Source organism: Symphalangus syndactylus, chromosome 9, assembly GCF_028878055.3.
Source record: "Symphalangus syndactylus isolate Jambi chromosome 9, NHGRI_mSymSyn1-v2.1_pri, whole genome shotgun sequence".
NCBI lineage: Eukaryota > Metazoa > Chordata > Mammalia > Primates > Hylobatidae > Symphalangus > Symphalangus syndactylus.
In genome coordinates, this window is record NC_072431.2 from 93,736,240 (window position 1) to 94,024,597 (window position 288,358).

General features: G+C 41.9%; 1 protein-coding gene across 5 annotated transcripts; it reads left to right on the forward strand.

Moving 5' to 3' along the window:
- The first annotated feature begins 12,975 nt into the window (after positions 1-12,975).
- On the forward strand, positions 12,976-229,475 carry AOAH (acyloxyacyl hydrolase). 5 transcript variants are annotated; one of them, XM_055293407.2, is made up of 23 exons: positions 13,032-13,524; positions 62,641-62,736; positions 75,351-75,417; positions 90,549-90,648; positions 112,022-112,081; positions 117,870-117,940; positions 126,690-126,750; positions 128,152-128,222; positions 129,091-129,139; positions 131,568-131,616; positions 133,415-133,509; positions 155,481-155,572; positions 173,132-173,214; positions 191,911-191,947; positions 192,703-192,777; positions 200,885-201,057; positions 208,844-208,902; positions 208,981-209,040; positions 210,640-210,736; positions 219,320-219,396; positions 221,670-221,671; positions 226,395-226,511; positions 227,625-229,475. In XM_055293407.2, exons 1-23 carry the CDS (start codon positions 13,383-13,385, stop codon positions 227,914-227,916), a joined length of 2,025 nt encoding a protein of 674 aa, XP_055149382.1. In that variant the 5' UTR covers positions 13,032-13,382; the 3' UTR covers positions 227,917-229,475. The 5 variants fall into 5 exon arrangements, with proteins under 5 accessions (XP_055149383.1, XP_055149382.1, XP_055149385.1 ...); XM_055293411.2 differs by lacking the exons at positions 221,670-221,671; positions 226,395-226,511 and adding an exon at positions 54,188-54,271 and having other exon boundaries at positions 13,036-13,524; XM_055293408.2 differs by lacking the exons at positions 221,670-221,671; positions 226,395-226,511 and having other exon boundaries at positions 12,976-13,524.
- The last annotated feature ends 58,883 nt before the right edge of the window (positions 229,476-288,358 follow it).

Sequence of the window (288,358 nt, forward strand, 5' to 3'; positions counted from 1 at the left end):
CCTTACATATAAAAAGCCATTCACTTGCCATGGCTCCTTTCCCCAAACCCCAAACTTTCTACCAGGTGCCCAGCAGACAAAAGAACTTCTATTTAAAGTAATTCATCTTCTTTAGAAGAAAATTGTGATTATAAATGGCATACATTTTCCAATGTATGTAACATTTCTGGAAATTGAATGAAAGTGTCACAGAACCCCCATTCTTAATGGGTGTGTATATATCTCTAAAAATCTCAAGAATCTCAAAGCATATGAATGAGTGGATGGGGAATGAATGGGGATGAATGAGGAGAGGGTAGGAAAGGAGTGTTGAAGAACAGATCCTGTTGTTGGCTGGGCCAGTTTGCAGTACTGGGACAACCATCACTACATCATTAATGCCTCAAAGATCATTGATGTATTTCCTGCAGCTCTTCCTGCTGGACGCTATCAATGTACCTCTTAGAAGATAGGTTCTTTCCCACTATGTGATTACATTACATGTTCCTCCCATCAGTGAGAGTATCCATGGTTGGTCAATCCTCTGGGCTTTTCTGAAGTCCTACTTTGTACCTTTGTGCATGTGTGGCTAAAACAAATTCATTTAAGTGTTCTGAGATAACACACAAAGGAAACCATATTAAAATTCCAGTACATCAGGAAGATGACATAACAGGATTCCCCAGCATCACTCCTCCTACAAAAATATTACCAGAAATGATTTGAAGACAAGAACATCATTCTGAATATACAAGGATTCAGTAGGAGAAGCAGAGAAATCTTTTGGGCCCACAGAATCATGAGTAGCTGAAACTGGTGAAATAAATTGTCATTTCAAACTGCAAACCCCTTCCCCAAGCTGGCACAATGCACTCACAGAGAAGTTCCCTAGACTCACAGTTTCCAAGACAAGAGGAGGGAATTGAAGATGAATGTATGAGCTCCCCAGCAGTGTGGGAATCTTCACAGGAAGCCCATTCTGGTCCTCTCTTATGGGAAACACTAGGAGTCCAGGATAGCTGAGCCACTTGGGGTGAATTGAGGACAAAGAGCGAGGGGCTGATCACAGCAACTGGCACGGGAATCATGGCAGCTAATCAGCACCCCGATCAGTGACACCATGTTGAAGAGACTGGCCAACACCATGGCACCACAGGGGGCATGATTCACAGGAAGGCCTGAATCCCTGGCAGGATTTTCCACAAAGCTCCAGTGCTTACTGGAGCCTCTCTGGCCTAGGAACAACTAAAAGGTCAGGATTAAGTTCTGGTGCTCACTTAAGTCTTCCCCAGACTAGGAAACAACAGCAAGACAGTAATATAGTTCCAGGGCAGCATTTAATATCCAGTACCCACTAGAAGTTTTCACCAGACTTGGAAACAACAACAGGACAACAATTTACTTCTGGAGCAGTGTTTAAGTTTTCGCATTTGTTGTAAGTCTTCCCCAAACCAAAAAACAATGACGAAGCAATTAGTTAGTTCTAGTGCAGTGTTTTAGTTTCAGAGCTCATTATAAGTCCTCCCCAGAACAGGAAGCAACAACAGGCCAGTGTTTAAGTACCAATGCTAGGAAGTGAAGGTCAACCCCACCAAAGAATACCTGCAAAAACGGAAAGATATGACTGTATCCTCAAATGTGCTGGTGTCAATGCAAAGATGCAAGGATTGTGAAAACTCAGGGAAATAGGACACCAACAAAAGTAACCAATAAAACTCCAGCAATGAACCGAGAAGCATTGAAGACCTATAAAAAGTCTGACAGATAGTTCAGAATAATGCTCTTAAAGAAGTTCAGACAATCATAAAAAGAAATAAGTAGAAACTAAATAAAATTCGGAAAACAATTCAGGAACAAAGTGAGACATTTGACAAAGAAATAGAAACAAGCTTTAAAAACTAAATAGAAATTCTAATAAAAAAATAACTGTACCAAAAAAACTCATTAGAAAGCTTCAACAGTAGACTTGATCAAACAGAGGAAAGAAATTAGAAAGCTTGAAGACAACCTACGAAATAACCCAATCAGAGAAGGAAAAAAGAAAGAAGAGTGAAGAAGCCTATGATAATTATGGGTCACCATCATGTGAAGTAATCATGTGAAGTAATTTCTTTAAGTAGATTTAAGTAATTCCTGAGGCAGATGAGAGATAGAAAGGCATAGAATGCATACTTAAAGAAATAAGGCTGAAATTTTCCCAAATCTGGAGAGAAATGACAGCATCCAATTACAGGAAGCTCAGAGGTCACCAATTAAATTCATTCCAAAGAGGAATTCATAAAGGCACATCATAATCAAATTAACAAAAATCAAAGACAGAGAAAGAATACTCAAAGTAGCAAGATAAAAGAAACATATCACATTCAACAGAACTCCAATATGGCTTTCAGCAGATTCCTCAACAGAAACCATGCAGGCCAGGAGAAAATGGGATGCTATATTCAAAGTGCTAAAAGAAGCCACCTGTCAACAAAGAACACTGTTATCTTTTCTGACCACAATGGAATTTTTAGTTTTCTAAAAAGCCGGGCGTGGTGGCGGGCGCCTGTAGTCCCAGCTACTCGGAGAGGCTGAGGCAGGAGAATGGCGTGAACCTGGGAGGCGGAGCTTGCAGTGAGCCGAGATTGTGCCACTGCACTCCAGCCTGGGCGACAGAGCGAGACTCCGTCTCAAAAAAAAAAAAAAAAAAAATCAATAACCAAAGAGTATTGGAAAGTGTACAAATCCATGGAAAGTAACCAACATGTTCCTAAACAACAATTGGGTCAATGAAGAAATTAAAATAAAAATTAAAAAATTCCGTATGATATTGGCTGTGGGTTTGTCGTAGATAGCTCTTATTATTTTGAGATATGTCCCATCAATACCTAATTTATTGAGAGTTTTTAGCATGAAGGGTTGTTGAATTTTGTCAAAGGCCTTTTCTGCATCTATTGAGATAATCATGTGGTTTTTGTCTTTGGTTCTGTTTATATGCTGGATTACATTTATTGATTTGCGTATGTTGAACCAGCCTTGCATCCCAGGGATGAAGCCCACTTGATCATGGTGGATAAGCTTTTTGATGTGCTGCTGGATTCAGTTTGCCAGTATTTTATTGAGGATTTTTGCATCAATGTTCATCAAAGATATTGGTCTGAAATTCTCTTTTTTGGTTATGTCTCTGCCAGGTTTTGGTATCAGGACGATGCTGGCTTCATAAAATGTGTTAGGGAGAATTCCCTCTTTTTCTATCGATTGGAATAGTTTCAGAAGGAATGGTACCAGTTCCTCCTTGTACCTCTGGTAGAATTCGGCTGTGAATCCATCAGGTCCTGGACTCTTTTTGGTTGGTAAGCTATTGATTATTGCCACAATTTCAGAACCTGTTATTGGTCTATTCAGAGATTCAACTTCTTCCTGATTTAGTCTTGGGAGGGTGTATTTGTCGAGGAATTTATCCATTTCTTCTAGATTTTCTAGTTTATTTGCATAGAGGTGTTTGTAGTATTCTCTGATGGTAGATTGTATTTCTGTGGGATCGGTGGTGATATCCCCTTTTTCGTTTTTTATTGCATCTATTTGATTCTTCTCTCTTTTCTTCTTTATTAGTCTTGCTAGTGGTCCATCAATTTTGTTGATCTTTTCAAAAAACCAGCTCCTGGATTCATTAATTTTTTGAAGGGTTTTTTGTGTCTCTATTTCCTTCAGTTCTGCTCTGATTTTAGTTATTTCTAGCCTTCTGCTAGCTTTTGAATGTGTTTGCTCTTGCTTTTCTAGTTCTTTTAATTGTGATGTTAGGGTGTCAATTTTGGATCTTGCCTGCTTTCTCTTGTGGGCATTTAGTGCTATAAATTTCCCTCTACACACTAGAGCTATCTACAACAAACCCACAGCCAATATCATACTGAATGGGCAAAAACTGGAAGGATTCCCTCTGAAAACTGGCACAAGACAGGGATGCCCTCTCTCACCGCTCCTATTCAACATAGTCCTGGAAGTTCTGGCCAGAGCAATCAGGCAGGAGAAGGAAATAAAGGGTATTCAATTAGGAAAAGAGGAAGTCAAATTGTCCCTGTTTGCAGATGACATGATTGTATATCTAGAAAACCCCATTGTCTCAGCCCAAAATCTCCTTAAGCTGATTAGCAACTTCAGCAAAGTCTCAGGATACAAAATTAACGTACAAAAATCACAAGCATTCTTGTACACCAATAACAGACAAACAGAGAGCCAAATCATGAGTGAACTCCCATTCACAATTGCTTCAAAGAGAATAAAATACCTAGGAATCCAACTTACAAGGGATGTGAAGGACCTCTTCAAGGAGAACTACAAACCACTGCTCAATGAAATAAAAGAGGATACAAACAAATGGAAGAACATTCCATGCTCATGGGGTGGAAGAATCAATATCGTGAAAATGGCCATACTGCCCAAGGTAATTTATAGATTCAATGCCATCCCCATCAAGCTACCAATGACTTTCTTCACAGAATTGGAAAAAACTACTTTAAAGTTCATATGGAACCAAAAAAGAGCCCGCATCGCCAAGTCAATCCTAAGCCAAAAGAACAAAGCTGGAGGCATCACGCTACCTGACTTTAAACTATTCTACAAGGCTACAGTAACCAAAACAGCATGGTACTGGTACCACAACAGAGACATAGATCAATGGAACAGAACAGAGCCCTCAGAAATGATGCCGCATATCTACAACTATCTGATCTTTGACAAACCTGACAAAAACAAGAAATGGGGAAAGGATTCCCTATTTAATAAATGGTGCTGGGAAAACTGGCTAGCCATATGTAGAAAGCTGAAACTGGATCCCTTCCTTACACCTTATACAAAAATTAATTCAAGATGGATTAAAGACTTATATGTTAGACCTAAAACCATTAAAATCCTACAAGAAAACCTAGGCAATACCATTCAGGACATAGGCGTGGGCAAGGACTTCATGTCTAAAACACCAAAGGCAATGGCAACAAAAGCCAAAATCGACAAATGGGATCTAATTAAACTAAAGAGCTTCTGCACAGCAAAAGAAACTATCATCAGAGTGAACAGGCAACCTACAGAATGGGAGAAAATTTTTGCAACCTACTCATCTGACAAAGGGCTAATATCCAGAATCTACAATGAACTCAAACAAATTTACAAGAAAAAAACAAACAACCCCATCAAAAAGTGGGCAGAGGACATGAACAGACACTTATCAAAAGAAGACATTTATGCAGCCAAAAAACACATGAAGAAATGCTCATCATCACTGGCCATTAGAGAAATGCAAATCAAAACCACAGTGAGATACCATCTCACACCAGTTAGAATGGCCATCATTAAAAAATCAGGAAACAACAGGTGCTGGAGAGGATGTGGAGAAATAGGAACACTTTTACACTGTTGGTGGGACTGTAAACTAGTTCAACCATTGTGGAAGTCAGTGTGGCGATTCCTCAGGGATCTCGAACTAGAAATACCATTTGACCCAGCCATCCCATTACTGGGTATATACCCAAAGGACTATAAATCATGCTGCTATAAAGACACATGCACACGTATGTTTATTGCGGCACTATTCACAATAGCAAAGAGTTGGAACCAACCCAAATGTCCAACAACGATAGACTGGATTAAGAAAATGTGGCACATATACACCATGGAATACTATGCAGCCATAAAAAATGATGAGTTCGTGTCCTTTGTAGGGACATGGATGAAACTGGAAAACATCATTCTCAGTAAACTATCGCAAGGACAAAAAACCAAACACCGCATGTTCTCACTCATAGGTGGGAATTGAACAATGAGAACTCATGGACACAGGAAGTGGAACATCACACTCCGGGGACTGTTGTGGGGTGGGGGGAGGGGGGAGGGACAGCATTAGGAGATACACCTAATGCTAAATGACGAGTTAATGGGTGCAGGAAATCAACATGGCACATGGATACATATGTAACAAACCTGCACATTGTGCACATGTACCCTAAAACCCTAAAGTATAATAAAAAAAATTAAAAAAAAATTAAAAAAAATAAAAAAAAAAAAATTAAAAAATTCCTTGAGACAAAACAAAAACACACCATACCAAAACCTACGGACACAGCAAAATCAGTTCTAAGACAAAAGTTACAGCAATGCCTACATCAAAAAAGCATAAAGATTTCAAATTAAAAACCTAACAATAAACCTCAAGGAACTAGAAAAGCAAGAACAAACCAAACCCCAAATTAGTAGAAAAAATAATAATAAAGATTAGAGCAGAAATAAACAAAATTGAAACAAAAAATACAAAAGATCAATAAAATAGAAAGTTTTTTTAAAAAATAAGCAGAATTGACAAACCTTTAGCTAGACTAAGAAAAAAAAGACCCAAATAAATAAAATTAAAGATGAAAAATGAGACACTACAACTGATATCACAGAAATACAAAGGATTATTACAGACTATTTTGAACAACTATATGCAAATCAATTGGAAAACCTAGAAGAAATGGATATATTCTTGGGCACATACAACCTCCCAAACTGAATCATGAAAAAAATAGAAAATCTGAACAGACCTATAATAGGTAACAAGATTAAAGCAGTAATGAAAAGTCTCCCGTCAAAGAGTAGCCCAGAACCTGGCTTTAATGCTGAATTCTACCAAACATTTAAAAAGGAAAAAATACCAACCCCACTCAAACTATTACAAAAAGTTGAAGAGGAAGGCACACTTCCAAACTCATTCTGTGAGACCAGCATTATACTAATTCTAAAACCAGCCAAGGACATAACCAAAAAAAGAAAACTACAGGCCAATATCTCATATGAGAATAAATGCAACAATCCTCAACAAAATACAAGCAAACCAAATTCAACAACACTTTAAAAAGATAATTCACCATAATCAAGTGAGATTCATCACATGGATGCAAGGATGGTTCAACATATGCAAAACAACAAACATGATCTCTATCACATTAACAAAGTCAAGAATGAAAATTATGTGACCATTTCAACTGATGCTAAAAAAAGCATGTTATAAAATTTAACATCCCTTCATGATTAAAAACTCTCAACAAACTGCTTTGAGGACATACCTCAAAATAGTAAAGGGCATATACGACAGACTCACAGCTAATATCACACTGAATGGGCAAAGACTGAAAAAGCCTTTCCTCTAAAATTTGGAACAAGACAAAGTTGCCACTTTTACCACTTTTATTCAGGATAGTACCGGAAGACCTGAACAACAAATGGGCCAATGAAGAAATTAAATAGAGCAATTAGGCAGGAGAAAGAAATAAAGGGCATCCAGACTGGAAAGGAAAAAGTCAAATTAGCTTTGTTCACAGATGACATAATCTCATATTTAGAAAAATCCAAAGACTCCATCAAAAAACTATTAGAACCAATAAATAAATTCAGTAAAAGTTGCAGGATACAAAATCAATATATAAAAATCATTAGAACTTCTATACACCAAAACTGAACAGTCTTGAAAAGAAATCAACAAAACAATCCCATGTATAATAACTACAAAGAAATAAAATACCTAGGAATAAATTTAACTAAAGATTTAAAAAGATCTTTGCAATAAAAACTATAAAACACTGGTGAAAGACATTGAAGAGGACACAACAAAAATGAAAAGATATCTCATGTTCATGGATTAAAAGAATTCATATTAAGATGTTCGTCACCCAATGTGAGCTACAGATTCAATGCAATCTCTGTCAAAGTACCAATGGCATTCTTCACAGAAATAGAAAAAACAACTCTAAAATTCGTGTGGAACTTAAAAAGAGCCTGAATAACCAAAGAAAAAGGAACAAAGCAGCTGGGCATGGTGGCTCATGCCTGTAATCCCAGCACTTTGGGAGGCCAGGGCAGGTGGAGCACTTGAGGTCAGGAGTTCTAGACCAGCATGGCCAACATGGTGAAACCCCATCTCTACTAAAAATACAAAATTAGCTGGTCATGGTGGTGCACACCTCTAATCCAAGCTACTTGGGAAGCTGAGGCAGGAGACATTCAACCAGGAGGTGGAGGTTGCAGTGAGCCGAGATCATGCCATTGCACTCCAGCCTGGGCAACAAGAGTTAAATTCCATCTTTAAAAAAAAAAAAAAAAAGGAACAAAGCTGGAGGCATCATACTACCTGACTTCAAAATATACTACAAAGCCATAGTAACCAAAGCAGCATGGTACTGGTATAAAAACAGACAAATAGACCAATGGAACAGAATAGAGGACCCAGAAATAAATCTACATATTTGCAACCAACTCATTTTTGACAAAGGCTCAGAGAACATTCATTGGCTAAAGGATAATGTCATCAATAAACAGTGCTGGGAAAACTGGATATCCATATGCTCAAAAGTAGAACTAGACCCCAATGTCTCACCATATACAAAAATCAACTCAAAACAGATTAAAGACTTAAGTGCAAGACTTAAGATTAAAGACCTGAAAAACTATAAAACTACTAGAAGGAAAAGGTGGGAAAATGCTTCAGGACATTGGTTTGGGCAAAGACTCTTTGGGTAAGAACTCAAAAGCATAAGCAATAAAAGCAAAAATAGACAAATGAGACTACATCAAGCCAAAAACTTTTTGCATAGCAAAGGAAACAATCAACAGAGTGAAGAGACAACCTGCAGAATGGGAGAAAATATTTGTAAACTACCTACCTGACAAGGAATTAATAGTCAGAATATATAAGGAGCTCAGACACCAGCAAAAGACCTGATTAGAAAATGGGCAAAGGATCTGAATGGGTATTTCTCAAAAGAAGACATTCAAATGGCCAACAGGTATATTTAAAAATGCTCAACATCACAAATCATGAGAGAAATGCAAATCAAAGTCACCCTGAAATATCTCACCCCAATTAAAATGGCTATCATCAAAAAGACAAAAATAACTGATGCTGGTAAGGATGCTTTGAAAGGGCACTACTAGCACACTGTTGGTGTGATTATAAATGGTACAGCCCACTATAGAAAATAGTATGGAGCTTCCTCAAACAACTAAAAATAGATCTAACATATAATCTATCAATCCCACTGCTGGGTATGTATTAAAAAGAAAGAAAATCAGTATACTGGAAAGGTATACTGACATACTTTGTAGTATAAACCCATGTTTATTGCAGCACTAGCCACAGTAGTCAAGATATGAAATCAACTTAAGTGTCCATCAACAGATGAATGGATAAAGAAAATGTGGTACATGTACACAATGGAATACCATCTGGCCATTAAAGAGAATGAAATCCTGTCATTTGCATTGACATGGATGAAACTGGAGGTTATTATGTTAAGTGAAATAAGCCAGGCACAGGAAGACAAATACTGCATGTTCTCACTCATTTGTGGGAACTAAAGAAGGTGATCTCATGGAGGTAGAGAATAGAACGATAGATACCAGAGACTTGGAAGGGTGGGGAAGGGTGAATAAAGAGAGGTAGGTTAATGGCTACAAAAATACAGTTAGATGGAATAAGTCCTGGTGTTGAATAGCACAGTAGGGTGACTTTGGTTAACAACAATTCATTGTATATTTCAAAATAGCTGGAAAAGAGAATTTTAAATGTTTCCAACACAAAGAAATGATACATATTTGAGATGACGGATATCCTAATTACTCTAATTTGATCATTACACGTTGTATGCACGTATTGAAATGTCACATGTACACCAGAAATATGTAGTTATTATATAGTAATTTTTAAAATCTTGATTTAAAAACCTTCCCCCAAAATTTCAATGCCACTTGAGAAGAATAATGTGAATTCATTGTCAGCTTCACATTCATCTAACAGTTAATATTATGTTTTTAAATTCATGTTGTCTCTCTAATTCTCACAATTTTCTTAAATATTGACATTATATGACCTATTTTATAGTAAAATAAACTGGTATTCTGAAAGGTGGTGCAGCTTACCCAGGGCACACAGCTACTAGGAGAGGAGCCCATGACACAGGCCCCCCATCCTAGCCCAGAGCTCTTTTAATGAGCCCCCATGCATCCTCAGCATGGGTTAATTTACCCTGTCCTTAGCAGAGAGCAGAACAGAATAGAATGAGGCTAGCATTAATAAGCTCTGACTGGGGAGGAGGGGAGCAGCAGACGGCCTGGTTTTGGTAGATAGGAACTGAGGACTGCCGTACACAGTCCTGGGCAGCCAGGAGTAACAGGGCAGCATGGACCTGGGCCTTAGAGAGAGGAGAAAGACTAAGACAAGACACATGTTGGTGACAGTGCCAGCTTTTACAGGATCTCCCATCGCCCACCTCTTTTTTTTTTTTTTTTTTCTGATTAAGGAACTTGGCTGTGGATGAGGTGGTTGAGGCCAATGCGGTCAAAAAATATTCAGGAAGCATATTCACACTGAACAAGCTAGACCACAGGTGCAACACTTGGGGATCACAAAGCCTTAGCCTTCCATGGCACAGGGGAAAGCAGTGGTTTGAATCAGAGCTGTCTGAGTGAAATCAGTAACAAAGTGCTTCAGGGAAGAAATCTCATTTTCAAGAGCAGATTTCGAGATGATTCAAAATTGGAACATCCGACAGTGGGGGCCTGCAGGAACATTCTCCAGGACCTGACTAGTTGTTCTAAACCACAGGTAGGTCCAGGGCCTTTTGGCAAGCTGTGCAAAGATCCCAAGTCATTTGCAGTCAGTACTCAATGAGCAAAGGCAGCTCTGTCAGGGGCAATGATACCAGCCAGTGTGAAGGACACCTGTGCAAATGGGAGGGTCCACTCCATCCCGGTGATGGGGAGGGATGTTTTGTTCAGTGGTCTGTGCACACATGCACTTTGTTCCAGCTTCTGTTGGCGAAATCACTTTCTGATTTCTGCATTCTTCCTTTGATCTTGCCCAGTAAGAACTCACTCTCCAAGCATGAAAAATCCTTCCATTTACTGAAAACCTATGTGTCAGGTTTTACCATGACATATTCCTACGAAGTAGTCTTACCTCCCTTTTCCAGCTGAGGACTCTCACCTCTGGAAACAGCAAGGGGCTTGCTCAGTACTGCACAGCTAAGTCAGTGACTCCCACTGTGACCAGCCCTGAAGCCTGAGCACACCAGAGAGTTTCAGAGCCGACCATCCCTGGGATGGTTGTGAATGGCACTGCCTGGCCCACATACATGCGATGAAGGGCACAAAACTTGCATTTCCTACATACCAAGAAATCCCTCTCACTCTAAGAGTTTCCAGACCTGCTCGCAGCTATACATTGAGACCAAGAGAGCCTCAAGAGGCCCAAAGCCTGTGTCAGATCCGCTTCCAGAAGCCCTCAGGAGCGTCCTCACCCATTTGTGGATTAGACAAACTAGACCACACACTCCTGGAGTGCTGCAGCACAGCTGGAAGGTATTCAATAAATCCTCCCTTTTCCTGTCCTCGCCATTTCCCATGTATGACATGTGGGCCTACAACTACCATGGGTGTCTTGGAATTCTCTTGAAGCTGGCCTGGGGCGCAGGTTTCATCACACTCCCGCTAGGGTCATAGCCAGATGCACTAAGCACTTGCTTCTTGCCAGCCATGCTGCTTTGTAGTTTGGATACATCATCTATTTGAGTGCTTCCAGCAGTGCAATGGAGCAGATATTACCATTATCCCAATAGAAACGAGCTACTTGGGAGGCTGAGGTGGGAAGATCACTTGAACCTGGGAGGTCAACACTGCAGTGAGCTGTGATCACGCCACCGCACTCCAGCCTCGATGAAAAAGCAAGGCCCTGTCTCAAAAACAAAAACAAACAAACAAGACAAGACACTGAAGTGAGGAAAGTTACATCACTGGTGTAATATGTTACTCAGAATAAACAGTAGATATTAGATGTAAACATGAGCCTTCCTGTCTTCACTGAGTTCCTAATCAGTCCTTTATTTAGCCTCCCTTGGAAGTCTCTGGAACTTCTCTAGGCCTCACCTCTGTGGTGGTCCTAGAGCTCCCCTTAGTCACAGAGTAAAGGACTGAAGCAGCAGCGCCTTAAACTCAGAGGAAGTCACAGGCCCATGGGTGACCCAGGATGCCCAACAATATCTTCAGTATCGGGCTGGAGGTGTAATTAGGGAAACACTCTGACTTGTGCTATCTCTGCTGCAGATTTGGGAATTGTAGCCCCATCGGTACTTGTGAGACTAACGACTGCACAAGAAATCTGCAAACCATAAAAACTGGTATTTCCTACATCCTGGAAAGGATGCTACTCTAAAACTTTGCCTGCTACTCCAAATGCTATTTTTTTAATTGTTATTAATTTAGATAGCTTCTATAATATTTCAAAATTGTTATAAGCTCCCTCAAAGCCTAAGCAGAGAGAAACAGAATCACACGACCTCCTACACTTAACTAGACTGTGGTGCTTTGGCCCTGTCCTCTTATCTTGTCTGAGAATGGCATATGATTTTGTTGTATCTTATTTTAGGGAGAAACATTTAGATTATATGTCTTTTATCTATGATTTGGTTCCGATTTTTTTTTCCTCAGAAAGACAGTGTTCATTTCTATTCTTCAGAGCAGAAAATCAGTCTCTTAACAAACCATCCACAGATAGGAAATATAAACGCACTTCGAAATTCTGGAGAAAAAAAAGATGAATTGTGCACAGCCTAGCAACTATGAATTGATGAATTCTAACCCATGTTTTTTCTCATTAGATCTAAAATCCCACCATGCTAACTGCCCATTATTTTCTGCACTGCTTATTTTCTGCACACCAAATAAAAGGCCTTGACCCTTCAAGGAATAACCCAATTTCTCCAGAGGAAAGATATTATTTGACCAGAATATCCTTTTACAACAAAATAAGGATCACAACCTTACCATATAAAGCTGTTGAAAACAAGACTAAATAAGTTCTGAATGTAACCAATTAGAATTTCTACAACATGTGGGTGCTGCTGATCAAATTGTTAAAGCGTTGTGTGCTTGTGGATTAGTTTTTTTTTTTTCTTCTCAGTTTCAGCTTTAGTTCTGTTTTGTTTTGCAAGAACGAAAGGGGAAGGACCTCCTAACCAACCCAACAGATCAGTTCCAGCAAGCCTCGAGGCTCGCGGGGTTTATGGTCACTGACTTCACTGAGCCAGGGAGCACGGAAGTTGCTGCCGCTGTGCAACTTGGGTTTTCTTTATCCTGCAGTCTTTACCTAAGCAGAACTGCACACCAGAGACTCTGGCTCTTCGTGTATGGCTCTCTCAGGGTCCAACAAGAGCAAGCTGTGGGTCTGTGAGTGTTTATGTGTGCTTTTGTTCACTTCACACTTATTGAAAAGTGTGTGTGTGAGAGGGTGGGGTGTGTGTGTCAAAGAGAGTGAGGAAGAGAAGGAGAGAGAGATCAGTTGATTCTGCAGCCTCAGCTCCAGCATCCCTCAGTTAGGAGCTTCCGAAGCCAGGTGATCAGTTGGGATGCATAGCTCGGAGATGCAGTACCCCTGGAAAATCCTTATGGTGGCGCCTCTATTCTTGCTCCTGTCTCTTCAGTCCTCGGCCTCTCCAGCCAATGATGACCAGTCCAGGCCCAGACACTCGAATGGGCACACCTGTGTAGGTATGTAAATAAATATTTTTGTATTTTCTATATAGACATAACAATGGGATCCAATACTTTGCTTGCATAATAAATCACATATTTTATTAAATTAAGAGTTGTAAGATTCCAAGTAAGGCACCAGTAACCTCTCTGACATAGAGAAATATAGATTCTAAGAGTAGACATTGACACTACATACATCTATGTGAATAAAAAGCATACTAATTTAAATTGGGCATAAAACTCTTCCACCTCGTTGGCAATTGGAATTTTTTCTTCTTCTTTAGGTAACTATTATTTCAGGCTATTTCAACCTGAAATTTTTACTGCTTTTCATGGGCTTTGACCTCACACAGACACATCTGAGTTTGAATCACTGCCCTCCTCCTACCCTACTCTCCCATTTCCTACTGGCTGTGGAAACCTGGAGCAATGTACTTAACCCTCTCCAAGCTTCTGTGTCCTTATTGGTGAACTGAAGCTAATGAGACTCATCTCATAGGGATACCGTGGAAATTGTGACCATGCATGTAAATCTGTGGCATGTGCGCATAATAAGGACTCAACCATCTTAGCTTCCTTCCGTCTCTCAGAGAATCCAGATTTGGCGATCGCCTGGAGACGCTGAGCACTGATATGGCTTCTTGGCTTATCTGTTAATGAAGTGTTTTATTTCCAAGAGGTTTTTTTTGTTTTGTTTTTTTGGATGAGAGTAGGAAGTAAGGTAACATCTTTGATATTCACATTGTAGCTCTCGTAACATGGGAATTCTCGTAACAGTGGTGGCATTTAGATGGTACAGTCCATGGAGCCACATAGACTGAGAACTCCTAGTAGTAAGTAATTGTTCAATGAGCAGACGTCAAAATAGAATCCTAGCTTGAGAAGCCAGAAAAATAACTCTAGGATAAGTCTGATGGCCACATGCTGCAAATGGAAAATCCAGACACAGATTCTGACACTTAGGAATTGTTTCTGGAGACAATATGGAAATATATCTGAATTAGTCCTACTTTCTCAAAATCATGGCCTCAGGTCATTGTACATGTTAGGAGATGCATCTCTACTTCCAAAGTCCTTTTTTTTTTTTTTTTTTCTGAGATGGATTATCACACTGTCACCTGGGCTGGAGTACAATGGTGCAGTCTCAGCTCACTGCAACCTCTACCTCCCTGGTTCACGCAATTCTCCTGCCTCAGCCTCCCAAGTAGCTGGGATTACAGGCGCACACCACCACACCCGGCTAATTTTTTGTATTTTTAGTAAAGATGGGATTTCACTATGTTGGCCACACCGGTCTCGAACTCCTGACCTCGTGATCCGCCCGCCTCGGCTCCCAAAGTGCTGGGATTACAGGCATGAGCCACCGCACCCAGCCTCCAAAGTCTTGTTTCAATTAAGACCCAGATTACCCAAGACTCTATTTTCCAGAGAGCTGGAGGCAGAGGTGTGTGGTCCTTTGAACCATGCCTGGGAGATCATCCTCCCCCAGTATTTGGTTTCCTTAAATAATTATTTGCCACCTTTTCATTTTTCTCAAAACAAAACCCTACTGCCCATCAAATGGAAATACACTTGAGAAAAGCTCAGATGAAATCAGTTTTACTTCTGGGCTCGTTGCAAACTAAATGTTTGAGTTTGGGCAAGTTGTCAGGGCTGAGATCCTTGGACCTTCACTTCAGTAAAATGGACAGGAGGTACTCATTCCTTTCTCTGCCCTGTTCCCAGTGAGGTCATAGAGGGTGAGAAGGAGGTGTTGGGGAGATTTCAGGATGGGGTTGCTCTGGTTTTTCTATTGCTGCATCAAAAATTACAATAACAGCCATTTTGTTGTATTATGATTTTTTGGGTGAAAAATTTGTTCAAACACTGGCTGGTGAGTCTTCTTCTCTATGTAGGAGTGACTGAGGTTAGGAGGTGGTATTCAGATGGTGGATTGATGGATCTGGGACTGACAGAAACAGCTTCACTCACATGTGTGGCACCTTGGGGGTGAGGGAATGGCTAGAGGGTTGGCTCATCTAGGAGTACCATCAGAGTGCCCACACATGGCTGTCTTGGGTAGTAGCCTTTCTTACCTGGCAGCTTAGGAATCCCAGAGAGAATTCCAAAAGAGAGGAATTAGAAGCTGCCAATCTTTCAAGTTTTGGGTCTGGAAATGGGCACAGCATTACTTGCCATCTTCCACTGCTCAAAGCATTCACAAGTACCTCCACCCAGACTCAAACGAGGGGGCAGAGACCCTTCATTTTGATGGAGAAGGTCAAGAAATGTGTGGTCATCTCTATCATTCACAGAGGTTCACTTCAGTTGCCCATACAAATTCTCACGGCCCCAAGAGCTTGGAGACTCTGTTGCTGATTAGGTTTGAGGATAATTTAGCACCCATTTTCCCAGCAACTCACAACTTCTTCTGGCTAACTCTGCCTGGGTGACTTACTCACCTGTTGTCATAATAGCAAGAAAGGTGAGTGCAAGAGGAGTCCAGTCTTGTGATGAACACTTACTGAGCACTGCCTATGTGCTGAGACAGGGGCTGAAGGCGGTCCAACTTGGTGCTTCACTGTTTGAAGTTGGCTTTTGGGGGAGACAGGATTAGAAATGTGTGTGCAGGGGAGTTTATTGAGAAGTGCTCTTGGCAAAAAGACCAGCAAGAGAGGAAGGAAGTGGGGTTGGCAGGGAAAAGGCGGGCTGTGCTGCAGCCATAAAAGAAGCCCTGGTGGATCCCACTGAGAGCTCTTGGACTAAAATAGCTCTTCAGAGTTGTCCTGAAGTCGGTGCAGGTCTTGGAATTCCCACATCAAACAGTCCCTGGATGTGACCTGACCACAGGGGAGGGCTGTAATTTTGAGACATCTCCCATTGGTGGAGACAGTTCTGGCAAGGGACTCTGATGCTGGCGTAATCCTTCAGACCGATGGCTCCAGAAGCTGGGGAGTGAGTGTCTCCTGACGGGATCCTGGGGTGTACCTACTGAAAGGGTTGCATGTGGGAAGCATCTCAGGAAGCAGTGAGGTCCGCTCTTTCGCAGCTGGTGGGAAGAGGAAGAAGTGTGCGGAAGAGGGGAGAGAAGAGAAGGAATTGTTGATTGGAGTTCTTCTAACTCTACACTTGTTGCCAACACCCTAACAACTTTCTGACAAGAAGCAGGATTACATGACTTCAAACCCTCCAGCAGAAAGGCGGTCCCCAAACATTTCCATGCTCACTCCTCACATGGCCACTGAATATGCAAGACCCTGCACTCAGAGCCGGGGAAAACAGATGAAGGAGAAGAAGGATTTTTAGAATGTCTGTCTTCAGGAAATTCACTGTCCAGTTTAGAGGAAAACGAAACCCTGGAGCCTTGTAAAGATTACAGTCCTTTAAAATGAATGTTGAACTGGGCCCTTAGTGCCCTTGGTAATACCCTTTCTCTAGAGCTCTTTAAACTGCCAATGCCAGAGCCAGCAGAGCACCATGAAGTGCAGGGCAGAGGCTCACAGCTTGGGAGCGGGCACTGCGGACTCCGCTCATAAAGCCACCTGGGGAAGGTGAAGTAATAGCCTCAAAAAAAGTGTTTAAAACTTTAAGATTTTAGGACATGTGTGGTGGCTCACGCCTGTAATCCCAGCATTTTGGGAGGCCGAGGTGGGCAGATCACGAGGTCAGGAGATTGAGACCTGCCTGGCCAATATGGTGAAACCCTGTCTCTACTAAAAAAAAAGAAAAATGTATATATATATATATATATATATATATATATATATATATATATATATATATACATACACAAAAATTAGCAGGACGTGGTGGTGCATGCCTGTAGTCCCAGCTACTCAGGGGGCTGAGGCAGAAGAATTGCTTGAACCCAGGAGGCAGAGGTTGCAATGAGCTGAGATCACATCACCACACTCCAGCCTGGGCGACAGAGCGAGATGCCATCTCAGAAAAACAACAACAACAAAAAAAAAAAACTTTAGAATTCTAGAAACATTTCTACCTGAATATTGCTAGTCAAAGAAGGAAGCTTCAGTTATCTCAAAGATTCTGTTGCGTTCACCTGCTTGCTGAAAGAACCCAGGCCACAAAAACTTTTCTGAGCAAAAGGTGTTTAGGCAGCTGGATTTCTGATCATCCCAAATGAGCAAGAATGATTCATCTTTTTTTTTTTTTAATAAAGACAAAGTCCTACTCTATCACCTAGGCTGCAGTGCAGTGGTACAATTATAGCACACTGAAGCCTCAACAGCCCAGGCTGTAGTGATCCTCCCACCTCAGCCTCCTGTGTAACTGGGACTACAGGTGCACACCACCATGCCTGCCTAATTGTTTTATTTTTATTTTTGTGGAGACAGGGTCTCATTATGTTGTCCAGGCTGGTCTCAAACTTCTGGGCCCAAGCAATCTGTCTGCCTCAGCCTCCCAAAGTGCTGGGATTATAAGCATGAGCCACCGTGTCCAGCCCTCTTCATTTTTGTTAGTTGTCAGCTGTCTTTTAATTGCCATTCCAACATAAATTCTTACCTTGATCATAAAAGGATACCCTTGCCTTGATTTGTAAGATCATAATAACACAAAATATTTATATCACCTTCCCAACACATGGAAGAAGTTCTTCCTTCCTATTTTTCATCAAGATCGACTGAACTAGTTGGGTTTCATCCATTTTTATGAAGATTATTGTTGAGTAATCATATTTGCTTCTTACTCATAAAGTTTGTTTTGCTACTGGTCTCCCCAACACTTCTCCATGGGGGTGGTACCTTCCATCTTTTCTCTGACTTGAATGTGGACTAATTGGAGTGATGCCTGGAGAAAGTCACTACAGCCAAGTGCTCTTCAGCCACACGAATGACATTTGCGAGTTAATAACCATAATAATTGCCAACATTTATTGGACACTGACTGTATGATAAGCCATCTTCCAAAAGATTTATGTGTATTAACCCATTTAATCATTACAATGAGCTTATGAAGTCTGTATTATCATTATCCTTATTTGGTAGGTGAAAAAACAAAGACAGAAATAAGTAACTTGTTCAAGGATACATAGTTAGTTAAAACTTGGCTTATTCCTCGCTTTAATTGTGATTATGTTATTGTTGACATGATTAAATCAGGGTAAAATATTTTTCCCATATTGTTTTAAATAACAGCTTTATTGAGAAATATAATTCATGTATCATAAAGTTCACCCTTTTAAAGTGTAAAAGTGGCATTTAGTATATTCATGAGTTGTGCATTGATCACCAATATTTAATTCCAGAACACTTCACTGCTCCCCCCAAAAATCCAATTCTCTTAGCAGTTACTCCCCATTTCCTTCTCTCTATAGCCCTTGGAAATCACAACTCTACTTCCTGTCTCTGTGGGCATTTCACGTAAATATGATAATATAAAACATGGCCTTTTGCTACAGGCCTCTTTGACTTAGCATAATGTTTTCAAGGTTCATTCATGTTGTGGCATGTATCAACCTTATTTCTTCTTACAGCTGAATAATATTCCATTGTATGGACATACTTGGTTTTGTTATTTATTCATTGTTGATGGACATTTGAGTTGTTTTCACTTCTTGGTGATTATGAATAATTCTGCTATGATTATTCATGTACAAGATTTTATGTGGACATGTGTTTTTATTTCTTTTGGGTATATACCTAGGAGTGGAATTTCTAGGGCATGCGGTAATTCCATCTTTAACATTTTGAGGAACTGCCAAACTATTTTCCAAGCAGCTGCACCATTTTACATTTCTACCAGCGATGTATGAAAGTTGTAACTTCTCCACCTTCTTGCCAACACTTAGTTATTCATCATTTTGCTATTGCCATCATAGTAGCTGTGGAGTGAGGTCTCATTTTTGGTTTTAATTTGTATTTCCCAAATGATAATGATGTTAGCATCTTTTCATGTGCTTATTGGCCATTTGTATATCTTCTTTGAAAAAAAATTTCTATTCAAATCTTTTGCCCCTCTTTAAATTGGGTTTATCTTTTTATTGTTGAATTGTAAAAATTCTCCATATAGTCTAGATACAAGTCTCTTTTCAAATATATGATTCACAAATATTTTCTCCCATTCTGTGTTTCCTTCTGCCACTTTCCTAATGGTGTCCTTTCACGAACAAAATTTAGTAATTTTGATGGAGTCCAGTGTATCTATTTTTTTCTTTTGTCTCTTGTATTTTTGGTGTCATATCTAAGACCTATATTTTAAAATTGTTGTTGCAGTTATTGGTTTTCTTTTGTCATATGCCTGTTCCTTTGTCTTATTTCCCAGACACCAAGTTCCTCACCACGAATATAGCAACCATGAGCGAAACTTCTGGGGTTGCAAGTAACAGCAATCAACTTAAACTAGGCTAAGCAAAAAAAAAAAAAAAAGAAAAAAAGAGGAAATTTGCTTTTGAGAATTCCAAGAGTGAATTTTAGAATCAAAAGGAGAAAACAGACCTACAAATCAAGCTAGGAAACAAAAAATGTTGGCTGCCAGGAACCCAGAGAGTTCTCTCTCCTGGCGCCTCGCCGCTGCCTCCGTCTCTATCCCTACAGACCAGCTGGTTTAATGCCCTCCACCCTTTGGCTGACTACCGGCTCCCACAAGCTCTGAGTTCGTATGTGGTAGTTCAGCCCACAGAAGTGTGTTCACCTTCTGGTTACCAATTCCAGCTTCCCAGCAGAGAGAATTTGGGCTAAGTCTTTAGTTCACCGACTAAGGGGCGGGTGGGAGTGGGGAGAGCTCAAAGTACAGAGATGGCTGCCAGGCTCATGGTGTGAGGGGATAGCTCTCACTGAAGCAGGGTATTGTTGTGACTGGAGGGATACTCCAAAAGGAGCCCTCACAGAAGTTACTGAGCTATTGAGCCTACAGCCCCATCACAAACAACCCCAGCTCCAATCCCAAAGAGTAACCCCACAGTGGGGAACTAACCAGAAGACCTGAGGACATGGCCATAAATGTATTCCCAAAGCAGATTGAAACTGTGGAAAGCCCCAAGGTCCCCTTCCCCAGTTTACCATATTTGTTAGCACTGAACAGTACGTCCCATTTGAACACTAAGCAAATGCGGGATCGACTATGCTTATTTATTTATTTATTTATTATACTTTAAGTTTAGGGTACATGTGCACAATGTGCAGGTTTGTTACATATGTATACATGTGCCATGTTGGTATGCTGCACCCATTAACTCATCATTTAACATTAGGTATATCTCCTGATGCTGTCCCTCCCCCCTCCCTCCACCCCACAACAGGCCCCGGTGTGTGATGTTCCCCTTCCTGTGTCCATGTGTTCTCATTGTTCAATTCCCACCTAAGAGTGAGAACATTCGGTGTTTGGTTTTTTGTCCTTGCGATAGTTTGCTGAGAATGATGGTTTCCAGCTTCATCCATGTCCCTACAAAACACATGAACTAATCATTTTTTATGGCTGCATAGTATTCCATGGTGTATATGTGCCACCTTTTCTTAATCCAATCTATCGTTGTTGGACATTTGGGTTGGTTCCAAGTCTTTGCTATTGCGAATAGTGCCGCAATAAACATACGTGTGCATGTGTCTTCATAGCAGCATGATTTATAATCCTTTGGATATATACCCAGTAATGGGATTGCTGGGTCAAATGGTATGTCTAGTTCTAGATCCCTGAGGAATTGCCACGCTGACTTCCACAATGGTTGAACTAGTTTACAGTCCCACCAACAGTGTAAAAGTGTTCCTATTTCTCCACATCCTCTCCAGCACCTGTTGTTTCCTCATTTTTTAATGATCGCCATTCTAACTGGTGTGAGATGGTATCTCATTGTGGCTTTGATTTGCATTTCTCTGATGATCAGTGATGAGCATTTTTTCATGTGTCTTTTGGCTGCATAAATGTCTTCTTTTGAGAAGTGTCTGTTCATATCCTTCACCCACTTTTTGATGGGGTTGTTTGTTTTTTTCTTGCAAATTTGTTTGAGTTCATTGTAGATTCTGGATATTAGCCCTTTGTCAGATGAGTAGATTGCAAAAATTTTCTCCCATTCTGTAGGTTGCCTGTTCACTCTGATGGTAGTTTCTTTTGCTGTGCAGAAGCTCTTTAGTTTAATTAGATCCCATTTGTCAATTATGGCTTTTGTTGCCATTGCTTTTGGTGTTTCAGACGTGAAGTCCTTGCCCATGCCTATGTCCTGAATGGTATTGCCTAGATTTTCTTCTAGAGTTTTTATGGTTTTAGGTCGAACATGTAAGTCTTTAATCCATCTTGAGTTAATTTTTGTATAAGGTGTAAAGAAGGGATCCAGTTTCAGCCTTCTACATATGGCTAGCCAGTTTTCCCAGCACCATTTATTAAATAGGGAATCCTTTCCCTATTTCTTGTTTTTGTCAGGTTTGTCAAAGATCAGATAGTTGTAGATATGCAGCGTTATTTCTGAGGGCTCTGTTCTGTTCCATTGGTCTATATCTCTGTTTTGGTACCAGTACCATGCTGTTTTGATTACTGTAGCCTTGTAGTATAGTTTAAAGTCAGGTAGCGTGATGCCTCCAGCTTTGTTCTTTTGGCTTAGGATTGACTTGGCAATGTGGTCTCTTTTTTGGTTCCATGTGAACTTTAAAGTAGTTTTTTCCAATTCTGTGAAGAAAGTCATTGGCAGCTTGATGGGGATGACATTGAATCTATAAATTACCTTGGGCAGTATGGCCATTTTCACGATATTGATTCTTCCAACCCATGAGCGTGGAACGTTCTTCCATTTGTTTGTATCCTCTTTTATTTCATTGAGCAGTGTTTTGTAGTTCTCCTTGAAGAGGTCCTTCACATCCCTTGTAAGTTGGATTCCTAGGTATTTTATTCTCTTTGAAGCAATTGTGAATGGGAGTTCACTCATGATTTGGCTCTCTGTCTGTTATTGGTGTATACGAATGCTTGTGATTTTTGCACATTGATTTTGTATCCTGAGACTTTGCTGAAGTTGCCTATCAGCTTAAGGAGATTTTGGGCTGAGATGATGGGGTTTTCTAGATATACAATCATGTCATCTGCAAACAGGGACAATTTGACTTCCTCTTTTCCTAATTGAATGCCCTTTGTTTCCTTCTCCTGCCTGATTGCCCTGGCCAGAACTTCCAACACTATGTTGAATAGGAGTGGTGAGAGGGCATCCCTGTCTTGTGCCAATTTTCAAAGGGAATGCTTCCAGTTTTTGCCCATTCAGTATGATATTGGCTGTGGGTTTGTCATAGATAGCTCTTATTATTTTGAGATATGTCCCATCAATACCTAATTTATTGAGAGTTTTTAGCATGAAGGTTGTTGAATTTTGTCAAAGGCCTTTTCTGCATCTATTGGGATAATCATGTGGTTTTTGTCTTTGGTTCTGTTTATATGCTGGATTACATTTATTGATTTGCAGATGTTGAAGCAGCCTTGCATCCCAGGGATGAAGCCCACTTGATCATGGTGGATAAGCTTTTTGATGTGCTGCTGGATTTGGTCTGCCAGTATTTTATTGAGGATTTTTGCATCAATGTTCATCAGGAATATTGGTATAACATTCTCTTTTTTTTTGTTGTGTCTCTGCCAGGCTTTGGTATCAGGATGATGCTGGCCTCATAAAATGAGTTAGGGAGGATTGCCTCTTTTTCTATTGATTGGAATAGTTTCAAGAAGGAATGGTACCAGCTCCTCCTTGTACCTCTGGTAGAATTCGGCTGTAAATCCATCTGGTCCTGGACTTTTTTTGGTTGGTAAGCTATTAATTATTGCCTCAATTTCAGAGCCTGTTATTGGTCTATTCAGAGATTCAACTTCTTCCTGGTTCAGTCTTGGGAAGGTGTATGTGTTGAGGAATTTATCCATTTCTTCTAGATTTTCTAGTTTATTTGAGTAGAGGTGTTTATAGTATTGTCTGATGGTAGTTTGTATTTCTGTGGGATCGGTGGTGATATCCCCTTTATCATTTTTTGTTGCATCTATTTGATTCTTCTCTCTTTTCTTCTTTATTAGTCTTGCTAGCAGTCTATCAATTTTGTTGATCTTTTCAAAAAACCAGATCCTGGATTCATTGATTTTTTGAAGAGTTTTTTTGTGTCTCTGTTTCCTTCAGTTCTGCTTCAATCTTAGTTATTTCTTGCCTTCTGCTAGCTTTTGAATGTGTTTGCTCTTGCTTCTCTAGTTCTTTTAATTGTGATGTTAGGGTATCAATTTTAGATCTTTCCTGCTTTCTCTTGTGGGTATTTAGTGCTATAAATTTCCCTCTACGCACTGCTTTGAATGTGTCCCAGAGATTCTGCTATGTTGTGTCTTTGTTCTCATTGGTTTCAAAGAACATCTTTAATTCTGCCTTCATTTCGTTATGTACCCAGTAGTCATTCAGGAGCAAGTTGTTCAGTTTCCATGTAGTTGAGTGGTTTTGAGTGAGTTTCTTAATCTTGAGTTCTAGTTTGATTGTCCTGTGGTCTGAGAGACAGTTTGTTATAATTTCTGTTCTTTTACATTTGCTGAGGAGTGCTTTACTTCCAACTATGTGGTCAATTTTGGAATAGGTGTGGTGTGGTGCTGAAAAGAATGTATATTCTGTTGATTTGGGGTGGAGAGTTCTGTAGATGTCTATTAGGTCTGCTTGGTGCAGAGCTGAGTTCAATTCCTGGATATCCTTGTTAACTTTCTGTCTCGTTGATCTGTCTAATGTTAACAGTGTGGTGTTAAAATCTCCCATTATTATTGTTTGGTAGGTCTCTAAGGACTTGCTGTATGAATCTGGGTGCTCCTGTATTGGGTGCATAGATATTTAGGATAGTTAGCTCTTCTTGTTGAATTGATCACTTTACCATTATGTAATGGCCTTCTTTGTCTCTTTTGATCTTTGTTGGTTTAAAGTCTGTTTTATCCGAGACTAGGATTGCAACCCCTGCCTTTTTTTGTTTTCCATTTGCTTAGTAGATCTTCCTCCATCCCTTTATTTTGAGTCTATGTGTGTTTCTGCACGTGAGATTGGTTTCCTGAATACAGCACACTGATGGGTCTTGACTCTTTATCCAATTTGCCAGTCTGTGTCTTTTAATTGGAGCATTTAGCACATTTACATTTAAGGTTAATATTGTTATGTGTGAATTTGATCCTGTCATTATGATGTTAGCTGGTTATTTTGCTCGTTAGTTGATGCAGTTTCTTCCTCGCCTCAGTGGTCTTTACAATTTGGCATGTTTTTGCAGTGGCTGGTACTGGTTGTTCCTTTCCATGTTTGGTGCTTCCTTCAGGAGTTCTTTTAGGGCAGGCCTGGTGGTGACAGAATCTCTCAGCATTTGCTTATCGGTAAAGTATTTTATTTCTCCTTCACTTATGAAGCTTAGTTTGTCTGGATATGAAATTCTGGGCTGAAAATTCTTTTCTTTAAGAGTGTTGAATATTGGCCCCCACTCTCTTCTGGCTTGTAGAGTTTCTGCTGAGAGATCCGCTGTTAGTCTGATGGGCTTCCCTTTGTGGGTAACCCAGGGGTCGACTATGCTTGGACAGGCTGTGCCTCTTTCTACCACTTTTCAAATGTTGCAGAATCAATAATAAGGCATGTTCATTTTTGCAAAACATTTCTTTACATGGGTGATTTAGGGGGAAAATAATCCTTGTGTTTCTAAGTCATTGACATTTAAATTAATTCACTGAATGTTGGTTTTCTTGAAAGCACTATTTGGTACTCAGGAAGCTTTTTAAAAGGTTAAGAAAAAGCCTGACTTTTTCCTTACTCACATTTGGTTAAATATAAAATGCCTTCAATGTCAGGTTATAATCCCCTTTCCACACCCACATACCACGCACAGAGTGGTCCAAGATGACTTCATAGTTTGATTGATGAACAGACAGGGGTGGCCGCATAATTTCAAGCCAATGTGAACAATAAAATAACAGTGTCACTGACAAGAATAGGAAAGATTTAGACAGAGCCAACAGAAGGTTGAAAATTTATTATCACAACTTAGACACACAGAAATTTCACTCTTTCTATTGCTCTATAACTAAACGCTTGTTCATAAGACACTGTTTCTGCCGATAGCAGAAAATATTTCATCTTGCCATTTATGTGCTTAAATTTAGTCTCCTTTGGTAACTAGCTTTTCCTCTTCCTTCCCTCCTCTTTGAGGGTTGATCTTAGTTCTCCAGGAGGACTTACCCGTCACTCTGATGTTCATGGTTCTCAGCCTTTGGAGGTGATCTCTGTCCTCAGCCCTAAGAGCACCAGCAATTGAAGTTTCAGGGTTGGTGGGGTTCATGGTCTTGGCTTAGCCACACAATCTGGACATTGGCCCTGCATCTGACCCACCACACGTTCCACCCTCACGGGCCAGGCAGATCCTCCAGGTCTAACTGGACCACCCTTGTTCTCTGGACACAGCTACTGCCCTCTGCACGTGCCCTTTACCATGGCAGTTCCCATACACTCTCTCTTCTCCATAATCTCCTACCTTTATTTTTAAATTATCATTGCATTTAACTCCAACTTTAGCACAAATGGTAGGTTTCTGATCATCTTAATTTTTCACCGTCTGTCTGCCTCTCTCTTTCCTGGATTGCTCTGAGGTCGAAACCTGAAGAGAAAGACCACAGGGACACTCTGAGGAGGGCCTATGACTTTGGGGAAAGGTCACACAGTGAGCAATACCAAAAGAATCCATGATGACAGCATGTTGTGCTTCAGGAACAAAGGAAGTAATTTTTTTTTTGTAAATGTATTAATACTGTAGATAAGAATACAGAACATTTTAAAATTTGTTATGGAAAAGGGAAAAAAGAAAAAGTTGTAAAGCATTAAGCAGAGTAAAATCCCCATTAAGTTATAATGTGCCCACCTCTCTATTGACAGAGCTATTTTCCTAGGTAGAATGAATGTGAAAATAGTCATAGTAATTATATGGCTATCTCTAAATGAAGACGTTACTGGTGATTTATATTTTCTTCTCAGTAATTTTCTGAATTTTCCACACTTTCTATAATGTGTTTGTGGAAGCAATAGTAAGGCATGGGGTTAAGAGCTGCAGAGTGTGGGGCTCTCAGATTTGAATCCTGGTTCTGCCACTCTGTACAAATGTGACCTTGGGGACATAGCTTCACCCTCGGCACCACCTCACTCCCCTCATCTGCAAAATGAGAATTACACAGGGTGATGCGAGCAGCCTGTCACTTAGAACTGTGCTTGGTACCTAGCAAGGACACAAAAGGGTTGTGATTATCTATTCTTTTGGAAATCAAGAAAGAAATGCATAGAAATTGTGCTCTAGAAGTCGTGAAATTAAACCTATTGTAAGGCAAAAAGTCCTGAGTAACTGAATAATTTCATGCCAACCTGTATCTTAAGTAAATAGAAATTCTCAAATCTTGGGTGTTTCAAAGGAAGATTCATTTATAAAGAAAGATTGCACAGTGTATTAGCTTTCTATTGCTCTGTGATAAATTGCCACACACTTATCAGCTTAAATCAACACAAATTTATTATCTCACAGTTTCTGCACATCAGAGGCCTGGACATAACATAATTGAGTTCCCTGCTCAGAGTTTTACAAGGCTGAAGTCAAAATGTTGGCCAGGGCTTCAGTGTGATTTGAGACTAAAGTCCTTTTGCAAGTTCACTGGTTGTTGGCAGAATATGGTTCCTTGCAGTTGCCAGACTGAAGTCCCATTTGCTTCCCAGCCATCAGTTAGGGATCACTCTCAATAACTAGAGTCTGCCCCTCTTCCTGGGAAGTGAGTAACATAGCTATTTCTTTCTTTCAAAACCAGCTAGAGAAAACTCTACATTTAAAGGGTTCCCTGAATATGCCTGGCCCATCTAGGAAAATCTTGATTACCCCAAAATAAACTGATTGGAGTCCTTAATTACATATGCAGAATCCTTTTTGTCATTGCCATGTAACAGAATATAACCGTGGAAGTGATATCCAGTCATTTTCACAGGTTCTGCCCTTATTCAGAGTAGGGAATTAAGTAAGGTGTGTTCACCAGGAGGCAGAAATATTATAATTCTACTTACCACACATAGAAATGCTTTTAAAAGACCAAAAAGAGCCTTCAAACTTAACACCCAGATAATATGAGAAGAGAATTTATGTGACTTAGTTCCAAAGTGATTCACCAAATAGACATGAATACATAATAGAAATCAATAGATGAAGATTAAGTTGCAGACTGAACAAGTTTTTTGGAGTTTGGGGGTTTTGGGGGGTTTGGGTTTTTTTATGTTTTTTTTTATATGCAAGCTTTTTCTCATGGATTTCACACTCTGGAAATTTCGAAAGAAAGCATAATCACTCCAATGTCATACCTTTTTGCTTATAAAACAGTTGTTTTTCAATGTTAGGAAAATCCTTGCCTGACTGTTGCTTTGGAAAAAAAAAATCTGTCTTTTAAAATGACCCTTGCAATTTAACAAAATGCAAATGTAATTAGGGAAGTCTAACTTGCCCTTTATTTTATTAAACCTAAAATCCCTAGGCTCCTTCAGATAAAAATAAGTACAAAAGAGAATTCTGATGATGATCGCATGAAGGTGTTAGAAATTCCTCTGTGCAAAAGACTAAGTATAAAACTGGAATAATTGTCACAAGCATTTCAGGGCGCAGGAAATCATCAGTGGCATACAATGAATTGAGAAATATTTATTTTTGAAAAACTGTATGAACTTCAGTAAAAGCAATGATACTGTGCCCTCCTTGCCTGAGGCTGCTCTATCTGTCCTGCCCTCAGCTTGGTTAGTGAGAACAGTAGTTTTATCACTGTGGAACTGGCTGCAAAAACCAGCTGGTTTACTGCTAATGGGACAGATGATTTCGCCGAGGTGTAAAGATCCATGGCTCTCCTGGCCAAAAGTGATGGAGGCCGTTGGGAATTAACAAGCAGAACCTACAGCTTTGCTAGCTCAAGGTTTGATCCCTGATGAAGCAACGGTGATTAGCCAGAAGTTTAGCAGGGAGATCCTGGAAATAATCTGGAGAAGAGCATCATGGAAGGGCTGAGATAAGCTCTCTACGTATCCCTAGTTGCTTGGGAAACCATGCATATGTAGCGGGAGACCTAAAGGAGCTCAGCAGAAAGTGAAAGCCCAGGGGAACTTGAGAATTGGCTGCCACTTAGAATATATTCCCTAGCTCACAAGTGGATAGATCAACAGATGGTGACTCTTTCACTTGAACAGTTAGAGGCCATTGTAGGGTTACTACACCTTACAAGCTTGAGGTGTTTCAGCACAAGTTGCTCGATGACTCTAAGCTATGTAGACACAGGAGTGATCCTTAGAAAGCCAGGCTAATAAATGAGCAGAGATGTAAAAAACTTTACACTCCGGGGGAAACAGATCCACAGTTGAAGCCTGGAAAGTTACTAGAAAAGAAGAGACAACAGCTCTTAGAAAAATAAGACAAAATCCAAAGTTGCTAAATGCATTATTTAAAACTTTCAGTTTTCAGCAAAAAAAATTAGTAGTCATGTAAAGAAACAGAAAATCGAGATCCATACTTACGAAAAAAGCAGTCAATAGAAAGGGACTCTGAATTAAAGTCTTCAAAGTGCTGTTATGGGGATATCCATAGAATTAAAGACCACCGTAGTGAGAGAATTAAAGGAAAATATTGTGACAGTGCTCAATGTTCAGCAAACAGAAAAAATTTCAACAGAGATATAAAATTATAATAAAGATCCAAATGGAAATTCTAGACTTAAAAATCAATAATTGAAATTTAAAATGTACAAGATGGGCTCAACAGAAAATTTGAGTTCAAAGAAGAAAGAATCAATGAACCTAAAAACACATCAATACAAATTATCCCAACCAAAGAATAGAGAAAATAAAGCTTGAAGAAAAATGAGCAGAGCCTCAGAAACATGTAGTGTAATATCCAGTATCTCAACATTTATAAAACGGGAGTTTCGGGAGAGGAAAGAGCAAAGGGAGGAGGAAAAAGTCTTTGAAAATGTAATGATTAACACCTTTTTAAAAATGAGGAAAAGGCCAGGTGCAGTGGCTCACACCTGTAATCCCAGCATTTTGAGAGGCCGAGGTGGAAGGATCACTTGAGTCCCAGAGTTCAAGACAAGCCTGAGCAACTTAACAAGACTCCACCTTTACAAAAAATAAAAAATTAGCCCAGCATGGTGATATGTAACCAGCTACTCCAGAGGCTGAGGTGGGAGGATCTCTTGAGCCTGGGAGACAGAAAAAGACCCTGTCTGTTAAAAAGAAAAGAAAAGAAAAAAGAAAAACATTAGCCTACAGATCCAAGAATCTCAAGAAACTCCAAATAAACAAAGAGAAGTAAATCTTGATACCTTATAGTCAAACTCAAACTTCTGAAAACCAAATACAACATAAAAATCTTGAAAGCACAGCCGGGCGCGGTGGCTCACGCTTGTAATCCCAGCACTTTGGGAGGCCGAGGCGGGCGGATCACGAGGTCAGGAGATCGAGACCGCGGTGAAACCTCGTTTCTACTAAAAAATACAAAAAAAAAAAATTAGCCGGGCGTGGTGGCGGGCGCCTGTAGTCCCAGCTACTCGGAGAGGCTGAGGCAGGAGAATGGCGTGAACCCGGGAGGCGGAGCTTGCAGTGAGCCGAGATTGTGCCACTGCACTCCAGCCTGGGCGACAGAGCGAGACCCCGTCTCAAGAAAAAAAAAAAAAAAAAAAAAAAAAATCTTGAAAGCACAAACAGAAAAATGACTTACCACTTACAGGAAAACAGTAATATGACTAATGGCTGAACTTTCATCAGAACTTTGCAGGCCAGAAGGTAGTAAAATGACACAGCACTTCTTTTCATTGTGCTTCATTTTATTGCACTTTGCAGATACTGCATTTTTTACAAATTGGAGGTTTATGGCAACCCTACGCCAAACAAGTCTATCGGCACCATTTTTCGGGCAGCATGTGCTCACTTCATGTCTCTGTGTCACATTTTGGTAATTCTCAGGATATTTCAAACTTTTTCATTATTATTATATCTGTAGTGTGGCTCTGTGTTCAGTGATCTTTGATGTTACTATTGTAATTGTTTCGGGGTGCCATGATCCACACCCATATAAGACAGCAACCTTAATTGATAAGTGTGTGTGTTCTGACTGTTCCACCAGCTAGCTATTTCCCCATCTCTGCCCCTCTCCACTGCCCTCTGTATTTGCTGATACACAACAATATTAACATTAGGCCAGTTAGCAACCCTACAATGGCCTCTAACTGCCCAAGTGAAAGAAAGAGTCACACATATCTCACTTTAAATCGAAAGCCAGAAATTATTATGCTTAGTGAGGAGGCATGTCAAAAGCCAAGATAGGCCTCATGCCAAACAGTTAGCCAAGTGGTGAATGCAAAAAAAATATAGAAAAGAGAAAGTTATTGAAAAAGAATTTAAAGCACTATTCCACTAAACACACCAATGATAAGAAAGTGAAACAGCCTTATCGTTGATGTGGAGAAAACTCTTCATGGTCTAGATAGAATATCAAACCACCCATGCTATTCCCCTAAGCCAAAGCCTAATCCAGAGCAAGACCCTAGCTCTCTTCAATTCTATGAAGGCTAGGAGAGGTGAGGAAGCTGGAAACAAAAGTATAAAACTATCAGAGGTTGGTTTATGAGGTTTAAGGAAAGAAGCTATCTCCATAACATAAAAGTGCAAGGTGAAAGAACACATGCTGATGTAGAAGCTACAGCAAGTTATCCAGAAAATCTAGCTAAGATCATTGATGAAGGTGGCTATACTAAGCAAGTGATTGTTAATGTAGACAAAATAGCCTTCTGTTAGAAGATGCCATCTATATGACTTTCATAGCTAGAGAGGAGAAGTCAATACCCAGCTGCAAAGCTCCAAAGGACAAGCTGACTCTTGTTAGGGACTAATGCAGCTGGTGACTGTAAGTCAAAGCAAATGCTTGTTTACCATAATGAAAATCCTAAGCCCTTAGGAATTTTGCTAAATCTACTCTGCTTGTACTCTAGAAATGGAACAATAAAATTTGGATAATGGCAAATTTGTTTGTGTATGGTTTACTGTATATTTTGAGCTCACTGTGGAGACCTACTGCTCAGAAAAAAGATTTATTTCAAAATATTACTGCTCATTGACAATGCACCTGGTCATCCAAGAGCACTGATGAAGAGGTACAAGGAGATTAATGTTATTTTCATGTCTCTAACACAACATCTATTCTGTAGCTCATGAATCAAGAAGTCATTCTGACTTTCAAGTCTTATTATGTAAGAAATACATTATTTAATTAGATCCCATGTGTCAGTTTTGGCTTTTGTTACCATTGCTTTTGGTATTTTAGTAATGAAGGCTTTGCACATGCCTATGTCTTGAATGGTCTTGCCTAGGTTTTCTTCTAGGGTTTTTATGGTTTTAGGTCTTACGTTTAATCCATCTTGAGTTAATTTTTGTATAAAGTGTAAGGAAGGGGTTCAGTTTCAGTTTTCTACATATGGCTACCCAGTTTTCCCAACACTATTTATTAAATAGGGAATCCTTTCTTTATTGCTTGTTCTTGTCAGGCTTGTCGAAGATCAGATGGTTGTAGATGTGTGGTGTTATTTCTGAGGCCTCTGTTCTGTTCATTGGTCCATATATCTGTTTTGGTACCAGTACCATGCTGTTTTGGTTACTGTAGCCTTTTGGTTACTGTAGCCCTATAGCCTTGTAGTATAGTTTGAAATCAGGTAGCGTGATGCCTCCAGCTTTGTTCTTTTTGCTTAGGATTGTCTTGGATATATGGGTTCTTTTTTGGTTCCATATGAAATTTAAAGTAGTTTTTTTCAATTCTGTGAAGAACGTGAATGGTAGCTTGAGGGGAATAGCATTGAATCTACAAATTACTTTGGGCAGTATGGCCATTTTCATGATATTGATTCTTCCTATCCATGAGCATGGAACGTTTTTCCATTTGTTTGTGTCCTCTCTTATTTCCTTGAGCAATAGTTTGTATTTCTCCTTGAAGAGGCCCTTCACATCCCTTGTAAGTTGTATTCCTAGGTATTTTATTCTCTTTGTAGCAATTGTGAATGGGAGTTTGCTCGTGATTTGGCTGTTTGTCTATTATTGGTGTATTGGAATGCTTGTGATTTTTGCACATTGATTTTGTATCCTGAGACTTTGCTGAATTTGCTTATCAGCTTAAGGAGCTTTTGGGCTGAGACGATGGGGTTTTCTAAATATACAATCATGTCATCTGCAAACAGAGATAATTTGACTTTCTCTCTTTCTGTTTGAGTACCTATTTCTCTTGCCTGGTTGCATTGGCCAGAACTTCCAATACTATGTTGGATAGGAGTGGTGAGAGAGTGCATCGTTGTCTTGTGCCAGTTTTCAAGGGGAATGCTTTTAGCTTTTGCCCACTCAGTATGATATTGGCTGTGGGTTTGTCATAAATAGCTCTTATTATTTTGATATATGCTCCATCAATACCTAGTTTATTGAGTGTTTTTAGCATGAAGGGGTGTTGAATTTTATTGAAGGCCTTTTCAGCATCTATTGAGATAATCACGTGGTTTTTGTCATTGGTTCTGTTTATGTGATGGATTACATTTAGTGATTTGCATATGTTGAACCAGCCTTGCATCCCAGGGATGAAGCTGTCTTGATCATAGTGGATAAGCTTTTTAATGTGCTGCTGGATTGAGTTTGCCAGTATTTTATTGAGGATTTTTGCATTGATGTTCATCAAGGATATTGGCCTGAAATTTTCTTTTTTTGTTGTGTCACTGCCAGGTTTTGGTATCAGGATGATGCTGGCCTCATAAAATGAGTTAGGGAGGAGCCCCTCTTTTTCTGTTGTTTGGAATAGTTTCAGAAGGAATGGTACCAGCTCCTCCTCTTTGTACCTCTGGTAGAATTTGCTGTGAATCCATCTGGTCCTGGGCTTTTTTTGGTTGCTAGGCTGTTAATTACTGCCTCAATTTCAGAACTTGTTATTGGTCTATTCAAGGATTTGACTTCTTCCTCGTTTAGTCTTGGGAGGGTGTATGTGTCAAGGAATTTATCCATTTCTTCTAGATTTTCTAGTTTATTTGCATAGAGGTGTTTATAAACTAAAGAGCTTCTGCACAGCAAGAGAAACTGTCATCAGAATGAACAGGCAACCTACAGAATGGGAGAAAATGTTTGCAATCTATCCATCTGACAAAAGGCTAACATCCAGAATCTACAAGGAACTTAAACAAATGTACAAGAAAAAAACAAACAATCCCACGAAAAAGTGAGCGAAGGATGTGAACAGACACTTTTCAAAAGAAGACATTTATGCGACCAAAAAACATGAAAAAAATACTTCATCATCAGTGGTCATTAGAGAAATGCAAAGTAAAACCACAATGAGATACCATCTCACACCTTCAGACAGAAAGAAAATAACACCACATGGTAACCTGCATCCAGTTAAAATGGTGATCATTAAAAAGCCAGGAAACAACTGATGCTGGAGAAGATGTGGAGAAATAGGAACGCTTTTACACTCTTGGTGGGAGTGTAAATTAGTACAACCATTGTGGAAGACAGTGTGGTGATTCATCAAGGATCTAAAACTATAAATACCATTCAACCCAGCAATCCCATTACTGGGTATATACCCAAAAGATTATAAATCACTCTACTATAAAGACACATGCACATGTACATTTATTGCAGCACTGTTCCCAATAGCGAAGACTTGGAACAAATGACTTCATGTCCTTTGCAGGGACATGGATGAAGCTGGAAACCCTCATTCTCAGCAAACTAACACAGGAGCAGAAAACCAGACACCACATGTTCTCACTCATAAGTGGGAATTGAACAATGAGAACACATGGGCACAGGGAGGGGAACATCACACACCAGGGCCTGTAGGCGGGTAGGGGGCAAGGGGAGATATAGCATTAGGAGAAGTACCGAATGTAGATGATGGGTTGATGGGTGCAGCAAATAACCATGGCGCGTGTATACCCATGTAACAAACCTGCACGTTTTGCATATGTATCCCAGAACTTAAAATATAATTAAAAAAAATACATTACATAAAGTTATAGCTGCCATAGGCACTTATTCCTCTGATGAATCTGGGAAAAGTAAATTGAAAACCTTCTGGAAAGGATTTACCATTTTAGATGCCATGAAGAACATTCACAGGAGGAGGTCAAAATATCAGCATTAAGAGGAGTTTGGCAAACGTTGATTCCAACCCTCAAGAATTATTTTGAGGGGTTTAAGACTTCAGTGGTGAAACTGCAGATGTGATATAAATGGCAAGAGAACTCGAATTAGAAGTGAAGTCCTGAAAATGTGACTGAATTGCTGCAATCTCATGATAAAATCTGAATGGATGAGGAATTGCTTCTTATGGCTGAGCAAATAAAGAGGTTTTTTGAAGTGAAATCTACTCTGAAGAAGCTGTGAACATTGCTGAAATGATGACAAAGGATTTAGAATGTTTCATAAACTTAGTTGATAAAGCAGCAGCAGGGTTTGAGAGGACTGACTCTAATTTCGAAAAATTCTACTGTGGGTAAATGCTATCAAACAGCATTGCCTCCTACAGAGAAATCTTCCATGAAAGGGAGAGTCAATGTGGCAAACTCCATTGTCTTCTTTTAAGAAATTGCCACAGCCACCCCTACCTTCAGCAACCACCACCCTGATCAGTCAACAACCAACAACGTCGAGGCAAGACCCTCCACCTGCAAAAAGATTCTGACTTGCTGAAGGCTCAGGTGATCTCTAGCAAGTTTTACTTGTAAAGTCTTTTTAAAATTAAGATACGTACATTGTTTTTAAGACATAATGCTAGTGCACATTTAAAAGACTACAGTATGGTATAAATAAAACTCTTATATGCACTAGAAAACCAAAATTTCATGTGACTATTGAGTTATTTGCTTTATCATGGTGGTCTGGAACTGAATATCTCCAGGATATACCCATACTTAAAATGCTCAGAGGAAGGAGAAGTTATCAACCAAGAGTTCTGAATCCAGTTAAAACATTATTCAAAAATGAAGGTGAAATAAACACATTCCCAGATAAACCAAACTGAGAAGACTCAGTGCTGGCAGACATGCCACACAAGAAATGGTAAAAAAGAAGTCCTTCAGACAGAAAGAAAATAACACCACATGGTAACTTGCATCCATAGGAAGGAATGAAAAGCAGTAGGAAGGTAAATATGTAGATAAATATAAAATAATAATATATATGTATATGCACATACACACAAACACTTCTCTTACTTTACTTCAAAATAAAAATTTGTTTAAAGCAATAATTATAAAACTGTATTGTTGTATTTATAACACTTATAGATATAAAATGTATGACAAAAATAGCCCAAATACAAGGTGAAGATGGAGCAATATTAAAGCAAAGTTGTGAAATCTTACCACAATTAAATCAGTACTAACTTAAAATGCATTATGATAAGGTAAAGATGCACGTTGTAATCTCAGTAACCACTGGAAATATGAACATCTAAATAAGAAATTACTAAAAAATTCTTACAAGAGGAAGTAAAATACTGCAAAAAATACTTGTTTCCCACAAAAAAGATAGTAAACAAGAAGAGCAAAAAAGCAACCCAAGATGTCCAAAAATAGCTGCCATATGAAAATGCATTATGTGTGAATGAACTGCTCACTTCAATCGACAACAACATGATTATACTAGATTTTAAAAGGCAACATCTAAGTATACTCTGTCTGCTAGAGACAACTTTTAGACTCAAACACACAATGGGTTGAAAATAAAAGGATGGAAAAACATATATGATAAAAATAGTAACTGTAAGAGAATAGGGATAAATATATTAGTACCAGAAAAATGCACTTTAAGATGTAGAATAATCCCCAAAACAAAAAGGTATATTTCATAATGAAAAAGGGGCTATTATATCAGGTAAGAAATAATAATTATTATATTTATATATAATGTAATTGTCAATATTAATTATGTATATGAAATTAATTTAAAAGCCCCCAAATACTGAAAGAGTTGAAAAGAAAAACAGACAATGCAACAATAGAGTTGAAAATTTCAACACTCTTCTCTTCTTAATCGATAGAATTAAACAAAAAGTATGTAAAGATACAGAAGACCTGAATAACCCAACTAACTTGACCACCTAACATCTACAGAACACTCCATTCAATGACAGAAAAGCATTCATGGACCATTCTCCAGGATTGACCATGTGTTATGCAATAAAGTAATTATCAATTCATTTTTAAAAATTGAAATCACATAAATATTTCTCAAGTTAAATTAGAAATCAATGATAGAAAAAAGTTTGGAAATACCACAATAGGTGGAAGTAATACAACATATCTCCTTAAAAAAATTTTTAAAAAGACTGACAATTCAACAAAATAGCCCCAAATAACTGCATTAAAAAATGGGCAAAGGACATGAATAGACATTTTTCAAAATAAGACATACAAATGGACAACAAGCATATTAAAAAACGTTCAGCATCACTAATCTTCAGAGAAATGCAAATTAAAACCACAATGAGATATCATCTTATGCCAGTTAGAATGGCTATTGTTAAAAAGTCAAAATATAACAGATGTTGAAAGGATGTAGAAGAAAGGGAAGGCTTATACACTGTTGGTGGGAATGCAAATTAGTACAACCTCTGTGGAAAACACACTGAAGATTTCTCAAAAAACTAAAAATAGAACTACTATTCAACCCATCAATCCCACTACTGGGCATCTACCCAAAAGAAAAGAAATCATTGTATCAGAAGACATCTGCTCATATGTTTATGTTTATTGCAGCACTATTCACAATAGCAAAGATATGGAATTAAGTGTCCATCAATGGATCATTGGATAAAGTATGGTGTGTATACATGTGTATAAATATACAATAAAATACTATTCAGCCATAAAAGAGAATGAAATCATGTCTTTTGCAACAACATGGATGGAACTGGAGGCCATTATCTTAAGTGAAACAACTCAGAAACAGAAAGTCAGATATTAGACATTCTCACATATAAGCAGAAGCTAAATACTGTATACACATGAACATAGAGTGTGGAATAATTATGACTGATGACGTGAAGGAAGGGAAGGGAGTGAGGAAAGAGAAATTACTTAATGTGTACAATGTACACTATTTGGGTGATGGTTATACAAAAAGTCCAGACTTTACCACTACACAATATATCCATGTAATAAAACTGCACTTATACCCCTTACATGTAAACAAATGTTTTTTAAAAGAAAGATAAAAATGAGAAAAAGAAGAAATCAAAGGAAAAGTATAAAGTAAATATAAATCCCATGCATTTACAGCCAATTCCATTTTTTGACAAAGACACCAGGAACATACAACCGGGAAAGAACGGTCTCTTCACTATGTGGTGCAGGAAAACTGGATATCCATGTGCATACGAATGGAACGAGACCCTTGTCTCTTACCATACACAAAAATCAAATCAAAATGGATTAAAAACTTAAATCTAAGACATGAAACTACAAAACTACTAGAAGAAAACATTTGGGGAGAACTCCAGGACATTGGTCTGAGCAAAGAATTTTTGTGTATAAGACTTCAAAAGCACAGAAAACACAAAGAAAATTAGACAAATGAGATTACATCAAGCTAAAAGCTTTCTGCACAGCAAAGAAACAATAAAGTGAGGCCATAACCCACAGAATGGGAGAAAATATTTGCAAATTATCCGTCCAACAAGAGATTAATAACAAGAATATATAAGGAGCTCAAATAGCTCAATAGCAAAAAGAGAAACCCAAATAATCCAATTTAAAAATGGGCAAATGGTTTGACTAGACATTTCTCAAAAAAGACATACACATGGACAACAAGTAGATGAAAAACATTCTCAACACCACTAATCATTAGAGAAATGCAAATTGAAACTACAATGAGATATGATCTCACCCCAGTTAAAAACACAGGGAATAATGCATGCTAGCAAAGATGTGGAGAAAGGGGAACCCTTGTTGGTGAGAATGTGAATTAGTGCAGCCACTATGGAAAAGAGTAGGGAAGTTCCTCAAAAAACTGAAAATAGACTACCATACGATCCAGCAATTTCACTGCTGTATTTATATCGGAAAGAAAGAAAATCAATATATTGAAGCAATATCTGCACTCCCATGTTTACTGCAGCACTATTTACAATAGCCAAAATATGAACTCAACCTCAGTGCCCAGCAATGGATGAATAGATAAAGAAAATATGGTACGATACACAATGGAATATTATTCCACCGCAATAAAGAACGAAAGCCTGTCATTTGCAGCAAAATGGATGTAACTTGAGGTTACTATATTAAGTAAAATAAGCCAAGCACAAAAAGACAAATATTGCATATTCTCACTCATATATGTGGGATTTAAAAAATGGATTTCATAAAGATAGAGTAGCAGTGGTTAGCAGAGGCCAGGAAGAATAGGGGGAGGGGAGAATGAGGAGAGGTTGATTAATGGGTACAAATGCATACCTAGATAGAAGAAATAATATCCACTATTCAATAGATTAGTAGAGTGACTAGAGTTTACAATAACCTATTGTGCATTTCAAAATAGAAGAGAATGATTCAAATGTTTCTAGCATAAATAAATGACAAATTTTTAAGATGATATCCCAATTACACTGATTTGATCTTTAAACATTATATGATTGTATTAATAATCACGGGTGCCCTGAAAATATATATATGTATTATGTATCAATAAAAAATAGTAAAATTATTTGAAAATTAGGAAATAGTTTGGTCTAAGTGAAAATGAAAACATAATATATTAAAATCTTTTGAATGCAGCTAAAGCAATGCTTATGGAAAAATTTATAAATTTAAACACTTATATTGAAAAGAAAAATCTAAAATTGATAATATAAGTTTCCACCTCAAGAAGCCAGAAAATGAAGAATCCAAAGCCAAACTGAGCAGAAGGAAGGAAATAATAAAGATCAGAGCAGAAAATGGTAAATAAAAAACAGGAATGCAATAGAATCGATGAAACCAAAATATAGTCCTTTTGAAATGATCAGTAAAATGATAAACGTTTAGCTAGATCATTTTAAAAGGAGACATAAAGCTATCATCAAAATCAAGAATAAAACAAGAGGGGACATCACTGTAGACTCAAAGGAAAGTAAAAGGATCATAAGGAAACATGGTAAACAATTTTGTGCCAAGAAGGTAGAGGAAGAGTTTAGATAAAATACACAAATTCTGAAAGGATACATGATTTAAGAAAAAATAAAAAATGTGAATATACCTATACCAAGTAAAGAAATGGAATTCATAATGAGAAATTGTATTCGTTTCCTAGGGATGCTATAAAAACATTACCATAAATTAGGTGGCTGAAAATAACAAGACCTTATCCTCTTAAAATTCTGAAAGCTAGAGGTCTGCACTTAGGTGTCCACCTCTTTCTCCTAGCCTCTGGTGGTTGCCAGCAATCCTTCACATTCCTTGTCTTACAGCTGTGTAACTCCAGTCCTACCCGCAACATTCTCTGGCCATTTTCCCTCTGTGTGTTTGTCTTCACGTAGCATTCTTCTCTCTGAGTGTGGTTCTCTCTTCCTAGAAGAACACTGGTCATTTTGGATTAAGGACCACTCTATCCTAGTATTACTTCATTTTAACTAATACATCTACAAGAACCCTATTTTATATAAAGCACATTCTGAAGTCCTAGGAAAGGCATGAATTTTAGGGCACTATTCAACCAGGTACAGGAAATCCCAAGCCTAGATGGCTTCACTAGTAAACTCTATAAGGTACTTAAAGTAGAAATAATGCCAATCCAACACAATTTCTTTCATAAAATAGAGGAAGAAGAAACACATTTCACTTTATTTTATGTTTTTCTGTCATGTAAATCTAGACAGAGACATCACAAGGAAAGAAAGTAACAGACTTTTATAAACAGATGCAAAAACCCTTAACAAAATATTGACAAACTGAATCCAGCAACATGTAACATAATATACCATGACCAAGTAGAGTCTATCCTAAGAATGCATGCTTATTTAACACCTGAAAAGCAATTAATGGAATGCACCAAATTAGTATAATAGAGGCCACAATTACATTGTCAGCCCAATAGAAGTAGGAAAATTATTTGAAAAAAATTGTTACCCATTTATGTTAAAATCTCTCAACAAATTATGAAAGAAAATGTGACTTCCTCAACCTGATAGAGGACGTCTGTGAAAACCCTACTTCTGACTTTTTGTATTTAATGATAGCAGACTGAATGCTTACCTCCTAAGATCAGGAGGAAAGTAGACATGTCCATTCTCACCACTTCTAGTCAATATTGTACTGAAGATTCTATTCAGTTTAATTAAAAAAGAAAAATAATAAAGGCATGCAGATTGGAAAGGCGTAAGTAAAACTGTATTTTCAGACAACATAATCCTAAATATAGAAAAATCCTAAGATATCTACAAAAAAAAAACTACTAGGGGCCGGGCCCGGTGGCTCAAGCCTGTAATCCCAGCACTTTGGGAGGCCGAGGTGGGAGGATCACGAGGTCAGGAGATCGAGACCATCCTGGCTAACATGGTGAAACCCCGTCTCTACTAAAAATACAAAAAAATTAGCCGGGCGTGGTGGCGGGCGCTTGTAGTCCCAGCTACTCAGGAGGCTGAGGCAGGAGAATGGCATGAACCCGGGAGGCAGAGCTTGCAGTGAGCCGAGATCGTGCCACTGCACTCTGGCCTGGGAGAAAGAGCAAGACTCCGTCTCAAAAAAAAGAACTGATAAGTGAGTTTAGCAGGATTCAAAATTAATATACAAAAATTGATTTTTTTTTTTTTTTTTTTTTTTGGAGACGTAACCTTGCTCTGTAGTCCAGGCTGGAGTACAGGAGCATGATCTCGGCTCACTGCAACCTTTGCTTCCCAGTCTCGGTTCAAGCAATTCTTCTGCCTCAGCCTCCCGAGTAGCTGGGATTACAGGCATGCACCACCATGCCCAGTTAATTTTTGTATTTTTAGTAGAGACGGGGTTTCACCATGTTGGCCAGGCTGGTCTTGAACACCTGACCTCATGATCCACCCGCCTCAGCCTCCCAAAGTCCTGGGATTACAGGTGTGAGCCAACGCGCCCAGCTTGATTTCTTATTTATATTAGCACCAAACTTTTAAGAATTAAAATGAAGGAAACAATCTTACTCATAATTAATAAAAATACTTAAGAATAAGTTTGACAGCAGAAATGCAATTACTCTACACTGAAAACTACAAAACATTGTGAAGAGAAATTAAAGGAGGATTTATGGAAATTAAGAGATGTGTCATGATTCAATAGTATTAAGATGGCAGCACTCTCCAAATTGATCTATTAAACACAATTCTAATCAAAATCCTAATAGGACTTTTTGCAGAAATTGGAAAACTGATTCTAAAATTTATATAGAAATTAAAAGAAGCCAGAACAGCCACAATTTTGAAGAATGCTATTGGAGAATTTACACTACCTGATTTCAAAACTTACTCTAAGTACTACAGTAACTGATACAGTGTGGTATTGGTGTGGGGACAGACAAAGACAAGTGATACAAAATAGGAAGCCCAGAAATAAACTGGTACATTTATAGGCAACTGATTTTCAACCAAGTTCCCCAGATAATTCAGTGGCAAGAGGGTAGTCTTTTAACAAATGGTTATGGAATAATGAGATATCTATATATAAAAAAAGGATGAGGGAGAACTTAGATACTTATTTCAAATCTCACACAATTGTGAACTCAAAATAGAATATAGACCTAAAGGTAAGAGCTAAAACTATAAAACTTCTAAAAGAAAATCTCCGTGACATTGAATGAGGCAAAGATTCTTAGCACTGTCCAAAAGGAAAAGTTGATAAATTGTACTTTATCCAATTTAACCACTTTGCTCTCTGGAAAACATCATTAGAAAACCAAAAGATTAGCCACAAGCTTGGAAGCAATACTTGCAAATCCCATAGATGTGAGTATAGCAATGATTGTTTTAATTAACATGATTGATAATTTTCAATTTGGAAGGATGCTGTTTTAATGTATGTAGTGTGGCACTTAGGAGAATATAAATTTTAAAGTAAAATAGTTCTGAATTTGAATCACTGGTTGGCCACTACTGATCTGAAAGGATTAAAGTATATTGCTTAACCTTTCTGGGCCTCAGCTTTCTAAGGAAATCTGGAAAGAAGCAATCTCATGAGAACGTTGTGAAGATTAAATGAGATACAATTTGTAAAAAACTCCTAGCAGACAGCCTGAAACACAAAATGGTATTCTAGAAATTTTCATATTTCATGTTTTCCCAAAATGTATTCAGGTAGAAGGCAGCTATTAAAAAGCATATTTAATAAGTTATGTTTGATAAAATAGAATTTGCCTTTTTCTAATTATAAAAGAATGCATGGTTTTCATAGAGATTTTGATATAGAAGAGTACTTTTAAAGGATAAAATCAATTGCAATTCCCAAATCCTGATGATCACTATTGATATTTTGGTATATATTCTTTCAAAATCATCTAGGTATACATTTGTGGGCTTTGGATCTTGTTCTATTCTTTTGTTATTTTTCTAAATTTGAACAGTTAAATAGACAGTCAACAAAACAATTGTGAAAATTTTGGCAGTAGTAAGCATTTGTTGTCAGTTGAAAACTTTCCACGTTAGCAAGTAGGTTTGTGTATAAAGACAGAATAATATTGGGCAGAGTGTAAAATTATTTCTCTCTCTCTCTCCCCCTCCCCCGATCTATTTACATATATATCCATTCCATCCATCATCTGTCTATCCTCTTTGCAACCATTCATCCGTCAATCTTTCCATCCACTCATTCATTCATTTTTCTATCATCTATCCATCCATTCTCTATATCTTTGTATGTCTAACTATTGGTTTTAGAATGCAAATATTGAAGTGAGTTGAAAAATGAAGTTACACTCTTCTGAAAGAAAAAAACGATTGATTAATTTCTTTAATAATAAAATATGGATTTGTCATTTCAATTTATACAGAGGACTTTTTTATAACTTGAATAAAGTAAATCTCAGCTCCAACATTTGACAAAAATGTATATAAAGCATACCTTAAGATAAAGGAATTTTATTTAAAATATAGTATATAGACAAAAGTGTATTGAAAAGGACAATATTTTCATTATCCAATTATTTCTGAGTGGTTTTTTGTTTGTTTTTTGTTTTTTGGGGTTTTTTTGTTAGTTTGTTTTTGTTTTTGTTTTGAGACAGAGTTTTTCTCTTGTCACCCAGGCTGGAGTGCCTTCTCGGCTCACTGCAACCACCACCCTCCGGGTTGAAGCTATTCTCCTGCCTCAGCCTCCCAAGTAGCTGGGATTACAGGTGCATGCCATGACACCTGGCTAATTTTTTGTATTTTTAACAGGGACAGGGTTTTCCCATGTTGGCCAGGCTGGTCTCGAACTCCTGACCTCAGGTGATCCGCCTGCTTCAGCCTCCCAAAGCACTGGGATTACAGGTGTGAGCCATCGCACCTGGCCCTGAGTGTATTAGGCTTTCACAGGGTCTTGCTAAGTAAAATAGTAACTGCTATAAATTTTTTTGCATATTCACCCTGCAAAAAAATGAGAAAGTAAAAGATGATTGATTTAACACGTTTTTATAAGTCAGGTAGTGTCTAGTTCTTTGCTTTCAATAAAGTGGAAGAGGAACTTCATGAAATTTCAGGTTATAGATCATTTAAAATAATTTTCAATGATAGTTCACTCCAACATGTTGGACATTTACCTCAGAAGTTCAAAGAATTCTGTGACTTTGCTATATCAAAAGTCCTTCAATTCTGATCTATTTATTCAAGTAAACATGTTTCTCAGTACTTACATGTTTAACAATGAAAAAGAGGAACAAAAGTGATGCTGAACCTTGTCTCTTTACATCAATAAGTAGTATTTCTCAACAGACATAGGTACCAATTAAAACGGTTCAATAATGTCATTAAGAGGTGCAATTCCAATAACATTTTACCTTTATCATCTGATAATAGTTTATCAAATTGGCAATCTATTGTTTAGATATGTTAATTTTACTAACAAAGAAAATTCAATCCAGACTCCAAACTTGAAGTATCACAGGAAATTAAAATTTTTATTTAAGTTTTATACATGTTTTTAGTATTGAGATCAATACTAATACTTTATTGATCAATAGTGTGATCAAAAAAATAATGTCTTTTTTTTTTATTATACTTTAGGGTTTTAGGGTACATGTGCACAATATGCAGGTTTGTTACATATGTATCCATGTGCCATGTTGATTTCCTGCACCCATTAACTCGTCATTTAGCATTAGGTGTATCTCCTAATGCTGTCCCTCCCCCCTCCCCCCACCCCACAACAGTCCCCGGAGTGTGATGTTCCCCTTCCTGTGTCCATGAGTTCTCGTTGTTCAATTCCCACCCATGAGTGAGAACATGCGGTGTTTGGTTTTTTGTCCTTGCGATAGTTTACTGAGAATGATGTTTTCCAGTTTCATCCATGTCCCTACAAAGGACACGAACTCATCATTTTTTATGGCTGCATAGTATTCCATGGTGTATATGTGCCACATTTTCTTAATCCAGTCTATCGTTGTTGGACATTTGGGTTGGTTCCAACTCTTTGCTATTGTGAATAGTGCCGCAATAAACATACGTGTGCGTGTGTCTTTATAGCAGCATGATTTATAGTCCTTTGGGTATATACCCAGTAATGGGATGGCTGGGTCAAATGGTATTTCTAGTTCTAGTTCCCTGAGGAATCACCACACTGACTTCCACAATGGTTGAACTAGTTTACAGTCCCACCAACAGTGTAAAAGTGTTCCTGTTTCTCCACATCCTCTCCAGCACCTGTTGTTTCCTGATTTTTTAATGATGGCCATTCTAACTGGTGTGAGATGGTATCTCACTGTGGTTTTGATTTGCATTTCTCTGATGGCCAGTGATGATGAGCATTTCTTCATGTGTTTTTTGGCTGCATAAATGTCTTCTTTTGAGAAGTGTCTGTTCATGTCCTCTGCCCACTTTTTGATGGGGTTGTTTGTTTTTTTCTTGTAAATTTGTTTGAGTTCATTGTAGATTCTGGATATTAGCCCTTTGTCAGATGAGTAGGTTGCAAAAATTTTCTCCCATTCTGTAGGTTGCCTGTTCACTCTGATGATAGTTTCTTTTGCTGTGCAGAAGCTCTTTAGTTTAATGAGATCCCATTTGTCAATTTTGGCTTTTGTTGCCATTGCTTTTGGTGTTTTAGACATGAAGTCCTTGCCCACGCCTATGTCCTGAATGGTATTGCCTAGGTTTTCTTGTAGGATTTTAATGGTTTTAGGTCTAACATATAAGTCTTTAATCCATCTTGAATTAATTTTTGCATAAGGTGTAAGGAAGGGATCCAGTTTCAGCTTACTACATATGGCTAGCCAGTTTTCCCAGCACCATTTATTAAATAGGGAATCCTTTCCCCATTTCTTGTTTTTGTCAGGTTTGTCAAAGATCAGATAGTTGGAGCTATGCGGCATCATTTCTGAGGGCTCTGTTCTGTTCCATTGATCTATGTCTCTGTTGTGGTACCAGTACCATGCTGTTTTGGTTACTGTAGCCTTGTAGTATAGTTTAAAGTCAGGTAGCGTGATGCCTCCAACTTTGTTCTTTTGTCTTAGGATTGACTTGGTGATGCGGGCTCTTTTTTGGTTCCATATGAACTTTAAAGTAGTTTTTTCCAATTCTGTGAAGAAAGTCATTGGTAGCTTGATGGGGATGGCATTGAATCTATAAATTACCTTGGGCAGTATGGCCATTTTCACGATATTGATTCTTCCAACCCATGAGCATGGAATGTTCTTCCATTTGTTTGTATCCTCTTTTATTTCATTGAGCAGTGGTTTGTAGTTCTCCTTGAAGAGGTCCTTCACATCCCTTGTAAGTTGGATTCCTAGGTATTTTATTCTCTTTGAAGCAATTGTGAATGGGAGTTCACTCATGATTTGGCTCTCTGTTTGTCTGTTATTGGTGTACAAGAATGCTTGTGATTTTTGTACATTAATTTTGTATCCTGAGACTTTGCTGAAGTTGCTAATCAGCTTAAGGAGATTTTGGGCTGAGACAATGGGGTTTTCTAGATATACAATCATGTCATCTGCAAACAGGGACAATTTGACTTCCTCTTTTCCTAATTGAATACCCTTTATTTCCTTCTCCTGCCTGATTGCTCTGGCCAGAACTTCCAGCACTATGTTGAATAGGAGCGGTGAGAGAGGGCATCCCTGTCTTGTGCCAGTTTTCAGAGGGAATGCTTCCAGTTTTAGCCCATTCAGTATGATATTGGCTGTGGGTTTGTCATAGATAGCTCTTATTATTTTGAGATACGTCCCATCAATACCTAATTTATTGAGAGTTTTTAGCATGAAGGGTTGTTGAATTTTGTCAAAGGCCTTTTCTGCATCTATTGAGATAATAATGTGGTTTTTGTCTTTGGTTCTGTTTATATGCTGGATTACATTTATTGATTTGCGTATGTTGAACCAGCCTTGCATCCCAGGGATGAAGCCCACTTGATCATGGTGGATAAGCTTTTTGATGTGCTGCTAGATTCGGTTTGCCAGTATTTTATTGAGGATTTTTGCATCAATGTTCATCAAGGATATTGGTCTGAAATTCTCTTTTTTGGTTATGTCTCTGCCAGGTTTTGGTATCAGGACGATGCTGGCTTCATAAAATGTGTTAGGGAGGATTCCCTCTTTTTGTATCGATTGGAATAGTTTCAGAAGGAATGGTACCAGTTCCTCCTTGTACCTCTGGTAGAATTCAGCTGTGAATCCGTCAGGTCCTGGACTCTTTTTGGTTGGTAAGCTATTGATTATTGCCACAATTTCAGAACCTGTTATTGGTCTATTCAGAGATTCAACTTCTTCCTGGTTTAGTCTTGGGAGGGTGTATTTATCGAAGAATTTATCCATTTCTTCTAGATTTTCTAGTTTATTTGCATAGAGGTGTTTGTAGTATTCTCTGATGGTAGATTGTATTTCTGTGGGATCAGTGGTGATATCCCCTTTTTCGTTTTTTATTACATCTATTTGATTCTTCTCTCTTTGTCTTGCTAGCGGTCCATCAATTTTGTTGATCTTTTCAAAAAACCAGCTCCTGGATTCATTAATTTTTTGAAGGGTTTTTTGTGTCTCTATTTCCTTCAGTTCTGCTCTGATTTTAGTTATTTCTAGCCTTCTGCTAGCTTTTGAATGTGTTTGCTCTTGCTTTTCTAGTTCTTTTAATTGTGATGTTAGGGTGTCAATTTTGGATCTTTCCTGCTTTCTCTTGTGGGCATTTAGTGCTATAAATTTCCCTCTACACACTGCTTTGCATGTGTCCCAGAGATTCTGGTATGTTGTGTCTTTGTTCTCGTTGGTTTCAAAGAACATCTTTATTTCTGCCTTCATTTCATTATGTACCCAATAGTCATTCAGGAGCAGGTTGTTCAGTTTCCATGTAGTTGAGCGGTTTTGAGTGAGTTTCTTAATCCTGAGTTCTAGTTTGATTGCACTGTGGTCTGAGAGACAGTTTGTTATAATTTCTGTTCTTTTACATTTGCTGAGGAGAGCTTTACTTCCAACTATGTGGTCAATTTTGGAATAGGTGTGGTGTGGTGCTGAAAAAAATGTATATTCTGTTGACTTGGGGTGGAGAGTTCTGTAGATGTCTATTAGGTCCACTTTATGTAGAGCTGAGTTCAATTCCTGGATATCCTTGTTAACTTTCTGTCTCGTTGATCTGTCTAATGCTGACAGTGGGGTGTTAAAATCTCCCATTATTATTGTGTGGGAGTTTAAGTCCCTTTGTAGGTCACTGAGGACTTGCTTTATGAATCTGGGTGCTCCTGTGTTGGGTGCATATATATTTAGGATAGTTAGCTCTTCTTGTTGAATTGATCCCTTTACCATTATGTAATGGCCTTCTTTGTCTCTTTTGATCTTTGTTGGTTTAAAGTCTATTTTATCAGAGACTAGGATTGCAACCCCTGCCTTTTTTTGTTTTCCAGTTGCTTGATAGATCTTCCTCCATCCCTTTATTTTGAGTCTATGTGTGTCTCTGCACGTGAGATGGGTTTCCTGAATACAGCACACTGATGGGTCCTGACTCCTTATCCAGTTTGCCAGTCTGTATCTTTTGATTGGAGCATTTAGCCCATTTACATTTAACGTTAATATTGTTATGTATGAATCTGATCCTGTCATTATGATGTTAGTTGGTTATTTTGCTCGTTAGTTGCTATAGTTTCTTCCTAGCCTCGATGGTCTTTACAATTTGGCATGTTTTTGCAGTGGCTGGTACCGGTTGTTCCTTTCCATGTTTAGTGCTTCCTTCAGGAGCTCTTTTAGGGCAGGCCTGGTGGTGACAAAATCACTCAGCGTTTGCTTGTCTGTAAAGTATTTTATTTCTCCTTCACTTATGAAGCTTAGTTTGGCAGGATAGGAAATTCTGGGTTGAAAATTCTTTTCTTTAAGAATGTTGAATATCGGCCCCCACTCTCTTCTGGCTGGTAGAGTTTCTGCTGAGAGATCAGCTGTTAGTCTGATGGGCTTCCCTTTGTGGGTAACCCGACCTTTCTCTCTGGCTGCCCTTAACATTTTTTCCTTCATTTCAACTTTGGTGAATCTGACAATTATGTGTCTTGGAGTTGCCCTTCTCGAGGAGTATCTTTGTGGCGTTCTCTGTATTTCCTGAATCTGAATGCTGGCCTGCCTTGCTAGATTGGGGAAGTTCTCCTGGATAATATCTTGCAGAGTGTTTTCCAACTTGGTTCCATTCTCCCCATCATTTTCAGGTACACCAATCAGACGTAGGTTTGGTCTTTTCACATAGTCCCAAATTTCTTGGAGGCTTTGTTCATTTCTTTTTATTCTTTTTTCTCTAAACTTCCCTTCTCTCTTCATTTCATTCATTTCATCTTCCATCAGCGATACCCTTTCTTCCAGTTGATCGCATCTGCTACTGAGGCTTCTGCAATCTTCGCGTAGTTCTCGAAACTTGGCTTTCAGCTCCATCAGCTCCTTTAAGCCCTGCTCTCCATTGGTTATTCTAGTTATCCATTCTTCTAATTTTTTTTCAAAGTTTTTAACTTCTTTGCTATTGTTTTGAATTTCCTCTCGTAGCTCAGAGTAGTTTGATCGTCTGAAGCCTTCTTCTCTCAACTCATCAAAGTCATCCTCCATCCAGCTTTGTTCCGTTGCTGGTGAGGAACTGCGTTCCTTTGGAGGAGGAGAGGTGCTCTGTTTTTTAGAGTTTCCAGTTTTTTTGCTCTGTTTTTTCCCCATCTTTGTGGTTTTATCTACTTTTTGTCTTTGATGATGGTGATGTACAGATGGGTTTTTGGTGTGGATGTCCTTTCTGTTTGTTAGTTTTCCTTCTACCAGACAGGACCCTCAGCTGCAGGTCTGTTGGAGTTTACTAGAGGTCCACTCTAGACCCTGTTTGGCTGGGTGTCAGCAGCGGTGGCTGCAGAACAGCAGATTTTCGTGAGACCACAAATTCAACTGTCTGATAGTTCCTCTGAAAGTTTTGTCTCAGAGGAGTACCCGGTTGAATGAGGTGTCAGTCTGTCCCTACTGGGGGGGTGCCTCCCAGTTAGGCTGCTCAGGGGTGAGGGACCCACTTTAGGAGGCAGTCTGTCCATTCTCAGATCTCCAGCTGCGTGCTGGGAGAACCACTACTCTCTTCAAAGCTGTCAGTCAGACAGGGACATTTAAGTCTGTGGAGGTTCTTGCTGAGTTTTTGTTTGTCTGTGCCCTGCCCCCAGAGGTGGAGCCCACAGAGGCAGGCAGGCCTCTTTGAGCTGTGGTGGGCTCCACCCAGTTCGAGCCTCCTGGCTGCTTTGTTTACCTAAGCAAGCCTGGGCAATGGCGGGCGCCCCTCCCCCAGCCTCGCTGCTGCCTTGCAGCTTGATCTCAGACTGCTGTGCTAGCAATCAGTGAGACTCCGTGGGCATAGGACCCTCCGAGCCAGGTGCGGGACACAATCTCCTAGTGTGCCGTTTTCCAGGCCCGTTGGAAAAGCGCAGTATTAGGATGGGACTGACCCAATATTCCAGGTGCCGTCTGTTTCCCCTTTCTTTGACTAGGAAAGGGAACTCCCTGACCCCTTGCGCTTCCCGAGTGAGACAATGCCTTACCCTGCTTCGGCTCGTGCACAGTGCGCTTCACCGACTGTCCTGCACCCACTGTTAGGCACTCCCTAGTGAGATGAAACCGGTACCTCAAGCAGAAATGCAGAAATCACCCGTCTTCTGTGTCGCTGGGGCTGGGAGCTGGAGACCGGAGCTGTTCCTATTCGGCCATCTTGGCTCCACCCCAAAAAATAATTTCAACTTAAAAATACATTACATTTGGATAAAGTTCCGTGGTTGAAGAAGAATTCAAGGAGGTGGGCTTCTCAGAAAAATTCAAGAAGAGGAATTATCAATGCAAAATTAATCAGTGTGAAATAAGAGTTTGGTCATATATTTTTAAGTGGATGAGACTAGGTAGAAATCACTATAGTATTTAGATACCTTCGGATACACATAGAAGGTTACTGTAACAGTTCCACTGTAATATTTACAATCGGTCCAAATTTATATATTTTGTAACCAGATTGATATCCATTAATAATTTCTTGATATCCATTAAAATGGGTAAGTTCGTAGTTTTTCAAATTTATTTTAGAAGATACAGAGCAAAACATTGAAAACCATTAGTTCGCAGTCTGCACTCTAGACTCTACTTCTTGAAGCCTGTGGTCTGTAGTATGGCCTTCAAGGTGCTTCACAATCTAGCCCCTTCCTACCTCTCTCACACTTCCTTTCCCACTGACTCTGAATTTTAGCCTTGGCCAACTCTTCTCTTTCTTACCTCCAATTCTTAAAAAATCCTACACTTTTTTAAGTGTAGGAAAGCTTTTTCTCCTTTTTCTGATGAATGAGTTCCTCCTATCCCTTAAGACTCAGCTCCTCTGAGAGGCTATCACTGAGAGGTTACACCAGTGTGTCCCCAAAGCACTACCAGGTCCCTCTATCACAATACTTATGGGTTCTAGGATTGTTTATTTAGATATCAGTTTGCCCCACCGGTCTGTGACTTCTTTTATTCACATGTGTCTCTTCAAGCTTCTGGGCACATAGTAGGCGCTGAAAAGTACATGTTGAATAAATGACAGGATGAATGTGTCCTGACATCTTCACTCTCATTTTTAGTTTATTTCTAAATCAGCTAAACCAGTCACCCTATGTCTCTTAACACAGCCTGCTCATTTCTTCTCACTGCCTTGCTTGGGCTCTGCTCACTCATCAATGCCCTCAGCCTTTGTTTTCACTACTAATTGCCCAAAACAGTGCCTCTCTGGTTGACAATGTTCTTGGCAACATTGGCAGTTTTGAACCCACTGAGCATTTTCTCATAAAAACAATGTTTCAAGTAGCAGTTAGGTTTGGCCACAGAGTCTAATCTACTCAAATGTAGTGAAAACACTAGCTGTCTGCAATAAAAGAAGTTTCAGCCCTATGAAAGTAAAAATGTTGTTGATAATGCGACATATTTTTCAAAGATAAGCTTCTGTGCCTTTATTTTTTAAAGAGTTCGTGGAGAAGATGTGTCTTCCCTGTGGTGGCCTTAGTAGACGGGAAAGGAACTAATGTTTGTTAAATGCCTGCTCCGTGCCAGGCACCATGTGCATTTTATGTATTGTATCACATAAGCCTCATGACACTTTTGCCAGATGTACAGATAGCCTTTGCTGTATTACAAACCACCCCACACTTACACAACCATCATTTATGAGCCCAAGATTCTGTGAGCTGGGCACAGTTGGATAATGCTTCAGTTGGTCTCCTGGGGCTCACTCCTGCAGCTGCGCTCAGCTGGTAGATGATGAAATGGCAGGGGCAGGGTGATCTGGAATAATCTGGGTGATCTCTTGGCTGAAGCACCTCGGTTTTCTGTCAGGTTGCGGCCTTTCCAGCAGGTTGGCTCAGGCTCACGGCTGCAATGTCAAAGAGGGCAAAAATGGAAGCTGAAAAGCTTTTGGAGGACTCACTTACAATCTGACACACTGTCCCTTCCTTCACATACTGGTCAAAGCAAGTCACAAGGCCAGATTCAAAGGGCTGAGATATAGACACCATCACTTCATGGGAGGAAGTGCAAAAACTGTGTGGCTGTTTCTAATATACCAAACAAAGGGCATTGTTATTCCATTCCTTGGGTGCCAAAATCCTACCAAATGCACCAGTTCATAAGTAATAGAAGCAGTGTTTGAGTCCAGGTCTCTCTGACCTCCCAATTCTTCTACTCTCTACTATACCAGAACACCTTAGGTAGCCTTCCTTTTCCTCCTTTCCATTCTCTTTCTTTCTCCTCCTTTGTCTTTCTCTATCCATGTCCAGACTCTAAGAGGAGGAAGCAGAAGAAAGAAAGGGTAAGGTGCAGTGAGAGATTCACACCAGGGTTATGTGCCACGCTCTCTGAGTAACTAGCATCTTAGGGAAACAAGGCCAGAAGTAAGATACATTTTAGGTGATTATTTTTACACCTTTCTTTCTTGTTTTCTTTTCACCAAATATTGTGTTCAAGTCTCAATTTCCCCTCTTACTAGCTGTATACTTGGCAAGGTACTTACCCACTCAGCCTCCATGTGCTCATCTGTAAAATGAGAGTAATAATTCCTACATCTATGAGTTGTTGTGAAGTTCAAATGAGATAATAATGTATGCAAAAAACATTTTGAAAACCGTAGGGCACACTCTAGCAATGTGATGAATTATTCATGCTTCTACTCGGGGTCAAAAAGGAAGTATAGTCATGCTGACTGTGGCTCTGACAACTGCCAGGTGCTTTCAAGGCTTTTCAGCGAAGTGTGGGTTTCAGACAAATGGGAAATCTAATAGACCGCTCTCTGCAGTTGGCTGTATTTCCAGCCAGCACGGATATGATTATAATTAGAGTTTCAAGAGTCTGTTTCACATCAAAAGGATTCCTTGGCCCAGTCTGCAGTCTACCTGAGGTATGTGGCCAGACGTGATCCCTCTGGCAGGTGTTTTTATTCGGGCCCATTTGCTTCTTTTCCTGTGCTACCAGGAGTGTCTGTTTCTATTATACTCATTATTTTCAGATACCAGGTGAGAAGAGATTTTCCATATGTGAGATTTCAGATGGTGACCACTGAGCATAATGCATAGCTCTCGCCCCCTCTCCTCACTTCCTAAATGAACAGCAACTCTGACAAATTCACTTTAACAGAGCCAGGCCTTTTATTAGCAGCCAGAGAATAGTCTGTAATGGGAGGAATTACTCTACCCATGCATCTCTCCCAGGAAAAACATTCGTTAGCCTGTCAAGGAAGTGAAACCTCTTATTAGAAACTGCAGAAAAGTCAATTTCTCCATTTTTGCTGCTAAAAGATTCAGAACACATCTCACTGCACACCTGAAATTAACAATTCAACTGGAAGGGGAGGTGAGCCCACTGGAGACAGGCGGAGATGGCTGAGTGAGCAGGACTCCAGATCAGAGCTGAGCCCAACCTGGGTGTTCATGATTTCAAACCCCATTATGGCCTTTCCTGCAGGGTCCTTTTGATCATCATAACTCTTCACTGGGCAAAGTGATGATAGTGCTAAGACTCACCCAGTGTTCAAAGACAGATATTTTTTTTTTTTTGCTTCTTTTTATCTAGCTAATGATTTTCCAATTTTAGCCAGCAGTGCTGAGAAGCCACAACTGTTGTAAGAGTCCTTGATGGAATTTCTTTGAGTAAAATTCAGAAGAAAAGCCCATATGTGTAAGTACAAAGAAGCAGGCTGGTTTCAAGCTGCCCCATTTGCTTTGCATTTATCCTTCTAAGCCATGGATTAAAACAAATGCTAATGATGGAGTTGAATTTTCAGGGAAAGGAAACAGCATCCAAGGTTTATGATCACTGGGGTCATAGGAATGGAAACTCCTCAAGGACAAATTCCAAGGAAAGGTCAGCTTATGCCCTATGATCCCCCATTATTCCTGCTGCACCAAACTATTGTTGGTTTTCAATTCTTGCATCTCATCAAGTCTATTATGCCATTGATTGAAAGGATATTATTTTAGGTATTAATGAGAAAGAAAAGTTGCTGCTAATTAAAGTGAGAAACATATGGAGTGATATACCAGGCTGTTTCAGGCCACCAAGTCTTGTTTCTCTCTTGGGAGTGCCTCTTCTCTCACCTGCTCTTCTCCTACCTGTTATGGTCTCTCCAAAATCACATCTCCTCTAGCTTTTGACTGGTATTTGCCATCCAGTCCATGTGATTTTGGGAAGTTCATTGTGAGCTTCCTATGAACAAAAATCATACTCTATTCACCTGGGGCCCATCAAAGCCATGGGAGGACACAATGCTCCAGCACTTCTGCCCCTTCAGCCACTTGAGGATGCAGCAGGAGGTGCCATCTGTGAAGGAGAGAGCAAGCCCTCACCAGACACCAAATCAGCTGGTGCCTTGATTTCAAATTTCCCAGCCTCCAAAACTGTGAGAAATGAATTTCTATTATTAGAAATTACACAGTCTCAAGTATTTTGTTATAGCTGCATGAACAGACTACCATACAACCTAGTCTCCACCATATTCTTCCTTGATTGTGAGCAGCAGCACATCATGACCACTTGCTACAGAAGCTGCTGTTTGGCTCTAGAGAGGGCACTGGTTGTTTCATGCCAGAATGAGGAGTGGAGCCATGTCCACAAGTGGAGACTGGAACAGAGAGGAAGCAAGCTGGGTGAGGTGACTGAGCTGGGAAGCAACTAAAGGTGCATCCATTAGCCCTTTGCTAGGGAGCCCCCAGCAACCAACCACTGCAGTGCAACTCCTGTGGCTCTTCACTTGAGGCCGGGATTTCGAGGCCAACCTGGCCAACATAGCAAGACCTCATCTCATATATATCTATATACACATACATATGTGTGTGTATGTATATATACATATACATGTACATATACATATGTGTGTATGTATATATACATATATATGTACATACACATACATATGTATATATACATACATATACACATATATATGTGTATATATATGCATATACATATACACATATATACACACATATATACATATATATGTGTATATATATATAATATGTATATAATTGAGTATATATATATATATATACTCAACTTAAAGTCTCTTGCCTTTATTCTCCGACCCAGGCACTGTGCCAGGAACTCCGAGTTAGAGATGGTAATGAGAGGTGACAGTGTGCTGGCAGTCCTCACAGCCCTCACTTGCTCTTGGCACCTCCTCGGCCTGGGCTCCCACTTTGGTGGCACTTGAGGAGCCCTTCAGCCCACCGCTGCACTGTGGGAGCCCCTTTCTGGGCTGGCCAAGGCGGGAGCTGGCTCCCTCAGCTTGCAGGGAGTGTGGAGGGAGAGGCGCTAGCGGGAACTGGGGCTGCACGCGGCGCTTGCGGGCCAGCTGGAGTTCCCGGTGGGCATGGGTTTGGCGGGCCCCTGCACTAGGAGCAGCTGACCGGCCCTGGGCAGTGAGGGGCTTAGCACCCAGGCCAGCGGCTGCAGAGGGTGTACCGGGTTCCCCAGCAGTGCCGACCCACCGGCATTGCGCTCCATTTCTCACCGGACCTTAGCTGCCTCCCGCGGGGCAGGGCTCGGACCTGCAGCCCGCCATGCCTGAGCCTCCCACCCCCTCCATGGGCTCCTGTGCAGCCCGAGCCTCCCCAACGAGCACCACCCCCTGCTCTACGGCGCCCAGTCCCATCGACCACCCAAGGGCTGAGGCCTGCGAGTGCTCGGTGCGGGACTGGCCGGCAGCTCCACCTGCAGCCCCGGTGCGGGAACCACTGGGTGAAGCCAGCTGGGCTCCTGAGTCAGGTGGAGACGTGGAGAACCTTTAAGTCTAGCTCAGGGATTGTAAATACACCAATCAGCACCCTGTGTCTAGCTCAGGGTCTGTGAATGCACCAATCAACACTCTGTATCTAGCTGCTCTGGTGGGGCCTTGGAGAACCTTTGTGTCTATACTCTGTATCTAACTGACCTGATGGGGACGTGGAGACCCTTTATGTCTAGCTCAGGGATTGTAAATGCACCAATCAGCGCCCTGTCAAAACAGACCACTCGGCTCTACTAATCAGCAGGATGTGGGTCGGGCCAGATAAGAGAATAAAAGCAGGCTGCCCGAGCCAACAGTGGCAATCCACTTGCATCCCCTTCCACACTGTGGAAGCTTTGTTCTTTCGCTCTTTGCAATAAATCTTGCTACTGCTCACTCTTTGGGTCCACGCTGCTTTTATGAGCTGTAACACTCAGTGCAAAGGTCTGCAGCTTCACTCCTGAAGCCAGCGAGACCACGAGCCCACAGAAGGAAGAAACTCCGAACACATCCGAACATCAGAAGGAACAAACTCCAGACTCGCCACCTTAAGAGCTGTAACACTCACCGCGAGGGTGCGCGGCTTCATTCTTGAAGTCAGTGAGACCAAGAACCCACCAATTCTGGACACAGTAAGACCCCATTCCTGCCCTCGAGGAACATATGGTCTAACTCTAAACTCTTAGAAATAAAGTTTCAGAAAGGTAGGTACCTTGTTCAAAGTCACACCATTTGTAAGTGGCGAGTCCAGTACTTGAACTCAAGTTTATGTCAAAAGTCTCTCTCTCTTCAGCTACACCATACTGCATCCTCTTATCACATAGCAATATAATTACTTATCATTATTTTTTAGTTGTAGTTATTAAAATTTATTTAGCTCTCTGATAATTTATTATCAGAGACATAAACCAGGGTGCAAAAGTACATTATTAATGCCAAAAATATATTTTTTATTTTATTATTATTATACTTTTTTAGGGTACATGTGCACAATGTGCAGGTTTGTTACATATGTATACATGTGCCATGTTGGTGTACCGCACCCATTAACTCGTCATTTAGCATTAGGTATATCTCCTAATGCTATCCCTCCCCCCCTCCCCCCACCCTACAACAGTCCGTGGAGTGTGATGTTCCCCTTCCTGTGTCCATGTGTTCTCATTGTTCAATTCCCACCTATGAGTGAGAACATGCGGTGTTTGGTTTTTTGTCCTTGTAATAGTTTACTAAGAATGATGATTTCCAGTTTCATCCATGTCCCTACAAAGGACATGAACTCATCCTTGTACCTCTGGTAGAATTGATTCCTTTGTAGTATTCTCTGATGGTAGTTTGCATTTCTGTGGGATCAGTGGTGATATCCCCTTTATCATTTTTTATTGCATCTGTTTGATTCTTCTCTCTTTTCTTATTAGTCTTGCTAGTGGTCTATCAATTTTGTTGATCTTTTCAAAAAACCAGCTCCTGGATTCATTAATTTTTTGAAGGGTTTTTTGTGTCTCTATTTCCTTCAGTTCTGCTCTTAGTTATTTCTAGCCTTCTGCTAGCTTTTGAATGTGTTTGCTCTTGCTTTTCTAGTTCTTTTAATTGTGATGTTAGGGCGTCAATTTTGGATCTTTCCTGCTTTCTCTTGTGGGCATTTAGTGCTATAAATTTCCCTCTACACACTGCTTTGAATGTGTCCCGGAGATTCTGGTATGTTGTGTCTTTGTTCTCTTTGGTTTCAAAGAACATCTTTATTTCTGCCTTCATTTCGTTATGTACCCAGTAGTCATTCAGGAGCAGGTTGTTCAGTTTCCATGTAGTTGAGCGGTTTTGAGTGAGTTTCTTAATCCTGAGTCCTAGTTTAATTGCCCTGTGGTCTGAGAGACAGTTTGTTATAATTTCTGTTTTTTACATTTGCTGAGGAAAGCTTTACTTCCAACTATGTGGTCAGTTTTGGAATAGGTGTGGTGTGGTGCCGAAAAAAATGTATATTCTGTTGATTTGGGGTGGAGAGTTCTGTAGATGTCTATTAGGTCCACTTGGTGCAGAGCTGAGTTCAATTCCTTGATATCCTTGTTAACTTTCTGTCTCGTTGATCTGTCTAATGTTGACAGTGGGGTGTTAAAGTCTCCCATTATTATTGTGTGGGAGTCTAAGTCTCTTTGTAGGTCATTCAGGACTTGCTTTATGAATCTGGGTGCTCCTGTGTTGGGTGCATAGATATTTAGGATAGTTAGCTCTTCTCATTGAATTGATCCCTTTACCATTATGTAATGGCCTTCTTTGTCTCTTTTGATCTTTGTTGGTTTAAAGTCTGTTTTATCAGAGACTAGGATTGCAACTCCTGCCTTTTTTGTTTTCCATTTGCTTAGCAGATCTTCCTCCATCCTTTTATTTTGAGCCTATGTGTGTCTCTGCATGTGAGATGGGTTTCCTGAATACAGCACACTGATGGGTCTTGACTCTTTATCCAATTTGCCAGTCTGTGCCTTTTAATTGGAGCATTTAGTCCATTTACATTTAAAGTTAATATTGTTATGTGTGAATTTGATCCTGTCATTATGATGTTAGCTGGTTATTTTGCTCGTTAGTTGACGCAGTTTCTTCCTAGCCTTGATGGTCTTTACAATTTGGCATGATTTTGCAGTGGCTGGTACCAGTTGTTCCTTTCCACGTTTAGTGCTTCCTTCAGGAGCTCTTTTAGGGCAGGCCTGGTGGTGACAAAATCTCTCAGCATTTGCTTGTCTGTAAAGGATTTTATTTCTCCTCCACTTATGAAGCTTAGTTTGTCTGGATATGAAATTCTGGGTTGAAAATTCTTTTCTTTAAGAATGTTGAATATTGGCTCCCACTCTCTTCTGGCTTGTAGAGTTTCTGCCGAGAAATCAGCGGTTAGTCTGATGGGCTTCCCTTTGTGGGTAACCCGACCTTTCTCTCTGGCTGCTCTTAACATTTTTTCCTTCATTTCAACTTTGGTGAATCTGACAATTATGTGTCTTGGAGTTGCTCTTCTCGAGGAGTATCTTTGTGGTGTTCTCTGTATTTCCTGAATCTGAATGCTGGCCTGCCTTGCTAGATTGGCAAAGTTCTCCTGGATAATATCCTGCAGAGTGTTTTCCTACTTGGTTCCATTCTCCCCGTCACTTTCAGGTACACCAATCAGACATAGATTTGGTCTTTTCACATAGTCCCATATTTCTTGGAGGCTTTGTTCTTTTCTTTTTATTCTTTTTTCTCTAAACTTCCCTTCTCACTTCATTTCATTCATTTCATCTTCCATCACTGATACCCTTTCTTCCAGTTGATCACATCGGCTCCTGAGGCTTCTGCGTTCTTCACATAGTTCTTGAGCCTTGGCTTTCAGCTCCATCAGCTCCTTTAAGCACTTCTCTGTATTGGTTATTCTAGTTATACATTCGTCTAATTTTTTTTCAAAGTTTTTAACTTCTTTGCCATTGGTGTGAATTTCCTCCTGTAGCTCAGAGTAGTTTGATCATCTGAAGCCTTCTTCTCTCTACTCGTCAAAGTCATTCTCCGTCCAGCTTTGTTCCATTGCTGGTGAGGAACTGTGTTCCTTTGGAGGAGGAGAGGTGCTCTGCTTTTTAAAGTTTCAGTTTTTCTGCTGTTTATTCCCCATCTTTGTGGTTTTATCTACTTTTGGTCTTTGATGATGGTGATGTACAGATGGGTTTTTGGTGTGGATGTCCTTTCTGTTTGTTAGTTTTCCTTCTAACAGACAGGACCCTCAGCTGCAGGTCTGTTGGAGTTTGCTAGAGGTCCACTCCAGACCCTGTTTGCCTGGTTATCAGCAGTGGTGGCTGCAGAACAGTGGATTTTTGTGAACCGCGAATGCTGCTGCCTGATCGTTCCTCTGGAAGTTTTGTCTCAGAGGAGTACCCGGCCGTGTGAGGTGTCAGTCTGCCCCTACAGGGGGGTGCCTCCCAGTTAGGCTGCTCAGGGGTCAGGGGTCAGGGACCCACTTGAGGAGGCAGTCTGCCTGTTCTCAGATCTCCAGCTGCATGCTGGGGGAACCACTACTCTCTTCAAAGCTGTCAGACAGGGACATTTAAGTCTGCAGAGGTTACTGCTGTCTTTTTGTTTGTCTGTGCCCTTCCCCCAGAGGTGGAGCCTACAGAGGCAGGCAGGCCTCCTTGAGCTATGGTGGGCTCCACCCAGTTCGAGCTTCCCAGCTGCTTTGTTTACCTAAGCAAGCCTGGGCAATGGCAGGAGCCCCTCCCCCAGCCTTGCTGCTACCTTGCAGTTTGATCTCAGACTGCTGTGCTAGCAATCAGCGAGACTCTGTGGGCATAGGACCCTCCGAGCCAGGTGTAGGATATAATCTCCTGGTGTGCCGTTTTTTAAGCCTGTCAGAAAAACGCAGTATTAGGGTGGGAGTGACCCAATTTTCCAGGTGCCGTCTGTCACCCTTTTCTTTGACTAGGAAAGGGAACTCCCTGACCCCTTGCACTTCCTGAGTGAGGCAATGCCTCGCCCTGCTTCTGCTTGCGCACGGTGCACTGCACCCACTGTCCTGCGCCCACTCTCTGGCACTCCCTAATGAGATGAACCCAGTACCTCAGATGGAAATGCAGAAATCACCTGTCTTCTGCATTGCTCATGCTGGGAGCTGTAGACCGGAGCTGTTCCTATTCGGCCATCTTGGCTCCACCCCCCGCCAAAAATATTTACTTGTATTAAATGTATTGGATATATTCATAATAAAATGAAATTAGTTCTCTCTCTCTGGGTGGTTTGAGTGATGTTTATTGTCTTTTCTTATACTGTTCTGTATTTTGTAAAATTTAAAAAATAAGATTGCATTGTGTTTATATTTTTTGAAAAGTTATTTTTTAAATAAAACAAATATATATGAAAATGCAGGACCATAAAGTGCTAAGCGTCAGCTACTAAATTAATTGCAATGTAAGGAAATCCACAAGTGCCATGCATTAGGTTAGAAACACAGCCAATCAACCTTGATAATTAATAGCGATCAATGTATCCTCAAGTAGGTACTCTCAGAGCCCAGGAAGACCGTGATAATCCAGATTTCACTGTCAGAGATGTGGTGAACCTTTCTGTTTTTCCAGAGAGAGGGGACAGAACATGGAGGCCAAAACACCATCAGACATTGCAGCATCTAGAAAGTAGAAGTCTCTCATTTCTTCACTGGCAATTTCTCATTTTATAGAAGATTTTACGTCTTTATGTGTAGAAATGTCCAATTTCATTGTTCATAGCCATTATCAGCCACCTTCCCTCAAGGAATCCTGCTGGGAATTTGGTTTAAATGACACCACGTATATAAATGTGGGTCTCTAGCTCCTTGCACCAGTGGACAATCAAGAGCCTACTGCTGGCCCAGGCTCCCTGGAGCATCTTTTGTAGGACATAAACCTTCCTTTGCCTCCTTAGAAATGAACCTCTGCCAGCAAGTGTACACTCTTCTTACTGAAATGAGATCTAACAATTTCTTCTCACATACTTACTGATCTTTGACCAACCACTTGTTTATACGAAAAAAAGAGTCCCTTTTCTTTGGAAAAAAAAAAGGTTTGGCTTTCCCCTGCTGCTCAGTAAGTTAAGGCAAGTGATAGAATCTTCTAGGAATGTCAGCCTAGGAGCTCTAGGTATTCACACTTACCACATATCAAAGTAACAGAAGGAATATATTCCTAACTTAATACAAGTGTCCACCTAGACAGTTATCATGTTCATGCATGCTTTCAAGTAGTATGCTTTATAGCTGTGAGGTAAAATAATATTTTACAGTGTGTTATGATTTCAAAGACACACTCAGTCTCACTTAGATCTCATTTAACCATCACAGCAGCCCTATGGGAAACATATTACCTGCTTCACAAGGAGGAAACCAGGTTCAGAAAGCCCGCATGGTGAGTTCAAGATTACTAAGTCAGGACTCAATCCTAGATCTTTCGACTTCAAATGCCAGGCAATTTCCATCGCTTTTCCAAAATTAAAAATTTTATCCTGGATTCTGCTTCTACCAAGTGAATGTGTAGGATGGGAACGATCCTATTCTGCAGCCATCTACTGCAGAAAGGAAAGAAAGTGGGGGAGGAGAGAAGCTAATATCTATTGAGCTTCTGCTCCATGTGGGCTGTTTTCCTTGCACTATCTCATTTAAACATCATCACTTTCTCTGTTTTTGAAAGGATGGCCTTCTTAAGGACACACACACACACACGCACACACACTCACCCTTTCTTTCTCCTGTCCCTCCAGTTCAGTTTTCTGTGTGACACTGATTACATGTTCTTCTCCTCCCTGGCAGGGTGTGTGCTGGTGGTGTCTGTAATAGAACAGCTCGCTCAAGTTCACAACTCGACAGTCCAGGCTTCGATGGAGAGACTGTGCAGCTACCTGCCTGGTAAATATGGGACGAGTCATACTGCTGAGGGTCTGCTTGTCCTCTCACTCATGAGTCATCATGACTGCCTTTACTTCCTGCCCACACTTACAGAGAAGAATCTGATTATGCTATTTCTGTGGGTTGATATTCTTGTGGGGCTCATAGAAATTAAAACCAAAAAAAAAAAAATGCTTTAGGCAACTTCTCCCTGACATTCACTTTCCATCATGGCACAATGAAATTGCCGTGGACCCTTAGGGAATAACATGTTGAATGGCCAATTGTTGTTTGATGTGTTACATTAATAATAATTTGCCTACCTACTGATCATTGCCTTAAGTACTAAGAAGTCAAAATAATGAATAATTTCCAATAATTTTATGTTAACTTGACCGACATTCACATACCAAGATGTACACCTAGGCCTACCAACACAGAACTTTGGGTTGGGAGGACAACTGATCTCAAAATTTCAAATGGGAAAATAATCTAGAGCATTTCATTAATTTAAACTGGATCTCAATAAAGTACCTTATACATTCACCAAAGGAAGAAACTGATTGGTGGTTCAAGCAAGTTGCATATTTGTTTTTTGATATTAGTAGAAATAAAATATTAATCATATTTCCATTATAGAATACTGTTACTTGAACAGTCATAATGAATAAACTTCTTTGAGAGTCAAATTTTTATTCACTTAATGGGAACTAATTCATCTAGGGTGCCTACATTATTTTTTCTGTTAAGTAAGGTAGTTGGAATAATGGCAATTGTATCTCTGATTGACACAGTATGCTGTGCCAATAGCATCAAAGTCTTTTCAGAGAACTTACTGCATTTAGTCATAATATGCATTCACAGGCTAAAATGTTTAGAATTCAAAAACAAAGACTGGGAGAGGATAATACACAAACACATGTGTTTAGAATGTCCCAAATGGACCATTAAGATTTTAACATATTCACATCATAATTACATCTTTCTTTTGTGAAGTTAAAACATGGCAGCTAAACTTCAGCTTTCCCTTCTTCCAGTTCCATTCTCCCCTGCCCCACCTCCCTAGAAGGAACCTTTCAGATGAACTTAATGGTTCTTGTCAGATTTTATACTTACACATTCACTTGTATGGATTCATGAATAATGTGTAATATTGTTCTGCCAGTAATTTTTTTGGTTTTTCTTTGTAAAAATAAGACAAATGTAGAAAACCATGCAAAGCAAATGTATAGCTTCATCAGTTACTGAAAGATGAATGCCCTTGTAAACATAGCCTGGGTCAAGAAAGAACAGATCAATGGCCTCCCCTGAAGTCCCACCCACATGCTCCATCCCATCCTCGCCCTGCAAAAAGCTCAATGAGCTGATTTTTATGGTAAAATTATTTTATTTATAGCTTTATCACTCAGTGAGCATCCCTAGATATTGTAACCTTGCCCAGTATTTAAATGTTTGATGTGTCTTTTGAGTCTATTTTAATCTATAAGTTTCCTTTCCACCCCTTCCTTTTTCTTATCACTTAGCTGTGGAATTTGACCTGTAGAGTTTCCCACAGTCTGGATGGTGTTGATTGCATTCCTGTAGTATAAATGAGTATGTTTCTCTGTGCTCTGTATTTCCTGAAAATTGGTAGCTTAATCAGAGGTTTGATCCCATTCCAATCTGATTCCTTGGACAAGCCTATAAATGATATTGTTTTCTTTCATCAGGAGGCCACTATAGGTGCTTTTACCTTTTATGTTTCCTTTTCTTCTTTTTCTTCTTTTTCTTTTTTTGAGACAAGGTCTCAGTCTGTCACCCAGGCTGGAGTGCTCACTGCAGCCTTGACCTCCCGGGCTCATGAGATCCTCCTGCTTCAGCCTCTCAAGGATCTAAGACTACAGGCACGCACCATCACACCAGCTAATTTTAAATTTTTTTTGCCAAGACAGGGTCTCTCTGTGTTGCCCAGGCTAGTCTCTAACTCCTGGCCTCAAGTAATCTGTCCACCTTGGCCTCCCAAAGCGCTGAGATGACAGATGCGTTGTGAGCCACTGTGCCAGGACTTTCTTTTGGCGATGGTCACAGCTGTCGATGTTCAATGATGAGATCTATTAATTTATTTGAGTTTTAAAACTGTGATATTCTAATCTATTATTTATTTCTTATTTATTAATTGACATATATTGGATGCTTCTCACATCATATTTTAGAAACATTTTTCCCACAGTACTTAGTGGAAAAACATCTAGGAAAGGCCAGATAAATGCTTGATTCTTTTCTTTTATCAGTTTTCAAGGTAATGCATTGGTTTTCTGTTATCATCTCACAGCAAGCAATTAGTGTTTCCTTAACATATCATGATAAAATTATGAACTTAAACATACCTGATGGGTTTTGGTGAAGTGCAATTATTATCCTTTTGAAGTTCAGATGATCCCATTGAGCTTTGACCAGTGGCACCTCCTTCAAGCTGACTCAAGTCCTTTGCACATAAGCCTCAGTAACCTTCGATAGTTTCCTCACTAACTGGTATGACAAAGTGTTCCAGCCCTATCTTGTACATGTCAAGCCCGAGGCTTGAAATCAGTCATTTCTCTTAAAAGCCCTGGTTTCTTTTAGTGAGAAATAATGTTTCAAGACCACAAACCAGATGCTTAGGAATGTTCATTGTTACTGAGTTGGCCACTCTTTTTTTTTTTTCTTTTTGAGATAGAGTCTTGCTCTGTTGCCCAGGCTGGAGTGCAGTGGCTCGACCTCGGCTCACTGCAACCTCTGCCACCCTTGTTCAAGCGATTCTCCTGCCTCAGCCTCCTGAGTAGCTGGGATTATAGGTGCCTGCCATTGCACCTGGCTAATGTGAGTTGACCATTCTTTCTAGGCCTCTTCAGTGGACAGAAATAGGAAACCTATGTATATACATTTACACATGTCAGCTTTACGACAAAATATCTGAGTTCATACTGACACTTCAAATTGAAGTTCAGAACCACAAAATTTTTTTCTTAGTGTCTTCTGTATTGTATCTATATCTCCTTTCCACACAAAGTCCCAATTGTCAAGCACAAAGGAATTGATAGAATTAAAATCTCCAATCATTACTCATTTACCTATCCTTCCTTGCACATAAAACAGTCTCAGAATATCAATTCTAAGGCTACCATCATTAATATATTTTCTAATTCTTATGAGCAGTTAAAATTGTTTTTTTGCATATGCCTTTCCCATTTCTCCACGCTTGTTAATCATTGTCCTACCTTATCTGAGCATATAGCCACTACATATAACACCTATTCCCTTTTCACCCTCATTTAGTCTTAGCCGCATCAGCAACTGTATGATTAATGTTCACCACCAGCCCTTATATGAATTGTCTAGTTGAATTGTTGTCTAAAGTTCATTCCTTTAGCCCCTCCAGAAGGGCTCATAGCAACAAATATTCCTTGAATTCTTGCATGTTGATAACAGGCTGTCTGCGCCCTTTATACTTGAAAGTCAATGCTTTTCTGTATATAAAACTCCTTGGCACACGGTGTCTTTCCCTGAGCATCTTAAATATAGTATTCAAAAGCCTATTGATAATCTAATTTACCTTGTCCTTACAAGTTATTTGCTGTTTATACTTTGAAGTTCAGAAGATTTTTTTTCTATAAAATTTAGTCATCTAACTGGAAGATAATTTGGTGCCAGCTGTTGTGTGTTGATGTTCTCAGGCATTCAGTGTGCTCTCTCTATGTGATTTCAAATATATATTTTCTAATTTTGGGAATGTTTTAGTGTTGGTTCGGTTTCCTTGATTTTGTTTTTTTCCTCTGGGATTTCTGTTATCCACATTTTGAATCTTCTTTGGCTGCCTTTGCTATTTTGCCTGTCTCTTGAATTTATTTTAATCTCTTTATTTATTTTTATCTTAAAATTGTTCCTCCTCTCCACCTTCTATTTCACTTAAGATCTCATCAACTGTTTTCACTTGTTCTTGTATTCATTCTAGTTTAGACTTCACTTCTTTTTTCTTTATTTTGTGTTTTATTTTTCCTGAGTTCTTTTATTCCATATCTGAGTTTTTCTAATTCTTATTCTTGCTATTTTTTCATGTCTTGTATCATTTTATTAATGCCTCTTAGCTCATTTTAAAATAATATGTTTGGAAATAATATGTTATGTTTTAATCCTTTTTTGGCATGACTTTCTGGCATGCTTTTACTATCTGTAGGGATGTTATTCTGTTCCTTAATCTTTTTCTTCTTATAATAACTTTGTATGGGAGTTGACCTAGATACATTTCTGTTGCTCATTTTTATGTGAAATTAGTTTTCAAAAACTCTTAGAAAGAGAGGTGGTTCAGGGTAGTTTTTCTAAATGCACAGAGCTCCTTCTTCTGTTGTTTTGGGGTAGTGTTAAAAAAAAATTGTGGCAGCTTGCTCTCTGAGATTTTCTGACTGTTTCCCTCTTTACTTTCATCTGGACTTTCTCTATCCCCAGCAGTTTCTCCTCATTGTGGGCCTTGCCCTGGAAAGGAGCTCCAGTGGGTCCCTTGTGGGTGCCAGATGACTCTAGCCCCTAATTCCTTCTAGTCTTGAACTCCTTGCATTCACCAGCTATTGACTGGGCAAAACCTCTCCCTGTACAGCAGCCGTTCTCTAACTGGCCCGCCATGCTTTCTACTCAACACCTGTCAGCTAGCTGGGGATTCTCCTGTTCTCAGTTTTATCTGTCATCCATTGCTTCCCTCTACTTTCTCCCTTACAGAAGTTGGTGGCTCATAGGTCTTGTGGTTGTGAAGTGGTTTATTCTCACCTAATTGCACATTGGGGTTCATGGATATACCTAGCTTTGTGGTAACTGCTTTCTGAGGGTTTTCGGTCTTGCTATTCAGGTACTCTTTTTTTTTTTTTTTTTTTTTTTGAGACAGAGCCTTGCTCTGTCACCTAGGCTGAGGTGCAGTGGCGCAATCTCGGCTCACTGCAACGTCTGCCTCCCGGGTTCAAGCGATTCTCCTGCCTCAGCCTCCCGAGTAGCTGGGATTATACCCATCACGATGCCTGGCTAATTTTTGCATTTTTAGTAGACATGGGGTTTCACCATGTTGGTCAGGCTGGTCTTTAACTCCTGACCTCAGGTGATCTTCCCACCTTGGCCTCCCAAAGTGCTGGGATTACACTCCTTTTTTTTTTTTGCAGAGATTCAAAGAGATTTCAAAATTCTGCTGCCTCCACCACCATCTTTCCATACTCCTCCCTTGCGAAGGCTTTAATTTGACATCAATGGTCTACTGTATGCATTGCTCAGCAAGTTTTTTTTTCACGCAACATGATTTTAAGATCTATACATGTTAAGGCATATAGGCCTAGGTCAAGCATCTTAATTACTCTATATTTCTTTACCATATAAATTCTGTATTTTATTTATTTATTCTTCTATCGAACATTCACAATTTGTTATAAGCTTTACTTTGTATTTTCACATCTCTGAGTTACAGAAGAAGAAGAAAAATATTATTACCATTTTACAGAAGGAAAACAGTGAAGAACAGGCACAGTTATCATTAAGCCTTGTTTTAACTGGTTGCCTTTCTGTGTGATAGACAACATTGGCAGGTATAACCTCAAGTTAGATGTTCTCTTTTTTTGCAAAGTTGCATCGTCCAAAGGTGAACGACTGACTAAAAATCCTATTTCCTAGATTATTCCCTCTTCTTAATATACTAGCAAAATATAAAACAACCCAAAACAAGATTGCTGGTTCAAGGTACCATCTTAGCTTCTTCTGACTTTGAACAGGAAATGTCAGAGTATGGTAAGATCAAGCGAGAGGCTGAAAGTCAGATTCTGGTGAAGTGGAAACTGGTATTTCACCAAGGGAAACAAGATAGATATTTTGATTTTTAATGATGGGTTCCCTTTTCAATTGGAGCAATTTTAAAGGATTAAGAAGGTTATTGGGGGTTATTTTATCAATTCTTGTTTTACCTCCAGCTGAAAATAGAACACTCAGTTCAGGTTAAAGGACACCATGGGCAGTATCGCTTCCATTTTATGGATGAGAAAAACAAGACACAGAAACAGAATGGTTATGTGAGTTGTATGGGGTGGCAAAGATAGATGTTCTCCTAGCTAAGGATTTCTCCTAGAAGACATAATAGGCCTGACCCACAGTGCCTACTGGGATCCAGTATTGCATTGCCTTCTGTCTGGTAGGCCAGGTGAATGGGGGATAGAAGGATATGAAATTAAGCACATAAACGCACAATTATTTTTAAATTATCTTTCAGTGAAGTATTACTTTCACCTCCAAAGCTAAAAAGTACAAAAAACAAAGCTTTAGCAGGGAAATCACGTAAGCACCATTCTTGAGAATAATCTCTTAGTAAGTCATGTTGCCTTTCCCTGTGCCCTGTAAGACAATTTTTTTCTAATCGTGCAAAGCATTTCCGACCCTCAGTTTCATCCACTGCTTTTGCCTCTGGCTCTCATTAGGAAGCACCTTGGAAGAATCTCAGAATTGTTAATGGAAAATGATTAATGGAATCATTCCCACTAGTCAGGGGTCAACAGAATCATATGCCCTGAGAGTCTTGCTATAACTTCACTTTCTTGGGTCACCTATGCAGAAATCTTATCTCTGTGGAATATAATTGTTAAAAACTCATGTAGTCTTAAAACGAAGAAGACACTTCGTGCCTACTCTGGAGGTTCTGAAGGTCTGAATGCATCCTAGAATATGTACTTATAAAATTGTGTGGTTGGCCAGGCGTGGTGGCTCATGCCTGTAATCCCAGCACTTTAGGAGGCCAAGGCGGGTGGATCACAATGTCAAGAGATCACAACCATTCTGGCCAACATGGTGAAACCCCGTCTCTACTAAAAATAAAAAAATTAGCTGGGCGTGGTGGCATGTGCCTATAGTCCCAGCTACTCGGGAGGCTGACGCAGAAGAATCGCTTGAACCCTGGAGGTGGAGGTTGCAGTGAGCTGAGATTGCACCACTGCACTCCAGCCTGGTGACAGAGCAAGACTCCGTCTCAAAAAAAAAATTATGTGGTCCCTTGGTCACGCTGTGCTTCAAGTTTGTATATAATAATGTATACATATGTAATAATGTATACATATTATACATATAATAATGTATAACAATATCTGCTGTACTTGAGGTAGATAAGGCATCAGATAAAATGTCCTAAGCACCTTGAAATGTATACTACAAATAACAAGGCCTTTTTTGGAGTAAAATATTTTAATCTCAGCTGAACCACTTGCTATGTTTGTAATCTTAAGCTCTCTAAGTCTTAATGTTCTTGTCTATAGAATGAGGATAAAAATAATTACTCCCTCAAAAGATTCTTTTTGTTTTTGAGGTCTCAATACATTTATTTTTGTTTTTATTTTTTATATATTTTTATTATACTTTAAGTTCTAGGGTACATTTAAACTTCCATTGTGGAAGACAGTGTGGCAATTCCTCAGGGATCTAGAACTAGAAAAGATTCTTACGAGAAAGGAAGTGATGGTAAACATGAAGATAACTTACAAATTGGAATGTCCTACATTTTATTTACACATACATCTGTATACACCCAATGTATGATAACTGCTTAATTGGTCTTATTTTAACTTTTTTTGTCCTTTGGAATAGCCACATTTTCTTTTTTCTATGCTGTTCCAAGTCTCTTTTAATCTGTAGAAATTAAATATTCTTGTATGATCCTTGTCACAGGCAGAGTTAACAGTATAATTTTTACTTTAGCTAGGTTGCTGTCAATATGTTAATGCCAAATTTTTCTTCAGGTGTATCAGTAACAATCAGGTTACCATCTGATCATGGCTGACTGGGGATAGCTGGCTCTTTCTGGAGATTTTGCATACTTCTGCTTTGTACCCTTACGTATTGATCTCAGAATTTCGCTCTCAGAGGGCATTTCATGTCCCATATCAGCCATTGCTCCAGGGGCCTCTCAAGCTAACAATCACAGAAGACTCTACTGGAAACTTTTCAAATGGTCCTCCTCAGGGAGGGAGGAACCTGCAGCCATTCGCTTTGACTTGAGCTAAACGGAATTCTAAGACACACACACACACACACACACACACACACACACACACACACACTGCTTATCTTACCAGAAAGAAGATGAATTTTCTCTGCCTTTCAGCCAGTATTAGAAGTTTATCAAAGAACACCCTAATGTCTGTTTTTAAATTGCTCTGCTCTAGGCTAAGTCAGTTCTGCATTAGCAGCACTTTTAACTTTTTTCCAAAGCTCCTTCATTTAATTTGGAAAGTCTCTTACAAAAGTCCCCAAACTTAGCAGACACTATAGTGAAAGGGACCAAATCCTACACCCACATTTTTCAGATGAGGAAATAGAAGTCCAGAAAGGGGATGTAATTTCTCCAAGGCCAGAAGCCAGTGGGCTGGTACTGAATGAAATGCAAGTCTCTGAGTATACTGTGACATCAGAGCTTCTTGACCCCCTCCACAGTAGCACCCCTAAAAAGGATCCCAAGGGAGAGGGAATCTGTATTTAAACACTTTTATTAAACTACAATTCACATACTATACAGTTCACTCATTTAAAGTGTACAATTTAGTGACTTTCAATATAGTCATAGAGTTGTGTGTTCATCAGTCACCACAATCAATTTTAGAACATTTTCATTACACCAGAAACCACATGCCTTTTAGAATCCCCCAAACACCCATTCTTTCCAGCCCTAAGCAACCATTAATCTACTTTCTGTGTCTATGACTTTGCCTGTTTTGGGCATTTGATATAAATGGAATCATACAATATCTGCTCTTGTGTGACTGATTTCTTTCTCTTAGCATAGTGTTTTAGAGATTCACTATGTTGTAGCGTGTATTATAACCTTATTACTTTTTATGGCTGAATAATATTGCATTGTATGGGCATACCATGTTTGTTGATCTGTTAGCTGATGGGTATTTGAGCAGTTTACATTTCTTGGCTGTTATGCAAAATGCTGCTATAAAAATTTGTGTACATGTTTCTGTGTGGACATCTGTATATATATATGGTAGAATTGCTGGATCACATAGTAACTCTATGTTAAACAGTCTGAGGAGCTGGTAGGCTGGTTACAAACTGGCTGCACCAGTTTACATTGCCATCAGCATTGTACAAGCTTCTGATTTCTCCACATCCTCACCAACACATATTATTCTCTCTTTTATTATAGCACATTATAGTGGATATGAAGTTGTATCTCATTTTGACTTCGAATTGCATTTCCTTGGTAGCTAATGATGTTGAGTATCTTTTCATGTGGCTTTTGGACACTGGTATATCTTCTCTGGAAAACCATCTATTCAGATCCTTTGTACACATTTTAATTGGACTATTTGTCTTTTTATTATTGAGTTGTAATAGTCCTTTATATATTCTAGCACTGTGATAGGTCATTTGATATATGACTGGCAAAAATTTTCTCCCATTCTGTGGGCTGTCTTTTTACTTTCTGTTGGTGTTCTATGAAGCACAAAACTTATTTTTATTTTAATGAAGTCAAGTTTGTCTGTTTTTTTTTTTTTGTTGCTGCTTGTGCTTTTGGTGTCATACCTAAGAAAACATTGCCTAACCCAAAGTCACTAAGATTTATTCCAATGTTTTCTTGTAGGAATTTTATGGTTTTCGCTCTTACATTTAGGTCTTTGACCCATTTTGAGTTAATTTTTGTATATGGTGTGAAGTGAGTGTCCAAATTCTTTCTTTTGCCTGTGGCTATCCAGTTGTCCCAGCACCGTTCGTTAAATTCCTCCAATGAAATGGTCTTTGCACTTTTGCTGAAAATCATTTGACTAAATGTTAGGGTTTGTTTCTGAACTATTGATTCTATTTCATCGATCCATATGTCTGTCTTTATGTTAATACCATGCTATCTTGATTACAGTAGCTGTCTAGCTTTGAAATTGGGAAATGTCAGTCCTCCAACTTTGTTCTTATCTTTCAATATTGTTTTGGTGTTCTGAGTCGCTTGACTTTTCGTATGAATGTTAGGATCTGCTGCTGAGTTTCTGCAAAGAAGTTAGCTAGGATTTTGGTAGAGACTGCATTGAATCTATGGATCAGTTTGGGAAGAATTGCCCTCTTAATATTAAGTCTGCCAATTCATGAATATGGAATGTCTTTCCATTTATTTAGGTCTCCTTTAATTTCTTTTAACAATGTAGTTTTCAGAGTATATATTTTGCACTTTTTTTGGTTAAGTTTATTCCTAAGAATTTAGTTCTTTTTGATGCCACTGTAAATGGAATTGTTTTCCTTAATTTCAGTTTTTATTTGCTCACTTCTGCTACATAGAAATACAATTGGTTTTGCATATTGATCTTGTATCCTGCAACCTTACTGAACTTATTTATTAATTCTTATAGTTTTTAATAGATTCCTTAGGATTTTCTACATAGAAGATCATTATCAGCTACAAGATAGTTTTACGTCTTTACTTTCCAATCTGAATGCTTTTTATTTCTTTTTCTTGCCTAATTCTCCTGGCTAGAACTTATAATGTTGAATAAAAGTAGTGAATGCAGATATTCTTATATTTTCCTGATACTGAGGGGACAGTATTTAATTTTTCACCACTAAATATCATGTAAGTTGTCAGGTTTTTTGTAGATAACATTTATTAGGTTGAGGACGTTCCCTTTTATTCCTAATGAAATCATGAAGAAGTGTTATATTTTGTCAAATATCTTCTGCCTATATTGGATAATCATATGGGTTTTTTTATGTTGTTGGTATGGGAATAATACATTAACTGATTTTCAGATGTTAAACCAATTTTGCATTCCTGGGATAAATCCCACCTGATCGTGGTGTATAATTTCTGTATTGCTGGATCTTATTTGCTAGTGTTTTGTTGAGGATCTTTGTGGTTATATTCATGAGAGATTCGGGTCTACATTCTTTCGGAGGAAGGATTCTGGTTTTAGTAACAGGGTAATATTAACCTCATAAGTAAGTTAAGAAATGGTCACTCTGCTTCCATTTTTTGGAAGAGTTCTTGATAAATTGTTATTAATTCTTTAATTTTTTGGTAGATTCGCCAGTGAATCCTATCTGGTGAAGCTAGCTGGTTTTAGGCTTTCCTTTGTGGGAAGTTTTTAATTACTAATTCAATCTCTTTACCTGTTATATGTTTCTTAAAATTGTCTATTTATTCTTGAGTCCATTTGGGCATTATGCGTCTTTCTAAGAATTTTGTTATTTTATCTAAGTTACCTAATTTATTGCCATGCACCTGTTCATAGCATTCTCTTATAATCCTTTTTATTTATTTAAGGTCACTCATAATGTGAGGACACAGTTTTAATTGCCTACTTGAAGAGCACAATTTATTTATTTATTTAATATTTATTTATTTATTTATTTATTTGAGACAGAGTTTCACTCTTGTTGCCCAGGCTGGAGTGCAATGGCGCGATCTTGGCTCACTGCAACCTCTGCCTCCTGGGTTCAAGCGATTCTCCTGCCTCAGCCTCCCTAGTAACTGGGATTACAAGCACCTGCCACTACACCCAGCTAATTTTTTTTTGTATTTTTAGGAGAGACGGGGTTTCACTATGTTGGCCAGGCTGCTCTCAAACTCCTGACCTCAGGTGATCCACCCGCCTTGCCCTCCCAAAGTGCTGGGATTACAGGCGTGAGCCACTGCGCCCAGCCGAGCACAGTGTATTTAAAGTCTGGTACTTTTTTGTCTAAAAAGTCATAGAATATATCTATTTGAATACAAAAATAATATTTCACATTATTTAACATTAAGCAAAATTGAACTACCAGGGAGCATTCCCATATTTATCTTGTTTCACCACTCCATCATCCAGCAAGGCCTGGGCCCCCCTATGTAAGATGCATAATAACAAGATAGATAGAAACTCCTCAGTCAGGGTTTTCTAGCTCTTTCCAGGACAACTGATCTGTCCCTAACTCTGCTAAGATCCTGAGTTGAATTACCAGGGCTCCACAGTAGACTCACAAGCTGGAGAAACAGGACCAAAGAGCTAACAAGTTTCACTGTGTGGATAGAGGAACTCACAAAACATTCATGTGCTCTCATAGGAGGTCGGGGGAGATTATGTTGTTAGTAGGTGTATGTGTGTGGAGTGTATCTGTGTCCTATGATGAAGGTGGCAGTGCAGGATCACCTGTAACTGTTATCTCCTTTTATCTCTGGGATAGCAACAGCAAAAACTAAGGACCCCAAGTGAAGTATTTTCCTTTGAATAAACACCAGAAAAGACCATTTCTAACAGAGCTATGTTTCAGATTATTGACTTTAATGCAAGTCTCATTTCTTTCAGCTTCAACAAATGGGGTCATAGCCAACGTTCAGATATTCCCTGTAGAAAAAAAAGAAAGAAAGAAAGAAAAGGAAAACCCAACATTTAACTGTGTTTTTAGAATAAATTGATTGATTGTCTTTAATCTGGACGGTTAGGTGACATTCACATAAACCTGAGATAGAAGTGATATTTAATGCATACATTAGCTGTAACATTTCCTTCAAATCCTTAAAATTAAATCAAATTAATCATAAATTAATCACTCAGCTTTAGTTCCTAGTAAAGATAATCATTATTAAGGTGTGTTAAATTCGTCGCAATAAAAATATATTCAATTTCCCTCTTTATTTTTTTTAGAAAAACTGTTCTTGAAAACCACCTGCTATTTAGTCATCGACAAGTTTGGATCAGACATCATAAAACTGTGAGTATACCATGACACATAACTCTGATTCCATTGCTGGGACATGGGAGGAACAAGAAAACTGGGAGGTGGGAGGCTCTGTGTTCAGCTTGATGCACTTACTGGACAGGGCTCAAGGTGTTATTCCAGCTCTCACTAATAATAGTGGAAAATTGGAACCTGATTTGGATCCTTCATCGCTCTACGCAAAGGCTCCCCTTGAATTACAGTGTGGCAACCTGTATTTGGGTGATTGAACCTTTCTCCTGAGCCCTCTCCGCCTCCCTGGATTCCCAGGCCACATCTCCTCTCCCCACTTAGCTGGTTTCCTGGCTTCTCTCCACCTCCGTACTCCCAGCCCTTGCTCCTCTCATTACCACGGTCTGCTTTTTCTTTTACTGTTTTTCTTTTTTTTCCTTTTTTTTTTTTTTTTTTCCTGAGACAGAGTCTTGCTCTGTAGCCCAGGCTGGAGTGCAGTGGTGTGATCTTGGCTCACTGCAACCTCCGCCTCCCGGGTTCAAGCAATTCTCCTGCCTTAGCCTAAGAGGCTGGGATTACGGGCATGCGCCACCACACCGGCTAATTTTTGTATTCTTAGTAGAGGTGGAGTTTCATCATGTTGGCCAGGATAGTCTCAAACTCTTGACCTCATGATCCGCCCACCTTGGCCTCTCAAAGTGCTGGGATTACAGGCATGAGCCACCAGGCCCGGCTACCGTTTTTCTTTTTTGAGCTCAGGGCACTGAATCAAATAAGCCCTATTTCTCAGTTCATGGCACTCTCTTATCAATGATCCACACGCGGCTGTCTTACACTTACTTATTATATTCTTATTTAGTTACTTCGAATACTGAAATAAGCTCCCGAACCCACCACCCAAAACAAAGTCTAGGACCTTGACAATAACTTTCTCTGCCCCTATGGTCCCTCCCCTTTATTCTCAGGCTTTTCCCACCCAAGTGAGCATCGTCCTAAATTCCATGTTCATTCTTCTCCTGCTTTCTATAAAAAAAATTATGGAGGTTTTTCTATAGTTTCATTATGTATAAAATATACAAATATAAATCATTCATTATCATATAATACATGTTATTATATTTTATAATTTATTATACATAAATTACATGTTTAATTGCTTTCTGGTTTTAACTCTTGTGAACAGTGCTTCTAGGAACATTCTCTTTTTTTTAAACTTTAAGTTCTGGGATACATGTGCTGTATGTGCAGGTTTGTTACACAGGTATACATGTGCCATGGTGGTTTGCTGCACCTACCAACCGTTATCTGGGTTTTAAGCCCCACATTCATTAGATATTTGTCCTAATGCTCTCCCTCCCTTTTCCCCAACCCTCTGACAGGCCCTGGTGTGTGATGTTCCCCTCCCTGTGTCCATGTGTTTGCATTGTTCAACTCTCACTTATGAGTGAGAACATGTGGTGTTTGGTTTTCTGATCTTGTGATAGTTTGCTGAGAATGATGGTTTCCAGCTTCATCCATGTCCCTGCAAAGGACATGCACTCATCCTTTTTACAGCTGCATAGTATTCCATGGTGTATATGTGCCACATTTTCTTTATGCAGTCTATCATTGATGGGCATTTGGGTTGGTTCCTAGGAACATCCTTACATGATTCCTCTTCAAGGGGCCATTAGCCTTACAGCAGAGATGTTCACAGGACAGCATCCCCCTCTACAACAGGGTAGCCTAGAGTCACAAAATTTTAAAGACAGAAGAAGGAACTTAAAATCATAAAGGCAGGGAGGTCATCAGTGATCTGTCGTACTGTGCACCTGCCTCTCTTAATAGCGATCTCGGTCTGTTATGGCAAACAATTTTTCATAACCCCTGGGCTGTGTTTGGAAGGCAGGGACACTTTATTCTTAGCTAGTGCCACTATTATTGCCACTGCCTCCTAACAGGACTCCAGGCCTACAAACTTGCCCATTGCCCTGCAATTTCATAATCTACATTATAGCTAGACTAGTATGTTTTAATGCAAACCTAACTATGGTACTCCCTTAACGTAAAATTATTCGAAGTCTTCACATCCTCTGTAGGACTCCTAGCCCCATACACAAGGTTCATCGGGAACTGGTTTCTTCTTTTTTTTTTTTTTTGAGACAGAGTCTGGCTCTGTCGCCCAGGCTGGAGTGCAGTGGCGCAATCTCGGCTCACTGCAAGCTCCACCTCCCGGGTTCATGCCATTCTCCTGCCTCAGCCTCTCCGAGTAGCTGGGACTACAGGCGCCCGCCACCACGCCCGGCTAATTTTTTTGTATTTTTAGTAGAGACGCGATTTCACCGTGGTCTCGATCTCCTGACCTCGTGATCCGCCCGCCTCGGCCTCCCAAAGTGCTGGGATTACAAGCGTGAGCCACCGCGCCCGGCCTAGGAACTGGTTTCTGAGGGCATTTCTAGACTCATCCCTTGCCACTCCATAGCATATTGCACTCCAAACCACTTGTGGTCTCCCCACACACCAGGTTTCTGCCTCAGGATCTTTGTATGAGATGTTCACTCAGCTTGGCACATCCAATGCCTCTACCCCCTACCTCTACCCCAAACAAATCTTATGAACCCACTCCCACACACACAGGCAAACAGGCACATACACAAACACACACACAAATGTGCACACACACAGACATGCACACATGCACACACACATTCACACACATGCACATGAGCACATCCACACTCATACAGACATGTACATTCATGAGCATACACACATTTTCCTAATGGCCTGTACAAGCCTGTAGCATGGCATTTACCACAGCTGTTTGTAACTGAATTATCCATTTACGTTTCCAAGTTGCTAACTAGATGGAAAACCTTTTGAGGGCCAGGACTACATTTTATTCATCTTTGCATCTATCTGCAGGTACTTAGCAAAATACTGACTATATGTTTATGAAAGTACAAAAGAAAGTAAGAAAAAGAGGTAGGAAGGGTTGGGGGGAAAAGGAGAGAGCTTTTTATCTCCAGGCACAGATGCGACACTTAAACATAGAAAGTCTTCAATAAGTGTTTGATGAATTAATAAATTTTTTAAAAAAGTATGATTACAGATGAGCCGTGACCAGACTGCTGTGAAGAAAGTTTTTTAAAAGTATGAAGACAGAAAAAAAAGAAACTCTTTTCGTCTATTCAATGAATCTATTTATACACCTAGTAGGAGCCGAGATCAGGGAACCAGATCAGCAAGCTGAAAAGTCTCAGAACTCAAAGGGGGCAGTACATGCAAGTGTCCAAAAGGGGGTGCCAGAGAGCAGCTCCCAAGAGCAGTGTGCTGGGAGTTACCGAGAAGTGGCCTGGGGTAATTCAGACACAACTTGCTCCTCTGTACCTGGCTATAGAGTGGTGAGTGTGAGAACTAGTGAAGCACAAGCAGCAGAGAAAGGACAGACAGACACAGTACTCATCACTGCAGATACAAACTGTACAGCATGTGAACTGTACAAGAGACAAGAAGGCATAGGTACAGACAAAGAATGGGACCAGCAGCCAGGCGTGGTGGCTCACGCCTGTAATCTCAGCAGTTTGGGAGGCCGAGGCGGGCGGATCACGAGGTCGGGAGATCGAGACCATCCTGGCCAACATTGTCTCTACTAAATACAAAATAATTAGCCGGGTGTGGTGGCGTGCGCCTGTAGTCCCAGCTACTCGGGAGCTTGAGGCAGGGGAATCGCTTGAACCCTGGAGACGGAGGTTGCAGCGAGCTGAGATGATGCCACTGCACTCCAGCCTGAGTCACATTTTTCTTTCTAATAAAGAGACTAATTCTCACTAGCATGAGGTGGGCCACTTTTGAAGAACCACAGATGTAATAAATGAATAAACAACAGATGTCTGATCACCCCTTCATGATTCTGTCCACCATGTGTTTTGTTTGTCCATAATTTCCCACTATGTGTATTAGGTTGTGAGCTGATAGAAATTTTTCCTTACTGGGCATGTTCTTCATACAGCTTGTTTTAAGCCACCAGACACAGCTCGAGATTGATGCAGACCCTGAAAATGACAACCTCATGATTTAGTTTTAGTTGAATATCAGTCTTCCAATATTAAATGTATTTTCTAACTCAAAGGGCATCCTTCCTCATTATTTCACACCGCTCAGTTCTCAATAATTCATGGACTAATTATGCAGCAATTACATTTCCTTCCCACAGGCAGAGCCACAAGATGTTAAAAAAAAAAAAGGATACCGGAGAACTCAGGGGTTCCCCCAAGAACCTGAGTCATGCAGGGAGGAGCTACTTCGGGGGGCAGCCCAATCCCAGCCAGTGACCACAGCTGGGTCCCCCTCTGTGGGGCCCAGACCGCCACTGCTCTCTCCATTACTGTAGCAAGCCTGACTCTGGTCTCTGTATGGCTGTGTTGTTTTCTGGTATCTATTTATGCTTCTCTCTATATCAATCACAGATTCTTATATCCTAAGCCCAGGAGCGCTCTGAGATCAGGACAGTCATAAACTACTAACAGCAGTTTTAAGAAGAAAATGCAAAACAGAATTGACAACAATTATGGTATACCTTAGATGTAATTAATGGCTTTGGGAGAGGCATTAAAAATACAAGGCAGAGCCACTGCACTCTGTGACTCATGCCTGTAATCCCAGCACTTTGGGAGGCCGAGGCGGGTGGATCACTTGAGGTCAGGAGTTTGAGACCAGCCTAACCAACATGGTGAAACCTTGTCTTTACTAAAACTATAAAAATTAGCCAGGCATGGTGGTGGGTGCCTGTAATCTCAGCTACTCGGGAGGCTGAGGCAGAAGAATCGCTTGAACCCAGGAGGTGGAGGTTGCAATGAGCCAAAATCATGCCACTGCACTCCAGCCTGGGCAATAGAGAGTGACTCCATTAAAAAAAAAAAAAAAAAAAAAGGTGGGGGGAATATACTTCTGTTATTCACAAGATAATTACAAGATTTATAGAAATGATTAAATTCATAGTAAACTATAAAGGATGTGACCTAGAAACAAGATAAAAAGTTATTGTTATATGAAGAAGATCTTTCAGTTCTGTTGGGGGATCTCTGTGACTACAATTTATATATAAAACCTCCTTTGAAAGTAATGTCACAGGTCTAAATATGAGCACTTTCTAGTGAAAAAGGCTCTATTCCCCTAACCCTGCCACAGGCTGTGTTACTCTGCCGTCTGGTCATCCTTGCCCCTCTTTAGATTTATGATGATAATGACGATCATCATCATCGACTGTAATTCTACCATGATTCTAATTCGAGCAGTCGATTAGCTGGCTATGCCAAAGTGTTGAAGCCCTCCCCTTCCTGCATGCTGCACGCTATACACTTCTGTAGCTGTAAAGGTAGTAAAAGGAAGTAAATGAAAATGTGATAGGTTCAACATTATGAAATTTGAAAGTCACCACTCTGTTCTAACAGCAGGTTAAAAAGCTGAACAAACTGAAAAACCAACAATACTTCATAGATCTTTAAGAGAAGTAAGATCAGGGCTGGGTGTGGTGGCTCACGCCCGTAATCCCAACACTTTGGGAGGTCAAGGCAAGTGGATCACTTGAGTCCAGGAGTTTAAGACCACTTTGGCCAACATAGTGAAACCCTGTCTCTACTAGAAATACAAAAATTAGCTGGGGTTGGTGGTGCACCTCTCTAATCCCAGCTACTCTAGAACCTGAGGCATTAGAATCGCTTGAACCCAGGAGGCGAAGGTTGCAGTGAGCTGAGCTAGCACCATTGCACTACAGCCCGGGTGACAGAGGGAGGCTCTGTCTCCAAAAAAACAAACAAACAACAAAAGAAGTAGGATTATTGGGCAAGCTCCTGCCTCCAAAACTGGGGAGAAACAGGTGGATACAGAGAATCACAACTTTCCAGAGCAAAAATTGCCACAGGAGCCAGTACTAAAGAAAGATAATCTGTACTGTAATAGACAAATTGCTGGAGCTAGATGTAGACAAGACTGTGTTAAAAATTCCAGGGGAACCAAGTGATAGAGGTGTACCCACTCACTGTTTTGTGAATTTTACCTCCAGGAGTTCAACTAATTTCTCACAGTGGTTATTAGAGACACACACACACACACACACACACACACACAAACAAAACCTCTCATGTTTCTGATGGTAGGAGTGAGGGAGCAGGGGAGAAATGAAAAAGAGTAGAAAACAAAAATAAAAAGAACAAGGATAACAAATAAAAAACAGTAACAAATACGGTAGGCATTAACTGTATCAATAATCATTTTGACTGTCAATGGTTTAAATGCACCAACTAAGAAACAGAAATTGTCAGAGTGGATCAAAAAATTAGACTCAATTATATGCTAACAAGAAACTCACTTTAGGCCGGGCGCAGTGGCTCACGCCTGTAATCCCAGCACTTTGGGAGGCCGAGACGGGCGGATCATGAGGTCAGGAGATCGAGACCATCCTGGCTAACACGGTGAAACCCCGTCTCCACTAAAAATACAAAAAATTAGCCGGGTGCAGTGGCAGGCACCTGTAGTCCCAGCTACTCGGGAGGCTGCGGCAGGAGAATGGCATGAACCTGGGAGGCGGAGCTTGCAGTGAGCCGAGATTGCACCACTGCACTCCAGCCTGGGCGACAGAGTGAGACTCTGTCTCAAAAAAAAAAAAAAAAAAGAAACTCACTTTAAATATAAAGATAAATATAGATTAAAAGGAGCTAGAGAAAGCTATACCATGCTAGCATTCATCAACATTTTGAAAGAGTAGCCATATTAATCTGAAACAGAACATACTGCAAAGCAAGGAAAGTTATCAGGGATAAAGGGATAAAAGTTACATAATGATAAAGTGGTCAGTTCTCCAATAAGACAAAAATTCTTAATATGTATGCACCTAAAAACAGAGCATCAAAATATGGGAGGCAAAAACTGATAGAACTGCAAGGATAAATAGATGAATCTATTATTGTAGTTGGAGACTTCAACATCCCTCTGTCAGAAGTAGACAGATCCAGCCAACAGAAAATCAGTAAAGACATATAGCAATCTTCCCTTATCTGTGAGAAATATGTTCCAAGACCACCAGTGGATGCCTGAAACCATGGATAAAAGTTACCAAATCCTATATATACTATGTTTTTTTCCTATACACCCATATCTATGACAAAGTTTAATTTATAAATTAGACACAGTACCCTTGTGCCTTGGGGCTGTTATCAAGTAAAATAAGGGTTACTTGAACATAAGCACTGTGAGATGGTGACAATCAATCAGATAACTGAGAAGGCTACTGAGTGACTAACAAGTAGGTAGTGTATACAGCATGGGCATGCTGAACAAAGGAACAATTCACATCCCAGGTGAGATGGAGTGGGATGGTGCAAGATTTCATCACACTACTGAAAACAGCATGCAATTTAAAATTTATGAGTTGTTTCTGGAGTTTTTCATTTAATACTTTTGGACTACAGTTGACCACAAACAACTGAAACCATGGAGATTAAAACTTCAGATAAGGCGGGACTACTGTAGTTGAACTCAACAACACTATCAATCAACCAGATATAACTGACATCTAAGGACTGTTTTATCCCACAACAGCAGAATACACATTCTTCTCAAGTTCACATGAAACATTCACCAAGATACATTACATTCTGAGACATAAAACACATTTTAATTTAACAGAATAGAAATTATATAATGTCTACTGTCAGACAACATTGGTATTAAACTAGAAATCAGTAAAAGAAAGAGAACTAGAAATCACAAAATACATGGAGATTAAACACTTCAAAATAACATATGAACCTAAGAAGAAATCTCAAAAGAAATTTTAAGATATTTTGAACTGAATAAAATTGAAAATAAAAGTTATCAAAATTCACGTGATGAAGTGAAAGCAGTGCTTAGAGAGAAATTTGTGGCATTGAATGACTATATTAGAAAAAAAAGAAAAACCTAAAATGAGTCATCTAAGCTTCTACCTTAAGAAACTAGAAAACGAAGAGCAAAGTAAATCCAGAGTAAACAGAAGATAAATAATAAAAATTTGAGCAGAAAACAAGGAAATTGAACACAGGAAATCAATAGAAATTTAATACAGAAATAGAAAATTAAACCAAAAGCTAGGTTTTTTGAAAATATCAGTAAAATTGATAAACCTCTAGCCAGGCTAACTAAGGAAAAGAGAGATAACACAAACTACTGATATCAGAACTGAAAGAGAGGACATCACTACAAATCCCACAGACATTAAAAACATAATCAACAAATATTATGAATAATTCTATGCCCACAAATTTGATAATATAGAGAAAATGGGCCAATTCCTTGAAAAACACAAACTGGCAAAACACACAAGAAGAAATAGACAATCTGAATAGGCCTATATCTATTAAAGATATTGGGTCAATATTTAATAATCTTCCAAAACAAAAAACACGAAGCCCTGATAGATTCACTGGTAGATTCTACCAAATATTCGGGGAAGAAAGTGTACCAAGTCTCTATAATCTATTTCAGAAGATAGAAGCTAAAAGAATACTTTCTAACTCATTCTATGAGGTCAGTATTATCCTAATACCAAAACCAGACAAAGACATTACAAGAAAACTACAGACCACTATCTCTCATGAATATAGATTAAAAAATCCTCAGCAAAATTTAGCAAATCAAATGAAAAATGTATAAAAAGAATTATACACTACAACTAGTGAGATTTATCCTAAATATACGAGACTGGTTCGTCATTCAAAAATCAGTTATTGTAATCCATCATATCAACAGGCTCAAAAGGAAAAATCTCATGATTATATGAATAGACACAGAAAAAGCATTTAACAAAATCCAGTACTCATTTGTGATTTAAAAACAATCTCGGTAAACTAGAAATAACTAGAGAGAAACTTTCTCAACTGGATGAAGAATATCTACAAAAAGACTACAATGAACATCACACTTCATGCTGAGAACTAGAAGCTTTCCCACTAAGATGAGGAACAAGGCAAGGATGCTTCTCTCACCACTCTTTTCAACATCGTACTGAAAGTCCAAGCTAATGCAATAAGAGGGAGAGGAAATAAAGAGTCTACTGATCGAGAAGAAAGAAATAAAACTAACTTTGTTCTCAGGTGACATGATTGTCTATGTGGAAAATCCAAAAGAGTCGGCAAAAAAAAAAAAAAAAATTCTAGAACTAATAAGCAATTATAGCAAGGTTGCAGGACACAAAGTTAATATACAAAGCGAACCACTTTCCTATATATCAACAATGAACAAGTGGAATTTGAAATCAAATACATGATACCATTTACATTATCACCTCTAGAAATAAAATGCTTACGTGTAAATCTAACAAAATATGTGCAAGATCTATATGAGGAAAACTACAACATTTTATTGAAATAAATTAAATAACTAGATAAATGAAAAGACATTCCATGTTCATGAATAGAGGGAATCAGTATTGTCAAGATGTCAGTTCTTCCCAATTTGATCTGTAGTGATGTTGTTTGGATGTTTGTCCCCTCCATATCTCATGTTGAAATGTGACTTCTCATGTTGGAGGTAGGGCCTAGTAGGAGGTATTAGATAATAGGGGCAGATTCCTCATGAAGGGTTTAGTGTCATCCCCTTGGTAATGAGTGAGTTCGCACTCTGAGTTCACGTGAGATTTGTTTGTTTAAAAGAGTGTGGTACTTTCCCCCTCACTCTCTCACTCCTGCTCTCTTCATTCTTCATGTGATACTTCCCACTCACCTTTTTCCTTCCACCATGATTGAAAGCTTCCTGAGGCCTCACTCAAAGGAGATGCTGGAGCCATCCTTGTACAGCCTGTAGAACAGTAAGCCAAGTAAACCTCTTTTCTTTATAAATTGCCCAGCCTCAAGTATTTGTTTATGGCAATGCAAAACAGCCTAACACATGTAGATTCAATGCAATCTCAATCTGAAGCCCAGCAAATTATGTTATAGATATTGACACATTGATTCTAAAGTTTATATGTAGAGGCAAAAGATCAAGAATGGTCAACACAATGTTGAAGAAGAAGAACAAAGTTGGAGGACTGATACTACTTGAACTCAGGCTTACTACAAAGCTATAGTAATCAAGACAGTGGGGTATTGGTGAAAGAATAGACAAATAATCAATGGAACAGAATAGAGAGCCCAGAAATAGACCCACATAAATACAGTAAACTGACCTTTGACAAAGGAGCAAAGGCGATATGATTTTTAAAAAGATAGTCATTTCAACAGATGGTGTTGGCACAAATGGACATCTACATGCAAAAAAATGAATCCAGACACAGACCTTACATCCTTCACAAAAATGAACTCAAAATGGATCAGAGACATAAATTTTAAAAACAAAACCACAAAACTCCTAAAAGTGTAAGAGAAAATCTAGTTGACCTTGGGTTTTGTGATAACTTTTTACATAATACAAATAAATAGACTCAGGGAAACTATTTGCAAAGTATATATTTAATAAAGATCTGTTATCCAAAATAGACACATAAAAAACTCTTAACAACAAACAACCCATTTTAAAAAAATGAACCTAAAATTAGAGACCTTAAATGACACCTCACTTAAAAAGATATACAGATAACAAATAAACTTATGAAAAGAAGCTCAACATTATATGTTGTTGGAGGACTGCAAATTAAAACAATGAGATACCACTGTTCATAGAATGGCTAAAATAAAAAAAAAACTGAAAAAAAATTATAGTTTCTTACGAAACAAAATATAATCTCACCATACAAGCCAGGATTCATACCACTGGGTATTTACCCAATTGAATTGAAAACTTATGTCCACACAAAAACTGGCACAAGAATAGTAGCATTATTCATAATCATCAAAGACTGGAAGCAGCCACAATGTCCAATCATATAAACAAATTGTGGTACAACCACACAATGAAATGTGAATATGTTGCATATTACTAAGTGAGAAAAACCAATCTGAAAAGGCTACATACAGTATGATTCCAACTATATGACATTCTGGAAAAGGCAAAACTATGGAGACTACAAAGATATCCGTGGTTACCAGGGGTTAGGATGGAGAGAGAGACAAACAGGCATAACACAGAGCATTTTTAGGGCAGTGGTAATCTAATCTGTATGATACTATAATGGTGAATACAAGTCATTATGCATTTGTCCAAACCCACAGAGTATACAACACCAAGGATGAACCTTAAGGTGAACTAAACACTTTGGACGATAATAATGTGTCAATGCGGGTTTATCAATTTTAAGAAATTACTAGTGGCAGATAATGATAATAGGGGAGCCTATGCCTGTGTGGGGGCAGGAGGTCAATGGGATATCTCTGTACTTTCCTCTCAATTTCACTGTAAACCTAAAACTGCTCAAAAGAAAAAGTCTTTTTAAAAATGAAAAATATGACTCTCTTCGCTTTATTTGCTGCTCTAGGAAAGAGAAAAGGTGGGAATGGTTCCTATGAGTTTGCAGACTGCTTAAAGATTCAGCAAATGAGGCGTAGTCTAGGCCTTCTGTCCCAAGGCTGAGCAAGAGTACGCATGCCATACTGCCACTTCTTATGCATCTTGCACATTCTAGTGGTTTTAAATTTGTGTGGATTTATGGGGTTCAGCATTTTCTCTTTTTATCCAAAGGAGTACTTGTCACTTTATGTCTTTTTGATGATAAATCTCTATCTTAGAGGACCTAGAGGGACACCACATGTCCTGTTCCCCTCTTCTACTCTCCAGCTCAGAGATGGCCAGCCTCACTCTCTGAGTGGTCCACATCTCCACTCTCACATTCAAGTTCACTTACTTGAAGTTGTGCCCTATTAGGGAGGGAAAAGAGAATAGGTCTTGTATATCACATGATGAGTTGGCTCTGCTAGTCCTGGATTGCCACAGATGGGATACTGGCCTTAGGTTAAAAACAAAGATTAACCAGAGACCTATTTATCACTCTTGAGTCCACTAACTACCAGACCCCCATAAAGACAGCAGTCATCAGTTAAATAAATGAACAATTCAGTTGAGAACAGATGTGTGAAAACAGCCACCCTCTCCTGATTTACTGACCCCTGGTAGACATTAGTTTGGTAATGGACTTTATCTGCAACAAGCAGCCTACTTCACTGCTTAAAAGGGATGATGTCTTTGATACTTTTAGTTGCAGTCTTACCCCCTGACTTACCTTGAAGGGGTCTGGGGCTAAGCAGGTGACTTTCATGATGAACTCTGCATTTCCCTCTTAAATCAGGTGCTCACAAAAGGGTGATAAGCCATCTTGCCAGCCACACCATTAGCCGCATTCAGCTGGAATGAAATTTGTGTGGTCATGGTTCCAGCCTGTTTTCACATATTGGTTATCCTCAAAATATTTGGAGATTTCCAAGGTGGCCCCCCCTTTCTGTGACAGGCTTCGTTAAGATACATCTTCATTAACACAGGGTAGTTCTTTCTACCGGAGGGTGCACAGTAGAAATAAATGCTCAAGGCCCCTCCCAGTGTTTGGAGGTGTAGTGGTCCCAAGATAGGATTTTTAGAGATTTTTAAGGATATTTTGATGTTTAGCAACCATTACAACTGCTGCTTACTCACAAAGTGAAAATCAAGAGTGTTTTTCTGTTTTGTTTTCTTTGCTTTTTATCATTCTAAATTCCATTTGTTATTCTGCCTGCCCAGGTGTAAAATTCCTTTGGTGGAGCAGACCAAACCCAGTTGAGTCTGTGAAATGGGCATCAGGGAAAGAAAGCAGAGAGGAGAGTGCAGGGAGCAAGCAGATTCAGTGACTCACATTCAGGCCAGGGATTAAAAGGCGCCATGCACTCCGATGCTAACCCAGGGGTGCTCAAGGGTTGGCCCATGTGTGAGCTGTTACTGTTTTCAATCACAAGATAAAAGGGAAAGAGGGGGAGGAGGAGGAGACTCAGGGAGAGAAGAGAGGTGTTAGTCATTGCAGTGATTGTAGAGGTAGTTGTTATAATAGTTGGGTGGGGAGAGGTTGGAGTGGATTTATTATAAGAACATAGGGCACACAGATCATGGGACTAAAGGGCAGGAAAATACCCAGGCCTCTGAAAGAGACTGAAAATAGAACCAGTAAACCAAAGGAACCCAGGGAGTGTGCTCTCCTGTGGCTTCCTCGCTGCACGCCCTCTGGGTTCTGCCCTCAGAACCTATCCTGCAGACGGGCTTTCCAGATACTCAGTCCACATGCCAGGAAATTACGACAGCACCATCCCAGCTCACTCTAGCTTCTCTTATTCTGAGAGTAGCCCAGGGTGAAGCCAAACATTTTTAACACCAATTCCAAATGTTTGAAAGAATCAGATTGGTCCTTCTTGAAACAGTAGTTTAATGAGATCTAATCAACTGGCTGCGAACTATGGCATATAAACAGTTACCAGGAGCCCGCGCCCATGGGCAAAGGGAGACAGTGAAGTGGTCATGTGAGCTGGGAAGAAACCCAAAGAAAGTATCTTCTAGACTCCATCACTGTCCCTACGCAGAATACAAAGATTGGTCTCTGGGTATTACCAGCCTGTGTTGCTGGATTTTTTTGTTTTTGTTGTCTTGGTTTGACTTGTGGTTTGAATCAATAATTTGCTTGTAAAATGTAATAAGAGTTTATACTTGTTCATGTCATTCGAAAAATTATACTCATTTTTCTCGGTAAGAAGAGTTTTGGGAGTGGGAAAGAAAAAATGAACATGGAATCCAGATACATCGAATCTAGATGTAAACTAAATGTTTTAAGAGAACTATCCTTATAGCATCCCTAGGGAAACAAACAAGTCAGTTACATTGTACTTTCTTCCATAAGAATAAGAAATATGCCCGACCTGGTGCAGTGGCTCACACCTATAATCCCAGCATTTTGGGAGGCCGAGGTGGGTATATCACCTGAGGTCAAGAGTTCAAGACCAGCCTGACCAACACAGTGTCTCTACTAAAAAATACAAAAAGTAGCCAAGCATAGTGGTGGGTGCCTATAATCCCAGCTGCTGGGGAGGCTGAGGCAGAAAAATCACTTGAACCCAGGGGGCAGAGGTTGCAGTGAGCCGAGATCATTCCACTGCACTCCAGCCTGGGCAACAGAACAAGACTCCGTCTCAAAAAAACAAAAACAAACAAACAAACAAAAAACTCTGTTCCCGAATAATTGGGGAGACTGATTTGAGTAATAATAATGTCAAGCACGTCCGTGTGAAGAGACCACCAAACAGGCTTTGTGTGAGCAATAAAGCTGTTTGTTCACTTGGGTGCAAGTGGGCTGAGTCCGAAAAAAGAGTCAGCGAAGGGAGATAGGGAAGGGGTTGCTTTATAGGAGTTGAGTAGGTAATGGAAAATTACAGTAAAAGGTAGTTATCTATTGTTAGCAGAGGAGAGGGTTGCAATGTACATGGTGGAGAGATCGTAAGACTTATTGTCCAGAAGAAGAATGTCACAAAGTCGACTGATCAACTAAGATAGGGCAGGGACAAGTCACAATAGTAAAATGTTGTAATTTTACTCAGTTAAGGCAGGAACTGGCTGTTTTACTTCTTTGTGGTTTTTCTTTGGCTGCTCCAGACTCCTTGGCTCCTGCAGGCCATCTGGACGGATATGTGCATGTCACAGGGGTTATAATGGCCGAGCTTCGGCTCAGAGGCCTGACCAAACTCTGACTTCCCACAGGAAAAAAAAAAAAGAAAAAGAAAAGAAAAAGAAAGAAAGAAATATGTTTATAAGGGAATAGAATAGATAATTTGGATTGTGCCTAAGAAAATAAAGTTAGGTGTTTAAGGCTATATCATAAATGATTTTTCACTATAAGGTCACCATATGTTTCAAAGGCCCAAACTTCAAAATATTGTTTCCATCAAATTACATCCCTGCCCACCTTTCCTTTCCCAGTTTTATGTGTGGCTTTGCCTGAAAAGAATCCCAGTGCTCGCGTGAGAGGCTGACTGGCAGCTCAGTGCTGTGCATGCCCCATCCTCGCCCTTAGGACCTCATTCTAAATGCAGGAGAGAGCAACGTGGCAGGAAATCATTACCATCCAGCAGCTCCCCGGGACTGGGCTCAAAGGCCACTCTGCAAGAAGTTGAGGGTATTAGAATCCATTCTGGGGATTTACCTTTCTTTGCAGTAGCTTCTATTTCCTAATGCCTGAGAGATCTGAATAGCCTTTGTTTTGCCCCATTTCCCTCCAGGCTTAGCGCAGATATGAATGCTGATGTGGTATGTCACACTCTGGAATTTTGTAAACAGAACACTGGCCAACCATTGTGTCATCTCTACCCTCTTCCCAAGGTGAGTGTGTAATCACTCTGAACATCTGTTTCCAGGAACATGCAAGGCCTTTGGAAATGTTAGAAAGGGAGGCTTAGCTTTTACTCGCTCAGTGTTTTGGGGACAGGGAGAGACAAGATGACATTTTCAATTACCGCACAAGAAATAATATTCCTGCATTTTGGCCTAGATCCCTACTCCCATGCTAGAAAGAATGTCTTTGCTGTTCAGCCATTGTGGACTGTAAATTTTGAGCTGGCCTGCCAGTAGATAGGAAATCTGATAAAAGAGACGCAGAGGTTTAAATCCCTGTCACTTAAAAATCAAGCAAGTCACTCTCATAGAGTGACCAACTCCTGCCAGTTTGCCCAGGACTTTCCTGCCATGAGCACTGAAAGCCCCACATCCTGGGAAATCCTGGGCAGTTGGTCACCCTACTCTGAGCTTTATTGCTCTTACTCATAAAACGGGTTATGATAAACTACCTCCCAAATTGGTTTATTGTGGGAAGTAGGTGAGCTAATATGTAAAAAATGCTTAGCACAATAACTGATGCAGTTTTTAAAGTGTTAATAAACATGATTGCTAAATAATCATTATTGATAACATTATTATTCAGTTATAGCTGTTCAGAGGACCCTGTGTGCATTATATCATTTTGTGTAGGTTTTCATTGGATTGCAGAGTGGAGGCTGCAAATGTTGACACAATTCCCTCCCCACACTCTAGATGAGAGGATAATATTGAATCCAGTTAGTCCACAGAATATTAATTTTCAGGAGCGCTCTGTGAAAAAAAATTCTTTGCCTACTTTCTTGAATTGTAGTTTTTCTGGATATAACACAACAGGTTTCTATTTTAATTGTAACTTCCCTTTTATTCATGTTAAAATGAAGTTCATTTTAGTGCTTTGTGGCCTAACCAATGACCATGATTTTGCTGATGGACAGTATTAAATACGTAAGCCTGTCTCCTTGAGCAGGAAGTAAGAGATGCAAATACCTGAGGAACGTGTATATTTCATGCTTCCTCTGTCTCTGACTAAGTGCCAATTAAATTTCCCCTAATTCCACCTGAGGAGCTGCAGGCTCCACTGGTACCCAGAAGAGTTAGTTAACTTTAATTAAAAAAAAAAAAAAAAAAAACTTTTCATGTCTTCAAATAGCATGTGACTATTATATCATAATATCATAATATTTACTGTTTCATATTGCAAGGAAGAAATGGGTCTCTGTGTAGAAATGCAAGTGATACAGGTTTGTGATTTCCTTAAATAATAATGTCGTGTATACATTCCACCCACAGCTACACATAGTCACAAAAAGTTCAACTTTAAACTGTCCCATTTAAAATGGCATTCTTTATTTTTATACTCTCTATTGTTTACATCTGAAATTTCATGTCCTTGCCTTCCCACCCTGACCCCCTTCTCAATTCTTAACTCTGTAACATTTCGACTGCCTCTTTGGCTGCAAGGGAATTGGAGGATTTCACGTGGGAACCGCCACCTTCTACCCCAGCAAGCATTCAGTGCTGCTGGGCAGTCTGTGACTGCTCCCTGGACAGCCCCCTTCACTTTCCTGTGACGGCTGCTCTAGGCCTTCACCCTCTGCCTCGGGTCCCCCTCTCCAGCCTCCATCTCTGCAGATGACCCAGAAAAGAGGGACAGTGGGTGTACACGTGGACAGCTTCACTGTCCTCTGCCTCTGAGCTTCCCCTGAATGGTAGTAACTGACACTGACTGGGCACTCGCTTTGGGCCCAGTGCTGGTGTAGAGGCTCACACTTGATCTTGTTTTGTTCCCAAGCAGGCCTAGGTTGGAGGTGTCATTACGACTCCTTTTTACAGTGGAGGAAACTGAGGGTTAGAGAAGTTACGTGACTTCCTGAAAGTCACTTCCCGAGGAAAGAACAGAACTGGGTTCACACCCTGGTTGTTCTACTCAGAGACTGGTTGAGCTCTAACGTGGTGTCAATGTTTCAGAAACTCCCCCGGGGTGTCTTCTTACAACAGTCAGCTGAAATCCTACCACCAGAAACAACCGATGTCGACATGTGTGTTTCCTTTTAATTTTTCAAACAGATTTTATTGTATTGAGAATTTGAGAGTTATGATAATGCATATACAATTTTATACCCTACTTTGTTCCCTTAACATTACATTTTGAGCATCTATTTTTCAGTGGTATATAGCAGACCTTTTTATCATTTTGCAAATCACTCCTACGTAGCACGTATGAATGCTCAGGTGAAATTACCTACCTGTTAGGGACAAACTGCCCCAAAAAAGCTTCTTGGTACTGCCAACAACCCCCCCACCAAACCTCTTTGTGCCACCCCTCCCCTTCCCCCAAGCCTTTTACATTTTTAAGCCCTTATCTAGGTGCCATGGTGAAGTCAGCAGACTTTACCTATTAGGCCTTGCTGCAATAAAGCAAACCCCAATCACAAACCATCCAGACTGCACAGGGGAAGGTCGCACAAAAAAAAGTCATAAAAAACGTAAACAAACTTTACTTACATCCTTCAGTACCATAAACGTCACAAGGTGATATGTGGCAGAGTTAACCAACATACAACCCCAGGGTCTCTCTCCCCCATATAAACCCCTCATTTTGTAAGCTCAAGACTGCCTCTTCTGTCTGTAGTAGAGCAGCCGGCAAGTTAAATAAAGGCTTGTCTAAACTTGGGTCTCTCTCTCTCAGCCTTTCTCTCAGCTGACCTTACATTACCTACTAAGGGCGGGTGAAGACACAAATGCAGACGTAGATAATGTTCAGCCCTCCAGAAGGAATTCTCATGACTCTCCTAGTCAATAGTCCCCAGAGTAGCCACTATTCTGAAGTCTATCGCTACCGGCTAGTTGATTTTTAGGAAACTCTACCCTTGAATGTCGTATCAAAGGCCTCGCACGGCATATGCTCCTTTGTGTCTGGCTTCTTCCACCCGTGAGCTTCATCCCGTGTTAGGTGAACAGCATCATTTCATGTAGAATTCCCCCAATCATCTTTTGATGTAGCTCCTGCTCTACCGTCCCAGTGAGTCCAACCAAATCTGCTCTTTCCCTCTTTCTAATACATTTTTTTCCACATTGACGCCACAAATGCCTTGCTGTAGGAAAAATATGACCTTCCCATCCCAGCCCAACCCTTTGCCTGGAAAGCAATTTCTCACTCTGTCCTTCCATTTGGTGGATTATTCCTCCCCATTGTTCATGGCTCAGCTTACATGTCACTTCTTCAGGGAGGCGGGTCCTATTAGATAGCCCTCTTATCATAGCTCCTGTATGTTCCTTTCTTGAACTTGCCGCTTTACAAGATACAGTCCTGTGTGACTGCCTGCCTGTCTCTACCACTATCCTCTGAACTCCAGGAAGACAAATTCTGTCTTGTTCACCACTGTATACCCAGTGTCTAGGACGGTGCCTCACACAAACCAAGGAAATGTGTATTGACGCAATGAACGGGTGAAGTGCCACTAGCTTCTCATTTGCATCCCTGATGGAAATTCTGACTTTCCTCATGTCAAAGCCTCACTGATTTTCCCAGGGCATACTTATGATCCTGAACATAGTTTGGGATCTCCACGTTGCCTACACAACTAAGTACAAATTTTCACTTAGCTTTTCAGGACCTTCCAAAAGCCTTTCCAGACTTGCCTTTCCCTCTTAGGTTTGTGAATCCTGTGCTGCAGAGAGCAGCAAGTGACTGGCTCTCCCTGGAGCCATCCCCAACCCTCCCACCCTGCACCTTGGATCTTCATCATTCTCTCTACCCAGACCACCTTTATCAACTCCATGCCATCCCTCAAGCTCATGTCAATGGTCACCTTCTCTGTAAAGTAATTCCTAACTGTCCCAACAAAATGTTAACTCTCCTTTGAATAATCATTGTAAAATAACTGTTTGAGCACTTATAATGTGCTAATATTGTTCTAAATGCTTTATGTGTATTCATGCATTTAATCTTATGGAATAGGTATTGTTGTCCACCCTTTATAGATGAGGAAGGTGTGGCAGAGAGACATCAAGATACTAGTTTCATAGACACTGGGTATACAGTGGTAAACAAGACAGAATTTGTCTTCCTGGAGTTCAGAGGATAGTGGTAGAGACAGGCAGGCAGTCACACAGGACTGTATCTTGTAAAGATGCAAGCACATGGGGGCGGGCAGGCCTGTATCTTGCCTGTCTGTCTTTGTTCTCTCCACCATGCCAGGCACATACTTCCTTGGTATATGGATAAAAATGAAAATAGCAGAAGTCGGTATTTATTGACGGCCTGCCAGCTGCTGCACTTAACATGGGTGATCTCATTTAACAGTGCTCTTAGGTCCATATTTATTTTACAGTTAAGGAATTTTGAGACTTGGCGAAGTTAAGGGATTTTCCCAGGCTATACAGCTAGTGAGGAACACAAGAGGATTTATCTAGGGTCTGTTTTTCTTAAAGTCCAAATTCTCATTCACTGTGCTCTCTGCCTCACTGAGACTCCATAGGTGTTGTCACATTGAATGGAACCACTGCTCCTGGGCCAGCTAATTCCTCATAAGCAGGACTCTGCACCCTCTATGTCTGGCTTTTCACACATTTCAGACTCTAGTACAATATAAATGATGTGATTCAAGTAGTCTCCCCTGTGATATGCATGCTGCAGGGATGGAGAGGATGGATGGCCCCTCTGTAGCAGGGAGCTCACAGCGCAGAAGCAAGCAGTGCAGAGCAACAGAGATCTGGCTTCAGTGGGGCCAAAAGTTAAAGGTGGAACTGCATTTGGGGCTCAAGGTGAACCCCTATTCATCATCTACAGCCCACCTGAAATTCCAGGCCCACTTCTTGCCAGTCCTGTGGACATGTCTCCCTACCACTATCTACTGTGTGCTCAAAACGGACAAACTTCATCCCTAATTAATTAAAGCAAGAAAAATCTATGATGTCCCACTGGTACAAGAAGAAGAAGAAGAAGAAAAAGGAGAGAGGAGAAAAAGAGGAAGAGAAGAGGGATGGGGAGGAAAGGGAAGGAAAAATAGTTGCAGGCCTCATTGCAAAGACCACCCAGGTGGTTTTGTGTTACATATCTTGGGAGTTTATTTTTACCGCTCCTCTCATTTGCACATGAAACAGCGCATTGATTGCTGCTGGTGTGTGTGTGTGTGTCTGTGTGTGTGTGTGTGTGCACGCGCACGCGCCCACGCACATGCACAGGGATGCATGCACGTGACTGGCTCTCCCTTGAGCCCTCCCCAACCCTCCCACCATGTCCAAAACCATGATTCTAACACCACAGCTCACAAATTGAAAACCGAATGCAACTTATTCGTACCCAGTGGCTCTTTAAAGCTTTCTTTTTTGGATCAGAATGTTACGTTGCATGAGCCTCTGCTTGAGCCAGAAGCATCATGGAGCCTCCTTAGCTTTAAGCCACTCCCGTTTGGGTCCCCGAACCTTGAGATCTCCAGGCAGACCTCGTAGCTTTGAACTGACCCCTTTCCTAACCACATCAGTGCTGGAGGAACATGCTGCATTTACCAACATCTCCAAGGCACACTCAAGACTTACTTCAGCCACTTTGATCTACATTAAAAGAGAATCATATTCAGAATGTAAGCCCTGTGTGGAGAGAGGTTCTCCTTATTTCCCTGGGGCCTCCTGAACTGCTGGGTGGCAAGGAGACCTGCTGCCTTAGGAAAGCAACCCAGACTTTGAAACAGCTTTTCCCACAGTGAGTTGCATTTCTACAAGAACCCAAAAGCTCTCTGATGCTGAGTGTGGGGGAGGGTGTGTATGCACAGGGAATCGTATTTCCCTGGAATCCAAACTACCAGGAAAGTGACATAAATGGGTTTGGCAAGAAGTAAATTTGCACTCTTTGTATGAGAAAGTGACACATGACAAATTCTGGTTCGCCTAAGCAGTAAACAAGCTGACCTCAGGAATTCACTTTTATTTTTTAAACACTAGGTGTCAAATAAAATACCTGGCATCTCTTTTAGTAGACTGTCTCAGGTGGTAATGTTTAGAAAAAGAATCACAGATAGACAGGAAATTGGACACTTCCTGAGATTCTGTAATCACTAAATTTCATTCTGCACAATCCACAGAACCTGATGCTCATAATGCTGTTTTTAGCCCTATGAGCTCACAGCACACTGTCAGATGTGTTATTGTCTAGTCTCCCCCAAACTCTGTTATTTCTAATAAACGTTTTTTGGTAATAATTTCAGATTTATAAAAAGTTGTGAGGATACTGCAAGAGAGTATACTGTTCACCCAAGTTTAATTCCCCACAATGTGAACATATTACTATTACTTAGTCAAAACTAAGGAAGTCAACATTACTACTGTATATACCTTAGTAGCAAATCAAGTCCAGACTTTATTTGGATTACACCCATTTCTCCTCTAATGTCCTCTTCTGTTCCAGGATCTAGTCCAGGACATGCATTGCATTTCTTTTTCATGTCTCCTTAGTGTCCTCTGGTCTGTGACAGAGTCTTCATCTTTCCTTGTTTTTCATGACCTTGGCAGTTTTCAGGGATACAGGTTAAGTACATTGGTAAAATGTTCCTCGAATTGGGATTTGTTTGATGCCTTCATCTCGGTTCAACAGTGTTAGGGGTTTTTGGAAAGAACACCACAGAAGCGAAGCACCCTTTTCATCACATCCTATTAGGCTTAAATGATGCCACATGGCATTGCTGGTGAGCTCAACCTTCATCACTCGGTGAAAGGGTCATTTGACAGGTTTCCCAACTGCAAAGTCACTATTTTCCCCCTTTTCCTTTACTCTGTTCTTTAGAAGTGAGTCTGTAAGCCCAGCCTGCACTCAGTGAGGCCAGGGAGGACCAAGCCCCTGCTCCCAGAACATGGAATATCTACACATATCTTTTGAAATTCTTCTATGTAAAAAACATCTCTCTCCTCCCTAGTTTATTGAATTAGCCAATCATTTATTTATATTAGCACAGATTCATGTATACATATTTTATACTTTGAGTTATAACTCAAATATACACTATTTTATTGCACAAATTTTTCCAGTTTTCCAGTTTTGCTACCATTGGAAGCTTAGGGTGGCTCCTGTGTCCTTTTGACATGCCTCTGTCCTATTTTTTTTTTCTTCCATACTACTTTATGTTCTGGTACTACCAGATGATCCAGGCTCATCTTGTTATCTTATATTCTTCTGCCCCTGTCCTTGAATCAGCATGTCCCTAAGGAGACCTGGTTCCTTTTATTGGAGAATGGTATCTGGAAACCAAGATCTGGGTGCTAGGTGTGCCCACTGCTACTGGGATGTCATTGCTTATTGGCCTTCTTAGGTCCTGGTCTTCTTTGTGGAGTGCTAAGTAAAGTATATGTGTATACAACCCATGTGTACACAAATACCTGCAATTGTTTCTGTGTCTGTATGTGTGTCTCTGTGTGTGTGTATGTAGATGTGAGCTCATACTGATATCTCTAATTTTAACACAGTATCACAGAGTCAAACTCTATTTTATAGGTAAAATTATCAAACATATTTTGCAGTTGAGGCTTAAAGCCTTTACTCAAAGCTCCTAAGTAGTGAGTGGAATCTGAACTCAACCCAGGGCCCTGGACTTTAGACCTCCAGCTCTTCACATCAGCACTGCCTGTGTTTAGCATAGATTCTGGAGCACATTCAGAGTAGTCACTTCTCAGAGCCAGAGGGAATTAAAGGCAGCTTTAGTTTTAGTTTTCATAAAATATCCTAAACAGCTTAATTTTCAAGAATCTTGCACAATATCCCAACTTTCTCAGTAACAATTAAACCACTGAGACGTTCGCTCACTTAGTCATGCCTCAACAAACATGTCTTGAACACTTACCGTGTACCACCCCCACAGCCGGGTACCCTAATAAGTTATCTTTTTTAACTATCCCAAGTCTGCAGGACAAATATGATTCTGTCATTTTATAAATAAGTCTACTGATACCTAGAGAACTGAGAGACTTTCCTGAAGTCCCATACTTTCTACAGAATAATTGTTTTTCTTTTTATCAGCCAAGAAATATTTATGTAGAATAAATTATGTAGAACAGTATTCCAGCACATATGGCATGCAATAGCAATGTAAATGGATATTCTAGCAGGAGGCTATAGACAAACAGTGAGGAAGAGAAAAGTGCTGTCACGCAGGGTGCAAGAAGGAACAGAAACCCCGGCAGACGAGGGCTAAGCTGGTCCTACAGGGAACAGGAGTGGAGGTGATTCCTTCAGGGTAGAGCAGAGTTCACCCAGCACACTCTGCCTCGCCTGCGTCAGCTCCTTGTGCTGGGCCCTTTACCTAGAACTCCCAGTTCCCTGCATGGCCAGCACCTTTTCCCCCTGCTGGTTTAGGTACCCCCTCTCCAGAAAGGCCCTCCCTGACCAACCTCTCTGAAGAAGGTCCCCTTTCCTGCTCTCTCACAGCACTTTATTTCTTTGATACCATCTGAACACAAAGACCATGTCTTTCTTGCTCACCATCTTATTTCTGGACTGGCATAGTACCTGGCACATAGTAGGTGCTCTGTAAGATTTGTTTAGTAAAAAATAGGATGAGCAGGGCAGTCCCGAACATACCTTACCTTCTCCCTTGTGAGGATGTATCTGGTCTCAGTGGACTATATGAGAGTTCAAAGCGTTCGGCTTCTTTGAGAATGTGAAGCAGTTTTCAGAAATAAACATGGGGTTCATCCCAGGGCACCTGCTCTGGTATTCCTGGGTGGGATTTGAGCATCTGCCTTTGCATAACGCTTTTGACGAGCACTGAAGGGTGAGAACTGTTGTGCTGGAGGCTGGCCCAAGCCTGAAAGCTGTCATTGACAAGTCTGAAAGCACTGTCCCTTCTCTTACTTCTCACCTCCTACACATCCAAAACCATGGATCCCCACTTGCCCTCTAACTGCATCCTTTTCCCCAAGCATTCCTTGATTTCTACCCCTTTTCTGATTGATTCATCAACTTAACCTCAGCTATTGGGTTTCCAGTCCCCAGCCCCCTAGGAATAAGGCCTCTTAGAAAGACAGAGAGAACTAGAGGTTTTAGACCCAAACTATTTGGAATTCATTCCTTTTCTACGGATTTTCTCAAAACAGTGTTCTTGTTACCAGGGGGTCCTTGCTCCCAGAGCTTCCAAGATGGTCGTGGGCCACTTCCAAGATGGTGGCAAGCCTCATGTTCTCTGACCTGGGGTTCTTGGCCTCACAGATTCCAAGGAATGGAATCTTGGGCCATGCGGTGAGTGTTATAGCTCTATTAGAAGCCATGGGTCACGGAAGAGAACCGTGGAACCCAGTGACTAGTGTTCAGCTCGATTAGGACGAACCCAGGCACTTACCATGCAGGAACAATGGTGAGCCTTTAGCCCAATCGAGAGCCGCAATGGGCGCCTCACTGGATTAGGAGCACAGCGGACACCCTGCCAGATCTGAAGGGATGGAAGTCAAAGGCAGGTCTGCCACGGCGGCAAACAGCAGTGGTGGACAGCAAGCGAAAGCTCAGCTCAAGTCATAACAAACACAGACCAGAAGAGAGTGCAGTTGCAAGATTTAATAGAGTGAAAACAGAGCTCCCATACAGTGGGAGGGGACCCAAGAGGGTATCCATTGCTGGCTAGAATGCCTGGGTTTATATCCTGATCATTATCCCTCCCGCTGTGCTCTCAGGCGATAGATGATTGGCTATTTCTTTACCTCCTGTTTTTGCCTAATTAGCATTTTAGTGAGCTCTCTTTCCTACCTGATTGGTCAGGTGTGAGCTAAGTTGCAAGCCCCGTGTTTAAAGGTGGATGCGGTCACCTTCCCAGCTAGGCTTAGGGATTCTTAGTTGGCCTAGGAAATCCAGCTAGTCCTGTCTCTCATGCTGACTAATTACAAAGGTGCACTGAAGTTATCTACACCCAAAGAAGAAAATGAGAAGGCCTAGTAACCCGCTCAAGTCTCTTCCATTCTAAAAAAATAAATATAAAAACAAACCTCACAGAACACTCATTCCCCTCCAGCTTTCCAGAGAAATCAAATTTCTCTCCTACCTCTGAGAGGCAATTCAACACGATGTCGAAGAGCGCAGATCCTGGTGCCAGCCCACCTGAACTTGAAGCTCAAAGCTTTACTAAGCTTCTATTGTACACGTACACATTAGGGGCTGTAGAATAAAAGGCAATGACAACTGACTTGAAATTGGACTAAATGCTTAGCATATACACATCATCTAAAATCCTCCCATACAATTATAAAGTTATTCCATTATCTTAACTTTACAGAGAAAAAATCAAAATTCAAATTGTTGGTTGTAAAGTTGTATAATTGACAATGTTTTTAAAAGTTCCTCTTAAACATCTGAGGAAATTACGAACAATGAGATAAATGACAAGGGAATATAGCCTTCTAGACACAGAAAGTCGGCTTAAAATCGAGCAAAATATATCCCAATGCATTTGAGATTCTTGTTTTTGATTAAAATAGCATTTCAAATTAGTGCTAAAACACTGGATTACTCAATAAATACAATGGACTAAAGACTAAACATTTGAAAAAAATTTAAGCTAGATGTTTATCTATACCTTATAGCAAAATAAATCCCAAATGATTCAAATGATTAAAGACTGAATCACTTAAAAAAAAAGGAACCATAAAAAACCTGAGCAATTGTGTTTGTAATTTGTGATTGAAAAGTCACCAAGGGAAATATTAATACATCTGACTAGTAAAAACTTGCACCCTTCATAAAGTCAAAAGACAAATGGCATACTGGGTAAATGCTTTGTAATATGCCACACGATGAATTATTTTCTGTTTGATTCAAAGAGCTCCTAAAAAAATCAAAAAGAAAAAAAAGTCAGCAAAGGCCACAAACAAATGGTTTAGGGAAAAAGATCAAAGGACTGAAAATTTAGGAGAAAATGCTCATCCTTTCTTATAATTTAAAAAGTGAAAAATTAAAATGAGATTTTATCCCCCTCCTATGTATTTTGACTTCACAAAGCTCTGATAATTTCTTTTAGGCAAGAAATTATCACAGAAACAGAAAAGGCTTTCAGTATCAGAGACCACAAAATTAAGTTGCTGTCTGCATATTTGAAGGCTTAAAACTCTAAGAGGGCCTGGCGTAATCCCAGCACTTGGGAGGTTGAGGCAGGAGGATCACCTGTAATCCCAGCACTTTGGGAGGTCGAGTCAGGAGGATCACCTGAGGTCAGGAGTTCGAGACCAGCCTTGCCAACATGGTGAAACCCCATCTCTACTAAAAATACAAAAATTAGCTGGGCATGGTGGCGTGAACCTGTAGTCCCAGATACCTGGGAGGCTGAGACAGGAGAATAGTTTGAACCCAGGAGGCGGAGGTTGCAGTGAGCCAAGATAACGCCACACTGCACTCCAGCCTGGGTGACAGAGCGATACTCCACCAAAAAAAAAAAAAAAAAAAAAAAAAAAGAAAGAACTCTAAGAGAACTGAGGATGGCATTGGAACACTATGCCTGGACTTATGCTCTATTGTTCCATCTTTTCTCCAAGCATTTCACATGATCTTGCCAGAGATTCAAAGCTGTATTTTTGTTAACACCCATATTTGGAATCTTGTATAATTTATCTACTTAAACTTGTATTAAGACTGATTTGGGGGCTATTAAACTCATAGAGGTGTTAAAACTCTTCAAAGAACAGCAAAAATAATGCAAATGTTAAGTTACTATTGACTTCTGATAAGTGGAAGAAATCAAATTATTCCAAGGAAGGTATTTCTATGACATTTGAGATATGAACATTTTTCTTGTCTGCTTTTGAGAAATTCAGAAAACGACAACTATCTCTCTTGAGAACATGCTTATTAATTCCCTCAGCTCAAGAAAAGCTAATGATGCTAATGACTGGGAATGGTTCTAAAAGATCCTTTGAGTTTTAAGGCTTTAATCACTGGTCTCCCAGCATCCACTCTTGGCCCTCATCTTCACTTAATTAATCACCCCCATTAGAGCTCAGCTCAAAGTCATTCCCTCTAAGAAGTTTTCCCTGATGCCCCAAGTTAAGCCAGTTCTTCCATGATTCGTCTCCATTCTTCACACTCCATTTTTCCAGCACTTATTACAATTGTAATTCAATAATTGTAAAATTATTATTTAATGTCTGCATCTTCTGTTAGGGTGTAAACTCCATGAAAGCAGAGACAGTCTGGCTGTTTTATTCCTCAAACATAGTGCTAGTCCCTGAAATTTCCTCAGAGTTGAACATAGTTCACTGCATGCATTAATTACTCAACAACTATTTGTTGAATGAGAAATATGATAGACAGAATAATCTCCCACCACCCTCCAAGTTCTTATCCAAGTCCCCCATAACTGTGTCTGTTACCTTGGACAGCGAAAGGAATTTTGGGGGTGTAGAGTAGTTAAGGATTTTAGATGGGGAGATTGTCCTGGATTATCTGGGTGAGCCTGATGTGATCACAAGAATCCTTACAAGAGGCAAGCATTAGGATCAGAGCGAGAGGAAAAAAATGGGACAACAGAGGTAGTGTTCAGAGCCATGAGGCCAGCATCACTAAAAACTAGAAGAGGCAAGGAATGGGTTCTCCCTGGGAACTTACAAAAGGAACCAACCCTGCAGACACCTTGATTTTAGCCCTGAATTTCTGACTTCCAGAACTGTGAAAGAATATTCATGTTGTTTTCAGCCACTAAGTTTAGGGTCATTAGTTACGGCAGCAATAGGAAACTAATACAAATAATTGATTTGTTGTGTAACATAGAGTAAGACTGATCACACAACCTGAAGGCAAACAGAAAAAAAATAAAAGACTATGTAACAAAAGACCCTTATGACTGAACCATACCCACCATCTGATTAACCCAAAATTTGCCAGAAGTTATTTGTGTAAAGAATAAGACAGCATACTATAAATAAGAATAGACCACAGAGCCTAGTACTGGAGAGCTTGTTTATGAGCCCAGATACTAGGGAAGAAACAGTCAAAATGGAACAATGGTATTAGTTGTGAAGCCTAGAAAAATTCACTCAGCACCAGGTCTTGGATTTCTCATTTACAAAGTAGAGTTAAGAACTGTTATTTCCTATTTTGCAAAGTTAGTACAAAATTTAGAGGTAAACTCTATACAATGTTTGATATAGAACTTGAAGCATAGAAGGACCTCTATGGTGTGAACTCTAAGAACTCTATAGCAGAGTGGTATGTGATGGTGGTGGTAAAATCAATGAATAATAATGTCAGGAAAAGGAGTCGGTGGGAATAATGCTGTTTAAAATAAGGCTTTTTTTAAGAAAGGTATTGCCTGGAGAATAGGAAGCAATAGCAAGAGTGTGATTAAATACTTTGATGATACTAATAGATATACAATGCAGAATTAGCCTAGAAGCAGGAAAGAAGAAAATTTAGCTAAGGGTAAAATATTATGAAGAAGAGACATTCAGTGATAAAAGGGGATGCATTTAAAAGTAATGGCTTTTTTCTTTTACTTTTACCCTTTTTTTTCATCCCTGGAAGAAGAAAATGAAGTGAACAGACTTCATTTTTTGCATATAATTTAAAGTCATAAATGCCCATTGGAGCTGGAAAATGTCAGAACCTAAAAACCAAATTAGGCTTTGATAGAGCTAAATCCTGAGTATTGGAAAATTGCCACTGTAGGATACAGCAGAATGCAGATATAATAACAGACCTGCAAATTCCACTCAAAGGCTAGACATGCCACTATTTGATAAAAACCCCTAAGCAGTAGAACTTCTTGCCTTTGTCTTCCTACTGAATAGAAATTGCCTTGAAGCCCTTTTCTGTACCTCTCTGTTGGCTCTTTCTGATCTGCCTGTCTTAGTTAGGGCTGCTCTAACAAAGTACCCTAGACTGTGTGCCTTACAAACAACAGAAATGTATTTTCACAGTCTGGAGGCTGGAAGTCCAAGATCATGGTGCCAACAGGGTCAGGTTCTGGCGAGGGACCTCTTCTTGGCTGCAGACTGCTTTGTTCTCATGTGGAGAAAAGAGAGCTGGCTCTCTCTAGCCTCTTCTCATAAGGGCACTCCTCCCATTGTGAGGGCTCCAGCCTCATGACCTAATCACTACCCAAAGGTCCCACCTCTAAACACCATCATAGGGAGATTCAGGTTTCAACCCAAGAACTTGGTTGGAGTGGGGGGCACAGACACTGCCTCATGCTGTAGTTATTTATGCACTTCCCTCCTCCAGTGGGCAGTAAAGTCCCTGGAGGATCTCATCTTTCAAATCTTGCTCCATTTTAAAAATCAATTTATATCAGTGAATTTGGGTGTGAGGAACAACCTGTCCTAATAAACTTTTAGAAAAGAACTGGGGTAGATGAGCAGTCTCCCCCACCCTTACCTCCCCCCTCATTCGTGCATGCTCTTTGACAATAAAAAACTCCCGTTTCGAATCATCATTTTACTTCCCAGGGGCTTTCTCCTTTGTGAGAATCTGTCACTGCTGTCAAATGTGTGAAGTGAACAAAGGCACGTTTTGTACTTTTCAAATCTACTGATGCTATAATTGATAACAGAGAACTTGATCACTCAAAATTGTTCACTGTAGAAACTCATGCCTAAAAGCACTATTTTTCTTTCCTTTCTAAGTGTACCAGAATTCAATTCTTTAACATCACAGAACCTTAGAAAGCCCAGTTACTGAATGTGTCCTGTGCAATTCACCAATACCCTAAAAATGTCTCAGGACATTCCGTTGTGTCCCTGAGGATCCCCTATTCGCTATGGTCTTCGTATATTTACCCTTGTAGTCAATATAGCTGAACGGACTTTGGCTGAAACCGTTGAATGTTTAGGAAATGCCCAATCTAAATAATATTTATTCCCACAAAGCGGCCAAAAGCCTTGAATACACGAATGCGTGGTGTGGCTTTCTCAAGGTAGGCATTCATTCTCAGATTTCCCAAACTTTTTTAAACTTTTAAAAAAAAGTTTCTTTTTTAGCACACCTTTTAACCTCTCCCAGAGCAGAGTGAAAAAGTATGGACTTTATGCCAACTGGGTCTGAACTGGATCTAGACTGTGACACTCATTGGCTCTGTGACTTTGGGGGAGTTATTTACCTACTCTAAGCCTCAGTTTACCACATCTATAAAAGAGGGAGAATAGCAACTACTACTTAACACTTTCTAAACTGTTTTCTAATTACAGTGCTTACTGTCGATCTTCTCTCCTACATTGTAACAGCCTTGATGTCTCATTCCCTGCTGTGTCCCCAGCATGTAATTCATGGCACAACACTGTATTAGTCCATTCTTGCACTGCTGTAAAGAGATACGTGAAACTAGGTAATTTATAAAGAAAAGAGGTTTAATTGGCTCCTAGTCCTGCAGGCTGGTACAGGAAGCATGGCTGGGGAGGCCTCAGGAAATTTGCAATCATGGCACAAGGCAAAGGGGAGGCAGGCACCTCTTATATGGCAAGAGCTGGAGGAAGAGAGGGCACAGGGAGTGCTATACCCTTTTAAACAACCAGATCTCATGAGAACTCACCCACTATCGTGAGAAAAGCAAGGGGGAAATCCACCCCCATGATCCAGTCACCTCCCACCCGGCCGCTTCTCCAATATTGTGGGTTACAATTCGACATGAGATTCGGGCAGGGACACAAACCCAAACCATATCAAACATAAACACTAAGTAAGTATTTGTAAAATAAATGAATAGAATGAACAACTGCACAAAGAAATGACTGACTGGAAGAATACTTCTTTCTCCTTTCGTACCACTCATATACCTGCCACCGTGCTTGTACCTGGGTTGCATGAATTTCCACCCAGCTGTGTGGCTTTTTGACACCCAGAGCCAGTCCTCTCCCCTCAGTATCTGACCTTTTGCATTAAACCATCCTCGCTCCATGGGAGCCACACTTGCCATTCCCCAAGGCCTGGTGAAACCTCATCGATCATACTTTCTTGCATATGTTAAAATTTCAGGCTTACTTCATTCTTGGAAAACAGTGTTTCAGTGGTGGGAAAGGCGCTGGAGTCTAGAAACTAGAGTGCTAATCTCAGCTGTGCTTGTGGACTGGCCTGGGTTAAATTGTGTCATCTCTCTGAGCCTCAGTTTTCTCATCTGTAAAACAGGAAGAGTAATACTTTCTTCTCAGGGCAATTTTCAGGATCCTTGAAAAAAGCATACATTTCTGTAGGCTGATGTTGCAATTATTATACTCTTTCCAGTTGTTTATTGGTGACATTACAAACCAAAATAAAAACACCAATTATTGTTAATACTAATGTCATGCTTACTAATATGCAAGACAGTATTTTAAGGACAATCTTGGTCAATCCTCACAACGCTATTATCTCCATTTTACAGATGAAGAAACTGAGGCTCAGAGTGCTGAAGTAACTTGCCCAAGGTCCCACAACTAGTAACTAATGAAGCCAGGGTTTGAACCCACAAACACTCTATGGTCCAAAATCATTTTAAATAGGAAATAGCAATAGAGACCAATACTTAAAGAGTTTCTATTGAAGATGGATGTTTTGCTCACATCCAAATGGTTAAATCAGACCACAGTACTTTCTTTCTTTTCCTTGGGCTCCCATGTGGCTTATGCCTGGCAGAGCACAAATCCTAACAGCACCACTTTGCCCAAAATACTGATGGTGATGAGCACTTGGCCCTTGCTCTTTCATCATCCAAATTACTCTTAGCTCAAGGTCAAGAACAAAAATCACCCTGGAGAGCGAGAGAAGTTGTATGAGTCCGTGGGGCTGTGACCACAAACTGGGTTGCTTAAACAACAGAAAGCAATTGTCTGACAGTTATGGAGGTGGAAGTTCAGGGTCAAGAAATCAGTAGGGTTAGCTTCTGACGGCTGTGAGAGAAAATCTGTTCCATGCCTTTTTCTCTTAGCTCTAGTGGTTTTCTGGGAATTTTTGACATTTCTTATAGATAGCATTCTCCCTGTATCTTCACATCATCTTCCCTCTATGTGTCTTTTTCTCTTCCTTTGCACAGTGTTCTGTTTATAAGGATACCAATCATACTGGATTAGCAGCCTACCCTGCTCCAATATGACCTTATCTCAGCTTAACTATTAGGTTGGTGCAAAAGTAATTGCGGTTTTTGCCATTGCTTTTGATGGCAAAACCGCAATTACTTTTGCACCAACCTAAAAACTACACCTGCAATAATTCTTTTTCCAAATAAGGTCACATTCTGAGCTTCTGCAGGGTTATGATCTCAGATATGAATGTAGGTGAGACAATTCAAAATTCAACTCATAACAGCAGTCAATAGTCCCCAAGCCTCTCCTCTTGTCTGAAGACTTTGGACTGGCTTTGGTTTGGGTAGACGCTTAAATCATTCTAGACAGAAGGGTTTTAGTGAGCCACCGTGGCTATATACTACTGTGTGCTCTGACGATCAAGGACTAAACAGAGACTGGGAAAGGGCTATATTTTTCAGACATTTTCTCATTGCTCTGTTCAGTCAATGTTATTTCTTGTAAGGTAGCATGGCAGGTGCAAAAGTAGGGAGTGCAGGGGGTCAGGGAGTTGCATAAAGGCAACTGTTACCGTCCTCACCTACCTAGAGCTTGAGGTTTAGTGGGGGAATGCGAAATGTATGCATGGGAGTATGTTATAATGTGGAATGTAAAGGAAACAGAAAAGGAAAGCTCGACCTGAAAACTAGGAAAGCTGAGAAGGCTTCAGGAGGAAGCAACCCTTGTAGCGAGCTTTCAAAGGAAATATCTGAAAAGTACAGCCTTTTCTTAGTCTCTATTTAGTCTTTCTCATTTTCATAATTTTGTGAATTTAAGTCAACAGGCACTTGTTGCCTACATGCCCTGGGCTCAATGTTATTGAAGATGTTAAGGGAAATCAAAAATTATAGCCCAGAGCCCCAAGCCCCTGCCCAGGAGCTCTCAGAGTCATTGGGGGAACAAGACTTCAGCGCTGCAGCTGGAAAATTATCCAAAGGGGGCTGGGGAGGGGGTGCTTCTAGAATGGCAGTTCCTGGGTGAATCCCTGTGATGCCAGTTTCGAAGGCCAGAAACTCCATTTTTGTTATTATCTGGCACACTGTAAACGAGACAGCCATGCGTGAGTTTTGAAGACTGAAAGCTCTGGGCCTGATTCCTGAGCAGACCTCTCTCTAATCTGCCCCTACCTGTGTGATCAGTTGAGGTGCTTGACCTCTGGGTGGACTGAGCTGTAAAGTAGGGAGGATGTATACTTTCTAGGGTGAAGAGGGATTTGAGTAGGAGCTTAGCTCAAGCTGCAGTTCCCCTGAGAAGCTTTCTCAACCCCTGAGGGTGATGTAAACCATCGTCCTTTGCACCTGTGCCCCCTTAGCTCCTGTGCACAGCTATTCTGAACCTGGAATCTCTGACTTACTCACCCTTCCCCACCTACTCAAGGCCATGAGCTTCCTGAAGGCTCTTTTCTAACCTATTGCAGCAGCTTCAAGTCAGCCAAGCTGGGACTCTTCTCCAGCCTTGGGTGATGCCCAGGGGTGGAGCCAGTGGTGGCTTCTGGAGCTTCCCTCCACTATTCACTTTATTGTTAGGTAGAGTCAATTGCCATTTTCCGAATCTTAGGTAGAGTACCTGCAAATGCAGCTGCAGGACAAGTCTGTCACCATCACCACCAGACTGCCATACCTAAACATAGGGACAGCCTCTGCCAAGGGGCAGTGGTGAGTGCCGCTGCGACAAAGGCTGCAGGCAACCGTGGGTCCAAGGGCACGCCTCCACATCTTTGTTACACCTAAGCTTGCACCCTACACACAGCCACTCTGTCTGTGCTGGCTGAGCCCCTGTTGCCCCGGCCTCAAGGGTGCTGGTAGGATTCTACCCTAGGGTCCCTTCCCTCACTCCCCATGTAGCCTTCACCTTTGAGTGTGCTAAAGGCCTGACTGCTCCCTCTTTGCTTCAATCTGATGTTACTCAAACTGCATCTTGCAGAAATGCTTCTAATTTTCTAGTTTGTGGGTCCTACCCATCCCTAATTTCCAGCAGAAACCTAGATTTTCCTAGCAGTTATTGTGACTGGAATTTAGAAGTGGGTGCTGAGTAAATGGGTGAGTCTGGATGTCTATCTGGGATCAGGACTCTGTTCCCACTCTTGGATGCTTCGACTCCTCTCCTTGGCAAAAGCCGGTGCATTTCCCTGCAGCCCCAGCCCTGGCTCCCTGCTGCCACCCCCATGTGCACCAATATCGGGGACTCAGCCACATCCAGATGAACCCGCCCTAGACCTCCCGGGAGGACACAAAAGCCACCCATCCCACCTCAGCACAGCCTCTGCTGCAGCAAGTGCTGCAGCTTGTCATTCATAGCTTGCATTTCATAGCTTGTCATTACCTCCCAACAAACATTGAGCCCCAGAGAACTGAGCTTGGTTAAAATCAGATTGGTTCTCTCAAAGGGATTCAGCCCTCTCTCTGCTTCATCTCACTTCTGTTTACTGTACTTGCTCGAGGTCAGTCCCCTTGCCAGGGAGAAAGCTGTGGGAGGGAAGGGATGTCTATGTCATTCACCGTGGGGTTCACCACCAGATCCCCAGGGCCTTCACTTGCATATTAGTGCACGGAGCACATCATCTTCGTCAACAAGAAACAAGACAACATGGATTGAGCTCTTTTTTGAAAGCATTTATTGCTGAATTGGTATTCATTGTTTAAAATTTAGAAAACCAGAAAAGGGCAAAAAGGAAAAAGGTATCACCCACCATTATTATAACATATTCCTTTGCAAGGTTTTTTCCTATGTGCATAAAATCTGGTAGCCTATTTTCCTCATTTAGCATAATATTGTAACTATTTTCTTTTGCTTTTATTTCCACGTTTACTGAGCACCTACTATGCATCAAGGACTGTGCGAGGCTCTGAAGATTTTAAACTGGGCCTGAGAATGCAGAGGAATATTTCTGAGACAGAGAAGCAGGGGCACATGATTGAGGCAGAGGACTATCACTTTCACATTTTAAAATGTGGGGAATGAGCTCTTTGCTGATAAAAGTAGCCACAAAGGGCACCATAAGAATAGTTTGCATGAAAATCTGGTGTCTGTTACACTGACTATGCCAGAGATTCTTAATTTACACAATAGGAGAATTTTAGGATTTGCTACAATTTCCAGAAAAGGCCAAAAGTGCATTTAATGAGGTCAGTTTTTGAATGGGGCCATTGCCTAAGCAGCTTTTCTATCAAAGATGTCACGTTTTAAAAGTGAAGATTGGGATCAGCTCCTTTGGCCTACTGCCAACTAATCAGAATGGATACTGGGTGCAGTTGGAGCACAGCCTGGAGATGCTGACTGGGTGGGACTATCACAGTGGCCCCATAGTTGACGGATCACAAGGACGCCTGGGAGAGTCCAGGGAAGAGGCTGCATGGACAGAGCAAGAGTGGAGGACCCTCAGGGTCTTAGGGACACAGCTGTTCACCAACTGGCACAGTAGCCTTTCAATATTTTAAGAAACATACACCGTAGCAAGGCATCCTGGCAACCAAACCCACCCTGAAGAGCATCTTTTCCTCTTGAGTCATCAACACGCACTCTTAGCAGCCAGCAGACAGAGCTTTCCAATTGTTGAGCAGATTACTTTAGGGCTGTACAGGTAGCAGACCCAGGAGGGATTTGGCAGGGCCAGGACATGCACATTCAGCTGGGTTTGAAAGCTCTGGGAAGCAGTGCTGAGAGCAAACCCTCCTCCTCCCCACCCACCTCAGGGTTACTCTTCTCCCACCCCTCCACAAATAGACAAACACAGTGTTCTTTGGAATTTCACAGCAATCATTACTGGTATTAATGAGCTAACTCTTAATATTCCCAATGTGTGTACACTTGGAAGATGCACTTAGATGGCTCTCAAAATGGTTGAAAGAGGACAGGGGATCTCCAACCAGGGGAAGAGGAGGTGACTGAGAGATGAAGTGTTAGCTTGCACAGCAACGATCAGCCATTCTTCACTGCTAAAGCACAAGGCACTCAAGTAGGCTGTTGACAGCCTCTTGCTGGGGGATTTTAGATACCAGAATAAGTTGCTTATGGAGATCAGCATAGCAGAAGGGTCAGGAAGCAGAGGTTCAGATTGCCTCTCTGCCAGACTCTAGCTATGAGATCTCTTAGCTTTCCTGCATCTCGGTTTCCTCATCTATGAAATGGTCATATCTCGCAGGGCTGTTTGAAGAGTAAATAAGATAATGTTTCCAAAGTACTTAGCACTGCATCTGACACAAAGCAAAGCCCAAAATAAAAAGAGCTATTAATGTGAGATTGCCTTCTTGTGAATTATTTTATTACAAATTTATGGAGTGGTCCATTTATTGAAAACTTATGGACTTTAAATATCCTAATTTTAGAGAAGATGTAGGAAGAAAAGATAAAACATGAGTTGTAATGTTGTCTAACTTTGTTTTTATAGGAGACATGGAAATTTACACTACAGAAGGCAAGACAAATTGTCAAGAAGTCCCCGATTCTGGTAAGCACTAAGCAGGTAGAACGCCAGCCTCTTCCTTGGCATGTCCTCTCTCACTGGCCCCGGCTTTCACATCCCAAAGGCAAGGACTGCTCCGGATATAAGCCTGCAACATGCCATAGCTACGTGGGGATGGAAGTAGGAATGTGAACTGCTTCCACTTGTGTTTCCTGCCTTCTCACTACAGTGTGGTTTCTCAGCCTCAGCACTGCTGACATCTGGGGCAGAATAATCCTTTGTTGTGCAGGCTGTCCTGGGCTTTGTGGGGTGTTCAGCAGCAACCCTGACCTCTACCTACTAGATGCCAGCAGCACCACCATCCACCCCTCCCCCAGTCACAACAACCAAAAATGCCTCCCAGCATTGCCAAATGTCCCCTGGATGGCAAAATCACCCCCGGTTGAGAACTGCTGCTTTCCAGTAGACCATCTTGGAGGAGGCTGTATCCTCCTGCTTCTCCACTTTCTAAAAATGTGACCTTAAGCACGGTGCTCAACTTCACTGAGCCCCAGTTTTCTTGTCTGTAAGACAGGGATGATAAATGATAATAGTGTCCTCCAGTGTCAGTACTGATAGAGTTAAGAGTGCAGAGAGCATCTGGGATCTTGGCTAGGGCTTACCAAGTCCTCAATAAATGTGAGTTAAAGTTATCACAATTTTTATTCATGTTTCCTTAATTTGTCCTCTGTGTAATAACACTCTCTCTCAACAGATAGAATATTTATTTCAGATCAGTTCTCGCAGGCTTACGTATTTAACTTAGGCCCTGGTTGCAAATCAGCCCCATTTGAAAAGGAAGCAGAAGAGTAGATCTTTAAAGCATGACACTATCCTCAATGACCCCAAAGATATTGGCAGTAAGGAAGCATCCATCAGCAATGGGCAATGGGAGGGCAAAGACCTCGTCCTTGGCTTCTCCCTGCTGGCTAGCTCATCATTCACCTTGATACACTACATTTGAGGTATTATTCATTTGGCAACGTAGAAATAAAAGGGAGGAAAATCCCTCATGGCTAGGCTTGCCAGGTTTCGCAAGTAAAAGTATGGGATGCCCAGTTAAATTTGAATTTCAGATAAACAGCGAATAGTGTTTTAGTATATCTAGTGTAATATTTTATCTGGCAACTCTGCTCATGGAGGGCATATGGGTTTTGATGAACAAGGCCAATGAATACATGTTAAGTGACAGGCAATATGTAGGCATTTCTACATAATTGATTAATCAATCCCAATGTCTGCACTGCCAATCATTATTTAATTCAGTGAATAATTAAGGGCCAACAGTAGCCCGTTTAGCTAATTTGCTTAAATTGTTGAGTAAGATCTTAAAAGACCACAGGAAACTCTTGACCACTCCCTTCAGAACTCTGAGCAGAAATGGAGAACAATACAATTGGTATTTTATTCTTCTCAACACACCCCTAAAAACGTATTCTCCAGGCATTGTTTACTTCAGTAGCAAAAACTGCCTTGGCATTAACTCCTAATTAGGATTTTACAATTTTTTACTTCTGTCACCAGAATTGCAAGCATAATTCACGGGGCAGGATTCCAATAATTACTTGCGAGAAGTGAAAAAAAAAAATTCTACTGAACAATTCAACAATAAAAATACTCTTCTGAAACCTCCACCAATTTATTTGCTCTCCAGATTACAGCTATCAAGGCAAAAATAAACAGAAAATGCAAATAAGTGTTTCTGAAAAAACTGCTCGGAGAGTAATTAATTCCACTGTGATGGCTGATATAACTTCAGACCTGGCCAGGGTACAGAAAGCTGCACTCAGTAGGTTGCATATCATTTCAGCACAGCCTATCAGTTGGTGAGAATTCAGACTTGAAAACCGTTATGCATTATTGAAGGAAAACAAACATTCCAGAGAAAGCCTGGATCTCAGTGAGGCCCTGAGAGGATCCTAGAGGGAACTTTTCATGGATTTGGCAGAGCATCGAGCATCTAAGAGCACCTGAGTTATGGAATCATTTAATTCTCACTTCTACATAGTAGATAGAGTATTTTTGTCATCAGCCCCATTTTACAGATGAGAGTACTGAGTCTCAGGTAGGTTAAGTTATGTGCTCACCCCCCATAGCTAGTAGGTGAGAAACCCCACATTTAAATCCAGAGCTAGCTATCTCCACATTCAATACTCTTTCTACTAGGCCAGTAGCTTTCAACAAGGCCTCCTTAGTACTAAACTTTGGGGAGCACCATTTATGTCACAGGCTATGTGGATATTGGAATCGTACAGTGGACAACCTGTGCAACTATAAATGACAGCCCTAATCACAAACCCACCTGCTCAATAGAATCATCTGGGAAGCCTATAAAAATTGCTGAAGTCCAAACCCCACCCCAGACCAATTAAATCCAGGTAATATAATACACGACAAGGGTTGAAAAGCACTTTACCACACAGAAATTCAGTTTCAGCTTGGCTGTGTACAGAAGAGTGATGACTCTCCCACTTTGACCTTCCATTTACCCCATTCAGCCCATTTTTTTTTATTCAACCCCTGTTTGTTGTTCTGCATTCATTTGACATCCTGGTGCATGGGGAAGCTCAGGAAGCTGGTTAAATAGATTGCAAAGCAAAGATGCTGCATGACTCCTGTCCCCACGGACAGCCCTGATTTGAGACTCTCATTTTAGATGGGATTAGATGCAGCCAGTTGCAATATTTTAAATGTATTGCTGAGTTAATAACAGCCCACATTTTGCCTCTATCTAGCAAAGTTCAAATTGAAAGGAGGAGGCTGGCAAATAGGCAAGCAAGACTCATACAATGTTGCTCGGGGCCCATCTCAGTTCTCTTAGCAAGTAAATTGTAAGAGAAGGGTGGTCTTTCCCATACTATGTAATGAAAAGACCAGGTAATCAAAACCTCAGTCTAACCAGGAGGACTTCTAGGGGCCCCTATATCATCTGCCACCCACTTCTTAACCCCAGTTTCTACAAAGACAGCTGCAGCCGTCAGGCTGAATTTTGACAGCAAACAGCTATGCAATTATATAATCGTATTCTATTGAACCTTTTGTGTAGTAATTATAAAACTGTTCATATCAATTTTTAATAAGTTAGCTATCACCAGTGTTAAAATCTAGATTGTTGTTAGGAGAATAAGACCAAGGGCTTCAGACTAAACTGAATATTAAAAGTACCTCAAACATTCAAATGCAACCTGACTTTGGACTCTGGATCTCAGATAGTGTCTGTACTTCTGAAGTGCCGTCAATGTTGTAGTACAGCAGGACAAGCCGCAGACAAAACTCCTCAGACACCGAGTTAACGAAGGGAGGGATTTATTCCGCCAGGGGCATTGGCAAGGCTCCTGTCTCAAGAGCTGAGCTCCCCGAGTGAGCAATTCCTGTCCGTTTTAAGGACTCACAACTCTAAGGGGATGCGCGTGAGAGGGTCATGATCGATTGAGCAAGCAGGGCGTACGTGAATGGGGGCTGCGTGCACCGGTAATTAGATCAGAATAAAACAAGATAGGGATTTTCACAGTGCTTTTCTATACAATGTCTGTAATCTATAGATAACGTAACCGATTAGGTCAGGGGTCGATCTTTAACTACCAGGCCCAGCGTGTGGCACCGGGCTGTCTGCCTGTGGATTTCATTTCTGCCTATTAGTTTTTACTTCTTCTTTCTTTGGAGGCAGAAATTGGGCATAAGACAATATGAGGGGTGGTCTCCTCCCTTAGTAGAAGCTTATGCTGATGCTTGTGTTGCCATATGTCCACATTCCTGATCTCAGTCAGCTACTAAGTCTCTGGAGTCACCCTTCTAACCACCCCTTCTTTGCACTATCACCCTCCTCCACCCTGTTTCCCATCAGTGCTTCCCAATAGGTGGCAATATTGCCCCTTGCTCCCACCCTGGGGACATTTGGCAGTGTCTGGAGGCAGATTTGGCAATGTCTGGAGGCAGATTTGTGCGGCGGGCATCTGGGGGTCACAGGCCAGAAATGCTGCCCAGCATCTCACAGTGCACAGGGCAACCCACACAGCAAAGACTGAATTATTATCGGCCCAACATGGCAATAGCGCCGAGGTCTGAAACCCGGAGATAGGGCCTTAGGGTCTCTTATCTCAAATGATCCTCTCCAGGCCATCCCCCCATGCCTAGAGACGTCTTTCCAAAACGCAAATGTGATTCCTCTGCCTGACACCTCTACGGCTTCCCCATAGTCCTCAGGGTAACATGTAGTGCTGCTTTCCAGGCCCCGTGCCCCGCCCCCCCATCCCGTCTCCTTCCTTCCATGGTTCACTGCATTCTGCCATTCTGCCATTCCGATGCTCCTGCCAGGTGGGAATGTTTGGCATTCCTCTAAGACACCAAGCTTTCTCATACCTCCACAGCACTGCTCATGCACTCCCTCTGCCAGGAGCCAGGCTACTTCAGCTTTAGTGTGCATCCTGGGGATCTTGTTAAAATGCAGATTCTGATTCCACAGGTCTGCAGCAGGGCCCAAGACTCTACATCTCTGAAAGCTCCCAGGTGGCATCAGTGCCCCTCATCTGTGATCACACGTTGAGTGACAAGGACCTAGAGCAGTGGTTGTCAAGCCTTAGTGGGCACCAGAATGACTTGGAGGGCTACGAAGACATAGGCTGCCAGGACCCACCCCAGGGTTTTCGATTCAGCAGACCTGAGGTGGGGATGTGGAAGACAGGGATGTGCATCTCTAGCAAGGCTGTGGCCCTCACTGAGTCACAAAGCCTCAGGCCATCTCTCTTCCTCCCCACCTGCCTCTATCCCACCTCACTGCAGGGTCATCTGCATCCTCCTCCGCGTTCCTAGAGACACGTGCTAGTGCCTTGGCCTCTGCAGATCCCACAGGGTGTGCACAGAGCTGGGGCCTCCACCCATGCCCTCCACTCGACTGTGGGCTGAGGACAAGGACAGCCTCTTTGTCTCCACGTCTTACATGGAGCTGGGCCACCACTCAGGATTATTTCTCCTCCTAGAAAGCTGGGCAGGCATCTCAAAAATCCTTAAGTACCTCATTTACATTCTGAAATGGTTGCTGATTCTCTCTTGCCAGGGTTAAATATCGCCAATGCCCATAACACTCCTCATAGCCATTCAAAGGACTCTGGGCTGGCAGGAATCCACTGTCTCTCTTCCTTCATTGATAAATGCTGGTACCTAACTTTTCTACCCTATTGTCTTCTCTTTCTTTAATTTGAGGAAAGCATTGTGGAAACTGTGATCTTTCTAAAAGCACTGCTTGGTAAAATGTCGGGCTTTTAGTGTAGCCCACATCTGGAGCCTCATAGAAATCGCTGTCTAGAACCCCATGGCTCAAGAAGCATAAGGAGCTTGGTCTGTGCACCATTCTCCTCCGCGGGGGAAGGGACCTTCCTTCCTCCCAGGCCCCAGATTGGTCTGTCCCTTTAGTTTTTATTTCCATAATGAGATGGAATTATTTTGTTTGAAAATGTTCTTTATTTTTAAAGCACCTGGGTAGAGGAATGCTGTTGCCAGGCCCTCCTGGGACAAGGTGGAGAGTGAGGGTGGCTGGGAAGCTGGGAAGAGCTGGCTGGGAGAAGAGGAGGAGGGAAGGCTTCGGGCTGAAGAGCCCGGTGGGCAAAGGCACAGGCAGTGGCATGGATATGGATTGTGGGGACAAGAACAAGAGGTAAATTTAGAGAGGTGAAACGGGCTGGATTCTAGAGGAAGGAGGATCCAGAAACCTCAAGTTCAGAGGGACCCTTAGAAGGTGGGGAACCACTCCTTAAACTAAACAACTCTCTTTTTATTGGTTTTTTTTTTATCTCCCCAGAAATATTCTAGAAGTGGTTCTGACATTTGTTCACTCCCGGTTTTGGCCAAGATCTGCCAGAAAATTAAATTGTATGTATATAATTTCTACCTTCCTGAGCACTAGCATGTAATAACATCTTTGCTTGTCCCCTTTTTCTAATGACTAAAATGATCTTCACACTTAAAAGGCATCCCTGAAGGTGAAAGTGTTTCTTTCTCAAAATATTACACAGAAACCAGAAGACAAATGAGCTCTGAACAAAATCATTTGGGAAATATACTGAATGCCAGCATCTTTGCATCTCAAAGCTGATCTGTTCCTCAGGCTAGAATGCAGCCCACAGTGAGGCTCACTGCCAGTGAGTGCCTGCCAGCGAGGTGCCCACTGCACTATACCTGGAAACAGCCCCTCTGTGCCATGTGAGCTACAGACCAGGGTGGGCAACTGGGCATGGAGAAGACTGAGCATCTTTAGTGCAAGACACTCACAAGGCTGGACAGGGACTGTGTTTTCACAGAGCCCAAACTATTACGTGAAAAATCTGGCTCAGATACATAGGAATACGGTTGTGAATGCAGAGACACTGTCCAGAATTCCCACACCCTCCTGTCCCTATTCCAGCACCACTTTGAGTCCGGGGTTACGCTAGACATCGTAGTAACTGCTGTTCAAAACATTAAAGGGTGAAACAATGTCTTGAGAGGGCATTGGACTCAGAGGCAAAGTAGCATCATGGGATGTACCCTCCACTAAGCTACTTGTTTTTTTGTTTTTTTTTTTTGAGACGGAGTGTCGCTCTTGTTGCCCAGGCTGGAGTGCAATGTAGTGCTCACGGCTCACTGCAACCTCCGCCTCCCGGGGTCAAGCGATTGTCCTGCCTCAGCTGCCCTAGTAGCTGGGATTACAGGTACCCACCACCACACCCAGCTAATTTTTTGTATTTTTAGTAGAGACGGGGTTTCACCACTTTGGCCAGGCTGGTCTTGAACTCCTGACCTCAAGTGATCCACCCACCTCAGCCTCCCAAAGTGCTGGGATTACAGGCGTGAGCCACCAAGCCCATCCCACTAAGCTACTTCTAATATGACCACTGCTGCTTTGCTGCTATCAGGTTTATGCGCGCTGTTCCAGGTGCCAGATGCTGAACTTTCGATACGTTTCCTCACTTAGTTCTCACAACAATAAAATAAGGTAAGGGTTATTATTATTCCCATTTCACGGAGAAAGCAACTGAGCCTTAAAGAATTAACTTCTGCTGGGCCACTGAGTACCCAAGATACACACACCCCCAGGTGCATTTGATCTCATGTGTTCTTTGGGAATATACATATTCTTGACTCCTTTGCAATGCTGCTTCTTGAGCTGACTTTGAGAACTTCAGCCACTTAATGTCTCTGAGCCTCGGCTTCCCCATATCTAAGATTAAAGTATAAACTAAATTCTGCCTATGTCTCAGAATCATTTTGAAACGTTTTAAAATCCAGATTCCTTGACCCCAAACCTGGTGGGGGAGTGCTGTGTTTTCCTGGAAATTTTTCAGGGAATTCTTAGGCCATTAGACCCCACACTTAGACTCCTGGGTGTCCATGTCCACCCCAATGCTCGCCTTCTAGTAGAGGTGCAAGACTGCGAATGCTACACATACAAGTGATGCTTTAATGACTCAGAATAATGTTCTTTAGCCGGGAGATATTTATTTAACCACACCATCTGCCCCAGCCCCTGCTTCTTTTACTCTTCCTCTCCCGCAGGAGCTCCTATTACTTTAGCCTGTGCTAGTCCAGCCTTGTGGATGGCTGAGAACACACAGAGGTGAGAGTTAGGCTGCACACCTGGACTCAGAAGCTATAGCTTCCTATGTCTGTGGTAACAAAACACCACAAACTGGGTGGCTTAGAACAACAGAAATTAATTCTCTCTCAGTTCTGGAGGTCATAAGTCCAGAGCCAAAATGGCAGCAGGGCCGTGCACCTTCTAAGATTCTAGTTGGATCCTTTCTGTCTCTCCCTAGCTTCCAATGGTGGCCGTGAGGCCTTGGCATACCTTGCCTTGCAGCTGCATCGCTCCAGTCTCTGCTTCATCTTCATATCTGGCCATCTTCCCTGGGTGCCTGTCATTTCCTTTTACAAGGACACCACTCATATTGGATGAGGGTCTGCCCTAATGCCCTCATCTTAACTTGATTACACTTGTAAAGACCCTGTTTCCAAATAAGGTCACATTCACAGATACCAGGGGTTAGGACTTCATCATATTTTTTTCATGAACACAATTCAACCCCTAACAAAGACACTTGTCCTTGTTCTGCCATCCTTCATCTCATGAGCTTCATGAGTACTAAGTCCACTGAACATCTCTCATCTGTTGTAATAATATCCAGGAACAGGAGGAGGCTATGATTCAGACCCACATTTGGAGCCTCTTAGAGAGATCCAAGAGTTAAACAGTTAAAAACTCTTCCTAGACAATCTTCTGGCATAAGCCCCTACAAGCCAGCTATGCAAAGTGCCATTGCAGGTCCCAGAAGTGCTAGTAACACCCCTTTTCATGACTGGGGATGAATCCAGAGAGCATCAGGACGTGGGGAGTAGGGGGCAGATATCAGACATGAAAGAAGATGCTGGAAGACTGAGATGCAGCCAGCTCCCCAGGCCCCCAATCATGTCATCATGCCTAGCTCCCATTAAATCGAGACCCCTGCCCCCTCCTTGCTGAATGCATTATTGTATTTTCTGCGTTAGATGTAGGCCAGCAGGACGCAACAGGGTCAAAGTGACAACTCTTCAATTGAACCACCTTTGAAAAATTGAATTCAAGAGCATCAGTGGCCAGGGATTTTCTTGGTCCAATTTGAAAGGGAAAATTATTCTTTTATGAAAAAGCAAAAACTGTGTTTTCCTTCTTTCTAAAAAATCCCTGTGTTTCAAGTGTCATATGCAGCAGGTCACAACTGGTTCAGTGCTTTACAACTTACAAAGCACGTAAATGTATAAATGCAGTCTCGTGTATTCTTCAAAGCCATCTGTGGTTCAGTAAAAATATTGATAACTAAAAGTTATCTGGTGCTGTCTATGCACCAAAAACTGCTGTAAATCCAACCATCTAAGGTCAGCACCATTATTTTCTCCTTTCTAAAGAGGTAAAATCATTTGCACAAGGTCACAGATCCGGTAATGGACGAATCTGACCTTTGAATCCAACAGTTTGCTTTCCATTAACACCTCAACTCTTAGCCCTATGCTTTAGAGGAACAAGTAGGTTTTAAATGCCTGACCCACTAGCACGGTGTCCTCACGTGGTAGAGACAAGACCGGCGTGTCTTCTGTGGCATATTCCTTTTATAAAATTCCCCCAGGAGGAATGCCTTACCTGCCCAGTGCCTCTCCCTGCCCTCCATCCCACTCAGTCTAATGCTTTCAAAATTCATTTGAGGTGTCTCCACCCCAGGGACGCGTTCCAGCTCCCAGGTTACTTTCAGTCGCTTGCACAGCCCTCCTGGGTGCTCCTGGCTCCTCCTCAATGCCCCCAGCTCCGCAGTGCCTGCTCCGCCTCATCCCATTCTTCAATCCCTGCTTCCTTGCTGGTATCCCACACCACCCATAAGATCCTGGAGAGCAGGGATCCCATTTCTTAGCAGGAGGAGCTCAATGAAGAAATGAGGGAATACATGAAGAAAGAGCACCACTTTACCAGGAAAACAAATGTGTAGCTATCAGGCTATGACCATGGGGTGATCAAGTTTTTTGGTGTTCTGTTTTAATCAGGATACATAGTGCCTACACACTGTCTGTATTTTACTTCAACAGTAGTAAGTAAGTCAGGAGGATCCCCTCTTTTTAAAAATCTATTCTTTTTATTTAATGTCTATATGCAGAAACCCCCATATTATTTCACATAAATATGTGCAAACCATCCTATTCCCTGTTGATTGTTAATTCAACGCTATTTTTTTTTCCTTTTTAGCCTCCTCCTTCCCCATACCCTGCTCCTTCCACCCACATCGGTCCTGTCCCCACCTCCAAGCTGAGCCACATCTATAGGCAGGTGTGCCCTTCCGTGGCTTCTCTGTTCTCATTTCATTTGATAACACATCCACCCACATACGCAACCAACCCACGCCCGGCCCTCGAGAGCTACCTGAGTCTCACATGTGAGGCAGGCACACATGGAGATTCATTCTCACCATTTTTCTTTTGTTATAATGCCCCAGTTTCATGAAATAATTTTAGGGAGATTGAACTTGAATAGCTCAATACCGTGTCATTAATAACAATCAGCCGCAGTTACAATTGCTCCCCGTATCAAGCACATTCACCTGGTATCTGGTGGCAGGCGGTATAGAGCAGGGGCAGCGAGCGACACCAGGCTGCATGGTCATTGAATAGAATGTTGTGTGGCCAGAAATCTGAACATCTGAAGAGGGGCCATGGATTGGGATGGGGATGTCTCTAGAAACCAAACCGTGATGAGAGCAGACACCTGACTCCCGCTGCCCCACCCGAGGAGCCATCCTTGCAATCAGGGTTCCCATTGCACATAAAGTAAGAGCTCATGTGTTGTGTTTTTTTTGTTTTTTCGAGTGCTTTCCATATCTAAGAAACAGTTAATGATATCGATTCTATTTTACAAGTGAGAAAACTGAGGCACAAAAAGATTAAATAATTTGCGTAAGGTCATCTGACAAGGAGACAGCAGAACTGGGATTCCAACCCAGAGAGTCTAATTTCAGAACCCAGAACTACGTTGAAAGAATTCCCATGGCTTTTCCTTCCCACTACACTGCCCTCAGTCCAATTGCTTGCCTTGAAAATTCTGTCTCATCCTTTAGCTTTCACCTTAAGATCACTTCTTCTCCTATATAGAGTTAGAAATGTTTTTTTCCTCTCTAGATGCTCAACCCTCTTACAGCATTTTTCACCTAGGACTATAGTTATCTTTTGATGCATTTATTTCCTCACCCATGTCAAGCTCCTAAAGTGCAGGAACTGTATCTTCTACTCATCTCTGCTATCTAATATGATTCCTGGCACACAGCAGGGACTCCCAAAATGCCTGTGGAATGAAGGAATGAATGAATGAACATTTCAACATACAGCTAGATATTTCTAAGGATACACAAGGTATCAAGTTCAGATGCAATTTTGCAGAAATAATTTTTAGTAAAAGTCAACAATGTCTTATGCAAAACCTTGGAGTTGCCAGGGACATTGGCTCATGCCTGTAATCTCAGCATTTTGGAGACCAGAGTGGGAAGATCACTTAAGGTCAGGAGCTAAAGACCAGCCTGGGCAACAGAGCAAGACTCTATCTCTATAAAAACAAACACAAAAATGAACAAACAAAAAGCCTTGGAGCCAGATATGATTCGAAATTCAAATTTTTTATATTCTAGTAAAGTAATAAATAGTGCACATACCATAACCCACCTACTATCCCTGGCACCTCTTGATCAATCAGATTTATATTTCAGAGCGAAATACATGAATTTTCACACTAAGTGTGATAAAGTTTACGAATTGCCCTATATCACTTCAGGTCAAGTTTTGCTACCAAATGAAGTTGTTGCTAAGTTGAAAAATAATTTGATTAGCGGGCTGTGAAGAAGGGATTGTGAAGATTATACAAGTTGCAATTTATGCTACTTGGAGTACCCAGTCTACCCACTCATGTCTAGAATGCATGGCTTTGGTCAGTCACTTGGGGACTTTAAAGTAAGCAGACAAAGGTTAATAAGTCAGCTTTCCAATCCTAAAGACCACTCTTTGTTCCTTCTTTCAAGGACAAACTCTCACCCCCAAGATAACAAAGGTGGGAGGGGATAGCTTTGGCGCATGCCCAAACGGGACCTTTCCTCCAGCTCCTTTTTCTTTCTCAGGCTGAAAATATGGCTGTTTGGGTCTATATCATTTCTGTCTCTCTCTCTCTGTCTCTGTTGATCTGTCTGTCTTTGTCTCTCACTCTTGCTCTCTTTCTTTATCTTCCTTTTCTCAACTAGAAAAATAAACGCTGTCCAAGAGGCCAAATACATACATGGGGAAAACTGCCTAGTCTCACAGAAAATGTAGCCTTCAAAGCCTTTTCCAAAATTTTTCTTAACAGTCACAACTGATGTTGGATGACTGCATATCATTTGGTCCAAGCTTTTTCCGCATTTCTTGACAGATGATTAAAGTGAGAGAAAACCATTCGTAGCTCAGAGTAGACAAGGGATGGGGTGGATCTAGAAACCCTGCAGCATCAGAGCAGGAAGGATCCCAAGGATGATCTTGCCCTAGCTCCTCTCCTGCATGAGGGAAAGCAGCATCACAACCTCTGAGCCCACTCGGGAAGCTTCATTCCCCTCTGCTCCCACCATGGGAAAATCAAGGTGTGGGTGATCATGGGGGTGGAATTTGGCTACAGCCTACACTTGAATTGTTCCTGGACAATCTTCCACCTTCCCCAAGGCTGGTACTCACTTTCCCTGTAAGTGTGGATGTGTGGAGTCAGCAAATAGAACCTTTCTAATTTCCTGTTGGTGGCTCTCTCTCTGGCCTTGTTCAACCCACCCCACCCCAAATGGAAGGGAAAGGTGAATTTCCTCTTTTGGACAGCAGGTGCTCATAATCACAGCTGCAGGCACTTTGTGAGGACCAATACCAGGGACTTTTCATGTGGTTTCCCTTAATCCTCCCAATAAACCCTGTGAGGGAGCTGGCAGGAATCACATTTTACAGATTTAAAAATGAGGCTCAGGGAGGTTAAATAAATTTCTGAGAATTGCAGAGCTGGTGAGGAAGCAGTGGATGGAGCAGTGACTCCAACTGACTCCGGAGTCTTTACTGAACCACCATGCTTAACTCAGTATCTAGCAAGAGCGCTTGAATTCAAAAGGATAATTCCTCTTGGGGACACTAAGAGGGAGACTGCTGCCTTGTCCTTTCAGGGATCCAGCCTCCCCTGTCCCCCCAGGCAGGAATGTAGGAAGGACTAGTGATGAGACATCAGCTTGCAACTCCCTCTTCATTGGGTCCACTAAGTGGCTATTGACTCCCCACACTCCCTACTTTTCCCTACCCTAACCAGCACTCACTCATCCCAGGGCCCTCCTCTCAGTGGTCCAGTCAGGAAACAGAGCTGTGCAAAGAGGATTTAATATAAGGTACCAGTTTAAAAAGTGCTAAAAAGGCTGAAACAGTAAAAAGGGGAAGGCAAGGCTACCCAGCTATGACTGCAGGAGGCAACCAGCATCCCTAGGGGAACAGAAGAAGCAAAAGGGAGGAGTTGGTGTTCTCAGGCTTGGGAGGCCACTTGCTGCGGGGTTGCTGGGGGCAAAACAAGAGGCCACGTGGACCAGTCCTGGAGCCATGGATAAGGGGTCATCCACGAGTGCTGGGACCCTCAGGAGGGCCCACTGTGGCTAGAGGTGGAGTCACTGAAGGGAACACCCAGAGAGAGAAAGACAAAGAGGGAAAACAACTTCTCTCCTCCTTCTGCTCTTTCTTGCCACGAGTGCCAGCTCCAGTTCCCAAGGGAACCTGGTAAGTGTATTTTGCAAAATTCCCAGCCCCAGAAGTATAGAGTAGAATACAGGCTATAGAGCCATAGAGGCTAATATAACCAGCACAGTACATTTCAGTGTTTGACCAAAGAGGCCTGTAAGCTGAACTTCTGTCCCATCCCAGAGTTCATAAGACAGGCTCCAGGCTGCTAGTTAGGCTCCGCATGGTCTTGGGTTACATTTATTTGCCTCAAGGTTCTCAGAACTGTTGAGATGCTCTTTATTCAAAAGACCATTTAGTGATTCCTATAAAAGTTTGTGTTACTCACTGTAAATTCTCGGCTCCAAAGAAAGCCTCATCTTGCCGTTAATGGTGGAGGGTGTCCAGGTTCTTGGCATCTTGAACAAAGAATTGGATGAAACGCACAAAGCAAGAAGGAATGAAGGGATTTATAGAAAATGAAAGTGCACTCCACACTGTAGAAGCAGGCCTGAGAATAGGGGCTCAAAGGCCCTATTACAGAGTTTTTGTGTACCCTCTACTTGGGGTACGCCCTATGTAAATGAAGAGGATGAAGTAAAGTTACAAAGTCCTTTACGGCATATGCCCTATGGAGAGGATATTTCCTGTTATAGCTGAAGTGTGAATCGGCCTTATGTTCCCTGCCTCCAGACCCTATTTTCCTGCCTCATTGCCATATGACTGCATTATTCTGCTACTCTGTAAGTGATTTTCTAAACCCAAGGCAGTGTTTGACATTTAGAAGCTGGGAAAAGTCTGGTAGTGAGGATTCCACAGGGGAAATCCTCCCTCATGGGATGTCCATGGCTTTGGCATCAATTTATTTAGTCATCACATCAGGGTCCTTGGTTTCCAAGACTCATGAATGGGAGTGAAAGTTGCCAGCTAATATCAGCTAAATGGTCAAGATTCTCAGGATAAGTGATTGAAAAGAGTAAAATTTTAAGAAAAGATTTCTATAACAGAATGTGCAAAATGGCAAAAATTCAATTTGTAGTGCTGAGTTCATTGGCTGAACTCAAAGTGCAGTCTCATATTTCCTGGGAATCTCAACATCAATACCCCTTGCCCTTTAAAATTTCACTTCAATTATTTTATTTCCTCATATAGGCCAAGTTAATATCAGAGAGAAAGCAGTTCTGTTGGGTAAAGAGCAGAGATTGGCAGTTTTGCTGGCTCTGTCTGACACCACACAGACTCTTAATTTTCTGTTTAGAATGGCCCTCTGTGGCATAAACTCAACACAGCTGTATCAGAAAATGTCTCTCTATTTGTTTTCACTAACATTGTTACTTTTTTTCTTAGCTCACCGATTGTTTTGTTTTCTTTTTCCTAGAGCTATAGAGCAGTCTGTGCCATTCAAAGATGTGGATTCAGACAAATACAGCATTTTCCCGGTAAGTGTTGTTAGGAATAACCAGATGTTCACTAACATCACATTGCTTCCTACAAATTTCTTTCCTTTAATAAGACAAGACTGAATTTCATTTGAATGCATTATTAACTTGATGAACAACACATCATTTCACAATTTCTTTTCTTTTTTGAGACCAAGTCTCACTGTGTTCCCCAGACTGGAGTGCAGTGGCATGGTCTCCACTCACTGCAGCCTCTGCCTCCTGGTTTAAAGTGCTTCTCGTGCCTCCCGAGTAGCTGGCATTAAAGTCACGCACCACCACACCTCGGTAGTTTTTGTATTTTTAGTAAAGTCAGAGTTTCACCATGTTGGCCAGGCTGGTCTCAAACTCCTGACTTCAAGTGATCCATCCACCTCGGCCTCCCAAAGTGCTGGGATTACAGTCATGAGCCACTGCACCCAGCCCATTTCACATTTTTTAAGGATTTTGTAGCATTGTGATGATACACAAGGCACTGAAGTAAATCTTAGACCCAGACTGGTTCTGTTGCCATTCCTAGCTGGAATTCTCCATGGGGGCTGTGGTTGCCTTGAAAGGTTTTGTGAATTATTTTGGAACTTCTTAAATCTACTTTAACTTACTTTTTAACGTGTGTGTGTGTGCATTTGATTCAGAACAGTTAAAATGTCAGGGTATTCTCTGTGAAAACCAACAAGCAAGTAACATGTCACAGAGTTTGGGAAATCTCAGATATTCTACTTGGGAATGGAGGAAATAAAAATATTATCTGGCGTTATTATAACTCTTGATTCAAATCATTCAGGTCAAATATTTAAACCTGCATAATTAAGCATTTGGCTAGAGACTTTTAAATTATCCAATGAAATTAATCATTTGGCCAAATAAGCCAATTGTTTTACAGCCTGAGAGGACTGATGGTTAATAGAGGATTTTTGGGAAGTTGGATGGGTCTGCTGTTTCTGGAGATGCTTGTAGACACACAAACATGAGCAAACACATACTCACACAAACACACGTGTGTATACGCACACACATCTACAATATGAATACACATAAACACACACATGCATATACACGTGCCCCCATACGTACACATTCACATTCACACAATGCACCCCCACACACGCACATACAAGCACGCACTTAATGTCACACACACACACACACGTACATTCACATATGCACACGCATGCACACACCCTATTATCTGTTATTGTTCCTGGTGTTATATTACATGTCACTCACACAGCATGTCTTATCATATTAATCTTAATTTTCTTAGTGCTCTTTGGTGATCCTAGATTGAATCTGAATTAAAAACTGTGGATGTCAATGCCATTCAGACAGCTCTGATTAGCCTTCCTCGTGGATAACATCAAAGCGGGCTGAACCCCTCCTGTGTGCGCTCTTCAATTTCAGACACTGCGGGGCTATCACTGGCGGGGGAGAGACTGTAATGACAGTGACGAGTCAGTGTACCCAGGTAGAAGGTAACTATTTCTGCTGGTTGCTGATTTTTAAAATTATCTTCTGAAAAGAAAGCAGGAGGCACATCTTCCCCCAGCCTAGGGAATTCCCACTTACAGAGAGAAGAGATTTTCGTGTTCCAATTGAAGTAAAGCTCAGTGAAAAAAGAACGGCATTCATTCGTTCATTTGTCCAAGAAATGCTTATCAGGGACCTACAATTTGCCAAGTACTTTGCATCATGCTGGGTGGTAAACAAAACAGAAATATGCCTCCTCTCCTGGAGCTTACAGTCAAGTGGGAAAAACAATCAAGTGAACAGATTATCTTATTGTAGACACTTATCCAGCCTTCTGTATCTGTTCTCCATGCAGAATTGGGCCCAGAAATAGTGGCCTCTCCCTCCGGGAGTAAGGAGGAGCCTCTAATGAATGGAAAACATGTCATACATTAGCCGTGGGCTGAGGTTCAATTGCATCTCTGGTATCAAAAAACAGATATGCTAGCCATCGCCTTTGTTGTGACTGTAGTGTCAAAGCATTAAATAAACCAGTTATTTGGGCATTTAGGGGTACAATGGGGTGCAGATTTGTCCATTATGTTCATCAGCACCATTCCACAACAATGCGATCCATGAATGTAGTCAATGATGAAAAAGACAGGATTTGGTCCAGAGCTTCCAGCAAATATCCCAAACCAAGGTAAAGCAAGGAAGCTGAATGGAGGCTTCTGATGTCACAACACACAATGGGATGTGACGCTCTTCCATGAAGAATGCTGTTGTCTCTCCATGGCACTTCATGTAGCATTCATTCATTCATTCATGCATGAAACAGACATCCAGTGAGAGACAAGCATATGTCAAAGACCAATGTTAATGTTTTTTTCTTAGGCCGGACAACTGGGATGTCCATCAGGATTCAAACTGTAATGGCATTTGGGTAAGCAACTAAATTCAGCTTGGACCCCATTCTCCTTTGTTCCTCCCTCCCCCAAAGCTCATCACATATTTGCTTTAGTTAGATCCAGGGAAGACTATGACAGCCTAATGCAACTCTTTTCCTGCTGCTTAGAAGAGGGGTATAGAATCCTGATGATGCATGAAGAGTGTCAACGATGTCATGAGAGTTGAGGCTTTCTCAGTCATGACCCCTTTAAGCCTTGCTTAAGGTCACCCACATCTAATCCTTTTATACTGTTTTGAACAGTGTGAAATTAAATGAAGAGTGGTGTTAACAAAGTTTTACAGCAACCCACACAGCTGTTGGAGCAAACCACATGCTGTCCTTACTTTGTTGCAGCCATTTTTTTTTTCTGTTTCATAAGCCTAGCCAGGCAGAGCAGAAATTACTCAGAATTTACCCTACCACTCACACCTTGAGGCATTTAATGGTGGTGTCCTAGTTTCCTATGAATAATGGATTTGCAGCTCCCAGGGAAAGAAAAGGGAAGAAAAGAGGAAAGCCAAACTACCACAGCAACAGACTCAAGTTTGTTGGGTGTTAAGCTTACAAGATTTGAGGGTTCCTCATGAAAAAAAAAGAATATCTAGTTAAAAATACAAAATCAAATAGGAAAATGAATAATTTTTAAAACAATCACAGAAATGTTAACAAATTCCTGGAGTCTCAGAAATTCAGTTTCCTTTCTTTTGAGATCTCGTTTCTGACTTACCAGAAGTGTTTACATGGAAACATGTCCTGGCCTCCCCTCTCCACCTAGAATACTCTATTGCTCCCAGTCACTCCCAGTACTCACATGGGCAGGGGCTGTGACGGGCCCTGAAGCTTAAGATTCCCTAACTTCAAGATATTATGTTGGTGCAAAAGTAATTGCAGTTTTTGTAATTAACAGCAAAAACTGCAATTATTTTCACACCTACCTAAATAAATTGTCTAAATTGCCTCTAAAGAGTTGCTTATCTGCTTCAATGAAAAGGAAAAAGTTTCTGTAAATATTTTCCTCTCTTCGGGACACTCACAGTCCAGGCTTGCACCAACAGTCACCTACTGTATGCTTTCCAGTCCCATGGCCTCTAGGATATGGGAAGCATGAGAGACAGCTGTGCCCCAGCCCACGCCACCCACCCTATCCGTTAGTCACTCTGCCTTTTCATGGAGAAGAAGAAGACATCTCCCCTAGAGCTTAAGGTGACAAGATCCCCAAGTCAGCTCTTGTTCTGAAAAACCCAGGTTTAGTTGTCATGTTGGAGGACAAACGAGACTATCAATGTGTGATGCCCTGTCTTCGTTCCATGGTCCCACTCAGGCCTCAGATATGGTGTGTCACCCATATAAGAAGGAAGGCCAAGTGAGAGACTGTACTAGATCAATGGAAATACACCATGAGCTCAAGGAGACAAGATGCAGAGCTCATCATCAGTGATGGGAGAAGGACATATCACCTTCATACCTATTCCCTTCCGCAGAGGAAACACCACTCACAGAACCACAACATCATAAACTCAGAGGGAGTCTTACAACCATGAAGTCCAACTTTGCCCATACTGTGTCCCAGGGACCCCAGGGTTGAGTGTGATGTTAATAGGTTCTTTCATGTTTTAATGGGGAGCTCTCAAGACTGGAGAGTGAGCACGCTCTTGTTAACGCATCTCTGATCAGCAAGTGCTTTCATCTTGGAATACTATGAATAATCCTTCCAAGGACTAGCAGCTCCACTAAGGGGTAGCTTTAACTTCAGGTTTTAGGATGTCCCAACTGTGCCAATTCAGTCCCATTCACAGGCCCAATGTTACTTCCAGGTTTCCTAATCTGGGCACTATTGATGTTTGGGTTGGATAATTCTTTGTTGTTGGAGCTGTCTTGCAAACTGTAGGATATTTAGCAGTATCCCTGACCTCTTTCCACTAGATGCCAGTAGCACCCCCAGCAAAAAATGTCTCCAGACATTGCCAATGTCCTCGGGGTAAAGGAATGTGCAAAATGCACCCCTTGAGAATTGCTTCTTTAGAAGCATCAATCTTAGGTACTGAAGATGTCAGGACACTTAGACCTCCAGCTCAGAGACTGTGGAATCTGCCCAGACCCTGTGTGCAGTCACTCAGTGGACCCTCCATGCTCTGAGGGGTGAGACCCCTGGTGTAGGCACCTCTCCCAGGACCCTGCCCAGCATCTCCCTGAATGAAAATGGTCCAGTGTCTGGCTCTCTCTTTACTCCCACCCTCAGTTCCTCCCAAACCCGACTCGCTCGCACAGGGCGTTGCTATGTTGAATTAGGGGCTCAAGAGACTTTAAAGGGTTTTTTCTACGCATTTGCCTTTGTGCTTTTAAAGCCATTTAGGAGAGCTTTAGTATATGTATCTCATAAATTTAAAACTAAACTGCTAATCGCATCATTTCTCTTTTAAAGGGTGTTGATCCAAAAGATGGAGTTCCATATGAGAAGAAATTCTGTGAAGGTATGAATTGTGGATGTCATTGTGGTTATAACAATAGAGTATTCTTTTCTAGTCTGAGTCAAATTGAAGTGAGCAGACCACCTAAGTCAGAACGTGCTTGATGCTAGGATTTACTCTATGCTGACCAACTTACATTTATTTTCATGACAGATCAGAAATAAGTATCTAAAAGGTTCAGAAAAGGAGGAAAGGGGGCAGAATCTTAAAAAAGCAAAACAATTTGTTTAATTGACTCTTTTACTTGAGGATTAGGTTGCAAAATGGAAAAAAAGAACAATGGAAATCTAGCACTTTTCCAAATACGAAAATAAGCAGCAGTCATAACTGAAATTTTTAACCTTTTGCATTTCCCTCTATACACTACAAGGTCAGACACCCGGACTTCTATTGATGGGATGAGTCTCTGTGTCCACTAGGGTAAAGATGCATATCTGAATGTCTGAATGACTTGAGAGAGACTGCCAGACTATAACTTGTGAGGGCTTCCCAAAAATAGCTGGGCAAAAGCTCTGTGCTCTAAGTGCCCAGATGGCACAAACATCTGGGCCACCAGTTCCATTGGGGAAACCTCACCACCCCACACATTACTGAAAATATGCTCCTAGTGATGCCAACGCTTGATGGTAACATCACTGTTTTATGTTTAGGCTTCTCTCCCCACTTTCACAATCACCTCATTCTTCATTCAACAGGTATTTTCTGAACGATTCCAATTCTAACCAAGGGTTATACTTGGATCCGAGTTTTCTTGGACAAAAAATATATAGTCTTTGCCGTCTATCAACTTAAAGCCTAATTGTCTTTAAGCCCTCAGAGGGCAGGAAGAGGAATAGAAAATGTAAAGGCTCATTACATATTTATGCAGTTTAGGAATATTTGTTGGATGAATAAAGAATGAATGAACAACTAAACCAATGAATGAAATATATGCAGATCTAGGTGAAACCCTGGTGCAAAGCCACTTACATTCCCCATATCCCACTCTCCCTGTGCCCTCCAGGATGTCCTGGGCCTTCTCAGTCCCCATTTGTGTGGCCAAATAGTGGTTTCCATGAAGCCCAGGCTGGGGAGCCACTGCAGTGAAGCTAGGCCACCCTCTTGCATGACTTGAGGAGTTTGGAAGTGGAAAAAGGAGGCGTCTCTCTCTGCCTCTGGGAGGCATCAATTGCGTCTTTCAGGATCTTAAGGAATGTGGAAGAATGAGTTCACAGGTGAATGATTCATGTGGATGGGCGTCAGAGTCACATGAAGTGATTCTGAACCTCCAAGCAAACAGGGCTGCATGCAGACCTTTCTATCTCCATCTATCCATCAATCAGCCAGAATCGTCTATCCAGTGTTTTTGCCTGTATGGATTAAAGGCTTTAAAATACCATAACATCCTTGAAAAATCAAAATTGCTCCATAAGATCATTAACCCTTAAAGTGAATTGTAATGGACATTGGTGTGTTTTCAAGAAAGCAATTTCCAGAACCAAAATTTAGGGTATATTTCTGATTTCAGACAAAGCTTTGATTCACTTATTCATCCATCATTCACTCAAGATGTTTTATGTTGAGCTGGGAAACACACCTGCATCTCTACATCTTAGCTAGCGGCTCCAATGGCCTGGAAATCTCATTCAGCTCCGCAATGCTATGCCCCTCACTCTCAAACATGCAAAAAGTGGTAATGCATTACTGTTAAAACGCTTGGTGCCTGGAATACACACTAGGGTATCCGCTCTCGTAACTACCCAGTCTGGAGGTTCCAAACTACTTGAGTGCATAAATAATGTGAATAAATTGTGCTGCCTAGGTTCACAGCCCAGGGGAATCATTTTGCTGGGAGACTCAGCTGGGGCTCATTTTCACATCTCTCCTGAATGGATCACAGCGTCGCAGATGTCTTTGGTAAGTAATTTTTGCAGTAATCATTCCAGATGTGCTGGCCTCTGTTTTTGTTTCCCCTTGCTCTCTCTAAATGTGATGCCAACTCCGCACAGGTGCAAATTTCCCTCTTTAGCAAAATCTGCCATGAAAGGCATATCCACAGTCATTTCAGTCCTAGACAAATGGCAAAAGGTTCCTGCTACTCACCTCCCCAGCCTCAGCCCAGCTGCTGCCAGGAACCCTGAAGGCAGCAATGGGGAGTCAAGAAGGTGGAGAATGCACAGAAAGGACAAAGCCCACCGGGCCAGCCTCCCCGTTGAGGTCAGGACGAGGCACTCTGGGGCCTTTCCAGCTTGTTTTTCGTCTGAGCAAGCAAGAAGCTCTGGGCAGAGCAGGCTGCTCAGCTCCTGATGGCCTCTGCTGTGCTCCACGGAAGGCGTCAGGGGACAGACAAGCCCGCCATCCATTCCCGAAGAGTGATGAGACTGTCTGGGAGGGTTTTTTAATATAAAAAAAAAGAAGAGGGCCACCAGGCAAAATTGCAAACAATGACAGACTCATAGAAGGCAAAGAAAGGGGAAGGAAACCAACATTTCTTGACTCTACATCAGGCGTCAGGCACTATAAGAGAGATTCGCATGCATTACTCAGATGAACGACTCCTAAATATGAGGTAGACATGTAATGGCAACCCTGTATATTACCAGCTCATCACCTAACCACACACCTGCTGCATTATCAGGAGGGCCATTATCTTCCTCTCAAATTGTGCAAACACCTGGGGAGATTGTGTGGCAAAGGGTGGGAGCTGGAGGGTTCAGGGAAGGGCAGTCTGAATGCCACACACCCAAGCAGGGGGTACAGGGGTGTCAGATAGGTCACCTGCAGCTGGGGCTTCCTGTGGCCACAAGTTATTGCGAGGAAATGTAACAAAACCTGTGCCTAGAGATAGCTACATACTTGGCAGTGCAAAACAAAAGTACAAGTGCCCTCAGAAAACCTTGTTCAAAAGTTCCATTAAAGGTGCTAAAATATAAAGTGCTTTTCCTTCTTTGGCAGTCTCCCTCAATATGTCATGGTGTTTTCTTATTTGCTATTTAATGTCATTCTAAAGAAAAATTAAATTTTTAAATTATTGACACGAATGTTATGTTCATCGTCACATTATGCAATGCCAGTTTTACATGCCACCGTAACAGCACTGAACTCCTATGCAGGTGGAATCACTGAAATTACACAATTCTTATGTAGTAGCTTGTCCCTGGAGGGTGCTTTGAGCTGCCCAGAAGACAGAAAAGGCAAGCCAGACTCGGGAAGGTTGGAAGGAGGAATAGAGGCTTCCCAGGAGCACAGGGTCACCAGACTGAACACTTCCTCAGGCCAGGAGATGCTTGGGGCAAGTACAGACCCTCCTAGGCACTGAGGCTCTCATCCTGAAACACTCAGGCCTGACAGCTGCTGGGTTCCTCCTCCTGCCAGTGCTCCATGGGTCCCCAGGTAAGCCAGGAATCTCTCCTTCCCAGGGCCTGTCTCCCCAGCCCACAGCAGTCAGGTGACCCCCAAGAGTCTTCAAACCTCAGTGCTGGAACATGCTAATTATTTGGATGGGTAATGAGTTTGCCTCCCCTGCCCACCAGATGCCAGCACTGCCAGCTGGGGCAGGTGACAGCTGCCACTATGCCCAACCCCAATCCTCCTCTTGCCTGTGCCCAGATTCCCAAAAGGGCCAAAGGGCAACATCGGAACACAGGCCTCCCCCATTGACACCATTTAGTTGCCACCTTGTTGGAGGGTGCGACAGTTGCAGGGCAAGAAGGGGAAGACAGGCTGGGGAGTGAGTGGCCAGGAACCCATCTTGAGAGGTGGCAGGAGGCAGGATCCAGAGTTGACCTCGTTTCCAGTCCCCTCCCTCACACATGCTCATTTGGCCCATTGGACTTCACTCACATAACACAAATTCAAAAATAAGATTGTTAAGAAGTTCAAGGTGGGGCAGCACAGCATTAAACCCAGTGCAGGGCCCTTTCTAAGCAAAGGACCTCATGGGACCCACTGGTTGCACACACATAAAGCCCTGCCTGGGTCTGAGGCAGCTCGCGGCCATTACTTCTGGATGGACCTATCAAACAACACAATAAAAAATGTGGGGGCATTGCCACAACAGACTCGTCCCAAGAGCCACCATGTCCATTAGAGAAGGGGCTGGTGCCCCTGCCCTTGAGAAAGGGACATGGGCACAGTGGGGAAGCCCTGTCATACAGCCACCTATGGATGCGCTTCCCTCCTACCTCTCCCAGAAAACTGAAACTGATCCAGAGAAATTAACCTGCAGAAATTATCATTTTTCCCTTGACCTCCTCGTCCTAGATTAAACAAATTGAACATGAACTCAAACAGTCTCTGGCTGAACCTCTCCAAAGCCCCCACACTGGGCAAGCATAGATCTCCCTCTGTAAAGATGAGCAAGTGGGGAAACACATCCGGGTATACATGAAAACTGCTCAAGAACACAAATGAAGAGCGCTCTTTTGAAAAACGTTTATGGGAGGGAAGAGAGTGACATTTCGTTAAATGTTAAATTCCGGTTCTCAACAATAATCGAGAGGAAATTGCACACATGAAAAAGAAGAACTCGGAAATCAGGGAAGACTGCCTTGAGGTGAAACAACTACCTGATATAAAAATGCAGTGGCAATACTGACTTGCAAGTTGGATGGTGCAAAAAACAGCAGAGCAGCTGGGAAAATTCTGGGACTCAGAAGAAAGGCTAGACGTGAAAATCAAGAGGGAAGAGAGGAGAGGCATGCAGGAAAGGTCCTGGCAATTGAATAGAAACTGCAGAAAAAGAAAAGACATCAGGCAGAGAGGAAGCTGTGACTAAATAAGTAATGCAAGATAATTTTCTTGAGTTGGGGAAATCCGTCTTCAGCCCACAACCCCCACTGTGTGCCAGGCCAGGGTATAAAACAGACTCTCTAATGGGTGAAGCAAAACAACATGCCACATGGATACATATGTAACAAACCTGCACATTGTGCACATGTACCCTAAAACTCAAAGTATAATAATAAAATAAAAATAAATAAATAAAAAAAACAGACTCTCTGTGTTTCCTGCTTTTCCTTATTTATTCCAAGGATAAAGAAAAATCTTGGAATCATCCTGCCCAACAAACCAACAATGAAGGAACATACTAGGAGGGAAAATCCATCTGGCATCAGACTTATCACTAAACACTAAATTTCAGGAAACAGCAGAACAGCCTCTCTACAGAATTTTAAGAAGGAAAAATTGTGTCGAAAGTGCTCTATGCCAAGCTATTGTTCTCACATGAGGACTACAGAAGCTTGTTCTCAGTCATTCAAAGACTCAGAAAACATACCAGACATATGCCTTCCCCGAAAAAAAAATTATTTTAAGAAATACTTCAGTCTCTCTAAGCATAATATTGTAAAAGGAAGCACACAAAAAAAACTAGATATAATTACATACAATTTTCAAATGTGTACAATGTCAAAAAAAATTCACAAAATTAAAAGACAAATGTAAAACTAGAACAATACTTACAAAATACAAGGCAAGATTTAAATCCTCTAATTAACAGAGTTTCTACATAGCAATAAGAAAAAAATCTAATTTTTAATGATCAAGAACATAACCAGTAAATATAAAACAGTTTCATTTTCAGCAGTAAGAAACAAATTAAGATAACAATGCAATTCATTTATCATTGTCAAACAAACAAAGGTTAAAAGTGATAAAGACCCAGTGTTGGCATGTTAATTCACCAACAAAGATGAAGTTACTAGAACTTCTCTGAAAGGCAATTTGGCAACATGTATAAGGCAACATTAAAATATTTGTGATTCTTAACTAAAAATTTCACATCTGCAAATTTCACATCTGTAATTTCACATCTGCAAATTTACCTTTTAAAATGATCAATTATCTGCTCAAGAATATACGTACAGGAGTATTCATCACAGAGGTATTTATTTATAAGAGCAAAAATGAGGAAAGAAACTAAAAATCAAAAAATAAGGGATGTAAAGATATCCTACACTTGTACAATGAAATTTTGTGCAACCAGTTAATACACATATTAATAGACATATTTATTGGCAAGAAATGTGTTTATGATAATAGGTTAAGCAACAAAAGCAGGTTACAAAATAGTATGTATGAGCCAATTTTGTGAATATATGTGTGTCTGTGTGCAAACAAAAAAATAATTGGAAAGCTGTAGGTCAGCATGTTACCTACCACTGGCTATCTTTGGATGGTGGAATTATAGGTAACTTTTTTTTCCTCATTTTTCTTCATTGAATTTGTATTATATGTGTACCAAATATTGTGATTCAAGATTTTGGAGATTTGTTTGTTCTATTTGTTTTGGTTTTGTTTTAAGCAAATAGCTAAGGAAACCAGTTAAGGAAAACCAATGCATGTTTTAATTTAATCTTTGCAAAAGCCCTCTGAGGTAAGTGTTATTACAACACAGCCTCACTTTACAGATTCTCAGAGAGGTTGTATGGACTGCCCAAGGTCACACAACTAACAGGTGGTGGAATTACTGCCTGTCAGCGTAATCCTGAACAAGCCGCTTAACCAAAGACTCTAAATGATAGTAACGGTGTCAGGAAGGGCCATGTGCTTCAATGAGCTAAGGGCTGTGAAAATGTTGCGGACCCGTATGTTGAATTCCAACCAGACAAAGTAGATTGACATGCGGCTCTGGCAATGCAGTGGTGATCGTTAATGAGGTTGCCTGAAATCCTTGTACTTGTCCTCCCTGTTCCTGCACCTGGCCTCAGAGGCTGAGGAAAGGAGTGTCTTCGTAACCTGGGGCCCACACTCTCTCCAGGAAGACAGTGGCTCACTCTGCAGTGTGCTAATTCTCCAAGAAAAAGAGGGACCCACCCAGTAGACATTTTAAGAAAATCACTCCAGCAAGCCCAGCAGCCGGCTCCATCCTAGAGACTTAACAAGTAAAATTTAGATTGTAATTGTTTTCATCTGCTGTTTGCAGCAATGAACTGATTCAAGTGCTGTCGAACAGCATTTGTTGGTATTGGTTTGGGTTACTCCCCACTCCCACGTTTTGGCAGTAAATTGTTTTGAGAAATGCCTATGAGGATGGGCTGATGAGAAACCCAAATCAGGCATAACAGTTCATTGGAATTCACGAGTCTTATCAAGATGGTAATAACGCTACCGGTGGGAGGAACAACACTACAGTTTCAGCGTCATTTTGTCACCTGTTTTAAGCCTCTAGTGTTCCGGGGTTATTAAAATCTCTCTAGATTAACACTGATCTCCAAGCTAAAAATTGGCCCAGCCACTCTCAGCCTGGCCACTTGGTAAGAATAGGAGACGCGACAAGAATAAGAGATCTATTTTGCTTAGGATGTTGATACTGAAAATGAAGCTTTATCACCAAGTTACTGTCAAAATAATAATCACCAACCACTCCAAATCTCCAGTGACTTAAAACAATCATCATTTCTTCTCACCCGTGCGTCCAGGGGTGGTCTGGGATCAGCTGTTTTCAACTGAGCTATGTTGGTCTTGGCGCCAAGCTTCAGGTTGGGCCCAGGTGTGTGCCATGTGTCTCTCATTTTTCTTGGCTGGGCAATCTATCCAGAGCGTCTTGTTGTCATGGTGATGTCAAAGTGCAAGAAGGCAATCTGTGCCTTGTCCACCATCAACCCTACAGCCAAAGCCAGTCACATGACCACAATCAAGATAATGGGGAAGGAGGCAAGACTGCCCAGAGTGAGAGAAGGAAGAGAGTGAATATGCTTTATTGTTTTTATCTAATTATATATGTTAAATATGCGATTGAGAAAAATGTGAAAATACAGAAATTATTTGGAAATTATTAAAATTTCTCCTTAATACTACCACCCAGAGGGAGTCACCTTAACATTTTGGAGTATCAGGCTTGTTTTGAAATATTCTTTTAATATTCTTTTTATTTTTAAAAAAAAGTTATAAAGCCAATAATAGAGCTAATTTTAAGAAGTAAAAAATAACCCCAGTACTTAAATTTTTCACAGTATTTTTGCACTCTTTCCAGCACTCTGCCCCTGTATGCATATATGTATATTATATATACACACGTCATGCTGTTACAAGAAGAGCAAGTTTGCAATTGGCAGTTCTCCTTTTATTCAATTCATAAGTATTTTCCTCATTATGACTTTGTTTTTATACTCATTATATTTATTGCTGCTCCATAATGTCATTTTCAGGGGCCATGCAATAATCTACTAAACCACTCACCTACTGCAGGATGTTAAACTGATTCTTCTTTTTTTTTTTTTGCTTTATGGAGCATTCTCCTTTAAAAAAAAAAACTTTCCATTTTTAAAAACTATTATCTACAGAATCTCTTCATTTGTGCAAGGAGTCAGCCTAGGTAAGAATACCAGGCTCAGCCAATATCCCTGAGGTGTGTTGAGCTCAGACACCTTGTGTTTCCATTGTCTGGTTTTTCGTGCTTGTGGCAAGTGTAAACAAAATATGAGTTCTAACTTAGGTAAAAATTCTAGAGTCGCATCTCTGCAAGCCCAGCAGCACAGCACTGTTCATGCATCAATTAATTCAACAAATGCTAGCCAGGTCTACTATGTGCCAAGTCCTGTGATGGGATTGATGACAATGGGGAAAAGGATGGAAAGATCCCTGGTGCCCATAGAGCTTAAAACCCCATGGTGCAATGCAGATGAGCAAGTGGCAGTTCTAGAGCCATCAGTGCTGTAATGTGCACATGCTCCCCCGCAAACTGGAGGAAAGGCTCCCTGAAGGGAGAGACACTGTGTTCAAAGCAGAGAAACGGAGCTGGAGGTAGTCGGGTCCCAGCCAACCTAGGAAGGTGTGCCCCAGCAGAGGAAAGAGCACATGCAAAGGCTGAAAGCAAGAGGGTCCAGCCTTCTGAGAAAGAGCTCAGTGCAGCTGAACTGAAGCTCATCCAGCACCAGGTGGGACAGTGAGACAAGAGCCTAGAGAGTTGCATGGGAGGCAGATCTCAAAGGGCCTGGAGTTCATCCTGAAGGCAAGCAGGAGCCATTGAAGGCTTTTAAACTGAGAAAGGGGCAGATTTGAATTCTAGAACATTTACTCTGATTTCAATGGGCAGGATGGATTTATTTGGTTGAGAGGGAGAGAGGGGATCAGGCAGCAAGACCAGCTAGGAAAATTCTAGTTGTAATTCTAGTAAAAGTGTGCTAAGCTAGAAAAGTACAGTGGGGAAGAAACAAGATGAACAAACTCAGAAGCTGTCTGGAATCAACACTGGATGATGCACCTTTCCCATCCCGTATACTTTATGAGGGTTCCTCAAGACGCCACCCTACCCCAGCCAGATGGTTCACCGAATTGGGGTTGACCTTGGGCTGTCCCCCGGCATCCTTGCCTCTGGGGGCGACTGCCTAGAGCTCATTGCCAATTACAGGTCTTCCCATAGGGTCTCAGCCAGACTTTGGAGACTACTAAAGAGCCATCCCTGCTAGGAAACTTCTGGTGCTTTTTGTCTCTTCGTACCAGACCCCCCTACCAGCTCCTAATAGTTATGATGAGCATATAATTTATTGTCCAAATTGAACACTTTGAGAGAAGAAGGATCGCTACCATAATTATGCCATGACAACAGGCATTAACCTGTACTGGCTCAGACAAGTCTGGCTGTCTGGCCACCCTACTGATAGGAGAGCCACCTGCCAAGCTGACTCCACAGTCATGACAGTGCCCAGTGGAGAATCTCAAGCCTCTAACTTACATGTAGAATAGTCTCAGACATTGACTCAAACAGACCAGGGTTCAAATCCTGGCTGAGCCACCTACATTCACTTCTTTACTCTGAGCTTTAGTTTCCTCATCTATAACGTTAAATAATGATGGCTACCTTGTCAGAAATTGGAAATCTTTTTTATAACAGGATGTTAAAAATTGGACTATTTATTTCTACCTACATTTTAGCTAAGGCCTGAGACAATGTGGACAAATTATTCCCACCTTCCCACCATCAATATTTCTTCCAAGTGAAAGATGAGACCATGTCCACAGAACCTGCAAAGGAAGGGAGTGAAGCCAATTCTGCAACCTGTCGCTTATCTCCAGAGTCAAAGGTCCAGAAGAGTTGAGGCTGGGAATGGCCAGTGTCAAAGGGACAGTGGGGCTCAGCTTTCCCCTCAGGTGGGCATGCTTCCCCCTCACTGTAAAGACACCACTAAGAGAACTGGATAGGGGTCTGCAGAGGCCGAGCCCAAGAGGACTGGTGTTGGACACTCCCATGGGGAATGTAAGAGCAGTGACCGAGGCAGCAGGACAGAAAGAGCATGGGCCCTGGACAAGGACGTGAGCCCCAGGAAGGGAGAGCCAGCCTGGGCCACTGGACATCCTGCAGAGGATGGCCTGCAGGGGCAAGGTGACTTCGCAGGGCTCAACCTCCAGCTGAGCAGGGCTGAAGCAGCACACTTAAGTGACTAGTGGGGTGCAGAGAATGTACCCACTCCACCACGGCAAGTTCAGTCACCTGTTCCCCACAGTGCCTCTCAAGAGCCCCATGACAGCCCTCGTTATAGAAAGTCAGCTTTGGATATCTGCCCTGCTAGAGGCAATCACACCCGACTGTACCTCTTCTCCCTCCACCGCAAGCCTCAGCCAGCAAGTGGAAGGAAAAGCTGGCCAAGTAGACAAAGAAAGTGGACCACATTCCCATCCCTGGGTACAGATAATCAGCCTCAAGCCCAGGGTGGACAGGGAGCAAGAAGTTTTACTTAAAATTGTGAAGACTGAACGTTTTTCTTTTCTGAAATGGAATTGAATATAACCAGAAGAGTGTATGTTTCTGAGAATGAGCACATGCATAATTGGGCTGGTCTGGATTTTCTTCCAGGGCAAGGGATGAATTAGCACCACAGTTGAGTGTGCAGTGGGAAAAAGGAAGGAGTTGTCTCATTGCACCCTATGAGTACTGCCTGTCTCATGTGCCAGTTAAAGACCTCAAACACCAGCAGGAGTCTCCCTTGGGGTCTGATGGTAGGAATGCATATTACAAATCGAGACCCTTCAGGAAGCCCAGACATGTTTCGTTCCATTCCTTTGCTGCACCAAGGACCTGATCGTATTGTCTGGCAGGCACAGTAAATGCTACAGAAAAACAAGTGGGCATTGTTTTATAATGGGCCCTTCTGCCTTCTATGAGGCTACTTGATACTTCTTTGCCTTTGTCTCCCTATAAGGCAGAGAACATGTCTGTGTGTACATGACCCCATCCCAGCTGTATTCGCTGAAAAGGAATCCACTGTCGGGCATTCTCCCTGCAGCGGCCCCTCTCCTCTCCTGCTCTTGCCATCCTCTGCTTAAGTAGTGGGGCACCCGGGAGTCGTGTTTACAGCTAATTAGATTAGGAGCGTATTCATCTGGAAAGATAGTTGTAGTTCAATAAAGAGAGTATGAAGACTGTCTCTCATGGTTCCACAGACACAAAGGGTTCTGAGTCTCATTCCGACCTGTCTGCTCCCTTTCTTCGTAAACAACCTAAGCTTCTCTCTGAAATATCTAAACCTCAGTAGTCAGGTTCAAATCGACCTTCTCAAGCCACAAGAAAGACCTCAACTTAGAAAGATGTCAAAGGAAGACAAAGAGCAAGTCCAAAAACACTTTCAGACTGGTTTTGTTTTTTTTCTTTTTTTCTTTCAAAGGAAAAAACAATCTCTGCGTGAGCTGTTTGTTGAAAAAGAAGAGGAGGTGGAAAGATCATTGAGGCCAGCAAGGGATGCTGCCCTCCTGCCTCTTCCCCCATCTGTTCGAAAATTATTTCCAAAATATTAAATGCTGCATTTCACTGAATCAGAATTGCATGACGGGTTGGGGGAGGGGGTGAGGAGAGCAAAGCGATTCTGAAATACAATTTCCCAAATGTTTATTTTGCTAGCTAAGGCTGTTGCCTATCCTATTATAAAATCTTTGCACGACCCCTGGCAGGCTGTTGTCTGTAGGGTAAGTAGACACAGATTGAATTTCGTGCTGTGTCAAGGACAAAATGAATCTTTAATCTAGCTGCTGAAAATGCATATTCACTAGAGAGCAAAGCGGCTCCCATCTCTCAAGCTTATATGCACTTCATTTCTCCCTTTGAGATGATTTTGTATATCAGGTTTGGCTACTCTTTATTAACCCACAAACAGCACAGGCAGTATCGAAGCTCTCACGCTACTCTCACTCACCCGCCTGCTTCCTGCTCTCTGGATTTATCACTGCACATAAAGCCTCCCTTAAGCACAGAGGAAGATTTTCATGATGCATACAAAATACGGAAATTCTATCTGAGTTACCTTCATGTCGACTCCAGAAATATCTAAGCATTATAGTGCTTTCTTATTACATTTTAAGATGAAGGAAAGCTACTGTTTAGTAAAACTGGACAAAATTACATCTTCTGCTCCTCAGCCGTCTTGCAGGCTAGTGGATTAAAGATGCTAGGTGATGAGGAGAGAAACCTCAATCCTAGTTACTTCTCATTGATTCTGTCAGAAAAAGAGAGTTGTGTTCACCATGGTGAATTCTGCTCTCCAGCAGCAATGAGGCCACAAGAGACAGAATGTTCTTCCGTTTCCTTTCCATGTTCATGAACAGGCCAGACGGGCCGTTCTTGAATTCTGATCAACTCGACTCCCTTCTCTCCCTACTCAGCGTGAGAATCTGGGTCTCTCACCTGCCAGCCATGTAGGGTGCACTCCCAGGCTCACTATTCTGAAAACATCCATCATCTTGGCCCTGCTGCCTTCTGAGAGAAGTAAAAAGCCAAACACCAGTTGTTATGAAAACTACAAGAGGAAATTATTTTAAACTCCATACTCTGAAAAGCATTTATAATTACTCAGCCCACATACCTGCTCTGCCAGCACATGAAATAAAGACTTCTGTATCAGGAGGCAGTGTGAGTCAGTCAATGCCTGTGCTATCCAGCCTGCTGCTGCAACTAGAGGACAATCTCTTGCCCTCTGGTTAATTATGTCTGTCACCTGCTTCACTCTCCCCCACATTCCTTAGCCATCAAATGGAGCTCATGAAATTACTCATCACAGGGGAAACACCTAGAATCTCAAGTTCATTGGCATGTGGAAAGAGAAAATTCCATCATTTAAAAATAATGTTAGGTGGTTGGAATTAATTGTCATACACTGTTCATTCTTTTTTTTTTTTTTTCAACTAATTCCTTCCATGCAATTCCTTAGGAGGAGTGGGAGTAGGCAGAGATTATCCAGCCCAGCTCTAGTCAAATGTCTAGGGGGCAAGACTGGCTTCTATATGATTTCCTAGGGAAGTCATATAGAATTTCCATTCAAGGAAATGGTTGGGAGTTAGGGCAAAGTGATGAGCTAAACCACAATTCCTGGAGGAATATAAGGAAGAGCATGCATGAAGTACAAAGTCCAAAGATTCCAGAGGCAGAAATTGAGGATAGCATCACTAAGCCTGACTGCTAAAGAGCTCAAAGGAAAGCGGAGCAGAAAGCAGCAAAGAGGTCATGGTCTCATGTTGGTAACATATATTTCAGAGCCAACAAGAATGAGTGGATGCATCAGCTCTTCTTAACAGGGCAGGATATGGGCTCAGCTGTGGTCACAGAGTCCCAAATTTGGTGACTTAAGATGGAAGTGTTTCCCTTTTATGTAGTAATCCAGAGGGAAGCAGTCCAGGGCTGGGGGAAAGTTAGGTCATCCTCAACATGCAGCTTCCATCCTGGGGTCTGAGGTAGCTGCCCCTAATCCTGCCACCTGTCACCTGCAGGGAAGAAAAAAGACCAAGTGAAGGCACATACATCCCTTGGGAGAAGTTGGCACAGTGGTGGCAAATATCACTTCTTTCTCACACCCCATTGTCCAGAACTTAGTCATATGGCCATACCAGGCTGCAACAGAGACTAAGAAGTGCAGTCCCTGGCTGGACAGCCCTATGCCCAACTATCACTGTTCTATTATTAAAGACAGAGAAATAGATAAAGGTGGATAACTAGGGCTCTGGAGGTGAAAAGCACCAGCTCAGCCTCAAAAAATGTAAAGTCTAGCTGGGAAGATAAACAAATAAGCTCACAATAATTAATAATAATAATAGAAAGCAAATATTACCATGTGCTTACCAAACACCAAGTGTCCTATTTAGCATTATCTTATTTAATACTTGCAATGGTCTGAATGTTGGTGTCCCCCCAAAATTCATATGTTGGAACTAATACCCACTGTTAATATGAAGAGGTGGGGCCAATGAGAAGGGATTAAGTCATCAGGGCTCCATCCTCATGGCTGGGATTGGTGCTCTTGTAAAAGAGCTCCCTTGCCCCCATGTGAGAATGCAGCAACAAGGCACCATTTACGAAGCAGAGGCCTTCACCAGACCCAAATTTGCCAGCACCTTGATCTTGAACTTCCCAGTCTCCGTGAACTGTGAACAATAAATTTCTGTTGTTTATAAATTATATTATAAGGTTTCTTGCTATAGCAGAATATAGACCAAGAAAATATAGCAGAATATGGACTATAGCAGGAAATGGACTAAGACAATACTGAAATGACTCTACTATTATATGTATTTTATAAATAAAGAAACTGAGACTTATCAAGTTTAGCTAACTGACAAAAGGTTAAACATGGAGCCCAGATACAAACTGAGTCTGTTGGATCCTAGAGTAGAGGTCAGAAAACTATGGCCCTTGGGCCAGACACTGCCCTCTCTGCTTTTGTAAACTAAGTTTCATTGGAACACAGCGACGCCCGTTCACTTACATATTGTCTATGACAACAGCAGAACTGAGCAGAACAACAGAGACCAAATGGCCTGCAAACTGAAATATTTACTGTCTAGTCCTTTACAGAAAAAGTTTGCCAGCCCCTGCCCTAGTGCTAGAGGGTTAGGTGCAGTCAGCTAGGCATGCACAAGCTACCATGAGACCTAGAAGAGGACACCTGAGAGAGAAAGGCCAGGGCAGGCGAGGAAGGCTCTGAGAGAAGTCCAGATGTAGCCAACCCTTGTCTGTTGATTAGCAACTGAGCAGTCAAGACAGTGGAGCTGGAGGAAGAGCTTGTGGTGAGACCTGGAGGTCTGAGGGGGTAGGGGTAGGTTCAGGGGACCCAGGTTGTTGACGGGGGTGGGAGAGGAGGGCTGTCAGGAGAGGCTGGGGACATGGAGGTTCCTTGTGGTGGAGGACAACATTGAATAGCTACAGTAGACTGCAGATTAGAGTTTCCCTACGTGGCCGGTCATTGCAGTCATGTAGGGCACTTATTCAAAATGAGATACTAGGGCCCCACCACAAACCTACCCAATCAGGATCTGTACTTTAAAGAAGCTCCCTATGAGATTCTGGGAAACACTACTGAAGATGTAGGAAGAGAGTGAGGAAGCAGGGCCCCTGGCCTGAGGTTGCTGCAGTCACCTGGGGCCAGCAGATATGTATGCCCAGAGGGGTGGAATGGCAAGGTTTTAGGACAGCCTCTTGGTATAAAGTGAAAGAGAGGAGAGAAAGAAAATGAGATCATCATTTATGATCACGGTCATGGGGAACAAGAGCCCAGGTCAGTCCTGGTGAGCAGGTGGCCCCAGTGAGGTCTTCTCCTCTTTCCCCTCTGTAACTTGACCTTGGACTTCTGGTATCACATTCCAGTTATTACCCCCCAAAAAGAAAAACTACCCACATCCCAGACAAATTGCAGTCTGGCTGTTTTAGAAATGACTAAACTTTTACAGAATCAAAGGTATCAGAAGAGTCAGCTTTGAGGATGTGTACCTCTTCGTGCTTATTTCTGACCCTTGGAGTTTTTTTTTTTTTTTTCTGTTTGTGGAAGAATTTGTTTCAATGGCCTTAGAAAAGAATTGATTTGTGGTTATCTCTGTATATGAGGAGGATATTTTATACTCTTGTTTTCTTGCTTTTATGAATCTAAAAAAAGTTCTTCAATCACCTTAGGGGGTGAAAAAAAAACAATGGAAGGAAGGGAATTCAGTAGAAAGAGTTTAACTGTACAATGTGTTCTCATTTGGTATGCGGCAGTGAGAGAAACGCATCCCTCGACTCATTCATTGAATAAATAAATCATAGGGTTAGAGCTTAAGTAATAAATAATAGAAAAGGAAAAGAAAGAAACTAAGAGGAGCTGACAAGGTAAAAATAAATAAATAAAAAGAGCTACATTCAAGCAAAATGATGAAACTGGAGTGTTATTTGCCATTTTGTCCTCTTTGTATTTACTTGTCATATTTTGCTAGAATTTTTTATTTGGTTGTTTATTCACTGCCCCCATAAGCTTTTGTACTGGCAGAGGGTCAAAGAGGAAACGCTCTACTTTTTCCCTGAAAATGACTTATTTCCCTGAAGTTGAATGTGCATCGAATAAGCATCGTACCAGGTGCTGAGTAGTTATTGCTACTGGTCTGCTGGATTGTAGTACATTTTAGGTCACTAAATTTGGGGATTACCTGTTACATGAAAATGCATAACTGTAATACTTGGTGTTTGTTGGTCTCCTTTGGATATGATATGATGAATTTAGCCCTGAGGTTTTGCGTGCGGTGTTAGCAATACTGGAACTATTTCCCCCTGGCCCCTCTGTGCTTGGTTCTCTCTTCCTAGCCTTCCAGGACTTACACATTAAATAAGACTTCCTTCAAGACTCCTTTCTTGAAAGCCCCACATGTGGGACAGATGTCCTTTCTATGTACTGACACAGTACTCTGGACTGCCCTTAATACTACTAACAACCAACTTTTATTGAGCTCTTACAAGTCTAAACGTCGTGCACAGATTATCTTTTTTAATTCTCTCAGCCACCCAATGAGATAGGTACTATTATTAAGCTATTTTTATTGGTAATGAAACTGAAGCACAGAAGGGTTAAGGAAAGACTTCCAGGCTACCCAGATGGGAAGTGTTTATTGTCTGTGCCCCTCTAGACGGTTAGTCCCATGAAGAAGGAGCCCACAGCTGCCTGGTATGCTGTCCAACAGAGTGCCCAGCACAGTCTGGTGCCTGATATTTCTCTCTCTCTCCCTCCCCCTCCCCCTCTCTCCTTCCCTCTTTTCCTCTGTGTGCCTCTGTGCATGTAATGAATCATAGGGCCACAGGGACTTTCCCTCAATAAGAGACTCATCTCACGCACGAGAGATTATAAGGTTTACGAATCAAATGCACAGAGTTAAATTACTTTCTTGAAGTTGTCTATATTAAAGCCTTAGTTTATGAGAACTGTGCTACCTAATCTAGTTCAGCCTGAGATGACAGAGGCAGAAACCAGATGATATATCCTCTCTCTATTCTCCCAGAACTTCATCTGCCAGGCCCCACTCGAAGACAGACCTCCAGAGCAGTGGTGTGCGCCGTCTCCCGGGGGCCTTTCCCCCGGATATATCAGGCCAGACAGGCCGTGGGTGCAGAAGAGTAGGGTGTGTGGGGGTTTCTGTGTAGGGTCACATATGGTTTCAGTATTTTTCCCCAAAATATTCATTCTGCACTCTTCATCAATTAGACACAGCCTCCATACAAGAGAAAGAGAGAAGGAAAAGATGGCGGCAGCTCTCAAATCATCTGTGGACTTCAGAACTTTTCACCCAAAGCAGTATCTGGGAGACGTCCCCCTAAACAGGCAACCAGGAAGCCTCATGTTCAAGGACTATCTAGCCCAGCTTGGCCCATTTTGTGATTTTATGGGATTTGGCAGCTTAGGGGCAAAGCAAGGACCAGATACAAGTGGGCTGTGGGAAGCTGAGGATGGTGCCGACCCGGCCTGCTCTACACCTCTCCCTTTCTTGTTCCACCAGAACCTGGGCTCAAATCCCAGCCCTACTATTTACCAGATCTATGACCTTGGCAAGTCATCCAGAGCGGTGGTGTGCGCCATCTCCCGGGGTCCTTTCCCCGGGATATGTCAGGCCAGACATATCTGAGTTCAGAACAGAGCAGTCCTGGGCCCTGTGCTGCGCTGCATAAGGGATTCTTTCAACAGAAAACACAGAAGTCCTCCAGGGGCCTGAATCAACAAGGGAAGGTCCTCATCATAAGAGGGGCCCTCCCAGAGCCTCTCACTGGGTTAAGGGTTGGTCATTTAATTTGCTGCTGTTTGTCTGAGGTATGAACACTTGTTCTTTATTAGAGGGAATATCCAATCTGATACATGGTAGTTGCTCTAAAGTGTTTGTAGAAGGGAAAGAGGGAGGAGAGGAGGGAGGAAGGCTGCCTCATAGAGTTGTGTAATTGAATTGAACAATTTGTGCAAGTTTCCTGTCTCAGTGCCTGGCACATAAGGGGAACCCAGCATTAGTTCCCTTCCCCACTCTGGCTTAATGCAAGTTATCTAGGAAACAGCAGATCCAAGCATCATGAATAGGTAGATATTTATTTGTAGGACAGATTCATGTAGCAGAGGCTACAGAAATCGGAGTCTGGCAGGAAAGTGTGTGTGAAGGCCAAGGAAGGCTCTGAAAGTTGCATAATGTGGTGTTCCCACAAGAAAGGCACTAAGGTAATGGGAGCGGTGGAGACCTGAGCAGATGGGAGGCAGTGTGGTGGCACAGTGGGACTGAGAGGCAGAAAGGAGGAGGAACCCTACTTACCTTCTGCAAGTGTCACTGCAGGACAGATGGAGGAGGAGCCAACTAGCGGAACTGGGAGACCCATAGTCTCAGCGCTAAGCAGGTAGCCCTTATCTCTGATTCCCGGGCCTTGAAACTCTCCAGCGTTATTAAAAATACCAACCCAAGAGCTATTTTCTTTTTTTGGTAAAGTAAAGTAACAGTCCCCCATCTGCTTTGAGACTTTAATTCTGGGGAATGGATAAAACAATGCTTATTTAACTGGTGATGACATTTTTAATCCTTTTCCAACAGTAGTGACTTAGATTCCTCCAAGTGACTTTGTACTGTTTGAAAATAATCCATTCAGGTCTAATGCAGGTACATGTAATAGAAAAGGGAATATACTGTGTAGATTGTCCACAGCAGTGCAGGATGGAGAGAGCCCAAATATAAACAGTGAAGGAAAGGCACTGAGGATACTCCCTGCTTTGCTGGAAGACTGGCAGGATCAGATGAATGAGGGATTGGTGTCATTATTGTCTTTCTCCCACGCAGCAAAGCTTTAAGAACATCAATTGCTTGCTGAAGTTAGGGCTTAAAATATTACCAAATTCAAATTAATTGTGTTTACTAAATATCCATCAAAAATGGGAACCAGTGGGCTTTCTCGATGCATGGAAATACACACACACATACCCACACACAGGGAAACGTTAAATGAAACTATTACACAAAATAGTAAACACGTGCCAACTATGCCATAAAAATAAATGTCTATCATTGATAAAGGTCAGAAGAAATGTTGAAGCAATGCGGTAGTGATCTAACACTCACTAGGTTGCTCATGCTCTTTAAGTTTGGAAAACTTTTCTTGGTAAATATTCAGTCTTTTTCACATATGTACATTTAAGGTACATTTAAAACGAGTTTCCTAAGAACATAAATGCTCAAGAGGAATAAGCAGGAGTTGATGAGGAAAATCTTAGTTTGCATTCCTCCTGCCTCAAATGCCTGAAATATCTTGGATATAATGTTGCGTGAATAAGGCTTTTAGTGTTTAATGTGATAGGACTTAAATATTTTCTTTTTGCTAGGGTCTATAAAACATTTGCTATTAGTAGCCACTACTTTTCATTTTTATCTACCAAATTTACTAAGGAAAAAAAATATGCCAAGGCTTCTATTAGTCTGCTCAAACCTTTTCTATTATTTGGCAAATAAATGTCACTCCTCTTAAACCTGGGACAGTTCACTTGGAAAGGGACACTAGGTGGTCTGCCCTAAACAGGATGCTTCACATAGTAGGGCTCTGACTTGTCAACCTGCTTCTGACTGTGTCTTTTGGTCTTCCCCACAGTCTTGCTGAAGTAAATAAGGTGGTATTTCTATAGCCATTGGAGATACTGAAACTGAAATACATCTTCCCCAAGTTTGCACACTAATAACAGTAAAACCTTGGCTTAACACCAGAAGTGAAGTCTAAAACATTCAATCAGGAAAGCACAGGTTTGCTATATTTTGAAGTTCATCGAATGACCTGGTCTGCCTGGGCCTTCCAGGGCTCCCGCTGAGGAATACAAACTCACCCTGGCCCCAGTTGTGATTCAGCACCAGCCACTGTCCACTCCAGCTGAAATCCTGATGGGGATGATTCCAAGACTAACTGGTTTCTGAGATATCAGCAAGGATTCCAGGAATCTCCCAGGTAGCTGAGCCCCATTTCTTCAGATTACTCCAGAGAGAACTGAGCTTGGAGAACGTTAGGAACATGGAGATCCCACTTCCCAAGACAGGATTCCCTGCCGTTTTCCCACCTACCCTACCCCTCCTCTCAACATCCCCTCTTCCGCCACTGAAGACAAGAACTTCATCACCCACCCCTGACTGAGAATGAGGGCTGCAGGGGGTATGGAACCTATTTCCAGTGGTGTCAGATCCAATCATGGAGTTTTCTTGATTTGTATTTCTTCTTTGTATTTGTAGAGCCAGACGCAGAAGACAGATCATCTGATTTCTAGAGCAAAGCCCTTTCTCTACTTTGCTGGCACACTTCAGAATTATTTACCCCTCCCTTAGTGTGCCAGGCTACAGAGGGTATGCCTATGCCTGCATAGTTCTTGTCTAACTCCTTCCTGTGAAAGGGAAAGCAGACCCAGACAGAATCAGAAACCTAATTCCTCATCCAGTTTCCCAAGTCGGGAGTTGCCATTGCGCAGATGACAGAGAAAAAGGTGACGGAGTGGGGTGGAAAAGAACCATATCATTCTTGTAAGTTTCAACGTGTTTTGCAGGTTACTGACTCAACACAGCTCATAAATTCTGCCTGCATCTCACAAACCACTTGCTTACTCACTATCTCTGCTAAACATATCTTGTGAGTTTCATCCATTCTATTTGTTTTTCTTGTCTTGTCTGGCAGAATGAATATTCTCATCCTACAGTAAACACACATTGTAAGCAGAAAGATGTAGGGAAAAATAAAATAAAACACAGAGAAAAGTTTTGCTTTATAGTGGCAGGAGAAATAGAAACTCAAACAGAGAATAGCTGAGTCACAGTAATGGTGGAGTTTTGAGCAGAAAGTGGTGGGTGCTGAATTCTAAGGGGTGACAAAGTACCGGTCACTGAGACTGCATGGTCCTCCGAGATTTACTGGGAGCTTTCTTTCCATGGGGTTGTTTCTGGTTTTTAAAGAGGATAAATCATCATTAATACAGGTGCATCCCAGGACGCCTACTTCCTGACCAACTCCTCCCTCTTCCAGCCCCTACCGTGCTGGAAATCACACTTAGGATAAGAATAAGGATGGAGGTTTCATGGCATGTATGGAAGGAGGAGGCAATTGAAGAAGGAGGAGCAGAGGAAGCTCAGAGACCCACAGAAAATATACAGGATATCATGGGATGACTGCTGCGTTTGAACACATTTGTTTGTTCTAGGAATTATTCTGAAAGTAAACATAGTAAAGGGGTTCATGTCTTAGCCCTTTGAATAATAAAAGCAACAAGCATATTGTCCAATTCAAGCCATGTATTAGTTTCCTTGGCTGCCATATCAAAGTACCACAAGCTGGGTGGCTGAAAACAACGTAAATTGATTGCCCCAGAATTCTGGAGGCTGGAAGTCTGAGATCAAGATGTCAGCAGGGTTAGTTCCTTCTTGAGGGTCTGTGAAAACATTATTCCGTGCCTCTCTTCCAGCTTCTGGAGACAGCTGGCAATCTTTGCCATTAACTAGATTGCAGAAGCATCATTCAAATCTCTGCCTCCACCATTGCATGGCCGTCCCCTTGTGTCTTCGTTTCTGTCTCTTCCTCCTCCTCTTCTTATAAGGACCAGTCATATTGGATTGGGGGCCCATCTTATTCCAGTATGACCTCTTCTTAACTAGTTACATCTGCAATGACTCTATTTCTAAACAAGATCACATTCTGAGGTGGGGTTAAGACTTCAACACATCTTTTCGAGAAATATAATTCAACCCATAACAGTCCACAATTAAGAAATATAAATTTGCATTTTATTTATTTTGAGTGCTCATTCTCTATCTCTCTGAAAATAGGAGGATTGAGTTTTTCCCAGTTTAAAGATTTATGGTAGATTTCACGTATAAACTGTTCTATATATGACACAAACTGTTAACCATGGTTATCTTACAAGAGTTATCTCTTAGGGGAAGGTGATGGGGGCTTTCATTTCTGCGTTGTAAATGACTATAATGTTTGCATTTCTAAAACAAACCCATGTACTACCTTGCAATAAGAAAGAACAATGACATATTTTCAAGGAGTTAATGGCTTTTCTTTCCCTCACAGCCTCTAGCATCAGAGTCTCCTTAGGAGAGGGATCTTCATGGATGAGAAAAAAAGCAGGAGGCCAGGGGCATGTGCCATTTGGAAAATTGTGCTAAAACTACAATTGCTTTGACATGCTTGTCTTTAGGCATTACTTTAATTTATTTTAAATCTTAAAATAGCATTAAAGGAGGACTCAAGGTTTTCACGTTTACCCAAAGGGAGCACGGGTTTTCAATATTGAGAAATACAGAGGCTTCTTGCAGCCACTCATGGAGGCTTCCAGTCAGCGAAGGCAAAAAGGGAATATTGGCTTTTAAAGCTTTTATCCAAAGAAAGATGCCCAGATAAAATACAAGATACTCAGTCAAATTTGAGCTTAGGATAAATAACAAATTTTTCAAGTATAAGTATGTTCCAACCATTGCATGAGACATACTAATCCAAAAAACTATTCCTTGTTTGCCTGAAATTCAAACCTAACTGGGCATCCTTTATTATTTATGTATGTATTTATTTATTTTTGAGACAGACTCTTGCTCTGTTGCCCAGGCTGGAGTACAGTGGTGTGATCATGGCTCACTGCAGCCTTGACGTCCTGGGCTCAAGCAATCCTCCTGTCTCAGCCTCCCATGTAGCTGGGACCACAGGCACATGCCATCGTACCTAGCTAATTTGTTATTTTTTGTAGAAACCGATTTTACCTATGTTGCCCAGGCTGGTCTCAAACTCCTAGGCTCAAGCAGTTCTCCTGCTTCAGCCTCCCAAAGTGCTGGGATTACTGGCACAAGCCACAGCGCCTGGCTGGTACCTTTCATTTTTATTTGCTAAATCTGGCAGCCCTATTCCAAACATACCAACTTAGATAAGCTTTTTCTAAAAATTAGACCACAGGAGAGATTAGTCCCAGAAGTCACTCATAAAAGGAACAATACGAAGTTGTAGCTCATCACATTTTTCTTTGCTGATTTTGCACAAGCCATAGAAATGTGGTTCAAATGAATCCTATTTTTGTCAACACTTTGTATCAGGAGTTCTTGACAAACTGTGCAGGAGTTGCAGGGGGTCCGTGAGCCTCCTGAAATCACAGGCTGGGTTAAATACACGTGCGTTTTTGTGGGGAAAGGAACCACAATTACATTCTCAAGAATGTCTGAGACCCCCAAGAAGGTCAGAGGGCACCACCTTAATGCCTTAAGGCCTTAGCTTTGAGCCCAGGGAAGGCATTTTTTTCTGAGGGATTGGGCATTATTTTTCAGATTAATTACTTTTCAGACAATTGACTTTCTGATGGCCTAAACTGCAAAATGGAGAAAATCTCAGAAAACATAAGAGTGGGAAGTTTAATCTGCTGAAACATCCCTCCCAAGTGTTTGAGATGCCAAATGTTCTGCATGTTTCATAAGAGCTGAGTAGAAGCCAGGTCAAGGGTGGTGCTGATCATTGTGACTTCCCTGATGAAGTCGAAGGTTAGAGGCATCTGCCTTGAATACCAAAAGCCCTTAAAGCGAGAGATTGAGAGTGGGAGACAGATAGACAGAGAGCAATGCTCAGGCCATAAACTTTCTTACTACCTTTAGAAAATAAGTGACCATTTTGATAATTGCTACTTTATTTTTTTCCTTAGAACTCTTTCATCAATCTACCAACAGCCCTTACCAATGAACTCGACTGGCCCCAACTCTCTGGTGCTACAGGATTTCTGGACTCCACTGTTGGGTAAGTGTCTTTGCACGCCCTCAGACATTTCAATACATCTGTGTAAGGAAAGAACAAGAGATGGGGGTTGCTACCGAGATGTTGAAATGAGAATTATTAGGAACTGCTTCTAGAACATGAATGTGAGTTCATCCACCACACAGTAGGACGTAATGCAAATTGCATTTTAGCAGCGCTGGCAAGAAAAGCATATTCCTGCAATGGGCAGGGTGGGGGTGGCGTTCCATAGTTTATTTCCGATGGAAAATACTAAACACATCACTGAAATTTTCTGATTCAAGGAAAAACAAAGTTTACTTGACTATTTGTTCTCAGAAATTAATATTTATAAAGATGATGGCCGAAGCTAATTGGCACTTCTCAAAGTCCTAGAATAATCCTGGCTTTAATGCCCCAGATTTGTAGGTAGAGACCAGGCCTGTTGAGTTTGAGTGACACACAAACCCAATTCACTACATATGCCTGGATGTTAATGACTGGGGTCTGCTTCCCAGGGCCCACACTTGGCAGAGACACCTGTGATGCTGGTGAAACTTGGCAAGTGTCCCTAACATGGTAGTAAACCACAGATACGAGTCTATGGCTATCCCACCCTGAACACACCAGATCTTGTCTGATCCCTGGAAGGTAACCAGGGCCTGGTTAGTACTTGGATGGGAGAATCCCACAGATATGAGAGGCAATTTCTCTCCCAACATCCCCTAAACATTTATGACAGTTAATAAGCACAAGGAAGATGGCAAATGAATGGCTTCCATGTGTAAAAAAGAGGAAAGGGTAGAGCTTTGCTTTTAGGTCTAAAGGCAGGACAGAACCAGCTAGGAAGCCCCTCTCTGACTCAGGCAACAATGCCAGAAGGCTAGAAAGCACCATGAGATAAGCCATAAGAACTGTGAGGAGGGCAAGGGTGCATGGGGCATGATTTACCCAAATCTGTAAGGAACAGGAACGCCCCCAAAGGATAGACATTAATCATTTTAACAAGCAATTATTCTGATGAACAAAGGACATTGCATGCCATGAATAATTTATTTGATGATTTTTATTCATCTGCTTTAAATATATTTCTTAAATACTTACCACCTAGCCAGGCACAGATGTTACAGGTGTCCATTTAAAGGTAAATAGGGCTTGTCCCATCTTTGTAGTCAATTGCAATTAAGGCAGATGAGACAAGTGGACAAATAATGGTAATGCAAGGAAGATATACCAATGACAGGTCTCCCACAGAGCCATGGGGCTCCAAGGAAAAAGAATTCATGGAAGTGATCAGCAGTCACTTCCTTTAGGGGGTAACACATGGGAGACTGGGGTGATACAAGGGGTATAGAAGAAACTAGGAAGATAACTAACCTTCAGAGAAACGTCCTCATATTTACATAGAAATAATCAGTGAATATAGGGAAAGCCAAGGAGATGTGTTTTCCAGTGTAGTTATACCTTTTCAAACTTAATCATGTTTTTTTTTTTAAAAAGTCTAGTCCTTGTCATTAGTGTAAAAACACTAAAATACTTACTAATAGGGATAGTAAGAAGTAACCTTTGAGAAGTAAGAAGCAACTACATGCCAAGCATTTACCGAGTGTTGTATAGATATTCTCTCATTTAACCTCCTTGTGAGGTAAGGCGTATTATTCTCTGCATTTGCAGTTGAGAGATCCAAGGGCAAATAGACAGAATAAGAATCTTGACCAAGGTTGCCCAGCCAAGAGTGGTAGGATCTGTTTTCATGGAACCTTGTGTCATATCATAACAAAGATATGTTCTTGCCTCCCAAACTTTGTGTTGTTTTTATTCTTTGTGTGGGAATATGGCTCACTCTAACCATTGTCCCTCTGTGTGAGCGCATAGCTATGGGATGGAGAAATGACTAAGAATCAAAGAAGTCCTCCCCATGTGGAGGTGTGGCCTGCACTATTTCAGTGACCCATCATATGCCTCCTTAGGGTCCCAATAAGTCCAGACTTCTGGGACTTCCTGAGTCCCAGCCTCAGTCCCCTCTTCCCTCTGCTACAGCCTCTGTTGTCTTTACCTGGAACACATCCAGAGATAACCCAGCCAAAGCAGGTTTATGGAAGAGAGAACCTTGGTCATCCCCCTGATGTCAACATCAGGAAAGAAAAAAATATATATGTGTAAGTGCCCTCCACCCAGTCTAGTCATTTCTCAATAAAAGTATCTGGAATTTTCTCTCAATCAAGGCTTTTATGACAATAACAAAAAGAATTAATTATGTATGAACAATGAACACAGTTTACTGTACCTTCAATGAAAGCTAAAATTTTTACATATTGACTCTAAATCTCAACTACCTTTTCGCCCCATGAAGTTGCCATAGAAGAAATACCGATCCAATATTTAAAATTAATTTCCAAGTAGTTTAAATCTTTACTGGAGTCACTCAAGGAATGAAAGAGGAATCCACTCACCATGCACAGCAAACAGATGAAAACGTGTTTCCTCATCTCTTTCCACTTACAGCTCACACACACCAGTAGTTGCTCTGCATTTCCTAAATCTAAACTTCCCCAAAACTTGACCCACACTTAGCTCCTGCTCCCAAACAGACTCTGTTCAGTCATTTTAAGTTTCTGTTGGGGGATGAGCAGGAAAGCTCCCTTTTCCTTTTTGCATCTGTTCTGTCCTCCTACCAGGAGTTTACTCCCTTATCAATGTAAAATCCCACTAGCTCTCCAATCCTGCAGCAGTTTCTACCCATCATCCTGATCAGTGCCCAGCAGGCGGACAGGATCTTCCATCAAAGCATGGCAATGGGGTAAGGGGAAGAGGAAAATTTGAGAGCCTTCAGACATGAATGGTTTCTAACTCTTATAAGCATTATGCGGAGAAATTCTGACGCCATCTCACAAAGTAAGTGACCATCTAGGTATGGCTTATATGAAAACCATCTCTATCCTGAGCTAGTCTTTATTGACCTAGTACCTTTTTATATTCGGTTCTCTATTACTGCTTACAAAAGACGCACAGTCTGCTTAAGCAACTTCCTTAGTGTTGACTCTAAGTCCGGTCCTTACCTGTTGTATTTCTAACGAGGCACACACCACAGCTGGTTGTTCTCCTCCCCTGCAGGAACTTTTCTTTCTATGTGTTTGTGGGGCCCCAAGCTCCCTAGCTGTTCCTCTCAGAATGCTCTTTTTGCCAGCTGTTTCTGTGTGCTATGCCTGTGTTCGCTGCCACTCAGCCGGAGTAGAGAAGAATATACCAACTCCTTTTGACGGAAAAGGAAATTCTCTGTTTGGAATCTGAGTTGCAATGGATTCCCCCATTAAGCAGAAACAGAGGCAGCATGACCCTGCATGCGTGGGATCACCATTTGCTATGTCCCTCCCAGCAGTAGTTACAGCTAAACTATCCATATACCATTGTATAAATTATATTCACAGATAATTTGTGCTAGGCCAATCTCCTTATTAAAGGAATAAAAAGTTTTAAAGTATATAAAAATATCAAAGAGATTAGCATATGATGGAGGTCCTCATTTGTGGAATCAGGAAGATGAAAAGAATGTTGACCCAGAAGCAGCACTTCTGAAAGGTGTATACAGCTCCCGTGGGCATTTTGGGCACATGCCCCTTGAATCCAAATGCTTATCCACAGAATTAGTGGATTTCTGTATTCAACTGGATCTCCAGAATGTGCTTCCTACCATCATGATCAGCCTTCTGCTATGGGTATCAACAGCATTCTTTGGAAAATGTGCCTTGTGAAAGCATCAGGAGAGAAAATGGCTCCTTCCCTTTCATTCTTTGTTTATGCTCTTTGTCCTCTCAAAATTTATTATCCCCTTCATAGATAACTTTAATTGAAATTATGTGCATGCATTAAATGACAAACATAACCCCTTAGTTTTACAAACTTTAATTCTTTTAGTTGAGTTGATGTTAACAAAAACTGTTTTCTTGACTCTTGGGCTTCAGAAAATTCAATAAGTGATATCCCTTAAAAAAATATATTGGGATTTTTCTTCAGTGTGATTCAGGAAGGAATTGAGTAGGTCAAAAGCAGAAAAAAAAATCTCTGTGGGGGTTAAGAGCTTGGCAATAGAGCAATATAACTGTAAATAGGAAGAAAAAGGCATTTTTAAAAGATTAAAAATAGCTACTGGGCATCTGAGGTGAGAAGATTACTGGAGACCAGGAGTTTGAGATCAGCTTGAGCAACATAGCAAGACCTCATCTCTAAAAAAAAATTTTTTAATTAGCCTGGCATGGTGGCATGTACTTGTAGTCCTTAGCTACTCAGGAGGCTGAGATGGGAAGATTGCTTGAGCCCAGGAGTTTGAGATTGCTGAGATTGCTGTGAGCTACGATCATGCCACTGTACCCCAGCCTGGGCAACAGAACAAGACCTTGTCTTTAAAAAAGTAAAAAAAAAAAAAAAAAGACTAAAAATAGTAATTCATGTTCAGATCACTTTCCAAAGCAATTCATATAACAGGAAAATCCTACTTACATTAAAGAAACCAAAGATCGAATACCACATGTAGAAAGATGGGAAACAATACCAAAACTTTTACAACAAGGAAGGACTTCTCATTTGAAATCAGCATTTAAAATCCCAGAGTAGGCATGATAGAGTGAAAGGAAGTCTGTATTTTCAGTTATAAGGGTGCTCATTCTGTGTTATTCCAGGTGGAACATTTAGCATTCCTCAACCTCATTTATGTGCTCAAGTTGAGTTGGACTAGATGATCTCTGAAGTTCTCTCCCACACTTGTTGGGCATGGTTATTGGGCAACATGATCCTACTTTATGATGCTACTCGTTTTAGAAGTACTGAGGGAAATTGTTCAAGAGAGATGCTCCTGCTTCTGCTACCCACTATGTCTTCCCCTACTCCTTAACTAGCCTGTACCTCAAGACAAGACATGGCTAATTTTATGGGTCAGAGCCTGAAGTTCTTGGAACAGTGCTTGGCCAAGGTATAGAGCCTGTGGTATGGTGCAGTCTCATGCATAGTAAGCCTTGTGTTGTGTGATATTGAGCGCTTGACAGGCTGTTAAATAAACATGGGACTCCATTATGGTCCTTTATGTTTACTATATCTCTCCAGCAAACCCAAAAGAGGAAAACAGGCATCTAAGTCCTTAACAAAAATAGCCACCTGAACCCAACACATCTAAACTGAGCACTTCTGGCTGTTCATATCCCCTTGTTCTGAAGGTGGGGCCAGGAGTCAGTCCAGTCAGTAGGGTTCTGCAGACAAGGATAAATGATAAGGATGAAAAACAGGGCAGCAATAGGGCTTTTTCAAAAAAGTAAAAAGCTAAAATTCATCACAAAAAGCAATGAAGGCCAAAAGAACCAAAAGCAGCTACCAAAATTATCACACCAAGCTGGAGAAGTAAGACTGAGATCTGTAGTCAGCATAAATGAGTGCAAACCAGATGACATTTTCTAGATTAAATGTTGCTCCCTCTGCCTCCAGCTTAAATTTGGCGTATTGAACCAAAGATGTAGCAAATGCTCAGACAAAGCCATTGTTATAAGTGGCACAATAATGCTCTTCAGGGGCATTTAAACACATCTTTAGTGAGAGGTGTCCTAGAATCGAAGCGTTAAAGGTTATCTATTCTCTCCTACCCAATAGATGTTATATGAGAGAATAATTTTGAAAAGCAGTGTATAACACTGCACCAAGTCACTTGGGGCAGTAAAACCAGAAAATTGGAGAGTAGGGAATTGCAGCTAAAATTTACTAACCTAATTTCATGTTTCAAAAAAGGACATGTAAGTACTAAACACTAATGGGCTTAATAACCTTATTAAATCCATTATTCGCAAATTACATGTGATATAATTGCAAATGATTAGCCCCGTTATAATTATACTTTGCAAAACAAATAATTAACCAGAGAGGTGGTCCTCTGAAGTTGGGTGAGGCTGAATGGAGTGGGATAGTGTCCATAGCAGCAGTTCTCCAAGTGTGGTCCATGGACCCCTGTGGGGTCTCTAAGACCCTCTCAGGGGGTCCACAAGTAAAAAACTACTTTCACAACAATACTAAAACAGTATTTGGCTTTTCACTATGTAGCCGTTGGTACAGATGGTACAAAAGCAATGGTAGGTAGAACTGTTGACACATTAGCGTGAATCAAGCGCTGGCACCAAACTCTATTGGTAGGCTCTGTGTTCTTCACCTCCACACACTCCCAGTTTAAAAGAAGAGGGGGACATCTTCCCTTTAAAATGTCACGTAGTACAAAGCAGAAAAAACATTATTAATTTTATTAAATTGATTTTTAAATAATTTAATCTGATGAAATGTGAAATATACATAAAGCATTTGTACTGCATAATAAATTAACAAAGTATGATGGCTGTCTTAGGGAAAAGCACTTGTGTAGGTGAGATGAGAGCTGAGTTAACTTTTCATGGAACACCATTTTTGCTGAAAAATTACTTGATAACCAATCATGGTTTTTCAGACTTGGATATATGGCGGGTATTTTATCTAAAATGAATGAAATGAGCTTGTAGTTTCAAGGAAAATAATTGACAGTATTGGTTGAAAATCATAAAATTTGAGCTTTCAAAGAAAATATTTGAATTCTGAAAACTTTGCATCTGCTAGTATGAACTTGACAGTTTCCTAATAGTCTAATACTCTTCTAATGTGATATGTAGCAATATTAACAAAAATGATTTTTTTGATATTATAGCATTAAATGTATCAACATTTGAAATATCTTCATAACTCAGGAGCCAATATTTTCTAAATATTAGTGTATGATTAAGATAATGCATGGGTAAAAGATTCATTAAAAGTGCAAGACAGACCAATGCATTTTAATGTAACAAGGTATAAAAGATCATTGATATAATTTCAGATTCCACCTTGCAACTAATCAATCTTTAAGAAACTACTACTTGTTGAATTCTTGTGTAGAATCAAAGACAGCTATCCATAGTTATCTAAAAAAGATACTGAAGTGCTCCTCCCTTTTCCAACTACATATGTATATAAAACCAGATTTTCTTTTTTTTTTTGAGACAGAGTCTCTCTCTATTGCCCAAGCTGGAGTGCAGTGGCGTGATCTTGGCTCACTGCAACCTCTGCCTCCTGGGTTCAAGCAATTCTCCTGTCTCAGCCTCCCGAGTAGCTGGGACTACAGGCACACGCTGCCACACACAGCTAATTTGTTGTATTTTAGTAGAGACGGGGTTTCACCATGTTGCCCAGGCGGGTCGCGAACTCCTGAGCTCAGGCAATCCACCCGCCTCAGCCTCCCAAAGTGCTGGGATTATAGGTGTGAGCCACTGCGCCCAGCCAAAACTAGATTTTCTTAATATACTCTCACCAAAACATCATAACAGACTGAATGCAGAAGCACATGAATCTAGCTGTCTTCTATTAAGGCAGACATTAAAGATATTTGCAAAAATGTAAAACAATGTCATTCTTAGAGGGTTTTAGAAAACATATATTTGTTTTCAGAAAAAAAGTGACATGTTAACATGTAATGGGTTTATTATAATAATCTAAAATGAATTGATAATTAAATGTACAATTAAATTTCCCAATTTTAATACCTAATGTGATAAATATTGATAGCTTTAACTCACATAAGCAAAAGCTCTCTGAGTTCTTCAATAATTTTCAGAGTGTGAAGTGGTCCTGTGAGCAAAAGTTTGAGAACTTTTGTTCTAAGGAGTAAGTATAAAAAGGAAACATAGCTGAAGACAGAGAGGCTAGGGGATGCTGACATTTAGAGATCCGGGCAGAGAAGATTGAAAAGTAGCAACCCTGAAAGTAGAAAGAAAACTGGAAGGGCTTAGAGTCCTGGAGGTCAAGGAAAGAAAGTGTGTCCACATGAGAAGAGACCACTGGCCAAATGCTGGGGGAGGCAGAGGAAGATGAGAGCTGAGAGTGACCACTGGGTGTGCAAGACAGGAACCTGGAGAGACCTGGAGCAGAAACATTTCAGTGGGGCAAAGCTGGAAGCCTGATTGGAGAGAATGGGTTCAGGAGGTGATGACATCAGCTCGGGTGAGCACGCACAACTTTTAATGGGTTTTGCTTCAGAGAAATGGGGCAATAGCAGCAAGGGAATAATAGATCAGGAAGACTTGTTAAAATGGAAAATCCTGCAGCATTCTTGTATTGATAGAACGATCTAAAAGGCAGAGAAAGGGAATGAAGGAGAGAATGAGGCCTAAAGAAGGCAAGAAGGGATGGGACCCAGGCATAAGGAGGCACCATCCTTGGGCAAGAAGGACCATCTGTAGACACCGTGGATCCTGGTGGAGGGACTCTCCCTGCCATATATTGACAAAGCCCTTCACCTGCAATGACTTCCCCTTGTCCCTATTTATTTTTAAATTTTCATTTTTAATTATTCAAAATATGAATATATTTTCATTTCACAAAAAATATTAATGTGTATAAAGTAAAAAGCCAAAGTCTCCACTTTTTGTCCCCAGTTTTACTCCCTTTCTTAGAAGAAAGCCCTGTGATCAGTTTAGTGTGATTCCATCCAGGCCCTTTCTGTGTATTTACATTTGTACATGAAGAAATAAACACTTTGTTGGGATTTTTCCCATAAAGGCTATCATATTATGTATAACAGACTGTAAATCAGTGCTTCACCTTAACAATACTTCGTGGAGCTCTTTTCCTTCTTGTCCAATACTGCATAGTGTTTCATAGTATAGCTGTTTTTTTCTCCTACCGGTGGACATCCAACTTATATCCAGAGTCTCACTATTCTTGATAATGCTGCAATGAGCATTTTATACTGACTCTTTGGAATATGTGTGAGGATTTCTTAAGAAAAAATTATTGGATCCAAATGTTTACATTTTTAATTTTAATAAGGCCTCCAAAAGGGCTATACCAATTTATATTCCCACAATTAGTATATGAGAATATTTGTTTTCCCACACCCTGGCCAATACTGGATATTGTTCATCTTCTTAATTTTTTCCACTATAACAACAACATTGTATTGTTGTTCTCACTTGTAACCTCCTGATTACTAGCGAGTTTGAGCATCTTTTTATAGGCATCGCCCATTGTCTCTGTCCTATCTAGTTGCCCTCTGCCCATGCTGCAGCACCTACCCCTCAGGGATCATCCCCCAGCCTCTCTGTCTTCAGCTACGTTTGTTTTTTATACCCCTCCAGACAGCCCGTTCATACTGACCCCCATCTAACTGGATGATTATTTTCTGAGATTCTATCATGTCCTCCAATACCAATGTCACCTCACTTATAATACCTGTTTACTAATTGTCTCACGCTCCACCTTCCCATGCCCAGACTCTGAGCATCCTGAGTGTGGGAATCAGGTGACTTCATTCTGTAGCCCTCTTACCTGGCACAGTACATGACACATGGCAGGTACTCAATAAAAGAACTGCTGAACCAGCTCATAAGGATATCAGTTTGCCCTTGTAGAGTGCTTTACAATCTGCAAACCTCCTTCACGTGCATTTTGTCAGATTATCTAAATCAAATAAGATTTGTTGGGATTACCATTTTGGGGGAAATAGGCAAAGGAGTATAGCTGAATTAGCAACTGCATGATGTGATATGTAAAAATAAATCAGCGTAACTTAAACCCTTGGAATTCTAAGTGTGTCCAATAATAAGTATTCTGCAAATTAGCAAAATTAATTAAAATATTAAATCACAAAATTAACATTAAAATATTAGCCATATGTAATCAACAAATAGGAGAAAGTGAGTTTAAAAGAAACATCAATTCAGTAGCCAAGTGGAAAAAATGAAACAGAGATTTGCTAAGAAGTGAATTTGGCTAATGATAAGTCAAACCTTGATGTGAATTTTTGCCCAGAATGACGTAATTTTGCAACCTGGATTAATCAAAGTAAATGAACACTCTACAGATTTCTCTAGTAGAATTGTTGTAACCAACTGAACTTGAGATTTTAGGCCACCTCAATGCTTAAATACAGATCACAGAGATAATTCATCAATATTCTTCATAAACTCTTCTGTGAAATACGAGTTCCACAAGATGTTAAAGGGTACACATTTCTTCAAAGATGTGTTAAGTCAAATAAGTTTTGGGAATGTTAATTTAAATAAAGGGAAACGAGTTTATTTGGTATAAGGCTTATTAGAGCCTTCACTATGCGAAAAAGCATTGTATATCCTCAAAAAAGTATAAAACATTCAAAAATATATAAAACATTTCCTAAACTTATTTGACCACAGAATGATGTAGAATTTGTGTGTGTGTTTTATGAGAAAAATTCAAAGAAACTGGTGTTTCACAGAACATCCTTTGAGAAATGCCGTTTAGGTCATTAAAACCATCTGCTATGTCACAACTAATCTTTTCAGAGGTATAAGCATCCACAGCCTTAAATGTCTCCAATTTATCACAGTTTAATGTTTACCCTAATACAGTGGCCTAGAATCAAATCTGGGGCTGGGAAAGGCCGGGATGGAGAGAGCTACAACTGCTTCAAGCTCAGAGAACAGGAGGGGAGGAAATCTTAGTGAGAGGTTAACCTAACAGGTAGGAAGCCTTGTCTGAGCCTAGCAGCTCATGAATTATTGAACACAATGCCTATGAAGTCTATTTCCCTGTACTATTTTTCTGGTCCAAATTCAAAATTTGTCATGCTGTCCTGCTAATCTTTTTGTATGTGAACTCCTAGGACCTCCTCTGTAGCCATCCTCACCTCTGCATAATTAGCCTATTGCCAGTCTCTCTGAGTCCACAGTGAGTCATATTCTGTATGTTTATCACTCTCTGAGACTGCATCTTAGTTGTTCTATGATGCAGTGAGTTAGGGGTTACACAGAACTCTGGGATGTGGCTAATATCAAAGGACTGAAAGGAATCTTAAAAGGTCTTTAATCTATCTCCCTGGCCCTATGATGGCCTGACTTCCATCCACATTAGAAAGAAAGTTATCCACCCTTTTCTTAAATTTTCCTAGCAGAAAAGGTCCCTGGATAAAGCCTTAAAGCCTGTCTAGTCTTTAAGTTACCCAAGTTTATCCTAATTTACTCCCATCCCTAACCCTTCACATCAAATGTCCCCAGGTATTTCTCACCAACCCTATTTCTGGAGCCTGTTTTTTGTGACTTATTCCCTAAGATGCAACTTAACAGAGCCTCATAATTTATACCCAAGCAAGCTGTGCCTCTGGACAGAGTCAGAAATTGCCTAACAAGAGGATCACCCGAGGTCAGGAGTTCAAAACCAGCCTGGCCAACACGATGAAACCCTGTCTCTACTAAAATTACAAAAATTAGCTGGGCATGGTGGTGCACACCTGTAATCCCAGCTACTCAGGAGGCTGGGACAGGAGAATTGCTTGAACCCAGGAGGCGGAGGTTGCAGTGAGCCGAGATCGCGCCACTGCACTCCAGCCTGGGTGACAGAGAGAGACTCTGTCTCAAAAAAAAAAGACATTTACTAAAAAATTTCATCACAACGTGCTACATCACTCTTGCTTGAATCGTATCACGTCTGGTTTACCTCAGAGATCTCTGGCAGGCTACAAAGCCTTTGGAAGAACTCCATTTTTGCCTCTCTCCAAATAGGTTCTGCCTTGAGTCAACATAGGAGGCAATTGTTTATTCCATTTTAAATCAACCTGTTTAATTTGTCTACATTACTCTTGAGGCCCATTCTTGATATTACTGTTTTGTTCTACCGAGATGCGGTGGGGGGAGGCATTAGGAAGCTCTCAGAGGAAGTGATTTTTTTGTGCTCCCTGAGCCAATGTTGGGAAGAGTAACAGCCATTCTGTTTGAGTTTTACTCATTTTGAATTATGGTGCTAGAAATCAAAACCCAACCAGTGTGTTTTCACATGAAATGCTTGTACTGCCAGGCCCTCCAGTAGAAGGAGGTGGTGAAACTGGAAAGTTAACATGGCTCACTTCCACGCCTATGCCCGGAGTTGAGGATTCAGTTCTGTAGGCATTGGGCAAAGTGTGGAGAAAAGAACTTTTAAGTATCCCTCTTGTGCATCCCTCAACTTACAAGCCCAAAAGCAGTCACCTCCTCCTAGCACATTGGACTGGGTTTTGATATATACAACAGAGCAGAAAGAGAAAAATAAAAGATCACACTGGGACACGGGATTTTTGTGGAGAAAGGAGAGTAAGAGGAGGAGGATATGAGGCCAGAATGATCATGATAGTTTAGCCTCATTATGCATAGCATCCTAGTAGCCTCAGCTTGTTCTATGACTACAAGCTCAAGACCCTGCATATATATAATTTTCTATTAAGCTATCTTCTCAATTTGCAGACATATCAAAATATTATATTGATCCCACTATATACTCAGGATTTCTGAGCACTCCCTGAGAAATGCAATTCCTAAAATGTATAAGAGAGACTATAGATTCCGGATGGGGATGAAAGAAAGCAGTATCTTTTACTGTGTGAGATACTTTCTAGTGCTTGGTGTAAGACTTTCATCCCAAAATTCTAGATGCTATTTCTAGTCAGAAATGTTAATAAAACTATCTCCTATTGGTAAAGATTTCTATATTCTTATAATGAAAGGTGCAACTAACTATCTATAATATTAATACCTACACTATTTACTCTTCATGAGCAGGACATGAGCAAAACAATATTTTGGTACATAAATTCCATTCTTAGAATGATCAAAAATACATTTGTGACTAAGTAGGTAAGAATTACTTCCCCCCCCAAAAAAAAACCTTCTTTATTGACCATAAAACTATTTTAGTATCAAACTCAGATCCAGTGTCCATTTCCCATCTGTTTTTCCAAAATATAATAAAATACTCAAGGCAGAGGGCATATATGACGCAGTGTATAAGGTATCCATTTCAGGCTTTTGAGTAAGATAGCAGATTGAACACAAGCATTTACATCTCTCCCTTGAAAAGCCCTACTCTAACAACAGTAAATGAATTTGTCCATGAGGACAAAGAGAACAAGAAGAGCCAACAGCCACAAAATGTTGGAAGCTAGAAATCAGACAGATGAATGGTAACTGACTTAGTAGATTCAGGAGAGCTGCATCCTAAGCTGGTTGGAGGGAATGCCAAGAAGCAATTCAGTTCACACTGCAGAAGCCCCAGAAGACTTGGGGATTGGTTACACGTGGGAGCTCTAGAAATGCGGGTGAGGCTAAACCAGAAGTATTGGTTGGAAGATTGCTGAAGAGTAGTTAGCTCCTCAGACCCCTTCCAACTCTCCACATGTGGTCAACTGCCCCTCCCATACTCTGGAATATGACTAGAGCTTTATTCTCTGGAAACACTAAAGTCAAGGGCCTCTGGACTGGAAGACACCAAACATAAATGAGGAGAGGAGTATCCTACGAAAACACATGAATGCTAAATGTTGAGGACCCTTCTCCACATGCCCCAGAGTGCTGCCAACCCAGCCTGTACTCTCCTGGCTGCAGACTAGAAGATCCTTCCCTGGGGAGTCTGGACATCCCAAGAGGAGAGTCCCACAGATGCTGACAGCAGGGTTCCCCAAGAAAGGCCCAGACAGCTCACCTTGCAATGAGGGCTGTAGTCAACAAGCACAGCCAGGGGCCCAGTTTCCAATCAAAATCACTCAGCTTTTTAGCTGGCAACCAGTTTCAATATTTAAATATAAGCCCATAACCCAGGATCATCACATATCTGAAGGAAACCTCAAACATGAAAGACAATACAAAAACAAAGGGGAAAAAAGAAACAGGAAAACAGCGACTATTTACTAAGGGGGATAAAACTTTTTAGGAAGTTTAATCGCCTACATATTAAAATATCTGAAATTAATATATTCAAAAAGATAAAAGAATTCTATAGTAGACAAGTGCTTCAAAAAAAGGATAAAAGAAGTTGTTACATTCATAAAACAAGAACATTAAAATTAAAAAGACATTCAGAGAACCAAAAAGGTCTTTGGAAATTATTCTGGTGATAGCAGATGATATTCACAGAAAGGTTAAAAAATAAAGTTAAGGATATTATCCAGAAAATGGAGAAAAAGGACCAAGACATGAAAATAGGACAGAGAGATAAGGAAAATTACAAGACCAGTTCAGATGACCCAATAGTTGTGGGTGAAAAAGAGAAAGGAAGAAATAATCAATGAAATAATTTAAGGACATCTCTCAAAACTGAACATCATCAGTTTCCAGATTGAAAGGGTTTATTGAAGGTCTAACACTTTGAATGAAAGCAAACACACACCAAGCCTGCCATCATAACATTTCAGAACACTTGGAACAAGATGCTACCATAGGCTTTCAAAGGATCAAGACACAGAATTGCTTCATACTTAACAATGCTGGGGAGGCTAAAAGCGAATGAATCAATTTCTTCAGACTTGTGAGGGAAAAAGATTATAACTGTGATGGTTTAGACTGAGTATCAACTTAATTGGAATGAAGGATACAAAGTATTGATCTTGGGTGTTTCTGTGAGGGGTGTTGCCAAAGATTAACATTTGAGTCAGTGGACTGGGAAAGGCAGACCCACTCTTAATCTGGGTGGGCACAATCTAATCAGCTGCCAGTGAGGCTATAATATAAACAGGCAGAAAAATGTGAAAAGAGAGACTGGCCCGGCCTCCCAGCCTACATCTTTCTCCTGTGCTCGATGCTTCCTGCCCTGGAACATCACACTCCAAGTTCTTCAGTTTTGGAACTCGAACTGGCTCTCCTTGCTCCTCAGCCTGCAGACAGCCTATTATGGGTGCGTGAGTTAATACTTAATAAACCCCCCTTTATATATATATTCCATTAGTTCTGTCCCTCAAGAGAACCCTAATATAGATTTAAGTTATTGTTGTGTAACAAACTACCCCAAAACTTTCATGCCTTAAAACAATAGTCGTTTTATCATATCTCACAATTTGGGGGGTTCAGGAATTCAGGCAGAGCTTGGCTGGCCAATTATTCCTCTCTGTATGACATTATGGTTACTCGATGATGTCACCTGATGGCTGGGCTGGGCTGGGCTGGAGGATCTAAGATGGCTTCACTCACATGACATGCCTGGGATGGGCCAGCTGGAAGGCTGAGTTCAGCCATGTAGGGTCTTTTTTTAATAGGCTTTTTTTTTTTTAAGTAGTTATAGGCTTGCAAAAAATTTGAAGTGATTGAATCATTAGGCAGATTTCTCATGCATGGTTTAGCACCATCTCTTTTGGTACTGTCCTCAGGATAGGGAGTGAGTTCTCATGAAATCTTGTCATTTAAATGTGGTACATTTAAATGTGTGTAGCACATTCTCCCTTGCTCTCCTACTCCTGCTTTTTCCATGTAACATGCCTGTTCCCTTTTTGCCTTCTGCCATGAGTAGAACCTTCCTGAGACCTCCCCAGAAACAGATGCTGCTATGCTTCCTTTACACCCTGCAGAACCATAAGCCAATTAAACCTCTTTTCTTATAAATTACCCATTCTCAGGTATTCCCTTATAGCAATATGAGAATAGACTAATACAATGATAAATACTTAGAAAATTAAGGAAAGAAACAAAAGGCAGCTATTAACTCTACAGAAATAAAGAAGTTAGAAAGAAAATAGAAAGCAACCATTGATTAGTTGTCAATAGCTAAATCCTCTTCTAGAGTAGAAAGTGAACAGGTAATGTCAAAGACTAACAATCAAGAAGTAGCCTTAAAAGTATGTTACTTAGAGATGAGGAGAAAGATATCAAACGATCCAGCCAATTAAGGTTGGAATTAGTTGCCTGTGGAAATGGAGAAATGGAGAGTGGAGGGAGGTGTGGGGTTGCTATTTATCATCACAAGTCTTCTATACACACATAGGTAAGTTATTTGGTTCTATGAGACTTACCACCTCAAATCTTTGTTGATTTTAGCTTCTCAATTAGACTTCCTTTGGCCACTCTAATTATCATTTCCTTTTTTCATAGAATTTATAACTTTCTAGCATACTCTATAATTTGCTTTTTTGTAATGTTTAGTTCTTTTATTGGTCTTTTCCTGTTGAAATATCAACAACACAGAAGCAGAGATCATGTATTTTAATTTTCCAATATAACTCAGTACCTAGAATAATACTTGGAATGTAGCAGGTGCTCAATAAACATCTATTAAGTAAATTACTTTTTAAGCTATATGCATAGGTAGCTTTGATTTTAAAAAACAAATACATTATTCACCTTCAAATTCTACTACAAAGCAAAAATCTCACACTTAAAATATTGCTCAGGCATCTTGGTCTTCTATTAAAAAACATTATCGTTGGTTTTCTCAGACTTCAAAAAAAGGATACTATTTTCTATGTATTCTGAATGCCCAAACACAATATATGCTTACCTTTCTGAAGCACTGAGACAGTTGCCAAGCACTGTAATACAATTAGTAAGATTTCATATAACACTTAATAATTGGTGATAATATGTAAGGTTGTGGGATGTGAACTTACTATAATGAAAAGAAGATAAAATACATTTGAAGATTACTCAAATATTTTGAGTTAAGTTATTATTTTTTAGTTTACATCTGGTCTTGTTTCAAAGATTTTAGGAAGCCTATGAAAGTTTAGAGAACATTACATTTAATTATATTTAAACTAAATTTTGTTGCATTAATTAAACTACTTACATCTAAATTAAGCAAAAGAAAATGAAAAATCAAAGATGAGACAAAAGGGAGCCAAGAAAATGACTTAAAATATATATAATTATAGCTTGATACTGGTGTCAAATTTGTCTGTAAGCTCTGTGTTTATTAGTATTAGATTCAAGGAACAGAGATTCAACATATATGAGTTTATTTCTCTCACACAGAAAGGTTTAGAAAATGTGCAGTCTGGAATTGACATGGGAGCTCAACTCTACCCAGTTCTCAGGGATCCAGGCTCCTTCCAGCTCACCCCTCTGCCTTCTCAATGTCAACCTTATTCCCATAGTTTAAGACAGCAGCTTTCCTATTCTGGGCAGGAGACTGGAGAAGGGGTACAAAGAAGGAACCAGAATCACCATCCAATCATTTCCTAAGAAGCATTACCAGAAATTGCCACTGGATACTTCTGATCCCATTTCATCTCACCCAGAACTTAGTGATGTGCCACACCTAGCTGCAAGAGAAGCTGGAAAATGCAATCCTTATTCTGGACAGACATTGGTCTTGCTAAAAATTATATTATAGTGCATGAAGGGAGAATAAAGATGAAGGACAATAGTAGTGTCAACCACAGCTTCATAGCAACCAAAAAAAAAAAAAAGAAAGAAAGAAAGGAAACATGGTCAGGTTCAAAATAACAGAGTCGGTAAAGATAAGGAATTGCTCAAGAAATGTACAGCAGCTCTTGGTAAAAAGTATTTGAAAGGGATGACTCTGGAGGTCTTCGTACAAAAGAAAAGTTTCATGTCTTCAACAGTATTCTTACGATACCCATACAACTCAATTTCATAGAACTGCTTCTCATAACAACTGCCAATATTACATTCACAGTTCAGAGAAAACTTGTCAGCAGAGATTTGATTTTTTGAGTTCGTTTTAACCGTATTTTTTTAAAAACGTGATGAAACATGGTTTTTTTAAACTTCTCTATGTGAGTATCCTGACCTTAAATATATACATATATATTTGTTTCAGAATTAAAGAAAAATCTATTTACCTTCGCTTACGGAAAAGAAACCACTGTAATCACAGGGACTACCAGAATATTTCAAGAAATGGTATGTAACTTTCCATTTAAGACTTCATCAATGTCCCTGTAATGATTGATTTTATTTCTTAAGTACCTCAAAAGCTGAGATTCAGATAACAAGGATCACAGAATAAAATGAACAGTCTCCCTTCCAACGCCATTGCCCTTTCTGAAAGAAGGGCCCTGTGCTTAGAGCCATTTACTTACAGCAAAGGAGAACAAAAACAAGCTGCAGTCAAGGGATTGACCAGGAGAGCAGATCATTCGCCCAACAGCAAAATTCTAGCAAGGCCAAGGCACAGGATGTTTGAGGCTCAGGAGGCAAGACCTAAATGAGCATTAGCAGAACAAGAGCTGAGAAAAATTAAGGTCACTGCAAAAGCTCTGTCCTCTCTGATGGTGCAAAGTCTCCCATGTTTCTGCTGGGGTTGGAGTTTTCAGTTTCACCTGTGTGGGTTTCAGCCTTCCACCTTGGACCTGGAGGTGGTCTATTGCCACAAGATTCTGATGAAACTTCTGATTGATAAGCCATGGCCTGGCTAACGCCTAATGAATTGCCAAGGAATATTTTGTAACACCATAATGCAGAGATGGTAAACAGTGTATGTGTTGCCACTCTGTCTTCCTAAGCCTGGGAAAGATATTGCTAATCAGCCTTGGCACTCTTGTCTGCTATGCTCAGATTCTGCCTCAGCAGTTCTCGAAACACAGCACGTCTGACAATCATCATCAACAAATTAGGCTTGGCACATGAAGTTAAACCTATTTGTCATCCCTGTGCTATCTCTAATTAACAAAAGATGTTGAGGAATTTTCCAAGCAGCAAGCATTTAAACTAAGTATATGACCTACAAATAATGTATTTCTTATAATAAATATTCTATACAGAATAAATGTTCTCCTCTTCTAAGAACAATATAGATTTTTTTACTAATAAAATAATTACTGCCATTAACTGAGCTCTTACCAAGTGCTAAGAACACTTTATGTTTATTTCTGTTAATCCTTTCAACAACAGACACTGTAAGGCAAGTATTATTCAATTTCTTTTGTACTAATACTATTGATTGTAGTAGCTCTGGGGAGCGTTGAGGGAGGGAAAAGGAAGGAAAAATTACAATGTACCCATTGATTGCAGCATTCAACTCAATACCAAATATGTTAAAATATACTTCTCAGAATTGAGCATTAAAATAATATTCACACCATAGCAGCTGGGGAAATGGAGGCATGGAGAAGCGAAGAACCTCTTCCCCAGCCACAAAGATAGTAAGTTACAGAGGAGACACTTCTACCCACGTTGTCTCACTCCACTCAGATACCAACAACGATAATACAGCAATTGGGCTATGATCCCAGATGATCTGCAGAAAGAGATCGGCCTCATCCCTCTACAAGTGAACACAATCAATAGTTAATGGACAGTTACAGTCAAATCTGGCCATGTGACTCATCACAGATACAAAGTGAACATCAGGCCTGCGGCTACACTTTCTTTTTCCTTTAGTGACATACTGAAACAGCCCCCAACACTGTCAAATACCCTCTGTCAATGAAGATTATAAAAAACAAAGCAAAAAAAAAGTCATCTGTGAGGAATATTATGCAGCCCTAGAAAATGATGGCTAAAAGTCAAATATATTTTTATTTGGAAAGACAAAACACTGCCAAAAGAAAAATCAGGATATAAAATTGAATCATACAGTTTAGTTTCCACCACATTTTTCAAAGAAAGGGGAAAAAAGGTATACATAGGAAAGATATACATAGGAAAGACTGGTAGAAAATATAAAAAATCATTGTTTGATAAATTATGGGTGATTGCTTTCACTTTTTTCCACTTTTCTGTTTCCCAATGATTTTATTTTTATATAGAAATAACCTTTAAAAAACCTGACAGAAACTGAGTCTAGGAGTAGAACAGGGTTTGTCCAAGGTTCCATAGCCAAAGGTATGAGGTTAAGGTAGGACACTGAGTGATAGGATTCTGCCAGAAATGCAGACTGCAAGCTGCTCTTTGTTACTTGTGACTCTAACCCAGCATTTCTCTTTCACAACACCCAGGTGTGCAAAGTCAACATTGCCTTTCTACCCACAATAAATGTAGTGACCTTTCATAAAATCATAAAGACCAGAGTAAGATAATCCAAAAAGTATACCTAGGACACTTGATAGTAAACGGTTGTCCATTTGCGATCTGCTGTGTTGACAACATTCCTTTAAAATTCAGATTGCAAAGATAAAAGGGGAGTCAGGAGACAGGAGGAGAACCTACTCGTGTCAAAATGTGCTCGAAGGCTGTGGCTTTCGTCAGGCTTTTGTCTAATGAATAGATGCCGGGGAATAGGGGATATTTTCTTCCTTTTCTTTGAATTTGCAGTCCTTAGAAATGCATAAAATGTATACTTTGTCTAGTATTACTGTCCTCGACTATTTTTCTAAGACTGTAATTCTAAAAAGATATTTTTTTAGTTTCTCGGTTACTCATTATTTAATGTTCTAGTTTTATTCTCCAGCCCCTCTTCCTATTTTCTCTTGTATTTCCTTGCTATGGACTTTCTTTTGATATTATGCAGCAATGTAACCTGACTACCCAAGCCAAATTACTTCAATTACTCTCCAAGATTTTTATTAGATATAGGAAAGGTCAGCTTTTCACATTCTGCATATTTATGGGGCTACACTGATTTTTCAGAACCAGCCAGAGAGAAAGGGGAAAAAGGGAAGAGTTGAATAGAATAGTAAAGTGTTTCTTAAAAATTGGATAGTAAGAATTAAAGAAACAGCTCCTGTTTTCATCCTGATCCTTATGTAAGAGAGCTCAAAAACATCTATACATAACTCTATCATGAACCCCAGTCAGTGATTATAACGCATTTTTTTATTTTTTTGAGACAGGGTCTCGCTCTGTCACCCAGGCTGGAGTGCAGTGGTGCGATCTCAGCTCACTGCAACCTCCACCTCCTGGGTTCAAGCGATCCCCCTGCCTCAGCCTCCCAAGTAGCTGGGATTACAGGCACGCACCACCACGCTCAGCTATTTTTTGTATTTTTAGTAGAGAAGGGGTTTCACCATGTTGGCCAGGCTGGTCTCAAACTCCTGACCTCTGGTGATCCACCAGCCTCGGCCTCCCAAAACGCTGGGGTTACAGGCGTGAGATTGTGCCTGACCCTGTAACATTTTAAAATGGAGAATGGAGAAGTCATCTTTAATCCAGGGAATGATTCTCTGGTGCAGGGGTTAGGAATGGCAAGGGTCCTGCCAAATCTTTTTTACAATCAACAGAGGAGGGGCTTGCAGTGGCTCTCAGAACTTCCTCGATACCAAAATGGCCCGAGGTGGGAGGCAGCCAGCCCATGGAAGAGGGAAGGACCCAAGAACTGCAGAGCTGGCTGGCTCCTCTGGTCCTTCTCTAAGATGGAAAATAGGGCCCTGAAAACAGAGAGCAGAGCCCTTCCTCTCCTGATTGCCTCATATAATTGTCTCTTTTCCTTGAGGTATAAAGTAGACCGGTTTTGAATTTGGGTCCTGGAATTGGTGTGTGGCTTGGGCCAATCACTGAATGTCTCTTGCCTGTTTCTGCATCTGTAAAATGGGGATCATGGTTCAGTGAGCACAGTTGCCAAAGGTGACCCTGGATCTCATTCAGGGTTGCCCAGACAACAAACCACCTTGAATGGGCCATCTTCCCCATCCTCCTGGGGGAGAGGCTGCACCCAAACTCAGTGGGATAAGGCAGTGCTGGAGATAGCTACCTTCTCATCTTTTGCAAACCCAGCTTTTCTCCATTAAAGCCAGTTCTTTAAATTATGCCATGTGACATTGGGGAATTCATCACAAAACCCGGTGCATGACTGACCAGATATGGCCTACCTTGCACACAGGGTTGGGAACAGTACATACCTGAGCTTCATAGGGCTGCTGAAGACTGAATGAGAAACACAGGGCTTCATAAATGTCCAGCATTAGGGTACCACTGAAACAGTGTCGCTAATTCCACCTACCACCTGTATTATTATTTACTCAGTGGTTTTGAAAACCATTTGTTTTTTCTTTGTTTTCTTTCCTTCTTTTCTTTTTTTTTTTTTCTTTTTGTGACAGGATCTCACTCTGTCACTCAGGCTGGAGCACAGTGGCGTGGTTATAGCTCACCATAACCTCAAACACCTGGGCTCAAGTGATCCTCCCACCTTAGCCTCCCAAGTTCTGGGAGCACAGGCGTGTATCACCACACCTGACTATTTTTATTTTTTGTTTTATTTATTTATTTATTTTGGTAGAAACAGGGACCTCGCTATGTTGTCAAAGCTGTTCTTGAACTCTTGGGCTCAAGCAATCCTCTTGACTCAGCCTCCCTAAAAGCTGGGATTACAGGCGTGAGCCACTGTGCCTGACCCAATCATTTTTTTCAATGTCAAAAGACTTTTCGTCATTGTTAGCAATTATCTTACTTTTTATTTATTTTTTATTGCTGCATAATAGATGTACAGATCTTCGGGGTACATGTGATCATTTAATACATTCTTATAATCAAGTCAGGGTAATTGGGATATCCATCACCTTAAATATTTATCTTTTCTGTATGCCAGGAACATTCTGATTATTCTCTTGTAGCTGTTTTGAAACGTACAATAGATTAATGTTAACTACAGTTGCCCTACTGGTCTATGGAACACCAGGTCATATTTCTTCTATCTATCTGTATATTTGTACCCATTAATCAACTTCAAAAAGTTTTTAAGAGAAAGAACTCAATTCGAAAAAAATAAAAATAAATTCAAAAGCTATATGTTAATAATAATAATAAGGCCTGTGGCTCCTAGATTTAGAGGGCAGCAGAAGGGAACTAGGGTTGGATACCCAGATCCTAAGAGACAGCAGCAGGCAGGAGGGTAGCCGGGGGCAGCTGGATTGGCCTGGAGTACCAGGCAGAAAGAAGGGGCTCCCTCTGCAAGGAAAAAGCTGGGCTAGGGACAGGAGTGGGAAGTGTTGGAAGCTAAGATTGACAGAAGTGAGCAGCAGCAGACAGACTCCTGAGAGGCAGGAGATGGCTGCAGCCTGGGGAGTGGGCTCAGGACTCTACTTGGGGAGGAACCAGGGGGTAAGGGCAGGAATTAATGGGGAGAGGAGACAGTGCTGAGGGCCAGGCAGCCAAAGAAGCCCTGAGGATGGTAGGGCTAAGGATTGGAAGGGGCTGGAGAGGAACCTTGGCTGATTGAGCTGGGAGCTCTTGGATGTGCTGGGGGTGGAGGCTTAAGGTAGAGGAGAAGCAGATGAGGGGTTTCGGCCTCTCTCCAGCAAAAAATGCCCCCCCTTTGGGGGACAGACCATCAGCAAATGGCTCTGGCAGCACCCAGCTTGGGAGACCCAGGGGGGCAAAAGTGGACCCTGAACTGTCTCCTACCCCTGTGCTGTATATTTCACTCTTTGAGACCTGGGCATTAATCCTGGGGGCCTCATCCGCAGCGAGGACTCAGTAAATACTAGACTTTATTCACCCCTCCCTGTCCTGTGTGATCTCATGCCCCCACGCCCAGCAGAATGGTTTAGCCACTCCACCTAGCTCAGCAGGCGAGCCCTTTGCCCACGCCTCCGTTGTTGCACTTTCCTTGGTGTATGGTTCGTTATTTGCTTTAAGACTGATGTCCAGTCCCATGGGGAACATGGGGCCGATATTAGCTCAGCCTCTGCTTCGCATAGCAGGGACTTGTACATCTAAAACACATTTCTTTAACCTAAATAAGTCAGGAGTCCCATTAAACCTTTGAGAAGAACTAAAGCACAAATTGTAATCCAACTGAATCCAGCTTGCCAACTGAAAAACCTCCATGGTGGGCAAAAACCACAATTGGCAAGATTATGTTTCATTTAAAATAAACTGTAAGAACCACTACAAGATATCACCTCACACCAGTTAGAATACTCACTATCAAAAAAGCAGAAGACAACAAACTTAGGATGTGAAGAAACTGGAACCTTTGTGTACTATTGGTGGAAAGGCAAAGTGGTATAGCTGCTACAGAAAACAGTATGGAGGTTCCTCCAAAAATGAAAAATTAAACTACCAGATGATCCAGCAATCCCACTTCTGGGTGTTTATCCAAAAGAATTGAGGATCTCAAAGAGATACAGTGTCCAGCAGGAGAGATGCTGCCTCTGGGAGATATCCTAACAAGAGTAGACATGAGGGAGCAGTCCATCCTGCTGCTGACCTAAAGAAACCTGACAGAAAAAAAATTGCTTCCTCAATAGGCAAGAGAATTGTCAAAGGAACTTGCCCTGGGCACAAAACCACCACTATTCAGGGCTTACTCCAAGCCGGAGAGGACAGGTTGATGTCCTCACAGGCCCTAGACAGTTAATCATATGTTTTACCCACCAGTATTGCCAGGAACCATTGTTAAGGGCCCAATTCTCCAGGGCCATCCATTAGCAGAATGTGTGAATTTAGCTGGAGAGTGGTTTGAGATTGCTATTATTACTTTTATAGATTTTTAGCTAATACTAAGTATCTTCTCTGAGCCAGACACTTTGTTAAGTACTTTATACACTCCATCTTCATTTAATTCACAGAGCAACTCCATTTTACAGTTGAGGAAACTGAGGCTCACAAAGGTTAAGTAACTTGCCCAAGGTCCTTTAGCTTGTCAGGGGTATGCCTTAAGCCCTGTCTGTCTCATACTAAAGGCCACGCTCTCACCCATACCATACTGTCCGCTATTTGGGTTCTGGCTTCCAAAATCACTATTCTGCTGCCTCAGACTGTTAGCAGCAGGGAATCCATATGAGTCTGCAGCAACCTCAATTCTTGCCTCCTCAGAAGAAAGAATTCGATTGGGGGCATCGGGCAGATGGAGAGAACGAGACACGTTTTAGAGCAGGAGTGAAAGTTTATTTTAAAGTTTTAGAGCAGTGGCCAGGCACGGTGGCTCACGCCTGTAATTCCAGCACTTTGAGAGGCCGAGGTGGATGCATCACTTGAGATCAGGAATTCAAGACCACCCTGGCCAACATAGTGAAGCCCCGTCTGTACTAAAAAAATACAAAAAATTAGACAGGCTTGGTGGTGCCTGCTTGTAATCCCAGCTATTCAGGAGACTTAGCAGGAGAATCGCTGGAACCCGGGAGGCAGAAGTTGCAGTGAGCCGAGATCACGCCACTGCACTCCAGCCTGTGCGACAGAGTAAGACTCCATCTCCGGAAAAAAAAAAAAATAAAGTTCTGGAGCAGGAACAAAAGGAAGTAAAGTACACTTGGAAGAGGGCCGAGCAGGCGACATGAGAGATTCAAGTGCGTGGTTTGACCTTTGACTTGGGGTTTTATATGCTGGCATTCCGTATGCACAGTGGTCTGCCAGCACTTGACAGGGGACTCTGCGCATTATGTTCACTGAAGTTACACGCATGCTCACGTGAGGCATTTTTCCCTTACCAGTCAAGTGTTCCTGGAGGAAGGTCATGTATCAGTTAAACACCACCATGTTCCCTCTTAGTGTGCATGCTTGAGTCCACTCACCGGACTCCTGAGATCTTATGGGGAAGCTGCTAATCACCAGCTTCAGGTGTTTTCTATCTATTGGGAGCCGGCTTTTCCCTGGTGCTGGCTGTGACCAATTATTATTTTAGAGAGATGGTCACCTGACATTCCTGGGTGCAGGAGGCCTCCCCTGCCCCACTCATGTCTGACAAGCTACCTACTCTGACAAGACAGCAAACACCTGTTCTGGAGTACGATGAATGTCAGAATTAAATACCTGAACCCATGGAACCCAGCACTCTGCCAGTCCTCTTTATCAAAAGTGGCCTTGTTGAAAAGAGATAGAGGCAAAAAAAAAAAAGTTAAGGATGAAGAGACAAACTATAAATGAGTATTAGTCCAGGCTTAGCTGAATTCAGTTACACATATAAGGACTTATTTTTATAACACCGTCCCCACCCCACCATGATCTCCATTATGGAACAAAATAGGTTTTGTACCTTTAACGAGCTAACTGAGCTTCCGCCATTGTATTCTCGCCAAAAATTGCATAACCTGAATTTAATCCTGAGGAAACATAATACAAACTACAATTGAGGAACATTTTACCAAAAAAAAAAAAAAAAAAAAAAAAGCCAGTATTACTTAAAAGCATCAAGGTCATGAAAGACAAAGAAAGACTAAGCGATCAGTTTAGATTAAAAGGACACTAAGGAGATGTGATAGCTGAATACAGTATGTGATCCCAAATTACATCCTAGCCCAGAACACGGTCGTTAGTGGAACAGTTAGTGAAATTTAAATAAGGTCTATAGATTAGGCAGTAGTATTATACCAGTGTGGATTTCTTGATTGTCCTCATTGTTCTATAATTATTGAAGATGTTCACATTTGGCCAGGCACAGTGGCTCATGCCTGTAATCTCAACACTTTGGGAAGCCGAAGCAGATAGGATTGCATGAGCTCAGGAGTTCAAGACCAGCCTGGGCATAGCGAGACCCCTCTCTACTAAAAATTAAAAAAAAAAAAAATCAGCCAGGTGTGGTGGCACACACCTGTAGTCCCAGCTACTCAGGAGGCTAAGGTGGAAGGATAACTTGAGGCCCAGAGGTAGAGGCTACAGTGAGCCATGTTTGCGCCACTGCACCCCAACCTGAGCCACAAAGTGAGACCCTGTCTCAAAAAAAATAAAGATGTTTACATATAGATAATCTGGATGAAGGCATGTATAAGTCCTTTGTTCTACTTTTGCAACTTTTTGGAAATCATTTCAAACTGAAAAATTTGAAGTAATTTTTTAAAAGCCACAGAAAAGAGTATTGGAAAGAAGCAAAGAAGTCACCTTTGTCAAGCTCAAGCAGGCACTCAGTAAATATCTGGTGAGCCCAACTACTGGGTTGAGTATTTGGTTTCAACCCAAAACCTTGAGAGGATCATGACAAAAATTATTTGTAACAAAACAATGAGGACATTTCCGTTTGCAGAACCTTGATACAGTGTGGTGACAGCAACAGATGACAGAGACAGGTGACAGAGACAGATTCTGGTACCAATTTTTGAGATGCTTCATGTAAAAAAGGCAAATGCTTATAGATATACTCAATGCCTAGAGCATCAAAACCTGCTGTTTCGCCTAAGGACAAAATGCATCTCCAAGATACAGTGTTTCATCACTAGAAACTTTTAAAAGAGAAAGAATTCAATATGACATATCTCATTTAGAAAGAAACAAATCACTCTTTTATTACTCATGTATTTATTATTTATTATTCCCATTTTTAATACTTTCAAGGTTTTGAAATTTAAAGGCTCATTAAATAATGGAGACATTCTGATTCAAATGGGACTATTTCTTAGGACTTACTCATGCAACTCTTCCTGGCTTACTGTTTCATGCAAACCATCTAGATAGGAGCAAGGCATGACAGTGATTGTAATGTGAAGAGTGTGCGCTTTTGATCCATCTGTTTTGTCAAGATTTTTATCCTGGACTGCTTGAAACAGCACAACTACAGAGGGAAAATTCAGAAGCAAATGCCTTACATGTTTTTAATGTCATTGGCAATGGCCAGGGCTCCTGAAGTCCTAGCGGGATGTCCTTTCAACAGATGTCTTTTGTTTAGGGCTTGAGATAAAGGACATCAGGGAAAGTCATCTGCTGCTTGTATTGATAGCTTGAGTGAGCTGTCATTTCTCTCAGTTCCAAAGCATCCCGGGATGAGCCTTTTACCTCTGGTCTTCTCTTTCACTTTCCTTCTGCTCATTTTCCACTTGATTTTGCCCCACCACTCCCCTCCTCTCCTTTCTCTCCAATATTGTAATAGGTGCTAGAAACAGAAAGATGAGAAAGACAAAGCCCCCTCCTTCAAGGAGATCATCACCAAATGGGAAACAAAGACAAAAAGGAAATCATTGTGCTTCTGGAGAAAGGGCAGTGAAATAAAGGCAAGTTGACGCCTCTGGACGTAAGAAGCACTTAACTCTGTCTGTCGAAGTAGGGGAAGACTTTACATACGAGTTAAAATTTGAGCTGAGAGCCCTGAAGAAATAAATAGGAATTCAAAAAGGACAGGGAGATGGTGACTCAGAACTGGGAGGCTCTGAGGGGTAAACATCTTTGAGGAAGAGGGAGAGAGAAGTTGGACATGGCTGAAAGATACTTGTGGGGCTATGTCAGGCTTTGAAACTGGAGGCAGATCACAGCTACTGTGGGAAGGCTATTATTATACATCCTTTTAAAAATCTATGTTTTAGAGAATCATTTAGCTGAAATTCAGAGCCACACTTGTGAATCTGAAAGCATTTACAGTAGTAGAAACACTATCAGAAACTGCCACAACAAACAATTGTTAAGTGCCTACTATTTTGAGCTCAAGGTCAATATAGTAGTCTCAGTGTTTCTGCCTATTGCAAGCAAATATTTTTAGAGAAGAGAAAGAATTTAAATTTCTCATGATGGATTTTTTAATGGATTGCACAAATCATTCTCCTGAAAATACCTCTAAATCATAAAAATAAAAGCAAAATCTGCAACATTTAAAATTCTAATTCGTGTTCAAAAATGTTAATAGATGTATTTTAGGTCAGCGTATGATACAGTATTTTTCAAGAACTTTTCATACTCTTTTTAACAGATCCGGTTTCTGGTCTCAAGTACAATGGAGTAAACATACCCCACCCTGTCTCTCCCACTGAAAATAGCTATAAAACCTGGACAGAGTGTACGGAATAGCTGGAGCACTCTGGAAAGTAAATAGCAGGCCAAGTGAAGAAGAAAACCAGAATTAGGGTCACCACCAAATGAGCAGTGAGGTTAACATTATGCTATCCTCTGGTATCTTCCAACCGGGACTCAAGGCAGCCCAAAACCCAGAAGCAGCACAGAGAGGTCACTTCAAGAAGAAACCCTCTAGTTCTCACTCTAGATCTGGGAAAGTGGTCTCCTGACAGTAACAGCAGAAATAGTGGGGACATACAGGTGCCTAGAATTCCAAGGAGGTTTGAGGGAGACTGCCTCTTCACTGGAATAGTTGTGGTCCCAGGAAGGTGGGGCAAACCCCCATTGCCTTTATTTTATTTTATTTATTTATTTATTTATTTTGAGATGGAGTTTCACTCTTGTTGCCCAGGCTAACTGCAACCTCCACCTTCTGGTTTCAAGTGATTCTCCTGCCTCAGCCTCCTGAGTAGCTGGGATTACAGGTGCCTGCCACCATGCCCGGCTAATTTTTGTATTTTTGGTAGAGATGGGGTTTCACCATGTTGGCCAGCTTGGTCTCGAACTCCTGACTTCGTGATCCGCCTGCCTCGGCCTCCCAAAATGCTGGGATTACAGGTGTGAGCCACCGCGTCTGGCCTGCCTTTATTCTTATTCTGTTCTCCCATCACTTAGGGTTACCATGAGTGAATTTTTAGGAAGAGCACAGCAGAGTGGAGCACTAAAGCCCCGACTTTCTGGCTACAGGACCAAATTGTGGAGTCCAGGGAACCAGAAAGTACTAGAGAGATCATGGGAAAGGAGGATCTTTGGAAAGCAACTCTGTAAAGGTGTTTCTGAATATGCATTTATGGAGGGATAACCAATGCTGGGATTATGTGAAACCTTTCTCTTCTTTCAATGCCCTGCACCTTATTTAAAAGAAACTGGATGAATCAGAGTTCAGACTCTAAAGGCCTGCATGGACCCTTTTCTTCTCGTCACTGGAGACAGATGGGCTCTCCATTTGGACCATCTTGACAAATAAATAAAATGCTCCTATTCCAAGGTCAAACCTCTTTCATTTCTCCAAACTATGATCGCAGGGATCAGAATATAGACTTCTTAAGGGTAAAGTGCCAGTTCTTGAAATGGTTGCCTTACTTTGCCACATCCCACAGGCTAGGAGCTGTCTATCTTTTCTTACTGCAGTCAGCATTTTGTCTAATGACGGCAGCAGCAGCAACACGGCAAGCAGCTGGGGAGAAGTCTATGTACAGGGGAAGACGGACAATAGAGACGGGAAGGAGAGAGACACAAAATGTTGATGAGTCTGGCAAAAGGATAACAAAACAACAGCAAAAGGAAATTAAGAAGAAACAGTGACATGGGAATTGCATAAACTAATTACATAATCTCAAAACACAGGTTTCTGAAAGGAAATAGAAATAGTGGAAGGCGCAAGAACTTTGGAGCAAAGATAATTCTAGGCTCCTAGTATGGACACCTACTATAAAAAATAGACATTTGGGTAAAGAAGAACAGACAAGTCCTCACTCCTTGGGTGATTGTGATTGCTTTTTAAAAATTTATCACAGCCAGTTGCGTTGGTCTCCCATCCTTGTCCTAAGGTGCAAAGGGACCCAGGGATGTGGGCACAGGAAGGGATGCTCATGTGGCATGTCACAACAGGCTTTCATTTTCATTTTCCCCAAGCTCTGTGGGTGCTCTGCACCTCAAATTCCCAGCTGTACCCCAGATAATGAAGAAAATTATTGCTCTGACCTGGTCCTTTAATTATTTTTTCCCCACTTATGGCTTGAGCTTTCATTAGTTTTCATTTCTCATTAAGAGAAAAATAAAAGAATGAGAATTAAACATCTCCTGATCTATTATCTCACTGAAAATAAGAAGCCAAGAGTCACGGGACTGGAACTGAATGAAGGGCCCAGACGATGCGTGTACCACCGCAAGATCCACACAGCGCATGGGGGCTGTGCTCCTTTTCTTCTGTCCTCTGGAGGACAACAGGGAGCACTCACTCCCAGAAAGACTGGAGCCCCTGTACTGAGGACCCAGTGTTATGAAATCTGGCACCTTCCCTGAATAGAGATAATAGGCCTCAAATCACATTGGCTTTTCCTCTTTTCGAGCATTGGGGTTGGATTTTCACTAATCTCTTAAAATTGTTGTCTGGGTGTGGTGGCAGATGCCTGTAATCCCAGCATTTTGGGGGGCCAAGGCAGGTGGATCACCTGAGGTTAGGAGCTAGAGACTAGCCTGGGAAACATGATTAAACCCCAGGGCAGGAGAATCCCTTGAACCTGGGAGGTGGAGGTTGCAGTGAGCCAAGATCAGCCACTACACTCCAGCCTGGGAGACAGAGCGAGACTCTGTCTCAAAAAAAAAAAAAATGTTCCCAGTGCTCAATTATGTGTCTGCCCCCATAAATACTATTTGGAAGGTATCGAGGCTGTGTCCAGCTCATCTGTTAATTCCTGCTTTATGGCAGGCACATGCCAGTGTTCAAGAAATGGACAGAGTAGGTAAAGGAATAAATGCACACAAAAATGGACTGATTACTCCTAATTTGTATGGCTATGGGCATTTTAATAATTCCTAGGCAGCATTCCCCTTGAGATGTGAAACAAGAAAAGGATGCCCACTCTCATCACTCCTATTCAGCATAGTACTGGAAGCCCTTGCCAGAGCAATCAGGCCAAAGAAAGATATAAAAAGCATCCAAATAAGAAAAGAAGAAGTCAAACCATCTCTCTTCACTACAGTGTGATTCTACACCTAGAAAACCCTAAAGACTGCACCAAAAGGCTCTTGGAACTGATAAACAACTTTAGTAAAGTTTCAGGATACAAAATAAATGTACAAAAATCAGTAAAATGTCTATACATCTATCACGTTCAAGCTGAGAGCCAAATCAAGAACATAGTCCCATTTACCATATCCCAAGAAAAGAAAATACCTAGAAATACATCTAACCAAGGAGGTCAAAGACCTCTACAAGGAGAACTAAAAAACATTGCTGAAAGAAATCTGGATGACACAAAACAAATGGAAAAATATTCCATGCTCATGAATTGGAAGAATAAATATTGTTAAAATGGCCATACTGGCCAAAGCAATCTATAGATTCAATGCAATTCTTATCAAGCTACCAATATCATTTTTCACAGAATTAGAAAAAAACTATTCTAAAATTCATATGGAACAAAAAAAAAGCCTGAATAGCCAAAGCAATCCTAAGCGAAAAGAACAGAGCTAGAGGCATCACATTACCCAACTTTATACTATAAGGCTACAGTGACCAAAACGCATGGTACTGGTTCAAAAACAGACACATAGACCAATGGAACAGAATAGAGAGCCCAGAAATAAGATAGCACACCTACAGCCATCTGACCATCAACAAAGTCAACAAAAATTGGCAATAGGGAAAGGAGTCCCTGTTCAATAAATGATGTTGGGATAGCTGACAAGCCATAGGCAGAAGAATAAAATTGGATGCCTTTCACCATATACAAAAATTGACTCAAATGGATTAAAGAATTAAATGTAAGACCTTAAGTATAAGAATCCTAGAAGAAAACCTAGGAAACACCATTCTAGACATTGGTCTTGGGAAAAAAATTATGACTAAGTCTTCAAAAGCAATTGCAACAAAAACAAAACTTGACAAGTGGGACCGAATTAAAGAGCTTCTGGACAGCAAAAGAAACCATCAACAGAGTAAACAGACAACCTACAAAATATTCACAAATGATGCATCCAACCAAGGTTGAATATCCAGAATCTGTAAGGAATTTAAACAGTTGAACAAGCAAAAACCAAATAACCCCATTTAAAAAATGGGCAAAAGACATGAACAGATACTTCTCAAAAGAAGACATATAAGCAGCCAACAAGCATATGAAAAAAGACTCAACATCACTAATCATCAGAGAAATGCAAATCAAAACCACAATGAAATACCATCTCACACCAGTCAGAATGGCTATGATTACAAAGTCAGAAAACAACAGAGGCTGACATGGCTGCAGAGAAAGGGGAATGTTTATACGCTACTGGTGGGAATGTAAATTAGTTCAGCTACTGTGGAAAGCAGTTTGGAGATTTCTCAAAGAACTTTGAGAACTACCATTTCACCCAGCAATCCCATTACTGGGTATATATCTAAAAGAAAATCAATTATTCCACCAAAAGGGCTTATGTACCCATATGTTCATCACAATACTATTCACAATAGCAAAGACATGGAATCAACCTAGGTGCCTATAACAGTGGATTGAATAAAGAAAATGTGGTGCATAGACACCATGGAATACTACGCAGCCATAAAAAGAACTAAATCATGTCGTTGCTAGCAACATGGAGGCAGCTGGAGGCCATTACCCTAAGCGAATTAATGCAGAAACAGAAAGCCAAATACCATATGTTCTCACTTACAAGTAGGAGCTAAACAATGGATACTCATGGACATAAGGATGGCAAGAATAGGCACAAGACTACTAGAGGTGGGGAGGCAAGGAGGGGAGCAAGGGTTGAAAATGACAGTCAGGGCCAAGGCAGGCAGATCACAAGGTCAGGAGATCGAGATCACGGTGAAATCCCATCTCTACTAAAAATACAAAAAATTAGCCAGGCGTGGTGGCGGGCACCTGTAGTCCCAGCTACTGGGAGAGGCTGAGGCAGGAGAATGGCGTGAACCCGGGAGGCAGAGCTTGCAGTGAGCCGAGATTGCGCAACTGCACTCCAGCCTGGGTGACAGAGCGAGACTCCGTCTCAAAAAAAAAAAAAAAGTCAAGAAACAGATGCTGGCGAGGTTGTGGAGAAATAGGAATGCTTTTGCACTGTTGGTGGGAATGTAAATTAGTTCAACCGTTGTGGAGGATAGTGTGGTGATTCCTCAAAGATTTAGAACCAGAAATACCATTTGACCCAGCAATCCCATTATGGTTATATACCCAAGGGGATATAAATCATTCTGTTATAAAGATACATGCATGTGTATGTTCATTGCAGCACTATTCATGATAGCAAAGAGATGAAATCAACCCAAATACCCATTGATGATAGACTGGATAAAGAAAATGTGGTATACATACACCATGGAATACTATGCAACCATAAAAAGGAACGAGATCATGTTCTTTGCAGGGACATGGATGGAGCTGGAAACTATTATCCTTAGCAAACTAACACAGGAACAGAAAATCAAACATCATATGTTCTCACTTACGATTGGTAGCTGAACAGTGAGAACACATGGACACAGGAAGGGGAACAACACATGCTGAGGCCTGCTGGGGGAGTGCCAGGGTAGGGAGAGCATCAGGAAAAATAGATAATGCATGCTTGGCTTAATACCTAGGTGATGGCTTGATAGGTGCAGCAAACCACCATGGCACATATTTACCTATGTAACAAACCTGCACATGTATCCTGGAACTTAAAATAAAATAAAAAATAAAGAAAATTACCTATTGGGTCCGCTATGCTCAGTACCTGGGTGATGGGATCAATTGTCCCCCAAACCTCAGCATTACACAATATACCCAGGTAACAAACCTGCACATGTATTCCCTGAATCAAAAGTAAAAGTTGAAATTAAAATAATAATAATAATGATTCCTTGCCCCACTACAAAAAAGAAAGATGATATAGTCCATTCTAAAAAAAATTAAACATAGTATTACAATACAGCCCAGCACTTTCAGTTAGGTATACCATATGCCCAAAACACTTGAAAGCAGGGACTATCCATAGCAGCATTATTCACAACAACCAAAAGGTGGAAACAACCCAAATGGCCATCAGCGAATGAATGGATAAACAAAATGTGTTATGAATGAAGCTTGAGGACATTATGCTGAGTAAAACAAACCAGACCCAAAAGGACAAGTATGACATGAGCCAGCTACATGAGGTGCCTAGAATAGTTAAATGCATAAGGGCAGAAAGTGGGAGGGTGGTTATCAGGGGCTGGAGGGAGGAGTTAGTGGAAAGTTCTTCTTTAATGCATTTTGAGTTTGGGTTTGGAATGATGGAAAAGTTCTGGAGATGGGTGGTGATGATGGTGGCACAACAATGTAAATGAACTGAATGCCACTGAATTGTACACTCAAATGGGATTAAAGGATGAAATGAGGCCAGATGCGGTGGCTCACGCCTGTAATCCCAGCACTTTGGGAGGCCAAGGCAGGTAGATCATGAGGTCAGGAGTTCGAGACCAGCCTGACCAACATGGTGATACCCCATCTCTACTAAGAATACAAAAATTAGCCAAGCATGGTGGCACATGCCTGTAATCCCAGCTGCTCAGGAGGCTGAGGCAGGAGAATCGCTTGAACCCAGGAGGCGGAGGTTGCAGTGAGCTGAGATCACACTATTGTACTCCAGCCTGGGCAACCGAGAAAGACTCTGTCTCAAAAAAAAAAAAAAAGAAAGAAAGAAATGAAATGAGATGTACATTTTACCATAATAAAATGGAAATAAAGCAGTATTTATTTAATGTGCTAACATTCCTGAATCAACCAAGAGAACATCAGTGCTGCCTGTACAGCTTGCCATTAGCTGTATGTGACAAAGAGGCAATCATTACATAGCTACACAGCTTCAGTGAGACAGAGGCCAGCACACCCTTCATGGCTACACACTGCCCTTTATCCCATGTGGAACTGGAAGAACATGCCTGGGTCTGCGGTAAAATGCACTTATCCCCAAGCTTCCAAGGCTGGAAGTTATAAGAGAATCTTCCTATGGAAAGGGGCAACTGGATGGTATTTCTCCAACTCATCCACCGAGTTGCACCACCCACCTGACAATTACTTGCTTATTTCTAGCAGATCTGTCTCTTGGGGACAAAAAGACAGTACATTGGTTTGGGTTCACTGTTTCGCAGCTACAGCCTAGAGGAGCACTGTCCACAGGAAGCCAGAGCTCAGCATGGCAGACAGAAGGGACTGGTTTGAACTGCAGTTCTTCAAATGAGTACTTGTGTGGCTTTGGGCAAGCCACTTAAATGGGCCTCAGTTTCCTCATTTAAAAGTGGGAATACGACAGTATCTACCTCACACAATTATACCACAGCTTAAATAAGTTGTAAATGTTTAACAGCACCTAGAATAAAATAAGTATTCAACAAATATGATTTTCTTTTTTTTTTTGAGACAAGTCTCTCTGTCACCCAGGCTGGAGTGCAGTGGCACAATCTCAGCTCACTGCAACCTCCGCCTCCCAGGTTCAAGCAATTCTCCTGCGTCAGCCTCCCAAGTAGCTGGGATTACAGGGGCATGCCACCATGCCTGGCTAATTTTTTTGTATTTTTAGTAGAGACGAGGTTTCGCCATGTTGGCCAGGCTGGTCTCGAACTCCTGACCTCAAGTGATCCACCCACCTCAGCTTCCCAAAGTGCTGGGATTACGAGCCACCACGCCCGGTCTGGATTTTCATATAAGAGATATGTTACAGGTGGTAACAGGGATTGGGGCAGGATGGTTATGCATATCATTACAAGAGTTGAAATATATCAACTCTACAATCTGAACCTTGCGTTGGCCAGACAGCCTGCGGGAGCCTCAGGAGTGTGCAAGAATATTAGGAGGAGATTAAATGGGGCTTTCCAAGGAGATGGGTAATTCTTGTAACATTCTTTTCATTTTCCTCTAATTCTTCAACTTGTTCTTTAATATTTTCGGTAGTTTGTCTCTTTGGTAGTAGATATATACTCTTTTCTCACATCTACTAGAAGATTTACTCATCTATGCTTAGGAAATGTCTGAAGACCCATGAATCCAAATAAATTTTGGTTTTGTTAATATACTGCTAAATAAACAGAAAAGCCCTTAAGGAGAGTTCCAGGATTAAACACTACAGAAACTGATTGGAAGGAAATTATTTCCATCAATGTGTTGGTCGGAACAACCTTTGACCAAACAGTAATGCTGCTTTCATGTGTTCAGTCAATCAGACTCCCATATTGATAGTGTGAAATTGAACTCACTAACTTTAATTGTTTTCTTAATTTTAATTATTCAGGTGCATCTTCCCGAAACCTGAAGAAATTTATAGAAAGGTAAGTGGAAGATAAGAAGTTGTTTTTAATTTGGTTTCTCATTTTGAATAAGGAATGAAAACTCTGTTATTACCCCATAATCATTTTTACTGAGCATAAATAGCTTGTTAGTCACTATCCAAACTCAAGGATATCACTCCTTGGGCCAGTGAGCATAGAAAGTGATTAATTTGCATATGTCCTCAAAGAAGGGTAATAAAAATGCATACAAAGTTGGTAAAACTTAGCTCTGACAGACAAAAGGATGATGTCATATTCCTGCTTTATGAATGAGAAAACATTTTTTTGTGTTTATTTGGGGCTTGAAATTCAGAAGCAAGGCTCGAGGTGTCCTGACTGGAAGCCTCAAGAAGACTTTGCCTTTTCAAAGTTGACTATGGGTCCACGGCTGCCAGGATATCCTAAGAACATGGACACAAGTAACCCAATAACTCACCTGTGCTTATTGATGCAATTGCTGTGAAAGATGCCAAGAAGATAGTATTGTGTCTATTTACCCAGGACCTCAATCCATTCTTTTCAATTTTATGCATTTATGTGGCCTTTCTCTAATAGGCAAGTGGGATAATGATTATAGAGAATACGTGGGAAATGGGAGTGGTGGTTGGCTGTACTAGAATGAAAGAAAAACAGCAAAAAGGTTTGCCAAGAGGGTAGTCATACCAAGATGGTTTTCAAAGGCCCAGCCTGTGTCACTGGCTACAAAACTAGATTTCCAAGTATCTGGCATTCAGATTCCATCTATGCCTTCTCAGTTTGTCTAGAAACAAGATGTTGGACTATCCCGCCATCGTTGTATATGCCATGGTTGGAAATGATGTCTGCAATGGGTGAGTTATTGAGAAAAAGTATTTTCAAGATTCTTTGGCTCTGGGCTCTTCCCCACCCTCTCCTCACCAACTCCACTCCATTATAGCAGCCTGCTGTTCAACTGAATTTCTCTATCTTAGAAGCACAGCCAGGCACAGGGGTTCACACCTATAATCCCAGCACTTTGGGAGGCTGAGGCAGGCAGATCACCTGAGGTCAGGAGTTTGAGACCAGCCTGGCCAACATGGTGAAACCCTGTCTTTACTAAAAATACAACAATTAGCTGGGCGTGGTGGCATGTGCCTGCAATCAGCTACATGAGAGGCTGAGGCAGCAGAATCACTTGAACCCAGGAGATGGAGGTTGCCATGAGCTGAGATCGTGCCACTGCACTCCAGCCTGAGTGACGGAGCAAGACTCTATCTCAAAAAAAAAAAAAAACAAAAGCAAGTCCTAGACACATGTGAAATCAACAGTACCAATCTGTGACGCTGAAAGCCTCTTTTGAAAATATCTGCTCCATTAATTATCAACTCTGATGTAACAACAAATGGGTGTGTCCTGATCAGTTATATCACAAGAGATGTGCTACTACTGACTGAGAACCCAAGATTGGGAATTGTGATATTTTTAATAAAATAAGGCAGAAGCACAGCTACCCCATAAGAACATCGATGTCACTCATATTCTGATCTATTTTACTTCCTCATGTGGAAGAGACAGCTTAGACACACAGACCTACAGCATTTGCAAAGAAATTGCGGATAACTCATGGCCAATCCTATATATGCCCATGGCCCATAGCGAGAAGGTAATTTTGCTAAACTGCTGGTATTGGTAGTAACTTCAAAATGGTGAATTCCTTAGTTCCTATATAACATTTGGGGAGGTTTCTCAAAATCTGTGTACACCCCTAAGAATATGATGCATGTATGAATGCCATCTGTCCTGTGATTGTGGCCAAAAAAAAAAATGGTGAGACAGGATTTAGAGCAACTCCCCAGTAGCAATAGCCACCCACTCGATATTTTAGGAAACAGGAAAGTAAGGCCAAAAGAGGTTCATGATTTGCCCGAGGCAACAGGGTTGATTAATGGCAGAGCTGGACTCCACCCCAACTGTGCTAGAAGTGGGCCATCCTGCTCACTCCTCGTTTGCTTTCCTGTATTTCACTCGCCACGCTTTCCAAGCCTGTGCTGAAAACAAAAATCAATAGTATTAAAGTGTGTTTGCCCGCACAGATAAAATTCAGATGGCAAAGGAGATGCAGACATAATCAGTGAAGTGAGCTCAGGGCAGGAGATACCACAATGATCCAGAGACTCTGATATGCCAGATGTTACCTTGGTGCCCTTGGGCTGGTTTACTGCTGTCCCCAGAACCCCAAGTTGGCCAAGGCTACATGCTGGGCACCAAGGTCTGTGAAGAGCCACCTGGGACTTTCCAGTAAACAGCAAACACCCTTTAAGGACTGCCATGAACCAAGAGGTACATCACTCTTTATCATTCCATCCTCCCAGCAGCCCTAAGAGGCAAGGATGATTGTCCCATTTTACAGATGAGGAAACTGATTTGGCAAGGATAAGGAACTTGCCTGTTCTGGTATTGAGCGTCAAAGCTGGGAGCCAAACCAGGTTATCTAACCAAATTCCATTCCCTGTCTATAGTCCACACTGTCTTATTTCCTTTCTTTGACTTATTCACTTTTTAAAATATACAGTGAGCACCACAATGTGCCAAGCACTGTGCCAGGCTCTAGGATACGGATACAATGACAAAGAAGCCACAGCCCCTGACATCAAGGAGCTAATGGAAGGAGAAGCACCATGCTTCAGGCTCTAGCTGCCATCATGAAACAGAACAAAGCTATGGTCAGACCAGCCATTGCTTCCCCAGCCCCCAGAGCGTGTCCTTCCAGAGAGGAACAGAGAGCAAACTGACTATACTGAATAAAGAACATGTGCAGAAAGAGGCTCTGGCTCCAAAAGCCAAAATCCCCGAAACTGTACTTTTCCAACACAACCTGCTTACCCAGACCCCTCCAGCCCAGTCCTACTTTTCCTTTCCCAAAGAGCTAAAGGGCAGGCAGACATCAGCCAGAGAGCTGTGCCAGCCTCTCCCCTGCTGGGGATCTGGGTAGAGAAGCAGCAAGCATTTGGGTGAAAGAACAGAGTTGGCAGTATGGGATGTCCCTGTGGTGCCCACTTTGTGATGTCCTGTGGAGGGGTTAAAAAAATAAAGACAGATGGCAACTATACCTCCCCATCTGCCAGAACGTCAAGGTGGAGTAGATTTCCCAAAATGAGCAAAGGGATTTTATAAAAAGCTCAAGCAGCAAGGAGTTACATAATAAGTCTGTCCTGGAACAAGTTTTAGGATATCTGCTTGACTTTTTTCTTTTCTTTTTCTATGACAATGCTAGCTCTTACTGAAGTGACACATTTATGTGCTTTCTTCTCAATTCTCTAAACTCATCCAGTTACTCAACAAATACTGGTTAAATGAATGAGGGTCACGATTGGAAGATAGGTTTTAGCATCAAGAAGTCAAAAAGAAAGATCACATGGAGAACCTGGCTTTGTCATTGTAACCCTGCTCAGTTTGATTTAGGCTAACTCAGCTTCCTTTGCGCTTTTCGGATCACTGCCCTTGAGGGCCATGTAATGTGAATGATATGGAAAGAGAAACATTCCTGAAAACAAGGCAGATGTTGGGGAGCTGCAGCAGCAGAACCTTGGGGTGGCAGAGGCAGTGGCGGGAAATGGGAATGGCCTCAGAACATCCAATCATAAAGGCCAGTGACAACTCTTTGCCAACATCCCAGCACAGCATCCCTGAAATGAACATGGTAATTGCTGGAAATTCCATAGAATTATACAAGCATCTAGCACTAGCCCCATAAATGGATATGGTTTCATTTGTTACAGTGGACAATCACGGGACAGATGGCGTTCATACAAGCATCATATTCTTAGGAGCATACACAGAAAGTATAAGTTATACATTCTCATCTTATGGAGAGAGCCAGGACCACCCACACAGGGTGTCTGTGCCCGTCTGCCCCCAACCATTGTTTTTCTTCAATGCCAACGCTTCAGGTTATGCCCTGGGCAGTTGACCAGTACTGCGTTAAGAGGAAGTCAGCCCAGGCACTGAGAGGTCGCAGGCCCCAAGGAGCCTGGACTAGTGAGAAACAATCCATGCTATTTATTCAGATGATAGAAAAGCCAGCAGGCAAGGGAATGGAAAGAGCTCCTGCTGCTCGGAGGAATTCTCTCTCCCAGTCTCCTCAGTGAGAGACATGGGTAGCAAAGGGAATGATAAGGAAGTTCCAACCAGCCAGCGTGTTCCAGGCCACACCCACTTTTAAGGGACATTTAATGTATCTCTATGCATGGGGTAATATGGAAGTCCTCATCCCATTCCTAGTCTGTATCAAGATGCCCCTTCTCCCCAGCTACTCAGGAGGCTAAAGTGGGAGGATAGCTTGAGCCCAGGAGTTCAACCCTGCAGTGAGCTATGATCATACCACTGCCCTCCAGCCTGGGTGATAGAGCAAGACCCTGTCTCTATCAAAACAAAAAAAAAAATTTCTCTTCAAGGGGATTGGATGGGAGCCCAACAATATGATTGCAACTGGCTGGCATGAAGAAAAAGGCTAACCCTCTTACCTGGGTGTTTCAAAAACACAAATGCTAGCTGTGAGTGAGGTGTGAGCACTGGATCACTACAGTGATCTGGGCTTTAGCTATGGTTCCAGGAAGTTGGTTTTCTGCACAGGCTGGTCAGTTTCTTCCTTGAGAAGGGATACCTCTCTCTGGCACCAGCCAGGTGAAATCTGGCTGGCTTACCTGCCAGGGTAATGAAATGATCAGGCTTATTTTGCCTGATCAGACACAATTCATTAGGGCGGGACAGGCTTCAGAGCCACCCTCAGGAGTGAGGCTCTTCATCTGTTCCGAGCTCGGCCATTTGTTCCTGACATGTGTGAGGGCATGTCAGTGAGTACCAATTTCTCTCTCATTATTTTCCCCAGTGTGGCCACTGTGCCACAGGCTGGTTTTCACATCTTCTCTGTTAGCTGAGCACTCTCGATCTCTCACCTATCCATCTGAGTGTCTGGGGTGAGCTCGCTGGTGTGTGAGAAGGGGTGCCGGGACCCTGGAGTGGGCAGACAAATCCGGGGTGGCAGATGCCTGGGACGCTTGGGTTGAAAAGAGTTAGACACCTTCAGCTTAGCCCATTCGTCCTTTGGCAGACACCAGAGAGACCTAGGAGATAGTCCTCAACCACTAGGGTTCTTTGGTCTCCAGAATACTAGCATAAAGTCTCCCCCAAACATCACCAGAGGAGAAAAAAATACACAGATCAAAATGGCATTGAAAACTTTTCAGGGGGCTGGGCGCAGTGGCTCATGCCTGTAATCCCAGCGCTTTGGGAGGCTGAGGCAGGCAGATCACGAGGTCAAGAGATTGAGACCATCCTGGCCAACATGGTGAACCCCCGTCTCTGTTAAAAATAGAAAAATTAGCTGGGTGTGGTGGTGCACACCTGTAGTCCCAGTTACTTGGGAGGCTGGGGCAGGAGAATCACTTGAACCCGGGAGGCAGAGGTTGCAGTGAGCTGAGATCGCGCCACTGCACTCCAGCCTGGGCAACAGAGTGAGACTCCATCTCAAAAAAGAAAGAAAAAGAAAACTTTTCAGGGACAGAAGTCAAAAAGCACCTTCTATGGCATCTGGAAGGGGTGATCGCCCCATGAGTCACATAGACTTCCTTGCCCTTACCTGAGCTAAGAGTTGGTTGATTTTGCTATGCAAATTAAAAGTGTAAATTATGTAGTTGTACAAGGTGGAACAAAGATAACTGGAGAATGTTCCATTAGCAACACCAAGGCTTCCATTTTGATTTCACTTAGCAATTAGCCATGTTGATTATGCTTGCTTAATTTGTGGGTGCCCTTTCATAAGTACAAATTAGCTCAGATTCTTCGTTTAGCATCAGGGTTGTGCCTCTAACCAAAAAAAAATTATTCAATGGGGATTCGGGGAGACTTTGTCCATCTTAACTCATCTTGCCTTTATGTGGTTGGAGAACATTAGCTCAGCATAATTGCTTTGTGCCAAAGCGTGGCTGTATCAGCAGGAAAAAAAAAAAAGTGTGGCAAGGCAAAAGTGAATAGGCAGTGTGTGCCAGCTTTACCAATGACAGAAGAAAGGATACAGACACCCAGCTTGCCTTTCATTTCACCCTTGCTATCACACTTCAAACATACAGTGAATATGGAACCTAGATACTTTGGGCAGGTTCTTCAGTGTTGCTTCTATGCATATGGGAATCAAGTCAAAGCCCCTCCCCACGCTTCTGCTCTAGTAGGTAGGCAACCTAGTCGCAAATCGTTGTAGCTGCTTTTTATCAGGTTAGGAAGATTTTTATTTTTTAAATAGTGTAATTTTTTCATGACAATGGAAAACATGAAATTAGCATGCAGTTCTACACCCTGAGGGTTTGTAAAATTAGACATCTTTTTTTCTCCCCCCTTAGGAGACTCTAGCGATCCATTACATAGTTTAGAAGCACATACACCAACCACAACTGCCACCCTACTGGCTACCCCCACAGCACCAAAAGTATTGCTGTAGTCAACAATACTTTTTAGCCATCTTTCTATATTAATACATACAAATTACTTCTTTTTTTTATTCAAGTGAAATTCACATAATGTAAGACTAACCATTCTAAAGCAAAAATTCAGTGGCATTCCCAATTCACAATGTTGTGCAACCAATGATATCTAGTTATTTTATTCTTCTTAATGGCTATCTAGAGTTCTATTGTGTGGGCGTACCATAATTAATGTACTTAGGCTTTTATCTTTTTCCAGTTGTACACTATACCAAGCAATATTGCAATACTTGTATGTATATTTTTGCACATTTATGGAAATGTTACTATAGGATAACTTCTTGAAAGTGGAATTCCAAGGTCAAAAGTTAAGCCAACTTCAAATTTGGATACATTTTGAAAAATTGCCCTCCGAAAAGGCAGTGCCAATATTCATTTATGAGCTCCCTTAAAAGTGAGAATTACGGATCCCTGGGGGCCCCTTTCTGTCCCCTCTTCCCATATCACTTATGCCCTGGGTCCAGCCTCTGAGTGATGGACTTATTTTATCTGGTTCACAATCTGTATTAAGTTCCCTGGAGCTGCCATAACAAAGTACCAAAACTGGATGACTCAAAACGCAGACATGTATTCCATCACAGTTCTGGATGCTTAAAGTCCAAGATCAAGGTGTCCGCGGGGCCATGCTCCCTCTGAAAGCTCGAGGGAAAAATCCTTCCTTTTGTCTTTCCGCTTCTGGTGGCTCCCAGCGATCCTCAGCACTCTTTGGCTTGTGGCAGCCGTAACCCCAGTGTCTACTTCTGTCTTCACATGGCCTTCCTCCTGGTGTGTGTCTGTGTGTCCTCTCCTCTTCTAATAAGGATTCAGTCATTGAATTTAAGGCCCACACTAATCCAACATGACCTCATCTTAACTAATAACAACCATAAAGACCCTATTTTCAAGTGATGTCACATTTTCAGGGACACTATTTAACCCACTACAGGATCATTAGGGAAACTGGAATTTTAAGTATGCAAAAGGGAAAGTAACGCTGTAGCAATATTCCATTTAGGGTAAAGACAGGCACTTAGAGCATAAAGAGTAGATGAAAACCCTAGAAAATTCTGTATTCTACTCCCAAGTTAATGCAGGTTAGGATCCTAATCCAAATTTGATGTGTTCCTGAAGGTGTGTGCAAAAGTCAGTTGTAGAAAGAAATGAATAATAATAACATATATTAATGCCAAAAATATTTTAGCACCCCTTGCCTTTTAAACATAGCTTTTTAAAATAATTTCAACTTTTATTTTAGATACGGGGGTACATGTGCCAGTTCATTGCATGGATATATTATTGTATGATGCTGAGGTTTGAAGTACAAATGACCTCATCACCCAGGTGGTGAGCATAGCACCCAATTAAACATAACTTTAAATCAACCAATGAGTGCCATTTTAACATAACTTCAAATGATGTCTTTGTAGTATTTTGTACGTTCCTTACTTTTTTTCCAAACCAAATGAAAATAAGTCAATCAGTTTAAATTCAATAAGTGTCTAATTGAGGGTAAAGATTCGTCACTTTCAGCTCACTTAGGAGCTTCACCTTTGTCTGACATGCTTTGATTTTAGGCCTGTGTCTCTCATAACTACTTTCAGTACTTTTTTTTTATTTTACTAACTTTTATGAACTAAGGAGAGAAAATATAATTTAAAAATTCAAATACCCTCTATAGAGCACAAGCACTACTATATAAAGACAATAATGCAGGCTGGAACTGTTTGTTGGAAATGTCGTTGCAGGGTACAGCCTGGAATAGAAATCCATCAGGAAATGCATGCAAGTCCAAATCCAGTGTAGAAACTGAAGGATAAAAAGATATAGTGTGGACATATAATATAACTTCATCAGTAAGATTCTGTTTCCTAACTGTGATACATGTGAAAAGTTTTAAAGACCAAGTTACAGACCTCAAAGTGTCAAATAAGTCATAAGCAACACCATACCCCTTTCATTTCAAAAACTGTGTGTAAGTCAGGCCAGTGAGTTTATGCTACAGGAACAAAGGAACAAACAGCCCCTAAAATCTTAGTAGCATAGAGCAACAAATGTTTACGTCTCTGTCACACTACTTGTCTATCAGAGATCACCATGGGACTCTGTTCTGGGACTCAGATTGGTGAAGCAGCTATCTAGAACATTGCCTATACCCATGCAAAGAAAAAGAGCATTCTAGAAGGTGTCACATCACCAAATATGACACACGTCACTTCAGTTCACCACTCATTGGTTAGAACTAGTCACATAGTCCACTGAACCACAAGGAAGTTGGTAAGTACAGTCTGACTATGTGCCGGAAAGGTGGAAATCCAGGAATATTTTGCAAATAGCTCCAATGACCACCACACTGTGTGTGTGTGCGTGTCTGTGTGTGTGTGAGATGTATCTTGTATTGGCGTGCAACTTGCATGCATCTATCCTTACAATCAACCAAGATATTTTCTGTTTATTCCACCAACAGGAAGAGTGACCCAGTCCCAGCCATGACCACTCCTGAGAAACTCTACTCCAACGTCATGCAGACTCTGAAGCATCTAAATTCCCACCTGCCCAATGGCAGCCATGTTATTTTGTATGGCTTACCAGATGGAACCTTTCTCTGGGATAATTTGCACAACAGATATCACCCTCTCGGTATCAATTTGAAGATTCTTTTACTCTTTAATAACATCAGTGTATATACAGTTCAATGTATATGTGGTTCAAACCATACAGAAATGTGCCTAAAATGCCATCATGGAACATGGATCAGAGCTGATGAAGGCAAGAGCCCCTAGGTACAGTATCTAAAGATCATTGTCCAGAGGTGAGCAGAATCAGATCCAAAGGCAGAAAGGGCAGAAGTAATTCATGAATAATTAGGACACATTGAAAGGTAAGTGCTCAAACCAGGAAACTCCTCTGACAAAAGGTGAAATGTAAAATGAGCTGAGGAAGCCCAAACAGGAGACAGACTCATGAGTCAAAGACGGATTTCTCTGAACCTCAATGGTAAGTGCCTCCTGGTGGCCTGTTAGAATTCTCTAGAGCATGGTCCTCCAGCCTGCTCATTTCCTGCTTCTACACTCTCTTGGGGTCCTTAGCTCCGAAAGGCTTTAAAATGTCCCTGGGACCTTCTAATGGCAACTCAAATATTCTCGATACTGTACAAATAACATAAAAGTGCTAGTAATTCGCATTAGGAAGGTGTGATCCTTAACCCTGTGAGATAGATGTTTTCATCAACCACAATAATTTCATTTTACAGATGAAAAAACCAAGGCTCAGAGAGGTTAGGTAGCTTGCCAAATGCCACAGAGCTCACTGGATATGTTGTAGCAGGGCTCTGCTTTCTGTATTTCAGAGGAGAATGTATTAAGTGCCAATTATGTGCCAGGCACTGTTCTAGGCACAGGGTAACCAGCAGAAAACACAATAGTCCTAAGTTCCTGCCCACAGAAAGCTTATATTACAATGGGAAAGTGACTCAAAAGTATATCAGAAGGTGGTAGGTGCCACAGGAAGAAAATTGAGCAAGGAAGAGGAACAGGGAGCTGGCCTTAGTCTTCCCTGATGAGCATCTATAAGAAGAGGCCTGGGTACCCTCCTCTCAGCCCCGTATTGACAGCACCTGCACCAATCTATCATGAAGAAGGGGCTATCCCTTGCCTGGTGTTACCCCACTCACCTCCTGAGCCCAACCCACTAAAAGGTCCTGGCAGTCCAAGCACCTTCTTCGGAGTCAAGTGAGAAATTCAAAGAAGACCTGAAACTCATTCCTTCACGCCTTCCTTAGAGGGAGTGGGTGGGGAGCAAGATTTCCCATTTCAGACCATCAAGAGCCTTTTCTTGCATATACAACTTTGTATGAATCTTTCCAGTCTTCCCTTGTCCTCTTCCTGCAGTCCCTGTTGAAGACAAACCCTCTACTTCTCCCTCAGGAAATTCTGCCTCTCCCCACCTGGGAAAAGAGTAAGGGTCCTTTAGCTAGCTCTCAAAGGCTCTGGTCTGTTAGTTGGAGGGACAATGGTGAATGCCCACATTCCAGATTCTCCACCAGTAAGGATGAAACCATTTTCCTCTTGAGTTACTCATGTATCAAAAGTATTATTATCCAAGCAAAACACTGTCCAGCCTCACCTAAGTAGAGCATATTCTTCCTGTTGATGCAACTTTGACTACGCCCCCTTAGAAATAACATGATCACATATGGAACTTCACTCCATTCTGGGCTGCTTTGCATGCATAAAGGACACCAACCTGGGCTAAGAATGTCTCTTTGAACCACGGGATATGAAAATTGTACATCTGCCCTCAACTGATCCTTTCAGATTTCCAAATGTCTCTCCTACACTAAGAAATGCTTTGGAAAGAGAAGCTGAGGGCAGGGAAGTTTGTTCTCAATTTACTTCATCACAGTAATAGCGACTTGACTTCCATTTTTCTGATTTCAAATCCCATTTTCTTTCCACGAACTCTGGTTATGCCACCTCCATAAATTCTTTCCGATATGCCAAGCAATTCACTTGATTTATGAGACATGTTTGGTTTTATAAATATGAGACCAAATGTAAGAGTGACCCCAAGCAATTTGGAAAGGACTGGGGGAAGGAAAAATGTATGTAAGAATGTAAGAATGAGGCCAGGCACAGTGGCTCATGCCTGTAATCTTAGCAATTTGGGAGGCCAAGGCGGGTGGATCAACTGAGGTCGAGAGTTCAAGTCAAGCGTGGCCAATATAGTGAAACCTCGTCTCTTCTAAAAATACAATAATTAGCAGGGCATGGTGGCACACACCTGTGATCCCAGCTACTCAGGAGACTGAAGCAGGAGAATCGCTTCAATCCAGGAGGCAGAGGTTGCAGTGAGCCGAGATCCCACCATTGCACTCCAGCCTGGGTGACAAGAGTGAAAAACAAACAAACAAACTAAAACTCTGTCTAAAAAAAAAAAAAAAAAAAAAAAAATGTAAAAATGGTATGTAAGAATGACTCCCTGCAATTTGCAATTTGGAAAGGACTGAGGGAAGAAAAAAGGATGATTGGGGGATTTGTCCACTTCTGTTGATTCTCTAGGGCAGTGGTTCTCAACTGTGGGCAATCCACTCACCCCCACCCTGCTTTTGTCACATCTGGAGATAGAAGAGGGGTGCAACTAGGCTGGGTGCAGTGGCTCATGCTTGTAATCCTAGCACTTTGGGAAGCCGAGGTGGGCGGATCACCTGAGGTCAGGAGTTCAAGGCCAGCCTGGCCAACATGGTGAAACCCTGTCTCTACTAAAAATACAAAAAAATTAGCCGGGCATGGTGGCAGGCACCTGTAATCGCAGCTACTTGGGAGGCTGAGGCAAGAGAATCGCTTGAACCCAGGACACGGAGGTTGTAGTGAGCTGAGATCACACCATTGCACTCCACCCTGGGCAACAAGAGTGAAACTCAGTCTCAAAAAAAAAAAAAAAGGAGGTGCAACTAGCATCTAGCGAGTAGAGGCCAGGGGGTTTGCTAAACATCTACAATGCATGAGACAGCACCTCAAAATCAAGACTGTCAGTGGTGCAAGGTTGAGAGACGGCTCTAGATGTTGCCTTGTCCTTCTCAAGTGGACTCTCTCGGGCTGCTAATCACACCCTAGCATGTACAGCACAAAATGGGAAGAAGAAAAAGGTAGAACAAGTTTGTTCTATAGAAACATCAGTAGTTTTGAAAAAACAAATCCAATCAAGGAGAAAGTTGAAACCATCTAAAATTTGTTTGATGCTTAGAAGTAATTATTCACATCCTAAATTATCTCTGCTGCCTGGTTGCCACGGGAAATAAATTATAAATTTCTCAACAAAGCATCAGGGTCCTTCCTAGAAAGGCTGGGGAAGTAGGTGGGATTTGTCCAGCATCCCCAGGCCTCCTTTGACAGGACTCATAACACACAAGATGACAGACTTCAAGAGGGGGCCACATTAGGAAGGTGTGATTCTTTTTTTTCTTTCTTTCTTTTTTTTTTTTTTTTTGAGATGAAGTCTCACTATGTTACCCAGGCTGCAGTGCAGTGGTGCGATCATAGCTCACTGCAACCTCTGCCTCCCAGCTTCAAGCAATTCTCCTGCCTTAGCCCGCCAAGTAGCTGGGATTATAGGCGCCCACCAACACACTGGGCTAATATTTTGTATTTTTAGTAGAGATGGGGTTTCATCATGTTGGCCAGGCCGGCCTCGATCTCTTGATCTCAGGTGATCCACCCGCCTCAGCCTCCCAAAGTGCTGGGATTACAGGCATGAGCCACTGTGCCCAGCCGAGAAGGTGTGATTCTTAAAACGACCCTGTGAGATAGATGCTTTCATTAACCGCAGTAATTTTATTTACTGCTCTCACGCTGTCTCTCTTCTGCTCTCACTCCAAACCCCATCTTTGGATCTTGAGCCAGCAGTGAAGCAGGGTTCGTGCTGGGTGGCCTCGGGGTTTGGTTGCCCTGCCCAGGCCACTGTAGATCTCATCTTAGTCAGCAGCTGGACACTCAAGTCTGATTCCTGGGCACCATGTTAAGGGTTGTGCTAAGGGTACTGTGCAAAGAAAAAAAGTAGGGGGAAGAGGGCGAGTTCCATTTATTTGGGCCTAGAAATGTGGTGATCATAGTGTCTAGACTTGACTTTGGCCACTTCTTAAAAATTAAGAAAGAGTTCAGGAAACAGAGGCGTGGTAGGAGACCCCCTGGTCAGTGACACAGTCTCTGCTGTCTCCTTTCCCCTCAGAAGGACAGGCAGGAACTCAGCCTGAGCAACCAGTGAAGGCAGGGTTAGATGCCACAACACCCACTCAGCAGGTCACAGAGGCCCAGAACAAGAGCAGGTGGCTGTCTCACTCCCGCCAGGGAGGAGGGGGTGACGAATCTCTCCTCGCATCCCTCCTCCTCAGCCGGGTTTGTGACTCACTACCCAGTCTGTCGCTGGCTGCCGAGGGCTGGGGCACCCCACAGCCTCTACTAGTCACTAAAATTCCTGGTGAGAGTTTATTGTCTTTGTGAGGAATTACCAGACAGCAAGCCTCATACATTGGGGTTCTACTGACGTGGGTCTTTTGAGAAAAGTCAAGCTTGGCCAGTCACAAGTCTTCTCAGCCATGATCTGTGAGGAAGGCAATCATTCCAGAAATATCTCTGAGATTCCTACTCTATGCTTTTGAGTAAAGATGACATAAGATGCAATCTGTGTCCTCAAATGAGAGGGAAAAGACAACTCCGCTAGGGAACTCAGCACATGGACCCTGACAGCGAATGTGCAGAGTGCCCATGAGGATGGGCAAGTCACAGGCATTCTGGGGCCATCCCAAGGGTTAGACTATGGAAAAGAAGCCAGGGACTCCTGGCTGCAAATTCGTCTGCTAGTGGGCCTGCCTTGAAGGGCTTCTGCCACAAAACAGCAACTTCATCTTGCCCCAATTACTCTTAAACTTGAAACCAAATGTCTTTTTAAAATACCTTGGTGTTTCTATTTTATCACGTACTTTCCCTCTGTCTGAACGAATGTGATTTTAACACATTTACATGGCATTTCATGGAGATGTGACTGATCTTTGTTGGTACTAAGTTTCTACGGTACCTAAGATTTCAGTTATGTTTCCAGAATTAAATAGATACCAGAGACCCTGCCCTAAAGAAGTTACAGATTATAAAGTCACAAACCGTCACTAAGCCAGCTAGGGAAGAACACACCTTGGATCTTCAGAGGAGCTTATGGCAAACACTGGGACAGCCCGCTGGCTCCCCACAACACACACAGGCACACAGACACACACAAACACACACACACAGACACAGACACACACAGATACACACAAGCAGACACATACACACACACAGACACAGAAACACACAAAAACACAGAGAGACACAGACACAGAAACACACATACACAGACACACACGAAGACACACAGACACACATGAAGACACACAGATATACATAGACAGAGCTCCTCAGCCCCTGGTGATTCCTGGCCACGTGGGACAGTCCTCCTGGCCTGCCCCTGGGCTTTCTTGATCAGCTTTCCTATCTGGATGGACTTTCTAACCAGGGAGTCACAGACACAACCTCTCTTCATGCACCCCATAGAGGTAGGATCAATAGGCCAAAATTACATTAAAGAAACAAAGATAAAAGGTAATGCTTAAAAAGAAAGAGTGGGGGACCAACTGATACTGCCAATAAAGCAGAAAGTGTAAGAACCATTTCCCTCTTCCCTTCCTCGAAACTGTAAGCCCATCGCAAGCACCCCTAGCCAGTCTGCCACATGACCAGCCCCAGAGTCCCTACCCTCTAACAGGCAGAAACACCAGAGAGGCGGGACGCTGACTCATTACGACTTTCCCAGGTTCTTCTAAATGCACCTAACGTGCCCTCATCCTATTCAGCAGACCTAGCCACCCACACTAAGGATGTTCCCTTTCACAGTCAGGTCCAGCTGGAGGTGGAGCCAGGCCACAGAGGGAAAGGGAGAGGGACTGAGGAGGTGCAAAAGGGGGGTATCCCTCAGGGTCTCATTGGGAACTGTGCTGGCCATCAGCAGAAGGACAGCAGGAGAGGGTATCAGGCAGGGTGGAGCAAGGCCAGGGCTGGCCTTCATCCCCAAGGAGGAGCCAACAATGAAGTTCCCAGTGTCACAGGAGCAGGACAAACTCCGGCCCCTCTGGATATCAAAGCAATCCAGGCCTGAAGGTGGGGAGGGGAGAGTGCACGGTCAGGCGTGAGGTGCCACCTCCTGTCAGGCTGCAGAGAGATGCAGCCCCTCAGTGGGAGGGGACACACCAGGGCCCAGAAGGGTGGCAGGGCCGCAGCCAGGCTACCTAAGTTTCACTATGAGGCCCCAGTTCCAACATAGAGACAAGATGGCACCAGGCACTAAGGCAAAAGCAGCCAGACACTGGGCCCTCACAGAAGGTGGGGAGACGGAAGGCTGCAAGTCAGTGGTAGACCCCAGAGGAAAAGAGCCAAGCCAGGACAGCACATGCAGGACCCAGGGTGGGTAGTGGAGAAGGAAGATGTCAGTCACTACAGCTGAGACACATTCAGGAAGGGAGCAAATGACAAAAAGGACACACACAGACACACACACACACACACACAAAATGGAGGGAACAAAGCCTCAGTGGGTAGAAGTAGGAACTTGGGAGAAAATGGAAGCCCAGTGTTGGACCCATAAAATGAAAGCAAGCACAAAAGCCAAGGGCTTGGGATTCATTTAAAATGTGAAGATACAGAAGCCTGTGCAGAAGACAGACCTGGTGGGTCACTGTGACTTTAGTGGCCGTAATGAGCCTGTGTCTTTCCCATCCTGGGACTCACTCACCCACACAGAGAGATAATAAACTTTTTCTCTCTGACAAGAAAATTGAATCTATCTTCCAGTCTAACTAATCAGAGGTATAAGTGAAAAATAAGACTGTGTTCTATCACCTTCAATCTTTCTCTTCATTCTGAGATAGGTCCTATTATCTTCCTTTATGTTTTCAAGAGTGTAAGGAGTGTTAATGGATACAGTGTCAGTCATTCTCCCCCGAGATTTGGGGAGACCTGGATTTTGTGTGTCAGCCACAGCATGAAAGTCAAATTGCTTCGGTAGGGTGGATATGCGGGAGGCGGGGTGGAGCAGTGTTGGAAGAGAGAAGAAATCACCCCCACAGATTCCGAGACTATAGCTGATGTTCAGAAAAACTGGATGAACACTCATCTGGTACTTTTCACTTTATTATATACCTCTGTAACCTGCACTAAGAAATAAGGGTGTCTACTAATTAGGGTCAAATAAGATATCCACTGGACAGCCCATAATCCAGTGCCACAAAGAGAGACATGAGGTACTGCCTCCCCATCCCATGGGCCACCCAAGCATTTTATCCGGCTTTCAGCTCACCAACTACAGGGAACTACGTGGTCAGAGCTTCAGATACTCAGAATGTCCTGCCAGGCCCTCAGCGTGGGATAATTCGGTCAGACCTGAGTGTTTCATAAACCTAGAAAAGGGGATTAGGTCAACCACCACCTCGAATGTTCCCTGTGCCCCATGCAGGGAGCATTTCATACCAGGGCCAGGAGAAAATGCTGCTCTTAAAGGGCTTTATTCAAGGGATCCTGGTTCACATTGAGCTGTAGGATACTTGCGTTTCTTTTTCCTGAGTCCAGATGAGGCCAGTACCCCCAGCCCCATCCTGGCCCATGCCCACAGCTCTATATGGGAGTGAGCTCCTCAGGGCTTCTCCTCAACTCTGGGTCTGAATTTCTAGAGGCTCGGAAAGGAGGAAAGCACAGGCATTCTTCAAGAGCAATGCTGCATGAAAAATCAGGGAAACCCCCTGGAAATAGCAACCTTCTGCAAGGGAGGCAGGGAAGCCCCCAAGTATCTCTAAATGCTGCTATTGCTGAGTGCATGCAATCTACCAGACCTCTCTGTTTTCCAGGCCAGCTAAATAAAGACGTGACCTATGCGCAGTTGTACTCCTTCCTGAACTGCCTCCAGGTGAGCACTCACTGGCTTGCTTCAAGGCCCGCTTACCCACCCTGTTCCTCTGTAATCAAAGTGTTTTCCCTCTCTCAGGTCAGCCCCTGCCACGGCTGGATGTCTTCCAACAAGACGTTGCGGACTCTCACTTCAGAGGTATGACTGTCACAGGCCTTTTGATACCATCTTTGATCATTCTTTCCCTGTATTTGCTGCAGAGTTTTCACTGGGGATGAGATCCTGGCAGGGGGATGGTCTCCAAGCTGGTGAATAACAAAATCAAACCTTCCAGGTGCTTGAGGAGCCGAGAGAACCTGGCGCACCCTGTCTCCCTCTGTCTCACTCTGGGTCTGTCCTCTGCTGACTGTGTTTCTCAGCCACTGTCTCTCTCGTGTGTACACGTGCGCACACACACCCACACACACACACAACCTTTTAAAGCTGGTCCTAAGCATAGCTGTGGAGTTGGAGAGAGCTGATTGAGGTTGGCCCCTATGCATGACGGAAGTTCTCCCAAGGTAAATAAGAACCTTCCTCCCCTCTCTCAGGGAATCCATTGCTCAAAGAACATGGTTTGCACTTCTTTCACAGATGGTGAATAATCTCTTTGTAAAAGACTTACTGAGGCCGGGTGTGGTGGCTCACACCTGTAATCTCAGCACTTTGGGAGGCTGAGGTGGGAGGATCACTTGAGGTCAGGAGTTTGAGACCAGCCTGATCAACATGATGAAACCCCTCTCTACTAAAAATACAAAAATTAGCTAGGTGTCATGGTGGGCACCTGTAGTCTCAGCTGCTCAGGAGGCTGAGGCATGAGAATCACTTGAACCCAGGAGGTGGAGGTTACAGTGAGCTGAGATTGCACCATTGCATTCCAGCCTGGGTGACAGAGCAAGACCCTGTCTCAAAAACAAAAATGAACAAACAAAAGACTTATTAAATATTTTTTACATAAAAAGCATATTTCAATTTTTTAGAACTTGGAGAACACAAAAAAGCATAAAGAACAATAACAAGGATAACCCAAAATTCCACCACCCAAAGTTAGTATATGTGTATGTCTTCCCATTACCACTTCTAGAGATCAATATATTTGGTTTTTGCCTACGTAGTATGAGAATGCACATACTCTTTTATGCTTTCCGGTGTTCACAAGTTGTTTCTCCACACCATAATGTTGTAACCATTCTAAAGTTTATACATGTGAATATATTATTATTTATTTCATCCTTTGGTGTTGGACATTTAGATTGTTTCCAAATTTATACTATGATAAATAGCATTGTGATGAACAATCGTATATCTAAAGATGTAAGTCTCTGTGTACATCTCTATTTCCTTGAGACAAATTCCTAGAAGAATTACTGGGCCAAAGGGTATGTCCATGTTTAAGGATTTGATCCATATTGCCAAATTGCTGTCTAGAAAGGTTAAGCTAATGACATTCTCATTCACCTACCCATGACAACATTCAATATCATAGTTATCTTAACCTCTGCCAATCCCAAGGGTGGTAAAACTGGTATCACTAATTTACACTGATTTGATTCCTAATGAACGTTAACATTTGTCTCATGTTCACTGGCCATTTGTACGTGACTAGAATTTAATGTGCAGAGCTGCTGTCTGCTGATGGCTTGGAGAAATGAAAGTAGAGTAGGATGGGGAAGATCGATTTCTTTGTTCTGCCTGAATTATCTCACTAAAGTCAAAGTCTAGATTTCATGGAATTCTCCCTGTTTCCTCTCTCTTCAGAGAGCAGAACAACTCTCCAACACACTGAAAAAAATTGCATCCAGTGAGAAATTTACAAACTTCAATCTTTTCTACATGGATTTTGCCTTCCATGAAAGTAAGTAGCTTTGTTTGGGTATTGACAGAAGATGAAAGCAGCAGCTAGTTTAGGGCCAGGGCAACTGGTTTTGTACTTTTATAAGCCAGCAGGCAGCAGATTCGGCAGGGTTACTCCTGCCTATTCTGACACACTAATAGCTCTCAGTATTGGGCCGGGCGCGGTGGCTCACGCTTGTAATCCCAGCACTTTGGGAGGCCGAGGCGGGCGGATCACGAGGTCAGGAGATCGAGACCACGGTGAAACCCCGTCTCTACTAAAAATACAAAAAAAAAAAAAAATTAGCCGGGCGTGGTGGCGGGTGCCTGTAGTCCCAGCTACTCGGAGAGGCTGAGGCAGGAGAATGGCGTGAACCCAGGAGGCCGAGCTTGCAGTGAGCCGAGATCGCGCCACTGCACTCCAGCCTGGGTGACAGAGCGAGACTCCGTCTCAAAAAAAAAAAAAAAATAGCTCTCAGTATTGAAAAAAAGATAAAATGTGGGACTTTTTTTGAAAAGGTTGGGTTCAGCATTACCTCTGTACTTCACCATCATTTTAGAATCCCTGATGCAATAGAGCCAGTGACTGGTTAGAAAGAGCTTTGGGCTGGCAACCTACAGGTTAATGCACTCACTAACTTGTTCTTGTTGGGTTAAAAGCCCTGGTTACCTGATACATGTGACAGAAACGAGGGATATGGTGGCACCTCTCACAGTGGGCCCTGAAATACCCAAGGACTCAGGAGCAGTGCAGATTCCCACACCCCATACAGGATGAACTTAATCAGAACCTCTAAGGGAGGGACCAAAGAACTTGCCCACGGCAAAGTGATCAACCCATGTCCCAACTTTCTGGAAGGAATATTACTAAGTTTCTTTTTCAGCATTCTGTCCAAACACTGGAGTTACTGCTGAGTGGCCACACAAAAACAGGCATGATTACTATAGCTACTGATTGATCCTTTACATCTTGAGTCTGAAAAATTATTGCTTATTGACTGTAATCCTTCCTGATTCATTTTCATTGCTAAGCAATTTTTATACAAGAGCAAAGCCCCCTGTTGACTGCCAGATGAGATAATGCTAATGAAGGGTTTCACAGTGTAGGCGAAAGATGGAAGATTCCTCATCCAGAGTTTCTCATCTCTGTCCCCCACCCCCAATGCCCCCATCTGCAGCATCTGGGTTGGAGCAGATGGCCATCATGAATGATCAAATATTACATTCGCTGACACGTTTTGCATTGCAGACTCTAGTAGTTCAATTCTGAACATCCTTTCAACAAGACTGATCTCCCTTAACTAGATTTCCTGCCTAGGTGATACACATTTCTCTCATGGGGAGAGACATTTTGATAAATAACTTCTCATTAAAATGCAGAGTTAAAGACTCATTAATGAATTCCTGGTGTAAACAAATGCAGCACCAGTGATCTTTGATCATCATCAACCTTGAATACAGATAAAGTTATTAAAAATATAATAATGTCTAACACTCCATGGGACTTTTTTTTACTTTCCAGAGTGATCACTAGCTCTGTCATTTATTATCTCTGGGACTGCAGGCAATTCTCTGAATATTTTTAAACTCCCTTTCCAGCCCTGGAAATGGGGATACCATATCTTCCTAACAAATCTCTGTGATGATTCTATGAAATAATGTGTCATCCTCCTAAATGTTATGCCTGGTACACAGAAAAGGTACCATTTCCTTACACCCTTGCTACTCAATGTATGCTTCTGGATAAGCACAATCAACACCACCCAGGAGCTAGTTATAAATGCAGAATTCCAGGCCCCACTCCAGACCTATCTAATCAGAACCTGCATTCAAACACAATCCACAGGTCATCTCTATGCCCATTAAAATTCAGTAAATGGTTTGTGAGGCTGAGGTGGGAGGATCACTCAAGTCCAGGAGGTCAAGACCAGCCTGGGCAACATTGCAAGACCCCATCTCTAAAAAATAATTTTTTTTATTAGCCAGGCATGGTGGTGCATGCTTGTAGTCCCAGCTACTCTGGAGGCTGAGATGTGGGGATCACTTGAGCCTGGGTGGTTGAGGCTGCAGTGAGTTGTGATCACATCACTGAACTCCAGCCTGGTTGACAGAGAGAGACCTCATCTCTATAAAAACAAAAATAAAGTTTAGTAAATGGAGCTCTATAATGCCTCAAGATTAAGAGCTGGGTCAGTCATCAGATTTGTAAGTCCTGCTATGTGCCAGGAGCTATGAAGGTGCTGGGAACATAATTGTCAACAAAGCACAAGAGTCCTTATCTCTGTGGAGGATATAGAGAGAAGAGCTTTATTCTTGTCTGTCCAGAATTCCACTGGTGAACTGACATGCTTGGAAGCAGGGCCTCATCAGCCCTTTCTTGTCCTCACAGCAATAATAAACGCAGTGAAAAAGCAAAAAGTTGAATTAAGCTGAACTGAACATTCTACATCAACGTGGGGGAAACCTCCTAGGCATTTCTCCATGCTTGGCGATTCCCATCAACAGTTCAAGGAACTTCCTGTTTTGTAATCTCCTGCCATTTGTTTAAAATAAATGTGAAGATCCAGTTTTGGTGCAGGGCCTTCTTCATCATCTCCTCAGGAAGTTAGTGGGCACCCCACTAGGGAAGGCATGTGGGCACAGTGGCACCACTGTGGGACCTGCCTCCATGAACATCTGATACAGTACTTGCATTTGATGTCTAGGTGCTGCCATGTCCACCTCTGAAAGAGCTAGCATTTCTATCTGGTTTTCGGGAACTGTGGTAGTGTCCCGACTTAATCTCAGAGTCAGGTACTGCAAAAGACATTTTTAACTTGAAATTTGAGCATTTTCCAAAGCAGTTGGAGGGATAATCGCCTCCCAGATCCATCTCTATAAGTAACCACCCATGCCTGGGCAGCTTGTCTTTCCAGAAACCCACCCCATGTGGGTACGATGTGTGCTTATAGAAAGAGCCCAGAATTTACAACTGTGTTCCTATTCCAGCTCAGACACAGAATAGCTGGGTAACCTCAAGTGAATTAAATAACCACCCAGCCTTTGTTTCCTTGTGTGTAGGATAGAAATAACTAACCCATGTAAGGATTAAGTAAAACAAAACTTGTAAAGTTGTAAGGACTCAGTCCCTGTTAGTGGCCAGCCCCCCGCCCCCACCATCATCAGTGTGTATGAAGCAACTCCTTCACTCCTGATGTCCAACCCACCCCCCGGATCCCTTCATGCCTGTGAAGTACTTTGAGTTCCTTCAAGGAGGGTATGGTAGAAATGCATCTCATTACCAAGAAGAAAAGTAATCTTTTATCAGAAATTAAAATCCTACAGAGCCACTTATTAAGTCTGCAGTCCTGACAGTCCCATGAAAATCTCTCCTCTCATTTTGGTACTGTATGTGATCTGACCATTGTGTCAAAAATACTCTCACTTTTCATGATACTAAAATTCACAATTTCACATCCTTGTGACAGAGCAAATTGCAGTTGAGGGTTCCTGTCACTTGAGGGTAGGCACAAGACCCATTCATTTTCCGCCCTGACAGCCTCAGTCCAGCACTGAAAGATGATTACTCATCTCCAAAGACTTTTTGTCTCTTGCTGACTCATTCTCCAACTGGTTATGAACTAAACAGAGGCAGCAACTTTTCCTCCCTTCAGGAAATGCCAACTTGAGCAGGTGATACTCTTTTTCTTTGTCTGCACCACACCTCCCTAACAGAGGAAAGAAAATGCCACTTGGCTGACAAAGCCATTTTTACACTGACAGTTTAAATATACCTCCAGCTGCCCTCAGCTTCCCAGACAGCTCAACTGGAATCAACCTGGCTCTTGGTTCCCCCCACAATGAATACATTTGTAAAATCAGCTGATGACTTTATGGGGCTGGCCAGAAAGCAGCCTTTTCTTTAAAGTATCTGCTAGTGTTGCTGTTCATCAAACAGCTACCAAGTGTTTTATGAGTCTTCCTCCGTTGTTTCTGTTACATCTTTGAAAAGCTGGTCATTAGCAGTTTCTCTGACTTTACAAATAAACTACATTAAAGAAGAAGAAAACAAAACAAAATACATTATGCTCCAAATCTCCACAGATCATCCGTGATCATTCAAGAAACTTAATCCAGATATTCTGAAGAACAAATAGGAATTCATTGGTCTATTTTAAGCTACAGTCCAAAGTAGAAAGGAAGCTGACCAACTTACCATGTTATCTTTGAATGGACCTTCCACTCTAAATCAATCTAGGAAAAAGTAAAGACCAGTGCCTGGTATTGCATTTCTCCTGAGAAAGCAGAATTTCATCCTGAGATAAACAAAAAAGGGATCTTTCCTTTGATCTTGGTCACGATACAGATAAAATCCTAAATAAACATTGCCTGCAAGTTACTGAAGCTCCCTTAAGTTTTACTGTCCTGATGGCTACATATATGTGATGAGCCATAGCCCTCACAGACATAATAATCATATGGGGGAAAAAATGATGTTTACCTCTGTAAATAAACAGGTTGTAGTCTTAGTAAACTAGGAGCATTTTCTTTTAACACCTATTGTATTATTTTATATGGCAAGCAAGTTCTTCCAAAGGCTGGACTCCCTTGTAGTTGCTGCCGAATGTAGAGACGGGATGGGGGTTGAGAGACTCGAATAATTTCCTAGCAGGGAGGAATGTGTTATCATTGACATCATTTAGAATTGCTAGACTATGGTGATGATAAAAGGTGGACCTCTCCCACTGCCCCTAACCCTAGGGTACGCTCCTATTCCCCCGCAAAGCTTGGCAAGTAAATATCCCTCCTCTTTCTTTGTGCTTTTTTTCCTGAGTTTTCCTTTTATGATCCCCACAATTATGGGATTGCTCAAGTCTCCAAGGGAAGGAGAAGGGAATGGTCATCTCTTCTTATTTTGAAAACACAGTATAGGTTGAATATCCTTATCCTGAATGCTTGGGACCAGAAGTGTTTCAGATTTTGGATTTTGGGGGATGTTTTTGGATTTTGGAATATATGCATTATGTATACTTACCAGTTGATCATCCTACACACAAAATCCAAAATTTTCCAGTAAGCATTTCCTTTCAGCATCATGTTGGCACTCAAAAAGTTTTGCATTTTAGAGCATTCTGGATTTTGGCTTTTTGGGTGTGGGATGCTCAACCTGCATCACTATCTCTGATAACTGAATTATCTTGTTCCATGAACGCATCTATCAACACCTCTCTTTCTTTCTCTAAGGGCCGTCGTTTTCAGTTTGGTAATTAGTAACACAAAAAATCAAATCAAAATGAAAATAGCCTAGAATTACTTTAAGCCTAGATGCCAAAATTGAATCACAGTCTAAGAAACTCATGTATAAGCAAATCTCACCTTTGTAATATCAGGCTCCTAGTAAACATTCTTCTCAAGGAACACGATCTTGTTTAAACTGTGTTTCCCTAACAGGTTCAAATTTGCTTTCTACTGTGGATTTTCCAGAGCTCCTGATCACCATAATCCTTTTCTAGACTTTTTCTTAGCCATCTCAGGCGTGGGCTTTGATTCAACATGTCATTCAACTCTCTTTGCAAACATGGAGAGTCAGAAAGTATTTAAGAGGCTTCCTACCACCACTGCATCAGATGACCCCAGGAGAGTCCAGGTCAGGTCCATGGTTTGCTGTGCATCTATTTATTACAAGAGGACTCTGCCTCATGTCTTATTCATCCAACTCTTCACAACTTTCTAGTAAGCTCTGTCTGAAGTCTTGATTAGGTTTAATTCCCATTGGCCTGCTGTTATTAGCATACCTGGGAATTTTTTAATAACTGTCTTATCTCAGAATGCTGTAATAAAATACCGTGAACTGGGTGGCTTATAAACAACAAAAATTTATTTCTCACAGTTCTGGAGGCTAAAAGTTTAAAATAAGGATGCCAGCATGGTCAGGTTCTGGTGAGGGTCCCCTTCCATGTTGCCGACTGCCAACTTCTCATCGTATCCTCACATGGTTTAAAAAAAAAAAAAAGAGTGAGTGAGCCCTCTGGGGTGCATTTTATTTTATTTATTTTTTAATTTATTTATTGTTGAGACGGAGTCTCACACTTTCTCCCGGGCTGGAGTGCAGTGGCACAATCTTGGTTCACTACAACCTCTGCCTCCCACGTTCAAGCGATTCTCCTGCCTCAGCCTCTCAAGTAGCTGGGATTACAGGTGCCCACCACCATACCCGGCTAATTTTTTGTTGTTTTTTTTTTTTAGGTTTTCTTTTGTATTTTTAGTAGAGACGGGGTTTTACTATGTTGGCCAGGCTGGTCTCGAATGCCTGACCTGGTGATCAACCCTCCTCAGCCTCCCAAAGTGCTGGGGTTACAGGCATGAGCCAACGCACATGGCTGGGCATGAATTCATGGGCATGAATCCCGTGATGGGGGCTCTACCTTTATGGAATAATTACCGATGCCATCATACTGCGGATTAGGGTTTCAACACAGGAATTTGAAAGGGACACAAACATTCAGTCCTTGCAACACCCTGTTGGGATTGTCTTTCATTCTTTCTTTTCTTTCTTCTGTTAGCATCTGTACAACATAAGGTGAAACCCAACTAAAAATAAAGGGAAAAGTGGGAAAAGGGACAAAACGTTAATCAAGAACTTTGGTGAAGCAAAAAGGAGCACAAGTAGAATGGAGATGATGTCATCTCTGAAGTCACGGAGGGGATGGGGAGGCTGACATTTCACCTGGCCTGGGCCTTTCTGCATCGTTGCTGATTTTTGTTTGAGGGACTCTTGTGGGACTGCAAGGAGAGATGGGACAAAGACCATAAAAGGACAAAGAGAACTGAGAGGGCTCAGTGGTGGTGATCCTAGCTCTCTGCATTTGAAGAAATCTTTCCAGATGCCTGGTTCTCCATTGATGACAATTTGTTGGATGTTCAGATTGGGAATGGCAGGGGATGGGCTGGACAGCATCCCTGAGCGCAGGGCCAGCACTGCAGCCAGCAGGGCAGTCTGGAACCCACAGGAGCTTCAGAGTGTCAAGTCCAGAGGGAAATGTGAGGCAGCTAGAATTGAACCTGAAGAAGAATGTTGCATTCCAAGGACATGCCAAAAAAAAAAAAAAAAACAGGCAAAACAAGCCAGGCAAACTGAAGACTGAGCCAGGCAAGCTTCCCCAAAACTGTACCTTTACAAGACATTATGGCCAAGGGCAAGAAAGAAATTGTTGAAAGCTGCATGCTGGCTTGGCAGAACAAATAAACTTTCATGAGAGTGAGTGCTGTTTAAGCATCGATGCAGCTCTGAGCTTCCTATTAGAAGAGCAGGTGCCTACCATTCCTTCAGAGAGAAGTGTTATTTACCAGCATGCCACAACTTCTCCCTGGAGACTCTGTGTGGCGGACACCACATAACACAGTGAACAGTGTCCTCAATTTGAGTTTTCAAGAAATGCAAAGGCCACTTACCAATAGCTACTTCTTCCAACAGCCTCTAGTGAAACCCAGAAGCATAATATGACGCTGTGGCTCAGGGGCAGTCTTTCTGCCAGAGAATAAGCTAACAGGGGCTGGCGATTCAGTGTGTAGGACTCCAAACCATTAGTGTGAATTTTTTTCCTGAGCTTTGAGAAGGGCAGCATTATCCTCAGCCCCTGGGGAATGGAGGTTGAGTAGTAATTGGGGATGCCATGCTAGGATATTAGGACTAATTGCAAAAGCAGCCTTGTATTGACCCAGCCCTGGGAAGTCCAGCCTGTCTTGTCCAATCAAAGCCCCTGACAGAATTTCCATCCTTCCTTTGGGATGAGAAGGGGAGAAACAGAGGGCACAGACCTATGTTCTTGAGTTTTCTGGGGAATGAAGAGTAAAGAACGGGAGGAAACTTAGTTGTCCCTGCCCCCCTCACTGGACACTGGGAAAGTGAGGGCGTAGCTTTGCCGGGAGCAGCTGGCTCAGATGCTGCTCTCTGGAGGCTTCCTAGGGATTTGAAGTTTCCTTGAGGAGTTCTTACTGACTGTATGATGGAATGACGTAGAGTTAATTGTGCTGTTGCCTTGGAGCAATGACATTCTTGGTCTCTCACCCCTGTTGAAGGACAGTTTCATTGCTTTTCATCACTTAGGGGCTCATAATATTTTTTCTGCAGCCATACTCCCTCTAAATGTGGCGATGAGATAATTTTATGTAATTATATTCCTGACGTACTGTATGATTTTTAAAGGCAAGTGCTTGACACATGCAGGCAGAGTCTGCAAACGGCAACCCATGAAAGGGGATGTTAACAAAATGTTGGATTTTCCCTACTGTAATACCATCCTACTGCACCACCGAAAAATGACATGTACTGAAATAGATGTTGAATATTTTAGAGCTCACCTTTTCCTACTGCCCTCCCTGCTACACAAACCACATTCATCCAATGCTCTCACATATTCCCTTCCTGAGTTAGAAAAAGCACACACACAGTGGGAAGATCATTTCTGTTCAGAAATCCCCCAGTGCAAGAGAGCAGCTCAGAGGCAGCTGTGGCTTGGGCAACATGGGCCCGGGAGGGCATGGGCAGCTCTCACGTCCTTGTCCTTGGATGTTGGCCGTTGCTTGTGCAAGTGTGTCTGTAACCCTCTCGTTGTGTGCCCTGCAGTCATACAGGAGTGGCAGAAGAGAGGGGGACAGCGCTGGCAGCTCATCGAGCCCGTGGATGGATTCCACCCCAACGAGGTAAGCACAGTCACATGGTGACTGCAGAAGGCTATTTGATGGTTTGTTGGTTTTTAATTATGCTTACACATTCATGTGTTTATTTTTATCCTGTTTTGTTCCAGAAAGGATTTGAGGTAATGTACATACATGTATAAGATAGAAGATTTAATAAAAACACAGTGAAATTTGGGACAATAGGGAAATAAAGTAGAAATTATACCTGGATTCCTGATTTAATTTCTATAATTCATAAAATCAGTGCAGGGCATTGCTGAGAAACTGCCAGAAGGGCAGCTCTGTGTGATGCTAAAAGGGGCACTAAGCCATGGCTTCCATAATATAAGAAAAATAAATCAAGCATTCCAAAAAAAAAAAGAAAGAAAAAAAGAAGGAAAATGATGAGGATTTTTTGGAAGTGAGACCCATGAGAAATTTATTCTATGGTCTTTCTAGAAAGAGTGCTGTATAGGAGAACAATGTCCTTAGCAGTATCCTGCAGTAAGAGCTGTTTCTCATCAAGGATCCAAAGAACAGTTCTGTAAAGTAGCTCTCCTCTGGTCCCTTCACAAAGCAAGGGGAGCCAGAGGGTGGGACTCTGTCCCCTCCCGGCTCCACTCCCATCCCATTATCCTGGCTTCAACCAGAGAAGCTTCACTTTTATCTGTTGTATGTCCTGGACTTGCTCACGACATTTCTTTATTAAGAAGAAGAAGAAAAAGAAGCGGGGGAGCTGTTCTGCCACTTGTAAAATGTTGAAAGCTGCTCCTCTATGGGGATGGATGGGCCATTTACTCTCAGGCAATAGCGCATCACTACAGCCTTTCTGCTCCAGCCGCTGGGGAAGCATGGTGTGGCTACCAAAGGGTACAAACGTGAGGGGCATGCCTGGGGGATGCTCGCTGGCTGGCCATCGAGACCCAGGCCACAAGAGGGCTGATTGTCCCCTCAAGAGCCTGAATGACGGTAAACACAGCCCACCTTCCTCCAACTCTAGGCTCAGCCAGTGCTGACAGGCAGGGCTAAGAATCACCTCAAAAGGAACAAGAATAGAAGGATGCCCACTCCCCAACAAATGAGTAAAAGTGGTGTCCCACAAATGCTGAGCAAATTTTAAAGTAAGTATTAAATGCCCACCTCACAGATTTAAATAGCCACACACAAAAAATCAGAATAATGCTCTCAGAATTTCTAACCTTCCTGTGTATCAATTGGATGAGTTGATCAAAGAAAATTATTGGCTAGATTCTGGTTAAATATCAGGGTCTGGTCTCCCAAAAATGATATCTTTGGTTTTAGAAGAGTTTGTGTATATCCCTACTTTCTATTTTTTTTTTTTTCTCGAGACAGAGTTTCACTCTTGTTGCCCGGGCTGGAGTGCAATGGCGTGATCTCAGCTCACCGCAACCTCCGCTTCCTGGGTTCAAGTGATTCTCCTGCCTCAGCTTCCTGAGTAGCTGGGATTACAGGCATGAGCCACCACGCCTGGCTAATTTTGTATTTTTAGTAGAGACGGGGCTTCTCCACATTGGTCAGGCTGGTCTCAAACTCCCAACCTCAGGTGAGCCACCCACCTCAGCCTCCCAAAGTGCTGGAATTACAGGCGTGAGCCACTGCGTCCGGCCCCCTTCTTTCTAGCAGTCATTAGGTAGTAGTTCTTGTCATTCTCTGCACAGAATAGTGTCCTACCCTTCTGATTCTGTAGACAATGGGCATATGAAAAGATGGCCATGTGGAGCATCAGGAACAAACTAAAAAGAGGAGGATCAAAGACAGCTTTGTTTTATCCCCCAGGATATATTTATCCCATCTATCAAATGACCATTCCGTCCCTGACTCTTAAAATGATTTTGGGGTTCAAGTCCTGTCAAATTGGGGCTCTATCTTGTACTCAGTTTCACCTATATCTGATTATTGAAAACACAGTCAAAAGCTGAAAATCAATATGTGCCGTAAACTTATGCTATTCCTGCAAGATTTGTTCACATGCTGGTAGCCGGTGATAAAGTGGCCAAGAATGGATAGCCAGGCCTAAAGCCTGCCTATTTATCATGTATATTGAGCTGAAAAGTCCAGATTGGCAAAGCGCCATCCCAAACTATTTATTGAGTGACTACCCAGTGTCAAGTGCAGTGAGAATTCAAGAGTGAACAAGAAACTGCCCTGCCATTTAAAATTATAGTATAGAGTAGGAAAATGATGAGTAAACAGACAATTAAATATAAAGCAGTAAATGCCTCCAACTGTGCAAGTATAGAACACCACAGAGCATTACGGGGTGGGATGGGAGAGAGAGGTGTTCAAAAATGTTTTCAGGCCAGGTGTGATGGCTCACGCCTGTAATCCCAGCACTTTGGGGGGCCAAGGCAAGTGGATCACCTGAGGTCAGGAGTTCTAGACCAACCTGACCAACATGGAGAAACTCCGTCTCTACTAAAAATACAAAATTAGCTGGGCATGGTGGCACATGCCTGTAATCCCAGCTACTTGGGAGGCTGAGGCAGGAGAATCGCTTGAACCCGGGAAGCGGAGGTTGCAATGAGCTGAGATCATGCAATTGCACTCCAGCCTGGGCAACAAGAGCAAAACTCCATCTCAAAAAAAAAAAAAAAATGTTTTCAGAGGAGGTGATGTCAGAACTAAGACCATGAACTAGTAGAGTGAAGGGAAGCGAAGAGGGGTTGCAGGAAGTGTTTTGAGCAGAGGCAACTGCATGGGCAAAGACCTGAATATGAAAGAAAGAGTGGCATGTTGGAGGAAGTAAAAGCGCTCAGTATGGCCGGAGAGTATGATCGTGGAGTTGACAGAGGGAGAAATCTACCGCATATTAGGGAACCAGATCATGGAAGATCTGTCTGGGGCTTGACCTTGGTCCTGAGGGAGATGGGGAGCCACTGGATGTTCTCAAGCAAGAAAGAAATAGGCCGACTTGTGTCCTAAAAAGATGCGTGTAGTAGCGGCGTGGAGGGTGATTTGGTAGGGAACCAGTCCACAGAGACGGAGAAAAACAAAAGGCAAAGTTGTATTTTAAAAAGATTTTTTAAATGACCAAATACAGAGTTACAGGACAGCAAGGCAAGTTCTTATCAGAGATTTTATTCAAGGAATCAAAGTCAAGTGCATCCTGGAGTCAGTATAGATCCTGCCCACTCTCCTCCCACATTCTCCACAGTGGTCCCAGGCCAATGTAAGGATGGCCCAGCATGACTCCAGATCATCAGGTGATTGAATAAAGCATCATGCTGTATTACAAGAAGCTAACTTGATGAAATCTGAAACCGCTTCTGGCTTTACTGTCTTATACATTGGATGTATTTATATGCAACTTAACAAGAAAGTGGGCTCTGAAAGATGTTCAATTACAAAGGAAAATACCTGGAAAAGAACCTCTATTAACCAGAAGATCCCACTTAATCAGAGCACCCATTCCCTAGCATTCATCTGGAATAGATTTTATTCCACACACCTGCTTAGTAGGGCAGCCGATGACCTCCTGAGCTGCCAAGGTTGTGTGAACTGGCGGGAGGAGGGTGTCTCCATCCTCACGTCCTGAGGACAAATGTTGGGGTGGACGGTATATGATAAAAGTTTCCACTGGTAAAATGAATTAGCTTGCATCCATCTGATGGCATACCATGCACTGAATTACCCCCTCTACTAAAAATACAAAAATTAACCAGGCGTGGTGGTGCATGCCTGTAGTCCCAGCTCCTCAGGAGGCTGAGGCAGGAGAATTGCTTGAACTTGGGAGGCGGAGGTTGCAGTGAGCCAAGATCGTGTCACTGCATTCCAGCTTGGGCAACAGAGCGAGACTTTGTCTCAAAAAAAACAACAACAACAACAAACAAAACAAAACAAAACAAAGAGATCTACCTTTAGTGACACAGAAATATGTTTATAATGTAGAGCAAAGTAAATACGATAAGACTACAGATTACAGGAGCAATGACTCAACTGTATGCATTTGTCAAATTCATGGCACTGTTTACCAAAGAGAGTTCATTTCACTGTGTCTAAATTCGACTTCAATAAGAGCAGATTACAAAATGATATTCAAGAGGAATCCAGTGTGTGTGTGTGTGTGTGTGTATGTGTGTGTGTGTATGCAGATATAAAATCAGGGCCAGGCACAGTGGATCACATCTGTAATCCTAGCACTTTGGGTGGTCGAGCCGGGCAGATCACCTGAGGCTAGGAGTTCGAGACCAGCCTGGCCATAATGCTGAAACCCCATCTCTACTAAAAATACAAAAATTAGCCCGGCATGGTGGCATGTGCCTGTAATCCCAGCTACTCAGGAGGCTGAGGCAAGAGAATCACTTGAACCTGGGAGGCGGAGGTTACAGTGAGCCGAGATCACGCCACTACACTCCAGCCTAGGTGATAGAGTGAGACTCCATCTCAAAAAAAAAAAAAAAAAAAAAAAAATATAAAGTCAGAAAGGCTCTACACCCCATGTTAACAGAGGCTGCCTCTATTTTAATTACAGATGACTTTTATTGTGTTTTTCTCTTTTTGCTTAAGTGGGTTTTCAGTTTTTCTAGAATGAACAGATTTTGCTTTAATATTTTAGACTATGAATAGAGAAGCATAAAAGAATATCTGTTGGGGAGGCTGAAGCAAGAGAATTGCTTGAACCTGGGAGGCGGAGCTTCCAGTGAGCTGAGATCTGGCCACTGCACTCCAGCCTGAGTGACAGAGCAAAATCCTGTCTCAAAAGAAGAAAGGAAAGAAAGAAAGAAAAAGAGAGAGAGAGAGAGAGAAAGAAAAAAGAAAGAAAGAGAGAGAAAGAGAGAGAGAGAAAGAAAGAAAGAAAGAAAGAAAGAAAGAAAGAAAGAAAGAAAGAAAGAAAGACAGACAGACTAACTTGGATAAAGAGAGGAAAGGGTAGCTGTGCCCTGCCCTGTGCAGCGCCTCGTGGAAGTTATAACAGGAAATTGCGGTATGAGAAACCCACAGTAGGTACTCAGTAAATATTTGTCAAATGAATGAATGATTACAGTGGATCATTTTATCACAAGTCTCTAGTTTAGTGATAAGCATGCCAGTCTCATTTCAGACCCAATATTTTCTCAATGCTTGCTCATAAATATTTTATTCCTTATTAGAGTGACAACCAACTAATTGCGATCAAACCAAACAGTTACCAAATGCTCATATCTGAGCTCTTTCATTTTCGTTTCCCTCTTCTTGCCCTCACCCTGTCTCCTCCCTTATTAACATAGATAGGGAAATAAATGCCTTGGTACCACATAATTGTTAGAAAGAGCTTAGGTGTATCAAGTTGAAAGCCAATAACACAAAAAAGAAGAACCAGTAATTTTCCACAGACCTGGCAGCAGCCTCCTTTGTTGAGAAATGGCAGGAAAACAGCCACAAGCTCAGGCCTCTGTCTTCAAAGGTCCCGATCGCTTTGTGTGAGAGATGATCTGGCCCTCCCTGGAGCACTGGCCAGCTTTGCAGGCAGCCTTTGACGTGCTCCTGCTTTTAAGTGCAAAGAAGTATATGTGGGGTGTGAATGGTGTGTGGTTTTTCTGTGTGTGTGTGTGTGTGTGTGTGTGTGGTATCTGTGTGCTTTCTGTGGGGGTGTGTGGGGGTGAGGTATGTGTGGCGTTTGTGTGTGTGGTGTGTGTGTGTGATGGGTGTATAGGGGGTGTAGGGGTGTGTGTGGTATGTATAGTGTGTGTGTATGGTAAGGGTTGTGTGTGTATGTTATATGCGTATGTGGTGAGTGTGCATGTGGTATCTGTGTGGGGTGTGTGTGGGGTGTGTGTGTGTATATGAGAGAGATGTATGTATGTGTGGTGTGGGGTGTGGTGTGTGTGTGTGTGAGATGTGTGTGGTGTATCTGTGTGTGGTGTGTGAGTGATGTATCTGTGTGGTGTGTGTATGGTGTGTATGTGGCATGTGGGGTGTGTGTAGTGTGTGGGGTGTGTGTGTGATGTATGTGTGTGTGGTGTGGGGTTGTGAGGGGTGTGGTGTGTGGATGGCGTTTGTGTGTGGTGTGTGGGGGGGTTTGTGTGTGTGGTGTGGGGTTGTGAGGGGTGTGGTGTGTGGTGTGTGTGTGGTGTTGGTGTGTGGTGTGTGGGGGTGTGTGATTGTGTGTGGTGTGGTGTGAGGTTGTGAGGGGTGTGGTGTGTGTGTGTGGTGTGGGGTTGTGAAGGGTGTGGTGTGTGACTGTGTGTGTGGTGTGGTGTGGGGTTGTGAGGGGTGTGGTGTGTGTGTGGTGTGGGGTTGTGAAGGGTGTGGTGTGTGGTATGTGTGTGGTGTTGGTGTGTGGTGTGTGTGATTATGTGTGTGTGGTGTGGGGTTATGAGGGGTGTGGTGTGTGTGGTGTGTGTGATTATGTGTGTGTGAAGGGTGTGGTGTGTGTGTGGCGTTTGTGTGTGGTGTTTGGGAGTGTGTTTGTGATGTATGTGTGTGGTGTGGGGTTGTGAGGGGTGTGGTGTGTGTGTGGCGTTTGTGTGTGGTGTGTGGAGGGTGTGTGTGATGTTTGTGTGTGTGGTGTGGGATTGTGAGGGGTGTGGTGTATGTGTGTGTGGTCTCTGTGTGTTATGCCATGGGGGAGACACTGCATGGACATGACCGAGATTACGCAGCGGGATGAGTGAAGTTCGTGTCCACCTTAGAAGGCTCAGAACACATTAAAATGCTGAGGACTTTATGCAGTGACTGGATCAGTCCTAGTTTTCTCTAAATACTAAAATCTCACACACAGTCGGACACAGAAAGGACTTTGGATCACTTTCTGTCGCCCACTCAATGTCCAGATGAGAGGGCTGGGCCCAGAGAGGGAGTTGGCTAGCTGCCTATTAGCAAAGGGACTGTGAGCTGCCCTGTGGGGAAAAGTCAGGGATATCCCTGAGCATCCTTCCCGAACAATGTATTCCCCTCTGGGAGGCCTTCAGCAATCATGTTTCTCATTGCTCAGCATTGAAAACCACTGTTGAGATGGAGCCATCTGGAGTCTGCAGGCCTGGCCAGGTCCCATTTGTTAAATGAGGGCATTGTCTGCAAAGAAAGAGCATCCTCCTCAAAGGCATGTTAATGACAAGCCAGACACTGGACAAGCAAGAATGGACCCAGCTAACATCATGGATAAAGGGAAACCTGACATGCCACAGCAGAACCAGAGAGCAAGCCTCAGGCTGGGAGAGCCAGAGTCGAGCCTGCTGTGTATTAAGCTAAGGATTCCTCTCTGGCACTTCAGCCAAACTCCCTGCACTCACAGCCTGCCAGGATCCCCACCCCAACCCATTCAGGGACCCAGCCAGCCTCCACTCCCAGGCACCTGTAGTTCCCCAGACATGCCATTCTCTCCCACAGCTCTGAGCCTTTGCACACACTGTGTCCTCTACCATTGCACTGTTTCCCCACATCATCCATCTGGGGAACTCCTAGAAAATTCATCTCAGCCGCCGCCTTCTTCAGAGAGATCCCACCCCTTCCCCCACCAGACAGAAGTGACACCTCTTCCCTTCCCAGTGTGTATCATCCTCCCAGCCCTCCCTGTGGGCTTGGTGGTGTCATTTTGCATGTCTGGTTACCTTACTAGGCTGAGACTTTCTGGAAGGAAGAACACACCACGTTCATCTCTAAAACCCAAGCCTTAGGCCTGCAGTAAATGCTAGCTGTCCACAGATAAATGAATAAGTAGATTTCTGAGAAAGTGAATTTTTAATCTATTACTGAAAAAACAAATTCCATACACTTAGCAGCTTAACACAATACACACTTATGATCTCACAGTTTCTGTGGGTCACAGCTTAACTGGGTCCTCTGCTTAGGGTCTTACAAACGAAAATCAAGGCGTGGCATCCAGGCCATGTTCTCACCTGGAGACTCATCTGGGGAAGAACTGCTTTCAAACTGACTCAGGCTATTGGCAGATTGATTCCCGTGAGACTGCAGGACTGAGGAGCCAGCTTCAGGCTGGATGGCAGCTAAGTCACCCTCAGCTGCAGCCCAGAAAGGAGAGCCTCCGAAGCCAGTCACTAGCAAGGCCAAGCCTCACACAATGTGACACCATCGCTGAAGCAGCATCTCCTCACCACGGCCACACTTCCTCTGTTAGAAGCAAGTGATAGGTCCCACCGCCAGCAAGGGAAGGAGGTGATACAGAGACATGGGGGTGGGAGTCATGGAGCCATCCTAGAGGCTGTCTCTGGCAGAAAGCACGTGGGAAATCTTGTTGGTAAGCGATTTGTCCTAATTTCTCTTTTCCTCCTCCTTTGGGTTCTCTCTCACAGGTGGCTTTGCTGTTGTCGGCGGATCGTTTCTGGGAAAAGGTGCAGCTCCAGTGGCCCCAAATCCTGGGAAAGGAGAATCCGTTCAACCCCCAGATTAAACAGGTGTTTGGAGACCAAGGCGGGCACTGAGCCTCTCAGGAGCATGCACCCGTGGGGAGCACAGGGAGGCAGAGGCTTGGGTAAACTCATTCCACAAACCCTATGGGGGCTGCCACGTCACAGGCCCAAAGGACTCTTCTTCAGCAGCATCTTTGCAAATGTCTTTCTCTCAATTAAGAGCATATCTGGATGACTGTGCAACGCTGTGTGCTCCTGGGATCAGTAACCCTTTCGTTGTTCCTGAAATAACCTTTAATGAAGTGCTTTGGGTGCCATTCCAAACAAGAGAGTATCTGTGCCCTTTACAGCTAATTGTTCTAAAAGGAGTTTCTAAAAACACTTAAGAAGTCCAGCGATGTTCAGCAATTTACCCAGGGTCTTGGCATGCCAGGGGACTGATCCTCCCTGTATGGTTGACTTCTTAAAAATGGCCTGGCGAGCTGAGGCTCCTCCTATGCAGGCAGCTGGCCAGCTGCCAAGGACTCACACAAGGGGGCAGACCAGGCTTCATGAGGCCCCCTTGAAAAACATAACACAAAACTATAAATACAAAATTAGATATGAACTTGAATACCATTTAGAATGAGGAAAGAAATCACCACAAATTACAAATGTTTAAAAGTTGACAAAGTGCCATATAACCTCACAAAGTCCAGAAAAATGACAATACAATTTTTTTCCTTTAAAGTATTTTATTAGTTGATTAGTGGGTATAAATGTACAGTTAGATAAAAGAAATAAGGCCTAGTGTCTGATAGATCAGTAGGGTGACTATAGTTTACTAAATGCTATTGTACATTTCATTTCTAATCGCTAGAAGAAAATAATTTGAATGTTTCTAGCATAAAGAGAAGACAAATATTTAAGGCGATAGATACCCAAAGTACACTTATTTAATCTGTACAGGAAGACTCCAGAGTAAAGGGAGGGTCCCCCGGCCTGACCACCTCCCTTCTCCCACCCTATGTGTCGTCTCTGAACCTGTCACTTCCCACCCCTCTAAAAAAGACTGTTTAAATTATCTTAGGCCTGACCACCCACAACCTTGGGGAATCACCTAACATCTAACCAGTTCCATCTTTTGAATGGGCTCAGGTGGGAAAACAAAGGTACCCAAATCCTGAGCTCTGACCTTACTCTGAGGCACAGCACCAAGGAACTGAAGGGTGGAAGAGGACGTTGACCCCATCTCACTTTCTCAGAAAACACAAATACTGCAAATAAACACCACATGGAAATCAATACTAAATACCACTATTGCCTGCAAAACTGGAGTCTGAGGCCAGGCCTTCTTCCCTGGATCAGGGGCCCAGGCAAGGCTCATTTACTTCTGCCTGCAATTTCTATGCTCCAGACACGTTCCTTCTTTGAGATTTGACCAAGTCTTTCTCTCTGGCTTGAGAACGCCCTGTCCCTGTGCTTTGTGTACTTCTTGTAACAGCGCCTATCCTGTATTGCTGTACTGGTGCCCCTTGAGCTACTGTCTTCAGTCTTGAGTGTTCCAGAATGATGGTGTCTGAGGATTGTCCACTGAGAGGAACCTGAAGGGCTTTCCTGGATTGGCATGCATCCCTCCCCATCTCCCCGTTCCTGGAGGGGCTGTGGAAAAAAGCACCGGAACCTGAACTGCAGGCTCCATGAGATGGGTACCTGGCCAGTCACGTGTACTCCTGTGTCCAACCCCCAACACAATGCCTGACCACTGCAGATGCACAAGAAATAGCACTGAATGAATAAATGAATGAGAAGTTAGTGTTGCTCTCCAGGTCGCACTGTTATTTCTTGCTATTTAAAAGCAAAATCAGCAGCCTCTTTTTTGACACATTTGAATTAGACCCGTTGAATCACCCTCCTCACTCATCACGGTGAGAAAAGTGAGAAAGAAAAGCCATCAGAGGTGACTTCTTCCTGGGCACACTTGGTGAGGGGACTTGGGGCTCCTGTGTGATCTTCATCTAAACACCCCAAAACTCTATTATAATTTCTCTCTCCCAGCCGAGCACTGTGGCTCGCACCTATAATTCCAGCACTTTGGGAGACTGAAGTGGGAGGGTCACTTGAGCTCAGGAGTTCAAGACCAACCTGGGCAACATGGTGAAACTGTCTCTACAAAAAAAAACAAAAATTAGCTGGGTGTGGTGGCACACGCCTGCTGTCCTAGCTGCTTGGGAAGATCACTTGAGCCCAGCAGGAGGTCGAGGCCGCAGTGAGCCCAGCAGGAGGTCGAGGCCGCAGTGAGCCCAGCAGGAGGTCAAGGCTGCAGTGAGCCCAGACCGCACCGCTGCACTCCAGCCTGGGGGATAGAATGAGACCTTGTCTCAAAAAAAAAAAAAAGAAAAGAAAAAGAAATAGATATTTTCTCCTGTTATCAGAGGAGAGACCTGGCTTGCCCTTCACTATTGAAATAGAGCTCACCATTTGCCACATGAGTAATTACCAAAATTTCTATTTCCACCCACCATTGGCATTTTTCATTTCATGCTGAGCCTTTTGGGTTCAGGCCCTGGTGACAAAAATAAAGTCAGAGCCCCAGAAAAAGCAGATCAGCTAAAAATCTCTATATGGGACTTGTATTGATACACAATGTGACCGGACCTGAATCTCCCCAGAATCTGCACCAGCTTCCCTATCCCTCCCTGGTCTCTGTCACTGATTTAATCCAACTGAGAAAATATTCTTAACTAGGGTCCTTAGGGATCCCCAGAATTAATAGTGCCTGTAAACTTGAATGAGAAAAAAAAATAAGTCTTCACTGTCTTCTAAATGCTAATGCTAAAATTTAGCATTTCCTTTCATAATGAATGTAGGTAACAAAACACAGCTGAATTAGTCCTTGTCACAAATATTTTCACACCACATTGCAGTTGTTGCAGTTACTGTAGCTTCTTATTTTTCGTAGCAGTTATGTTCTGTAAAGTTTCCGTGAACACTGAATTAGCACATGCTGAACCATTGTCCTTAGGGGAAGTACAAGGCTAGGTTCCTGTGATCCTGCAGCCTCAACATTTTCACCAACCAATCAATATATAACTTTGTTTTCCGTGTGGTTTTTGTTCAAAAGACAGAACAGAGCCCTCAGAAATGATGCTGCATATCTACAACTATCTGATCTTTGACAAACCTGACAAAAACAAGCAATGGGGAAAGGATTCCCTATTTAATAAATGGTGCTGGGAAAACTGGCTAGCCATATGTAGAAAGCTGAAACTGGATCCCTTCCTTACACCTTATACAAAAATTAATTCAAGATGGATTAAACACTTACATGTTAGACCTAAAACCATTAAAATCCTACAAGAAAACCTAGGCAATACCATTCAGTACATAGGCCTGGGCAAGGACTTCATGTCTAAAACACCAAAAGCAATGGCAACAAAAGCCAAAATTGACAAATGGGATCTAATTAAACTCAAGAGCTTCTGCACAGCAAAAGAAACTACCATCAGAGTGAACAGGCAACCTACAGAATGGGAGAAAATTTTTGCAACCTACTCATCTGACAAAGAGCTAATATCCAGAATCTACAATGAACTCAAACATATTTACAAGAAAAAAACAAACAACCCCATCAAAAAGTGGGCAAAGGACATGAACAGACACTTCTCAAAAGAAGACATTTATGCAGCCAAAAAACACATGAAGAAATGCTCATCATCACTGGCCATCAGAGAAATGCAAATCAAAACCACAGTGAGATACCATCTCACACCAGTTAGAATGGCCATCATTAAAAAAATCAGGAAACAACAGGTGCTGGAGAGGATGTGGAGAAATAGGAACACTTTTACACTGTTGGTGGGACTGTAAACTAGTTCAACCATTGTGGAAGTCAGTGTGGCGATTCCTCAGGGATCTAGAACTAGAAATACCATTTGACCCAGCCATTCCATTACTGGGTATATACCCAAAGGACTATAAATCATGCTGCTATAAAGACACATGCACACGTATGTTTATTGCGGCACTATTCACGATAGCAAAGACTTGGAACCAACCCAAATGTCCAACAACGATAGACTGGATTAAGAAAATGTGGCACATATACACCATGGAATACTATGCAGCCATAAAAAATGATGAGTTCATGTCCTTTGTAGGGACATGGATGAAACTGGAAAACATCATTCTCAGTAAACTATCTCAAGGACAAAAAACCAAACACCGCATGTTCTCACTCATAGGTGGGAATTGAACAATGAGAACTCATGGACACAGGAAGGGGAACATCACACTCTGGGGACTGTTGTGGGGTTGGGGGAGGGGGGAGGGACAGCATTAGGAGATATACCTAATGCTGGATGACGAGTTAATGGGTGCAGGAAATCAACGTGGCACATGGATACATATGTAACAAACCTGCACATTGTGCACATGTACCCTAAAACCTAAAGTATAATTAAAAAAAAAAAAAAGACACCGTATTTAATATACAGTGGATTCATTAACATTGACCTCACAGGCAACAGCACTGTAACTCTTTCCTGCAAAGAGCTCGTCTACCACTGGGGTGATTTTCTCTGTGCGGTGCGTTGCAGCCTTCTGTGGCACATCACTTAGCAGCACTAGATAGCACTTCAGCAACTGCCCTTCGTGGACATTTTAAACAGCAACATCACCGGGAAAAAGCATAAAATGCCAAAAATGTGACACTAAGTATACTGCGAAGAGGACACAGGTTTGCAGTATGAGAGCTGCAACAAGAAGGCAAAACTTGACCAGGCGCAGTGGCTCATGCCTATAATCCCAGCACTTTGGGAGGCAGAGGCAGGTGGATCACGTGAAGGTCAGGAGTTCAAGACCAGCCTGGCCAACATGGGGAAACACCGTCTCTACTAAAAACACAAAAAATTAGCCGAGCATGATGATGTGTGCCTGTCATCCCAGCTACTCTGGAGACTGAGGCAGGAGAATCACTTGAACCTCGGAGGCGGAGGTTGCAGCGAGAAGAGGTCATGCCATTGCATGCCAGCCTGGGCAACAAGAGCAAAACTCTGTCTCAAAAAAAAAACAAAAAAAACTTCACCTTGCCAACCAGTCTCATCTGGAGAACATGCCAGTTGGGCAACTCAAATTTGCCATTGCTCTGTGCATGGGTACAGATGACTGCAAAGGCGCCACAAGTATACATTAATGTTACAAATAAATTTTAGCAAGGAGGTGAATTCACAAATATGTGATCAGTGTACAATGAGTATCAACTATATCTTATGCTTTAAAACATCCATACTTTAAAACAACTGTAGTTATTAGAACCAACTCTGGATCTTGTTATTTAACACATTCAAAAAGAAGCACCTATATTTATATATGCTCGTTTGTGAATATCTCAAAATATTCTTTGATATTCTATTTCAATAGAATTGGTTTTCGTAATCCTACATGTTTTATTTTTTTGCATTTAAAAATGTTATTCTGGCTGGGCATAGTGGCTCACGCCTGTAATCCCAGCACTTTGGGAGGCTAAGGTGGAAAAACTGCTTTAGCTTAGGAGTTCCAAACCAGCCTGAGTATCACAGTGAGACCCCATCTTTACCGAAAGTCAAAACAATTACTTGAGCATAGTGGCACATGCCTGTGGTCTCAGCTACATAGGAGGCTAAGGCGGGAGGATGGCTTGAGCCTGGAAGTTCAAGGCTGCAGTGAGCCATGATCTTGCCACTGCACTGCAGCCTGTTGACAGAGCAAGGCCTTGTCTAAAATAAAATAAAATGAAAATGTTATTCTGAGAAGGGATCCTCAGGCTTCCCCAAACTGCCAAGAGGCTGCATGGCACAAAAAGGATGTATGCTCTGGGGGCGGGGGCGGGGGGCGTGTTTTGAGAAGGAAGAACTCCGAAGTCTAAAAAGTTTGGATGCACAGCATAATTTATTTGCTTCCTAGAAAATCACAGGTTGGAAGTTCTACAGTAAAAAAGTATGGGCCGGGTACAGTGGCTCACCCCTGTAATCTCAGCACTTTGGGAGCCTGAGGCAGGCAGATCACAAGGTCAGGAGATCAAGACCATCCTAGCCAACATGGTGAAATACAAAATACAAAATTTAACTGGGTGTGGTGGTGTGCACCTGTAATCCCAGCTACTCCAGAGGCTGAGGGAGGAGAATCGCTTGAACCCGGGAGGCGGAGCTTGCAGTGAGCCGAGATCACGCCACTACACTCCAGCCTGGGCGACAGAGTGAGGGTTCATCTCAAAAAAAAAAAAAAAAGTCTGCTCCGCTCATCATTTACCCAACATTTTGACCTAAGCTTTTTGTTCTCATGATACCTGTTAACACCCTGTGGCATCTGGTTCTTCAGAAGCGCCTTGGAAGATGCTGTTTAGAGGAATTAGCCTCTGTCTCACACATTCCCTGGCAGTGTCAAGAAAGGGATTTCCCAGGTATTTTAAGATCAGAATTCCCAACCTCTCACCTTTGGTGTGAGGCAGAATGTCTTTGGAATCCCTTTCATTGCAACAACAGCTTTCCTGGTGGAACCAAAAGTGACAAAGACAGCATCTCTCCTGGGCCCCAAGATGCACGGTGCACATTCACTGTGCTGTATGGATTTCCTGATGGATGGATGCATCAATATGCTATTAACATGTCAGTTTCTCATTAAATCTGAGTACAGAACCCGTGTTTGCCCGGCAGGATGAACTCCCCTAATCTGATTTGGCAGAGGCTGTAGCATAAATATTCATACAAGCTAAGGCTCTTTTAATCTGGGCCTTTGCTTAGGGTAAAGGGGAATGGGGAGAGGTTGCTTTTAAAGCCTGTTTTCTGGGTCACTTCTTAAAACTGCAGTATCAAAAATAATGGCCTCATCATCATGAATCTGTCGTTAAGGAGGATTACACTTTGAAGCTCTTGGATGGATAGAAAGGCAGAGGAGAAATAAAGAGCACATGTTGAGGCTTGCTAAGGATTTCTTTGGGTATTGTGCTCCTGGCTGGCTGCTTTGTTTATAATTAATTACATGGAGCATTTACAGGAAGACTTCCAGCCTCAGAGCGCTAATGTAACTCACAGGTTCACAAAGCTCCAGTCAATAAACCTCGGCAGAAAGATGGCTGAGAGGTTGCACCAAGGGCTTCCATGACCTGTCCAGCCTCAAGGCAGCTTCAGACCCCAAAGACTTTCAGTTTCACCTAAGGACTCTGCCCTCCAAGATGCACACTTTGCACAGGCTCAGAAAAGCCTCCAGCTGTTAATATTATTACAGTGATTTTCTGCAAATATCAGCTGGAACCAGGAGGTTGAGTGAGGCTGCAGGGGAACAAAGGACTCTTCCGGGACAGGTAGAGACTCCAGGCTCATATAAGTCTCATGCAAAGAACACAATTCTGTTCAGCTATCTTCTGGAGCTGGGGACACATGGAAACACAATCAGTGGGAATTCATGAAGCAACAGGCCTTGGAAGCCTTAAGCTCCTGGTGCCTCAGTTACCTCCTCCTTAAAATGGGAGCAATAGTACCGTTTTCCAGCACTGTTGTGAGCATTAACAAGAGCTAATGCTTACAGAGGGGTAAGTGACAAGTAGAGTGCATATATGATCTCACTTAACCCTTACAGCAACAACATGTGGCAGGTCTGCTATGATTCCCTACTTTTACAGATAGGAGGCCGAGAACAATTAAGTAACTTGCCTGAGACTGCACGGCTAATATATGATGAGTCAGATGCCATGCATGGTGGCTCATGCCTGCAATCCTAGCCTAGCACTTTGGGAGGGCAAGGCAGGAGGATCGCTTGAGCCCAAGAGTTTGAGACCAGCCTGGAAAACATGGTGAGGGCCCTGCACAAAAATAAAAAGTCAGCCAGGCATGGTGGTGCGCACCTATATTCTCAGCTACTCAGGAGGCTGAGGCTGAGGCAGGAGGCTCACTTGAGCCCAGTTCAATGATCGCACCACTGCAATCCAGCCTGGGCAACAGAGTGAGACCCTGTCTCAATAATAATAATGTGATGAGTTATGAAGTTGAAGGCAAGCCATTCGGCTCCAGGGTCCTTGCCCCTAGCTGCTAGGCTATCCTGCATTTATTAAGAAGCTGACGTTTGTAAAACATGCTGAGTGGTGAATCAACCGTGGCTCTTAGCATCATTATAACCAGGATGTGATCTGACCACCACATGTGCTAGAGTCAGCTTTGCCTGTAGCGTAAACTCCAAACTCGTCACCTGCAGAGTCGTTGTCTCTCCAGGCTCTCTCTCCCGCCCATTTCTTCTTTGATCCTGCATCCCAGTCACAGGAAGCTTGTCATTACAAAACACGGGCAGTAGGTAAGTCTCCAAAGCTGGCTGCCAACAATGGCTGACCTCCTGCGTGTGCCTGCTTCTCCTCCAACGACAGGTGGCATCTGTTCCCACCCCTTGAAGCTGGGCTGGCCCAGAGAAGGAAGTGCAAGTGAGACTGCCACACCCAGGCCTTGCCTTTAGGAGGTGAAGCTGCCCTCTGCACCCTTTTAGATCTCACAGCCACCATGTTGAAATGGCTACATTGTCTGGGGTATATACCCTGGCATTCGTTGTCTCTCCCTGAGAAAGAATTCAGAACGTGAACACATGTGGGTGGGTTAAGGAGTGGAAAGTTTAATAGACAGAAGAAAGGAGAGAGGAGAGCAGCGCCCTGAGAGAGAGAGAGAGAGAAAGAAAGAAAGACATCTGAAAAGCAGGGAGGCAGCAGACTGCAGCAGATTTTATAGGCAGTCTGGAGAATGCTGTGTCTGATTTACTTATGGCTCACAGATTGGTTCTATCAGGTATGATGTTTACACAGTGTGGAAGGCTGGTCACTCCACCCTAATCGTATTAAGTTAATGGACTTTTTAGTTGATGAGTGCCATCCTGTCTGCCCTTTACTGTACACGTGGCTGACAAAGAGAAGGGAAGATGGAGCCGCCATCTTGAATATGTCTAGTCCCCAGTTCCTGCCAGCATTCACCCATGCAAGCTCCCAGCTTGCTTGTCTGTGTCTGCAGCTAGACTTTACAGGCTGCTCTTTGTTATAAAATGATTTGGCGCTGCTTTTCATTAAAGAGAAAAGACTTACCGAGGACTCCCATACCCTTACTACCTGCCTAAGTGATTTTTTTCAATGTGGGGAAGTCCAGCCTACGCTCCTGCAAGAAAAACCCTGGGGGATGACACAGCACATGAAGGAGAAAGGCTGAATGGAAAAAAACTGAGGTAACTGAGCCCACATTGAGGCCTCAGAAGTGTGAATGAGCGTTTTGGACCTTCCAGTCCAGGTGGAGCCCAACCAACCCACAGAACCACGGGATATAATGCACTCTTCCTGTTTCAAGCCTCTAAGTTTCCGAGGGGGTTTTTATGCAGTGACAGTGAACTGAAGAAAAGGCCCACCATCTCACAGCTCCATGCTTTTCCACAGGCTGTTTCCTCCAGGAAACTGGAACACTCCTCCTTCTTCAAGATCCAGCTCCCGCATGGTTGTCATAGAGGGAAGGAAACATACTGACACGTTCCTAGTCTACTGGAGGGCATAAGTGTCTTTAGGGTTAGGTTCAGCTGCTTATGGGTACAATCCAGAGTAATGATGGGTTTTTCTTAAAAAAAAAAAAAAAAAGGCACCATCCACCCAGTGGTGGGTGGTGCAAGGCTCAGACAGGACTCCATGTTGCCACGGACTCCTTCTGAGAGGTGAAGCCAGCTGGGCTTCTGGGTCAGGTGGGGACTTGGAGAACATTTCTGTCTAGCTAAAGGTTTGTAAACGCACCAATCAGTACTCTGTAAAAACGCACCAATCAGTGCTCTGTGTCTAGCTAAAGGTTTGTAAATGCACCAATCATCACTCTGTAAAAACGCATCAATCAGCACTCTGTGTCTAGCTAAAGGATTGTAAATGCACCAATCAGCACTCTGTAAAAATGCACCAATCAGCACTCTGTGTCTAGCTAAAGGATTATAAACACACCAATAATCACTCCGTAAAATGGAACAATCAGCGCTCTGTAAAATGGACCAAGCAGCAGGATGTGGGTGGGGCCAAATAAGGGAATAACAGCTGGCCACCCAAGCCAGCAGCAGCAACGCTCTCAGGTCCCCTTCCATGCTGTGGAAGCTTTGTTCTTCTGCTCTTCACAATAAATCTTGCTGCTGCTCAGTCTTTGGGTCTGCACTACCTTTATGAGCTGTAACACTCACTGCAGAGGTCTGCAGCTTCACTCCTGAAGTCAGCGAGACCACAAACCCACCGGGAGGAACAAACAGCTCCAGATGCGCCATCTTTAAGAGCTGTAATGCTCACTGCGAAAGTCTGCAGCTTCACTCCTAAAGTCAGTGAGATCACAAACCCACCAGAAGAAAGAAACTCCAGACACATCTGAACACCTGAAGGAACAAACTCTGGATACACTATCTTTAAGAACTGTAACACTCACCGCAAGTGTCTGCACCTTCATTCTTGAAGTCAGCAAGACCAAGAACCCACTGGAAGGAACCAATTCCGGACACATTTTGGCAACCCAGGTGGGACTATCACCAAGCGATGAGTACCATCAGACCCCTTTCACTTGCTATTCTGTCCTATTTTTCCTTAGAATTTGGGGCTAACTACTGGGCACCTGTTGGCCAGTTAAAAGTGACTAGCATGGCCACTGGACTAAAGACACGGGTGTAAGGCTTTCTGGGAAAGGGCTCGCTAACACCCCCTGACTCTTTGGAGTTGGGAGCATGGGTTTGCCTGGAACCAGCTTCCACTTTTCCTGTACTTATGGGCTGAGCTGAGGGTCGACAGAGAGGAAAGCCATTCAGCTCCGTGGTCCCGACAACAAGTTGGTTGACCCTGCAGCCATGAGTGGAATTCCCAAAGTCATGTTGCCCAAGCAAGACTTGCCCATCTATCCTGTCTATCCTGACCCTTGCCTCCTCGGTCCTAATGCCTGTCAGACAAACTTCCTCTCGCCTCTCTTCTCCAAGGTTAGCCCCCTTTCTAAAAACCACTCCCTGTCTCTGGTGCTTTTCTAATTTCTCCTATAAGAATGATTTCTAGTATAAACTTCAGGACTCTGTTACCTTCTTTAGGCACCCAGACTCACCAATCAGAAAGACAGAATTTTTGCCCAAAGCCCCATCGCGTCACGGGACTATCTGGAATTTTAGGATCCCTCCTCAGGCTAGCAGGCCTAACAAAAGCTATTCCTGAAGCTCGGATATGGGGAGCTTCAGAAATGGTATCCTTCCTATTCATATAAGTGAGGACAAAAGGCATCACTCTTCCAACTCTGGAGATCCCTTCCCTCCCTCAGGGTATGGCCCTCCACTTCATTTTTGGGGGATAACATCTTTACAGGACAGGGGTAAGGTCCCAGTATGAACAGGAGAATGCTTAGGATTCTAACAGGTTTTCAAGAATGCGTCCATAAGGGCCACTAAATCCAACCTTCCTCGATCTTCCTTGTGATCCAGGAGGAAAACTAGTGTTTCTGCTGCTGCATCAGTGACTGCAACTATTCCCATCAGCAGGGTCCAGGGACCATTGCAGGTTCTTGGGCAAGGGGTGTTTCTGCTGCCACGTCGCTGAGTGCAACTATTCCAATCAGCAGGGTCCAGGGACTGTTGCAGTTCTTGGGCAGGGGGAGAAACAAACCAAAACTTCGGGTGGTTTTGTCTTTCAGATGGGAAATACTCAGGCATCAACAGGCTCACCCTTGAAATGCATCCTAAGCCATTGGGACCAATTTGACCTGCAAACCCTGAAAAAGAGGTGGCTCATTTTTTTCTGCACTATGGCTTGGTCCCAATATTCTCTCTCTGATGGGGAAAAGTGGCCACCTGAGGGAAGTATAAATTACAATACTATCCTGAAGCTTGACCTTTTCTGTAAGAGGGAAGGCAAATGGAGTGAAATATTTTATGTCCAAGCTTTCTTTTCATTGAAGGAGAATACACAATTATGCAAAGCTTGCAATTTACATCCCACAGGAGGACCTCTCTGCTTACCCCCATATCCTAGCCTCCCTATAGCTCCCCTTCCTATTAATGATAAGTCTCCTCTAATCTCCCCTGCCCAGAAGGAAACAAGCAAAGAAATCTCCAAAGGACCACAAAAACGCCCATGCTCAGTTATGTAACCTTCAAGCTACAGGGGGAGGGGAATTTGGCCCAACCTGAGTACATGTCCCCTTCTCCCTCTCTGATTTAAAGCAGATCAAGGCAGACCTGGGGAAGTTTTCAGATGATCCTGATAGGTACATAGATGTCCTACAGGGTCTAGGGCAAACCTTCTATCTGACTTGGAGAGATGTCATGCTATTGTTAGATCAAACCCTGGCCTTTAATAAAAAGAATGTGGCTTTAGCTGCAGCCCAAGAGTTTGGAGATACTTGGTATCTTAGTCAAGTAAATGATACAATGACAGCTGAAGAAAGGGACAAATTCCCTACCAGTCAGCAAGCCATCCCCAGTATGGATCCCCACTGGGACCTCGAATCAGATCATGGGGACTGGAGTCATAAACATCTGTTGACCTGTATTCTAGAAGGACTAAGGGAAATTAAGAAAAAGCCCATGAATTATTCAATGATGTCTACCGTAACTCAGGGAAAGGAAGAAAATCCTTCTGCCTTCCTCAAGTGGCTATGGGGGAGGCCTTAAGAAAATATACTCCCCTGTTACTTGACTCACTCGAGGGTCAGTTGATTCTAAAAGATAAGTTTATTATCCAATCAGCCGCAGATATCATCAGAAAGCTCCAAAAGCAAGCCCTGAGCCCTGAACAAAATCTGGAGGCATTATTAAACCTGGCAACCTAGGTGTTCTATAATAGGGACCAAGGGGAACAGGCCCAAAAGGAAAAGCAAGATCAGAGAAAGGCCACAGCTTTAGTCATGGCCCTCAGCCAAACAAACCTTGGTGGTTCAGAGAGGATAGAAAATGGAGCAGGCCAATCACCTGGTAGGGCTTGTTATCAATGTGGTTTACAAGGACACTTTAAAAAAGATTGTCCAGTGAGAAACAAGCCACCCCCTCGACCATGTCTGCTATGCCGAGGCAATCACTGGAAGGTGCACTGCCCCAGAGTGCAATGGTTCTCTGGGCCAGAAGCCCCCAACCAGATGATCCAACAACAGGACTGAGGGTGCCTGGGGCAAGTGCCAGCTCATGTGGTGCAGCTTTCTCGGTATTAATCTCCTGTCCCAGACAGCTGTCCTCAAGGCCCATTACCATCCAAGGAATCCTGCAATGGCCTGTAACCAGGTATTTCTCCCACCTCCTCAGTTGTAATTGGGAGATTTTGCTACAGATAGTAAGTATGCTTATCTAATCCTACATGCCCATGCTGCAATATGGAAAAAAAGGGAATTCCTAACCTCTGGGGGAACCCGCATTAAATATCATAAGGAAACAATGGAGTTATTGCATGCAGTGCAAAAACCCAAAGAGGTGGCAGTCTTACACTGCCGAAGCCATCAAAAGGGGAAGGAGAAGGGAGAACAGCAGCATAAGTGGCTGGCAGACGCAGGGGAAGACCAGCAGAAAGGAAAGAGAGAAAGAGACAGAAAGTCAGAGAGAGAGAGGAAGAGACAGAGACAAAGAGGAAGTCAGAAAGAGAGAGAGACAGAAAGTCAAAGAAAGAGAGGAAGATACAAAGAGGGAGTCAGAAAGAGAGAAAGAGACAGACAAAGAAGTAGTCTAAGAGAAGGAGAGATGGAAGTAGTAAAGAAAAAACAGTGTACCCTATTCCTTTAAAAGCCAGGGTAAATTTAAAACCTTTAATTGATAATTGAAGGTCTTCTCCACCACACTATAACACTCCAATACCACTTTGTTGTCAGTGTAAACAAGGGTGTAGCCCAAAAGCACTAAGGCTGCTGATAACTCATAGCCTTCCTATCAAAAATCCTTAACCCAGCAGGTTTCCTAACAGGGGATCTAAATCTTATCTAATTACCATACAAAGGTCTGACCAGACCTAGGAGGAACCCCCTTCAGGACAGGAGGATAGATGGTTCCTCCCGGTTGATTGAGGAAAAAAGACACAATGGGTATTCAGTAGATGATAAGGAAACTCTTACAGAAGCAGAGTTAGGAAAATTACCTAATAATTGGCTGGTTTGCACTCAGCCAAACCTTAAAGTACTTACAGAATCAGGAAGAAGCCATCTATACCAATTCTAAGTTAATATGGACTGAAAGAGGTTTTATTAATAGCAAAGAAAAATTAAAATCCCAAACTTACAAGGTTTTCAACTAAAGTTTGCTAAAAGTTAACAATGTAACATGTATTATCCTACTACCAAACACTCGAAGGATTTCTCAGACAGTTTGCAAGAAACAACGAAATCTATCCTTACTCTACAATCCCAAATAGACTCTTTGGCAGCAGTGACTCTCCAAAACCACCGAGGTCTAGACCTCCTCACAGCTGAGAAAGGAGGACTCTGCACCTTCTTAGGGGAAGAGTGTTGTTTTTACACTAACCAGTCAGGGATAGTACGAGATGCCACCCAGCATTTACAGGAAAAGGCTTCTGAAATCAGATGCCCTTCAAACTCTTATACCAACCTCTGGAGTTGAGCAACATGGCTTCTCCCCTTTCTAGGTCCTGTGACAGCCATCTTGCTATTACTTGTCAAATTTGTTTCCTCTAGGATTGAGGCCATCAAGCTACAGATGGTCTTACAAATGGAACCCCAAAAGAGCTCCACTAACAACTTCTCCTGAGGACCCCTGGACCAACCTGCTGGCCCTTTCACTGGCCTAAAGAGATCCCCTCTGGAGGACACTACAACTGCAAGGCCCCTTCTTTGCCCCTATCCAGCAGGAAGTAGCTAGAACAGTCATTGCCCAATTCCCAACAGCAGTTGGGGTGTCCTGTTTAGCAGGGGGATTGAGAGGTGAAGCCAGCAGGGCTTCTGGGTAGGGTGGGGACTTGGAGGACTTTTCTGTCTAGTTAAAGGTTTATAAACACACCAATCGGCACTCTGTAAAAATGCACCAATCAGCATTCTGTGTCTATCTAAAGGATTGTAAATGCACCAATAATTACTCTGTAAAATGGGCCAATCAGTGCTCTGTAAAATGGACCAATCAGCAGGATGTGGGTGGGGCCAAATAACGGAATAAAAGCTGGCCACCCAAGCCAGCAGCAGCAACCCACTTGGGTCCCCTTCCACTCTGTGGAAGCTTTGTTCTTTCACTCTTCACAATAAATCTTGCTGCTGCTCACTCTTCAGGTCCGCACTGCTTTTATGAGCTGTAATGCTCACTGCGGAGGTCTGTGGCTTCACTTCTAAAGTCAGTGAGACCAAGAACCCACCAGAAAGAACCAATTCTGGACACACTTCTCTCTGCTGCCGCCACCTTCAGCATATAACTTCTATTTTGTGATTCAAGACAGCATCCCAAGCAACACCACCAGGACTGCATTTGAGCCAACAGGAAGAGGAAAGGGGAGACGAAAGGCCACTCTTTCTTCTGTGAGGATGCAACTTCCACTTGCACCCCCAGGAGGCCCAGCTCAGTCCCATGGCCATGCAGCTTTATAGAAAGCTAAAAATGTTTGCCTAGCCAAGCGGGTAACTGAAAATAGGCAGTTCTGTTACCAGGAGAGAAGGGAGGATAGATATAGAAGGACAAGTAGCAATCTCTACAAGTGTAAATTAGAACCTTCTGGATGCCAATTTGGCAATATGTGGAACCCACATGTCAGCTACCTCTATCCCTTGCTACTCAAAATGTGGTCATCAGACCAGCATCACCTGGAAGTTTGTTAAAAATGCAAAATAGCGGGCCTGCCTACTATTGAATCATAATTTGCATTTAAACAATATCCTTCTGTGATTTGTTTGCACGTTAAAGTTGGAGAAGCACTGATCTAGACAGTGGTTTCCAATTGTGGCTATACATTGGAATAACCTGGGAACTTTCAAAACTCTCCTGATGCCTGGGTCACACCCAAAGAGCATTGAATTTAATTTGCCTGGGTGAAATACTAGGCATCTGTGGTTCCAAAGTGCTCCCCAGAGTGATTCTCTTGCACAGCTAAGGTGACAAATCACTGCTCTGGGCTATTTGGGGGAAAGGAATTGTCTCACAATTACTCTTGAGTCAGACCCAAACTGCACTTTCTTATCTTCCTTGCTAGAAATCCACTTTAGCTTTCTTCTGCTTTCTTTCTGGAGTGAAGTGGCACAATCACAACACACTGCAGCCTCGAACCCCATCCCCCAGCTGAAGCAATCCTCCTGCCTCAGCCTCCCGAGTAACGGGGACTACAGGCATACACCACCACCTCCAGTATTGCGGGATCTGGCCAGCAGCCCGCAATGCAATGGGGGTCTCTCTTTGTTCCTAGGCAGATCAGCAGGTTGAGAAATAATAGACACACACAAGATAGTGAAAGCTGAGTCCAGGAGGGTCACTGCCTTCTGGTCCTATGGTGCCAACAATGCACTGGACATACCAGCATTTATTATTAAGTTTAGTGAGGGCGGGGGTAGGTTAGTGAGGGATTTAGGGTCATTTGATTATGAGGTGAGATGGTCACATGGGGATGAAGTAATTCTTTAACATAACATTTGTATGCAGAAGTACAGTATATAGAGATAAGAATTTACAATATAGTGTGTGGATCAGTAATTTCTAACAGAGCCTTAAAACAGAAACACAGTCTTTCCATAACCTATGATTAGCAAGATATTAATCAGCAGTAACAGTTGCAGCAAAAGCTGGTTACAAACAATCCATGGAAATAGGATGTGACAACCGGTTAGACCAGAAATTCTCTTAACCCTAAAGAGGCCTAGAGGAGCCGTGGCAAGATGAGGGCCTTTATAGCCCTATCTTATCCATATGGACAGGCGCCCCCCCATGCGTCCATTTATAGGCTCTCCACAAGGGTCACATTCCACTCCCAGAGGTATGAACATCTGCTTTTCTGGGATAGGAATCTTGGTGATGTGAAACCTCCCCGACTGCACGTCCATTCATAGGCTTTCTGCAGGGGGAAGCACATCACATGCTGTTAGCTCGTTCTGGCAGTCCAACCTGGCATTGTCTTTACACAATCCTGCATGCAATTTTGTATTTACAATAATCAGGAGCATTTCATCTTTTATTCCATAGCAATAGTTTCAGGGGGTCTCCCTACACTCCAGCTAACTTTTCTTTATAGCTTTGTAGAGACCGGTTCTCTTTATGTTGCCCAGGCTGGTGTCTAACTCCTGGGCTCAATCAATCTTCCAGCCTCGGCCTCCCAAAATGCTGGGAATACAGGGTGAGCCACCACATTTGTCCTTTTCTGCTGTCTTGACCATACTTTATCTCATTTTCTTCTTGTTGGCTGTGTCAGTGCATATTTAATGATGGTTTGGGAATAATGCAGAAAGTTATCCTGCAGCACAGAGTAACAGATGACCTAAAACTGGAAGTCAGTCACACATCCCTGCCTTTTAGTGCCCCACCCCGGGATTTTCCACTGGGCTCCTCCTCTGCAGCTGGCCCCACCACACTGCTCATTGCTCCTCCTCTCCCTCCACTCCTCCCTTGAAGCCCTAAGGGAGGTACTCCTTGAAACTTACACATTCTTTATCATTGTGCAGAGTAAATTGTTTCTTTTCTCATTATGTTGTTCCTCTGAGGGCTCTCTTTTCACATTAAATGATTCATTAGTAAGGGCAAGGAGGGGTTGCCAAAAACTCTGCTCTGGAGGGAAAGTATGCTAGTCCCTTGGGAGACAGAGCAATTATGGCAAATGGTGTTTTAAATAATAATAATAAAATAACTCCTCTTTAACGTTATGCATTTCCAAACTCTTTTAGAATTCATGCCTGACTCAGGACCCAGAAACCATTTTTTGTTTGTTGTTTGTTTGTTTGTTTCAAGATGGGTTCCCACTCTGTCGCCCAGGCTGGAGTGCAGTGGTGAGATCTTGGCTCGCTGCAACTTCCGTTTCCCAGGCTCAAGTGATTCTCCAGCCTCAGTCTTCTGAGTAGCTGGGACTACAGGTGCAAACCACCAACACCCACCTAATTTTTGTATTTTTTGTAGAGATGGGGTTTCACCATGCTGCCCAGGCTTGTCTCAAACTCCTCAGCTAAAAATGGTCCACCTGCCTCAGCCTCCCAAAGTGCTGAGATTACAAGCATGAGTCACTGCACCCAGCCCAGAAACCATGTAAATATTGATAAATTGACTTCTTAAAAGTAACGGTTTTTGTATGGTGAAAACATATAGTAAGCAGAGTCAAAAGACAAGTGGCAAACTGGGGGGACACACACCCCATTTCACAGATGAAGAGCTAATCTCCCCAGGACATGAAGAGTTCTTAAAAAGCAAGAAGGAAAAAGCTAACAATTCAGTTTTTAAATTGGCAGAAGATATGAATGGCTAAAGTTAAGAGAAAATAGAATCAAAGGCACCTTACACATTAAAAATGTAAAAATCTGTTTAACTTCACCTATAATTAGATAAATGTAATTTAAAATTACACTGAGGCCAGGCACGGTGGCTCACGCTTGTAATCCCAGCGCTTTGGGAGGCCGAGGTGGGCAGATCACGAGGTCAGGAGATGGAGACAACGGTGAAACCCGATCTCTACTAAAAATACAAAAAAAATTAGCCGGGTGTGGTGGCGGGCGCCTGTAGTCCCAGCTACTCAGAGAGGCTGAGGCAGGAGAATGGCGTGAACCTGGGAGGCGGAGCTTGCAGTGAGCCGAGATTGCACCACTGCACTCCAGCCTGGGTGACAGAGCGAGACACCGTCTCAAAAAAAAAAAAAAAAAAGAAAAAGAAAAAGGCTGGACAGGCTGAAAATCAACAACCCTTCTTAGATCTGCCAGAGATTTGAAGTCACAGGGCAAAACATTTCCCAAGCATTGGAGAGAGAGGCAGATGCAGAGAATTCCAACTCACTGAAGTAGAAACCCAGAAGCAGAAACATCCAATGGAAGTGAGGGATGGGGCTGTTTCGTTTTGTTTTGTTTTTGTAGAGATGGGGCCCCACTCTGTTGCCTAGGCTGGTCTTGAACTCCTAGCCTCAAGTGATCCTCCCTCCTCAGCTGGGATGTCAGGCATGCTGGGATGAGAGGTGTGAGCCACCATGCCTGGCCCAATGGAAGTAGTACTAGATATGTCATGACTGGCTTTCAACAAAAAAGTGCAAGGCACACTAACAGGCAAAAACAGTTTGAAAAGACAGAGCAAGCATCAGAGCACACTGAGATACGACAGGGATGTTGGAGCTATTACACTAGGAATTTAAAATAACTATGACCAGTATGCTAAGGGCTCCAATGGACAACATGTAAGAACAGATGGGTAAGTGGATATCCATATGAAGAAGACTCAATCTATGAAACTACTAAAAGAAAACAATGAGGAAACTCTCCAGGACATTGATCTGGGCAAAGATTTCTTGAGTAATACCCCACAAGCACAGGCGACCAAAGCAAAAACAGACAAATGGGATCACGTCAAGTTAAAAAGTTTCTGCATAGCAAAGGAAACAACAGACCAGGCACAGTGGCTCACAACTGTAATCCCAGCACTTTGGGAGGCCGAAGTGGGCAGATCACCTGAGGTCAGGAGTTCAAGACCAGCCTGGACAATATGGTGAAACCCTGTCTCTACTAAAAATACAAAAATTAGCCAGGTGTGGTGGTGTGCACCTATAATTCCAGCTATTCAGGTGGCTGAGGCCCGAGAATCGCTTGAACCCGGGAGGCAGAGGTGGCAGTAAGCCAAGATTATGCCACTACCCTCCAGCCTGGGTAATGGAATAAGACTCTGTCTCAAAAAAAAAAAAAAAAAAAAAAGAAAAGAAAAGAAAAGAAAAAAAGAAACAATCAACAAAGAAAAGAGACAACCCATAGTATAGGGAAAATATTTGCAAATTATCCATCTGACAAGAGATTAATAACCAGAATATATAAGGAGCTAAAACAATACTACAGGAAAAAATTCTAATACTCCAACTTAAATATAGGCAAAAGATCTGAACAGACATTTCTCCAAAGAAGACATACAGATGGCAAACAGACATCTGAAAAGGTGTTCAACATCACAGCTCATCAAAGAAATGCAAATCAAAAGTACAAAGAGATATCATCTCACCTCAGTTAAAATGGCTTATATCCAAAAGCAATAACAAATGTTAGTGAGGATGTGGAAAAAAAGGGAATCCTCGTACACTGTTGGGGGGAATGTAAATTAGTACAACCACTATGGAGAACAGTTTGGAGGTCCCTCATAAAGCTAAAAATAGGGCTATCATACGATCCAGCAATTCACTGCTAAGTATATACCCCAAAAAATGAAATCAATATATCAAAGCATATCTGCAATCCCATGTTTTGCAGCACTATTCATAACAGCCAAGATTTGGAAGCAACGTAAGTGTCTATCAACAGATGAATGGATAAAGAAAATGTGGTTACATATATACAATGGAGCACTATTCAGCCATAAAAAGGAACAAGATGCTGCCACTCGCCACAACATGGATGGAACTGGAGGTCTTTATGTTCAGTGAAATAAGCCAGGCACAGAAAGACAAATGTCACATGTTCTCATTCATTTGTAGAGGCTAAAAATTAAAACAATTGAACTCATGAAGGCAGAGAGTAGAATGATGGTTATCAGAGCCTAGGCACAGTGGAGGGGAAGAAAGTGGGGATGACTAATGGGTACAAAAAAAAATAGATAGAAAAAATAAGATCTAGTATTTGGGGCTAGGCGCGGTGGCTCACACCTATAATTCCAGCACTCTGAGAGGCCAAGGTGGGTGGATCGCTTGAGGTTGGAAGTTCGAGACCAGCCTAGGCAACATGGCAAAACTCCATCTCTACTAAAAATACAAAAATTACCTGAGCATGTTGATGCATGCCTGTAATCCCAGCTACTCAGGAGGCTGAGGCAGGAGAATCACTTGAACCCATGAGGCAGAGTTTACAGTGAGCCAAGATCACACCACTGCACTCCAGCCTGGGCGACAGAGCAAGACTCTATTTCAAAAAAAAAAAAAATCTAGTATTTGGTAGCACAACAGAATGTCTACAGTCAACAATAATTTATTATATATTTTTAAATAACTAAAAGAGTATAATTGGAATGTTTATAATGGAAAGAAATAATAAATGCTTGAGATGATGGATACCCATTTACCCTGATGTGATTATTATGCCTTGTATGCCTGTATCGAAGTTTCTCATATAACCCATAAACATATATACCTGCTATGTACCCATTAAAAACTAAAAATTTTTAAAAAACAGATGGGCAATGTAATCAAGGAGATAGAAATTCTAAGAAAGAATCAGAAAGACAAGCTAGAAATAAAAAACATGTAATAGGGCCAGGCACGGTGGCTCACGCCTGTAATCCCAGGACTTTGGGAGGCCGAGGCGGGCGGATCACAAGGTCAGGAGATCGAGACCATGGTGAAACCCTGTCTCTACTAAAAATACAAAAAATTAGCCGGGCGCAGTGGCGGGTGCCTGTAGTCCCAGCTACTCGGGAGGCTGAGGCAGGAGAATGGCATGAACCCGGGAGGTGGAGCTTGCAATGAGCCTGGGTGGCAGAGCGAGACTCCGTCTCAAAAAAAAAAACATGTAATACAAAGGATATATATAAAAATATATATACCCACTATATACCCATTAAAAATTAAAAATTAAATAAAAAAACAGATGGGTGTTATAATCAAGGAGATACAAATTCTAAGAAAGAATCAAAAAGACATGCTAGAAATAAAAAACATGTAACAGAAAGGAAGAATGCCTTTGATGGACTCATTAGCAGACTAGACACAGCTGAGGAAAGAATGTCTGAGCTTGAGGATATGTCAACAGAAACTTCCCAAACTGAAAAGAGAAAGGGGAGGAAAATCTGGAACAGAATATCCAAGAACTGTAAATAAACTACAGTGGGAATACAAAGAGAAGAAAACGAGTAAGGAACAGAAGAAATATTTGACACAAAAATGACTACAAGTATTCCCAAATTAATGTCAGACACCAAACCACAGATCTAAGAAGCTCAGAGAACACCAAGGAGGGATAAATGTGTCAAAAAATCTACACTTAGGCATATCATACTCAAACTGAAGAAAATGAAACATAAAGAAAATATCTGGGCTTTGGGTGATAATGATGTGTCAATGTAGGTTCATTGATTGTAGCAAATAATGTACCACTCCTCTGGAGAAGAAAGTTGATAGCGGAGGAGGCCATGGGGCGGGGGGGGAAAACAAGGCTGCGATGGTGCACTGCATTACAGGCAAAAAAAGAAAAAAAAGCCCAGCCATGTGAACTTAGGCTATGTGCAGCTGTCACCCAATTCTTGTTAAGCTTCAGGATAGAATTTTATTTGGAGGACTAAATTTTATCCATGGCCGCCTATACAATCTGCAGTGTCTATGCTTCTAAAAAATAAATTCTCTAATAAAAATAAGATTATATTCTGCTAAAAGCTGTAATTTTTATATACTGCAGCCCAGACAATTGGAAAGTATATTTTCTTAAAAATTTCACTTAAAATGATATTATAAGGCACTAAATACCTTGGAGTAAACTGACAAAAGACATGTAAGACCTCTATATTGAAAACTGGCTGGGTGCTCTGGCTTATACCTGTAATCCCAGCACTTTTGGGTGGCCAAGGCAAGTGGATCACCTGAGTTCAGGAGTTTGAGACCAGCCTGGCCAACATAGTGAAACCCCATCTCTACTAAAAATACAAAAATTAGCTGGGCGTGGTGTCAGACACTTGTAATCCCAGCTACTCAGGAGGCTGAGGCAGGAGAATTGCTTGAACCAGGGAGGCAGAGGTTGCAGTGAGCCAAGATCGCGCCACCGCACTCCAGCCTGAATGACAGAGGGAGACTCTGTCTCAAAAAAAAAAAAAAAAAATCCACAAAGAAAACAATATATTGCTGAAAGAAAGCTTAAGAGACCTAAATAAATGGGTGTATCTATATTAATACCATATTCATAAATTTAAATGCTCAATGTTGTCAATTCTGCTAAAATTGATCTGTAGATTAAGTATAATCCTAAATATAATCCCAGAGGCTTTTTTTTAATTGAAGCTGATTCTAAAATATACAGAGAAATACAAAGAACCTAAGTTAGCCAAAGCAATTTTGGGGGAAAAAAAGAAAGAAAATGTAGAGATGTTTCAGTATCTGACTTAAAATGTATAATATAATTATAATAGTCAAGACTGTATTACTGACATCAAGAAACACAACTAACTCAATGGAAGCAGAATAGGGTGCCCAGAAACACACCTCATTTATATGGCTCTTTGATTTTTTTTTCAAAGGTGCCAAAGAAACCAAGGGAAAAGTGTTTTCAATAAATGCTATTGGAACAACAGGATTTTTTTAATGAATATTTACCTCTATATCATATCTATGTAAAAATTAATCTAAGATAGATAATAGAATTAAATGTAAAAGCCAAAACTAAAAAGCTGTTAGAAGAAAACATATTCCCAATTTAGGGGTAGGCAGAAGTTTCCTAGACAAGACACAAAAACAATAACCAAAAATGAAAAAGAACTTGATAAATTCATTTTTAGAAAGAATTAATATTATTCTGTCAAATCAAACAAAATTTCAAACTTTTGCTCATTCAAAGACATCACAGAGTGGGAGAAAATATTCACAAAACATAGGTCTGACAATGAGTCCAGAATATTTAAAGAACTCATACAACTCAAAATAAAGAGGCAACCTATGTTTTTAATGAGTAAAGTTTTGAACATACACATTACAAAGGTAGGTACAGGAGTGGCCAAAAAACACACAAAACGGTGTTTAACATTCTTAATCATCAGGTAAATGCAATGTAAAATCACAGAGATCCCCTACATACCCACCAGTATGGCCAAAAATGAAAAGATTGAGAGCAGCAAGTGTTGGCAAGGATGTAGAACAACTGAAACTCTCATATAAAAGCACTTTTGAAAAGCTTCTTATAAAACTAATTATCTACTACCCTATGACCCAGCAAGCTCTCTCCTAAATATCAACTATCGCATGTCTACAGAAAGACTTGTACAGCAATGCCCATAGCAGCTTCATTCATAAAAGCTAAAACCTAGAAACTGTCCAGTTGTCCATCAATATAAACACATGAAATACCACTCAGCAATATAAAGTCAACTACTGATATTCACAACATAAACGAGTCTCAAAATTATGCTGAATGTATATATGTTGAATATGTATATGCACATATATATACGAAATTCTAGAAGAGGTAAAACTAATCTACAATGCAAAAAATCAGAAAAGTGTTTTGGGGATAGGAGAGCTGGAGATTGGGAAACAACATGGAATAATTTTCTGGAATAATCTATTTTGATAAAGGTTTCAGTTACATAAATACATGCACTTATCGAAACTCATGGAATGAAACACATATGGTTTGTGCATATGATTGCGTATAAATATTATGGACAGATGGAAGGCTGGGTGTGTGAATGCATGAATATGTGTATCTACTATCTACCTTCATAAAAATTAGCCAAGGGGGACTTTTAAAAGCACCTTAAGAATGACATATTGGTATATGTAGTCCTATAGATGAATAATTTTTCTAACAAATCTTGAAAGTCTATAAAAGGTTTAGTCCACTAAAATGTTACAAAGTTTATTGTTTCCTGCAATATTTTTATGGGTATATAAAAAGAGCTCTCATCCATGCTTTTGCTAAGTTACTGATTTCATTACAAGAAAGAAACAACAGGGAAGAAAAAGATTGTATACCCCTAAACTGTAGACTATAAATAGGGTTATAATTTGGCACAGGGAAAGAAATAAGGGAAAGGAGAAAAAGGATAATTAGGATGCAAAAAAGGAACATGGTTTATGAATTACCTTGAAAGCACAATTTTAAAATATAACTATTGTATACCCCTAAACTTTAGACTATTAATGGGTTATAATTTGGCACAGGGAAAGAAATAAGGGAAAGGATAAAAAGGATAATTAGGATGCAAAAAAGGAACATGGTTTATGAATTGCCTTCAAAGCACAATTTTAAAATATAACTATTTTAATTCATTCCCATCCTGAGACAACGCACAGATTAAAGCCAACAGTTCCTCCCTGGCCTGCTGACAACTTGATTAAGCCAAGTGACTTCTGATGTCCCCATTCAAAGGAGCAGAAGTCCAAGGTAGTGCACAATGTGCAAAAGGAAGTGACAGACATTAACGAGATGTTGGATCATTTTGCAGACAACATCAAGGTTGACTAGCTGTGTGGACCAAGTGCACTGCAGGAGTCTCCAACCACTGGAAAATCTGACATTTGCAGAGCTGACTGTTTTGCTCTCCAGCACTGCAACTCTGCTCCCTCCCCAAGCCAGTCCGCTGCTCTGCAAAGGTGCCAGTGAGAGCCTTTCCCTCCATCCATCAGAGAGTAAACTGTTCACTATGCAACAATATTCTTTCTCATGGATGCCAAAGAAAATAAAAAATAGTGCAGAATATGCGCAAAAAGCCAAACATAGGCAAAGAACTTGCAGTTTTAGCATTTTACTAATTTAGTAAAGTGGAAACTGATGCAACATTAAGCCTGTTTAGAGCCAGGCCATAGTTTGAGTGTTGGCTCTGCTGTGGAACCTTAGGAAAGCTATTTAACCACTCTGACCCTCAGGCTCCTCATATTCGTATATCCTTATATTTAACACAGAATTTCTATGAGGACTAGATGAAACAACACATAAAGCACCTAATACAAGTCCACATTACCTTATTCACATTCTCCAAATCCAAAAAGCTCTGACAACCAAAGATTTGTTTCATAGCTCAATTTGGGGGCACAACCTGACCTGCCATGACGTGAGGCCATCTAGGCTTTATTTATCCCACTTAATATGAACATTTATGTTTCCCTGCAGAAAAATTAATGGGTTGATTATAGGGAGTTGCCCTAGACCCTTCCAGAGCATTATGTAATATATAGCATATGCATAATATTAGCTCTAGATATTCAAAACATTCTGAATTCCGAAGTACATCTGGCCCAAAGAATTTCAGATAAGGAACTGTGAACCAGAGGACATCCTCATTTGATTATTAATTTATAAATCCCCTATTCCCAGTTCATTGAATACCAAGACCTCCTACGTATGCTTTCAATTTATGATAAAAGAACTTATGTGAGCGTTTATGGTTGTTTTGAGTAAATTCTATGACATCAGTGAGTTCAGGGTCATCTTCCAAAAGAGAAGCAGAGTTTCTGGGCGAAGCATTCCGCTACTTCTAGACAGCACTTGAGTCTCAAGTCACAAAGCTTAAGGAGGAAAAGTTATAACCTCTCTTGTTCAGGAAACACCATTGAACAAATGAATGGAGTCAAGTTAAAGGAAACAAGGAATGGCCATACCATAGAAACCTGCACAACTCCATCAGGAGCCTGGAAAAGACATTGAGGAGCACTGAGTGATTTGCCCTCTGCCTCTCAGGGTAGGTGCAAACTGCCGACTCCAGGAAGCACTCTAGGAGCTATTCAGTTGGTGCAAAAGTAATTGTGATTTAATAATTAGTGCAGTTAGGAGTGCAGCTTCGGAGCAAGTTTTCATACTACATGGCTGGTCTGCAATGCAGCAGATGACAAGCACATGGAAATTTGGAAAGATCTAACTTGTAGAAACTCATTTTGGGCAAAGACTTCATTACTAAAACACCAAAAGCAATGGCAACAAAAGCCAAAATTGACAAACGGGATCTAATTAAACTGAAGAGTTTCTGCACAGCAAAAGAAACTATCATCGGAGTGAACGGGGAGAAAATGTTTGCAATCTATCCATCTGACAAAGGGCTAATATCCAGAATCTACAAGGAACTTAAACAAGTTTACAGGAAAAAAACAAACAACTCCACCCAAAAGTGGGCAAAGGATATGAACAGACACTTCACAAAAGAAGACATTTATGCGGCCAACAAATATATGAAAAAAAGCTCATCATCATTGGTCATTAGAGAAATGCAAATCAAAACCACAGTGAGATACCATCTCACGCCAGTTAGAATGGTGATCATTAAAAAGTCAGGAGACAACAGATGCTGGAGAGGATGTGGGGAAATAGGAACGCTTTTACACTGTTGATGGGAGTGTAAATTAGTTCAACCATTGTAGAAGACAATGTGGTGATTCCTCAAGGATCTAGAACCAGAAATACCATTTGACCCGGCAATCTCTGGGTATATACCCAAAGGATTATAAATCATTCTAATATAAAGACACATGAACACGTATGTTTATTGCAGCACTATTCACAATAGCAAAGACTCGGAACCAACCCAAATGCCCATCAATGATAGACTAGATAAAGAAAATGTGGCAAATATACACCATGGAATACTATGCAGCCATAAAAAAGGATGAGTTTATGTCCTTTGCAGGGACATGGATAAAGCTGGAAACCATCAATCTCAGCAAACTAACGCAGGAACAGAAAACCAAACACTGCATGTTCTCACTCATAAGTGGGAGTTGAACAATGAGAACACATGCACACAGGGAGGGGAACATCACAAACTGGGGCCTGTCAGGGGGTGGGGGGCTAGTGGAGGGATAGCATTAGGAGAAATACCTAATGTAGATGAGGGGATGAGGGGTGCAGCACACCAACATGGCACATGTATACCTATGTAAAAAACCTGCCCATTCTGCACATGTATCCCAGAACTTAAAGTATAATTTAAAAAAAAAAAGAAGAAGAAGAAGAAACTGGTTTTGGGGAATTGCATAAATTGAATAAAAAGTAAGATATAGCTATAAAAATAAATAGCTCTCCATTCATTTCAGGCTGCTTAATTCTTTAGCAGAAATTTATCTGAAGGTGTCATGTACTTGTACTCATTTTTAACTACATCTAAAGCTGAATTAATAATAAAGTCCTTAACTTTATCAAGAGCATAAGTAATCAATCTTTCAATGCTTTTCAAATGCCACATCGGAGGATATGAAAGCATTGTGGCAAAACTACTAGTGAAGTATTGGCACCATCTGATGGGTGAGATTGGAAACTGCAAGTGTACATGTACCACTTAAAGCTAAAGTTATAAACTCAATCTTTCAACTCAAAGAGGTTATATTGATTGACAAGCAGGGTTATTTCCTCAAGTGCTGATCTCCTTCCAAAATTTTCATCATAAATCCTGAAAATTCACACTAACAGACTGATAGTCACACTAGTAGACTGAGATATTAATCAAGTTGTTAAAAGAAAACATAAATGTAAATATTTTTTAAAGAACCCTTTTGTAAGAATTAAAATAAAAGACATACACAAATACACATATCTTTTTTTCACAGGTGTGTTTAAATTTAGTCCTCTTTAGAGACCTGGACAGTGCACATTGGTTGTTTACGTAAGGAAGAGGTTGTGTATTTAGGTTGGTGCAAATGTAATTGCAATTTTTGCCATTACTTTTAATTGCAAAAACCACAATTAAAAGTAATGGCAAAAACTACAATTACATTTGCACCAACCTAATACAATTCATTCTACAGACTCCTGCTCAAAGAAAAGCCCTGTTCTTATGATACATGTAATAAATGAAAAGGAATATTTGAGCTGTGTGGGCAATCTCTTTTTATGCTTTCCCACTTTATGCGACTTTTTAAACTAGTTGATTGAATTAGATAAAAGGGCTTCTTCTGGGCCAGGTGTGGTGGCTCACGCCTGTAATCCTAGCACTTTGGGAGGCTGAGGTGGGCTGATCACTTGAGGTCAGGAGTTCGAGACCAGCCTGGCCAACATGGTGAAACCTTGTCTTTACTAAAAATACAAAAATTTGCCAGGCATGGTGGCACATGCCTGTAATCCCAGCTACTAGGGAGGCTGAGGTTGCAGTGAAACGAGATCACACCACTGCACTCCAGCCTGGGCAACAGAGCGACACCCTGTCTCAAAAAACAAAGGTAGGGGGCTTCTTCTGAATATATATATATATATATGCCCCTTTATCTAATGCAATCAATTATATATATATATTATTAGGTTCCCAACAGTCAATACTTTTAATTTTTTCACTCTTCCTCAGAAAATTTTACATAACATTCAAATGTATTAAATAAATAATAAAGACACAAATATTTTGATTAATCATTCTTCGCCTTTGGCCTAGATATGAAAATCAGGGAGACTGAAAAACTGTGGCAATTGTGGAAATAAACTAAGACCACCCAAAGGAGAACAGAGAAGGACTATTTATTCAGAGCTTGCTCTAGCAAGGGAGTCAGCTACTGTCACTTGAATTTGGCAGAGACTCAAAGGCAGGCAGAGGAAGGCTTTATAGCAGGGAAAAAAACGGAGAATGCTCCAGTGTGCCCTGATTAGAGGCTGTTGGCACGGGGAAACTGGAGGTGGTTAGGTAGAAGCAGGGCGTCCTATGTGATTGGTTAGGGAAACATATTTGGCTTTCTCTGGTCTTAAGTTGGAAACGGACAAAATCTATGGAAGCTGTCAATTAGTAATTAAGTGACCTCTCAGGGTTAGGGATCTTGGTTATCCTTCCATCCAGGGAAGAGTCCCACACAGCCCCAGAAGCAGACTCCAGCCACTGGGGTGGGGAATTCTGAGGACCCGATGCCTGCGCATGGTCCAGAAAGGGAAACGCAGGCCCTGGGTGGGCATGTCCCCTTGGCCTTGCAGAGGAGGTGCGAGGTTGGAGATGGGCAGGAGGAGGGGGGCAGGGAGTCAGTCTAAAGCTTGGAGCCCAAGGGAGGGGCCCTGTTGTCTGAGAAGCCACTGTCCTGAGTCCTTGTAAAAACACGAATCTCCCATGATGCTCTTTTTCACTTCCTAAAGGCCCCTTATCTACAGATCCTGGAGTGAGATTTTGAATTCTCCCTTGGCTAAGAGAGGTACCTCTCGTCACCAAAGGCTTACTCAGGGAAAGAATAAAAATTATTACAGGTAACCCTCCAGGCAGGGTCCAAATTTATATTCTCAGTAATTTTAGCAATAGTCACAAAACTTTATTTACATCAATCATAACAAAAAGTAAAATTAATGTCCCAATTTCAAATATTCTGTCTCACTGGTAAACCAGTTTTCTGGACTTTCAGTTCCGGGAATATGATCACTGTGTGTGTTTGTATTGGCCATCAGGAATAGGTCTGGGATCTTATTATGCCTTAAGACAAATGGAGGTTATAAACTATTGATGTTAAAAGAGAGAGGGAGGGAGGGAAGGAAAAAGGGATGGAGTCCTATCTGAGAGTCCTTGGTTATTCACTTTTTATAAATTAATTCCCACTAGCCAGTGTGTCAAGGTCAGCAATGACAGTATCTTCCAACCCTGTTATGTTCTGAATTTGAAACATGTCAAGAGTCGCCTGAGATGACTTACTTATTTTGTTGTCAAACTTATTGTTTAACTTTTCAGCTACTCTTGCCACTGCTCTGAGACAAACAGTGGAATTCAAGAGTTAGTTTTATGACAAGGCCTAAGAGGTTTTCTAAAACACTTTCAGCCAGTAAGCTCAAAACATTCCTTTTCTTAAGAACAGAATTTATTGTACACAATCTTACTGTGACAGGGGAAAGTGTTAAAATTAAAATTCAGAAGAAGTCCTTTTATCTAATGCAATCAATTAATTGAAAAAGTCACGTAAAGTGAGAAAGCATAATAAGAGATTGCACACACACACAGCTCAAATATTCCTTTTTATTCATCACATGTATTGTAAGGACAGCCCTATTCTTTGAGCAGGAGTCTGTAGAATGAATTATATAACCTCTTCCTTATGTAAACAAACAATGTGCACTGTCCAGGTCTCTAAAGAGAACTAAATTTAAAGAAACTTATGAAGTAACCTCAGAGCATTGTTCTTCTAGATTTCTACTCTTTTTCCCTTTTGTACTTAATATGGCCACAGTTTCTTTTTTTTTTTTTGGAGATGGAGTCTCACCCTGTCACCCAGGCTGGAGTGCAGTGGCGCAACCTCGGCTCACTGCATCCTCCACCTCCCAGGTTCAAGCGATTCTCCTGCCTCAGCCTCCTGAGTAGCTGAGACTACAAGCGCATGCCACCACGCCCAGCTAATTTTTGTATTTTTAGTAGAGACGGGGTTTCACCATGTTGGGGTTTCACTAGGATGGTCTCCAACTCTCGAACCCGTGATATGCCCACCTCGGCCTCCCAAAGTGCTGGGATTACAGGCCTGCTCGAGCCACTGAGCTCGGCAGTTAATCTTTATAGAATCTATGAGTTATCATTTTAAAATTTCATTTTCACACTTTCAGTTTATGTAACATTTAACTATGACATTTACAGTATGTCATTTACAACTGGTACAATCACGTTTGGGAGCAAACACTATTGACTCTTCTGATATTTGCTTGTAGAAACAGAAATGCACACACCTGTTAGGGAGCATTCCACTGGCCTCTGATGGTTACCAGTCAATGAATTTTACCAAGGGAATGAGCAAATTAATATAGTGATATAGTTAAGTGGGACTTACAGTCTATTTATGATGAATGCATATGTGCGCGCACGCACACACACACACACACGCACACTCCCTGACTTCTCAGGAATGTGCATCTTAAGGGAGATCCTTTAGTTTTGTTGAGAAGGGATGTTAACAACGATGCAAATGAACGAAGCCAGGAGGGATAGAGTGTTTTGCTGTATAACAAAGTAACCCAAACCAAGCAGCTTGAAACTGTACCCGTTCAGTATCTCACTGTTTCAGTGGGTCAAAAATCCAGGCCTGGCTTAGCTGGGTCCTCTGCTCAGGGTCCCATAAGGCTGCAGTCCAGGTGTCAGCCAGGTTATGTTTCTTTCTGGAACTTAGGGTCTTTGTCCAATCTCACGAGTGTTGGCAGAATTCCATTTCTTTGAGCTGTAGGATTGGGGACCTGGGCTCCTAGAGGATTTCCTTGGTTTCCTGCCTTGGGGCCCATTCCATAGACAGTTCACATGAGAGCAGCTTGCTTCTCTGAGGCTAGTAGGAGAGTCTCCCTTTCCAATATGCTGACATGAAGTCTTAGACATCTCAGACAGTCTTAGGTAATCATGAGACTGACTTCCTGCCACTTCTGTCATATGACATAACCTAATTAAGGGAGTGCTATCCCATCACCTTTGCCAAGTTCTCTTGGGCAGAAGCACATCACACCCCTCCCACACTCACCTAGGGAGAGGAAGGGTGTGATTCATTAGGGGTTGCCTTAAGGAGTGTCTGCCACAAGAGAGAAGAGCAGGGCCTTGGGACAAGTGGCGCCCGGGAGATAGTGAGTTGGGAAAGAGGCAGAGAAGTTAAGCAGCCAGCAAAGCATCTGGACACAGAAATTTACAGGACACATTTTGGCAGCTTGGTGTCTAATCCCAACCACTATGTCTTTGGGAATTCTCAGCAAAAATCTACATTGCTCTTCAAAGATTTAGGAATCAGGTGCGGGTGGCTGTTTTTCTTTGTTTCTGTTTGGTTTGTGAAAAGCTTAATCTCAAATTGATGAAGGCTACCTCTCTTAGAAATAGAGAACACGAAGCAAAGTTTTACTTAACTGTTTAATTAGGGAACCAGCAGAAAGACAAAAAAGCTGACAAAAGAGCATTTGAAAAATGAGGAATATAACCGTAGGAAAGTGAATGCAGAAATGAGAATGACAACCGAGATGTAAAGCTGATTAATTTTCTATATAAAACCATAATATTTGGGGTTATCTTCTATCAGGTCAACACACACACACACACATACACACACACAATACCAGCCTTCTCTACGTTAACCTCTAACTTTATGGAGCAGTTAAAAGAATGGGCCCTCATCAGCTGTGGCTAGTTGTTCAAAGCAAGCTACATCCCCCAAGAGAATCTTATCAGAAAATAGTATGATATTTTAAAATTTAAAATTTATACAATTATCCCTTTGAATCATTTCCAAATTTGGATATTTATACTTGTACAGAATTTAGATTAATCAAGTGCTAAAACTGGTCTTAAGATGATTTTTTAAAGGGTCAGTTATATTTTGGTTAAATATTTTGCAACATGTGGCACGGAGATTAAGTGACACTTAATAATGCTTTTAAACAGAAGAATGCATGCATTTTAGGCATTATTATCAGTTTATAAATAATGAAACTAAGGTTCAAATAAGTTATCATAATTGGCAGCAGTCAGAGATTCCAACTCCAGTCTGTCTTCCCTATGGCAGAGAAAACTAATTAGGCAAATATTACTTGCCTAATAAAGAGAAATAGCCACTTTTTGTCCTTGGAATTTCAATTAATTAGAAATTCAGTGAATTACTACAAGAACATAAGGCTTTGGGGGTAGTAATCACAGAGTGTTTCAAAGTCTTTTTTTTTAACCAAATGTAAAAGCTTTTCATAGTTTTATCTTTACATTAGAAAGCTGATGACAGATTTCCTGAAGGTTTTGAACTACCATGTGTATTACTGAGGATTACTTGTCAACAATAGTAATGTATCACACACGGCCTAAGAAAGGAAACTATAGTTTAGAAAGTAAGTGGATCAGTACCTTTACCTTCTTCCTTCAAGAAAGAAAACATTAGCTTCCTCCTTATGTCTGTTAAATTCAACCAAAGGTCATGTCCAAAAAATTATCTGAAATTATTTGAAACTTAGAAATAGGCATAAAAGGCAGAATGCGGTGGCTCACGCCTGTAATCTCAGTACTTTGGGAGGCTGAGGCGGGTGGATCACCTGAAGTCAGGAGTTCAAGACCAGCCTGACCAACATGGCGAAACCCCATCTCTACTAACAATACAAAAATTAGCCAGGCGTGGTGGTACATGCCTGCAATCCCAGCTACTCGGGAGGCTGAGGCAGGAGACTTGCTTGAACCTGGGATGCAGAGGCTACAGTGAGCTGAGATCGCAACATTGCACTCCAGCCTGGGCAACAAGAGCAAAACTCAGGAAGAAGGAAGGAAGGATGGAAGGGAGGGAGGGAGGGAAAGAGAGAAAGGGAGAAAGGGAGAAAGGGAGGAAGGGAGGAAGGGAGGAAGGGAGGAAGGGGCATGAAAGATTACAGGGTGTTCTCACAGCGTTATGCTTGTCTTGACTTCCGGTTGACTGGGCTGTTTTACAAATCTTCGGGGACAGAAGTTAACTTACAGACTTTTGTCCAGTAGAGATGTAAATAATTTTTGTTCAGTCAAAGAGATAAACCCAGAGTTATAGTTTACCATCCTGTTGGATTTTAATCAGTTTTGTATCTAACAAAACACCTTCTCCAAATATTGCTTCTAAATACCTTACTTCTCAAGTGTCCTTTAAACTGGCTTTAGCATCTTACTGGTTCCCTCTTTAATTAGTGAGATGCAGAAATCTTTTCACGTGTTCATTTGGTATGTATATGACAGTCATGCTTTTACCTTTTTGCAAATTATACTTTATCAGTCACCATGTCTCTGGTAGAAAGTAGATGAAATTTGACAAAATAAACCACCGATTTTGGAGCTAAAACATATGGATTCTGTCACTTACTAGCTAGCTGCGTGATCTTCAGCAAACCACCCAAGCAGCTAGAGACTCAGCTTCCTCATCTATTCAGTGGGAATAATAACAATGCCTGCTTCTAGAGTTGTTGAGAAGATCAAACTACAGCGTGGTACAGGTCAGTGAGTGAGTTTCCTTTTACCCGGGTAAAATATTACTGACAGCCCCTAAGCCTTTGTAACAAAAGCTGCTAGTTTGAGTGAAGGGGAGCTGGTAATAGCATTGCTCAGAAGGTTGAATTAGTGAATGGAAGCTTAGAACTGGCTTCTTCCCCTGAGATGTGAGTCCATCCAAAGGAAGCAGGATATACAATAGCTCTACAGACGGAAAGAGGTGCAACTTACAGGCTCTTCAACTTTCTGCCTAGGAGTTTTTTTGCCTTTTGTGTTTTTAGCTTAAACAAGAGAACAGTATTTTGCATCTTTACTCAGGTAACTTCAACGGAAACCTAATCAAACCAGAGCAGAAGATGATTTCCACAGGATTCACTAGCATCTGCTTCCTGCATCCTCTCCAGCCTGCAATAATTCTATATTTTAACTAAAGTTTTAATGTGTTGTATTTTTTTAAATTGTACTTTACCATGTATTAAAATAACCTGATTTTTTTTCCTTGTCCATCCAAATTAATTTGATACAAGAACTGCAGTAAGTCTCTCCTTTCTGCCAGGCGCTGGGTTGGTGCCGAAAGCCCAGACCCCCACATAAGGAACTGTTACCTAGCGGTCAGATATTGCCCAGCATTTTAGATTTTAAAGGTCTGGTGGCTGCAAAGCATTTTCTACCTCACAAGTAGTACTCTTTCATAAAGAAGCTCCAAGTTACCACACTATCTAGCCCAGAATGCAACGCCTGTAACATTATCACCTTCTTCAGGGACAGAGACACTTTCTCTAAGCCATGGCAAAACTTGCCAGGAATCTGTCAACAGGTTTCTTTCACAAGTGGACTGTCAGGTTTGAAAAGCCTTCAGCTTATATTTCAAAAGGCACTGAGCCCAGAAAACATCAAGTGATCATGGCCACAACTTATCTTCCTAACTTTTCTGTGTTAAGAAACCATTGTCAGAAACATGAAGAAAGTTAAATTCCCCCTCAATTAGACAAAGTGTGTTTAGATGTCAAGGTGATTCTCTATATAAAGCCATTCTCATTTCTTCTTCTACCAGTCATACTGAAGAGGAATTTTAATCTAAAGCACAGACATTTGTCTTTCACTACTCATGGCAAATATAGAGGATTCTGTGAACTCCTTGTAGGGCAAAGACCATGTCATAGTCAACTAGACATAGCCAGCCCTATCCCAGGGCCTGTACCCAACAGCTACTCAGTAAAGATGTGTTAAGTAAATAATGAAAATATGGTCAACTTTTTCTAGGAGGGAGGTTAAGTAAAATAACAAACCATTCTGGTTTGTCTAGGACAGAGGTGTTTCCCAGGGCTTTCAATGCTAAAGCCAGGAAAGTCTTAGACAAACTAGAATGAGTTAGTCATCCTACTTAGAGGCTTTCAAGATGGAACTGGACCAAGATGCCAGACTAGAAGCAGCTCATGTGCACCACTCTCACAGAAAGGAAACCAAAGGGCTAGTGAACACTGACCCTGCAGGCCAATCATCTGAAAAACTACACTGTGGTCGGGTGCAGTGGCTCATGACTGTAATCCCAGCACTTTGAGAGGCCGAGGTGGGCAGATTGCCTGAGGTCAGGAGTTTGAGACCAACCTGGCTAACATGGTGAAACCCCGTCTCTACTAAAAATACAAAAATTAGCTGGGCATGGTGGCACATGCCTGTAGTCCCAGCTACTCAGGAGGCTGAGGCAGGAGAATTGCTTCAACCATGGAGGCAGAGGTTGCAGTGAGCCAAGATGGTGCCACTGCACTCCAGCCTGCACAGCAAAGCAAGACTCCATCTAAAAAAAAAAAAAAAAACACACACACCCATTGGGATCCATCAAGGTAGCCAAGAAACATAGAGAGCAGAGCTGAGCACCAGCCTGTCTGGGCTCAGTGCAGAGCCAGGAGGACCTCTCCAATACCAGAAAGGATGAGTGAGTGAGAGCCCCCGAGGGATTCACACTTTCCACGGGGACCTGTGCAAGACTGAGAATGGGAGAATCCTCCTGGCCTTCCCACACCCCCCACCACACTTCTAGACTAAGGCAGAGAACCACCTGGACATTTTGCAGGGGCAACTCTTGAGTTCAAGGGGACCTCTACAGGCCTGAGACCCCAGAGCAGACCAGTACCAGTGCCATAGCCTCAATAGAGACCATAGTCATGGTGCCTGGGAGCAGTAAGATTGCTCTACCTGCCCCTCGCCAGATGGAGCTTGGCACCAGCTTCTGGCCCAACAGTCCCACTTCTGTGCAAACTCAGCTGACAGCTACAGCCTCCTGTTGTCCTGGGAATCACCTGGATGACAGGGTAGGCAACCTCACCCACCCCTACCACTGATAGCCAGGTGAGCAATGCCTGCTAGAGCTTCCAGCCCAGCAGTCCGACTTCTGTCTGAATTCAGCCAGCAGGTGCAGCCTCCCACTGTCCTGGGAAATACCCAGGTGGCAGGATGGGTGACCCCACCCACCCCCTGCCTGCTGGTAGCCAGGTGGGCAACACCTGCTAGAATTTCCAGCCCAGTGGTCCCACTTTTGTCTGAACTTAGCTGGCAGATACAGCCTCCTGTCATCCTAGGAAAAACACCCAAATGACAGAGTAGGTGACTCCACCCACCCCTGCCTCTCATAGCCAGGTCAGCCATGCCTGCTAGAGCTTCAAGCCCAGTAGTCCTGCTTCTGACTGAACTCTGTGGGCAGGCACAACCCTGTCTTCTCCCAGCCAGAAAGCACTCAGATGGCAAATTAAGGCCAACCCAGCAAGCATACAGCCAGCTGGCCAACTGTGGCCCCTACCTGAGGGAGCCCCATTTACCAAAACACCCAACAACAAAACGTGGGTATGGAGACATAATCAGAAGGGGCTCCTCCAAGATCCAAGAGGGGACTAGAATCAAAGCAAGTTGACTAAACCCACCTTATACCATAATCAAACCCCCAAGGGCATCAAAGGAGATAAAAGAAAAAAACACACATAAAGACAGCAACTTCAAAGACTAAAGGAACATCACCCCACACAGATGAGAAAGAACCAGTGCAAGAAGTCTGGCAACTCAAAAAGCCAGAGTGCCTTATTGTCTCCAAATAACCACACTAGTTCCCCAGCAATGGTTCTTAACCAGGCTGAAATGGCTGAAATGCCAGAAATAGAATTCAGAATATAGATAGAAATGAAAATCATCAACATTCAGGAGAAAGTCAAAACCCAATCCAAGGACTGTGAGAAATACAGTAAGACAATACAGGAGATAAAAGACAAAATGGCTATTTTAAGAAAGAACCAAACTGAACTGATAGAGCTGAAAAACTCACTCCAAGGACTCCATAACAGAATCACAAGTATTAACAGCAGAATCGACCAAGCTGAGGAAAGAATCTCAGAGCTGGCCGGGCATGGTGGCTCACACCATAATTCCAGCACTTTGGGAGGCCAAGGCTGGTGGGCTGGCTGAATCCAGGAGTTTGAGACCAGACTGAGCAACATGGTGAAACTCCATCTCTACTAAACATACAAAAATTAGCTGGGCATGGTGGCATGCACCTATAATTCCAGCTACTCAGAAGGCTGAGATACAACCCTTGCTTGAACCCAGGAGACAGAGTTGCAGTGAGCTGAGATCATGCCACTGTCCTCCAGCCTGGGTTACAGAGTGAGACTTTGTCTCAAAAAAAAAAAAAAAAAAAATCTTGAAATTTCAGAGCTCAAAGACTGGTTCTTTGAAATAACTCAGTCAGACAAAAATTTTTAAGAAACAATAAAGAAGAGCAAACAAAACCTCCATTAAATATGAGATTATGTAAGGAGACAAGTCTATGACTTACTGGCATCCATGAAAGAGAGGGAGAAAAAACAGGCAATTTGGAAAACATATTTGAGGGTATCATCCATGAAAATTTCCCCAACCTCACTAAAGAGGCCAACATTCAAATACAGGAAATGCAGAGAAGCCCTGTGAGATTCTATACAAGACAACTATCCTCAAGACACATACTCATCAGATTCTCCAAAAAAAATGAGAGAAAAAAATGTTGAAGGCAGCTAGAGAAAAGGGGCAAGTCACCTATAAAGGAACCCCATCAGGCTAACAGCAGACCTTTCAGCAGAAACCCTACCAACAAGAAGACAGATTGGGGGCCTATATTCAGCATTTCTTAATGAAAATAAATCCCAATCAAGAATTTCATATCCGACCAAACTCAGCTTATAAGCAAAACAGAATTAAGATCCTTTTTGAACAAGCAAATGCTGACAGAATTTGTTATCACCAGACAAAGAAAAGGGAATGCTTTACAAGAGGTACTTAAGGGAGTACTAAACATGGAAAGGAAAGACTATTACCAGCCGCCACAAAAACACACTTACATATATAGATCATTGACGCTATAAAGCAACCACACAATCAAGTCTGCATAATAACCAACTAACAACACAATGACAGGATGAAACCTGCACATATCAATATTAACCTTGAACGTAAATGGGCTAAATGCCCTAATTAAAAGGCACAGATTGGCAAGCTGGATAGAGACGCAAGACCCAACTCTATGCTGTCTACAAGAGTTCCATCTCACATGAAATGACACCCATAAACTCAAAGTAAATGAATGGAGAAAAATCTACTGAGCATATGGAAAACAGAAAAAGCAGAGGTTGCTATTCTGATTTCAGACAAAACGGACTTCAAACCAACAACAATCAAAAAAGACAAAGAAGGGCATTATATAACATTAAAGAGTTCAATTCAACAAGAAGACTTATCTATGCTAAATATATATGCACCCAACACAGAAGCACCCAGATTCATAATGCAAGTTATTAGAGACCTACAAAAGGACTCAGATAACCATGCAATAATAGTGGAAAACTTCAACACCTCACTGACAGTATTAGACAGAAAATCAAGGCAGAAAACTAACAAAGATATTCAGGACTTGAACTCGACATTTGACCAAATTGGGCCTAACAGGCATCTACAGAATTCTTCACCCAAAAACAACAGAATATACATTCTTCTCATCTGCATATGGCACATACTCTAAAATTGACCACATAGTCGGCCATAAAACAATCTTTATCAAATTTTAAAAAACTAAAATCATACCAACCACACTCTCAGACCACAGCACAATAAAAATAGAAATTAAAACTAAGAAAATTACTCAAAACCATGCAATTACATGGAAATTAAACAATCTGCTCCCAAATGACTTTGGGGTAAACAATGTAATTAAGGAAAAAATCAAGAAGTTCTTTTGAAACTAATGAGAACAAAGATACGACATACCAGAACCTCTGGGACATAGTTAAACTAGTGTTAAGAGGGAAGTTTATAGCACTAAACACCCACATCAAAAAGTTAGCAAGATCTCAAATTAACAACCTAACATCATACCTAAAGGAAGTAGAGAAACAAGAGCAAACAAACTCCAAAGCTAGCAGAAGATAAGAAATAATAAAAAAACAGTGCTGAACTCAACAAAATTGAGACACAAAAAACCACACAAAAATCAATGAACCCAAGAGTTTGTTCTTTGAAAGAATAAATAAGGTTGACAGATTGCTAGCTATCCTAATAAAGAAAAAAAGAAAGAAGATCCAAATAAACACAATCAGAAATGACAGAAAGGACATTACCACTGACCCCACAGAAACACAAAAAACCCTCAGAAAGGACTATGAACACCTCTATGTACACATACTAGAAAAACTAGAATAAATAGATAAATTCCTGGAAACATATAACCCCTGAACAGATCAATGATGCATGTTGAAATTGAATCAGTAATAAAAAGCCTATGAACCAGAAAGAGTCCAGCATCAGACGGATTCACAGCTGAATTCTACCAGATGTATAAAGAAGAGCCGGTACCATTCCTACTGAAACTACTCCAAAAAATTGAGGAGAGACTCCTCCTTGACTCATTCTATAAGGCCAGCATCATTCTGATGCCAAAACCTGGCAGAGATACAACAAAAAAAGAAAACTTCAGGCCAATATCCTTAACAGATGTGCAAAACTCTTCAACAAAATGCTAGCAAGCCAAATCCAGCAGCACATCAAAAAGCTAATCCACCATGATATGATCAAGTAGGCTTCATGGGATGCAAGGTTGGTTCAACACAGGCAAATCAACAAGTGTGATTCAACACAAAAGCAGAACTAAAAACAATAACCATATAATCAGCTCAATAGATACAGAAGAGGTTTTCAATAGAATTCAACATTTTTTAATGTTAAAAACTCTCAACAAACCAGGCATTGAAGGAACATATCTCAAAACAATAAGAGCCATCTATGACATACCCACAGACAACATCATACTGAATGGGCAAAAGCTGGAAGCATTCCCCTTGAGAACAAGAACAAGACAAGGGCATCCATTCTCACCACTCCTATTCAACATAGTACTGGAAGTGCTAGCCAGAGCAATCATGAGGCAGGAGGAAAAAAAAAAAGCATGCAAATAGGAAGAAAGGAAGTCATACTCTCTCCGTTTGTAGATGTCATTCTATGTCTAGAAAACCCCATAGTCTCTTCCCAAAAGCTCCCAGATCTGATAAACAATTTCAGCAATGTTTCAGAATACAAAATCAATGTACAAAAATCAGTAGCTTTTTTTTTTTTTTTTTGAGATGGAGTTTCACTCTTTTTGCCCAGGCTGGAGTGCAGTGGCACGATCTCAGCTCACTGCAACTTCCACCTCCCAGGTTCAAGCAATTCTCCTGCCTCAGCCTCCCAAGTAGCTGGGATTACAGCCACCTGCCACCACGCCCAGCTAATTTTTTGTATTTTTAGTAGAGATGGGGTTTCACCATGTAGGCCAGGCTGGTCTCAAACTCCTGACCTCAGGTAATCCACCCATCTTGGCCTCCCAAAGTGCTGGGATTACAGGCGTGAGCCACCACGCCTGGCCTAATCAGTAGCATTTCTATACAACAACAACATCCAAGCTGAGAGCCAAATCAAGAATGCAATGCCATTCACAATAGCCACAAAAAGAATAAAATACCTAGGAATACAGCTAACCAGGGAGGTGAAATATCTCTACCGCAAGAATTACAAAACGCCACTCAAAGAAATCAGAGATGGCCAGGTGTTGTGGCTCACACCTCTAATGCCAGCACTTTTGGAGGGCAAGATGAAAGGATCACTTGAGATCAGAAGTTCAAGATCAGCCTGGGCAACATAGCAAGACCTCATCTCAAAAAAAAAAAAAAAAAAGAAGAAGAAGACAAGCATTGTGGTACATGCTCGTAGTCCCAGCTACCCAGGAAAGCTGAAGTGGAAGGATCACCTGAGCCCAGGAGTTCCAGGCTGCAGCAACCCATGATCACACACACCATTGCACTCCAGCCTAGGTTACAGAGCAAGACCTTGTCTCAAAAAAGAAAAGAAAAGAGAAGATAGAGAAGGGAAGGGAAGGGGAGGGGAGGGGAGGGGAGGGGAGGGGAAGGGGAGGGGAGGGGAGGGGAGGGGAAGGGGAGGGGAGGGGAGGGGAAGGGGAGGGGAGGGGAAGGGGAGGGGAGGGGAAGGGGAGGGGAGGGGAAGGGGAGGGGAAGGGGAGGGGAGGGGAAGGGGAGGGGAAGGGGAGGGGAGGGGAAGGGGAGGGGAGGGGAGGGGAGGGGAAGGGGAGGGGAGGGGAGGGGAGGGGAGAGGAGAGGAGAGGAGAGGAGAGGAGAAGAGAAGAGAAGAGAAGAGAAGAGAAGAGAAGAGAAGAGAAGAGAAGAGAAGAGAAAGAAGGAGGGAGAAATTAATAGGAGATTACACAAGCAAATGGAAAAACATTTCATGCTTGTGAATAGGAAGAATCAATATCATTAAAATGGCCATACTGCCCAAAGCAATTTACAGATTCAATGCTATTACTATCAAACTATCAATGCCATTCTTCACAGAATTAGAAGAAACTATTTCAAAATTCATATGGAACCAAAAAACAGCTCAAATAGTCAAGACAATCCTAAGCAAAAAGAGCAAAGCTGGAAGCATCACATTACCTGACTTCAAACTATGCTACAGGGCTACAGTAACCAAAACAGCATGGTACTGGTACAAAAGCAGACACATAGACTAATGGAGCAGAATAGAGAGCCCAGAAATAGAGCTGAACACCTACAACCATCTGATCTTTGACAAAGATGACAAAAACAAAAAATGGGAGAAAAACTCCCTATTCAATAAATGTTGCTGGGATAACTGGCTAGCCATATGCCAAAGATTGAAGCTGGACCTCTTCCTTACACCATATACAAAAATCAACTCAAGATGGGTTAGAGATGTATGTGTAAAACCGAAAACTGTAAAAACCCTGGGAGATAATCTAGGAAATACAATTTTGGACATAGGCCCTGGCAAAAATTTCATGACAAAGACACCAAAAGCAATTTCAACAAAAACAAAAATTGACAAATAGGACTTAATTAAACTACAGGGCTTCTGCACAGAGAAAAAACTATCAACAGGGTAAACAGACTGCCTACAGAATGGGAAAGAATATTGCGAGCTACGCATCTGACAAAGGTCTAATATTCAGAATTTATAAGGAACTTAAATTAACAAGGAACAAAAAAACCCATAAAAAAGAGAGCAAAGAACATGAACAGGCACTTTTTAAAAGAAGATATATACACAGCCAACAAGCACATGAAAAAACGCTCAACATCACTAATCATTAGAGAAATGCAAATCACACCAGTCAGAATGGCTATTATTAAAAAGTCAAAAAATAACAGATGCTGACAAGGTTACAAAGAAAAGGGAATGCTCATACACTGCTGGTGGGAATGAAAATTAGTCCAGCCATTATGGAAAGCACTGTGGTGATTTCTCAAAGAATTTAAAACAGAAATTTCATTTGACCCAGCAATCCTGTTACTGGGTATATACCTAAAGGAATATAAATCATTCTACCACAGAGATACATGCATGCGTATGTTCATCATAGCACTGTTCACAATAGCAATGACATGGAATCAACCTAAATGCCCATCAACAGTACACTGGATAAAGAAAATGTGGTCTATATACACCATGAAACACTACACTGCCTTAAAAAAAAGAATGAGGCCACGTCCTCTGCAACGACATGGATGGAGCTGGAGGTCATTATCCTAAGTGAACTAATGCAGGAACAGAAAACCAAATACTGCATGTTCTCATATGTAAGTGGGAGCTAAACATTGGGTACATATGGACACAAAGAAGGGAACAGGAGATATCAGGGCCTATGTGAGTATGGAAGGTGGGAGGAGGGAGATGACTGAAAAACCACCTATTGGGTACTATGCTTATTACCTGGGTGACAAAATAATCTGTACACCAAACCCCTGTGACATGCAATTTACCTATATAACAAACCTGCACATGTACCCCTGAACCTAAAATTTTAATTTTTTTAAAATTATAAATGAATAAAGGCTTTCCAGAAATAACCAGTAGTCAACATCATCGCTCAGATATTTTTAAACTGATTTGGTGGAATTTCGCTGAATTTATAGTATTTTAGGAACAAAGCAGATATTTCCCTACATTAACAACAACAAAAAAAAGAGTACAGGTTTCTTTTTTTCAAGTATCTGCTATATACTTTGTAACAGTCCCAAAGCATCCTTCCTGACATGGCCCATATGAAGGGCTTCTGAGCCACACATACTCTTGGGCTGAAAACTCTTAGGAATCTGCCTTTGGCACTCTCATGACCATGTAGAACACAATTTGGAAATTCAGCATACGTTAAGAGTGAAAAAATGATGTCCGCAACTCACTTTCAAATGGTTAGCCAAAAGCAGTGTCACTCTAGATACAGATTTAGCTTTAAATCTGTGTGGGTATACAGATAAAGCGAAATAAAAAATATTAACAACTATTGACACTTGGTGGTGGGGATATGAATATGAATTGTAACATTCTTTCAACTTTTATGTATTTTTGAAAATTTTTTATATTAAAAAGCTGGGGGCCAAGGGAAGTATGAATCTGAACAATAGGCTGAATGTTCTCAGCTAACACCCAGGAATCCCACTAAAGATCATATGTTTTCACAATGACTTTGAAAAAGTGATTCAGAAACTTGTATGCAAAGACTGTATGCACATTTTCCACACAGGACACACCACCACGGGTACAGAGTGGAGGTAAGGACTAGTACTTACATATTTCTGGTAGATGTCAATGTCTTAAGTACCTGGGATTTGGAGTCTGTGGCCACGGGGAGTACTACAACTGTACCAAAACAAGGTGCTTCACTTTTGCTTCAACAGCAATAGTGACAGCAACCACTTAGAAAAGCAATCCAAAACCGCAGGTTGTCATCATTAATAAAATACTCCTCTCTTTTTTTAAAGGTGGCAACAAGATAAAAGTAGGAAAAGAGAAGGTGTTAGTATATATGATTAGCTTAGGTTTTACAATATATGACAGAAATCCAAAAGTGACAATGGCTTAAACCCACAGAGGTTTATTCTCTCACATAAAATAAGTTTAGAGACAGTCTAAGATTTGGTGGCATCATTAAGCTATGAGGAACCTGTGTTTATCTTTATGCTTTACTGTCTTCAGCACATGGCACCTATCCTCTTGATCCAATATGGCTACTGCAGCTCCAGCCATCATGCCTTTATTCCAAAGAGGAAGAAGAAAAAAAAACACTTCCTTAGTTGTTGGTCCCCTTTTAATGAGTCTTCTTTACATATCATTGGCTGGAACTAAGTCATATGGCCATACCTAGAAATGTAGTCTTAAATTTTGCTGTCAGAGTGTCCTTCTCTTCCTCCCTGCTCCACTCTCTGCCCCAGTTATATAGTGACTCTGATGTTAAAACAAAGGGGCAGGGAGAATGGATGTTGGAAGTCTCTAACAGTGTATATCACTGTGGGTTTAGCTGTCTAGGAGATAAGCCAATGGTCTTTTAAACAGATTCTTAATGCGTTACCCTAGCATGGGCTCTCTACGCATATCCTGGCTTGGCTTCACATGCTGCCCAGACCCCACTCCCAGGCCTGAAAAAGCCAAACTAGTAGGTCAAGTGAAAGCAGGAAGGGTGCTCACCTGAGGGAGCTTGGCCAGAGAGAAGAATCAGAATTACTGCCGACAGAAGCCAAATAGAGTCAAGCACTCAACCCAGAGGGACCAAGACGAAAACGGAAGTAAAAGCATCAAAAACAGGATTTTGGAAGGTTAGCAGCAAGGCAGATTAAGGACTTAGGAAGTGGTCAAAGAAGGTGATTCATAATGTTATATGGCACATGCATGCTAGAGCTTCCCCTTGTGTGGTCTAAGATGTTTCCCGAGAAACCAGCCAGGGAAGGGACCCTTCTCTGGGGGGATATATGTACTGTCTGTGTGGCCTATTACGAGCTCCCCTTTGATTTTGGCATGGGTACAGGACCCAAAAGAACCACGGGGAGCTGAGAAGTTGTGGTATCATAGCCCAGGGCAGAAGCCCTTGACGGCTACATTGTTATCCAGAGATGAAAAGTTGGCCTGTATTTTGCCTGAGGGAGGTGATTTGCCCCTGTTAGTTCCTGTGCCTGCTTTGTTGTTCCAGCTGTAGTTTGGCGTGCTCCAAAAGCATTGTGGATTGGGCCCACGCCTACACTGAGGTGACCAGTGTCTCCAACTGTTGGATCTGCAACGCCCTCCCAGCAGCAGCTGCGGACAGCTTGCCTTGTCACGTGCATCCAGCTTCTGTGCAGAACTGAACATCACTAGAGACTTGGGATCCCGTGGACAATGGGTGGGATGCAACACAGCGGGCTTTGGACAGGGGTGTTGCAAAACCATGGCAAGCCTGCCCCCTGGCTGACTCATAGTGTCCATGATGGATGGGGCTGGCTAACAGGAGATCACGTGGTGCCCCCATTGCAGGTGCCACAGTGCATCGAGCAGCACCGGGGAAAAGTCGCTGTGGGATGGCTGCCTACTGAAGTTTGTGCAAACACAACACATGTCACCACACCAAGGATGTGGTGGAACAAGCAGCCTTACCAAGGCTGGGCTCCCCCTTGGACTTTGTGCCCCCTGGGAGTTTATGGGTCTGTGGGGACACAGGATGGCCATGTCTGCCAGCCAGTTGGACCGGATGTTGTACCTGGGGTGGCCCAATGTGCCTGCCACTGTGTTTCCCTAGTCGCTGGCATTATTAGGAGGCACTGCATTCCCGCTTTTTGCGAGGGCAGGGGGCCCCCTGGTGGTTCTATCCCTTAGCAATAACTATCCCTGGAGTAAAAGTCATTACTGTAGAAAAGCAGGTTACAGCCTTTGCAGAGCACACAGCTCATGCTGTGAATGACACCTGAGTTGCTCTCCTTTTGTTAACTGACGAAGTTGATCAGATCAGGAAGGTGATGCTGCAAAACCAGATGGCTTTAGACATGGTCACAGCTGCCCTAGGTGGCACCTGTGCCCTTGTAGGGACACAGTATTGTACATGTATCCCTGATAACCACCGGAACATAACAGCAGCTTTACAAAGGGTGTCACAGGAGATTAAGGTGATTGAGCACCTTACTGACGACCCCCTTCAGAGATGGTGGGCATCTCTGGGCTTTGGCCTACATTGGGCTCTCATAATCATAGGTAGCATAGCAGGAATATTAGTGGTAGGTTTTTGCTCTTTGTATTGCTGCTGTAGCCTGTGGGTCCAGGGTGCTGCTGTCTGTGCACGGGTCCCCAAGAGGATCCCCTCGGCCTAGGGGGTGTAGTGTAAGGAACATGGCTGTGCTGCAGCCAAGCAGGCATAGGGAAGCAGGCATAGACCCAGGTAAACAGCTTGGATGACTCAGCAGGTTTGTGGCACAGGCACACAGTCCCATGTTTTATATAATCATAAGCATGTAGACATAACACAGAGAAGCTCATCACCTGGCTCTCAGGCACTATTGTTTGTGTGGTGCATGAATGTAACACTGACTCTGTGAAGGAGCTGCTGAATAAAGCCGTCTCTCATCTACCTGCTGTCTCTCTCTCTGCTGTGTTCTTCCAGCTCCCTGCCCTACATCCAGCCACTCCCCTCAGCCCTCATCTGGGGCTGGAACCTGACCCTGAGCATGACAGAATTCTTTATGCTATTATCAGACACTTGCACCTGAGTGTGAATGAAGACACTGAGAGCTGTGTCATGGGGTGCAGGAGGCAGAATATCAGGATACTGGGTACCAGGAAGGAAAGGTGGCCAGTGCAGAAGCTGAGGGCATAACTAGATCAAGGGACAAGCCTGTCTGGTGGCCAACCCATAATGAGCACCAAGATATCACTGGAATAGGAGGAAATATTGTGCCAGTTAGCTCGGATTTCTACATTTATTTTCTTACCTTACTGGGAAACTATAATTGGTCTTGTTCTCCCTGATTCCCTCAAAGTGGAAGTAAACATTTGAAAAGCAATCCTCCCATGTGCCCATTGCATGGTGCCACTTTTGGCCTCTCTGTCAGTGATGAAAGTGAATAGGCTGGCAGTCCTACAATGAGAACAGCATCAGCAGAAGTCCTGGCCCCCAATGATGTTTGATGTGGTGCTGTTGACAAAGAATGAGGGTTCCACTTTATTGTTTAAATTGTAACCCTTTAGGCCAGGCACGGTGGCTAACACCTGTAATCCCAGCACTTTGGGAGGCCAAGGCGGGTGGATCACTTGAGGTCAGGAGTTCGAGACCAGCCTCACCAACATGGTGAAACTACGTCTCTACTAAAAAAATACAAAAATTAGCCAGGCATGGTGGTGGGCACCTATAATCCCAGCTTCTCAGGAGGCTGAAGCATGAGAATCACTTGAACCCGGGAGGCAGGGGTTGCAGTGAGCTGAGATTGCACCACTGCACTCCAGCCTGGGCAATAGAGCAAGACTCTGTCTCCAAAAAAAAAAAGTTGTAACCCTTTAATAAACCTCCTAAAAGGATGTCCCATCCAGAAAAATATAAAACTGAAGGAATACAAGGTAAGTCTACCAAAAAAACAAAAATCATTTGCCACTATGATAGTCAGAAAAAAAATGTAAACATATGTTAACATTTTACAGCTATTCGTATTTGTTATCATTTATCAGTCAAATGAGTAATGCTATAGAAGTATGAGCAATAGAAAAATTATAAAATAAAAGATATTCCTAAAGAAGTTAAAACATTTAGTCTTATAATTTAGTTTAATAATAAGTTGAGTCTAATAATTAGATTTAAATTTGAAGAAAAGACATATGAAAAATTTTTTTAAACAGAGGGTCTTGCTATTTTGTCCAAGCTGGACTTGAACTCCTGGGCTCAAGCGATCCTCCCACCTCAGCCTTCCAAGTAGCTGAGACTACAGGCATTTGCCACCACACCCAGCTCATGTAATTTTTAAAAGAGAAAAATCCGTCCTGTCCCTTTAATGGTTAGCTAAATAAATATTGAGCAAACATGGAAACTATGTTCATTGGGAGGAATGCCAGATTCTTAGCCTGTGTCAAGCACCCTGTCCACACCTACTTCTCTTTTTCTTTCTTTTTTTTTCTTTTTTTTTTTTTTTTTTTTTTTGAGACTCTGTCTCCCAGGCTGGAGTGCAGTGGCACAATCTTGGTTCACTGCAAGCTCCACCTTCCAGGTTCAGACGATCCTCCTGTCTCAGCCCCACTAGTAGCTGGGACTACAGGCATGCACTATCAAGCCCAGCTAATTTTGTATTTTTGGTAGAGACACAGTTTCACTATGTTGGTCAGGCTGGTCTTGGACTCCTGACCTCAAGTAATCCACCCGCCTCAGCCTCCCAAAGTACTGGGATTACGGGCATAAGCCACCGTGCCTGGCTTGACATTACTTTTTATTTTTAGATGGAGTCTCGCTCTGTTGCCCAGGCTGGAGTGCAGTGGCACGATCTTGGCTCACTGCAACCTGCACCTCCCAAGTTCAAGCCGATTTTCCTGCCTCAGCCTCCTGAGTAGCTGGGATTACAGGCACGTGCCACCACACCCGGCTGATTTTTGAATTTTTAATAGAGACGGGTTTCGCCATGTTGGCCAGGCTGGTCTTGAACTCCTGACCTCAGGTGATCCATCCACCTTGGCCTCCCAAAGTGTTGGGATTACAGGCATGAGCCACCATGCCCAGCCGCCATTACTTTTAAATAGCAAAGACCATGATTACTTTTGTACCAACCTAATACAATCACAAGGAACTGGATTCTACCAACAACTTGAATGAGATTGGAAGCAGATTCTCCCCAGAGCCTTCAGGTAAGAGCTAAGCCAGCCAACACCTTGACTTCTATCTTGTGAGGCCCTAAGCAGAGGACCCAACTGAGTCACGTGGGGCCCAGACTTCTGACTCACAGATGCTGTGAGATAATAAAGGGGGGCTCTTTCAAGCCTCCAGGTATATGTGGTAATGTTTTCTGGGAGCAACAGAAATCAATACAAAGGATCTTTCAAGAAATAGGACTTACAAAGAGAGAATGAAAATCAGTATTAAGAAATGCCACGAGAAGACTAACCCAGAAGTCCCAAAACCAAAATAAAGTCATTCAAGAAACAGGAAACCCAGAAAAACACAGGAGAGGGGATTATCCAAGAAACAATCAGAGAAAAATATCCTGCCCAGCACAGTGGCTGTCAAAAGACTCCACAAAGGTATAGTATTTTCCTGAAATTTCAGAACGCTGAGAACAAAGAAGAGATCCAACAAAGCCTCCAGAGAAAAAAATAAGTCACATAAAAGGATCAAGAATCAGATTCTGTGAGTAAAAAAAAATACTAAAAAGGCCAAGTGCGGTGGCTCACACCTGTAATCTCAGCACTTTGGGAGGCCGAGGCTGGCAGATCACTTAAAGCCAGGAGTTCAAGACCAGCCTGGCCGACATGGCAAAACCCTGTCTCTACTAAAAATACAAAAATTAGCTAGGCATGGTGGCAGGCGCCTATAATCCCAGCTACTTGGGAGGCCGAGGCAGGAGAATCACTTGAACCTGGGAGGTGGAGGTTGCAGTGAGCCAAGATCATACAACTACACTCCAGCCTGAGTGACAAAGCGATACTCCAGCTCAAAAAAAGAAAAAGAAAACAAAAGAATCAGAAGGTCTTTGGACTTCACAACTGAAATGCTAGAACTTATAAGCAATGGAGCAAAACCTTCAAAAGTCTAAATAAAAGCTATTTCTAGCCTAGAATTCTGTGACTCACCAAACTATCAGCTAAGTGTGATAGTCACCTAATAACATTTTCAGACACATTAGCTCTCAATAAATGTGCCTTCCAGCATCTGTCTCAGATGGTCCAGCAAAACAAGGACTTAAGCTAAGGGAGAGGAAGACACCAGGTGCAGGCGGCATGGGAAGGAGGAGGGTAGGGAGGCAGGAAGCTGCTGGTCTTACAATAAACTTGGTAGACATATCAGATCCTGAAAATTTGATTAAGATAAAAATAGAAACATACACATAGTGCAAAAATGTAACAATAAATGAATGAGAAAATGCAATGAAGAGAAACAACCTGCAGTAAACTTAGTACTCTCAAATGTATTCTGTCTGGTCTTGATTAATTCCAAAAGCTGGACCACAAATTTGCTCTATTCTTCTGAGATGCTGTGACAATAAAGAGACACAATCAGTTACAAGATTTATAGTGTCCACAGGAGAAAAACACCACAGCTGTTCAATAGAATGTAGCTTTTCCTAATACCTGAGATAAATTTTTCCCGTGGGTCCTCATAAAGGGAACACTGCATAATGTTGTAGTCTGTGTCCTTCAAAATATCCCAATGATATATACAACAGTACATTTTACATTGCTCTTTCTTATCATGTCCGTCAAAATTGGCAGATTGCAAAAAATAGAAGCACAATTTAGTACAAGTCCCAGAGCCAAAAGTGCATGTGCCAAGCATAACGTTTAGAAATGCACATCCTTCAGCAGCCCTTAATGAATACTGCTTTTCACGGCCCAGGCTGTCTCCCCTAGTGTCTCTATATTTGTCCCAGGTTAAGGGGCCTCTCGAATATTGGGGTTCAGAAGCATGAGGCATCTGCAACAAAATAAAGGGTCTAAGATTTTTCCCTGCTTTTAGGCTAACAAGTTGGTCTGCCAGTTTCACAAGACACAAGGCTCCTGGGTTAGAGACAAAAGACTATATTATACATAGCAATAAGGGTAGTCAGAGTATCAGCATTTGCACTGGTTCACCAACCGCAATTCCCACAGGGCAATGCAAAGAGGTCCAGATGATATCTGGACATACTCTGGGTTGCATTACAGGAGAAAAACTCTGTGCTTAAGGAACCAGGATCTTTCATAATGAGCAGTATGGCTGCCTTTTGCTTATTAAAAAAAATAAATCTCTATCTTCCAAGGTTGTAAGCAAATCTGCTCTTTGTTCTAGAAGCAAATATTTTCGTATCTTCCAAGGCTCTCTTACTATATAAACATGTAGGGTCCAGCCCCACAGGGTCGGTGGGTTTTCTCCCCGTGTGCGGACATGAGAGAGCGTAGAAATAAAGACACAAGACAAAGAGATAAAAGAAAAGACAGCTGGGTCCAGGGGATCGCTACCATCAAGGCGCAGAGACCGGTAGTGGCCCCAAATGACAAGCTGCACTGATATTTATTGGATACAAGACAAAGGGGCAGGGTAAGGAGTGTGAGCCATCTCCAACTATAGGTAAGGTCATGTGGGTCATGTGTCCACTGGACAGCGGGCTCTTCCCTGCCTGGCAGCCAAGGCAGAGAGAGAGGAGAGAGACAGAGACAGCTTACATCATTATTTCTGCTTATCAGAGACTTTTAGTACTTTCACTAATTTGCTACTGCTATCTAAAAGGCAGAGCCAGGTGTACAGGATGGAACATGAAGGCAGACTAGGAGCATGACCACCAAAGCACAGCATCACAGGGAGACGGTTAGGCCTCCAGATAACTGCAGGTAGGCCTGAATGATGTCAGGCCCTCCACAAGAGATGGAGGAGTAGAGTCTTCTCTAAACTCCCCTGGGGAAAGGGAGACTCCCTTTCCTGGTCTGCTAAGTAGCGGGTGTTTTTCCTTGACACTGACGCTACCGCTAGACCACAGTCCGCTTGGCAATGGGCATCTTCCCAGACACTGGCATTACCATTAGACCAAGGAGCCCTTTGATGGCCCTGTCCAGGCATAACAGAAGGCTTGCACTCTTGTCTTCTGGTCACTTCTCACTATGTCCCCTCAGCTCCTATCTCTGCATGGCCTGGTTTTTCCTAGGTTATGATTGTAGAATGAGGATTATTATAATATTAGAATAAAGAGTAATTGCTACAAACTAATGATTAATGATATTCATATATAATAATATCTAAGATCTATATCTAGTATAACTATTCCTATTTTACATATTTTATTATACTGGAACAGCTCGTGCCCTTGGTCTCTTGCCTCGGTACCTGGGTGGCTTGCCACCCACATAAACATCCTTGAAAAGATAGCCTAGAACAAAAGTAGTCACTGACTCTCCTTACAAGATATGTACAAGCTATTCAGAAATGCAAAGAAACCATGGAAAATTCCCTCCCAACAGTGGGTGGATAGAGGGAATGACAAAACACAAATTTCAAGAGGAAATCTCAAGAGAGGACTGTGGAGTCTCAAAGAGAAAATGTATCCCTTGGCCAGGCAAGGTGGCTCACACCTGTAATCCCAGCACTTTGGGAGGCCAAGGCGGGTGTATGACCTGAGGTCAGGAGTTTGAGACCAGCCTGGCCAACATGGTGAAACCCTGTCTCTACTAAAAATAAAAAATTAGCCAGGTGTGGTGATGTGTGCCTATAATCCCAGCTACTTGGGAAACTGAGGCAAGAGGATTGCTTGAACCTGGGAGGTGTAGGTTGCAGTGAGCTGAGATCACACCACTGCACTCCAGCTTGGGCAATAGAGTGAGACTCCATCTCAAAAAAAAAAAAAAGATTTATAGGGGCATTGTGACCTGACCAAGGACAAAGAAGTTTTGCAGCCTCCTTCTTCTGATGCCCAGATACCCATGGTCACCAGTCACCTCATTGTTCCCCCATCCCAAATATAAAAAGAAGCTTGAGATTCATGCCCTTTAGGACGATTCTTTAGAACACTGGTCTGCCACCTTCTCTGGTTGCTGGCTCTCCGAAGTAAAGTTGCTTTCCTTCCTCCAACTCCTTGTCTCTTCACTTACTTGCTTTCGTGCAGTGAGTAGAATGAGTTTGGACTCAGTACATTTTCAGTCTGAAGTCTCACACTTTGCTGAACTTCATATACTACACCCAAACTTCTGAACCTTGTGAAGTACACGTTATTTTTTTTAATACTTCAATCATATAAGCGATTAACTTTTGGAAGAAAGCAAATTAAATCCATTTTATACAGCCTTTTTATGGAAGTAAAAGTTGTTTTAACTTCTCAAGGAAGTTTTGAAATGAATAAAAAGATGTTATAATTGAGAGTAGGCAATTCTAAAATTATAGTATTACTGTTATTTTTTCTGTGACAAAACTTCAGCAAATGCCATAAAGCGTTGTTCCTTGCCAAGCGAATTTCTAGGCATTTTCATATTCCCAGCAACCTCTTCAGAGTGCAAGAGCAGAAAGCTTGGTCTTGGGAAGACAACTAGCCTGAAGAGATTTATTTCTGCCTGTCTCTAGATCTCCTTGGGCAGTTAATTCCACAATAAATAATCACTGCCATTTACTGGGAATTTACTCTTTGCCTTCTTACTGGTCTGAGGAGTTAACATTCATAGTCTTATTTAATGCTCCCAACAGATCTATGTAGTAGGTGATAAATATTCAATTTGTAGCTAAAGAATGCACAGTTTGTAAAGGAGATGAGCGTAGCTGCAACCACATACAACCAAATACCAATATCCCTAACATATACGTCAAATAAGGACAATTGAAAAATGGACAACATAAAATTGACTAACATAAAATTCACAAATAAAGCAATACATAGATCCAATAAACACAGGTGAAAGATACTCAGCCTTACTAGTAATCTACCAAAGCTGCCTAGGCAGTTAAAAACAACTCACAGCTTTTTGAACATTTCTTGATAGAATTGATTAAAGAAAACAACTTACAGCCAGGGAAGCCTGTAATCCCAACACGTTGGGAGGCTGAGGTGGGCAGATTGCTTGAGCTCAGGAGTTCAAGACCAGCCTGGGTAACATGGCGAAACCCTGTCTCTACAAAAAAATACAAAAATTAGCTGGGTGTGGCGGTGTGCACCTGTAGCCCCAGCTGCTCAGGAGGCTGAGATGGTAGGACTGCCTGAGCCCAGGAGGCAGAAGTTGCAGTGAGCCGAGATCGCACCGCTGCACTCTAGCCTAGGCAACAGACTCTGTCTCAAAAAAAGAAAAGAAAAGAAAACAATTTACTCCATAACAGAAAGGGTCATTTAAAGTAACATAAGTAAACCCCACAAGATGTGCTTGAGAACCCATGAAATTACGAACTGTTAAACTTCAATCAACAAGTCCCAGATAGAGTAGAAAAACTTCTCCCAATTCCCCCTGCTAAGTACAGCTGAAATCCTGGGCATTATATATAAAACAAACATTAGAAGACTGAAAGGTGAAAAGAAAGAGGAAAGCCCTCTAGAAACCTTGAGACCCAAGGAACCTATACTCAAGCCTATATGCCGCGTATGTAGCAACCTATAGGTGATTTCTCTGGGTGTTCTTATTGTATGCTTTATCTTGAATTGGATGCTAGCGAAGCCGACAACCCAGAAATGTCAGTGGCAGCAGACAAAGAAAAGCCCCCAAGGGAAGCCTGCACTATCTAGCCAAAGGAGCAGAAAAGAAGCAGCCTAGCAAGACAGAAAACTTTGCAACAGTAATCACCATAGCCCAGCCAAACACCAAAGAAAAATACACGTTCCTACCCCAACTTATGTCAGCAAAGGCCAGGTGGGGTACCTAGATTTCTACCCTTGACCAGCAAGGATCAGAAGCACATACTGAGTCACTAGAGGCCACTTGGGATCCTGACTTCCAGCCCTACCCAGTGGTGATGAGCTCCCCTTACCTGCCAGTGTTAGAGGAAGTCAATGGGAAGTTGGATGTCTCACTGTCGTCCGCTCCCTCCCCTCCTTGTTGGCAGTGAAGATTACTTGAGGAACACTAGCAAGATGCCTCTCTCCCAGCCCAGGTGCTACCAATAGAGGCTTAGTGGGCGCATGGATTCCCACTCCCACCCACCTGGCACTAACAAGGAGCCCCGCCTCCTCAAGGGCCAATGGCACCTGGACTTTCACCCCCACCTGACAGAAATGAGGCAAGACCCCCTCCCTCCCACCAGCATGATGTCAGAGGAGACCTACTAAATCACAAGGTTTAGATAAAATACAGAGTTTCATAGCATAATACCCTTAATGTCCATTGCACAATATTTAAATCACTTATACAAGACTGGGAAAATCTCAACTTGAATAAGAAGAATCAATTGACAGGTGCCAAATCACACAAATGTTGAAACTATCTGAGAAGGATTTTAAAGCAGCCATCGTAAAAATGCTTCAGTGAGCAACTATTACACAAACATGCTTGAAATAAATGAAAAAATGGGAAGTCTCAGCAAAGAGAAGATATAAAGAAGAATCAAGTGGAAATGTCAAACTGAAAAATACAATAATCAGAATTTAAAATTTTATGGATGTTTTTACTTCAGCAGAATAAAGAGAACAGAAAAAAGTATTAGTAAACTGGAAGATAGGACAAAAGAAATTATCCAACCTGAACAACAGGGAGAAAATAGGCTGGAAAACACAAAAAATACAAAAAAATTAGCCAAGCATGGTGATGCACTCTGGCAGGCCCAGCAACTCGGGAGCCTGAGGCAGGAGGATCCTTGAGCCCAGGAGATCAAGGCTGCAGCGAGCCATGATTGTACCACTGCACTCAAACCTGGCTGACAGAGGGAGACCCTGTCTCAAAAACAAAAACAATTTTTTTAATTATTTGAAAATAGAATGTACAGTGTTTTTTCTGGTTTTTTTTTTTTTTTTTTTTTTTTTTGGTATGTGTTTATTTATTTATTGAGAAGGAGTCTTGTTCTGTTGCCCAGGCTGGAGTGTGGTGGTGTGATCTCGGCTCACTGCAACCTCTGCCTTCCGGGTTCAAGCAATTCTCCTGCCTCAGCCTCCTGAGTAGCTAGGATTACAGGCACGTGCCACCACGCCCAGCTAATTTATGTATTTTCAGTCGAGATGGGGTTTCACCATGTTGGTCAAGCTGGTCTTGATCTCCTGACCTTGTGATCCGCCTGCCTCAGCCTCCCAAAGTGCTGGGATTACAGGCATGAGCCACTGCGCCCAGCCGAATGTACAGTTTTACATTTAAAAGTCTAAAGTATGAATGAGTGTCTAGAGATAGATCAATTACCAAATCTCTTTAAGAGGTAGAAATATGGCCAGGCATGATGGGTCAGGCCTACAATTCTACCACTTTGGGAGGTTGAGGGGGAGGATTGCTTGGGGCCAGGAGTTTGAGGCCAGCCTAGGCAACATAGCAAGACCCCATCTCTACAAAAAAATAAAAAATAAACATTAGCTGGGTGCAGTGGAGTGTACCTGCAGTCCCAGCTACTTGGGAAGCTGAGAGGAGAGGATCCCATGAGCCCAGGAAGGCTGCAATGAGTTACGATAGTGCCACTGCACTCTCAAACAAATTTTTTTAAAGAAATGAAGTAGAAATATTATATGAGCCAAGAAACACAGAAAAAATTAAACATTATAATACAATTTTTAGGAAGCTTCTAAAATGTCCCCCAGTGATTCTCTCCAATTGAGCATGGTTTAATCTAGTGATTTGATTCTAATAAATAGAATATAGCAAAAGTGATGGGATGTCACTTCCAAGAAAAGGTTGCAAAACGTGACTTCCATCCTGCTTGTACTCCCTTGGCTCTTCTCACTGGCCCAATCTGTTGAAGCTACCACATGCCCTATGGGGAGGCCCCTGTGGTAAGGAACTGAGGGCATCCTCCAACCAAGAGCCAGCAAGGAACTGAAGTCCTCGTTCTAACATGCTGTGAGGAATTGAATCCTTCCACAACCAGACAAGTAGCTGGAAGCAGATCCTTCCCTAGCCGAGCTTTGAGATGGACTGTAGACCCAGGACTGACACCTGATTGTGGCCCTGTGATGGACTCTGAGCCAGAGCAGAGTCCAGATTCCTGACCCATAGTGACTGTGACATGCTGCATGTTGTCATTTTAGGCCACTCAATTTTAGGGTAATTTGTTACCCAGGAATAGATAACTAATACACAAACCATCTGCAAAACATGTACCAAGGTTAGGTTGTTTTAGGGGCAAGTCTTTAATATCTTCAAGAAGCAGGCCGGGCGCAGTGGCTCATGCCTGTAATCCCAACACTTTGGGAGGCTGAGGCAGGTGGATCACGAGGTCAGGAGTTTGAGACCAGCCTGGCCAACATGGTGAAACCCTGTCTCTACTAAAAAATACAAAAATTAGCCGGGCCTGATGGTGCATGCCTGAATTCCCAGCTACTCGGGAGGCTGAGGCAGGAGAATCCCTTAAACCCAGGAGGCAGAGGTTGCAGCGAGCCGAGATCAAGCCACTGCACTCCAGCCTGGGCGACAGAGCAAGACTCTGCCACGAAAAAAAAAAAAAAAAAAGCTATCTAAAATCTAAATTTTTCCAGAGCACAGGCACAAACTGGCATCAATTTATGAAGTAATGTGGTTCATATTTTTCCTTTTGGGGGGAATGTCATATCTTTGTATCTGGATTATAAATTTGGAAGCTGGCCATAGAAAAAGAGGGATATAAGGAAATTTCCTTTATATAACAATCAATAAAGATCTATCTCAAGTGAACAATTAGCATTATATTTAATAGTGAATACTAGAACATTCTTATTAAATCAGAAATGCCTGCTATCACCACTATTATACTGTTCTGGGAGAACAAAAATAGAAAGTGTGATACAAATGTTGGAAAGGTGGAGACATTATTATTATTTGAAGTTGGTATCTCTGAACACCAAAAAGAATCATGAAAAATTATTATAACTAATAAAGAGTTCAGTAAGGTGACTAGTGCTTATAGGTAGCAAATCTTCCAAAACAAAACTGGAGGGAACAAAGTACTGAAGGAAATACAGTCAATTTAAATTTGGCAAGTAAATAAATACAGATATGGCTAAAGACATGAGAAACTTGACTTCTCTAAGGAAGGAGAGAACGGTGAGCTAAACATGAGCATGAGAAAGTGAACACCTTGCTGCCTGCAGGAAGGGCACCATCGCTACTCAATACTCCCTCCAGCTGTGGCTCCAGTGGTTCTCCTTCTCAAGGACGTCCTGACAATGAAATGACCGTGAAAGCTCAGTGCTTGGGAGGTGTTACCATGTACTCTGGACACTCCCGATTTGCCCTTTGGTAAACACCTTCACGTCGCACCCTGTGACCATGTAACCCAGTGCAGGTCTGCATGCTCACCACTTGCGGAGTCTAATGAAGAGTGAGGTCTGGTAGAAAGAAAATGATTCTGTTAACCAAAATTAGTAAAGGAGAAGTGGCCAGATTCCCATCCAAAGCAGCCACTTTCATTTTTTGGAGGGAAGGCAGGAGTTTAAAAAAGGAAAACTTGATAAGGAAGGCATGCAAGGATTGTGCTGAGAACAATGTCTGCGTCTGGTGGTTATCTTGGGTCCCAGTCTGCTTGGATCTCGGGCTGGTGTCATCTCAACAATGACTAGGTTGTTAACTAGCCACCTTGAAGTAATCTCTGAAATTTTGCATCTGAGTCTCCAGGCTGTGTCTGTCTCAAGATTAGCCTCTGGAACTTCTAAGAAGGCACACAGTTAGACACTAGCAGAACACTGGATAAACGTGAAGGGAGTATGTAGGGTAAGAAAGGGAGGGACATGGAGTCTGTTTTAAGGCTTAGGGAAAAGGGTCCTGCAGTTTGCTTCAAGGGTATACCTTGAAACCCAAAAGAAAAAGAAAAAATGTTTTAAAATGTATTGTGAAGTTAAACTGCCCAGTTATAATCTAATGCCCTAGATCTGGGCAGCCACACGCCCGTGAACACCAAAGACTTGCTAAAGAGCGCATGTGCATGAAGCCACTTTGCCATCCTCCTGTTTAATGAGCCAAACTGCCTGAGGTGTTCTTTTTTCCCTCCTCTCTTCCTTCCCAATGGCTCCCCTCTACTCCCACTTTACACAGGAAAGCCATGCTTTCTGCCTTCTCTACAGTCACTTGCCTGGGATGTAAAACCCTCCCAATACTAAAAAAAAAAAAGGGACAGTCCAAATACTGGTTTTCCTGGACCCTAAAGGCAGAATAACAAATCCCTTTGCAAGTCAGGTGGTTTTCATATCTTTGCTTTCAACAAAATTGAAGGGTTTAGAAGCAGTGGTAAGGCCTGCTGATAGTCCCCTGAATGCACCATATTTTGCCTTTGTATAGTAGAACCCTGGTGAATTTCAACAGGGGTTGTTGTCACTCAGCTAAAGACTACATTTTCTTGGTCTTAATCTCAAAATTACTGGGAATGAGCTCTGCACTTTCCTCCCTCCTGGTAGATGGACCATGGATGTGATACAGGTGAGCTGGCTTTGGCCATGAGGACAAGGGCCACATGCCAGGCTATGTCCAGGACAAGGACCTTGGACCCTGGACACCCTCAAGGCTCAAAACCACTTCTCTGCCCAGAACCAGTCCCCTCTCTTTGGACTGTCCTGTGAGAAAGAAACTTCTATCTTGTTTTGCCTCTTCTATTTTTGTTATGATTCTTTTTTTTATAGTAGCATAGTCTGTACCCTGCTTACTACATCAGCTAAAAATAATTGAGTTTATCATTAAAAATAATTTTAAGGGGAACTTGGGGTCAAAGGGAAAGTTCTCTTTGGCCCTCTGAAGGCTTACTGAAAAATCAACTCACAAAAGTTAAATTCATTGGAGAAAAGGCATACAAATTTACTTAATGTGCATCCACAGGAGCATTCAGAATGAAGACATAAAAACACCAGAGAAATTGGCCATTTTTATGCTTAGGTTCAACAAAGCATTGACCGCTGTGTAGAAGTTGGACAAAAAGGGTAGATCTAATGCAAATACTGTGCAGGGAAAGCCAGCAAGGCTTGTCT

Bases quoted from the DNA above. Each gene is read 5' to 3' on its own strand.
- AOAH (XM_055293407.2), top strand. From the start codon at position 13,383: ATGCATAGCTCGGAGATGCAGTACCCCTGGAAAATCCTTATGGTGGCG. The intron at 62,737-75,350 runs GTAAATATGGGA...TATTTTTTTTAG, and splicing joins ACTGTGCAGCTACCTGCCTG to AAAAACTGTTCTTGAAAACC. The intron at 75,418-90,548 runs GTGAGTATACCA...ATTTCCCTCCAG, and splicing joins GGATCAGACATCATAAAACT to GCTTAGCGCAGATATGAATG.